We start from the raw sequence: 288,358 nt of genomic DNA, 5'->3' as shown, positions 1-288,358 counted from the left end.
CTTGAACTTGTAGAGCTTGTTCCCAAACTTCTGGGATAGGAGTTAGAAGGTCCAGGGGAAAAACCCAGGGGAATATTAAATCCACCCTATGCTTGGGTTTTATGTTTCTATTTCCAAGCATTATTAACGTCATTCAGGTCCATATCTCCCTCTCCGTGACCAACTGAATTTGCATCTTTTTTCTTCCCTGAGAATGGATTTATATTATTCTCTGAGCATAATTGTTTATGTATATCATCAAGGAATGCATTCTTAGATCCCATTGAGTTATTTTGTTGATTCTTCATCTAAGTTTTGTCTCTTCTTTTCTCAAAATCCAATTTCTTGATGGGATGACGTTGATTCAAAGACCTTCTTTTGTACATACAACTGAAATTCTCAACTCAGAGTCGCCATGTAATGACCTGCCAGGAACCCTAAAGGAAAAACCACACAAACTAACCAACTAGGGTGAAATATTTTTTTTTTAAAGTTAAACCACATGATGTGCTTTAATTACTACATTGCACGTTTATTACACAAGCAGAAGTCTAACACAAGAATTCCTAAAGGGTTACCAATGAAGAATAATTTGAAAGGTTAAATTTTATTATTAAGGTTAATCCAATTATCCATCAATAACTTATTAAACACAATAAACCATATTCATACAACATATTTCATAATTGGAAGATTAAAAGTATTACAATATATTTCTTTTCAAGGAAGCATTTGCACATTGAATAAAGATAATTGATATAATAAACATCCATATAAACAAAGATTACATTAATCATCTATTACATGGCTTCCAATAATACATATAAGATTACATCTTTACCAAATGCCAAGGTAACATAATCCACTGATACAAATGACCACGTAGGTCTCAAGGTACAAAAATCTCCAACATGAGATGATACAAAAATCATGAACCACAAAAATATCTGTGAAGCCAATCCTCGCATATAGGCACAAACATAAACATCTGATGGGAAGTGGCACTACCACCCGACCATGTGATTCCAAAAGGAATCACCCCACCGTGCTAGGAGATTAGAGAAGACCCTCAAGCAAGTACAAGCAAAACATGGTCGACAATACAAGTGTGACTCCACAATACTCGAAGTGAACTCAACATCACAATACACTAGCGACCCTAAAGAGAGAGTGTCATCGCATAGCTTGTGATGGTTACACTAAGTAGGCCTCCATAGGTCCTAGCCCCCAACCTGGGTTATCCTGGTAACCTTTCCCGAACCCCCAGTTCCATCCAAGACTCATGCGGATCCTACCAACCCTTCGTGAAGACAAGGTGGTCGGTTTGCCATTCCAGGCCTTCCCACTACATCTTGAGTCTATACGAGCACTCAACCATGTGTGGGATACAATATCTTATTTAATGTTAAGAACTACCCACCCCCTAATAAATTATTAGGTTATCACTTATTAACTCACTTTCGAGGTGTTATCTAGCCAACCACTTCGGGCATGACCCCCACTCAAAAGCCACTCTCCCATAGGATACTATACAAACACAGTCTCTATATGAGAACCCTATGGTGATACTAATAGCCATATAACCACAACAAAACACAGGTGAGAAAAATACAATCTTACTAACCTTTGGTTAACCATATGGAACATAACACAACATGGTTTACATCAACAAGGTTATAAAGACAACGCCTGATTAAGAGGGTACAACAACCACTACAACATGATGGCTAAACATTTACAAGAATTACAATGAAATAAGCTCTTTACTAAGAAATACCAAATTCACTAAGATCATAATTCAAACAATCTTTTGAAAATAATAAAATCATTATATACTTGCAATTCAACATTTAAAATTTAACAAAACACAACCAAACTTTTTAAAAGAAATTCAAAACCGTGATTAATCCAATAAGGCTAGAATTTAAACTAACCACAAATAACCAAATGCCCCCTTTTTATTTTCATAAGAAATTGGGCAAAAATGTTTTATTTTCTTATGCTGCCAAAGCATAGCCAAAATATATATTTAGCAAGCGGGTTTTATAAAAAACATAGATTGTTGTTTATGTTGGTAGTGTTGCTACCAATGGTAGCGTTGCTAGCAGAGACTACCAATTGTAGCTCTACTACCATATGGTAGTAGTGCCTACCATATGGTATAGCGCTGCTACCTTATGGTAGTGAAACTACCATCCCACGTGGTGGAGGGAGGTGGGTCCCCTGCCACGTGGGTCATTAAATATTATTTTATATATATATATATATATATATATATATATATATATATATATATATATATATATATATATATATATATATATATATATATATATATATATATATATATATATATTTTAATTTAATAAAAATTTTGGTAAAAATTTTCTGCACAAAAATGTAACTCTGTAAAATAGAGTATACACAATTTTTTCCTTTGAATTAAAATTTTTAATTAAAATTTTTGTTTACACATAGATACATAAAAGACCCAAATCAATTGATTTTGGGCAAAATCATGAAAAATTTAAACAAAAAAAGAGAGGATCTAATTCCAATTTACATTGTTCTTACACAAATGAAAAAAAATCAAGAACACACACATGGAGGTCAATTTGTAAAAAAATTGGCCAGCATAACCTTTGTTTTTCAACAAACTGAAAATCTCCACATAAATAGAAAACAAATCTTTTACTCCCAAACTTGAAATGAAAAAAATTACAACAAATTTCTCAACTTGAAAGCACACACAAAAAACTAATTTCCTGGTTCTAAATTCCAATTTCTCCAAAATTAACAACTAAAACTAAATTTAAAGCTTCCAATAAAAATTTCTAGAGTTCCAAACACACATAGGAAGTTTTAAAACCATTTAAAAATTTTAAACAAAAAGGAAGATAAAATCTATCCAACCTGTAAATGCACTCCTGGAAGAAAAATTGAGATGAGCCACCACAACCTGCACACCAAAATCATCAATCCAAAATCCAATTTCCAATTTTGTTTTCAAAACTTGGCTTCAAAAAATTTTCCTCTCCCCTCTTCCCGTGAACTCTCAGGTAAATATATCCAAAAATTTAACCTAAAAACTTTTATGTTAAAGTTTCATTCAACCAATAGAAAATTTCCCAAAAAGGTTAAATCTAATCTCCTATAAAAAAAATGGAAATATTTTCTTTTTCTTTTCCTTTTTGAATTTAACTCAACATAAAAACTAAAAATTCCAATAGCATACTTTTTAACTTTATTTCCTTTCTTTTCAATTAAATACAATTACTTTTTAAAAATATAACACGCACTTTAACCATTTAAATTTAATAACTCAATTTATTTAACTAAACCAATAATCACAAAGACATATTAATTTAATTTAAATACACCAACATGAAATAACAAAGGCATATTAATTTAAATACACCAATAAGAAATAACACTATTCACTCAAACTAACTTTTCTAACTAACTGGAAGCACGCAAAATGAGAAATAACCACACAATGACTCACAAAAAGTAAATGCCAAAAAACCAAGAGTTGCATATTGGTCAAACGGGAAATGATGACTGACTGACGACACTCACATGAGTGTAACTATGGGTCAATTTTAGGGTCTAACAACTATATCCTCCACTCCCATCAGACAAATAAGGTAAGCTCAGACCTGTGAAACTAGGTGGAGTCAATACCCTATACCTACCCGGTACTTGTACCTGCAATGTCCTACATCAAAGAACCATATGTGCATATAGACATATATATAAAAGACACGACACACACACACCGATGAAGGAGAATCGTGACGTTCCCTGTCTCACTGGAGTGTGTGAAGGAAAATCATCCCCTCGCACCCCATACACTTACAAACAAGAAACATGAACATAACACATTGCACGTAAAAAGTAAATGTATCAGACCATGTCAATAATCCAATAAAAATCACATATAACATCCATAAGGAAATACTACATGAAAAACATATACTGCAAATCAAATTAAAACATATAACCATATTGCATAATGTCTAAGTAAAATATCACAACAATGTATCCACTGAAAAAAGTCAACTGAAGTCAAACATGAGTCTAAAAGTTTGATTGAGAAAGGGGTACTATAGTCGCCACCTCTTACAAAGAGGAAATTACTTACTACCTTCTTGGGTTCTCTCCTACAATAGAGTAACTTATTAAGATGTCATCCCCAGCAGAGTCGCCAATCTGTTGGATCTCAAATCAACAGATTGGAAAGTTTCTAAGGAAGTGCCAATTCCTATCTCCAAAATCTCCCAATTGATTTGGTCAACTTGTAGAGTGCACCAATGAGGCTTCTAACTCTCTCACTTTAGGCTCTACACAACCTAGGCGGGTGTATCTCTATGTTTGTTGCAGATTTAATGAGCTTCCTAAATAGTTATCCTACTACTTGAATGGAACTATATTTCAAGGTAAGTGTTGGTATTATGGATGAATTTGTCATGTGTTGCATTGGTTTTGTCATTAATGTCAACACTTGTCTTCTTGGAGGTTTACATTATGTTTCACCAGTATGGTTAGTGGCTTATGCACAGTCACTGATATATGTTCACCAGCAAGTTATATTGTCCACCAGCAGTGATGATAACTTGGAGATCATTTGGTTATGTCGAAGACATGGATTGGAAGTTTGGTTTTGGTGTTTTTCTTATTGGTCTAATCGGGTTGACATATTTTCCTTTATCGGCAGATAAGTCTAGCTTATGGACTAGTACATGGTATCTATTCTAGATCAGCATGACACGTCATGGAGATTGTTTATTGATTGGTTATTATGGTAAATGTATTGAGCCAACATGTTTTATCGCATCAAGACTCATTTGTAATTAATTTAATTGTAATATCTTTAGTAAGTCAACCTATTCATTTGGTCTTAGGTTTTGTATATATGATTGTAAGATCTTATTGAAGATCATGGTAATCATGAGTGAGTGTGGATATTGAAGAGTGAAAACAAGCAGATCCTTGTGCGAATCACGCAGACATTATTTGAAGGTTGAAGGAAGGTTATGAAGGTGTTTTGACACTCATGTTCAGAGCTTAATCAGTACTAAATCCAACATTGGAGATGCTATTTTGAGCATCATTGGATTTAACCATCCAATTGTGTAGTCAGTGTGACTCCTAATTTGTGATTGAGCAGTGAGCTCTAAGAAGTTGGCCTTTTGGCATGTGCAGACCCTATTTGTATATACATACTATCTGTAGTAGTATAATCTAATTGTGGGTAAGGTTTCCCACCGTGGTTTTTCCCTTACTAGGTTTCCATGTCAAAATCTCTGTGTTATGTGTTGTGGATGTTGTTTCTCTTTATGTTTCATGCATTAAGTTAAACCGGTACTGCTATATCTGTTAATCTATTTTACCGACACTTAAGTTTGTTTTACCAGAATTAAGGTTAGATTGGAATAACTTGCATTTGGATTACAATTTATAGATAATTGGTTCACAACCGATTCACCTCCCCCTCTCAGTTGTCCTTCTCGGGACCTAACAATTGGTATCAGAGCCAAGTCCTTATTTGCAAAATCCTAATAGCTTGAGGAGATCCTATGGCAATAAATATTTTCAGGAAGGATAGTCCAAAGCTTGATGGAACTAACTATGGCATATGGAAGATCAGAATGGAAACACAGATGTTACAAAGAATGGATATGTTGCTCCTGTTCCAAATCAACCTCATCCACCCACATTGGCTAAGGATATGGACAATGATTGCAAAGCAAGAGAAGCACTTTTGAGAACATTATCAGATAAGCAAATCATGGGATTATCAAACCAATCTACTGCTAACGCTATTTGGGATAAGTTGGAGACACTGAATGAAGGAGATACCACTGTCAAAATTGCAAAACTAGAATGTTACCGGGTCAGGTATGAAAATCTAAAAATGGAAGAAGATGAAAGATTTTTTGCATTTATGTAAAGAGTTAATGAAATTATTTTAGGAATACAATCTTGTGGAGGATCCTTAAGTGAAGATGATATTGTATCTAAAGTTTTAAGAGCATTGCCATCGGCTTACAAAATGAAAGCAACTGCTATTAATGAAATGAGAACAATGCCTAATACTTCAGTTTCTAGAGATACTTTGGTTGGAAAACTTTAAGCATTTGAACTTGAGGAATTTGGTCATGTTGCTATTGTTAAGATTGCATTAGCTTTCAAGGCATCATCATCATCATCAACATCATCATCATCTAATAAAACTGATTGGAAAGCACTTTATGTAAAAGAACTTGAAGATATGCGGAGAGAAAATGAAGAACTTGAAGAACTTCAAGCACTATTTGCAAGGAAAATGCCTAAAGGTCCAGCAGGAAGTATGTTAGGATCTAGAGGCAACTGAGAGGGGGGTGAATCAGTTGTCAATTAATTTCAATCCAATTATAACTTAACCAAACTTAGTGTATAATACTGGTAAATAATGTCGGTAGACAGTTTAACAGTTAATTGCAATACCGGTAAAGTTTAATGCATGAAACAGAAAGACAAATAACATACACAACACATAACACAGTTATTTGTACGTGGAAATCCTGTAAGGGGAAAAACCATGGTGGGAAACCTTACCCACAATTAGATGATACTATTGCAGATAGTATGTGTGTACAAATGGGGTCTCCACATGTAGAAAGGCCAACTTCCTAGAGCTCACTACTCAATCACAAAATGGGAGTCACACTGACTACAATTGGATGGTTAAATCCAATGATAATGTATTGCTCAAAATAGCATCTTCATATGCTGGATTCAGTATTGGTTAAGCTCTAATTGAATTCTTCAAACCTTCCTTGAATCTTCAAATGATGTCTGCATGTATAGCTCTTCTTATATTTACATATACCTTATTACAATCCTTTTTCACCTTCACTTCTTCTCTTTTTAATCTCAAAAATGAGATCTTACATATATACCAAAACCTAAGACCAAATGTGTAGGTCGGCTCACTAAGATATTACAATAAAATCAATTACAAATGAATCAATATGAGATGCATGATGTTGGCTCAATGCATTTACAACAATAACAAATCATCTCCATAACATGCCATGCTAATCTAGAATAGATAATGCTTTTCGGTCCATAACCTAGACCTATTTGTCGATAACAGCAAATATGCAAACTCGATTGTACCAATAATCAAATCACCAAAACCAAGTGTCCAAACAATGTCTTCGACATAACCAAGTAATCTCCAGATGATAACAGATCATCCTCAGTGTTGGTGAACAATATAACCTGCCGGTGAACTAGATACCGGTGACTGTGCATAAGTCGCTGAACATGCCAGTGAACATAACCAAAGATCTCCAAGTGTTCTCAAGTGTTCTCAAGTGTTGACAAGTGTTGACATAAATGAAAAAACCAATGCAACACATCCATAATACCAACAATCTCCCCCTTGGGCATTGATGGCAACACAAGATGGAAAAACCATCTAAGTGCCAAAGCTAAAATGCCAAAAACCAAAAATCAACAATCTCCCAAAGAGATCATTAAAATATAGATATAGAGAGTAACAATCTCTTGCCCAATGAATAATCTCTTCCCAAAAGATAATGTGTTTTTCCATAGATATCTCTCCCCCTTTGACATCAAATGCCAAAACAATAGAAAACCAAATACAATAAGTTCATAGAACTTATTACAAATACCATCTGTTATAACCACATTTATTCAATCTACCCCCCTAAGAAGTAGCTCTCCTTCATCAAAGACAGAAAAAATATTTCTCTATTAATTCTGTCGGTTTGATGCCATGCTCCAACTGTCTAAGTTTCTACCGGTGAGGGTATAACTCCAAGGTGCTCTCTTAGATATTCAAAAGTTTCCTTAAGCAAAGGCTTAGTAAAGATATTTGCAATCTGCTCTTCAGTATTCACATAAACCAATTTCACTTCTTTTGCTTCAACATTCTCTTTTAGAAAATTGAATTTGATAGAAACATGTTTAGTTTTAGAGTGAAATACCGGATTCTTTGATATATCAATTTCTACCATATTATTACAGTAAATGATTATAGGTTCTTTGCATTTTACCTTTATTTCCTTTAGCATTTGATTAATCCATAATATCTATGTACAATTGGTTATTACTGCAACATATTTTGATTCAGCTGTTGATAGTGATGTACAACTTTGTTTCTTGCTCAACCATGAAATTAGTCTACTGCCAAGAAAAAATGCTCCACCGGTGGTGCTTTTTCTGTCACATCTCCTACCTAATTTTCATCTATGTATGCACATAAATCAAAAATTTCATCTTTAGGATTCCATAAGCCAAGATTTGTTGTGCCTTGTAGGTACCGGAAAATCCCTTTCACTGCTGATTCATGATTTTCCTTAGGATTACTTTGAAATCTTGAAACAATACATACTACATTCATAATATTAGGTCTTGTTTGTGTCAAATATAGTAAACCTCCTATCATAGACTTGTATCTTTTCGGATTAACAAGTGTTGATTCATCCTTCAATGATAGTTTGTCCGTTGTAGTCATAGGTGTGCTTACCAGTTTAGAGTTTTCCATGCCAAATCTCTTAAGTAATTCCTTCAAGTACTTTGATTGATTTATGAATAGACCTTTATCAGTCTATGAAATATGCAATCCTAGAAAGAATTTTATTTCTCCAATCATAGACATTTCAAATTCTTCTTGCATCTTATTAGAAAAGTCTTTACACGATCCATCTTCTCCTCCAAAAATAATATCATCAACAAAAACTTTAATAACCAAGATGTCATCACTAGTCACTCTGTAATATAAGTTGTCGTCAGCATTACCTTTAGTGTAACCAAGCTTTAAAAGATATTTGTCCAATCTAGCATACCAAGCTTTAGGAGCTTTCTTCAATCCATATAAAGCTTTCCTTAACCTAAAAACCATATATTTGTCATCTATCAAAGAAAATCCATCAATTTGTTCAATGTAAACTTCCTCTTCAAGATCACCATTCAGAAATGCACATTTAACATCCATTTGGTATACTTTATAGTTCTTGTGTGCTACAAAAGCTAAGAATAATCTGACTGCCTCAATTCTAGCTACCGGTGCAAAGGTTTCATTGTAATCAATTCCTTCATTCTGTGAATATCCCTTACACACTAATCTTGCTTTGTTTCTGATTACTTTACCATCTTCATTAAGTTTATTTCTGAATACCCATTTAGTTTCAATTACATTTTTGTTTTTAGGTCAGGGAACCAATGTCTATGTGTTATTCTTTTCAATTTGTTCCAATTCATCTTCCATAGCCTTAATCCAATGTTTATCTTCACATGCCTCATTAATAGTTGCTGGTTCAAATTGAGAAATTAGACACACCTCTTCATTTGTCAGTCTTCCTCTAGTCATAACTCCTTGATACTTATTCCCAATTATCTGACTTTTAGAGTGATTCAATCTTACATACCTGGGTGTATTCACTTGCTGCTATTCTTCAGTCACTGTGGAATTCTCAAATGATTCCGGTGTGACTAGATCAACATTTTGTACCGGTGTACTCATTGTAGGTTCATTTGTGATTATCTCAACTGCTGGTTAAGAGTCTATATACCTTCTAAACTGTTCATCAATCTTCAAATTTGCACTTTCAATGATTTTTTGTAATCGCTTGTTATAACATCTATATTTCTTGCTCTTAGATGAATAACCAAGAAATATTCCTTCATCACTTCTAGGATCAAATTTGCCAATATAATCATCTCTCCGAATATAACATTTTCTTCCAAATATTCTAAAATATTTAAGAGTAGGAGTATTACCAAACCATAGTTCATGAGGGGTCTTACCGGTTTCACCTTTGATGTGAACTCTGTTGAATGTATAAATAGTTATATTGAGTGCTTCTCTCCAATACACATGAGGTAGGTTTGCTTTTGATATCATGCTTCTAGCTGCATCCAAAATAGTTTTGTTCTTCCTTTTCGCAACTCCATTTTGTTGGGGTGTCCAAGGTGCTGATAATTGTCTTCTAATTCCATTCACTTCACAGAATGTATTAAATTCCTTAGATGTGAATTCACCTCCTTGATCTGATCTCAAGCATTTGATTTTCTTACCAGTTTCATTCTCTACCATCACTTTGAATAGTTTGAATTTCCCAAAAGCTTCTAATTTCTCCCTAAGAAAAGTAACCCAACACATTCTAGAATAATCATCAATGATTAGCATAAAATATCTATCTCCTTGTAAACTTCTAGTTCTTGCTGGACCACATAAATCGGTATGAATTAAGTCAAGAACATTATTGGATTTTTCAGGAATACTCTTAAAATTTTCTCTAACTTGGTTTCCAAATTGACATTCTTTACATACCAGATTGTGAGGTTTAACAATCTTAGGTAAATCTCTTACTGCCTTAGTTGTACTGATTTTCACAATGCAATCAAAATTTACATGACACGGTCTCTTATGCCATAACCAACTTTCATCAATATGTGCAATTAAGCATGTTTTCTCATTATTATTCAAATGAAAGATATTACCTCTAGTTTGATTACCGGTTGCTATTTCCAAACCAGTTCTATTCATGATTTTGCATTTACCATTCTTGAATTGTAACTGAAATCCCTTTTCAACTAATTGACCAACACTCAAAAGATTATGCTTCAAACCTTCAACATAATAAACATTATTAGTATTGTGCTTACCATCAAAAGATATAGTGCCTTTTCCTCTGATCAAACAAGCTTTGTCATCTCCAAATCTTACTAGACCTCCATTGTATTCCTGAAAGGTTAATAATTTACTCTTATCACCAGTAACATGATGTCAACATCAGGAATCAATGATCCATTCATCCTTTTCTTCAATTTTACCTGTCAGGGCCTACTCTACTGGTTGAATAGTAGGTGTCGGTTGATCTTTTGTTATTGCAACAAAATCCCATCCATTGTCTATCGGTTCCTCATCAAAATCATTAGTGACTCCATCGGCATAGTAACATGATTTGTCTCTATTCTTCTTAAATCTATACCTTTGATATTCAGGGTTAGGCTTATATGTTCTTTTAGCTTCTTCTTTCAATCTTGCATTTCTATCAAGACACCTAGATGCCATATGACCAATTTTATTGTAGTTAAAACATTTACATGGTGATTTACCTTCATACTTACTTCCAACTGGACCTTTAGGCATTTTCCTTGCAAATAGTGCTTCAAGCTCTTCAAGTTCTTCATTCTCTCTTTTGATTTCTTCAAGTTCTCTAGCATAGAGTACTTTCCAATTAGATTTTTCAAATGATGATGATGATGATGATGCTGCAGATGATGAAGCTTTGAAAGCCAAATTTGTCTTAATTGTAGCAATAGGACCAAATTCCTCAAGTTCAAAAGCTGAAAGTTTTCCAACCAAAGTATCTCTAGATATTGATGCATTAGGCATTGTTCTTAATTCATTAATAGCAGTTACTTTCATTTTGTATGCCAGTGGAAAAGCTCTTAAAAATTTAAAAAACAATTTCATCTTCACTTAAGGATCCTCCACAACATTGTATACCCAAAACAATTTCATTAACTCTTTCCATAAAAGCATAAATCCTTTCATCTTCTTCCATTTTCATATTTTTATACTTGACCTAGAAGCATTCCAGTTTTGCAATTTTGATAGTGGTATCGCCTTCATTCAATGTTTCCAATTTATCCCAAATAGCTTTAGTAGTAGATTAGTCTGATAATCCCATGATTTGCTGATCTAATAATGCACTCAAAAGTGCCTCTCTTGCTTTGCAATCATTCTCCTGATCTTTAGCCAAGGTTGGTGGATTAGGTTGAACTTGAGTAGGACCAACATAGCCATTCTTTGTAACATCCCATATGACTCTTGCAGTGCAATTCAGATGTTTCTCCATTCTTATCTTCCATATACCATAGTTAGTTCCATCAAGCTTCAGACTGTCCTTCCTGAAATAGTTAGTAGACATAGGATCTCCTCAAGTTGTTAAACTTCTACAAAAAGAGGACTTAGTTCTTATACCAATTGTTAGGACCTGGAGGTAACTGAGAGAGGGGGGGATGAATCAGTTGTCAATTAATTTCAATCCAATTATAACTTAACCAAACATAGTGCATAATACTGGTAAACCAAACTTTAATGCCGGTAGACAGTTTAATAGTTAATTGCAATATTGGTAAAGTTTAATGCATGAAATAGAAAGACAAATAATATACACAACACATAACACAACTATTTGTACGTGGAAACCCTGTAAGGGGAAAAACCACAGTGGGAAACCTTACCCACAATCAGATGATACTACTGTAGATAGTATGTGTGTACAAATGGGGTCTGGACATGTAGAAAGGCCAACTACCTAGAGCTCACTGCTCAATCACAAAATGGGAGTCACACTGACTACAATTGGATGGTTAAATCCAATTTTAATGTAATGCTCAAAATAGCATCTTCATATGATGGATTCAGCACTGGTTAAGCTCTGATTGCCTTCTTCAAACCTTGCTTGAATCGTCAAATGATGTCTTCATGTATAGCTCTACTTATATTCACATATACCTTATTACAATCCTTTTTCACCTTCACTTCTTCTCTTTTTAATCTCACAAATGAGATCTTACATATATACCAAAACCTAAGACCAATTGTGTAGGTCAGCTCACTAAGATATTACAATAAAATCGATTACAAATGAATCAATATGCAATGCATGATGTCGACTCAATGCATTTACAACAATAACAAATCATCTTCATAACATGTCGTGCTGAACTGGAATAGATAATGCTTGCTGGTCCATAACCTAGACCCGTTTGCCGATAACAGCAAATATGCAAACTCGATTGTACCAATAATCAAATCACCAAAATGAAATGTCCAAACAGTTTCTTTGACATAACCAAGTAATCTCTAGATGATAATAGATCATCCTCAGTGTCGGTGAACAATATAACCTGCCAGTGAACTAGATATCGGTGACTGTGCATAAGTCACTAAACATGCCGGTGAACATAACCAAAGATCTCCAAGTGTTCTCAAGTGTTGACAAGTGTTGACATCAATGATAAAACCAATGCAACACATCCATAAAACCAGCAAAGTAAGTATGAAGGTAAAGCACCTTTCAAATATTTTAATTGCAATAAAGTTGGTCATATGGCATCTAGATGTCCTAATAGACATGCGAGATTAAGGGAGGAAGCAAAAAGATCATATAAGCCTAACCCTAAATATCAGAGATATAGATTCAAGAAAAATAGAGATAAGTCATGTTACTATGTAGATGAAGGTATTACAAATGACTCAGATGAAGATCCAGCAGATAACGAATGGGCTTTTTTTGCAATAAAGGAAGATCAACCGACACCTATTGTCAAACCGGTAGAGCAGGCACTAACAACAAAAATTGAAGAATAAGATGAACGGATTATAGATTCCGGATGCTCACATCATATTACTAGCGATAAAAGAAAATTCTTATCTTTTCAAGAAATTCATGGAGGTCTAGTAAGGTTTGGAGATGATAAAGTTTGTTTAATCAAAGGAAAATGCACTATATCTTTGGATGGTACGCACAATACTGACATTGTTTATTATGTAGAAGGTTTAAAGCATAATCTTTTGAGTGTTGGTCAGTTAGTGGAAAAAGGATTTCAGTTACAGTTCAAGAATGGGAAATGCAAAATCATAAACAAAAATGGATTAGAGATTGCAACCGGTAATCAGACTAAAGGTAATATCTTTCACTTGAATACTAGTGATAAAACATGTTTGATTACACACATTGATGAAAGTTGGTAATGGAATAAAATACTCTGTCATGTGAGTTTTGATTGCATTATAAAGATCAGTTCAACTAAGGCAGTAAGGGATTTACCGAAGATTGTGAAACCTCATAATCCAGTATGTAAGGAATGTCAAATGGGAAAGCAAGTTAGAACAACATTTAAGAGCATTACTGAGAAATCAAATTATTTTATTGATTTAATTCATACTGATTTGTGTGGTCCTGCAAGAACAAGAAGTCTACAAGGAGATAGATACTTTATGCTAATAATTGATGATTATTCTAGAATGTGTTGGGTTACTTTTCTCAAGGAAGAAGCTTTTGGAAGATTTAAGATATTCAAGGCAATGGTAGAGAATGAAACTGACAAGAAAATCAAATGTTTAAGATCAAATCAAGGAGGAGAATTTACATCAAGGGAATTTAATGCATTTTGTGAAGTGAATGGAATCAAAAGATAACTATCAGCACCCTAGACACCCCAACAGAATGGAGTTGTGGAAAGGAAGAACAAAACCATTCTGGGTGCAGCAAGAACAATGTTAATGGAAGAAAATCTACCTCATGTGTACTGGAGAGAAGCAGTGAATACAATAGTTTATACTTTCAACAGAGTTCACATAAAAAGTGAAACCGGTAAGACCCCTTATGAACTATGGTTTGGTGATATTCCTACTCTTAAATATTTCAAAATATTTGGAAGAAAATGTTATATTAGAAGAGATGAGTATATTGACAAATTTGATCCTAGAAGTGATGAAGGAATATTTCTTGGTTATTCATCTAAAAGCAAGGCATATAGATGTTATAATAAAAGGTTACAAAAAATCATTGAGAGTACTAATGTGAAGATAGATGAACACTTTAGAGGAGATTCAAGATCTATAGAACCGACAGTTGAAATGATTATAAATGAACCAACATAGACTCCACCAGTACAGAATGAAAAACCAATCACACCGACATCATAAAAAAAATCAATAGTGACTGAAGAACAATAACTTGTGAATGTTAATCAAAACAAACCTAGGTATGTAAGATTGAATCATTCAGAGAATTAGATAATTGGAAACAAGAATTAAGGTGTTATGACTAGAGGAAGACTGGCAAATGAAGAGGTGTGTTTAATTTCTCAAATTGAACCAGCATCTATTATTGAAGCATGTAAGGATGAATATTGGATAAAAGCAATGGAAGATGAATTAGAACAAATTGAAAAGAATAATATGTGGACATTGGTTCCCCAGCCTAAAGACAAAAATGTAATTGGAACTGAATGGGTATTTAGGAATAAACTTAATGAAGATGGAGAAGTAATCAGAAACAAAGCAAGATTAGTATGTAAAGGTTATTCATAGAAAGAAGGAATTGATTATAATGAAACCTTTGCACCGATAGCCAGAATTGAGGCAGTTAGACTATTTCTTGTATTTGTGGCTTATAAGAACTATAAAGTTTATCAAATGGATGTAAAATGTGCATTTTTTAATGGAGATCTTGAGGAGGAAGTTTACATTAAACACCCTAATGAATTTTCTTTGATAGATAATAAGGATATGGTTTGCAGGTTAAGGAAAGCTTTATATGGATTGAAGCAAGCTCCTAGAGCTTGGCATGCTAGATTGGATAAATATCTTTTGAAGCTTGGTTACACAAAAGGTAATGCTGATAGAAATTTGTATTACAAAGTTACCAATGATGATATTTTGGTTATTGAATTCTTTGTAGATGATATCATTTTTGGAGGTGAAGATGGATTATGTAAGGACTTTGCTAATCAGATGCAAAAAGAATTTGAAATGTTTATGATTGGAGAGGTAAAAAAAATTTAGGTTTGCAGATTTCACAAACAGATAAAGGTATATTCATATGTCAAACAAAGTACTTGAAGGAAATTTTGAAGAAATTTGGTATGGAAAATTCCAAACCAGTAAGTACTCCTATGACTACAACTCATAAATTGACATTGAAGAATGATTTAGCTCCTGTTAATCCTACAAGGTACAAATCTATGATTGGAGGTTTACTATATTTGACACAAACAAGACCTGATATAATGAATGCAGTATGTATTGTTCAATATTTGAAAGCAATCCTAAGGAAAATCATGAATCAACAGCAAAAAAGATTTTCCGGTACCTACAAGGCACAACAAATCTTGGTTTATGGTATCCTAAAGATGAAAATTTTGATTTATGTGCATACACTAATGTAAATTGGGCAGGTGATGTAGATGATAGAAAGAGTACCACTGGCGGTGCATTCTTTCTTGTTAGCAGATTTATTTCATGGATAAGTAAGAAGCAGACTTGTACATCATTATCAATAGCAAAATCAGAATATGTTGCAGTAGCAACTAATTGTACTCAAGTATTATGGATTAAGCAAATGTTGAAGGATATAAAGGTAAAATGCAAAGAACCAATAATCATTTATTGTGATAATTCAGCAACAATTGATATATCAAATAATCTGGTATTTCACTCTAAGACAAAGCATGTTTCTATTAAGTATAATTTTCTAAAAGAGAATGTTGAAGCAAACGAAGTGAAATTGGTTCATGTGAATACTAAAGAGAAAATTGCAGATATCTTTACAAATCCTTTGCCTAAGGAAATATTTGAATATCTCAGAGACTAGCTTGGGGTAATTTTCCCATCAGTAGAGACTTAGATGTTGAAGATTGGCATCAAACTAACAAGAACTCACTGAAAAAATTCTTTTTCCAGCTTTGATGGAGGAGAGCTACTTCTCAAGGGGAGTAGTTGGCAGAATGTTAAGTTTTGAATTCTTAACTAATTTGGCATTTGATTTCAAAGGGGGAGAGATATATATGGAAAAATATTATTCCTTTGGAGAGAAATTATTCATTCAGGGAGAGATATACTCTTTGGATATATGTATTTTGGTTTTGGTTTCTGTTTCTTTTACAGAACTTTGTATTAATCTATCTTTGGGAGATTGATTGGTTTACTAGTTTTGGCATTCTGTTTTTTGGCACTTAGATGTTTTTCCATCTAGTGTTTCCATCAATGCCAAAGAGGGAGATTGTTGGTATTATGGATGACTTTGTCATGTGTTGCATTGGTTTTGTCATTGATGTCAACACTTGTCTTCTTGGAGGTTTACATTATGGTTCACAGGTATGGTTAGTGGCTTATGCACAGTCACCAGTATATGTTCATCAACAAGTTATATTGTCCACCGATAATGATGATAACATGGAGATCATCTGGTTATGTCGAAGACATGTATTGGAAGTTTGGTTTTGGTGTTTTTCTTATTGGTCTAATCAGGTTGACAGTTTTGGCTTTACTGGTAGATAAGTCTAGGTTATGGACCGATACATGTTATCTATTCTAGATCAGCACGACATGTCATGGAGATTGTTTATTGATTGGTTATTATGGTAAATGTATTGAGCCGACATGTTGTATCACATCAAGACTCATTTGTAATTGATTTAATTGTAATATATTTAGTAAGCGAACCTATTCATTTGGTCTTAGGTTTTGTATATATGATTGTAAGATCTTATTGAAGATCGTGGTAATCATGAGTGGGTGTGGTTATTGAAGAGTGAAAATAAGTAGATCCTTGTGCGAATCACACAGACATTATTTGAAGGCTGAAGGAAGGTTATGAAGGTTTTTTGACACTCATGTTTAGAGCTTAACCGGTATTGAATCCAACATTGGAGATGCTATTTTGAGCAGTACATTATCATTGGATTTAACCATCCAATTGTGTAGTCAGTGTGACTCCTAATTTGTGATTGAGCAGTGAGCTCTAGGCAGTTGGCCTTTCTACATGTGCAGAACCCATTTGTATACACATACTATCTGCAATAGTATCATCTAATTGTGGGTAAGGTTTCCCACCATGGTTTTTCCCTTACCGAGTTTCCACGTCAAAATCTTTGTGTTATGTGTTGTGGATGTTGTTTCTCTTTAGGTTTCATGCATTAAGTTAAACTGGTACTGCTATATCTGTTAATCTATTTTATTGACACTTAAGTTTGGTTTACCGACATTAAGGTTAAATTGGAATAACTTGCATTTGGATTACAATTTATAGATAATTGGTTCACAACTGATTCACCCCCCCCTCTCAGTTGTCCTTCCCGGGACCTAACAGTAAGATTGCAGATGAGTTCAAGGTTGTTGTGGAAGCTATATTGTTTCTTCTACTTAATCTTCTAGATCCTAATTTCCTACTCTAACTGAAAAACAAAGAAAAGGATAACTGGATAGTGTTTTAAGAGTATTCTAAATAGTTGATTAGTGCCTTCCCTAATTGGGCTACAGAGTCAATTCTTATGGGGATTCATGTATAACTCTAGCAAGACAAATTTTAAACGCCCAATTCATAGTGAGCCTATTAGTTGTCCTATCCCTGAGTGCTTGTGTGCAAATTTAATCAAGCTGAATTTTCTTAATTGGGTTTAACTTTTATTTGCAAAAGACCAATTGAACAATTATCAAAGGAAATTATCAATTTCACATCAATATTGCTTTTTCAAACTCAGATTGATTTTATCTACATCCACACCAAATATTTAAAGTAACCTTTCTAATCTAGCAATATCGCAGAGAACTGATACCCAAAGCAATCTTAATCCACAACTCATGTAAATGAAAGAAAACTAATATATATATTGATTCATAAAATATTCAAACATATATGACTTCTTGAACTTCTGAGAATGTTGAAACTATTATCAAGTCCTATCTCTCCCTCCATTCTTCTCCTTAATATTACAAAAACCTCTTATATAAATATGAGAGTCATAATTTTTTTCTGTTCTAAATGAAGAGACACACCTCTCCCACATAAGCAACGACTATTTTTTAAACTTAAAAATAAAAAAGTTCATTAGTCCCAAATAATTAATATAATCATCACTCTTATAATCTTGGAACTCAACAACCCACTTCCTCATCGCACTTTCCATAGTGTATGATCTTTCTGTCATACTTGTCGTGTAGGGCGGCATTTCTCCATTCTCATGCACTCGTTCTCTAGCTCTGTTCATGAAGCTGTTAACTCACATTGCCAATCTCTGAGCAAGATTATTTCTCCATCAAAAACAACTGAAGGCAAGCAGACCAAGTGTTCATGTTTGAGAAACTAAATGACTTCTCTCAATGTGTTCCCAAATTTCTCATGCATTTAGAGCATATTTGCAGCCTCGCTTATGTCTTCATGGGTAAGCATATCACAAGTTGTCATGATTTCATCGATTCTTCAATGTAATCTAGTGTGATCTGTAAAAGCTTTGACAGTCCCGGTGTGCATTTTCCATAATTCCTTAGAATGTTTTAACATGATCTTAAAGCGAGTGTTGACAATATCATTGATCAATTTAATAATGCATTTTTTGGCATCTCTGAGCAACCTGTCCCCCTTCTCACTCTGATGTCTCCAATAGCTTTCATCTTGAATACTCTCAAGAAGATCAATGTTAGCTTCATATGAGGTAAACTCAATCTCTTTGTTCCCTGGGGCTAATTCCAACCTTGATGCTCTGTCTCTCCAATATTGCTTTTCTTCCTCTATTTTACCATATAAGCCTTTCAAGGTCCGATTCTCCCTAACTAAGAATTCAACCAGATTTTTATTAATCTTTGTAACATCTAAATTTAATTGAGTTGTGGTTCTTGGATCAGTTCTCCCTACTTGGTGAATCATTAAATGTCCAAAGGCTTTATAAGTATCAACTAGCAAGGGTCTCTTATCTCTGGGGTACAAGGCCCAAAGAAGTAATGCCTTTTGTTCAGGATCATATCCAGACCCATTGAAAATCTTGTCTACCTCTTCCGACAACAATTGCTTATCATTATGTTATTTTCTTCTGAAACTATCAAACATGATTACTTCCTTCATCTCCCATCCAGGATATATTATTACACTAGCCTTTTCAAGGAGCTTTCTCCCTTTTTTGGGAGTCATTTCTTTCTTCTCAGTATCAATGGCCTCTTATAATAATCACAGGGTATCCTCCTCTGGCAGGTTTCCATTATGTTGTCTAATGATTTGGCCTCTGTGTTGATATAAGAAAGTTTCAAACTTAGGAGTGCGAATGAACTCCTGGTCTGATATAAGTTCCTCATGTTCAAGGATCCTAACATCATCAATTTGTGTTTCATTAATCTTTCATGTAGCCAAATCAATAGGGTGGTCTAGACTAGACTTTGATTGTGGCATATCTTCTTCAACATCAATGTATTCAATAGTGGTGGCAAGGGATAAATGAGAAAGGGGGATGGTCTCCCTAGGATCTTTAGTCCTTTCTTTGAAAACATATAAGGGCACACCCTTAATGATTTATAATTCATGTGATATTAATCTCTCAGCCTTTTCCATAGGGTTTTCAATCCCTTCAATGATTTCTTCGTTGATCTTCCCTCTTCTCACCTTCCATTCATAAGCTTTGAGAACCTTGTCATATGTCATTCTTTTCTTGGTAGCCTCTTCTCTTTCCATATTTCTGATGAAATCCTCAACCATTATGGGAACATGATCAATACCTTTCAATTTTTGTGACTTCCGGGCTCTGTGCATATATCCTTCCAAATCAAAATTTGGCCGAGGATCACCTTTCACCAAACGAAAATATTCCAATTTTTATTGTAACAGACCATAACTTTTAGCACTTTTAATGAGGAAAACTAAAAAGGATAATGAGCCTAGCACACTTAACTGTTTGTCATGATTAGTGAGGTTCTTATCGCTGGCTATCAAGAGCTATCTTACAATCTCTAGGTACTATCTCAAACTATTATCGGTAATAAATAAGGTTCTCCTTCAAACCCATATACCCTTATATGAGTATAATCCACAAAGCAGTGCCAATCTCCCCAATTATGGGAAATCCCCCGATTTTCATCAAGTTCTTGTGGCCTGAGAAATCTCTTGACTTGTAGTGATAGTGAGAAATAACATGGATACCCAAGCAATCTATACATAGGTTTCACAAAATTCTCTTCAAAATGCATATATTGATTATTCACATAACATTGGTCTCAGGTGGATAACCATAATTGGACTGGCTTTTGAATACCTGATCTATCATACCCCCTAATGGATATGTCTTTGTTCCATAGCCCTATCTCTTGTCCTACATAGAGTAACATGTGCATAATATGGGAATAGAACCTAAAATTTACATGTGTTCTATCAGTTTTGAATTTCTCTAGTCCATGATTGATGACATAGGAAAGATAGGCGGCAAAGTCAAAGGTCCGGGGATCCTTTGACTAGATATCGACACAAATAACCATAGTTGCAATGTCCATTAGTGGAGAGGCTTCTACACCGATAATTTGTGCAACATAGTAGTAAGTGCACTTGAAGTAAGAAGAGAACAAATTGACATTGAATGGGGCCACATCAATGTCGGTGAATGGAGTCATATGTCCATCAGTTTTTGGCCTGTGTGGAGGGACTTTCCATCTTTGGTTCATTCGCTCCATATTTAGATTTTCTTGCACCAAATTTTTTGTGTTAACTTCCTCTTCATATGCCCATTCCAACCCAAAAACATGCTCAATGCAATCCTTAGTAATTGGCAGCAGCGAGTTTCCCTTATAATCTCAGATGGTTTGCATCTACAGATCATACCGGTTCGCCACCGTTGTCATTAGCTCGCTCAACATTCATGAAGACATTGGGTACTACCAGTCTTCCTAAATTCATTCTCCAAATGTTGCTGACTAGTTCTAAAATGAACCTCCTAGCATAGCAGAAGATGAACAATTCATGTCCTCTAACCTCTATCCATATATCCCCTAGGTTCTAAAATCGGTCTTCTAGTCCATCGTCTTCTCTTTTGATCTTTTGGGATCGTTGGCTGGAGAGCGGAAATTGGTCGAGGATGTCCTGGCTTAGATTTCGTCCCTCCTTCTACCGCTTAGGCTTTTTTGCCTCAAAGGGCTCTAACCCCTTCTTAATTTTGCCATTTCTGGAAGAAGAGCTTTGCATATCTATATCCCCTTTGAACCCCAATATCAAAAAGGGCTTCAGGTAGATCACTCATGGTTCTCCTGGTTCTTTTCAGAAAACTTATACCTCTGTTGCACTAATTCTTTGTTCGCTCAACCTCTTTTATCTGCCTAAATGATTCTGGTGTGCCATCAATTTTGCAATTTTTGTTGCTACAATGGTCATTAAGGTAGGTGATTTTAATTTATGGCGATGTGACTTTCTTAGATTCACTCAAGATTTCCTGGTAGTCCAATGCCACAACTTGAGTTTTAATGCATTAACTCACTGCATCCTCTAACAAATTTCCTTTGTTGGATCTTTCAACATTTCTGTGGATTCCTTCTAGATGTTATATTTCAATGAAACAAACCTTGTCGATAACATCATTTCTATGCCCCTCGATACTCAAGTTTCATCGACATTTATCATTACCAGTGACTCATTGTTTTGATGAATATCTGGCTTCGCTCAGATACTTATAGCTTTCATTGTTGCTTCCCTTTTCATCGACACCTTTCTTTCAGCCAAATAGCTATTGCCTTCATCGATGATGTAATTTTGATGAAAACCCTCTCTTCGGTCTATCATTTCAGGGTTCTATTGATGTCACGTTTTCATCAAAAAAACATTTTCAATGAAATCGACTTTCTTTTCTTCGAGTTGTGAGCGTCGATAGAATTTTCCTTTCGATAAATGCCTTAATTTATTTATCGAAATCCTTATTTTCATCGACAAGTCCTTATCGATGAATTCCAATGTGACTTCATCGACACATATATTGATGAGGATTTGGGTTTGATGAAAGTTTGTTTGGATTGTTCGATGTCACTCTTTTGCCAAAACACTTGTTTCGGTGGAGTTATTGCTTCTTTTATCGACACTAATTTTTTTGATGAAACTTCGGTATCGTTGGGATTCTTTTTAGTCTATGTGACACGTCTGTTTCATCAAAAATGCTTCTAAGTGCATCCTCTTCCGATGCTTTGTATGTCGATGGGATCTAATGGATTCTTTCAGAAACCTTGGGCTTCTTTTGAAAATGTCACTACATGGGTCAGATAAATATCATGTTTTTACTATAAGAACATGGGCTCCAGTGGAATATGGGGGTTTCCTCGGGCATTCTCCATGGTGTAATTTGGGTAAGAAAACTTTTGTAGCTTCAGCTCAAAGGTGTCATGGATGTCAAGTGGTGACAATTTCTGCTTATGAGATTTTTGGTTATAATAGGACAGACAAAGATGGGGTTTTAAGAATGGAGATGATGAACTAAAAGCAAAGACGGTGAAAGATAGTTTTGACTGAGACTTGGAATATTTTGATTGATTTTTATAAATCTTGGTCAAACTTTGAAATCTGGAACTTGTCTTCTTGGCAAAATATGTCAAACAATAATACACATTGACCAAGTTAATGCTTGAGAAAAGCGCAAGATAAAGGAGGACCTAGATTTGCTCGAATTGAACATTACAGGTTTCAACATTTGAAGACACTTGTAAGCATGTATGACCTAGGTTGGAAAAAGGATACTACTTGCTAAGGACCTTCACTATAAATAGAAATACCTTAGACAAAGTGTAAAAATAAAGACTTGGTGACACTGGCTCCCCCACCATGACATGGGCACACCAAATCTCTTACCCTGAAGGTTCAAAAACCTTTTGACTGAGTAATTTGGTATCTCATGATGAAGGGTAAAGTAAGGGTTAAATTTGTGATTGATGCATAGGAAAAGTAGTGGAACTCTAGACCAACTCAAATTGATCAAATATCAATAATGGATTAGACAATGAAACCCTATTCAACCTATCCAACATCAACTCACCCTCAATGCCAAGCAACCTTCCAAACTTGAAAAATAGGCATAAATTTTCAAAGACACCTCATACCCATGATCCCAAATTATTTTAGGATACCCATTAAGGCCCATTAAAACATATCTAAAGATATTAAGCATTTTTTTGAAAAAGTATAGGAGTTCTATGATTGGCCCCTCTTGAACTAGGTCTAAAATTGAAGATTTTTCTCAATAAAATTGAAATTTACTATACATTTCACCCTATTGAAATTTCCTATACATTTCAAAAGGAACAACCTTGGATGGTATTATAAGGGCCTATTTATGCATATCCAAGTGGAATACAACCTAAAAAATCATTCAAAATTAACTTTCAACCACATTTCAAAAAGTTGCTTTCAAAGTTGCAAAAAATGTCATGACAATAATGCCAACTTTTTTGCAACTTTTACATTTTATAATATATAGACCCCAAACTTTCCAAATTGGGTCCCAATACATAAAAATGGCCTCAAAATGACCTTATTTACATGATAGAACATAAAACAAACAAAAATCTCAAAATTTGACTCTGTTGACGAAACCTAAGTCCCTAGGGTGCTCCACCACCAGGGATATGATATGCATTCCCTAAATTAGCATGTATGGGTTTTTAACTACTACAACAAATGGTTTCTAGCTATAATCTATGGAATTCCAACACACCATACACAAAGGTAATTGTACCTTGAGTATGAAACTCATTTTGGATTGACGAGAATGGAAAAAGATAATATTAGCCGGCTATGACTTTCATCTCACCCTTTTTTATATAGCATACCAAATTAAAGTATAGCTTGGGTCATTCCCTCTCACTTGCATAAATGTTCCATAAGGAAATCTCTCTAAAGAAATATCATGTTTTATCCTCACCCATCGAAGAGGGGAGAATACTCCATGATATTTTGGGTTCTAACTGTTAGATAGTTTAGATAACCGGAAGACAATAGAGGGGGGCGGGGGGGGGCTGAATATGTTGTCACAGATTATAGGAACATTCAAAAATTAAAAATTTAATACCAGAACCCAAAACAATAATACCAGAATAGCAGTTAATCAATTAAGCATAAACAATAATCACAAAATAAAAGCCATGCACACAACACCAAGATTTGTATGTGGAAAACCCAGTAGAGAGAAAAACCATGGTGGGAAGCCTACCCATAGTTAGATAATACTTTTGCAGTAAGTATGTGAATTACAATGAAGGGGCCTGCACTTGTAGGAAATCCAACAACCTAGAGCACACTGCTAATCACAAAAGGAGCCTCACTGACTACATAGAAATCTAGACTACAATCCGGAGAGGTGTTGAACTACAAAAGATAGCATCTCCTATGCCTGAGTACAGTTCCGGTTAAGCTTAGTATCAGAGGACTAAATCCTCTTACATAAACCCAATTTGACTCTAATGATTGACCAACTCTTCTGCCTGAATGATATTACATTATTCACACATTACATTACTTGACCATGACCTCTTACATTAATCATGATGATCTACAATGAAATCTTACAAACCATGTCAGCCTTAGACCAAACAAATAATATCAACACATAAGACATCCTGGAAATACATCAATAGGTCCTATCCCCATGTTACATTAAAGTCGGTCCATAACCTAGATCAACTGGGACCAAGTATAGGTCCACATGCTTTAGCAATGATCTCTAATTAAGCATAGATTGCATATAATTAAGTGTTCAAAAAAAAGATTAGTGCAAGAGGAATGGACCGAGAATGGTAGAGTTAGTGCAAGCACCTATTAGAATATAATTAAGGATGTTAATAACCCTAAATAGATAGTGGATTATATCGAAAAGTGTTTCTTGAAATAGTAAGCACGTGAAGGTTAAAATGGAACACGAATTATAAAAAAATGAATGCGATCTCTTGTGTATAAGAATTTATTTCATAAATCAATAAAGGATTATAAAAAAAATCTAAGAACCTTAAGAGTCTAACAATCACTTCCTAACACACTCAGGGCATGTGATCTTGGGTGAGGAGTTGCGGTTACTCCCTAGGGTATGACCAGTATGGTCATCTTGTTTTGAGTTTTGATTCGTCAGTATTTTCAACTTTCTTTGAAAAGTATATTGTGACCTAGGGGCTAGTACTTTCCTTTATTTATTTTATTTTATTTTTATGAAGAGAGGACCACTAAATTTATGTTTCTTTTATTGGAACTATGGCACTTTCCATGTTTCTAGTTTTAATATCTTTCAATTGCCGGCATTTTTCTTCTTTTGAAGGGACTTGGTAAAAGTAATTTTTATTTTGACCTTTTAAAGTGTCAAGTGGTCATTTTGATGGTTGATATAGCTAGCCCTAGTGATTTGATCTGTGTAATGTATATCATGTTCATTGAACCACTGATAGTGTGTCAAGGGAGAATACCGCAAGGAGTGAAAGTAGGTACAAATAATTAACAAAGAATATATTTTATTAAATTAAGATAAAGGAAGGATTATCCTCCTAAGTAAAATTAATTGCGAGTGATCTAAAATAGAAAAATTTATAACAATAGTGTGACCTAGACCAAATGAATCGCGAAAGTGATGTTTGTCGACTAGTAAATTTGGCATGTGTATGGAGATGATTGCGTGGATGATATCTAAAATAAGTATTAATAATTTCCATCACTCCCTTAGAATGGGACTGTTATGTACCTTAATGTTTGGAAATTGCGAATAATGTACCCTATGAAACTTAAACCTTGGTGCCTAGAAATATAAACATTGTAATCCCTAGTGGTAGAAAACTACCCTATATAGGGGCAGGTTTGAAGAACCTAAATTTGATTATGCCTTGTTGGAAGAAATTATACACCTAGGATGGTTTAACAAATATTTTATTAACACCCTAATGAGGTTCCTTGATGTAAAATAAGTAGATTCATTAAGGAAAAAAAAAAAAGCTATGATGTCAATTCTCTTTAGAGGCAAGCATGGATGAAAATTGCGGTGGGATAAACATGTTTTACATGAACCCTTAATAAGTATGACTCCTAGAAATTAATAAGTAAACTATCATGTGTAACCTTGATTGTGTGAATTTATGTGTGTTATTGATATGATTTGGATGGTGCATTAATGTAAGTTTTTGAAAGGTAGAACTTTGTAAACACCTACCTGAGATCGAAGGGAAATGTAATAAAAATACTAAGAATTTAACCTTGTGAAGATAGTAAGTTAATTACAATAATAAGTTGATTTGGGTATTTGGTGCAGGAGCACCCTTCCAAACTCTTTCTCTTTCTTTTTTTGTTGGTGTTATGCTTCTTATGAAGCCATTGTACATGAATAAGAGCCATGAGCTCATGTGTGCTAGACTAGGTCCTAGTTAGGGTCCTAGTGGAGATCTTAGGGGTCATGAGTCAAGATTGTGATTTTCTTGAAAATGGAGGGTATGTATGTCCTTGAAGTGTTTAGGGGTCCTTTATAGCATGGTGGTGTCCTTAGGTTGACCCATTGTGGGTCTAGGAGTCATGAAGAGCAACATTGGGAAAGTTGCTCAAAAGTTGCATGACAACTTTTAAAAGTTGTCAAGCAACTTTTCCACCATGATGTCAAGTTCTTTAGGTTAGCATGGAAAAACCTAGTTTTGGGCACATAGACCGAGGTATAGGTAGTATAAGTACTTGCAAACCCTAAATGAAAAGGTTGGTTGTCAGACATTGTACGGCCCTAGCAAAGAGATCAGACTGAGATTGTAAAACTTTTACTAGTTAGTTTGAATAAAGAAACCAAGCAAGTTAATGGATTGAGAAACGTATGAATCTATGTGGAATGTTTGTCATGGTGTAAATAATTTCATTTCAAGAAATTAGTTTAGGTTTTTATTTGTAGATTGAGTGTGTTTGTAAATAGTTTGTAAATTGTCTTCTTACTGTCCAGTTTTGGACAGTATTGTGTAAATGGCTGCATAACTCCATTCCCCGTTGTAGAGCCACCATGAAACCATGGAGAATGAGAGTGTAGACCTTGTACCATACTACAAAACAAGAAGGGACCTTCAAAATTTAGGAAGGCCAAGAAAAGACCTACTCCTAGGCGAGACTGGACAGTGCTTGGTTAGGAGAGGTTAGATTGTAGAGGTCTTGGAGAGCAAGGTTGGACAGAGGAGAGTACATCCTTTGGAGGAAGTGTAGAGGAGTGTTTGAAGCATCATTGGTGTGAAGGAGGAGCCTCCACCAATCCAAACAAGGTGGCTAACACAAAAAACCATCACTGTGACCCAGGCAGACCACAAAACCCTCACAAAACCCTTAAAAACCCCAAAATTTGCCCTAGGCACTGTACGGCCACTTGGAGGCCCAAAACCTAGAAAATCCTTGAGCCCTTGCCAATTGAATGGCACTCTTTTTTGGGAGTTAGGGTTTTTTATGCATCATTTGTGAGAGGGAGCCCTAGAAGACCAGTTAGGAGGCCTAATTGGTCCTAATCCTTGTAGCCCTGTTTTGTAAGCAAAAACACAAAACAGTGAAATTGGTAGAAAGGATGAAAGTAGAAACTTCTTGGGGGCACATGGAGGGATGTAAAACATTGTGTAAGACCTAGTTTAACCTTGCTAAGACCTTGGAAAGTGTGGAACAAGTCTTAGCCCTTATTAGCCATAGTAAGGGGTTTTGAGTCTCATGAGTAGGTGAGACCTTAACAGCAGCATAGCAACTCATTGGTGGGTGGATTGGGCAAGGTCAGGGGATTCCTCAAGAAAAGGGAGTCCTAGAGACCCTAGGGTGTGAGGAGAACACTAGGTGATCCAAGGAAAGGATCCAGGAGCATAGATTAGGCTAGTCTATCCCATACCCCATCCCATCATATTGGTATCAGAGTGAGTGAAAGACTTGTTGGACTGTGTATGTCTCTATATACTGGTGAATCAATATGGGAGAGCAGAATGGTTACTAATGCAGAGCTAGCTAGAGAGGCGGAAGAACAGAAGGAGAAGAATAGACTCCTTGAAGCAGAAATGAGTGAGATAAGGGATAAACTGCAGGAAGTGGTGGATCAGAGGACACATGAACCTTGGGATGAAGACACCAAGGGTAAAGATAAGAGAACTATAGACATAGATGGCATAACCCCTAAACTTGATCCCTTGTTCAATGAAGAACCTTTTGTGAAGGCTATTAAAGCTTTGAACACCAAAGCCTTTGAAGGATTGCCACATTTCAGTGGGAGAATGGACATAGACACTATTATGGAATGGATTAAGGGCATGGAAAACCACTTTGAGTGTGAAGGAGTGAAAGAGGCTCAGAAGGTTAAAGCTGCCAAATCAAGATTGAGGGGAGAAACTTTGACATGGTGGAAGTACCTGCAAGAAGAAAGGGTTAGCATGGGGAAGCTACCTATTGCAAATTGGAAAGCTATAGTGAGTAAGATTAAGGAGAACTACTTACCAGAGGATTATGAAATCTAGCTTCATAAGAAGAGACAAGGATTGAAGCAAAAAGATCTTGATGTAACTTCCTACACCGAAGAATTCCAAAAACTTTGTCTTAGATCAAAGGTCCAAGAAGATGAATCTATTAAGGTGGCTAGGTATCTAAGCAGCCTAAAGTAGAACATTCAGGAGGAGATAAGCCTATGGAATCCTACTACTATTCAGAAATGCCATCAGCTTGTTGTCAAGGTAGAAGAGAGGAACAAAAGGAAAGGAGACTCCAATAACAGGGGTAGAGGTAGAGGTAGAGAAAAAGTGAATCACCGAGGTGGTTACCAAAGCAAAGCAAATGAGCAGAGAAACCAAGGAGAAGCCAATTTGACTGAGCATGGTAGTGAAACCAATCTCAGAGGAGGACACTCTAGAGGAAGAGGTGCACAAGGTGGTCCAAATAGGGGTAGAAGTACCAGTAGAGGTAACTCCTATTTTGCAACTATGAAGTGTTACAATTGTGGACAATTGGGACACCCGACATATAGATGCCCTGACAAGCCTACCACATCAAATAGTGGAAAGAGGGTTGCTTATGCCCAAGAAGACTCTTCAAGTAGCAAGACACCGGATGTTGACCAGATTGAATCAGAAATTGGTGAGAATTTGATGTTCAATAGGATTTTGATTAGACAGCCAGTTAAGGAGGAACCCAAACATAGGAGAGCATTGTTTAGGGTGAGATGCAAAGTTCTTGGTAAAGTGTGCAAGGTGATAGTTGATACAGGCTCAACTGACAACATCATCTCAGAAAAGGTAGTTAGGAAGTTGAAACTCACAAGAATACCCCACACCAATCCTTACAAGGTGACTTGGTTGAACAAAGGACATAGTGTGCTAGTCAATGAGCAGACTTGGGTAGAGTTTTCTATTGGAGGATACAAGGACAAGATCCTTTGTGATGTTTTACCTATGGATGCATGTCACTTGTTGCTAGGAAGACCCTGGCAATTTGATAGGAAGGTGATCTATGATGGAGAGGAGAACTCCATATCATTCAAGAAGGACAACAAGACTTTCAAGATTCAGTCTTTGATAGAGGATGAAGAGGGCACTTCAAAAACACCTAGTGTTTTAATGGCTACTAGTAAAGAGTTCCTAAATTTTCTACATGAGGAGGAGATAGTGAAGTGTGCCATCTTTGTGAAGCCAAGTGAGAAAGTAGACAAGTTGCAGGCAGGAGTATCCAAGGAGGTAAAGAAAATGTTGCAAGAGTATAAGGATACAATGAGTGATGGAGCACCTGCAACACTCCCACCAAGAAGGTCTATAAGCCATAAAATAGACTTTGTTCCTAGTGCATCCTTACCTAACAAGGCTGCATATAAGTTCACAACTGATCAGAATAAGGAGGTAGCAAGGCAAGTGTAGGAGTTATTGGAACAAGGACTGATTAAGAAGAGCATCAGCCCATGTGCAGTTCCGATAGTGCTAGCATCAAAAAAAGGAGGTAAGTGGAGACTTTGCACTGACTCAAGAGCAATCAATATGATTATCATAAGGCATAGGTTTCCTATTCCTAGAATAGAGGATCTAATGGATTGTTTAGGAGGGGCTATGTATTTTACCAAGCTAGACCTTAAAAGTGGTTATCACTAGATAAGAATTAAGGAGGGTGATGAGTGGAAGACTTCTTTTAAAACCACAGATGGATTGTATGAATGTCTTGTGATGCCATTTGGGCTTACTAATGCTCCAAGCATCTTCATGAGGTTGATGAATGGGGTGTTGAAGGATTTCATAGGTAGATTTGTGGTAGTGTACCTAGATGACATTCTCATCTATAGCAGAACCAAGGGAGAGCACCTTGAGCATTTGAGGTTAGTTTTAGAGAGGTTGCATGAGGAGAAGCTATCCATCAACCTAGAGAAGTGTGACTTCTTGAAGCAAGAGCTGGTTTACTTAGGATTTGTGGTGTCTAAAGGAACCTTGAAGATGGATCCAAGCAAAGTGGAGGCAATCTTGAATTGGCCTGCACCTAAAACAGGGACTGAAGTTAGAAGTTTCCATGGATTAGCTCAATTCTATAGGAAATTTGTGAGGAATTTCAGTGGCATATGTGCACCAGTACTTGACACCATTAAAGGAGGTCTTAAAACTAAGTTTGAATGGACTGAGCAGGCAGACAAAGCATTTCAATTGTTGAAACAGGAAGTAGCCACAAAACCTATCCTTCTCCTACCTTCATTTGATAAGCTATTCACTTTGGAGTGTGATGCAAGTGGAGTTGCAGTAGGTGGTGTATTGAGTCAAGAGGGAACACCTGTGGCATTTTTTAGTGAGAAGCTTAATGAAGCAAAGAAGAAGTACTCAGCTTATGACCTAGAGTTATATGCATTAGTGCAGTCTCTAAAGAAATGGAGGCATTACCTACTTCCTAAGGAATTTGTAGTGTTCACAGACAACCAAGCATTGAGTTACATCAATACTCAAGAGAAGCTAAGAAATAGGCATCTGAAATGGATGGAATATCTCCAATCCTTCACATTCACCATCAAGCATAAGAAGGGGCAACTTAATAAGGTGGTAGATGCATTGAGCAGGAAGTTGTTGACAGTTCAAGAGTTACAGTTGTAGAGCATAGGAATAGAAGGTTTCAAAGACCTCTATGAAGGAGATGAAGACTTCTCAACAACTTACAAGGTTTGCAAAGAGTTTGAGAACCATTTCCTTGGTGAGTATGCAGATTACACTCTCCAAAATGATCTCTTGTTCAAGGGTAACCAGTTGTGTGTACCTAGAGGATCCATGAGGGAGAACCTCATTCAAGAGAAACATAATGGCAGTTTGAGTGGGCACTTTGGGATTAATAAGACCCTAGATTTAGTGCAGAGATACTACTATTGGCCAAAGTTGCCAAGAGATGTGAAAAGGTATGTAGAGCAATGTGGTTTATGCTAAAGAGCCAAAGGTGGATCAAGCAATGCCGGTTTATATCAACCATTACTAGTCCCTAATAGACCTTGGGAATGTCTAAGCATGGACTTTGTAGTAGGACTTTCCAAGACTAAAATAGGTATGGACAACATCTATGTGGTTGTAGATAGATTTTCCAAGATGAGTCATTTTATCCCATGTAAGACTACACATGATGCAAGCTATGTTGCACATCTCTTCTTCAAAGAGATTGTTAGGATTCATGGACTCCCTTTAAGCATTGTTTCAGACAGGGACAGCAAGTTCATGGGTCATTTTTGGAAAACATTATGGAGGAGACTAGGAACTAACTTGTCATTTAGCTCAGCTTACCATCCACAAATAGATGGGCAGACTGAAGTCATCAATAGGGTGTTAGGTAACTTGTTGAGGTGTTTAAATAAGGAGTATGGCCAAACATGGGACCTAATCATTTCTCAAGAAGAGTATGCATATAATGATAGTGTGAATAGAACCACTGGTAGAAGTCCTTTTGAGGTTGTCTATGGTAGACATCCAAGAGGAGTATGTGAGTTGAGAGACCTTGGTAGTTTGGAAATGAAGAGTGGGCAAGTAGAAGACTTCACTCAAACCATCAAGGAAGTTCAAGAGCAGGTTAAGAAGGCCATCCTTGAATCCACTCAAAAACTAAAAGCTAAAGTGGATGAGAAAAAGAGAGAAGTTCAGTTCAAGGTGGGTGACTATGTGATGGTCCATTTGAGTAAAGCTAGGATGCAAGGAGGTAAGCCTACCAAACTGCAAATGAGAAGGGTAGGACCTTGTAGAATCCTATCGCAATATGGTAAGAATTCCTACAAAGTTGACCTACCTCTAGATTTAGCTATATCACCAATCTTTAATGTAGCTGACCTAATCATGTACAAGGGTGAGATAGCAGGGCAGACTGAGAACCAAGCCAAGGTACTGTAGGACCTTGATGTTAATGTCTTACCACAAGTGAAGAAGCCTAAAGTAAAGGAGATCTTGGAATCAAGGGTGAAGAAGTCCACTAGACACCAGGTCTACATGGAACACTTAGTGAAATGGGCAGATCAACCAGTATATGAAGCTACTTGGGTGGAGGAGAGAAGGTTCAAGGCACTTGGAATAGACTCAACTCTCTTCTCTTCTTCTTTTTCTTAATTGTGTGCAGAGGGGGAGTATGGTGTAGGAGAACCCTTCCAAACTCTTTCTCTTTCTTTTTTTGTTGGTGTTATGCTTCTTATGAAGCCATTGTACATGAATAAGAGCCATGAGCTCATGTGTGCTAGACTAGGTCCTAGTTAGGGTCCTAGTGGAGATCTTAGGGGTCATGAGTCAAGATTGTGATTTTCTTGAAAATGGAGGGTATGTGTGTCCTTGAAGTGTTTAGGGGTCCTTTATAACATGGTGGTTTCCTTAGGTTGGCCCATTGTGGGTCTAGGAGTCATGAAGAGCAACATTGGGAAAGTTGCTCAAAAGTTGCAAAAGTTGCATGACAACTTTTAAAAGTTGTCAAGCAACTTTTCCACCATGATGTCAAGTTCTTTAGGTTAGTGTGGAAAACCCTAGTTTTGGGCACATAGACCAAGGTATAGGTAGTATAAGTACTTGCAAACCCTAAATGAAAGGGTTGGTTGTCAGACATTGTATGGCCCTAGCAAAGAGATCAGACTGAGACTGTAAAACTGTTACTAGTCAGTTTGAATGAAGAAAACAAGCAAGTTAATGGATTGAGAAACATCTGAATCTATGTGGAATGTTTGTCATGGTGTAAATACTTTCATTTCAAGTAATTATTTTAGGTTTTTATTTGTAGATTGAGTGTGTTTGTAAATAGTTTGTAAATTGTCTTCTTACTGTCCAGTTTTGGACAGGATTGTGTAAATGGCTGCATAACTCCATTCCCCATTATGGACCACCATGAAACCATGGGGAATGAGAGTAAAAACCTTGTACCATACTACAAAACAAGAAGGGCCCTTCAAAATGTAGGAAGGCCAAGAAAATACCTACTCCTAGGCGAGACTGGACGGTGCTCGGTTAGGAGAGGTTAGATTGCAGAGGTCTTGGAGAGCAAGGTTGGATAGAGGAGAGTACATCCTTTGGAGGAAGTGTAGAGGAGTGTTTGAAGCATCATTGGTGTGAAGGAGGAGCCTCTACCAATACAAAAAAGGTGGCTAACACACAAAACCTTCACTGTGACCCAGGCAGACCACAAAACCCTTAAAAATCCCAAAATTCACCCTAGGCACTGTACGGCCACTTGGAGGCCCAAAACCTAGAAAATCCTTGAGCCCTTGCCAATTGAATGGCACTCCTTTTTGGGAGTTAGGGTTGTTTATGCATCATTTGTGAGAGGGATCCCTAGAAGACCGGTTAGGAGGCCTAATTGGTCCTAATCCTTGTAGCCCTGTTTTGTAAGCAAAAACACAAAACAGTGAAATCGGTAGAAAGGATGAAGGTAGCAACTTCTTGGGGGCACATGGAGGGATGTAAAACATTATGTAAGACCTAATTTAACCTTTCTAAGACCTTGGAAAGTGTGGAACAAGCCTTAGCCCTTATTAGCCATAGTAAGGGGTTTTGAGTCTCATGATTAGGTGAGACCTTAGTAGCAACATAGCAACTCATTGGTGGGTGGATTGGGCAAGGTCAGGGGATCCCTCAAGCAAAGGGAGTCCTAGAGACCCTAGGGTGTGAGGAGAACACCAGGTGATCCAAGGAAAGGATCCAGGAGCATAGACTAGGCTAGTCTATCCCATACCCCATCCCATCAGTATTTCACCTTTCTAGTAGGCAAGATAAGATTTTGAGTAACTTATTGAAATTGTCGGAAATATTATGTCCCTACTTCATAAATCTACTCATGCGACTTCCAAGAGTAAGTCAAACTCTAGGGGAGGAGGATGTAAGGCCCTCCCCAACCAAGCTTTGATTAACTTAGTTGGCCATGTTTGACCCTACTATTAAATGCGATAATTCAATAGGACGGGCTATGTTAGACAGATAGATTGGTGAGAAAAGTAATTGAACCAGGTTACAAAATCATTTCACCTTGAGGTGTACATTTTTAGGCATTATGGTTTTAGAACTTATATGATTCCATGGTTTGGATAACATTGCTATATGTTGATGGTTCATTTATATGCTTTATGATATATAACTCTATATGATTCTAGAATAGGATGAATTTGAGATAATATATGTCATTGTTGGATTTGCAGGACTTTACTATGATGATAAAAATAGGATGCATGTTTTATGTATGGATCAAAATTATGAGAATTATGATAATTGCTTACGTGAATTTATTTGTATATAAGATGTATTGATTTGTTTTAAGTGTATATTGTATGCAAAGTGTTTGATGTGTATTCTTATTCATGTGTTTTATATTATATGAGGTTATTTGGAATTACTAATGTGTAATTGAGATGCACTGGAAAATTATCCATGTGACCAGGAAATATTATGGAGAACCAAACCTAGACCTATGTACGTTCGTAAAACTAGGGTTTGTCTATTTGGAGAGACAACACCCCATTTGTCTCATATTTTATTCGTGAAAGTGATTGTTGCATGAATGTTAAATTGAATTTTGTTAATTTGTGTAAATCCAACAAGGGACAAATTTTAAGTGTAATTTTGTAAAAGTATTTTTATTGTGTCGCTTGACACATGTGATTGATTTATGTTTTGGTTTTTAAATTGTCTCTTGGAGGGAGTTGTTTAACCATAGCTTTTTCAATTAATTTAATGTGATTCCAAAATTGCCTTGGGAAGAGAATCTTTGGGGTGGTCAACTTAAGTTTGACCCGAAAATTAACTTCAGAGGGGTTTAAAAGGGGTTAAATGGACACCTAGGGGTAGTTTAAGAGTGTTTCCTAAAGCCCATAAGGTATACCTAAGGGTTAGGAGTAATTTTAGGCATGTTTCAACTCCCATGTGACCATTTAGACACCCTAAAAAGTGGGTTTCCTAAGTTGAGCGAAAATTGAAAATTAGAAGGCATCACCTAAGTTGTTAACCTTCCCTTTTAATGAGAGATCCTTTTGGATCTTTTTCTAACTTTTCCTTTTTCAAATTTAGAAACCTATGAGAACTCTCACTGAGGCCTTTTTAGGCAAGAATGAGAGATTTTGCAGGTAATCACCCACTCTCCATTTTTCGAGAGAAGAAATTTTGAAAGAAGGATAGATTTGGTTTCTAGGTAATTTGGCTAAGGGTAGAGAATCAAGGATTGTGGAATTGGGCTGCTCATCCTCAACAAATCTAGCATACCTTTTGGCAGTTGAAGGTTGGTCATATTTTCTCCTTGTATTGTTTTATATTGCATGTTGTGTTGAAAGGATTTGCTTGTGTAAAAAGGCTAGTTTCTTGCATGTTTTCCTTAAAAAATTATTGTGTTCTATGTTTTACTTTTTGTATGCATTTTATGTGCTTTGGGAGTAATCAAGGCCTCCTACTCTTGGGAGAGAGGATGGTCTTGTGGGTGGTAGAAGTGACAACCCTCGAGTGAGAGGCTCTCGTTATGAGAGTGATCACAAGGGATTTTATGTGACCCTTGTTGCATGGCTTGTTTATGCATTTGGGGGTCATAAGGAGGGAAATAAGGCATGAATTCCTTGGGGGCATAAGGATGTTGGGTTGTTATACTTATGATGTATTTGGTTTGCCATGAGGTGGCTATATGTTTTACCATACTTGTAGTCTCCTCAGGGTACTTGGTCCACTACCACCCTTGAAAAGACATCACAATGTGTGGTGCAGTGTAGCCCTAGGTTGGGAATGTGTTTGTGATTGTTTTCCCTTGTTTACTGTGTTTGCATGTGTGTAATCCTATCTAGGGTTTGGTTCTCCTAGCTCGAGGGTGGCTACTAGTTAGCCTAGGCTGGGAGGTGAGCACTCCATGGTCATATCCTTTGATTTATTTGCAGGTTGTTGGAAGAAAAGAATATGACAAGTAGATGTGGCTAGAGTTATTTGTTGCAGAAAAACATTTGGAAATGTATTTATTATTTTCCTCATTTATTAGAAATGAGACACCTATTTGTAAAGTGATGATTATGCCTTGGAAATATGTTTTAATGAAATGAATATTTATTTATGCTATACGACAGAAAATAAATGAGTATTTCTGGTTTTAGTTATCTATATTTCTGAAGAAAAAAAAAATAACATTTGTTGTGTTTAGAATATTTTGAAAAGAAGGTAATTTATTCATTCCCTTTATGCATTTAAAACAAAATATTATAAAAGAAATGGAATAGATTTACATGCATGTAGTAGTTTGGGAAATAAAATAAAATCTAAAATTTAGATCTATACATGGAGATGCAATATTTAGTTTTATTTAAATCTGTCATTATTTAATTACAGAAAGTAAAATCTAAAATATTATAGACATTTCTATAGATTTATTATAATAAAATTTAGATCTATCTAGTTGCTGTTAAATTTATTAAATTTTGTCATTTATATAGTTGTTGTTAGAATTATTAAATGTTGTCTTTTGTTTATGTATAGAAAATAAAATTCTAGAGTTGTTGTTCTAAGTGATTTAATTCTGTTATTTACTTTATTCTCTGGCTAAAAGTAAATCTATATTTAAATAACCTATCTATTTTCTTTCAGCAACCAAGATTTTGATAAGAGGAAATAAATACAATAATTTATATCTGAAGAAATCATCAAATCTGTTAAATATGTTACAAAATAAAAAACACCTGTATATATATTGCATAGAAAGTTTATGCCCTAGTTACAACATATATATATATATATATATATATATATATATATATATATATATATATATATATATATATATATAAACAAAATTGCATGCCTATATTAATGTGTAAAGGAAATCATTTTTTTAAATATAAGAAAAATATAATAAAAAAAAAAAACTTATTTGTTTAATATATATATATATATATATATATATATATATGCAAATATATATATATATATATGTATATATATATATATATATATATATATATATATATATATATATATTTGTTTCTTTTAAACAAACAAAAAAAGGGGGTTAGGGTTTGGACGAAGCCACTGTACTAAACACAGTGGTCGGCGCGGCCGAGAGCCGCCATTGTGGGTGACCACAATGGGCGGTGCCACTGTGGCATCCCACAATGGATGGTCCAAGGGCCGCCATTGTGGGTGTCCATAGTGTCGCCGCCACTATGGCTTCCCACAGTGGACGGTCGAGCACTGCCACTATGGGCGGCCACAGTGGTTGCTGCCACTGTGGAAACCCATAGTGCTGCCGCCGTTTCCCCAAAACCCCCACCATGATACATGGTCGCCACTCCATTGTGAAAACCTTCGGCCCTTGCAGAAACAAAAGAAAGTAGCAAATATATATATATATATATATATATATATATATATATATATATATATATATATATATATATATATATATATATATATATATATATATATATATATATATATATATATAACCCTAGCCCGGGTAGGGCTAGGGTAGTATAAATCAACATTGAATTTTTTTTTAAAATGGGGGTATTATATGATAAATATCCTTAGTTAGGGTTTGCATGGGTTATTTAATAAAGATGTGGAGTTTAGTATATTAGTTATATATATATATATATATATATATATATATAAAGATTGAAAACATGTGTAGAAAGGAAAACCTTTTAGATTAAATATTTTATCTCGAGTTATAATTTATGTATGTTTTAATAAACATATGGATTTGTTCAAGGAAGAAAAATAAAATGTTTAAATTTAAAATAATATGAAGTTTAATCCCTTTAGTAATGTATGACAAATAGGGTGAGTTATTTTGATAAAATTAAACTTATAGGTAAATATTCATTGTGAAATTAATTTACCCTAGGTCGGTTTAATTTAAGCACATTTTAATTATTGAAATATAACTTTTGGACATTATAAATAGAGTGCTAGGTCTAATTTAATTCGTTCCTTAAAACAAATTCTGATTTTTAGGAGATTAATAATAGCTTCGCCAAATATTTTAGAGAACTTTCATTAAAATAATTTAGTGATTAAAATTGTTGAGACAATAATAATCTCTTTGGAGAATTAATATTCCGCATTAATTAAATTTATTTTTTTATCTACTTGTGTTAGTGGTTAAAATTAACTCCCATGCAGTTAAGACAAACTTGATAGTACATTTCTTAATGGCAATTTAATGTTATTAAGTTGGAATTTAAATTTTTTTTTATCCCGTTCTTGTCCAAAAGTTTGGGCATGACATAATATCAACACATAAGACATCCCGGAAATACATCAATAGGTCCTATCCACATGTTACATTAAAGCCGGTCCATAACCTAGATCAACCGGGACCAAGTATAGGTCCACACGCTTTAACAGTGATCTCTAATCACCAAGTCTCAAACATGATTACTAGTAGCATCCTAAAAATCCATTAGAAGCTGCACCAACACCACTTATGCAATTAATCAAAGATATACATCAAAAGCTCTGTCGTTGAAACCCTCACCGGAACCAGAAACCAATCTTCTAAGCAAGCAGTATAGCATCCAATCACCAAACCAAAACCAATTGACCAAATATGAGTACAAGTATCATGAACAAGCCAATTCCATCATCAAATTATACCGGAGCCTGTCAGATCATACCAGATCCAAGTTAACCAGAAACCACTTAACCTACCGGGACCAAGAGGGTGTCGGTAAAGCATCCAAACAGCTAGTGTTGACATCAATGACAAAACATCAATGCAACACATAATCAATTACACCAAATGGCCAACAATCTCCCCCTTTAGCATTGATGGCAACACTAGATGTGAAAAACATCTAAGTACCAAGAAATGCCAAACAAGTCTCCCCATATGGAAGACAACTGACAATCACCCGCATATAGCTTTGAATATCTTTCCCTTTTACTTTTCATATCTCTCCCCCTGTGACTTTTTCTTTTTCTTTCTTTATCTTTGTCACATCAATATCTCTCCCCCTTTGACATCAAGATAGAAATCTGATAGAAATATCAAAGCAAAAACATAAACCTTTGAATCTCAAAGCTGACTACTCCCCTTGAGCAGTAGCATCCCACATCAGTGTCAAAATGAATAGTATCCCAGATAGTGCATGTCAGACTGATGTCAAAACGCATCAATCAAGTCTCTACTAGAGAGGCAGAAACTCCTGATCTTTCTATCAGGTACTCAAATGATTCCTTGGATAAAGGTTTAGTGAAATTATTTGCAATCTGCTCTTTAGTGTTCACATAAACTAGTCTAACTTTATTTTCTTCCACCTTCTACTTCAAAAAGTTATACTTGATAGATATGTGCTTTGTCTTAGAATGAAATACCAGATTCTTTGATATATCAATAATAACAAATTTATCATAGTGAATAACTACTGGTGCATCACAATCCACCTTTATATCCTTTAAAATTTGATTCATCCATAAAACTTGTAAACAGTTAGTAGCAGCAACAACATACTCAGCTTCAATAGTAGATAGAGAAGTACATGACTGTTTCTTGTTGATCCATGAAATCAACTTCTTTCCAAGAAAGAAAGCTCCACTGAAAGTACATTTCTAGTCATCAACATCTCTAGCCCAATCAGCATTTGTATATGCACATAAAGTAAAGTTATCATCCTTAGGGTACCGCAAACCATATTTTGATGTACCTTGCAAGTATCTAAAAATCCTTTTTACCACCATCTCATGATTATCTCTAGGATCACTCTGAAATCTTGAAACAATACAAACAACATTCATAATGTTAGGCCTAGTCTAAGTCAAATAGAGAAGACCTCCAGTCATAGATTTGTATCTTGTAGGATTTACCGGTGCAGAAACATTTTTTCTTGTCAATTTCTCAGTTGTAACCATAGGAGTACTTACCAGTTTAGAATCTCCCATACCAAATTTCTTCAATAATTTGTTAGCATATTTAGTTTGACAGATAAAAATACCTTTGTCAGTCTGAGTAATCTGCAAACCTAAGAAAAATTTCATTTCACCAATCATAGACATGTCAAATTCTTTCTCCATATTCTTAGAAAATTCTATACATAACTTATCTTCACCTCCAAAAATAATGTCATCAATAAATACTTCAACAATTAGTATATCATCATCAGTGATTTTAAAATATAAATTACTATCAGCACTGCCTTTAGTAAAACCAAACTTCAAAAGATATTTATCCAACCTTGCATACCAAGCTCTAGGTGCTTGTTTTAGTCCATATAAATCTTTCCTTAACCCGCAAACCATATTTGGATCATCTGATAGTGAAAACCCATCAGGTTGCTCAATATAAACTTCCTCATCAAGATCCCCATTCAAAAATACACATTTAACACCTTGTAGTTTTTATAAGCAACATAGGCAAGAAATAATCTTACAACTTCAATCCTAGCTACAGGTGAAAAAGTCTCTCCATAATCAATTCCTTCCTTCTGAGAATATCCTTTACAAACCAATCTAGCCTTATTCCTTATAACTTGACCATCCTCATTCAATTTATTCCTAAAAACCCATTTAGTTCCAATAACATTTTTATTTTTAGGTCGGGGAACCAAAGTCCATATGTTATTTTTCTCAATCTAATCTAATTCTTCTTCCATATCTTTCAACCAATGTTCATCTTTACATGCTTCAATTAGTGATACCGGTTCAACTTGTGAAATTAAACATACCTCATTAGTTTTCATTCTTCTTCTTGTCATTACTCCATTTCTCTTATCCCCAATGATTTGATCTTCAGAATGATTCAATCTCACATACCTAGGAGTCTTTTGACATTTTGTTCCTCTTCCCCATTCTTTAGTTACTATAGAATTCTCTAATGTTGTTGGGCTAACTGGTTCAACTCTTTGTTCTGGTAAAGGTGCTACCGGTTTAGATATAATACTTTCCACTATCGATTCCTTCTCATAAACTCTTATTTGACTTATGTTCAGCTCATCTACTTTGAAATTAGCACTCTCCATAATTCTCCGCAATCTCTTGTTATAACATCTATATGCTTTGATTTAATTAGAATAACCAAGGAATATGCCTTCATCACGTCTAGGATCAAATTTCCCAATAGTATCATCTCTCCTGATATAACATTTGATACCAAAAATTCTGAAATACTTAATTGTAGGTGTATTGCCAAACCATAATTCATAAGGTGTCTTACCAATTTCCCCTTTGATATGTACTCTGTTGAATGTATAAACCATTGTACTCACTACTTTTCTCTAGTAGATATGAGGTAGATTAACTTCCATCATAATTTTTCTATCATAATCTAAGATAGTAATGTTCTTCCTTTCCACAACTCCATTCTGTTGAGGTGTCTGGGGAGCAAAAAATTATCTTCTTATACCGTGCTTGTCACAAAAGTTAGTATACTCACTGGATGTGAATTCTCCACCATGATCTGATCTCAAACATTTAATCTTCAATCCTATCTCAGTTTCTAATTTAGCCTTAAATATTTTAAACTTTTCAAATGATTCAAAATTTTCTCTCAAAAAAGTAACCCACATCATTCTAGAATAATCATCAATGATTAGCATGAAATATCTATCACCATTAAAACTTTTGACTCTAGCAAGGCCACACAAATCAGTATGAATAAGATCAAGAACATCATTTGATTTATCTTGTATACTCCTAAAAGAGGTTCTGACCATTTACCCATTTGACATTCTTTACATACCAGATTATAGGGCTTCATAATCTTAGGTATATCCCTAACAACCTTAGTTGAATTGATCTTCACAATGCAATCAAAATTCACATGACGCAATCTTTTATGCCATAGCTAACTCTCATCAATCTGTGTAATCAAAAATGTCTTCTCATCAGAGTTTAAATGAAATATATTACCTTTTGTCTGTGTACCGGTGGCAATCTCCAAGCCAAAATTTTTAATGATTTTGCATTTTCCATCCTTGAACTGTAATTGAAATCCCTTATCTACCAATTGTCCTACACTCCAAAGATTATGCTTCAAACTTTCAACATAATAAACATTGTCAGTATTGTTCTTACCATCCAATGATATAGTTCCTTTTCCTTTGATCATACATGCCTTGTCATCTCCAAATCTAACTAGTTCGCCATCAAATTCTTGCAAAGACATAAAATTCCCTTTATCTCCAGTCATATGCTGTGAACACCGACTGTCAATTACTCATTCATCCTTGTCTTCAATTTTAGCAGCAAGTGCCTTTTCTTCAGGTACATTCTCTTCCAGTGTGGGATCATCTTCCTTGATAGCCAGGAACACCCATTCCTTCCCATTATCGGATCCACTAGTAGAGTTTTCTGTCGGTTCATCATCTGAATCAATAATGCCTTACTCATCCACTATGTAGCATGATTTGTCTCTATTTTTATTATATTTATATTTGTTTTGATATCCAGTATTAGGCTTAAATGATCTTTTAACTCTTTCTTCAAATCTTGAATTCCTTTCAAGACATCTAGATGCAAAATGACCAATCTTATTATATGCAAAACATTTAAAAGGTGTTTTTCCTTCATATTTACTTTCTACTGGTCCTTTCGGTACTCTTCTAGAAAATAGTACTTCAAGTTTCTCAAACTCATCATCTTCTCTCTTCATATATTCTAACTCCTTTTCATATAAATCTTACCAATCTTGCTTACCGGTTGTAGATGTAAATGCATGAAAAGAAGGTTCAGTCTTTCAGCTTTAGAAGGTCCAAATTCCTCAAGCTCAAAAGAAGATAGCTTTCCAACCAAGACATCTCTATTGACAAATGTATTAGCCATTGTTCTCAACTCATTAATAGCAATAGCCTTCATTTTCTAAGCCGGTGGTAGGGCTCTCAAGACTTTAGAAACAATTTCATCTTTTCTCAGAGTTCCACCACAACATTGAATTCCCTTTCCATGAATGCAGTAATCATTTCATCTTCTTCCATCTTCAGGTTTTCATATCTCACCTGGTAACCATCAAGTTTAGCAATCTTCACTGTAGGGTCACCTTCATTAAGAGTCTCCAACTTATCCCATATAGGCTTTTGAGATGATTTGTTGGTTAATCCCATTATTTGTTGATCAAAAAGTGCACACAAGAGGGATTCTCTTGGTCTAAAATCATTCTCAAACTCCTTGTCTAGGTTTGCCGGAAGAGGATTGCCAGATCTTAGATCATAGGGTGTCACACCATTCTATGTGATTTCCTAAATCTCCTTGCCAAGACATCTCAGATGAGTCTCCATTTGAATCTTTCATAGTGTGTAATTTGTTCCATCAAGCCTTGGAATATCCCTTTGAAAGATAGCTTCAAAAGAACTAGATGAACTTGAACTATTAATCTCCATAGGATTTTACTCAAGCAGTTAAGCTTTCTGCAGAGAAGACCAAAGCTCTGATACCAATTGTTAGATAGTTCAGATAATCAGAAGACAACTGAGAGGGGGGGGGTGTGAATCAGTTGTCACAGATTACAGGAACATTCAACAATTAAAACTTTAATACCAGAACCCAAAACAATAATACTGAAATAGCAGTTAATCAATTAAGCATAAACAATAATCACAGAATAAAAGCCATCCACACAACACCAAGATTTGTATGTGGAAAACCCAGTAGAGGGAAAAACCATGATGGAAAGCCTACCCATAGTCAGATAATACTTTTGTAGTAAGTATGTGAATTACAATGAAGGGACCTACACTTGCAGGAAGGCCAACAACCTAGAGCACACTGCTCATCACTAAAGGAGCCTCACTGACTACATAGAAATCCAGACTACAATCCATAGAGATTTTGAACTGCAAAAGATAGCATCTCCTATGCCTGAGTACAGTTCCAGTTAAGCTCAATAACGAAGGACTAAATTATCTTACATAAACTCAATTTGATCTCTAATGATCAACCAACTCTTTTGCTTGAATGATATTACATTATTCACACATTACATTACTTGACCATGACCTCTTACATTAATCATGATGATTTACAATGAAATCTTACATCTATTTATACGAACCCTCGACCATTAACAATCAGGTCGGCTACCGGATAATAAATTGATTATATAATTACAAACCATGTCGGCCTTAGACCAAACAAATAATATCAACACATAAGACATCCTGGAAATACATCAATAGGTCATATCCACATGATACATTAAAGTCAGTCCATAACCTAGATCAACCAGGACCAAGTATAGGTCCACACGCTTCAGCAATGATCTCTAACCGCCAAGTCTCGAACATGATTACCAACAATATCCTAAAACTCCATCAGAAGCTACACCAATACCACTTATGTAATTAATTAAAGATCTCCATCAAAAACTTTGTCGGTGAAACCCTTGACGGAACCAAAAACCAATCTTCTGAGCAAGCAGTATAGCATCCAATCACCATACCAAAACCAACTGACCAAATATGAGTATAAGTATCATGAATAAGCCAATTCCATCATCAAATTATACCGGAGCCTTCCGGATCATACCGCATCCAAGTTAACCAAAAACCACTTAACCTACTGGGACTAGGAGGGTTCCAGTAAAGCATCCAAACAGCTAGTGTTGATATCAATAACAAAACATCAATGCAACACATAATCAATTCCACCAAATGGCCAACACTAACTACATCAAAAAAAAGGGGGTAGGTCTGATTTTTTTGTCACCCAAGATTTCTTAAGGGGAGAGCATATACCAATTACCCTACACAAGCACGACAAACAAGATTTTCTAGCTACTTATGTGAAAAATAAAAGGTCCCAATCATAAACTTAATTGAAAATTTTGTCTTTCACAAGGGGACCTGCAAAAAGGATATTAGTAGTTTACAAATGATGGTCTTGAACAGTTGAAAACAAGCTGTAAAAACAAAATTGTTAGCCAAATTTAAAACTAACTAAGCCAGAGTGGAGACACTAATTAGTAGATGGAGATGACACTTCGTCTGCATAGATGCCAAAATGGAGACGCCGACACAAAAGCACAAATGTTGTTTCAGGTTTCTACGAAAAACACTTAACCAAAATATCACAAAATTGTTGTCTATCAATAAAAGAAAAAGTTACCCCTAGAAGGAAGTCAAAAAATATTAGAACCTGCAGACAATAAAAATTAGAAAAAAGAAACAAGAAGTTCTTTTTTTTAGATTTTTAATTTGTTAAATATGTTGAAAAGGTTTGGACAAAAAGTAAAATGATCATTAATGGAGATGGTGTTTTGCAGAGGTAGAGACGTCATTTTTGAGGAAAAGACAATGTTCTTTAGTTTGACATGTCGATTGATAGAACTTGCAAAAACATAAATGTTAGCAGAACATTAAATGCCGAGACATCGTTTTAGTATCACAGATGGCATTATATAGGCATAGATGATATTGTAGGTGAACGCAGGGTTTCACTACCTGTATGAGCTAATCACAAGAAAACTCAAAATTTTCATTAAACTAGGGACATGGGGTCCTACTGGGCATGACAAAAAGAAAGTGTGAAAATGTATAAGGTTAATTGAGCATGTAAAATTCATAAAACAATGAAAAGAACCTAAACCAACTAAACTTATACCTCTTCAAACTCCTCCAATTGAGCTAGAAGAGGAATGTACCCATGCTCCACTTGATTTGCTCCTTGATGAGTAGATACGAGATGCTCTCCAAAGCTACACAACAATATGGAGGAATAAGATTGAAAGTGATGGATTATGAGGATGTATTGAGGCCAAATTTGGGCATTATATGGATGTAATGGAAGGATTTTTGAACTCAAATTGGTAGAATAACAAGGGGATGGAAATGGATGATTTGTGAAGGGGGGAGACTCCAATTTATAAGCTTGAGGGGATCAAGATGGATGGTTGAGATTGAAGAAGAATGAAAGGCCAATATTAAAAGAAGATGAGGTAGCTTGGGAGAGGAAAAGTGAGAGATCTAAGAGATTTTTCCATAAAGGCATTCCTTGGCTCCACACTCCTCAAGGACATGGAGAAGAGAACCCAAGTGCATTGGAAAGAGGAACAAGGTATTAAAAATTCCTTTGGAAAGAGAAAAGGAATTAAAAATTCCTTGGGAAGAGAAGTATGGGGAGAAGAAAAGCATAAAGGAATCAAATGTTCCTTGGAAAGAGGGAGCATGGGGAGATTCAAGGAATCCAAAATTCACTAGATAGACAAAAGTGGGTGGAATTTAAGGCTGGAAGGTGAGATGGGAGAGCCATTTATGGCATGTGGTTGACTCATCTCTAATCTTGGGAATTAGGATTGTGCAAGTGATTAGTGAGGGTGATTAGGTGAGATGATGGAGGATTAAGGGAACAAGTGGATGAGTTAGGAGTATGTGACATGAGGAGAGAGAATGAGTCAAGAATTTTAAATTGGAGGAAATGATAATGAAGATTAGGCTTAGGTTAATTAGGCTTAATGAAGGGAATTAGGAGGAGGATTCGTATGAACTGTAGACACCTGAAATTGTCCTAGGATAATTAAATAAATATTTTATTTATTTAATTTTCTATTAATTAAATAGATTTTTATTAATTTAATTAGTTCACTCATCTTTTTCTATCTTTTCCCAATTTAAATAAATATTTTTATTTATTTAAATTATCCTTTACCTAAATTAAATAAATATTTTATTTATTTAATTGGCCCCACTTCTTTTATTTATTTATTTTATTAATTCATTATCTTTTTCTCTCCATGAAACTTGTCATTCATCTCTTAATTTACCTTTAACCACCTCTCCAATATTTTCATATTTTCTATACCTACCCTCTAATCATGGATGACCATTTATTGCTTCACCTCTTAATCCTATCCCTTCATTTTCTAGGGCACTCTCTATAGAAGAGGATCCTTTCATCCTTTCCAAACCCTAACTAGATAATCTATTTTCATGTGACCTTTCATTGTGGTCCAACAATCAAGCATCTACACAACCACAATCCGTTCTTTGTTGGGATCTTGTGCACAATACAAAATCTAAGAGCAACCATATCAAAGCAAGATCAATAGAGATAGGAAACAATGAAGATCAAATTCTAATGAGCATGTGAATGGCATAATATTTTATATTTTAATGTTTTGCATGTTTTTAAGTTCTTAATTGGTGTATGGTGGATTTCATTGTAGAACTAGGGTTTTTTATGGTTGTATCTTTGTTTGGTTTTACAATATTTAGTTTAACATTTCAATTTCACTGCACACATTTTTCCATGCCCAGTGGGACCTTAGTCCCTTATTTCTAACATCATTTTGATTTTTTAGTCTTTTTTCCAAGTTGTAGATTGGATAGCGACATTCCTAGGCTGAAATTGCATCTGCACATAATTTTGTCACGTCTGTGTCTTGTCAGATTTTATGTTTTGTAGGTTTTACCAGAATCGTGTATCTAAATTATTGGCGTGTTTGTGTTTGTTGTTGGTATGTATGTGTTTATTATTGACACACATAAGTATCATGTTATCACATATATGTATCCTTTTTCCACATCTATGATTTGAATATGTCAGCTTTTGATTAGTTATTTCTGCATTTAGGTTTAGTTATGTCACGTTTGGGTTTCATAAAGTCATGTATATGATATTTATTATCACATATGTTTTATTTATTGTCATTTATGTGATCTATTCTTCCATTTATATATTCTATGTGATTTTTTAGGTTGTAGGTTTTTGATAGATCTCAGTCTGGGTCTTTCTGCATATGTGTCAAGCATAACTATGTCTATTTTTTCTACTTTTCATTTTTGTTTTTCAATTAGGGTTAAATTTTAGATTTGATTTTGCTTTTGTCCTAATCCTTGTGGCCTAACAAAGTAGTGCAGTTGTTTCTATTATTTTGTCGAAGGCCCCTTTTCACATTTTGGTTTTGGATTTTTAAAATTTACCTAACAAGTTTGCTTGCAAATTGGGGTAATCATTGAAACTACTAATCATTTTCTTATAGGGGTAATTTAGGTGTGTGTTTGTCATTTTCTAGTTTAATTAGGCTCACATGATTTTCATTATGGGTAAATGAACTTTGTTTGAAGTGTCTTGTGCTTTTGACATATTTTTGTATAAAACCCTAAGGTGATAACAAAAGTATCCTCTCCCCTCACCTTCCATATGATCCTGGGTGTAAGAGATTTTTATTGTCTTTTAGAGGGCCTTCCTCCCAAGAAGCCCTTAAGGTTGGGTGTGATAGAATGACCCAAGCATTACTTTGTTTCGGTCAGCTATATAAATAATTGTGGTTTGTGACGAAAGTCTCTTATCACTTGGTGCCAACGTGTTATATCGATGAATGTCTCCTCTAGTATCCTTGTGATGCATAAAAACTAAAAGGGTTGTGAGGCCTCTTAATTGAGTGAACCATCGCATATAAGACTACCAGTATACCTCAAAACATTTCTAGATACCAATTATTTTAGTGGCCCAAAATCCCTATTTTCTTGCTGGTGCAGGTGGTCAGACCTCTGGGGCTGCCCCACATTGCTAGTGCTCATTGTTGAGATAGATGTCCCTCAACTCATATCTTTAGATGTTCAGGGTATGATATTTTGGTGCTCCTCAGAACTGAGTATTGTGATGGGGGAACTAGTGCTATTAATTTTTCTTAAGGACCGTTATATTAAGGAAAGGTAGGAATTTGATAGATCTAAACCTAAGAGATCTAGATTCTGATAAGATTCTTGGGATCTTGGATGATCCTCTTCTTTCCCTTGACTTTAATTGAATTGTTGAAGATGCTAAAAAGGGTAAATGTAACAAAATTGAGGTAAAGACGCATGAATAGTGACCTATAGTCATCGAATTGAGCCACGAACTTGGATCTAAGGATTGTAAGAGGATTCAAACTTGTTCCCAAAAGGATCTCCTAATTTGTTGGGACCAGTGTGGTGGTCGCTCTAGTCCTCTGCACTTTTTGCCTTTTAATAGAGGATCAATTCGGCATTGTAAATAAAGCCAATTCTAAAGATTACAACTTTGTACCTATTCTTGCACACACTAGAGAAGGGAAATAGATTGGGAATAGGGGATTGCCTAAGTCAAACCTCAGTTTAGGAATTAACCTTGAAAGAATTATTGCAAATATTGAAATAAATAATGGAAATATACACCTCTAATCTGCAATGACTGATAATGATGCTTTTCTTCTTGAATGTAATCACATATGTTGTATGAAATGGCATAAACAAAACAAAACCCTAATCACACACACATGCTTGCATATGAATGATGCAATTTTATCCACAATGGTTGAATGAAGGAAATGCAACCTTGGAGATATCTAGGAATGCTTGATGATAAACACTTCAATGCTTGAATGCTTTAGATCGAATGCTTGGAGTATTATATTGAAAATGAGTTGAGAAGGATGCTTGGTATAGGGATTTCATAATTAAAATCACCTTAGGGATGACCCAAAATTAATATTTTTTTACACGGAGCTAAATTTGAATAAGATAAGACTGTTCAATCATCCTCTCAAAATTTGGGTAAAAGCACGTGAGATCGGTGTGGTGGGCACCCCGGTCCCGACCACTTTTTCCAAATTGCTAGGGATGAGAGCTATTGTGATTCAAATGCTAAATCTAGGTCAGTGGTGAAACCCAAGATGTGTAGATGTGCAAAATATTCCTTGAGAGTTGAAATTAGGGTAGGATTAAGGAAAAATCAGGATAAGATGATAAAGGGAACACCTAGAATTAAGGGCCCAAATAAGAGTGTGATTATGTAATAAAGTGGAATAAGACCCTTAATATTGAATTAATATTAATTAATTTCAATAAAGGTCCTATAATGTGTTGGTTCCCAAATGGGTTTACACTACGAGAGGCAGAAACCAAGTTGATTCTTCAAATACTCATGGAGAAGCCAACTCCAACTATCAATACCCTTTAGACTTGGACCAACGGCGACAAGGATCTGCAAATCCTTCTGGACTTTGGGCTTTGCAAGACCCGGGAGGGTGATCCCTTAGAAAATTTGTGATCTTTGTGCCACACTCACGAATTATGCTAAAACAAAGTAGATAATCTTATATACAGGCTCAACAATCAGGAGAATGCTCAAGAATGAAGAATTTTTCACTGATCCTCGACCTTATCTGGAGCATGAGATAGTAGGAAACCTCAAACATACATAAAAAATTAGAAATATGTCTTGATTTTAATGATTTATGACAAACCATAAGTGAAACAGACAAGAAATTGATAACCTAATGACATCTGCTAGCATATATCAGTTCCTTACTCCATTGGGCTCCGAGTTTTTGAAATATCACTGAAACTTGATAGAAATTTATCTAATATTGATTAAATCTTAAACAATACTGCCTTACAATATCATTTTATTTGCAATTTCTTACCTGAATTACTTATCAAATCCTAGTACAAGCTTTATCCCTCTGTATCTCATTCAAGCATTTTAATTAACCCTTTAGATTAAATCATGAAATGAAAAATTGCATACATCATAACAATGCAACGAGCAAATGAAACCCTTGATTCCATTTACCCAAAAGAAAATAAAATCATACATAGGAGAGTAAGGATTTGAAATTATATATGTATTAACTTCAAAAGCTATCTTCTATCAAATAATTGAATACATTTCATTTACATGAGAACCCATTTGAAATTTGAAATTGATGACTATCTTCTATTTTTCTATGCAAAATGACATTACAATTCTCTGCTATTTACTCATGACTTCTCAAAACTAAAACCTAATCCTGCAGACTGAACCTACACAAGAGACCCTATTTAGAGATTTTAGAACCCTTTCTAATGGCCTTGATTTCCCTTTTATAGAAAAAAAAGGGAGCAACAAGATTTAGGCCAAGAGACACATGTCATCAGAATGATTAAACATACCTTAAGTTTGTTAGAAAGATATTCCATTTGAGGAAATTTATAACTAATATCAAAATCTCCAACCACTTCTCTGATATTCTTGATGCATTTTACCGCCCTTGTTGTTGTTCTGATTCCAAAAAAATAACTGCCACTAGAAAACAAAAACCGTTCAACCAAATAGTTATATCAAATAGTTTACAATCCTTATTCCTAATTAAAATATGTCTTACTCCATCTATTGTATTCCTCATCAGATGGCCATTCATAACTCATGACCTCATCAAATTTCGCTATATATGGAGTGTACTTAATGACTACTTGATTTGTCTCTCTTTCAAAAGAGTCAAAAAATATCCCTGTGGAAATTATTTTGTCCATGCTATCCTCCAACATATTAATGTTCATCTCTTCACAAATTAACTCTACTTAGGTGTCGATGGCTCTCTCTACCTCCTCTTTCCAAAATTGTAAAGGCTTAACTATCCCATTTTCATCCTCAATATCTCGCAGAAGTGTTTCACTCAGCTCACTGAAATTTCTCATAAGCTCCCTTATCTTTCTTTCTATATTCTCTGGAAAAATTTGGGCCTTTTACATTGATTTTACCAACAAATAATTTGGCTGGAGTGTAGGTGGCCTCTTAGCATGATATTCCTCTTGTGCCTCCTAGTTTGGGGTTAACTTGCACCTTTGGAGGAATATCACAAAGCTAGCCTCATGTCTGTCCCAAGACATATCCATGCTCCAAAGCTGCACTGGAATTTCATTATTGTCAATTGTTCTTCTGAGGTTCATAGTTCCTTCAAAGTAATTTGTATTCTGATACAAGAACATGTGCATGAGCAAGGAGTACTAGTAGAAATGAGTGCCAGACACTTCATTCTTAACATCCTGCAACCCCTCATGAATCTTCTCTTCAAGGTATGGGGAAAAGTCAAAAATCATTGTATAATTTGGATGTTGAATTTGTATAGCCATATACATGAATTCAAGTGGCATAACTATAATTAGATTGAACCCCAAGACCTAATATAGAGAGAAAAAGATAGCCTGAAAATAAGGAGCAAAAGCACCAATGGGAAAAGGCTCCTTTGAACTAGGGCCAATGTAGTACGTTGTCTCTCCTACTTTTTCCAAATGAATTGGAAGAAAGCTAGTTCTAATGAAACCTTTCATTCTATAATACTATGCCTTCAATTCATCTAAATCTACATGTACCAAGTTAGCAGATGGTTCATACAAGTCAAAGATCTTCTAGAATTCCTCTCTCCTGATTGTCAGTAGAATCTCTCCTTTATTTCCCCTTATAACCCTCGAGACAGGGTCATATCTATCTGCAACAGCCTTGAGAAGGTCGACATCCATGAACACATTCGACACCACTAATCTACCCAAGTCATATTGCTAGACACTTGAGAATGGGGATTGTAAATTTCTCTATCCATGCCATAATTTGAACATATTTATCCTAGTCATTGGTACGCTAGATCAGTCAACCCTTCTCCTAGGGTTTTACCATGAACAAGTTTTTTCCCTTGGTACTTGTCATTAGTCAAGGGCTTTAATTGGTCAAGAAAATCATCAAAAAGATTTCTCTTCAAATATTTTGTCGACCCTAAATGTTTTTGCAGGGGAGCCATCTTACCAGACTAGGGTTTCTATCACTTAACCACAAGAGGAAAATAAAACTAGGATTCAACACAATAACCTCAAGAACAACGTGAAACCATGCAAATTCTTATCAAATTCTGACCCTAGAACAATTCATGAGGTTTTCCCTACAATTACTCACACAATTCATACTTCAATCATTCAAGGAACATAGAAGGGGTGTTTATCAACTTACTACTTTGCAAATACCAGGCGAATCGCAATCCTGCACTGCAAGAACCCGTCTCGATCTTCTTCAGCTCCGGGGATACCTTCTAAATTGCTATGAATCACTTTATGAATTGAAAATATCTCTGAGAATTATTTTATTATTGTTATGGAATGAAATGCCACTGTCTCATCCACCATACTACTTTCACGAGTAAAAAAATGGCTCAAACTTGCATTTGAAATAAGTTTAAAACTGAACCCTCGATCATATTCCATAATGGCACATTGCACGATTATCTTGTCAATCTGAAATTGACCATCACATGTGGCAAGTGGTCCACCCAAAGTATGGCATGGCATAGCCAACTCACCACTTACTTCACCTTAGTCAACGACCCCACCATTGGCTTTTCTTGACCTGCCTTGGACACATGGCATCTTCTCGTGATATCACGGTCCATAATCCCCTTGCATCTCTTAATCATGGGGTTATGAGGGTCATTAGATTAGTTCACTATTTACTTGTTGGCCACAACGACCACCTTCTTAAGTCCATTAACAATCGAGCAATTTTTTTGTAGAAGTTAAAATATCTTCGTCCATTACAAGCACATGCAAATTGATGAACCATTAGTAGTTCAGACTTTACTTGTTGGGAACTGGTAACAACAAATGTTTGAAAGGTTTAACTGTCGGCTTAACCTCCCCATCTCAGACATGTGGAATCATCTCGTGATGTTGCAATCCTTAACCACCACGTATGTCCGAGTGCAAGGGAGTGCAAGCTATAGGATCTGCTTGCGGTTTAACTGTCGGCCAAATAATTAAAACATTAGACATGAAAATATAATAGACGCTAGCTAAAATATTAAAGGGGATCGACCATAAGAAAAAATAACGTGGACATAGGAAAATACAATGGGGTCGGATTAAATGTTAAACGGGACCCTCCTAGGATAATATAGGTAAGCACAACTTAGGGGATACAATGTCCCCACCGATGACGACACGACCCTCAGGCCTTAATGCAAAAAGGTAATGTGAAATTATAACAAGCTTAGGTTTTTTCCATAAGATTTAATTACAAAAGCGTAAAACCCTAAACCCTAAACCCCAAAGGTAGGAACAAAGAATAAAATTAATCCAGAATGAATAGGATTTTGACTAAGGCATGAAAAAATTTTGTGCAGTGATTTTTAGGAATATCATAATTCATAGATCAAAGGGAAATATTAAAATAGGTGCTAGGAGAGTGTGAAATTGGACACACTAATAAAGAGTGTACAATTTATGATGCTACACTTTGATGTGACACAAATTTTGGAAGAGAATCTTAATCAAGCTAATGGAAATGATGGTTGACATAGACATGAGCATATGGTGTCCAAGTCACCCTCATCTTTATTTCAAAAACCCAAAGTGACTGATAGTCAGGAACAACCCCGTGCCCATACTTTTTAAAGTTGAAGGAATACCAATTCTCATAACCAATAGTAAGAGAATACCCAAGATCATGATAATACCTACAAAAGAAGATAACATGTTAGATTTGGTGGAAATACTCAAGATCGTGCTTACAATACCAATTATGCCTATGACCATGATACATAGAATCATCCTAGGCCTAATGCTCCTTATCATCACACTATACCAAGCGACCCATACAATAACTATCATGTTCCTCCACCATATGAGCATATATATGATCAATATTATATTTACATGCACTACATTCCTCCTCCACCTAGTGGCTCAGGAATGGGAATACCTCAAATAGATAAAGCACCACTTAGTAGTGATTTGCAACAATAGATTAAGGAATTACAAAAATAGATAGAAAGTATGCAAACACCAACAAAGGACTACACAATTCATGACATATGTCCTTATTTGTTTGATAGAATCATTATTGAAAGGTGTGTGCCCTTGGTCTCTATGCAGCAAAAGTAGCATGTTTGCGACATGGCTTAACCGACTCCTATGGATTCTATAACTCTAGTGGTTGTATGAAGCATTGATAGGTCAATATTTTGATGCAACGACAACCACTCCCAACAATTGGTATCAAAGTTGGGTCATAGGTTCAAACCCCACTTGTGTTGAGGGGGGTATTTTTGCAAGGTGTGTGCCCTTGGTCTTTGTGCAGCAAAAGTGATTTGTTTACGACATGGCTTAACTACCTCCTATGGATGATATAAGTCTAGTGGTTGTATTAGGCATTGAGAGGTTGATCTTTTGGTGCAATGAAAACCATTCCCAACAAGCATACCAATACCTCCTTTTCCTTCACATTTCATGGTACCTAAGTTTGACAAGTATAGAGCAAAAGGAGATCCCAAGGCACACATTAGAGAATTTTTCATGGTTTGTATAGAATTGGCAAGAGAGGATTACCACTTGATGAGATTATTTTCACAAAGTTTAGGTGGACAAGCCATGGAATAGTTTTCACAAATTTTACCTGGGATTAAGTCATGGGGTGAGTTGGTAGAGGCCTTTATACAACATTTTTCATACAAAATTGAAACCAAGGTATTAGTGACCACTTTATGTAACAAAAAGTAGAAAAATGGAGAGTCTTTTGTGTCATTCTTACAATGTTGGAGAAGTTTGGCTGGTCATTGCCCTTGTTAGATTCCACAAAAACAAATGGTTGAGATGTTTACCCAGAATTTGAACAAAGAAATTGGATATGAACTTTGAATGCCATGTTTATCTACCTTCAAGGAATTTATTGAAAAAGGTCTATCAGTTGAGAATGTCCTCATTGAGCAAGGCACCATCAAGTTATTCAAAGAGAACAAAGATGATCCCAATGGAAAAGACAAACCTTGATTTTGGAACAAGAAAAAGAATACCATAAATGATGGGGTAGTGCATTCTTATGTGGTTAAGCTAAAGATAACTTTCCCTAGTGTTAGCTCGTTAAATAATCAAGTGAATACACAAATATTACCAAGACCCCCAAGGAAATATACACCTTTGGGAGAACCAATTGTATGTACATTGAAGAAGTTGGTTGCTAACAAGATCATTACATTAGCAGAGAATCAACCATTTGAACTAAGGGTAAAGCCATCATAGTGGAATGACATGAATTTTGTGAATATCACAAGAGAAAGGGCCATAAGACTCACAAATTGAAGAATCTCATCCAAGATCTTATTAACAATGGTGTGATATAAGTTGATGGTCACACTTCCAATGAAGGACATGCAATGTTCAAGGAATTTTTTCCAAAACATGATAAGGGAAAGACCCCTAAAATGGACAATAATGCCAATTATACTACTGTGGCCTATGATTACATTATCAACCATATTTAAGAATTGGACAACCATGTGTCTATCATAACCATTAAAGGAAAAGCCTCTGAATGCAATGTCACTACTCAAAGGGTAAAGTTATTTTACAAGGTTTTACATCCAAAATAACTTCATCTTCCAATAATCAATATGACCTTGTAGACCAAATGGGAAAGACACCCACTCTTATTTCAATCCTTGATATTTTGAGGATTTCACCCTCACACAAAGCTATTTTGGACAAATCTTGGAAGAGACATCTGTTCCTACCGATCTGAACATGGAGAAATTTCAAGCCATGGTGGGACACCTTTCTACCCCCCATTTCTTTACATTCACCAAAGAAGATGACACATCTCCTCAACAACCACACAATGCACCACTTCAAATTAAAGCCTTCCTCCATAAACACAGCATAAAACAAGTCTTGATAGATGGAGGAGTAGGCCTCAATATTTGTACATTGAAAGCTATCTTACAATTGGGATTCTCTCAAAATGTTGTGGATTATACAAAGAAGATCACCATAAAGGCATGATAATGAAGAATACTCCTCAAAAGGAACATTCACTCTACCTCTAATAATTGGGCTAGTAACAAAGGATATGGTTTTCCAAGTCCTTGATCTTGATCTCACATATAATATACTTTTGAGATGACCTTGGATACATGTAATGAGAGAAGTTCCTTTGATTTACCACCAATGCATTAAGTTCCCACACAACTAAAGTCATAGTTCAAGATGATCCAAATCCATACTTGTATTGCAATAATGTTCATCCTAAACCAGAAGCTACAATACCTATCAACCAAGAAGAAAGTTCATCTTCATTTTATGTTGATCTCGAATCACTAAAATCTTCTACGTTCAATCAACATGAGCTCAAGACCCAGAGAAAGGTTAAAGACATGGGATGTGGTGAGTATATCTTTCATGTCAATCAACTCCCACTATCTCCTAAGATATTTGGTCAACAAGATCAAGGCACTTTGGATAATGATGCCATAGAGGAAGATATCAAGTATGAGAATGGTGAACACAAGACCAAGTTACACATTATGGGCCATGAAGGAATAGATATTGGTGTACATGAGAAAGGAATTCTATATCTCTTACAACCTACAAATAATTTACAATGTCAAGGAATTGGGTATGAATCACCTAGTATTGTGGCTACTAAGTCTAAATTCAAATTTCCTATATTGGGTAAGCAACTCTTGATATTAATAGTCCTAAGACTAGTTCCAACAAAGAATCTATTGAATATATCACCAACCCTTTTGAGAACTCATATATCCTTACCATTTCATCTACTCCTTCCATTTCCACTCCTCTTCTAGACTTGGATCAACAATAATCACAAAAGAACTTACTTATTGGGGACAAAAAATCAAGCTTTGAAAAGAAAAATCTAAAAGTCAAAAATAAAGAGAAGTCCTTTAGTCCAAATAAAAGTCAAAAGCTATTGGACTCTACAAGAATCAAAGTCAAGGATAAAAATCCTATGAATAAAAAAGAACAAGAGTTGATCTCCCCTAGTACCAAATTAATTGCGGGCATAAATTTCAAAAGTTGTAAGTCAAAAGGCATACTTGTTGATCCTAAGTCTCCATCAAATCATCCTACTTTCACTTCTTCCCACACTTATAAGCCTTCACTTACAAGAATACATTCCATACATCCATCTCGCTTCACAACATCGATGGCCCTTTAATTGAACTTCCTTGAGGGGCTTTGTTCTTAGGGGTGGCCAAACTTCTTTAAGTGACATGCATATGGGCCAACGTAGTTCACACATTAGTAATTATATATTAGTTCCTTCATCAAGGAAGACAATAAATGGAGATACACGTCATTCAATCAAGAAACAAGTATCCTCGCACAATCTTATCAGTGATGAAGACTACAAGGTCTTCGACTTGCAAGATTTTGAATTGCTAGATGAGCGTAGACATGATGCATTCAATCACCTAAAATAATATCAACAATGCATGATTCATAGTTACAATCACAAGGTGAATCCTCCCACATTTGAGGTGGGTGACTTGGTTCTAAGAGAAAAGTGTAAAAACCAACAGGATAGAGAGAAAAGGGGCAAGTTTGAACCAAATTCGCTTGGGCCTTACGTCATCACAACAGTTTATGGCTTAGGTGCATATCATTTATCAGCACTAGAAGGAGAACCATTGGATGATCCTATCAACAACATGAACCTTTGTGAGTTCTATACATAGCTTTTTAAATAATCCTAATTAAAAATACAAAAAGATAACAAAATCATCACTTTGGTGAAAACTTGGCAAACAGGCACCTTGTGACACACAAAAAAATTGTAAAATTGAAAAAAAGTAAAGAGAAACAAATTTGTCCAATGGTGAAAACCACTTTGTTGGCACCCTGGGCAAGTACCATGGTGAAAACCAGGTTGTTGATGCCATGTGTAGAGACTTTTCTCCTCCCTCCTTCAGAACTTAGTTTCACCCTTTCACTTTGCACATACTCACAACCTATCATTCCATAATAAATCTACCCATCCCCATCATGGCTTGTTATTAATCTACCTAAGATTGGTTCACCATCCATAATAAAACCCCTTTCCATCCCTTTCCTTTCACCCATAATAAATCATGTCCTATCTATAACTAGGGGTATATCCTAAATCTAGTGATGGAAATAGATCCTTGGCATCATATATTTTCAGGAGCAACATCTTCTCATTCCTTCCTTTTTTCCATGCACAATTCGCAATAAAAGATCACTTGCATCGCCAGTCTTCTATAAAGTTTTCACTCTTCTCCCAACAAAGTATCAATTTCATGGAATAAGTCAAATTTAGATAAGATACAAGCAGTAGTGAGATTTCAAAAAAATAATCTTCTTTTGGTAGACTTTGAGTACAACAGGGTTTTAACATTATCCATCCTTTGTCAGGATGACAACACTATGACCAGATAAAAAATGATAACATATGTGGCAATATATACTTATAACTTGAGAATTTCAGTTTCTATTGGTGTCAAGTCTTTGATTTTATTTTGATTTCATCTTTTGTGGTGTCATGTTTCCTAGGTTTCTCTAGGATATCTATGACTAGAGTGGTCAGGATAGAGCATGATTACCTATTTTGTTGTTTGTGGATTGTCTCTTAGTAATACTATAGCTCATCCAAGGATATGAGGACATTGTGAGTCAAGTGTGAGCTAGGGAATTCCTTGTTTGTGACTATCTAATCTCTAGCAAATGATACAATGATTATCTAGGTCAAACCTATTTTTGGATGATCACAATACATTTTCCATAATAAGATCAATGATGATAATAGCACAAGAAGCTCATTCACCTCCATACCTTCTACCTTCCATCCCCCTTTTCCGCGTGTCCTCCATTTTCCTCCCCATGCTCATGTAGTCCAGAATCATACAACTGAGTATAATGACACACCAAAATCATCTGCATTTCATCAAGTGATCATTTACATCATCATATGTTAGTATGCATCATACATATCGCAAAGATATAAATCATGTTGCATCCATCCTGCATATCAATAGATTAACTACATCATCACACATAGCATAAGTATAGTCACACATCATCACATAACATCATAACTATATTGTCACTACCAAAATAGATCATCTCTCTCTCTCTTATATATATATATATATATATATAATGTGCCATGATACAATTATGTCAAAAAACCATATGACTACAACTATCCCAGGTGTCTGTATCATACAAAAAACTGATACAACATGGACTCTAGAGGGATATGATAAAATTTCTCCCTCAAAGTTGGTAGGCCTCGATGGAATCTAAGCTCCTGATGGTGGTCCAACCCCGTATCCCTAGTGATGGAACCCCTCCTTGGGATTAACCTACAAGAAAACATCAACATCGACTCTATCAGATTTATCATCTTTGATCAAGCTTTATCTGCTTTTTACCCTATCTTGTGGCTTCATTATCTTTATCAGCTTCATTAGTCTCTTTATAATCTATCATGCTAGGGCACTTGCCAAATTTCATCAATCTGATGACTTATCCAATATCATCTTTGCAATTTATCTTGCTAGGGCACTTGCTAAATTTCATCAATTTGATGGCTTATCCAATATAAGCTTTGCAATCTATCTTGCTAGAGAACTTGCTAGATTTCATCAATCCAATGGCTTATCCAATATCTACTTTTCAATCTATCCTACTAGGGCACTCAGTAAATTTCATCAATCTGACGACTTATCCAATTGGTTGTTCTTGTTTATCAAAGTGACTTTTTTTGCCTTTAATTCATCTTCCTTTTCATCCCACTTATCCTTTGTTGGCATTGGTTCTCATTGATGTCAACCAGTATGGGATGCCCATCGGTTGATGAGATGTATGTGCAACACTGTTATAAAGGAGTACATGATGTGATATCTTGGATATCACCTTGTGTTGTAGAATACTGGTAAAGGTAAAGAAGATGATCTCAGAAGTCATCAGTAAACAAGGTAGTACCTGACTTGTGTGATGAGATGAAAAAGTGGTTTGAGCAGTATGCTGTAAGGTTAGAGAACAATAGGATTCTCACCAGATGAAGATGCAGTCATCATGAGAAGCAATGGTTGACTATGAATGTGCTCCCATCAGATCACATGTGCCTGTCTAAGGAGATGTTGCACAAATAGGGAAGTCATATGAAGATAATTGTAGGATGTAGAAGACAAGATGTTACTCCATCAAGTAATTGGAGCTTATCTCCTATTATGCTTTGAGTGCATCTTAGTTTGGAGAGATAAGAATGAAGAGGTAAAGGCAAGCACTAGAAGGATCACACTAGATCTACTGGTGAATGGAAGGAATGCCCTAAGTGCATGAGATCAGGGTTATGCACTAGACCAGAATAAGAGGTATGTGGAGATGCCGGTACAAAGGAAGTGTGAAGTGTGTGTGTGTCACCGTGACAAACTGGTAGAAAAAGGAACAACATCAATCAGAGTGGTACAGTCAAAAGTAGAAAGATTTGATTGAAGATGGAGTCTTGGAGAGATTGATGACATGGTGTCATCAGGAGTGGTAACCAGTATATGAGTCCATTGGTTGTATAAGAAAGGTGAAGTAGCAGAAGATATCTTGGACTTATCAGTCTGGAAAGTGGGTTGAGAGTTTCCATCGACAGTTTAAGATGAGAGAAGATATGACAAGGTAACCAGTAAAATGGTTGAGACTGAAAGGGTTAGCAAATCGTCCAAATTAAGGAACCAGTAGGGTGGTTGGTTGATGATTTCACTTAGACTGACTTGAAGTGCCAAGCTGGTAGATAGTCAACATGGAGTCAGCATGGCAAACTCGCGGTTGGATAGAGATAGAATGTACAATGATAGGGTTGTTGTAGGGCTGGTCAGCTTTAACGAAAGCCCTCACAAATCATGAGGCCTGCTTTAAAGTGATTGCAAGGGTTTGAGGCTCGAGGTCAGGAAAACAACTACAAGCCAGCTAAGAGAAATTGAGAAGATCGAGGCGATGAAAGGAAACAACACGACAAACCTTTTGTGATTGACTGAGGGATTAGCTATGAGGATAAAAGGCAAGTCACTAAAAAAGAAAGGCATGATCGAATAGATGCAACTATGGTGGAGATGTGCATCCAAATGTCAGAAAGATAAGATCATGCAAGATCTGATTGGATTTGGTTTGCCTCGAGGATGGTGAGGAAACCCTAACTGCCTGAACTTTGAATTGGCTCTTGGCTGGAAATCTAGGCTATAAATAAAAAGGCTAAAGAGATTGTTTGTTGCTACTTCATAGGGAGAATATTGTGTTGTTGTGAAGTTGTAGACTTCTGCATGTAAGAACAAGATCAGCTGAGTGCTTAATGAGAATCTAAGAAGAGTGAGAGTGAACTTGGTTGAAGCCTTCAACCGATTGGTGAGAAGAACCGGTAGTTCTTATACCGACAGAGTGTGATATCGATGATGTGCTGAGAGTGAGGTGTAGATCCAATAGAAAAGTAGCAGGTGTATAGAAGGTACTTCACTGACAGAGTAAGACATTTGATAAGGTTACAAGATTCACTTGTAACATGATAACTACTTATGTATTTGAATTTTATATTGTGAACATTGAGTTGTAGCTCAGTGTAGAGGTTGTAGCTCCTTGGGTTGGTGCCCTAAAGTCAGGGGTTGGTGCTCCTTTGGGTTGTAGCCCATAAATCAGGTAGGGGTTGGTGCTCCTTGGGTTGGTTCCCTAAAATTTGTAACTGTGTTTTATTGTGAGGTTGGAGTGGAGTAGTAGACTTCAGCAACATTTCTCACTGAGGTTTTTCCCATCTTGGGTTTTCCTCATAAATGCTGGTGTTATGTGATGCCTCCTTGTGTGTGTGTGTGTATTTGAGTTAGGCTCATCACTTACCGGTAAGTCTGAACTATGCTTGATTCACAAACCGGTGTCACTCACAAAAAATAGTTAAAAGGGAAAGTTTTGAGAACCACTGACTCACCCCCTCCCCCTCTCAATGATGAATTGTGTCTAACAATTGGTATCAAAGTGTAGGTTCCCAGTTAGAAGAGTGTTCTCCAACTTGGGTAGATTCCGGCTTAAAGACACAATGGTCTATTTAGTATCTATCTCTGCTCCAGTATTTGATGGTTCAATTTTTTCTATCTGGAGATGCAGAATGGAAGTTTTCCTATCCTCTTTAGGATTTGATGTATGTATGTCAGTAGTAGATGGTTTCCCTAGAAAGGTCATTCTTCCTACCAGATTTGTAGAAGAAAGAAGAAATAAGTGCAATGAAGAAGCCATGAAGGCTATTTTTAGTGGACTCACAGGTGGACAAGTGTAAAACAACAAAGAGCTTATGGGAAAGATTGAAGAATCTCTATAGAAATGAACCCTCAATAGTAGATCCTGCATTTGAAGGAAATATGAGAAATACATCTCATGTTTATCTAGATGAGGAAGATAGATCTTCCTACAACCACCACAATAAAGAAGAAAGAGCTCAACTCTTTGTGGCTCAAGAATCTGAAAGTGGTTGTGCAACCACCACTCCTCAACAAGATGTGTTGAGCAATGATGATGATAAAGAGGAAGACATGGCATATATCTCTTACCATCAAGATCCCTATGTTGATGAAGAAGCAGGTGAAGTTGACCTTGAAGGAGGGCTTATAAATACACTTGAAGAACTCAATAGAGTTAAAAGAGAATACAAGCTATTCAAGAATGCTTATATTGTGGAATAGAACTGGTTAGTCAAATACCTTGAAGAATCAGAGAAATGCATCTCAGAGTTGAAGACTCAGGCAAAAGACACCAAGGTATGCCAGTGTGAAGATCTAGCCTCTCAGCTAGAAATAAAAGACAAAAAACTTCAGTGGCTGCTTGAAGAAAACAAAGGCTAGAGCTCTCCAGTTAGATGTTCTCCTTAAAAGAAGGTTGACATAACCACAAATGGTGTGGACTTGCAGACAAAAGTAAATAGCAATGCTACAAGGATGAATCTTCGTACAGATCCCAGAGGTAAGAGGAAGATGGGAGTAGAAAACCTCATCAGAAGTAGGAAGATGACGAAGTAGAAAAGGAGACCTTCCACCGAAAGAGGAAAAATAAATGCTACCACCCACTGGGGGAAGCATGTGTGGGAGAAGAAGAAGAGATCAGATGAAAGAGGTGCTCAAAATGGACAACCAAGGGTCCATTCTCAAAAAGGAAAATATGGGAATGCAAAACCGGCAAGATCTCCTCATGCATTACAAAGTAAACATGAAGTCATATGCAATCATTTACCAGCAACTGTTTTACATGTAATGTTTATGGCCATAAGGAAAGGGAATGTAGAAAGAGATCTAGAAAGAATGATGCAGAATCTCATAGAAATAATGCTTATGAGCAAAATGTATCCAGGAGTAGATACATGCATGTTCCCTCTCCCGGTTATTCAAATGTTGTTTGTCATAACTACAACAGTCTTGGCCATAGAGGATTTTGATGCAGGAAGAAGAACCTGCAGTCACATGGAGGAAGGTACAAAGGATATGCTCTGCAAAAAAGTGCATACAAAGCATATGGAAATCTAAGATCTGCATGGAACCAAAGAATAAATATCCCTGCAGGAGAAAGAGGTCCACTGGTTTCAGTTGCTAGTCACAACAACATGACCAAAAGAAGTTGGTCGAATCGGCATGTAACAAGATTCCCCAAACATGAAGTTAGGATGGATGTTGTGTGTTACTATAGCACCACTTCTAGCTGTAATGCTAAATCAGAAAGTGGGAGGATCTTTTAGCAGAAGAAGGAAAGACCTGCTCCCAAGTTTGAAAATAGGAAGAAGAATGAGATCAAGCAGGTATGGAGGAAGAAGACCATGGATCGACACTATGCATTCAAGGCACATGTGATATCTCCTAAGGGCTAAAGGAGATGCAAGATCTTAGGGGGAGCAATGAACTTTGAAATAATCATTCACCCCCTCAGAGAAGAAGACAACATGGAAGAAAGTGCATATGAAAGGAGAAAATGTGTGCAGATGTTATGTTGACTACACACCTATAGATTTGTGATGGATCACCATTGCATGTGTCAATAATTAATGGCTAACAACTGATATCAAGTGTTAACCAATATGAACAGAATACTACCGGTATGACTGCTAACAGGATCATGTCATAAGTTGTCCTAGATAAAATGGAGTTGAAGGATCATTAGATGATCACATATGAATAGCTAAACCAATATATGGTGAAGATTAGAGTCCTAGTACCGTACCTAACCGGAAATAAGCACCTAGAGATGTATGACTCAGGGGGAGTTCAAGTGCTTGTGATGAAGAGTTGGCTTTCTTGAACTGGTAAGAATGCTAACTGCCCAAACTAAAGGAGATGGAATTTGGAAAGGTGTTGCAGGTTGACCAGTAGGAGAGCAATATTCATTGACACATCAACAATTGGTATCAGTCTTTCTTAGCTTCGGACCCACATACTCAATTGGTGTCAGGTTATGGTCAAGTTCCCCATCTCAAATGTTGTGACTTGAGAAGATGTAACAACCGGTGACTAGATAACAAGTGGTATCTAAGGAAGTGTTACATCCAATAAAGATAATGAGGAAGAAGGTTTTTGTCAAGTGACTGGTACATACAAAGAGAAATGAGTATACTGACAGCACCCTTTGCCATTGTTGTCAAAGGGGGAGAAGGATTCTATAGTATACTATATACTACATGTGTTGACATCAATACAAAAGGGGGAGATTGTTGGCATTGTGTTGTCATTGATATCAACTGGTATGGGATGACCGTCGGTTGATGAGATGTATGTGCAACACTGTTATAAATGAGTACAGGATGTGATATCTTGGATATCACCTTGTGTTGTAGAATACCAATAAAGGTAAAGAAGATGATCTCAAAAGTCATCGGTACACAAGGTAGTACCTAACTTGTGTGATGAGATGAAGAAGTGTTTTGAGCGGTATGTTGTAAGGTTACATAACAACAAGATTCTCACCGGATGAAGATGCAGTCATCATGAGAAGCAATGGCTGACTGTGAATGTGCTCACATCAGATCACATGTGCTTGTCTGAGGAGATGTTGCACAAACAGGGAAGTCACATGAAGAGCATTGTAGGATGCAAAAGACAAGGTGTTACTCCATCAAGTAAGTGGAGCTTATCTCCTATTATGCTTTGAGCGCATCTTAGTTTGGAGAGATAAGAATGAAGAGGTAAAGGCAAGCATTAGAAGGATCACACTAGATCTACCAGTGAATTGAAGGAATGCCCTAAGTGCATGAGATTAGGGTTATGCACTAGACTGAAATAAGAGGTATGTGGAGATGCCAGTACAAAGGAAGCATGAAGTGTGTGTGTGTCACCATGACAAACTGGTAGAGGAAGGAACAACATCAATCAGAGTGGTACAGTCAAAAGTAGAAAGATCTGATTGAAGATGGAGTCTTGGGGAGATTGATGACATGGTGTCATCAGGAGTGGTAATCAGTATATGAGTCCATCTATTGTATAAGCAAGGTGAATTAGTAGAAGATATCTTGGACTTATCAGTCTGGAAACTAGGTTGAGAGATTCCATCAGCAGTTAAAGATGAGAGGAGATATGACAAGGTAACCAGTAAAATGGTTGAGACCAGAAGGGCTAGCAAACCAGCCAAAGTAAGGAACTGGTAGGGTGGTTGGTTGATGATTCTACTTGGACCAACTTGAAGTGCCAAGCTAGTAGATAGTCAACATGGAGTCAACATGGATAACCCACGGTTGGATAAAGATAGAATGTACAACGATAGGGTTGTTGCAGGGTTGGTCAGCTTTAATGAAAGACCTCACAAATCACATGACCTGCTTTAAAGTGATTGTAGGGGTTTGAGGCTAGAGGTCATGAAAATAGATACGAGCTAGCTAAGAGAAATTGAGATGATTGAGGCAATGAAGGAAACAAAATGACAAACCTTTCATGATTGACCGAGAGATTAGCTATGAGGGTAAAAGGCAAGTCACCAAAAAAGAAAGGTGTGATCGAAGAGATGTGACTATGGCGGAGATGTGCATTTAGATGTCAGAAAGATTAGATCATGCAAGATCTGATTGGATTTGGTTTGCCTCGAGGATGGTGAGGAAACCCTAATCGCTTGAACTTTGAATTATCTTTTGGCGAGAAATCTGGGCTATAAGTAAAAAGGCCAAAGAGATTGTTTGTTGTTGCTACATAGGGAGAATATTGTGTTGTTGCGAATGTTGGTAAATGCACACTCCAATGAGAAATTGTAGGTGATTGAAGGTATTGTCATTGATGGCAACCTTACAATCATGTGATACTGACAAGCAGACATAGGCACTGGCACCGACAGACTCGACACTGGCATACAATTCACCAGCACCAAAAAGGTTGATTACCGACACCCTGGCCGCCAGGAATTTTTTATAAATGTATTTTGTAATTAATTGTAAAATATTTTGTAAGTCGACATGGAAGATTGTAATATGACATTTATGTATGAGATCATTGTAGATCATTTAGGATATGATATATGGAATAATGCAAAGTATGAAAAGAAGGTAGTAGACCTAATATGAAAATTACTGGATAAGGGTTTATGTATGTTGTGTGTGTGTGAAAAATTGGTCTGTAAGCTGCAAGCACAACACTTCAATTAAGTCATTATATGCATGGTTAATAATCAATAATCAATAAGTAATAAACCATCACAAAGCGACTAATTGCCTTCTAAAAGATGCGAGTATAAGATTGCTCTAAGATTGTTATAAGCAATACCGATGACTAGACTACACCAAGATGAAGGATTTAATCTATATGATACTAACTATATGGATGCAATATGGATGAATAATTCAAGCAAAATAATCAATTCAAGCAATAATGGATGCAAGCAATAATGAGTGAGTAAAATGGATGCAAATAATCTAAAAAGCACAATAATCTTCAATGACTCCAAAGTGAAATTAGCGTGATAATAATCTCCAAGCGTGTTCTCAAAAATCTCTGGGGTAAATTGGAATGAGAGCTGAAGACTAGATTTATAGAGAATCACAAAAGAGAAAAACTCAATTTAGGATTAAATGAAAATAATTGAGAAATCAGGTTTAGTTAACCTTGAGATAGATTCCAATTATAGTTTAATTGAAATGCATTCAAATTAGAAGTCCAAGTTGCATTGGAAATAATAATAAATTAATTCCATGCATTTGTGATAAAAATAGATAATTATTTTATTTATTCAAGAAAAAGAGTCTTTTCAATGCAACTGAACTTCTTTTTCTAAAAAGCTTTGAGTTCCAATTTTAGAGAATAATTCCATAATTCAATTTAATTGCTTTTCTGATTTCAAGTTCTAAATTTAGAAAATGAAATAATATCTCAAGTTTGATTTCTCTTTCAATTCAATTCTTTTTGTTTAATTTCAATTCAACTCTTGTTTTGTAATTAATTCTTCTTTTGTAATAAATTAATTCCTTTTGCATGATTAAATGGCAATTTATTAATTAATTAAATATGCAAGGAAATTAATAAATTAAAATGGGATAATTGATCAAAATGATATTCTTGGAAATGATTCAATTAATTAAATGAATATTTAATTAATATTGAGTAATTGATTTTCCATGTGATATTTGATGATTAAAGAATTAATAATGTGCTCAAGATTGATTTAATTGCCTTTGGTTAGGACCTTGGTGATGTTGTCGAGATTAGGGGATAATGGTTTAGATGACTATTTTTAGGGTATTACATTTGCCCCTCTTTGAATTAATGTGCGAGCAGCGCGTTGGTTCAAAGAATGTGTGATGTCTAGGAGATGCCAGTTCTGAACTTGAATGATCACGAACTAGATGAAGAGCAAGGTGTTTAGCTTGATTCGAAGTGAAAAGCCTGAATGAAGTCTGATTAAAGTGATACCATTCCCGAACTTGATTTGAACTGAGGAACGATAGAAACAAAAGATACCAAACTTGAACTTGATTGATCAAGAAGCGGATCTTACTGATCTAGAACTTGATTGATCTAGACACAGTGAGTGATGATAAAAATCGATCTTGAACTTGAATGATCAAGATACGATGAAGATAAACTGTTCAGCTTGATCAAGAAATGAATACTGAACACCTCCTTAGATTGAGTGTGATCAAAGATACTCTTAAACTTTTGATTGAGTTTAAACGAAAAATTAGCTTGATTTGAAGCAATGAAACTGATTAACATTAAGAGATTGATTTAGATGAAAGACAAATATCAGCCTGATTTGAAGCGATGAAACTGATATGCCCCTAGCGATTGATTTGATTCAGATGATCGAGAGATCTCAACTTGATGTGAAGCGATGAAGCTGAGATGCCCCTTAGCAATAAGAATTGATTTTCTTTAATTAAAAAAGATTTTGCTCGACTTTTGATGAAGATTTGAAAATTTTCTTGACTTGTAAGATGTGAGGTCATAAGGTCGTCAATATGCCCCCTCAGGAGCGAAATCGAAAGATAGTGAGGGTACATGATTATAGGCAATTGTTGATAGTGATAAGTTATTTGAGCGCAAATTGATTCTGAGGAATATTTCAAAAATTCAGTGTTGATTGGTGAAATTGAGCATAGAGTTGATCATAATGTTGAAATTGATATTCAGCATTGAAATTGAGTGCAATTGGAAGAAAGAATGAGTATTTGATGAAAAGAGTGCTAAGCTGTCCAAATTGTGAAATTGACTAGCAAAATGATCTTGAGTTTCAATTTCGATCCCAAAAATGGAATCAAAGTGGTCAAATTAGCTAAGGGTACAATTTTCATGTCCACCGGAGCAAGTTGAAAAATTAGGTTTTTGGCTATATATGGGACGAAAGTGTCATTTTCAAATCATTTTAACCCTCCAAGTTTGAAAATTCAAAAAGCCTTCTGCGAAGAAAATGGTGGTCCCTACTCATCAGCATTGATTCAAGTGCTAGAGATGTCATAATTGACCCCAAAACTATGAGCCAGTGGTAAGTGATCGATCTTAAACCTCTTTATGTTTTCAATTTTGAATTTTTTTGCTCATTTTTCAAGTTTTTCGCATGTGTGGGGTCGAGTTTCACGTTTTATCATGCAAGATAGGATCCTGTCTCGTACGAGTAACTAGTAAAATTTCTTTTATCGTTTAGGGTCATTAGAATTTTTGTTCATGATGCACCCTTGTATCGTACGACAGGTCTGTTAAAAGACCATTTTTTCATGTGAAAGCCAATAGTTTGTCATTTGGGGTTGTTTTGTCGTGCGAAAGCTATTCCTGGCTCGTGCAAGATTCTGTCTCTTTGTGTTTTGTCATTCGAGAGACAATGAGCATTTTTTAAGGTCTAAACATGAAATTTTGATTTTGCATTTGACTTAGTTGGATTTGCTTAATGTTTTACTTCTCATGTAGGCTCATTTGGAATGTTTTCTGATGCTTGGTTGTTGGGTTTTTGCAGGTTCGATTACCTCCAGTGCTCTTTAGATGTGTTTATCCTCCTACTATGGCATTAGGTCAACATTTATCTGAGGTTGAGCAGGCTCATATTGATGTATGTGGTTTGACTCATCTATTGAGATTACTTGATATCTATGTGAACCACAGAATCCTCACGATATTGGTAGAGCATTTCCATTCAGAGCATAACACGTTTCATCTATCAGTGGGGGAGTTGACTATCACTCTTAGGGATGTATATAGGATCCTCCATATCCCTTTTGCTGGGGATAAGGTGGATTATGATTTAGGGCACCTTCCAGGATTATAGGCAGTGAGACATGTCTTTAGTGATCCTGACATTTTGACTCGTTCCATTAGTTGGGACATATTGATGAGAAGGTACAGTGAGGAGTTTCCTCTGGCATGTGTTCTAGTAGGGTTCATAGGTTGTTTTCTAATGCTAGACAGAGGGCAGCATGGTTTCTAGTGTGGATGGAGTCGGATGCTAGAGAGATTGATAGAGATCACTCAGAGACTTGGTTGGGGTTCGTGTTTATTGGCCCACATGTATCGAGAGATGCATGAGATTGTGTATAGAGATGGGCGAAGCATGGCCGTTGGTGTATATATTTTGCAGGTGTGGGCTTGGGAGCACCTTCCCGTTTGTTGGCCCATAGTAGATGACAGTAGAGAGCTCAGGTAGCCGATTATATACAGGTATGTCGTATACATTACGTAGCCCCATTTGGGCAAGATAGATTTTTGGAGACGACAGCTAGATGACCTGATAGCCATTGTATGGAGACCATACAGAGGCTTAGAGCCATGGGATGACTGGCAGATGGTTCACAAGGACCTTTTTATTACGTGTCCTCTTATCAAGAGATTGCAAACCATTGTGGAGCGGTTCATTGTATCACGAGTGATGAGGCAGTATGGCCGGCCTCAGGGGATCTCGTAGGAGTTTACAACATATGCGCATTATGCAAATGAGGAGAGACAGGGATGGTCTCCATGGTTGTCCTATGCTTTGGTGATGCAGGAGCTAACTGGTTTACATCACCTGAGGTGGGATTATATGGATGATATGGCGGATGCGGGGGTATTGCCCCAGCATAGAGATTGGTTTCAGCAGCATCCGTTTCCTCGATTCACAGATCTAGTAGAGTAGGTTCCTCATATTGAGGATGTTGAGGATGATGCCCCTGCACCGACACAGGGATAGGGATAGGGCCACAGGCAGGGATAGGCACAAAGAGCTAAGGCTCCATGGTGGAGTGGTGGTGATCCTAGTGATAGTAGCAGCAGGGTGCCAGCTGATGTTGGACAATAGAGGGGTGAGGGTGGATCCCTAGGGCATGTAGGACTGAGATTAGGTGGGACTAAGGAGGAGAAAACAACTCTGAGATAGGTCCAGCAGCGGTGGGATGAGCAGGGTGGAGCTATAGGTGGAGATGGGTGTGGGGAACCTATGAGAGAGTAGGGGACTGACGCAGGGTGGTCGATGAGAGCACGTATTGCAGAGCTGCAGTCATAGTTGACAGTGGCTTAGACTCAGCTAGTGGAGCAAGACTAACAACTTGCTGAGGTGAGGGTCGAGCATGATCGCCAGATCGCATCATTGAGGGCAGAGTCTAGAGCAGAGATAGAGGCTTTACGATAGGAGGTCCTTCTCCAGAGTAGTAGGGCATCCTATTATGTGGCAGCATATAGTGTCGCAATTCCTGTTGCATAGCAGGTGATACCCTACTCGCAGTATATGGCATGATCAAAGGGAGCTCGGGCACCTCGTCCGGATCCTGAGCATCAGGCACCTCCTCCTCCACCAGGCGATGAGGGTGAAGGTGCTAGCTAGATTATTTCTTTTTGTAGCTCGGATATTTTTTGTAGACACACCCATTTTTTGTAGCCTATACGATTCTTGCTCTAATGGGAGTTTGTATATGTCATTTGACATCATTTTGTACCTTTAGACTTGACATGATATATATATATATACGAGATTTGATTTGACTTCATCGTACTTGTGTTGATTCGCTTATGAGATGTCTTTTATATGCTTTATTCTATATGTATGTATTTCTTTTCAATATGTATGTATGTAATGCAAATGATTATGGATGTCTATTTTTGGTTCTTTTCATATGCAAATAAATGAATGTGTATGAGTAATATGAGTAATGTTTTCATTTTTCTATGCAATAAGATGAATGCAGATGAGTAAATAATGAAATGTATGAAGCTATATTAAATGTTATGTATGTAGCTAAACATCTCAAAACACAAGTACTTGATCAAAGAAATAACGATAAATAGACCACTTAGCATAAGAAATGATGATGCTTTTAGCTCTCATGTAGAAGATAAAGAGATTATTACCATACCAAAATCACTCTAAATTCACAAAAATGCAGAATGATATGCAAAATAATATGTGAAATGATATGCAAAATGATATGCAAAATGCATCCTAAACCTAGTCACTGGATTTAAAATACTTAAGATTCATCACTGAGCATAATGAACACAACAAGTAGGTTAGAGTTCCTTTCTTTTTCAATGTGCAATATTAATTATCTTGTTTGCAATGAACCTTTTTTCATTCATATCCTTGGACAGATTTCGCAGGGACCCCAATTGCATCATAAAGAAAGTCCCTCAAAACAAACAAAGAAATGATATGGACCTCCCTGTAGCATACAAATAAGCAGAGTTGAGGTATGTGAGGCAATTTCACCTTGTTGTGAAGGCTCTTATCACAGACAACCAGCTAATTTATATGTTTCCAGATCATTGAGATCACTCCTACAAGAAGAAAACAAAGAAAATATTATGCCCCCAATCCTTGCTCCTCTTAGTCACAATAGACTTCCTCGAGTTACTCAGAGGGATAATAATCAAAAACCAATATAAAAGACAGCACACAAAGAAAATTTTCATTCATAGCTCAAACTGTTTAGTGATTGTTTTCCATTATGTTGTTTTGCTTGTTTACTCAGTGCTAAAAAACTCTTTGGTAGCTAGGAGACAGGTGACTGACTTAGAGTGGATGACCAGGTTTCACTGATGGAAAAGATAACTTGTTTGACACTACTTAGGATATGTAAATTGCTCTATTGAGTAACCTAAGACTAGGACGCTGATCTGTTTCAAGTCATGAGGGTTCCAATGAACCAGGATGTCATGAAAGTGACTGAAAAATATGTACAAGCGAAAGCAAAAGATGCATGAAAGCAGGAAATGCTAACGTTGTGTTGATAGATAGAGCGCTTGAGTACAAGAGGCATCTGTTCGCTAGGTTTTCATCTACTTGGCAGAGATTCATTTTTTTTTACCAAGGTGCCTGTTTACAAGGTTTTCACCAAGGCATTTTCTCGATTTTATATATTTTTTTCTTTTGATGATTTTTTTTATTTTTTTGTATTTTTCTGATTTTTTTAATTTTTTTTAGGACTTTTTCCAGTTGTACAAGTTGGTGGTACAGAGAATGCTAAGCGAAGAATTTCTTCAAGTGGATAGTGTTAATCGGTTCATGGAGTTGTTCTCCTTCCGAGTTTGAGAGTTGATAGGCACCAGAACTGAATACTGCAGTAACAATGTACGAACCTAGCCAGTTGGGTTCAAACTTCCCTTTATTGTCGTGAAATTGTTGATTTTTTGGATTTTCTCTCAGAACTAGGTCACCAACCTGAAATTCGCTTTGTCAAACTTTCTTGTTATATCCTCTGGACATTCTCTTCTGATATACTCTGAGATGATCAAATGCCACTTGTCGACACTCATCCAACAATTCAAGTTCTTGCAATCTAGATATTTTATGATCTTCATCAGTAACAAGACCTTGCAAAGAAACTCTTAGAGATGGTATTTCTACTTCAACAGGTAGTACTACTTTGGACCCATACACCAAAGAGAAAGGTGTAGCCCTAGTAGGTGTTCTGATACTTGTTCTATAAGCCCATAGTGCAGGATTGAGCTGCAAATGCCAATCCTTCCTAGATTTGTTCACTATTCTATGCAAGATAGTCAGTAGGTTTTTGTTAGACACCTCAGCTTCTCCATTACCTTGAGGGTAATATACCGATGACCAGTGTTGCTTTATTTTGAATTTCTCGCAAAGCTCATCCAGATCTTTATTTGTAAACTGTCCTCCATTATCAGTCATGATGGACGAAGGTATCCCATACCTGCAGATGATATAATTCAGGATGAACAAGGCGACCTATTTACCAATTGCTTTGATGAGTGGAACTGCCTCTACCCACTTGGTGAAATACTCAGTGGTAGTTATGATGAATTTATGTTCATTGGATGAAGAAGGATATATCTGACCAATGAGATCAAAGGCCCATTGTTGTAAAGGCCAGTGTGTAATAAATGGTATGAGGTCCCTTGCCGAGACATGTATGAGATTTCCATGAAGCTGGCATTTCTCACAAGTCTTAGCAAATTAGATGGCATCTTTTTCCATGTCTGGCCAGTAGTAGCCAACTCGTAATAGTTTCCGAGCTAAAGTAAGGCCATTCGAATGAGATCCACAAATACCTTCATGGACTTCTGATAATGCACGTTTAGATTCTTCAGTTTCTAGACATCTAAGCAATGTACCATCCAAACCTCGTCTAAATAAACCATTAGCTATGATAACATACTGCGAAGCGTTTCGAGTGAGGTTTCTTTTCTCATTTCGGGTAAGATTTCTTGGGATAATTTGGTTGCATAGATAGGAATAGATGTGACTGTATCTGGATGAGTCATGTCCAATAATAGAACAGATTATTTGGGTCTCAGGAGAATCATAAGTGGGGTAATATAACTCTTCCACCAGGAAATCAAAGTGAAAATTGGACTCCTGTAGTTCAGGTATAGATGCCAAGGTAGCCATAGCATCTGCTGCTCTGTTTGCGGATCTAGGAATCTATTGGAATGATACAAAAGAAAAATACTTCTTAAGATCATCAACCTTTCTCTTGTAAGGCATCAGTTTCTCATATTGAGTCTGATATGTATCATTGATTTGATTAACCACCAGCTGAGAATCTCCATAGATATACAATTTTGCAACCTTCCATTCAATAGCTAGTTTTATCCCATTCACCAAAGCTTCATATTTTGCAATGTTGTTTGTGCAAGGGAATATAATCTTATAAGACGTTGGGATTGAATATTTTTGAGGAGTAATGAATAATATGCCAGCAACTGAACCATTTTGAGTAAAGGACCCATCAAAGAATATTTTCCAGGGTTGTTGAGTAAGATGCATTATAGATTCATCTAGAAACTCTACGTGTAGCGGTTGAGTGTCCTCAAGCAGAGCTTCAACAAGTTGATCAGTGATTACCTGTCCTTTTATGGCTTTGCATTCCACATATTCAATGTCAAACTTTGTAAGGATCATGACCCATTTTGCCAATCTTCCTGTAAGTGTTGCCTTATTGAGAAGATACTTGAGTGGATCAATTTTGGCCACTAGCTTGACTTAATGTGCTAGCATGTAGTGTCTCATTTTTTGTGATGCAAAGACTAATGCCAAGCATGCTTTTTATATTATAGTGTAATTCATTTCATAAGACACCAATATCCTGCTGATGTAATAAATAGCTCATTCCTTTTTGTTGTCATCCCCTTGCGCCAGAAGTGCCCCTAGTGATGAATCAGTTGCTGATATATATAAGATTGGTGGTTTACCCTAAATTGGTGGCATCAATATCGATGGATTTGATAGGTACTCTTTTATCTGTTGAAGATGTTGTTCGCACTGCTAATCCCAGTTGTATATTATTCCTTTTCTCAATACCTTTGTGAAAGGTTGAGCTTTGTCTGCTAGCTGAGAAATGAATCATCTAATGGATTGGAGACATCCCTATAGACTTCTCATTTGACTGATGTTCTTCAGAGGTAGCATTTCCATTATAGCTTGGACCTTCTCAGGATCATCCTCAATTCCCTTCTTTGAAATGATATAGCCAAGTAGTTTACGAGATGTCACTCTGGATGCACACTTCTTTGGATTTAACCAAAGTTTTAACTTTTCCATTATGTCGAGTATAGGACCTAACTCTTGAATATGCGTTGATCTCTTCATAGTCTTCACTAAGGTGTCATCAACATAATCTTCCATATTCTTATGCATCATGTCATGAAAGATGGTTGTAACTACTCTTTGATAGGTTTCTCTTGCGTTCTTTAGCCCAAATGGCATGACGTTCCAGCAAAAGGTTCCCCATGCACAGGTGAAAGTTGTCTTTTCTTGATCTCTAGAAGCTATTTTGATTTGATTGTATCTGGAGAATCCATCCATTAGTGAGTACATTTCATACCTAGTAGTCATGTCGACTATCATATCAATATTTGGTAATGGAAAGTCATCCTTTGGACATGCTTTTTTAAGATCTCTGAAGCTAGTGCAAACTCTGATAGACTTGTCTCCCTTTGACACAGGTACTATGTTTGAAATCCATTCAGCATAATCTATAGCTCTGATGAATCTAGCTTTGAGTAGTTTTTCTAGTTCAGCCTTGACTAATAGTGCTACATGCGGGTGCATCTTACGGAGTTTTTGCTTAACTGGTTTTACTCCTGGTGTAATTGAAAGATGGTGCATAATGAGATCAGGATCCAAGCCTGACATATCAGAGTACGTCCATGCAAAGTTTATTTTCTTTTCTAAGAATAGCTGGGTGAACTCCTTCAATTCTTCTGCTGATAGTGATTGAGCTACATGAATGATGTGTGGTGTCTCTTGACTCCCAATGTTCACTGGTTGAGTTGGCTCGATTAGTATGGAGGACCTTTCCTGGAAATGACTTGGCAGTATATCAAGTGTCTCACCTTTAGGCGCCTTAGAGAGGTTTTCACCTTTAGGTACATCCTTTATTTTCTTTTTTTTTAGATTATGACACCGCCACAATGTGGTTTTTGCCATCAGATCTTTTATTTTTATTTTTCTTGTTTTTGTGACTAAGATACTTTATATCCGCTTCAGTCATATTTTCACTATGTTCACTGGTGGAAGAGTCTATGGGTTCGACTGCATTGAGATAATAGGATAATGTATAGTCATTGGCAAAAGTAGGTATATTCATGGGTTGGTTTTGTAAAGTACAGTCAATCAATTCGGGATGTACTAAGGATAAATCTTGGATAGGTTCAAGAGCATTCACGGTATTTTATCACAGCCGTGGATCGAAAAGTCAAGTTCCAGAATGATATCCTGTGTAAGTGTCTCAAGACCTAGAAGAGTCAGATCATGATTATTAAAGTTCATGTTAATATTTAATTGATCTAATCTGATAGACATACTTGTAACATCGTTCACTATGCCAGACTGGACGTCATATCATGGTTTAATAGTGATAAGATCAGTAGACAAATTTTCATTGTTTGTATCAGCTAATTCAAAACTTGAGGCTGCGTAGATATCATCTTGAATAAGACTGTCATCAAAGTCGTCAGAGTCATCAGATGAAGTTTCTGAGTCTTCTTCAAGTGATTTAATAAGTGTATGTATGGTATCAACACCAACATCTTTAATACTGCAAGTTCCTTCATGTTGTGGTTCATTTGTCACTTGTATCTGACACACCTGTCGACATGATCTTGATGTTTCTGTGATTTGTTGTCTTCTACTCCATTCAACTTCTTCTGGATTGATAACTGGCTCTTGTTATATAGATTCCAACTCTTATTATGTAGTGCTATACCTGATTTGTTCTATTTTAGGATAGGGGTACATAGATGAGAAGCTTTCTGGTATTCTTCCTTCTTTTAGCCCTTGTTCATAATTTGCTTGTCTCTTTTGTCTAATTTCCTATATTTCTTTCTCTAGTTTTATGTGCATCAGCCCTTGAGCATCATCTATGACATCACTAGACTCTTCTGGAGTTTCTTTAGTGGATGTGTTTGAGAGGTGGTCAAGACCCCATTCATACTCATTTGAATCAGTCTCTGAATCGTCTACTTGTTGCCTGCCAGTATATGTGACTGGAACTTTTAGTGGTACAAAAAATTCTCTAATTCTTATTACTTCATCTCTTATATCATCAGGGACCTCAACTTCCTGTATTATTGTAGCTGATACCATCGAAGCTTGAGCACTGACTGTTTCTTCTTTCTTGACTGTTGATTCCTCTTTCTCTTTTCTACACTCTACTTTTGTTTATTGAGTGCCTACTTCCTGTAATGTTAAAGGCGATATTCTTTTCTGCCACTTAGACTTAGAAACATGTTTTTGATCTGATGTCTTTTTCGGATCATAACCCAATCCATCTTTATCATTTGTGGATTTGGTTTATAACTGAATTGGTTCAGTAATACCTTCCTTTTGTTTACCCAGAGGACCAGTACCTAAGTACCCCATGCGTTGAATCATTTTGTAGCCAGGACCATATTGGTTTGAAGAAATCTCACAATGTTGTACCTCCTCATTTTGACTATCTTCCTTAAAGAGCAAGTTAAGAACATCATCTTCTTCTATTTCATCCGCCAAGGAGGTAGAAGACTGTACAAAGAGACTATCATACATAGTATTTGGAGCTGAAGTTTTTATTTTCATAGCTTTTGATGGCTTGCCCAGCTATTTTGGTGATGGAGGGAGAGAAACTAATGAAAGTACCGGTTCTATCTTGTAGCCATCCATGTTGGTATTTGTAATCTTCAATCTATTTTCTAAGTCTTTCACTAGTGCTTCTGGATCTGCATTTGGAGAAGCTGCCCTATTATGAGGCACAAAAGTATATACACCTTTTGTCAATGCATTACAGACGACATTTGTATCAACAGGAATACTGACTTCAACTTTGTTATAAGGAAACTTTAAGCATTGATGGTATGTTGATGGTACTGCCTTCATTTCATGAATCCATGACCTGCCCAGTAATATATTATATGACAATGGAATATCAAGAACCTAGAAAAGGACATCTCTCTCTACCGGTCCCACTGTGATTGGTAATGACACTAAACCTTTAGAAGTCCTTTCTTCTTCATCATAGGCTTTTATTGTTATTTTCTTGCCAAGATCAATGACATTTATAGAGAATCCTAGTTGTGTAAGCAGACTATAAGTACAAATATTCAACCCCGTGCCTCCATCTATCAAAACACATTTGACTCTATGTTTGTGGATCATGGCTTCAATATGCAATGGTTGGTTATGTGGATTATTTAGTGAGTTGTCATCTTCTTCTGAGAAGGTCAGATAGTGAGGTGAAGTCGGATGACCCACCATAGACTGAAACCGATCAATGTCTAAATCTTTTGGAATGTTGGTAGTGAGCAATGCTTTGTCTAGGATCTCTTTGTGAGCAGATGAGAGTTTTAGCAATTCAAAGATTGAGATTTGAGCATTTGTCATTTTCAATTGTTCAATGACACTATATCTAGAAGATGATGATGAAGTTAGCCTTTTAAATTTGTCCAAGGTTGATTCTTTTTGTTTGTTTGGCAAGGTTGATGGGTTTGATGTTACTTGAGCCGGATTGGAAGAACTAGCTCCTTGGAGAGTGACTTTCTTCTGAGAATGGGTGAGAGCTCTTGCATATCATGATTCATTTGGTTTATCTTGGACTATAATAACATTGCAATATTTTGAGTGGGAAGGCTCAATCATGTTGATAACGTTGTCCTGACTGACATAAGTATAATTTACCTTGGCACCTCCTTTGGTCTTTGAAGAATCACCTTGTTCATAAATAGGCAAAGGGTCTTTAAATGCTTTATGATCTGCATTAGTCGGATGATTCCCAACAACAACCTTACCAGCGTCTATGAGATCTTGAGTCTCATGTTTTAGCTTCATGCAATTGTTTATGTTATGACCTTTATTTTGATGGAAGTCACAGTATTCATTTTCTCTCCACCATCTTGGTTTGACATCTGGATCATATGGTCTGGAGTTATCTAGTAGTGTTATCAAGTTGTTTGCCAATAGAGTTTTGAAAGCGGATTCATACAATTCTTTGAGAGGAGTAAAATCATGCTTAGGTTTAGAAAGCCAAGGCTTTTCTTTGAACCATTCCTTTATTTTCTTTGGCGGATTTTCTGCTATAGCCTCAGCGGCTTTAAGTGCTTGTGTACCACTAGCCAAGTTGAATATTGTATTTTTTGAGTTGGTTTTGATAGTGTCTACTACTCCATCGTTAACAACATTCTTGTTATTGTCTTTGCCAAACTTCCAATACTTGTTCTTCTCTTTAGAGCTAGATTCTAATTGTGTTTCTTTCCAAGGCATGATATCCCCCTTCTTTATGAGCATGTCTTCCATTCGAATGGCATTATCTACCATTTTGTTAAATGATGGGTGTACTTGCATTTGTATACTATATTTCAGCTCGGGGACCAAGTTATTGACAAATATATCCATTTTCTCAGAGTCTGGGATAGGTCGTGGATACCTAGAGAACATCTTTCTCCAGCATTGGAGGAAAGTAAGAAGAGGTTACCCTATTTTTTTTAAGTATTGCAAAGATCGATCATAGTCACAGGATGTCGAATGTTGTATGAGTATTGTTGTAAGAATAGTTGGATTAGTTCTTCAAACATTTTTATTCCTTTGGGTAGACTTGAGAACCATTCCATTGCTTGACCCCCTAAACTCCTTGGGAAAAGATGCATGAGGTACGTTTGATCGTGCATGAACTCTATATAGGCGGCACAAAACTCTCTGACATGATCTTGGGGATCTAAGGTAGCATCATACTTGTCAAATTTTGGGATCTCCACTCGTGAAGGAAATGGAGGCATGTATAGATTCTTGTCAAATGGAAAGGGACATATTGTTTCCAGAGAATATTGTTTTGGGGACTTGTCCTTATTCTTCAGTTTTGTGATCTCCATTTGTAAGGCTAGTAATTGTTTGTGTACCATGAGTATAGGTGATTCTTTCTTTTTAGTAATGAGTGTCTGAACATCATATCCAGTAGGAAGTTTAGCACCTTTTTTTGCTAGTTCTAAGAAATAGTCCTCCTTCTCTCAGGTCATGATAGCTTTCATCATTTTTCTAAGGTCTTTGTCCTTTTGATAGTCAAGGATTTTTTTTTCTGGAGGTTTAGTGTCTTCGTCAGCCTCACTTAATAATGAGGAATCATTATCATTTTCGAGAATGTTATTATCATCCTTGTTTCCATCATTGTGTTCCATCTCATATATAGTGGGAGATTTAGGCTCATCAAAAATTGGTTCGCCTAATGACGACGGTATGTCAATGAGTGGATCCTTTTCGTAAAATGGATTGTCGGTGTATGAAAAGGGTATTCCTTTGCCTTTGGCTTCTTTCTTACGAGAACTCCTAGTTTGTGTAGGCATTTTTATGGATTAGTGAGACCTAAAGTTGTTTGTGATGCAGAGGTCAAGATCAATTTCAGAGCTAGTTGTTCTGTTTAGAGTATTGTTTGGGAGAAACAACTAAGATTTAGTCTAGTTTTAGGAACGATCTATCCTGTATAAGATGTTTACCTAAGTTGATTCTAAGCGCAGTGTAAGATTCAGTCTAGTTTTAGGAATGATCTATCCTATATAAGACATTATCTAAGTGACTAAAATTTGATAGGTAGTTGATTGAACTAGTTGAAAGATGATTGACCAAATTGTGCAATGCAAATGGCAGAGGTACACTATCTTGATCTGTTTATGCTCAGGAAAATTAATAGCTAGTATTATGTTCACTGTAAGCTATTTTTAGGCAAGTTTGACTATTTTGTTCTGATAAAACCAGAGACTTGTATGATAGGATTTTTTGAATCGGACGACAAAAGTTATGTTTCGTACGAGTTGTTATCTCGTACCATACGACAGATTGGTATGTGCAGGATGATAAAAGACTCAGAGCAGTTCTGTTTCGTACGACATAGGATACAGAACCAGATGACATATTAAAAAGACTTGTACGACACAGGATCAGGTCTAGGGTGACAATTCAAAAGACTCATATGAGATAGGATCAGGTGGAGCACGATAAATTATCAGACTTGTATGACTGTTCACAGGACAGAGCCTAGAAATTCAGAGTTTGTTTGATTGCTGAGTATGATAACTAAGTATGACCAATTTTGAGATGGACTAATTTTGGACCAGGATACAGAGTTTTGACTTAATATGGACAAGTTTCTGACACGGATAGAGTTTCAACTTAGGATGGACAAGTTTTTGACATGGAAAAAGTTTCGACTTAAGATGGACAAGTTTTTGACATGGATAGAGTTTCGACTTAGGATGGACTAGTTTCTGACACAGACAGAGTTTTGACTTAGGACGGACTAGTTTCTGACATGGACAGAGTTTCAAATCACTAAGTTGTTTCTTGTCTTCTCCAATTTTTGGTATTTCAGTTTTTGTTTCAAGGATGAAAACACAGAAAACAAGTAGTATAAATAGTGACTCCAATCACAGCATGCAAACCCTAAGGGATTTGGTGAGGAAAGAAAACCTTTTCTTGTAGACTCAGGTACACACCCAATAGCTAATCTAAATATGGATGCTAAGTCTCATGCAATGGATTCTCAATGCCGTATTATCCGACTTCAAATGCTAATGGGGGCACGAAATGACAAGTATCTTGGGAGAGTTACTATCTCTCTTGCACAAAGATTATCCCCCTTTTGGAGATGAACCAGATAGCTTCTAATTTTGAATTGGATTTAGTCAAGGATTCGTTTGGCACATCAAGGTATAAACTCAATTAAGAGGTCTCCCAGCCTTGAAAACCAAGGTTTAATATACCCAAAGGTACGGAGGAGAGCTATTCTCGAGCACTGCCGTTGACTTGATTTTCATCAAATCACGTTTATTTTATAGTGGGTTGGAGTACTTGCCATCTAGCCATTCCCACTTAGGTCATTCCCCTCACACCGGTCGTAACGGCTTTAAGAGTTTTTCAACCCCTCAGGAGGGCAAGCCTGCTAAAGATGTACACATTTCAAACAAAGAAAAAGCCTCAAGGGTCTGGATTTCTGTTTGTCTAGAAAAAGACAAGAGCATACTCTCCTACCTCTCAGAATCTTCTAAAAACACAAAAGATAGATTTTGTTCTTTAAACAAATAGCAAATTAGGTTCCTAAAAAATTAATTTAAAGAATACATGATGTTTAGTTGATTCTCCTTAGGCAACTTGCAAAGACAACGAATCAGTAGTCATATTGTCTTTGTGCGACAAGCATATTATTTGACAAACATTTTGCAAAAACTGATTAGGCTATGAAAAATTCTGAGATAGACAAATAAACAGTCAGGATTAGTCATTAGAATAATAAAAAAAATCATGAAAATTTGCCTCTTAACCAAAAAATACAGAGTCGTACGACAGTATAAAAACTCATACGATACAGGATCCTAACTTGTACGAGACAGGATTCTAGTTCGTATGACACCTGCAGTTTGTCGTTTCAGCCTGTGGGAATTGTTGTACGAGATGTATGGATGAAAAAAAAAATCAAAAAATTTGAAATCTAGAAAATAACAAAAAAACAAAGCGGTCAGTCTTGGAGGCCGAAAAATGTAGTCTTCGGGCCCCATGGTGGGCACCAGAGATGTGTGTGTGAAAAAGTGGTCTGTAAGTTGCAAGAAAAACACTTCAATTAAGTCATTATATGCATGTTTAATAATCAATAATTAATAGGTAATAAACCATAACAAAGCGACTAATTGCCTTCTAAAAGATGCGAGTATAAGATTGCTCTCAGATTGTTATTAGCAATACCAGTGACTAGACTACACCAAGACGAAGGATTTAATCTATATGATATTAACTATATGGATGCAAGATGGATGAATAATTCAAGCAAAATAATCAATTCAAGCAATAATGAGTGAGTAAAATGGATGCAAATAATCTAAAAAGCACAATAATCTTCAATGACTCCAAAGCGAAATTAGCGTGATAATAATCTCCAAGCGTGTTCTCAAAAATCTCTAGGGTAAATTGGAATGAGAGCTGAAGACTGAATTTATAGAGAATCACAAAAGAGAAAAGCTCAATTTAGGATTAATTGAAAATAATTGAGAAATCAGGTTTAGTTAACCTTGAGATAGATTCCAATTATAGTTTAATTGAAATGCATTCAAATTAGAAGTCCAAGTTGCATTGGAAATAATAATAAATTAATTCCATGCATTTGTGATAAAAATAGATAATTCTTTTATTTATTCAAGAAAAGAGTCTTTTCAATGCAACTGAACTTCTTTTTCCGAAAAGCTTTGAGTTCCAATTTTAGAGAATAATTCAATAATTTAATTTAATTTCTTTTCTGATTTCAAGTTCTAAATTTAGAAAAAGAAATAATATCTCAGGTTTGATTTCTCTTTCAATTTAATTCTTTTTGTTTAATTTCAATTCAACTCTTGTTTTGTAATTAATTCTTCTTTTGTAATTAATTTATTCATTTTGCATGATTAAATGGCAATTTATTAATTAATTAAATATGCAAGGATATTTAATAAATTAAAATGGGATAATTGATCAAAATGATATTCTTGGAAATGATTCAATTAATTAAATGAATATTTAATTAATATTGAGTAATTGATTTGTCATGTGATATTTGATGATTGAAGAATTAATAATGTGCTCAAGATTGATTTAATTGCCTTTGGTTAGGACCTTGGTGATGTTGTCGAGATTAGGGGCCCATGGTTTAGATGACCATTTTTAGGGTATTACATGTTGCAGAGCTTAGACTGGTACTGAATCTAGCATAGCAAATGTTGATCTGAAGCAGTACAAGATATTGGATTAGTATAATCCATTTTTGTAAGTCAGTGTGACTTCTTTTGTAATTGAGCAGTGAGCTTTAGGCACTTGGCCTTCCGCCATGTGCAGGCCCCTATTGTAAGCAGTAATATTTTCTTATTGGCTAGTAAGTGAATATTATGGGTTACAAATCCCACTGAGGTTTTTCCCACACCAGGTTTCCTCATTAAAATATTGTGTTATGATGTGCTTTTCATGTTGTGGTTGTTGTTCTTATTTGTTGCATTATTTCTGGTTTACCAGTACACACTTTTAATATGTTTTTCATGTTATAAGTTAATAAAATTATTATACTGGTTAGATACTAATTCACCCCCCCCTCTCAGTATCTTTGGGAATCCTAACAATTGGTATCAAAGCCTGGTCCTCTATTTTCAAAAGCCTAACAGCTTGAGGAAGATCTTGACACCGGTAGAGATGGAAAATTTGAGAAAGCAATTGGAAACAACTCTTTCAGACTATGATGCAGAAAAAGTGAAGAATATCAAACTTGAGGATGATCTGAAGGCTGCTTAGGATATTATTTGAGGACTTCAAGAAAATTTCACCATTGTAAGGAATAAAAGAAGAGAACTTTGTGAGAAGATGCAGAATGAGGAAGATGAAAAGGAAACTCTTAATGATCTGGTGAACCAACTAAGACAAGATAATTGTACAATGAAGAATGAGATGCAATATATGACTATGAGATTTTGTAAAGAAATTGAGGATAGAAAGAAGAATGAAAATGATTTGGCTAGAAGACTAAATGATGCTGGAAATGAAAACACAAGACTCAGTCATGAAAATGATATGTTGAAGAAAGACTTGATGCATACACAAAATGACAGAACTAAACTCATAAGACAAAAAGGAATCTTGGAGAATGAACTGACTGCTGCAAATCAACACAAGGAGAAATTCAAGAAAAGTTCAGAAGAACTTGTTGACATGCTAAAAAATCAAAAACCTAATGGTGATACAAATGGCCTTGGCTTTGAATTTGGTGAAAGCTCTGGTATTGCAAACAATTATGATCATAGCAAACTGGTAAGACAACCTAATGCTTACAAATTCTATGGAAAATGCTTTAACTGTAACAAGTATCGTCATAGAGCAAATCAATGTAGATCTAGAAATTATCAAAACACTAATACACCCACCGGTCAATGTTCTAAATGCAACAAAGTTGGTCATAATTCAGGAAATTGCAGAATGAATGTAAGATGTTATGTTTGTGGAAGATTTGGATACCTATCTAATCAATGCAGAACACATATTGGCATAGGATATGGAAAAGCTATTCAGAAAAACAATGTGGCTTGTTATGATTGTAACAAAATTGGACATATTGCAAATTTTTGTAGAAGCAAGACCCCACCAGCAAATAAAAAAGGTCCTAGTTTAAAATGTAAAGAAAAGGTTGAAGAGCTAAAGCAAGAATTCTCAAAATAATGGATCAGAAAGTCAGATCAGAATGTTGATGGGAATACTCCTCCATCGGTAGTACAGAGTAACACTCCATCGATAGGAGACTCTTCATCTAACTGAAGGAAAATACTTTGGGGGTTTAGCAACAAACTGAAAAATATGCTATTATACCCTCGGTTGATGGTGAGAAGTTGAATTACTTCTTTACTGGAAGATGAGTTAAGTTGTGACTTAACTGGCAAGCATTAAATATGATAGTTGGAGAAAAGAACATTTTAAAGCAAGTGTTTTGGCTCTTTCTTATTCACCGAGCATTCAAATCTTCGAGAGCGTGAAAGTTCCCAAGTGAAGGCATCCTTAGCAAAGAAGTGAAGCAGTTCATCCAAGCACTCATCCCTAAGGCAGATTGAGGTATTTATAAACATGGCATCCTCCTTTGTTCCTAAATTTATAGCAAACCCTACTGTAATTGAGGTTATCAAGTGCCCTAGACCCGTATTCAAGCTTGTTCCTGAAATAGCTAAGAAAGATGATAACATAGGTGCATTCTCTCAAATTTCTAAAGGAGTAGTATATGCTGAAGATCCTAGAATATAAATACACTATCATATAGAGGAATTAAGAGATGATGAAATCAAGAAAATGTATGGCACTATGATTTGTGATGAAAATGGAAATATGAAACCAGAACACAAGGTAGTAGAAACCCTAGGTTTTTTGGATATTCTTAGCATTCCTGACTTTCCTAAAGATATGATAAGAATAGTCCTAAGCAGAGTCCATGGTGAATTCTTCTGGTTGGATTCAATTCATAAGATCACCAAAGAAGTTGTTAAAGTAGTAACAAGGTTACCTTCCACTGATAGCAAACCTAGCCGAACTAAAAGGGTCTCAAATGACATAGTGATGGATCTAACCGGTGCAAGATTTGACAAAAGATCTCTAAGGGTAAATGATGTGAAGGACATCAATGTCAGATTTATCAGTACGATCTTAGGCTACAAAGCTACACATGCAAATAGGTTGAACTCAGTATCTAGCCTATGTATTAAAAGTGCATATGACATGGTTAATGACAATGCTAGAATAGATGTGTGTGAATGACTCAAAGATGAATTGATAGAAAATCTGAAAAAGATCAAAGGAGATAAGAAAGGAACCTTTAGATTTGGAAATTTGCTTGTATGTTTAATGTTGTATATTACTAAACAAGTACTCGGTATTGGTAGAAAATATTTTGGCTTTGATATACCGTTAGGAACGAAACTATTGGATCTATTAAACAACATGGGAGAAAATAGAGAGAAGAACATAAACGAACATTTTCAAGCATTGAAGGCTCGAATGAAGACAAGAATAAGACTATCATGGGCAATTGTATATAAATATTAGAAGGAAATATGCTTTGTAATTAAAAAGGATGAAATCTAGATGGAGACAGTTGTCCCTAGGACAATCTGGGTAACTGAAATGGGATATGAAATAGATGATAACATTATTGAAACTTATGCAAAAGCCCTCCTTGAAGCACCTAAAGAACCATCTGAGAAAGTCTTTGGCAATGCTAAAACAATAGAAAGTGGTATTCAGTCTACGAAAAGAGTCAAGAAAGTTGAATAAACAGTAACGAAATACACTAGATAAGCAAAAGCACTTAAGGAAGATGTATTGAAGCAAACTGGTATCAAAGAAAGTGAGTTGGAAGGACTTCAATCGAAAACTCATCTTTCACCGGTTGCAATTTCCTCTGAGAGTGATATGCCAACGGTATTCAAAAGGGTAGAAAGGAAAAGAAAACCCTCACTGGTACCCTCACCCACTCCTAGAAAAACAAGACAAAAGCAACAGGCAGTGAGGCCTCCTATTAAGAAGTTAATTCCTAAGAAGAAGAAGAAGGTAAAACAAGATATTGCTCCACTGGATAAACTCCTTAGTGAAATAACAGAAGATGGAAAGTTGAAAAACATTAGCAAACTGTACAACACACTTTCCGCTGATGACAAAGAAAGCATAGAAAATAGTGTAATTTTACACTTGGATATATACAAGAAATTTTTGATGGAAATTTCTGATGAAATACCCAATGATTTGTATAGAAGACTAGAAGCTAGAAGGGTAGCCATTGTTGAGCTATACAAGAAGATAAAAATTGAAAAATTACTTGCAGTGCATCCAGTAAACTCACTTGATGAGATAGACAAATTAATCAGTGAGGCCAATCGAACAGTACTTTCAACTGCTCATCGACATGTAGCATCGATGGCAGGAAGAGTAAATGAGGTAACAGAAGAAACTACAGACTAATGGGACATATTCTTTGTTGAAAAAGAGAAACAAGAAGAGCTACTAAGACCTAAGACCATCAAGGTATACCAAAAGGACAAGGATAAGGGGAAAGGTAAGGTAGGTGGACCTCCAAGCCTAAAAATAACTGATAACTTACCCCCACCTCCTTTGGATACTCCACCGGTAGAAACTACAGACAATCAACCGGCTACTGAGAATATGGAGACTCCACTAGAGGATACAAATCCAGAATCTGAAATTTTGTACATTATGAATATAGACACACAAGAAGTAAATGTTGTGGTTGACAGAGAAACCACTGAGGATAAAAGGAAAGATGTGGCTACTGAGCCACTGGCTGTAGATGTTGAGGTTGAGGTTAATGATACTATAAACATAAGCACAAAAAAACCTACTCAAATAGAGCAACCGACAGAAGACATCACTGGTAAAACATTATAAGAACCAGTAGATAAAACTAAAAAACAATCAGGAGAATCAGAAATAGATAGTGCAAAGGTACAAACTAAGAAACCAGGAGTGCATACAGAGACTACATCTGATAAACCGACAGTTGAGAGCTTAGAGAAACCTTCTGAGACACAGATGGAGAAACCAAAACAGATTGAGACATAGGTTCAAACCGAGACAGTGCCACACGCTAAAACTGAAAAAGCCTAAACCTTTGCTAATAGAAATGCAAACACAAACTGACCTACCAGAGGTCAAAACAAGCAAGGTTATCACTACAACCGGTAGCATGGATATTGTGAAAATAGGTGGGCAGACATCTGGTACTTCAATGGTAGAATTCTGGCCTACAAATGTGACAAAGATCTTACTGGACTCAATAAAGAAAATCATAGAATGTAATGCACAAGCCTATAAGGCTATCGATGACACAATTCCTATTCTCAAATTGGTAGCACCCAAGTGCATTGTGGATAATAAAGATTCTTTAGGTCAACTAGACACATTGTCTAAATTCATCATCGGCAACATTTTGATAGTTGATCAAATAAATGAAGACACATTCAAAGAGAGGATGATTAAGGAGAAAGAGAAATTCTTTGAGGAAATAGTGAAGAAGAATAAGGAACAAACAAAAACCTTATTACCAACACTAGGAGAAACAATTTTGGATTTTAAGAAAATGTACAAGGATATTTGCAAAACCGACATCTTGACACAGGACATAGATTCGGAGCTCAACAAAACACAAACTGAGATTAACAATATTGCTGACAACCTAATAGGCACATCAGATTCATTTTTGGAAATAGAAAAGAAAATTGCAGATCTTGAAGAGAAAATTGAGAAGTTAGAAAAGGATAAAGAGAGAATAAAGGATAAGGCAAAGAGCTTAAAATGTAAACTTGGTCCTAAACTAGATTACCTCATTTCTTTGAGAAAATAAATTTTTGAGGCTCTAGTTCCCGGACTTAAGACACCAAAAGAGAAAATGCGCATACTCACCGGTATAGTTTAGAGAACACAACAGGCATTACAGGATAGCAAAAGATTCAACGACAGTTTAAATCTGGTTTTGGCAGATATATTCCAGATTGTAACCCACTGGTTACAAAAATCTAGGTAGGAACCACACTCCACTAACAGCAAATGACAACCTTTATCATTGATGTCAAAAGGGGAGTAGTGCGATGAGAAAAATTATTAGAACGGGACATCATCAGCTCAGGGGGAGCATACATTTTTGGGCACACAGTTTTGGTAAGACAATTTTGGCAGATTCTTTTTGGACACTTTTTTATTTTTCTCATGAGTGTTGCCATCAATGCCAAAGGGGGAGATTGTTCGCAAATGCACACTCCAATGAGAAATTGTAGGTGATTGAAGGTATTGTCATTGATGGCAACCTTACAATCATGTGATACCGATAGGCAGACATAGGCACCAACACCGACAGACTCTACACAGACATATAGTTCACCAACACCAAAAAGATTGATTACCGACACCCTGGCCGACAAGAATTTTGTATAAATGTATTTTGTAATTAATTGTAAAATATTTTGTAAGCCAACATGGTGGATTGTAATATGACTCATATATGCATGAGATCATTGTAGATCATTTAGGATATGATATATGAAATAATGCAAAGTATGAAAAGAAGGTAGCAAACCTAATATGTGAATTATTGGATAAGGGTTTATGTATGTTGCAGAGCTTAAACTGGTACTGAATCTAGCATAGTAGATGCTGATCTGAAGTAGTACAAGACATTGGATTAGTATAATCCATTTTTGTAAGTCAATGTGACTTCTTTTGTAATTGAGTAGTGAGCTCTAGGCACTTGGCCTTCCTACATGTGTAGGCCCCTATTGTAAGTAGTAATATTCTTTTATTGGCCAGTAAGTGAATATTCTGGGTGACAAATCCCACCAAGGTTTTTCCCACACCAGGTTTCCTCATTAAAATATTGTGTTATGGTGTGCTTTTCATGTTGTGGTTGTTGTTCTTATTTGTTGCATTATTTCTAGTTTACCGGTACATAGTTTTAATATGTTTTTCATGTTATAAGTTAAGAAAATTATTATACCGGTCAGATACTGATTCACCCCCCCCTCTCAGTATCTTTGGAAATCCTAATAGCGAAGTGGTAGACTTCTGTATGTAAGAACAAGATCATCCAAGTTCTTAATGAGCATCTAAGAAGAGAGTGAGAGTGAACCTGGTTGAAGCCTTCAACCGGTTGGAGAGAAGAACCGATAGTTTTATACCAATAGAGTGTGATACTGATGATGTGCTGAGAGTGAGGTGTAGATCCAGCAAAAAAGCAGTAGGTGGAGAGAAGGAAGAAGAGTGAATCGGTAAAGGAGAGAAGGTACTTCACCGACAGAGTAAGACATTTGATAAGGTTACAAGATTCACTTGTAACATGATAACTACTTATGTATTTGAAGTTTATATTGTGAACACTGAGTTGTAGCTCAATGCAGGGGTTCTAGATCCTTGGGTTGCTGCCCTAAAGTCAGGGGTTGGTGCTCCTTTGAGTTGTAGCCCATAAATCAGGTAGGGGTTGGTGCTCCTTGGGTTGGTGCCCTAAACTTTGTAACTGTGTTTTACTATGAGGTTGGATTGGAGCAATAGACTCCAGCAACATTGCTCACCGAGGTTTTTCCCATCTTGGGTTTTCCTCGTATATGCTGGTTTTATGTGATGCCTCCTTGTGTGTGTGTGTGTATTTGAGTTAGGCTCATCACTAATCGGTAAGTCTGCATTGTGCTCGATTCACAAACCGGTGTCACTTACAAAAGATAGTTAAAAGGGAAAGTTTTGAGAACCACTAATTCACCCCCTCCCCCTCACAGTGGTGCATTGTGTCTATCAGCATTTTTCCATCTTTTTTCTTTTCGAGAGATTGTCCGAATTTTTTGAAAAAAATTTCACCCAATCGCTCAAGGGGGCATACCACTCTCGTACTGGGGCAAATGTTGTATTAGTTAATCTTATCTTCTTTGAAACAACATGACAAGTTGCATTGTCTTAAAAAGGGGCAAAATGTAGACACTTAAAATTGTCCTAGCCTAATTAAATAAATATTTTATTTATTTAATTATTTTATTCTAAGCCTTTATTAATTAAATAGATTTTTATTTATTTAAATTATCCTTTCCCTAAATTAAATAAATATTTTTTTTATTTAATTGGCTCCACTTCTTCTATTAATTAAATATTTTTTTATTTATTTAATTAATTCATTAGATTTTTCTCTCCATGACACTTGTCATCCATCTCTTAATTTACCTTTAACTACCTCGCTAATATTTTCCTATTTTCTATATGTACCCTCTAATCCTAGATGACCATTTATCCCTTCACCTCTTAATCCTATCCCTTCAGTTTCTAGGGTACTCTCTATATAAGAGGATCCTTTCATCATTTCCAAACCCTAACTAGCTAATATATTTCCACGCAACCTTTCATAGTGATCCAACAATGAAGCATCTGCACAACCATAATTCGTTCTTTGTTGAGCTCTTGTGCACAATCTAAAATCTGAGAGCAACCATATCAAAGCAAGACCAATGGAGATAGGAAACAATGGAGATCAAACCCTAATGAGCATGTGAATGGTATAATCCTTTATATTTTGTGTTTTATATGTTTTTTAGGTTCTTCATTAGTGTATGATGGATTTCATTGTAGAACTAGGGTTTTATGTGGTTGGATCTTTGTTTGGTTTTACAGTAGTTTAACATCCCAATTTCACCACACACAGGAACCATGCTATTAGTTAATTAATTGGGCATTAATTAACTAATTGGGATTAGAATAAATATTCAAGGGGTTGCCTAAGGTTAGTGATTAAATGGATTTTCAGAAGAATGTGGATTTATATAATTAATTGATAAATTAATTATATGGATAGGGGATAAAATTAATTAAATACAATGTAATTAATTTTAAGAAGAATAAAGACTAACATAAATAATATAATTAATTATGTGGGAAGGGATAAAATAAAATAAATATTAATTGGATTAATTTTGGACATCTACAGGGAGTGGGTTAAGAATAACCAAGAACTTTGACACAACTTTTTATTGGCATAATATTAATATCAACAATATGAGCCAGTGCATGCAACAAATCCACACCTATCTTATCATTTTGCATCATTCTTTTTAATTCTTCAATCAAGGGGATGACCTCACTATTCGAGTATCATTGACCCATCCATTGTTGAAGATTCTCAAATTCATTATCAATATTCTCCAATTGGTCAATCGTAACCCTAGTGAGTGATTCATCCACATCATGATAAGTATGAGGAGAATGGGGATAAGTGATGTCATTTGTTGGGTTAGAAGAAGCGCCAACATTCACATGGAAAAGGGTATCCAACTGAGGCTCCATATCCTTAGTGTTTAAACCTTGGGAAGCTTTATATATACAACTTCTTCTCACTGGAATATTGTATTTAGGACTAATGGCAACAAAACTTGTGCACAAAGGAGGAAAATTGGGTGCAAAAATTGGAAACTATGATTAAGAAATGCAATTCATTGTAAAAATGATTGATTAACCAATAAATTACATAATTTGAACTATGATATTAGATATTATATGCATCTAAGCATGAATATAGCATGTCATAACAATCAAATATAAAAACTCAATTGAAACATTAATGCAACCCACATGTCAATTTTAAAATAATAATTTATAGTTTTTATTTTTTATATTCTAGATCATTTACAAATATTTTTTTAATACGAGAATCAACTTGAGACCATTACTATTAGGATAATCGGTGAACAATTGAGAGGGGGGGTGAATAAGTTGTTAACAGATTATAAATTTTAATCCACAATATAACCTTAAACAAATCAAGTACCGGTAAAACATATACAGATGCCGGTAGGAATAGATACTGGTAAACAATACAACTTAACAATTAACCAGATAATCAATGCAAAGCAACCATAACACATAACACCATGATTTGTATGTGGAAAACCTAGAAAGGGAAAAACCATGGTGGGAAGCCTACCCACAGTCAGATGATACTTATGTAAAAAGTATGTGTTACAATGAGAGGCTTGCACTTGCAGGAAGGCACACTACCTACAACATACTACTCATTACAAAAGAGTCTCACTAACTATAGAGAGGCTACAACCATCTCAAGATAAATGGACAACAATCCAATAGAGTGAACTGCTAGAAATAGCATCTACCATGCCTGATTATAGTCCTGGTTAATCTCAGTGTTGGAGGACTAAATCCTCTTCTGAATCCAATTCGATCACCAATGATCAACAAACTCCTCTTCCTGAATGATATAACAATATGCACACATTACATTCCTTGACCATGACCTTTTCAATAACCATGATACTTTACAAAGAGTTTCTACCTCTTATTTATACAAACCCTAAGGCCTAAACCGATTAGGTCGGCCACCTAAAGATATTACAATAAGATCATTACATAATTCCATTTACAATGATATGCCATGTCGTCATAAGACCAAAACAATAATAACAAATCCATAAATCATCTTGAATCATCTCGGTAACATGTACAGTACATGTTAGCATGATACCAGTCCATCACCTAGATAGGTACTAGACCTATTCTGGGTCCACCATGCTAAAGCAATGTCTTCAAGTAGTTGAAGCATGATCAAAGAACATCTTCAGCATCCTGAAATCCATGAAGAAGCTGCACCAACACCAATTATGCATCCTATCACAATTCCTCAATGAAAGCTCTGTTGGTAAAGCCTTAAACCAGTGTCGATAAGGGTTTACCAGAGTGTATGATAGCATCCAATTACCAAGCCAATACCAACTGACCAAAACATGCTCATAGAGCATCTTTACTGATCCAATCATGTCGAAAGTGTCCAACAGATAGTCTGTTCTTCCGGTAACACTAGATCTTCTACCGGTAACAAAAAATTGTCTGTCGGTAACCAGCCATAACAGCTAGTGTTGACATCAATGAAAAAACATCAATGCAACACATAATCAATTCATCCATAATGCCAACACATTACATGATACTAATATTTTCTCATAACGAGCAACCACAACCATGACACTAATACTAGCTCATTTTGAGAAACCACACTAGAATCAACCTATGGAAGACCAAGAGTCACAAATTAGAATCTTCTTATTAGAAACTAGCATTAGTTCATTTTGAGAAACCACACTAGAATCAACCTATGAAAGACCAAGAGTCACAAATTAGAATCCACTTATTAGAAACCACCTAGAAACCAACTGTGGAAGACTACGAGTCACGACATTGAATTCCATATTAGATGTCCCTTTGGGATTTGAACTTTGATCTCCAAAATGATAACTCAATGCTTTAACTAATAGAACACAACCCCTTGGACAATAATTTATAGTTTTTGTGAATTTAACCTCTAAATTTATGTAATTCAATTGCAAATTTGAATGTTAAAGTGCATACAAATTAGTTCTAAGACAATAAATCAGAAATAAATGAAAGAAGTCGGGTTCACCAAAAATGTATTGGTATAATTTGGAATAAGGGTTTCATTTAAGATAATAGAATCACTAACAAGGCTGCTTGCTAATGGGAAAGCTAGGGTTGATCCTAGGGCAAGGAGAGAAGGAGTGCAATGGACCAAACTAGAGCTAGGGTGGGTGAAGGTAAATTTTGATGGTGCTTCAAAAGGGAATCATGGACCCTTAGGGGCCAGATGTGTTGCTTGGGACTCAGGAGGTAATATTCTTGCTATTTATTCAAAACACTTGGAGATAGGTACCAACAATGAAGCAGAAGTAAAGGCAACTATGTTGGTAGTGGATTTGGTGAAAAGGATAAAAATCGATTAGTTTCATCTAGAAGGTGATTCCCAGATAGCAATTAATGCAATTGCCAATGGGGAAGTAATAGTTTGGAAAATGGATAAATTGGTACAACTCATTAGGAAGAAATTGGAAGGATTCAAAATTTTCAAAATTTTGCATGTGTATTTGGAGGGAAATGTGTTGGCAAACTCTTTGTCCAAGCTAGTGGTCAATAAGGTGGGATGAAGAGTTAGCGATATGAGTTGAAGGTGTAGGTACACCTCATTTATTCATCTCCATTTTTGTTGGATGTTGTATAGTAAGGAATTAGGACTGCGAGTTGCAAAATGATGGTTTTTGGTGTTTTGCATTGATGGCTCAATTGATATGCATACTCTAGTATTTATTACCATTTATGGCAGTCGTGGGAGATATGTAAACATGACTCTCGATATATATCAAGGGTGGTACCCATTTGATTGTGGCTGGTGAGAGGTAAAATTGTCATTTGAAAATGGAGGCGAACTTTAGTTTAAAGGCTTCAAAGTAGCAAATGTCTTTTTGAGGAAAAATCACAATTGAGAAACTGAAGATTGTTTTCACCATGGATGACCCTTTCTTCCTTCTACAAGTTCGTTAAGTGCTCAAGTATGACTAAATTCTTGTGAACCAGAAATATCACACGAATACAAATATTTCTTTTATGTTCTATGCTTGGGGGTTGGAATGTGCTAGTGTCGAAGAGGTGAAAGGATAATGGAGATGTGTGTGAAGCCAAAATGGAGGCAAGCTTTGGATGCACTCCTTGAATATGCAAAGCTGAGTCAAGGGTTTGTGATAGGTTTGGGAGATTGAGTGGTGGTCCTAGGTTATCCTCTGTATGTACACCCTTTCATTCTGTGGTGTGCCCTTGAGGATAGAAATGTGAGGAGACATAAAGTTGTGGAAGGATGGTGAGTAGTTCGAGACTATGTAAATGACTGGGAGCTAGTTATTGCTTTTGGTTTTCTGTAGGAGATGATGGACCTGACAAATCTTAAATTCAAGTTGGCAGACTATTAGAGAGATGGACAACAACAAGGGAATCGTAGGGGCCGAGCACAAAGGAGGGGCACAATGGGTGGCCAGGGTGCCAGAAGGAGATAAAGGCGAGGTGAGGTGATTTAGATAAGCCATGGGTGGGGTGAAGGACAAGAATAGTAATTTGGGAGGGTTTAATTTTTTGTAAATTTTGTATGAAGCCAATACTATGTGTTTTGTATATCAATTTTTTTGGATTGATAATGTAACCATGGATAGAATTCTAGGCAACAATTTGAATGCTCGTACAGAGATTTGTAGGAGTAGAGGGTAGGGTAGAATCTATGATTTTTTGAACTCATACCAAATTCGAATGTATTTTGTAGACTTTACTCTAATAATATAATATAAAATTACTGACCAAAAAAAAACTACTAACAAGCTAAACTAGCCAACACATTAAAAAAGGGGTGAATCTAATAGATGTAGCCACAATCCAAATAGGAAAAGGGCTAAAATTATGATTAGATTCACTAGTTATTGATAGTTACCCTCTTTTTTAGTTGAAATTGGAAGGTAATTATGAAATTAGGGTAAAATAATGAATAAATAAAGTAAATTACTAAAAACAAATTGCTACAGATATCCCAAGGAGACACAAACTAAGATCTGGGCAAAAGAAGATGTTTAGAACCTGTTCCTAGAAGTTCAGCCTGATTTTTCATGACTAGGTAGTATAGATTCTCCCTCGTCCTCTGAATTTTACTCTTTCGAAAGCTAAAATTGTTTGTCACCATCAACTCTATTGAAATCCTTGAGTATAGCTCTTGAGTCTATTTCCTACACACACACACACAAAGAGAGAGAGAGAGAGAGAGAGAGAGAGAGAGAGAGAGAGAGAGAGAGAGAGAGATTATGGATAGTGGTTTGCCTTAGGTCAAACCCCAGTTTAAGAATTAACCTTGAAATTAAAATTGAAATTATTGCAAGATGCTTTCATTTTGAGGGAAAGGAAAGATCTAAAATGAAATGCTTGTAATTGAAATGTATACCTTGATGAAGTTTTGTTTGATCCTCATGCAAGGATTTTAGGATGTCTTGTATAATGTCTTCATAAGAGGTTGATCATGGATTCCATCTTGAATGCATAAATTTGACTTTACTTATTCTCCAATGCTTGTTGAATGTCTCATTGATTTCTCACTTGAATTTGCTTGAGTGTAATTCAGTTCCTGATTAAGCTTAGGTTTCAAATGAGTGGGGTATACCTCCTTTTATAATTGACTACCTGAAAACTAATTGAATTTTTGGAGTAGGCCAACATAAGATGAAAATTTTCACCCATTTGAGATGAACATTATGAGGACAAAAAATGGGTCCTAATTGAGAGGAACAAGGTGCTAGAAGCCCTAGTCCTGACAATGAGAACTCAAGCTTGGAGGAAAGGAAAAGAAGGAGATGAAAATGTAGGTCTATGGATGGTGTGAGAAGAATCAGAATAGGCATCAAGAATCGAAATTCGAAGCCCCAAGGTGAGGTCTAAACAAGGATGGAATTGTATGCAGATACAATTTACGATGCTACACTTAAGAGCCCTCAACCCTACGCAACTCATGGAAAGGAAACAATAAAAGCACAAGTTTCATTTGAAAAAAAGGTTGGTCATTTTTTCTTCTCAATCACCATAGTACTAGAGTGATCTAAGATTTCAAATCACACCAATTCAACTTATCTTGGGAGAATCGTTCCTATAAAACCAAAAAGAGGTCACATTTTTAGTGTTACCTACAATAGAATGTCTCTATGATAGTTTTCATTATTCTAGATAAGTCTTCCTATCTTAGCTATGTTTTTTGTTTGTGACTTTTGTTGGCATGAGTGTAATGTTAGATTTGATGAATGTGATAGTATTCTAGTACATTACAAACCTTATAGTTGCCTTCATTTTGTATCATGTAGATTTATATAGTTATATGATGGATTGTTAGGAATACTTTTTTCTTGAAAGCACCTACTTGACATATGTATATTTATATATCATTATTCTTTATGATTTCATATTGCTTTTATTTTGATAAATTGTGAGTCTATTACCTAACGGATAGATATCAATCCTAAGAACTAGTGATTCAATCGTATACCTTTAAAATAATAAATCATTAACCAATAGAATAGGAATTAGTTTTAGCTTTAGAACTGGTAGAATAGGAAATATTAGTTGTAAAATTTATTGTATAAATCATTTTTGAATCACGTGCTTATACCCACATCATGTATTTTCTTCAATGGTGACTAAACTAGCTATATAAGAGTTCATTTATGTAGTTGGCTACATAAGAGGATTATGGACCTATGTTTTTGGAAAGTAACTATTAGGACCATTATCAAGGACAAATCTAATATGTTAATTTTGAAAAACCATTAGTAAATCAATATTAGGTGCAAACAAGAAAATAAAGGTTCAAGGTTAGTATTTTGAGAAAATCTAGTTATAAGGAAAGTGTGTCTCTTCCATTTAGAGAGAGGTGACTTTGTTAGGACTTAACTCAAAACAAACACTCAAGAAAATATTTTCAATCATAGAGAGAGGATAAATATTTGAAAAACAATAGGGACATAAAGATGTTTTAGGTAATATAAGAAAAAATATCAAATAGAAAGAGAAGTATCTAACTAGGTCATATATGTCAAATCTTCTTGATTTAGTACCAATTAGTACATTTATATCTCAATGTTATCCTTTATTTAATGGACCAATTAAATATATATCATATGATTTAGAATATAATAGTGTTAGAAATGATAAGATAATCCTTGGGTATAACCATGTCCCACTCAATTCTTCAGATGCTTAGTGTCATGGTAGAAATACTTTGTTGTTAAGGTGACCACCAAGGTTTCTTATCTTGATGGGCCACTAACATTGTAGGCCTTCTTCCTTCACTGGTAATTTGAAATCATAGATTTGAACAAGTTAAGTGTGGGAATGAAGACCCCCTAAAAATTGCCTCATGGGAAGATATCCTCTATAAGTGGTCTCTCTAGGCTCAAAGCAGGCTAAAAACCCAAGTTTCCCCCCCCAAAAAAAACAAAAAAACTATGCCCCACTTAAGAATCAAGAAAATAAAATATTAGCAAATAAATGTTTATCCCATGAGATCATACTAAGGATGTTGATGTGAATATTCCCCTCGCCATGTCTAATAAGTCAAAAGGGAGGTCTATTTCACAATTACCCTACTTCAACCCACATAACATAGCAAGAAAATGAACTTCCTTTCTTGATGTAGATGTAGCTACTTAGTCAAAAAATGAAAGAAGAGAAAGGTAATAGTTGAGAGAATTGATTTAACTAATAATCTCATTGACAAAGATAAATTAAAGCTCAAATTTAATTTCAATAAGTACTAATCAAATAAAATGCCCAATAGCTAGACCAAGCTCAACATAACCATAATGTTTAACCATTCATTCAATATTATGTCTTTGATATTCTATATTCTAAATAAATAAGTAGATCAATAGAGAAATAATTTAATGAATGTGAGGCCCCAATACAAAAGGCACACTTAGAGATATCCTCTAGTTAGATAACCTCTTGGAAGTGACAACTACAAATAGTTATAGTTTTTGGTATGTATGGTTTTTCCAATATAATTCTAAATGAAACAAGGGGAAAGACTGATATTTTAAGGTAAAAATGCTATAATGGGAAAATCTGAGCATCTTCACCACTTCATCAATGTCATAGATAAATATGAGAATGAGGATAAAGATATAATGATGAAATTTTTCATATAGTCCCTAGAGGAAAGTATGAAGAAGTGATATAGGAATCTCCTTCATATAAGTATTAACACATGTAAAGTGTTTATCAAGATTTTAGATCATAATATAGGGATAATAGTGACCCCAAATTTTTCATCCATGGAATGACAACCCTCAAGAAGGGTATGAATGAATTAGTGGTAAAATTTAATAGTAGATTAATCATGAAGATAAGAAGCTACTATTTAATTTAAGGCCCAATGAATCCATGTGTCTTGTTCTTTATTTTGGTGTATTCAATGCCAAAATTAAATACTACCTTAAAAACAAGAATCTATAAACTCTTAGGGAAGCATATGTTACTTCCATAAATATTGAGAGTAATAACAGGATGTCTAGTAGACACATCAAAAGGGAAAATGTTATGATGTCTCAACATGACAAAAATACCCCAAGAAAATAATTAATTGTTCATAAAAGCTAGATAAGTTGATGTGTGCAATTAGAGATCTCCCATACAAGGTAGCAAGGAATGAGAAAAGGATACTATGTCCAAATAACATAACTCAATTTAATGAGGGTTGGTATCCAAATAACATTACCTATAATTATGATTGGTATAAAAGACCACAACAACATGATAGAAGAGATTATCCTAAGCAAAGGAATTTCAAGCAATAATATATGGTGATTCTAGATCTTTATTGAGGATCATGTGCATTATCAAGACACACTTGGCTTCCCTAAATGATGGTAAATATAAAGATTTATTTTGTAAGGATGGACATGTTTGGTATCATCATAAAAAAATTGTTCAACTAGATGTGTTAAGATATAGATCAGTGGATGAAGATGAATTTTTTTTATCATGACGAAAAAAAATGATCAAAGTGTTGATCTGAAATAATATGAGTTGCAATCCATGATTTGAATAGTTGAGAGAAATTATGAGGAAAAAAAATATAAAGGTGGTATGCCATCAAATAAAGAATAAAGAGTCCAAGTGAAGCTATAAGGATACACACCAGGATGGATACCAATTGAAAAATAGGAAAATCCCTCAAAAAGTTGATTTTAATGTTGCAATACCAAGAAGAGATAAACTAGATATCTAAGAAAGACAAGCATAAAGCTAAAGGTGAAGTTAAGAGGTCCAATCCTACAAATGGGATTATGAAGAAGAATAAGGATCTAATATAGCAACAAATTTCCAAAAGGAAATATGTTGTGAAAATTAACCAAGACATAGCACCTTCAAGAATTATTAATGCTTCAAAAGGATGAGACCTAGTAAGAAAAAATTGGTAAATTCATTCCCAACCAATGGGAGATAGAGTTGAAAAAAAATAAAAGAAGAAGGATATAAAAGGTGAGGAATATGTACCTTGTGGACTAGTCATGCATTATATTCCTTATACCATATATATTTACTATTTCGCATGATGCACCCCTACCTAATCATTTCCTTCTAGATACAATATAATTTATGAACCATGCTAGGATATTAGTGTCAATAAAGGAACTTCATAAAATCCCCAAGCATAGGAAAATGTTGTCATATTTTTCTACTATCAATGACCTTGATCAACCTACTACCAGGCTTAATGATATTGCAAATCTTATACATAAAGAATAAACAATATAAATATATTTGTGTAATTTCTTATTTGGCCATCACTATAATGTTGACCCTTTTTACACCATATTGCTAATAAATAATTGTCTCATTCATGATTATATGTTGGAAGTTGGCACTTCAACTAATATCATGCATAGGTCAAGGTCATAAATAATCTGGGATTGAAAGTGTCCAAATCCTATGGTAAATAATTTGCCATTTATTTAAGTGAGGTGAACATTGTTGGTGTTGTGAATAATGCGGAAGTTTAGCTAATGGAATATCTGAATAAATTATTCTTAACAGACATAATTATTATTGTCTATCCAACCAAATGGGCATTTTTTCTCTTCAAGAAATGAGATTCCATAATGGATGGTAGTATATAAATTGCACATAAATGGGCTTATCTTAAGCTACCTTTCCATTGCAGGGTGAAGAAATTAAGTTGCATAGGGAGAAGGTGTAGACAATTGTTGAAGATAGGTACAAGACTATTGATGAGTTTCATTATATTGATATTAAACTTGATCACATCATTGGAAAACATAAATAATTAAATATATAGGATACTAATCTCTATTCCTATTGTATATGTAAATGATTTCTATGTTAGCAGCAACCAAGAAAGAAGACTGAGAGGGGGGGGTGAATCAGTCTTCACTGGAATATCAAACTTAATCACAAAACACAAATTTGATAAACTGTAGCAACAAGAAAGATAAGAAAATTGAAATCACCACACACAACACCAAGATTTTAACATGGAAACCTCGGTTAAGGTAAAAACCATAGTGGGAACCTACCCATAGTAAGATGATACTCTTTAGTAGTATGTGAAAATATTACAATGGGGAATGCACATGCAGTCAGGCACACTGCCTAGAGCTCACTGCTCAAAAGATAATGGTTCAGAAGGCTACAACCCTTAGGGAAGTGTCACTAACTTACAACAAGATTTAGACTACAATCCAAAAGAAAAGAACTAAAAGAATAGCATCTCCGAATGCCTGATTACAGTTCCAGTTAAGCACATATGTCTTCTCTACAACACCAAACTCCACACAACACTTAACCGAAGGATAAATATCTTGTTCACACATAAACCTCTCTTTGATAATGTAGACTCAACATCGATACCTAAATTACATAAGCATATCATCTATATATATAATTCATCAACCTTGACAACAAGGTCAGCTAAACCCTCAACCCTCAATTACAAAATAATATCGCATGATACAAGGATCGACCATCAAACCAATATAATGGTTTACATAGCATTGCATGGACCTAAATAAAGTTCCCAAATGCTCAACTCCACAAATTATGGCAAGATCTCTTGGCCATTTGGTGGAATTGATTATGTGTTGTATTGATGTTTTGTCATTAATGTCAACACTAGTTGTTTGGATGCTTTACTGGAACCCTTCTAGTCTCGGTAGATTGAGTAGTTTTTGGTTAACTTAGATCTGAAATGATCATGTTGACTTTGACATAATCTGGTGATGGAATTGGCTTATTCATGATACTCATACTCATATTTGGTCAGTTGGTTTCAGTCTAGTGATTGGATGCTATCCTTCTTACTTAGAAGATTGGTTTCTAGTTTTGGTGAGGGTTTCACTAGTAGAGCTCTTTGGTGGAGATCTTTGATGCATTGCATAATTGGTGTTGGTGCAGCTTCTGATGGAGTTTCAGAATGTTGTTAGTGATCATGTTCGAGACTTGACATTTGGAGATCATTGTTGAAGTGTGTGGACCTATAATTGGTCCCGGTTGATCTAGGTTATGGGCTGGCATTTATGTAACATGTGGATAGGACTTATTGTTATATTTCTGGGATGTCTTATGTGTTAGATATTATTTAATTTTGTCTAAAGCCGACATGGTTTGTAATGATGTAATTGGTTTATTGTCTGGCAGCCGACCTGATTGTTTATGGTTGAGGGTTTGTATAAATAAGATGTAAAATCTCATTGTAGACTATCATGGTTATTGTAAGAGGTCATGGTCAAGGAATGTAATGTGCAAATAATGTATTATCATTCAAGTAGAGGATTTGGTCAATCAATGGAGATTGAATTGGGTTTGTAAGAGGATTTAGTCCTCCGGTACTTAGCTTAACTGGAACTGTACTCAAGCATAGGTGATGCTATCTTTTGCAGTTCAACACTTCTCCAGATTATAGTTTGGATTTCTATGTAGTCAGTGAGACTCCTTTTGTGATGAGCAATGTGCTCTAGGTTATTGGCCTTCCTACAAGTGCAAGCCCCTTCATTATAATTTCACATACTTACTGTAGAAGTATTATCTGACTATGGGTAGGCTTCCCACTGTAGTTTTTCCCTTTATTGGATTTTCCACGTACAAACCTTGGTGTTGTGTGGATGGCTTTTATTTTATGATTATTTTTTATGCTTAATTGGATTAACTTCTATTCCGGTATTGTTGTTTTAAATTGCTAATGCTTCCAGTAATCTATGACAACTGATTCACCCCCCCCCACTTCTCAGTTGTCTTCCAGTTATCTGAACTATCTAACAATTGGTATCAGAGCTTTAGTCCTCTCTGCAGATAGCTTAACCGCTTGAGGAAGATCCTCCGGCGACTAATAGTTCAAGTTCATCTAGTTCTTCTGGAGCTATTTTTTGAAGGGATATACCGAGGCTTGAGGGAACAAGTTATACCGTATGGAAGATTCAGATGGAGACTCATCTGAGATGTCTTGGCAAGGAGATTTGGGAGATCACATAGAATGGTGTCACACCCTTTAATCCAGGATCTGGAAATTGTCCTCTGGCAAACCTGGACAAGGAGCTTGAGAATGATTATAGAGAAAGAGAATCCCTCTTGAGTGCATTTTCTGATCAACAAATTTTGGGATTAACAGACAAATCATCTGGAAAGGGTGTATGGGATAAATTATAGACCCTTAATGAAGGTGACCCTATAGTGAAGATTTCTAAACTTGATGGTTACCGAGTGAGATATGAAAATCTGAAGATGGAAGAAGATGAAAGGATTACTGCATTCATGGAAAGAGTAAATGATATTGTTATGGGAATTCAATGTTGTGGTGGAACTCTGAGTGAAGACGAAGTTATTTCTAAAGTCCCAAGAGCCCTACCACCGGCTTACAAAATGAAGTCTACTTCTATTAGTGAGTTGAGAACAATGGCTAATACATCTGTCAACATAGATACTTTGGTTGGAAAACTATCTGCTTTTGAGCTTGAGGATTTTGGACCTTCTGGAGCTATGAAAATTGAACCTGCTTTTCATGCATCTACATCTACAACTAGTAAGAAATATTGGAGAGCTTTATATGCAAAAGAATTAGAAGATATGAAAAGAGAAGATGATGAGTTTGAGCAACTTGAAGCACTATTTTCTAGAAGAGTACCGAAAGGACCGGTAGGAAGTAAGTATGAAGGAAAAGCACCTTTTAAATGTTTTGCATGTAATAAGATTGGTCATTTTGCATCTAGATGTCCTGAAAGGAATTCAAGATTTGAAGAAAGAGTTAAGAGATCATTAAAGCCTAATCAGAACAAGTATAGATTCAAGAAAAATAGAGATGAATCATGCTACATAGCAGATGAGAAAGGCATTACTGATTCAGATGGTGAACCAGCAGAGGACTCTACTAGTGGATCCAACAATGGGAAAGAGTGGGTATTCTTGGCTACCAAAGAAGATGATCCAGCATTGGAAGAGAATGTACCTGAGGAGAAGGCACTTGCTGCTAAAATTGAGGATAAGGATGAATGGGTAATTGATAGTGGTTGTTCACATCATATGACTGGAGATAAAGGGAAGTTTTTGTCTTTGCAAGAAAGTGATGGTGGACTAGTTAGATTTGGAGATGACAAGGCATGTAAGATTAAGGGAAAATGAACTATATCATTGGATGGTAAGAACAATACTGACAATGTTTATTATGTTGAAGGTTTTAAGCATAATCTTTTGAATGTAGGACAATTGGTAGATAAGGGATCTCAATTACAGTTCAAGAATGGAAAATGCAAAATCATTAACAAATCTGGCTTGGATATTGCAGCTGGTTCATAGACAAAAGGTAACATATTTCATTTGAACTTTGGTGAGAAGACATGTTTGATTACATAGATTGATGAAAGTTTGTAATGGCATAAAAGGTTGTGTCATGTGAATTTTGATTGCATTCTAAAGATCAATTCAACTAAGGCTATTAGAGATATACCTAAGATTATGAAGCCCTATAATCCAGTATGTAAAGAATGTCAAATGGGTAAACAGGTTAGAACCTGTTTTTGGAGCATACAAGACAAATCAAATGATGTTCTTCATCTTATTCAAACTGATTTGTGTGGCCCTACTAGAGTTAAAAATTTTCATGGTGATAGATATTTCATGCTAATCATTGATGATTATTCTAGAATGATGTGGGTTACTTTTTTGAGAGAAAAATTTGAAGCATTTGAAAAATTTAAAATCTTTAAGGCTAAAGTGGAAACTGAGACAGGATTGAAGATTAAATGTTTGAGATTAGATCATGGTGGAGAATTCACATCTGGTGAGTTTAATAACTTTTGTGACAAGAATGGTATCAAAACACAATTTTCTGCTCCCCAGACACCTCAATAGAATGGAGTTGTGGAAAGGAAAAACATAACTATCTTGGATGCTGCTAGAACAATGATGATGGAAACTAATCTATCTCATATATATTGGAGAGAAGCAATTAGTACAATGGTTTATACATTCAACGAAGTACATATCAAAGGAGAAACCGATAAGACACCTCATGAATTATGGTTTGGCAATACACCTACAGTTAAGTATTTCATAATTTTTGGTAGTAAATGTTATATCAGGAGAGATGATAATATTGGGAAATTTGATCCTAGAAGTGATGCAGGCATATTTCCTAGTTATTCTAATGAAATGAAAGCATATAGATGTTATAACAATAGATTGCAAAAAATAGTGGAGAGTGATAATGTTAAAGTAGATGAGCTAAGCAAAAGTCAAATCAGAATTTATGAGAAGGAACCGACAATGGAAATGATTATATCTGAACCGGTAACACCTTTATCAAAATAGAGAGTTGAACCAATTACTCTGGAAACATCAGATAATTCTACAGTAACTGAAGAATAGGGAAGAGGAATGAAGAGTTAGAAGACTCCTAGGTATGTGAGTTGAATCATTCTGAAGATCAAATCATTGGGGATAAGAGCAATGGAGTGATGACAAGAAGAAGACTGGCAACTAATGATGTATGTTTAATTTCACAAGTTGAATCGGTATCAGTAATTGAGGCATGTAAAGATGAATTTTGGTTAAAATCTATGGAAGAAGAATTAGATCAGATTGAGAAAAATAAAACATGGACTTTGGTTCCCCGGCCTAAAAATAATAATGTTATTGGAGCTAAATGGGTTTTTAGGAATAAATTGAATGAGAATGGTAAAGTTATAAGGAATAAGGCTAGATTGGTTTGTAAAGGATATTCGCAGAAGGAAGGAATTGGTTATGGATTAACTTTTGCACCTATAGCTAGGATTGAAGCTGTAAGATTATTTCTTGCCTATGCTGCTTATAAAAACTACAAAGTTTATCAGATGGATGTTAAATGTGAATTCTTGAATGGGGATCTTGATGAGGAAGTTTATATTGAGCAACCGGATGGTTTTTCACTATCAAATGATACTGATATGGTTTGCAGGTTAAGGAAAGATTTATATGGATTGAAACAAGCACCTAGAGCTTGGTATGCAAGGTTGGATAAATATCTTTTGAAGCTTGGTTTTACTAAGGGTAGTGTTGACAGTAATTTATATTATAAAACCACTGATGATGATATACTGATTGTTGAAGTATTTGTTGATGACATTATTTTTGGAGGTGAAGATAAATTATGCATAGAATTTTCTAAGAACATGGAGAAAGAATTTGAGATGTCTATGATTGGTGAGATGAAATTTTTCTTAGGTTTGCAGATTACTTAGATTGACAAAGGTATTTTTATCTGTCAAACTAAATATGCTAAGAAATTATTAAAGAAATTTGGTATGGGAGATTCTAAACCAGTAAGTACACCTATGGTTACAAGTGAGAAATTGACAAGGAGAGATGTTTCTCCACCGATAAATCCTACAAGATACAAATCTATGATTGGAGGTCTACTTTATTTAACTCATACTAGACCTGATATTATGAATGTTGTTTGTATTGTTTCAAGATTTAAGAGTGATCCTAGAGAAAATCATGAGATGGCGGTGAAAAGGATTTTTAGATATTTGCAAGGTACATTAGAATATGGTTTATGGTATCCTAAGGATGACAACTTCACTTTATGTGCATATACAAATGCTGACTGGGCTGGAGATGTTGATGACTAGAAAAGTACTTCTAGTGGAGCTTTCTTTCTTGGAAAGAAGTAGGTTTCATGGATCAGCAAGAAACAGTCATGTGCTTCTTTATCTATTGCTGAAGTTGAGTATGTTGATGTTGCTACTAATTGTACACAAGTTTTATGGATGAAGCAAAATTTGAAGGATATTAAGGTGAATTGTGATGCACCGATAGTTATTCATTGTGATAACTATGCTGCTATTGATATATCAAAGAATCTAGTATTTCACTCTAAGACAAAGCACATATCTATCAAGTATAACTTTTTGAAGGAGAAGGTGGAAGCAACTAAAGTTAAATTGGTTTATGTGAACACTAAAGAAAATATTGTAGATATTTTCACTAAACCTTTATCCAAGGAATCATTTGAGTACCTGAGAGATAGATTGGGGGTTTTTGCCCCTCCGACAGAGACTTGATTTATGTGGTTTGGCATTAGTCCGATATGCATTATTAGAGATACTATTCATTTTGGCACTGATGTGGGATGCTATTGCTCAGGGAGAGTAGTCAGCTTTGAGATTTAGAGGCTTATGTTTTTGCTTTCATATTTCTTTCATATTTCTAGCATTGATGTCAGGAGAGATAGCCATGTGAAAAAGAAATTCAAAACTTTACAGAGATATTATTCACAGGGGGAGAGTCATTGATATTCAGAGCTATATGCAGAAGATTGTTGGTTGTCTTCCACAAGGGGAGACTTGTTTGACATTTCTTGGTACTTAGATATTTTTCACATCTAGTGTTGCCATCAATTCCAAAGGGGGAGATTGTTGGCGATTTGGTGGAATTGATTATGTGTTGCATTGATGTTTTGTCAATGATGTCAACACTAGCTCTTTGGATCATTTACCGACACCCTTCTGGTCCTGGTAGGTTGAGTAGTTTTTTGTTAACGTAGATCCGGCATGATCATGTTAACTTCAACATAATCTGGTGATGAAATTGGCTTATTCATGATACTCATACTCATATTTGGTCAGTTGGCTTTGGTCTGGTGATTGGATGCTATCCTTCTTACTCAGAAGATTGGTTTCTAATTTCGATGAGGGTTTCACCAGCAAAGCTCTTTGGTGGAAATCTTTGATGCATTGCATAATTAGTGTTGGTGAAGCTTTTAATGGAGTTTGAGGATGCTGTTGGTGATCATGTTTGAGAATTGATGTTTGGAGATCATTGCTGAAGCGTGTGGACCTATACTTGGTCTCGGTTGAGCTAGGTTATGGAATGGCATTTATGTAACTTGTGGATAGGACTTATTGTTGTATTTCTGAGATGTCTTATGTGTTGGATATTATTTGTTTTGGTCTAAATCTGACATGGTTTGTAATAATGTAATTGGTTTATTATTTGCAGCTGACTTGATTATTTATGATCGAGGGTTTGTATAAATAAGATGTAAGATCTCATTGTAGATTATCATGGTTATTTTAAGAGGTCATGGTCAAGGAATGTAATGTGCGAATAATGTAATATCATTTAGGCAGAGGAGTTGGTTGATCAATGGAGATCAAATTGGGTTTGTAAGAGGATTTATTCCTCTGGTACTGAGCTTAACTGGAACTATACTTAGGCATAGGTGATGCTATCTTTTGTAGTTCAACACTTCTCTGGATTGTAGTCTGGATTTGTATGTAGTCAATGAGACTCCTTTTGTGATGAGCAGTGTGCTCTAGGTTGTTGGCCTTCCTGCAAGTGCATGCCCCTTCATTGTAAATTCACATACTTATTGCAAAAGTATTAAATCTAACTATGGGTAGGCTTCCCACCATGGTTTTTCCCTTTACCGGGTTTTCCACGTACAAATCTTGGTGTTGTGTGGATGGCTTTTATTATCTGATTATTGTTTATGCTTAATTGGATTAATTGCTATTTTGGTATTGTTGTTTTAAATTGATAATGATTCTAGTAATCTATGACAACTGATTCACCCCCCCTCTTAGTTTTCTTCTGATTATCTGAACTATCTAACAAGATCAACCGCAACACGCTACACCACTAGGAAAACCACAACATGAAAATCACCACCGATTTATAGAAACCACCAAAAACTTGCACAAACATCAATGCGGATCACCAAAAAAAATGGACGCGACTAGGAAACACCAACAAGCATGTTAGAGTCATCAGAAATAGCTGCACCAACACCACTTATCAAATCTTCATCGATCAACATCTGAAATCTCAACAACACAACCAATCAACAACTGTCACGAAGAAAGATAACTTGCGAGGAACCAAATCACGATCCATCTGAAATGAAGATAGACAAGACCGTCCCAAGAAATATCCAAAAAACTTGGCATAAGATCTAATCACACCAGAATATACTAGAGGATACTGAACTCTGCAAAATAGTGATCAACAAAACAACACTACAAACTAGATCATAAGATCTTCCCAATCTACAATCACTGGAGAAATACACGAGTATATTGACATAAATGACAACAACACACCCTTGTACTAGCAATAACCACAAATCTCCAACAATCTTCCCCTTTGGCATTGATGGCAACATATGAATGTGAAAAACAATCAATGCAAAGAAAGAAGATATCTCCAGCAAACTCCCCCTAAGATCAGGACATATAAGATAGTTTTTCACATGATCTCTCCCCCCCTTTGACAATAATGCTAAAGATCTCAAAATAGAAAACCAAACTCACTCTCCCCCTTAGTATATGAAACATGAATCTCTCTCCCCAAAACACAGACTACTTTAGTAGAGGAGCAACACCAACTCACCAATCCGGATAAAAAGGATAAGAATGTGAAGTCCACCAGATTGATGCAACTCAATGCATCTAGTTCTCACCAGAAGGGGTAGATACTCCTAACTTGTCTCTCAAATAGACATGTATCTACAGGCAAAGGCTTAGTAAAAATACCAGCTATTTGTTCCTTTGTAGATAAATACTCAAGCTTCACCTTCTCTTCACTGACTTGCTCTCTCAAGTAGTGATATTTGATTGACATATGCTTAGTCTTTGAATGTTGCACCAGATTGTTTGACATGTTAATAGCACTAGAATTATCACAGTATATGTAGCTTACATTTTCACCCAATGTAAATAGTTTTAATTAAGTATCAATAGTGGATTAACCTTTTACCTAAGATAGATAATTTAATATTAAGGTGTTAAATTCACTATTTATTATTAAGTGTTTACACAATATTTTAATAAAGTATCAAAGTAATTTATTCAAGTAATGATAAACTAATTACTCAAAATATATAAAACATGAGATAATGATTTGCAATGGTGAAACATTAGGGCAATGACTAAATAAAATAGATTAATGCATATCTGTAAATCATGAACAAACTACTTTCTCGCACATGGAGGATTAGTTATAGGCCTAGGTTTTTTAGGAAATGAAGCACTCCAGGAGGACACTGTTCCTACACATAACCCCACACACCTTCACAGAATGAAATAAACATAGCCCTAGCCAGGACTCTCCTGAGTGTACACTGTACCCCGAGTTGGACACACTGTATTCCCCTTCTCCAATGCCCAATGCCCAACCACCAGACCCTTAACTATCCCCTCTCTTGTGCTCCTTTCAATTAATCCTTCCCTATATTCTTCTCCTGTGCCTCCTCCCCCATTCTCTATTAGTTTATGGGTTTTTAGTAATACCCCTAGGGTGGTTACAAAAGTCACACCCTTTCATTATAATTTAATGTTTCTTAATTACTTTGAAATTTATATATTTCTTTATTACAAATTCTTTCACGTGAAAAATTCTCATAACATTTCTCCCCTTGTAATTTAGCTATTGTCCTCAATAGAAAGAGATGTATCTCCATCACAACTCAAAGAGAAACATGTAGTCATTAACTGAATATTTGCATACTTGATTATTTTTCTATTTCTATTTTAATTTACATACATTCTTTTCATCATTTAATTCATAGAGCTTGTTTTAAATATTCTTTTTGTTCCATCTTTAAAATACACAAGTTCAATAATCATTTTTCTAATGATCTTTTTTTATAAGAATTATATAGATGTTTTCAAAATATATCATGCATTTGAAGAACTTATTATAGTTTATGTGTTTAATCATTTTACTCCTTCATGTAGCTCCTTTTGTGAGCACACAACACTTACCATGCATGGCTTATATATATGGTAGCCCATAATTTATAAAAATACAATCTATATACTCAACATACATTCCAAGATGATATGACAATATTCATGCATTCTAGCCTACATGAATATCCTTCATATATCAAATGGAAAACATGTACAAAGTTATTGGGTTGATCAAGTCCAATAACAAAGTACAAAATAAATTAAAATATGGTGATCTTGCCAAGCATCTTAACAATATTAAAACAATATCAAATTATTAAAACATATTAAGCTTTTCATAGAGAAACATTAGGTTTAATCCTTCCTTTATTTTAATCTAAGCATGAAGGTTGGTTTAAAAAGTTGATTTGTCTAGAACAATGATGATTTACGTATACCCATGTTTGATGAGATGAGACTTGACAAGGATATTGGTACCTTTTAATGATAGTTAGAGATTATTGTTTTATAGGAAAATCATGATAAATTTACAAGAAAACTATATAGTAGTGATCCCTAGAAAGATTTATGATTTAAAGAGACTATATACACTTTATTTGTTGTTTTTCCCATTTCTTTCAAAATGTAGTATAATATTTTTTTTTAATTTGAGTATATAACTATTATCTACCAAAATATCATTAACCTTGAGATGGATTATAACTTGTGAACATAAGCCAAGACCTTTGCTTATATATTTTTTTTTCATAACCATTTTTTTTCACTATGAAAGATCAATAAGTATTTGAAATTTTAGAGGTGGTTTCTCCCCCTATAAAACATACACATGTCCTCATGTCTAAGAGTATGAGAAACATTTTAATTCTAAATCTAGTAAACCATTATATCATTTTAACCAATTTACTCTAATAGCAAAATATTTGACTAATTTTAGGAGAAAAGTGATCTTGGGACCTAAGGGTTATGGGCCCATGATGTAACCTATAGCTTCATGTATATACCTTATATAAAAAAGGGGGTTTGAAAAATGTGTTGCATCTACTATGAAGATACAATTTCTAATTTCAATTTGGGTAGGACTATTTGCTTTCCCTAGTGATTTATATTGTCATAAATGTTACCATGTTTACATTATCCACCACTACAACTTCATGCACCCTTTATATACAATCAATTAAGGGGGTTTTATATATGCCATGAATGTTCCATTAATGGGTTATGTTTTGGCATGATAGTTTCATAGATACTTCCATACTAAAGGGAGTTTAATCAACCATTTTGAATAGTAAGAACCTTAAACTCTCCTTCCATATTTTCACATAGTTGAAAATCCCTATCATATTTATATTGAACATAATCTCTTTCTTTATTTTAATTATATTTTATTAAGGGCATTCTCCGAGCAAGTTGTAGTTATTTTATACTTAAATATTATGTGACAAATTTTCATTATAACATTATTTTCTCATTTACAAGTATTGGAGTTGAGGAAAAATCAACTCTGTAGCTCCCAAAGATCACCTGAATGCAAACTTGTCATAGAAAGAGAGAAGCAAAAAAGCTATGGAGGCCAGAATTCAGAGATCCAGAAAAGAGGAGTCATATTGATTGTGCAACAAGAATGCAATTCAATAATTATAGTTGTTATAAAATACAAAGATAGAATCCTTATAAAAGGATACTCGAAACCCTAAAGGAGAAACCCCTAAAGAATTATAAGATTCCTAAGTTTAGCTTAAGCATAGAGTATAATAGACTAAAAATTAATTAAATAATTATTAGCTAATAAAAGATTACGCTAACACCCCCCCTTAAGATGAACTTAGGGAGTAGCTAAAAAATAACTAAGGACTAAAAAAACATGTAAAAAATGTTGGAAAGCAACAATGGGTCCCGACAACTAGGCCTAATGAGGTACCCAAAAATAATAAAATCTTTGTAAAGTGGAGAAAAAGGAGAAAACCATGTGGGAACAAAACTCCTCTCCAAGAAGAGATGAAAGCTCAAGTGAAGGACTAAGAATCCTCCAAACAAGGGTGTTCCAGAAGATAGGAACAAAAAAGAAGAGAATGAAGAACACCACTGAAGCATGAAATAGCTGCAAACACAATCGAATAGTAACTGCTGATCTAAAGAACCTCCACTGAAATAGAACATGACCAGGTAGAGAAGACTAATTTGTATGAGTGCCCTCAAATGACACTATTCAAATCAAATGACAAACAAAGGCAAACAACTAAACTCAAAGATACAGATGGCATGAAACACCAAAGCCTGAAGAGTTGATCAATCGAACTAATAAGACAAACCTCCCCATAATGGTGAAAAGGGAGAGGGACAGGTACACTGAAAAGAACGGCCAACAAGAATTGCATGATGAAGAACCAAGAACATCGAAGGTGCAGAGAAAGTACATAGTGTCGTGGAAGGAACACTCACTAGACAAACATCATGAGGCTAATGTCATGGAAGGAAAACTCACATGAAAAAGGTAGATGTCAAACAAAGGCAAAAATCAACCCCCCCATGACACTTTATAAGTAGTGCATGTACAATAAGGCACAAGACGTGCAAGATCCCAAGTATACAATGCATAGTGGCACTTTATCTTAGTGTGTTTGCATAAAAAAATGCTACAATGATCAGAAGAGACAAAAGACTGGAAACACAGAAAGAACAACCAAAGACGAGACATCCTACTCAAAGAAAGAGATCCCAAGACCTGAAACATCCAAGATATTCACCAGAGTGCTGAAAAGCAAAAGATAGAATAAAATATGCCTAGAGAAGAATCTGGAAAAACCACATATATGACTAGAAAGTACACAGAACAAGCTTTCCAACAATATAAATTTTTCAAAAAATAGAGTTCAGATGCTCAAGTGATGTCTCTCGAAGTGCAAAAAAGAACCTCTAGCTTTGACAGCAAAAAACACCATCAAAAAAGAAAAATCAAAAGTTCAAACCTCTAGATCTGGATAGACCTTAGAAAGATATTTTTGACGATATAAGATTTGTTGAAAAATGCCTTCGTATGACCAAGTTATGACCAAAAGAAAAAAAACCCTCTTTTAGGGCATAAAGAGAGTAAAAAAAATTAAAAAAATAAAAAATAAAAAAATAATTATTTTTTTTGACGAAAATTTTCTGACACATTTGCAAGTACATCTGTACGGATTTTCATGACTCGAAAAATGTGCCAATAAGAAATCATGCCCCAGATGCCCCTGTCACCAAAAATAGACAACTTATACATCAAAATTCATGGAATCATCCTTCTGAATCCAACTGTGAGGTCCTTTTGGCACCAAAATGTACCCAAAAATTAACTACCCCCAGAAATGAAAAAAACAACTGTAGAAACCCCCGAATACTCAGATCTAAAGAACAAGGCCCAAAAAATGTCATGAAGAGAATAGGGGCATGCATATCTAGATCTCTGATTCCATATTGGAGTTGAGGAAAAATCAACTCTACAGCTCCCAAAGATCACCTGCATGCAAACCTATCATAGAAAGAGAGAAGCAAAAAAGCTATGGAGGCCAGAATTCAGAGATCTAGAAAAGAGGAGTCATATTGATTGTGCAACAAGAATGCAATTCAATAATTACAATTGTTATAAAATACAAAGAGAGAATCCTTATAAAAGGATACTCGAAACCCTAAAGGAGAAAACCCTCAAGAATTATAAGATTCCTAAGTTTAGCTTAAGCATAGAGTATAATAGACTAATAATTAAATAAACAATTATTAACTAGTAAAAGATTACTCTAACAACAAGTTTCTAACAAAGAAATCATTTTAGAGGGTACAACACTTGTCCTTATTTGTATTCTTGAGTATTTGAAAAAGATTCTCCATGTTGACTGTTAGTTTTACTATAATGTGTAACTTTATAATAATTCACGTGTACATCAGTGTGGAGGGAAAATATATACTAGTGAAAATTTCATACTTGTACACTTTATTATTATTATGGTCATCATTACTCTTCATAAGAATTGATTTAGATCCTCAAATTTTTCATTTGCTAGCCTATATGTGAAATTATACCTAGTTGTCTTTACATGCAAACTCTAAAATATGTTTTTAAACTCAAATTAAATCCTTCTACAACCCTTTCATTTATGTTATTGTCCTTAAGGGCATTCCCTATTCTATTTGCACAATATCATATCATAGTGGCATCATTGAGCAATAATAGTATAAGCCTTCATCATTTTATGCATTTTTATATGCTTATCTATTGTTGCAATCATTAGTACAATGTCATTGTATTAGTTTGCTGAGGAGTTTGATAATTGTGTACTAATGTGAATAAGTTTGTGCCTAATAAATTTTCAAATTAGAACAAGACACATTTGTTATGGTCATCTATTGACTTAAAAGCCTTGTTCCCCTTCTACTTTTCATGCCATAACTTTGTATGCACAAAATTCAAAACCATAGTAAAGAACAATTATTAATTCTAAATCCTCATATATATAGTTCTCATCCCATTGACACTCATGCATTTCTATGCACATTTGCAAATTAGTATCAATTCGTAAGGAGACCAAACTCTTGAGATCAATCAACTCATTTACTCATAGTTAATAAGCTATAACTGGTACTTTTATACTACACGCTAAATCATTTTAGTCAAATATAATTGAAACTAATAAAATAAGACCATGTATATATAATATTAACATCATCATTAGAAGCATGCTTAGTGGAATACGATTGAAAGAACATTAGTAAGAACCATTGTAGAGATTTGAGTACCAAGGTTCGAGTTTTAAAAAGAGCCTATCATACTAGCAAGCAAATTTGAATGTTATGAATTATGCAAAGACCATCCTTGACTTGTTCGTAAAAATAATTTTACTTTTCCAATCTGATAACTTCATAACCTTTCCCTTAGTGGAATTTTTCATGTATTAATTTTCTAGATAGTTAGACCAGCCAAAAGTCACTATCGGTTTCAAACGAATTTTAGAACAAAGAACCCTAAATGGGAACAAAATTTTATTAGGCTATTCTACAGAAGATAAAGATGCATTCTCACTACAGGTGCTCTAAAAATCTCCTGTCAGTATAAAGGGTAGATTACTACTATGTTATAATTTCAAATGATTCACTTGCCTCAAAGAGATTACATGTCATGGAATGATATGATTGCAAATATACACATAATGGCTTAGTTGAAAAGGCTTCAAATTTTTTTTTGGGCAAATTCAACCTATGCCAATATACGATGACTGTGGAAACACATACAAGATGCAACTAGTTTTGATAAAATATCCTCAAACAAATATATCCTCATCAAACACAATGAATGTAGCGTATGCACAAAATTGATGTGTTGAGAAGACTTTTGGAAATTCCAAGCATATTTGATGAGCGAAATTGAATGGATATGGTCTAATTTAAACACAATGAATGAGGAATTTTTATGCAGATGTTGTAGCTATAATTATCATTATTACAAATCTGATGTATATATTATGATTGCAGAATGTACACAAAATGAAGTTGTTGCAAAGATTGTAGAAACAATTCAATGGGAGAATTTTTTTTTTAAATATACATATATAATTTTTTTCTATGGCTGCAAGTGAACTTTCAAGTCCTTGTTTGTAGGCATGAGGCAAGAAATGTTTCAATTGTTTTGAAGTTGTTTTTGCAGTTTTTTAAACTTGCTTCCAAGCATGAGGTAATAATACTAGAATGCTATCTGTGAGTTCGTTAATGAATGTTGTATCATGATTACCAAAGGGGTGAGATTTTTGCCAGTTGTTATAGCTGGGTACTTGCAAATCCAACTTATAGGCAAATCAGCTCAATTTCATTACTATTTTCACTTTGGTGGGTTGATTTTATTGTGGTTAAAATAGACCTAGTTGTGCAATTTGGAAGAATGAGTCCCAGCCTCATGCTACAAACTCAAATCAAGAAAAGGGTTTTACAAAATGCTTTCTTACAACAAACTACATTTTTTAAGAGTGATGTGCCTCCCGAAATGCATAACTTTTTTTCTATCAATGATAAAAACTCAATTCTTTTGAATTTTGGTTTGTAACATCAATATACAGGGCTTGCAGTTTGTTTGATAGTGATATGATCAATATTTTTCATTTTATTAAGTTTTGAAGTCCGACTAGTCATAATTCAGACATAGGTTTATGTTTGAACATATAACGTGTTCTATATATATTGAAATTCAATTTTATTTTTTTTGTTAGAAAGAAGACATCAATACTTGGGGCTTAAATATTTTTTAGATTTTTTTTGAATTAGTTTCCTATTTTTCCCAATGCATTGAACAAAGAAGTTCATGTTCGGTGAAAAACCTATGCTTGGTAAAATTAAAAAAACAAGTTCATAATAAACTCAATATGTAATAAAATTATAGTCATTGGAAAGTTTGCTTCGAGGAATACAATACTACATTTTGGGTTGTAAATATCATTCCATTTGAGTCTTGAACTAGAGGTTTGAAGGCCAAAAATCTGAAAAAAAATGTAGAAATCTTCAGAGAAGTATTAAAAAAGGGGTTCGAACGAAGGGGGATTCGAGCAAACCCCCCATTTTTAAGGGGGTTCGAATGAAGGGGGGTTCGATCGAACCCCACCGCTATAATTGAAAAATGACATAAACAAGAATTAAAGGTGGTTTGCTTGAAAGAGGGGGTTCGAGCGAAGTGAGGGCTTCGCTCGAACCCCAAAGGGTAGTCCGTTCGAACACCCTCACTTCGCTCGAACCCCCCCTAAAAAAAATTCTCCACTTTCACCAATTTCCTTCATTGGAAAAAGTGGGAACCATTAATGTGGGATATCCTACTTCTTATCCGCGTAAATAAAATATATGTTGATTGCTACTGATTGTTGTTCTGGAAGTTCTCACTTTGTTCGCCCTATTTTTTATCTCAAGTGAAATTTTGATCTAAATAGTGATTTAAACTTTTTGAGAATAAGTTTTCTTTGACCTAAGTAAAATTATAATATCAATTGAAAATCTTTATCCACAAAATTAGGGTTTTAATTTTGGCTAAGTAGAGTTTTTTTTTTTTAATTTTTTTTATTAATGTGTAGTGTAAGGATCGGTGAGGCTCTAATACCAAATGTAATTCACATTTTCACCCAATGTAAATAGTTTTAATTAAGTATTAGTAGTGGATTAACCTTTTACCTAAGATGGATAATTTAATATTAAGGTGTTAAATTCACTATTTATTATTAAGTGTTTACACAATATTTTAATAAAGTATCAAAGTAATTTATGCAAGTAATGATAAACTAATTACTCAGAATATATAAAGCATTGAGATAATGATTTTCAATGGTGAAACATTAGGGCAATGACTAAATAAAATAGATTAATAAATATTTGTAAATCATGAACAAACTGCTTTCTCGCACGTGGAGAATTAGTTATAGGCCTAGGGTTTTTGGGCAAGGAAGCACTCCAGGAGGACATGGTTTCTACATAGAACCCCACATGCCTTCACGGCATGAAATAAACATAGCCCTAGCTAGGACACTCTCGAGTGTACATTGTACCCCGAGTTGGACACACACTGTATGCCCCTTCTCCAATGCCCAATGCCCAACCACTAGACCCTTAACTATCCCCTCTCTTGTGCTCCTTTCAATTAATCCTTCCCTGTATTCTTCTCTTATGCCTCCTCCCCCATTCTCTATTAATTTATGGGTTTTTAATAATACCCCAAGGGTGGTTACAAAAGTCACACCCTTTCATTATAATTTAATGTTTCTTAATTACTTTGAAATTTATATATTTCTTTATTACAAATTCTTTCATGGGAAAAAAGTCTCATAATAGTATATAACAGTAGGCTTATCATAAATAACTCTAATATCCTTCAACATTTGCTTCATCCAAACTACCTGAGTGCAATTACTAGCAGCAGCAATGTACTTAGCTTCAACAGTAGATAAGGACACTAAATCTTGTTTCTTACCCAAAAAGAGTGCTCCACTAGTAGTGCTCTTTCAGTCATCAACATCACCATTCCAATCTGCATCAGTGTAGGTACATAGCATGAAATCATCATTCCTCAGATACCATAAACCATAATCCATAGTTCCCTTTAGGTATCTAAATATCCTCTTCATAGTAGTGACATGACTCTCTTTCAGATCAACTTGATATCTAGCAACCATGCACACAACATGCATCATGTTCGACCTAGTCTGAGTAAGATACAACAATCCACCAACTATAGATCTATACAAACTCTGATTAGCTTTCAGAGATTCATCATTCTTAGACAATTTATAACCAATCACCATAGGAGTTCCAACCGGTGTGGAGTCATCTAACCCAAACTTCTTCGACAACTCCTTCACATAATTAGTTTAAGATATGAATATACCTTTTTCAGTCTGTAAAATCTGCAAACCTAGGAAAAATTTCATCTCACCAATCATAGACATGTCAAATTCTTTTTGCATATCACCACCAAACTTCATGCTCAAGTCATCATCACCTCCCAATATAATATCATCAACAAAGACTTCAATAATCAGGATGTTATCATTTTCTATCTTAGAGTACAGATTATTGTCAACAACAGATTTACCAAATCCCAATCTCAACAAATATTTATCTAGTCTAGCATACCAGGCTCTAGGGGCTTGCTTCAATCCATAAAGAGATTTCTTTAGTCTATATACCATGTCTCCATCATCTGATAATGAAAATCCATCAGGTTTCTCAATGTAGACTTCTTCCTCAAGATTGCCATTCAAAAAGGTAAATTTGATATTCATCTGATATACCTTGAAATACTTATAAGCAACATAAGAAAGCAACAATCTAACAGCTTCAAGTCTGGCCACCAGAGCAAAAGTCTCCTCATAATCTATTCCTTCTTTTTGAGAATATCATTTTAAAACCAATCTAGCTTTATTTCTGACAACTTCACCAGCTTCATTCAATTTGTTTCTGAATACCCATTTAGTACCAATAACATTCTTATCCTTAGGTCTAGGCACAAGTTCCCAAGTATTATTATTTTCAATCTGATCTAATTATTCTTCCATAGCTCTCATCCAATTTTCATCTTTACAAGCTTCAACAACATCTTTAGGTTCAACTTTTGAAATTAAGCATACTTCTTCAACAACTAACCTTCTTCTAGTCATTACACCTTTATTCTTATCACCAACAATCTGATTTTTAGATTGATTCAGTCTTACATACCTCAGAGTCTTCTGATTGTTCTGATTTTTAGTTTCTTGCACCTCTTCACCAACAACAACAACATCCAGATTAACTATCTCTACTAGATCATTCTGGTCATTCAATCTGAATAGGAGTTAAAGCAATATGTTTTCCATCATCATAACCACATGCTCTGATCTCTTTTCCCTGGTCCTCATCCACCTTCACATTTGCACTCTTTGGTATCTTTCTCAGTCTCTTGTTGTAGCACCAGTAGGCTTTTCTCTTTGTTTAATATCCCAAGAAAATTCCTTCATCAATTCTAGCATCAAACTTTCCTATATCCTCATCTCTCTTGATATAACATTTGCTACCAAATAATCTAAAATATATCATAGTAGGAACATGACCAAATCATATCTCATAAGGGGTCTTACCAGTATCACCTTTGATGTGAACTCTATTGAATCTGTAAACAGTAGTGTTAATGGCTTCTCTCTAGTAGATCTTTAGAACATTCCCTTCAATCAGCATAGTCCTTGTAGCATCCAATACAATTTTGTTCTTCCTTTCAACAACTCCATTTTGTCCAGGGGTTCTAGGAGCATATAATTGTCTTCTAATCCCATGCTTCTCACCGAATGAATTGAACTCATCGGAACTAAATTCTCCACCTCTATCAGATCTCAGACACTTTACCTTCAAACCAAACTCAGTCTCAACCTTTGCTTTGAATATCTTGAATTTTTCCAATGCTTCTGATTTCTCCTTCAAAAAGACAACCCACATCTGTTAGGATAACCAGTGAACAATTGAGAGTGGGGGTGAATCATTTGTTAACAGATTGTAACTTTTAATCAACAATATAACCTTAAACAAATTAAGTACCGATAAAGAACAAATAGAGCTAGTAGAAATAGATATCGGTAAACAATACAACTTAACAATAAACCAAATAATCAATGCAAAGCAACCATACCACATAACACCATGATTTGTACATGGAAAACTGGGAAAGGGAAAAACCACGATGGGAAGCCTACCCACAATCAAATGATAAATCTACAGAAAGTATGTGTTACAATGAGGGGCCTACACTTGTAGGAAAACACACTGCCTAGAGCATACTGCTCATTACAAAAAGAGTCTCACTGACTACAGAGAGGCTACAAAATTCTCAAGAAAAATGGACAACAATCCAATAGAGTGAATTGCTGGAAATAGCATCTACTATGCCTGATTACAGTCTCGGTTAATATCAATGCCAAAGGACTAAATCCTCTTCTGAAACCAATCTGATCACCAATGATCGATCAACTCCTTTGCTTGAATGATATTACAATATTTTCACATTACATTCCTTGACCATGACCTTTCCAATAACCATGATACTTTACAAAGAGTTTCTACCTCTTATTTATACAAACCCTAAGGCCTAAACCAATTAGGTTGGCCACCTAAAGATATTACAATTACATAATTCCTTATTACAATGATATGCCATGTAGGCTTAAGATTAAACAATAATATCAAATCCATAAAACATCTTGAATCATCCAGATAACGTGTAGAGTACACACTAGCATGATACTAGTCCATAACTTAGATAGGTACCGGACCTATTCTAGGTCCACCACACCAAAGTAATTGTTCATATTTTGGTATGGTTTTTTCATTGATGTCAACACCTATCACCTATCAACTCTGGCAACATTCACCGGCAAGAAAATGACTCATGCATAGTCACCAATATCTAGTACACTGACAGGATATAATGATCACCGACACTTGGAATGGCATGAAGAACACTTGGTTATGTTGAAGACATTGTCTGGACACTTTGTCTTGAAGACTTGTTCGTTGGCATATTTGTGATTGAATATTTGTTGTTACCGACAAATAGGCCCAGGTTATACACCGATAGGTTTATCTTTCCCAAGTCAGCACGACACACTATGGAGATGATTTATTATTGTTGTAACTGCATCAAGCCAACATGTTGAATCGATTATTGCATCGAATATTGTTTTAATAGTAAATTGATTTTGTTGTAATATCCTTTAGAGCTGACCTACTAAAATTGGTCCCAGGTTATGATATAAATGTAAGATCTTATTTCTAAGATCAGATGTGGAATGCGAAAAAGGATTGTGTGAAGGTATATGTGAGAATAAGTAGAGCTATACATGCAGACATCATTTGAAGGTGAAGAAAGGTTTTTGTGAAAGCATATCAGAACTACACTGGTACTGAATCCATCATATGAAGATGCTATTTTGAGTAGTACATCCTTATTGGATTTAACCATCCAATTGTAGTCAGTGTGACTCCTATTTTGTGTTTGAGCAGTGAGCTCTAGGTGCTTGGCCTTTCTGCATGTGCAGACCCCATTTTTATACACTTACTATCTGTAGTAGTATCATCTGATTGTGGGTAAGGTTTCCCACCACAGTTTTTCCCCTTACAAGGTTTCCACGTACAAATATTGGTGTTATGTGTTGTGGATGACTTTGTCTTTTTGTTTCATGCATTAATCCTTACCGGTATTGCAATTAACTGATAAAACTATCTACCGGTATAAAAGATTGGTTTACTGGTATTAAGCATCAAGTTGGTTAAGTTGTTTTTGGTTTGAAATTATTAGACAACTGATTCACCCCACCCCTCTTAGTTTTCTCTTGGACCCTAACAATTGGTATCAGAGCCTAGTCCTCTTTTGCAGAAGTTTAACAACTTGAGGAGATCCAATGTCTACTAACTATTTCAGGAAGGACAGTCCTAAACTTGATGGAACCAACTATGGCATATGGAAGATCAGAATGGAGACACATTTAAATTGCATTAGAAAGGACATCTTGGAAGTTACAAAGAATGGCTATACTGCTCCTACTCCCGGTCAGCCTAATCCACCTACCTTGGGAAAAGATGAAGAAAATGATTGCAAAGCAAGAGAAGCACTTTTGAGCACATTAATAGATCAACAAATCATGGGATTATCAAATAGATCAACTACTAAAGCTACTTGGGATCATTTGGAAACACTGAATGAAGGAGATTCCATAGTCAAAATTGCAAAACTTGAAAGCTTCCGGGTCAGGTATGAAAATTTGAAAAATGGAAGAAGATGAAAGGATTTATGCTTTTATGGAAAGAGTTAATGAAATTGTTTTGGGTATTAAATGTTATGGAGGAACCTTAAGTGAAGATGAAGTTGTTTCAAAAGTTTTAAGAGGATTTCCACGAGTATATAAAATGAAGGTTACTGCTATAAATGAGTTAAGAACAATGCCTAATACATCAGTAACTAGGGATACATTGATTGGAAAACTCTCAGCTTTTGAAATTGAGGAATTTGGTCTTGTTGCTACTATAAAGATAGATTTAATTTTTAAGGCATCAACATCATCTGCACCATCATTTGACAAATCTGATTGGAAACCCTTTTATGCAAGAGAACTTGAGGAAAGCAGGAGAGAAAATGAAGAGCTTGAAGAACTTGAAGCACTATTTGCAAGGAAAATGCCTAAAGGTCCAGTTGGAAGTAAGTATGAAGGTAAAGCACCCTTTAAATGCTTTAACTATAATAAGATTGGTCATATGGCTTCTAGATGCCCTGATAGACATGCTAGACTAAGAGAAGAAGCTAGAAGAACATACAAGCCTAACCCTGAATATCAGAGATACAGATTTAAGAAGAATAAAGACAAATCTTGTTATCTTGCTGATGAAGGAGTGACTGATGATTCTGATGAGAATCTGGCAGACAATGGATGGGTTTTTGTTGCTATAACAGAAGATCAACCTGCACCTACTATTCAACCAGTAGAACAGGCCCTGGTAGCTAAAGTTGAAGCAAAGGATCAATGGATCATTGATTCAAGATGCTCACATCATATGACTGGAGATAAAAGTAAATTCTTGAACTTTCAAGAATATAATGGAGGCTTAGTGAGATTTGGAGATGATAAAGCTTGTTTGATCAAAGGTAAAGGTACAATATCTCTTGATGGTAAGCATAATACTGACAATGTCTACTATGTTGAAGGTTTAAAGCATAATCTTTTAAGTGTTGGTCAATTAGTTGAAAAAGGATTTCAGTTACAATTCAAAAATGGAAAATGCAAAATCATGAATAGAACTGGTTTGGAAATTGCAACCGGTAATCAAACTAGAGGTAATATCATTCATTTGAATAATAGTGAAAAGACGTGCTTGATTGCACATATTGATGAAAGTTGGCTATGGCATAAGAGACTCTATCATGTAAATTTTGATTGCATGGTAAAAATCAATACTACTAAGGCAGTTAGGGATTTACCTAAAATTGTCAAACCTCACAATACAGTATGTAAGGAATGTCAATTTGGAAAACAAGTTAGAGATACTTTTAAAAGTATTCTAGAAAAACCAAATAATGCTCTTAACTTAATCCATACTGATTTATGTGGTCCAGCTAGAACTAAAAGTTTACAAGGTGATATATATTTCATGCTAACCATTGATGACTACTCTAGAATGTGTTGGGTTACTTTTCTCAGAGAAAAATCAGAAGCACTTGGAAATTTCAAACTGTTCAAAGCAATGGTAGAGAATGAAACTGATGAGAAAATCAAATGTCTAAGATCAGATCAAGGAGGAGAATTTATATCTAAGGAATTTAATACATTCTATGAAGTGAATGGAGTCAGAAGACAGCTATCAGCACCCCGGACACTACAGCATAATGGAGTTGTTGAAAGGAAAAACAGAACCATCTTGGATGCAGCAAGAAGTATGTTATCAGAAGAAAACCTACCACGTGTATTGGAGAGAAGTAGTTAGTACAACCGTCTATACATTCAACAAAGTTCACATCAAAGGAGAAACCAGTAAGACCCCTCATGAACTATGGTTTGGTATTACTCCTCTTAAATATTTTAGAATATTTGGAAGTAAATGCTATATTAGAAGAGATGAGTATATTGGCAAATTTAATCCTAGAAGTGATGAAGGAATATTTCTTGGTTATTCATCTAAGAGCAAGGCATATAGATGTTTTAACAAAAGATTGTAGAAAATTGTTGAAAGTACAAATGTGATGATTGATGAACAATTCAGAGGAACTTCAAGGTATATAGACTTTGAACCGGCAACAGAAATTTTGACAAATGAACCTACACTAAACCCACCGGTATAGAATGAAGATCCAGTTACACCGGTATCATCTGACAATTCCATAGTAACTGAGAAACAACAACAAACGAAGACACCCGGTATGTAAGATTGAATCACTCTAAAGATCAAATAATTGGAAACAAGTATAAAGGAGTTATGACAAGAGGAAGATTGGCAAATGAAGAGGTATGTGTTATTTCTCAAATTGAACCATCATCAATTAATGAGGCATGTGAAGATGAACACTGGATTAAAGCTATGGAAGAAGAATTAGAGCAAATTGAGAAGAATAACACTTAGACATTAGTTCCCTGGCCTAAAGAAAAAAATGTGATTGGAACAAAGTGGGTATTCAGAAATAAACTAAATAAAGATGGTAAGGTTATCAGAAATAAAGCAAGACTAGTGTGTAAGGGATATTCTCATAAACAAGGAATTGATTATAATGAAACCTTTGTACCGGTAGCTAGAATTGAGGCAGTTAGATTTTCTTGGCTTTTGCAGCACACAAGAACTACAAAGTATATCAAATGGATATTAAATGTGCATTTCTGAATGGAGATCTTGAAGAAGAAGTTTACATTGAACAACTTGATGGATTTTCTTTGACAGATAACAAAGATATGGTTTGCAGGTTAAGAAAAGCTTTATATGGGTTGAAACAAGCTCCAAGAGCTTGGTATGCAAGATTGGATAAGTATCTTTTGAAGATTGTTTTTTCTAAAGTTAATGTTGATGTCAACTTATATTATAAAGTACTCTGGGAAGCAGCATGAGGAGATGGAGAATAGTGAAGTGGAGGAAGATATGGAAATGGAAGACTGGCTGGAGAAAGACTTGATAAAAGGCGACCTGAAACATCTGGAGGACGTCATCAAAATACTAAAGGAATAGGTGGAGGAGGATAAGGACAATGTCAATGCCTGGATGGCTAGAAATGAGAAAGCCTTGAAAAGCCTTATGGACCATAGCCTCCAGGTTCTAAAAGTCTCCTCCTAGAACATGAACGCGCTGGTGAATCATCTGGAAAAGAAAAACCAGGAGAAGAACTTGGTTGTTATTGAAGATGCTCCTACTTCCAGCCTAAGCCACCAGACCCCTAGGCGCAGAACTAGGCAGACTACAGTGGAGAAGGATATTAAGATGAAAGAAAGCTAGACTACTCAGGAAAATACTGACTTGAGGGAAGCAGCCAAAGCAATGATGCTTTTGGTGCAGGATGCAGAAGAAATAATGAATAACTTCTAATTTTATGTTTTTGCTGGGCTTGGGGGCAATTTCTTGCTGGCCTCTTGCTGTCCTTTCCTATGTTGCCGATCTTTTTGCTGGTTTTTTTGCCATTGTTGTATTTTGTTTCTATCTTGAATATCTTTCATATGTAACTGGGTTTCGGGTCCCTTAAAACCTGTTTTAAATTAATCAAAAACTTATATTATAAAGTGACAAATGATGACATCTTGGTTATAAAAGTTTTTGTTGATGATATAATCTTTGGAGGAGAAGATGGACTATGTAAAGACTTTTCTAATGAGATGCAACAAGAGTTTGAAATGCCTATGATTGGAGAAATAAAATTCTTTTTAGGATTGAAGATTTCTTAGACTAATAAAGGTATATTCTTGAGTCAATCCAAGTACTTGAAGGAGTTATTAAATAAATTTGGGATGGAGAACTTTAAACCGGTAAGCACACCTATGACTACAAATGACAAATTATCTCAAAGGGATGAATCTACACTTGTTAATCCAACTAGGTACAAATCTATGATAGGAGGTTTACTGTATTTGTCACAAACAAGACCTAATATCATGAATGCAGTATGTATTGTTTCAAGATTTCAAAGTAATCCTAGAGAAAATCATGAATCAGTAGTAAAAAGGATTTTTCGGTACTTAGAAGGCACTACAAATCTTGGATTATGGTATCCTAGAGATAAAAACTTTGAATTATGTGCATACATAGATGCAAATTGGGCAGGAGATGTGGATGATAGAAAAAGCACCACCGACGGAGCATTTTTTCTTGGAAGCAGATTAATTTCTTGGTTGAGTAAGAAACAAAGTTGTACATCTTTATCAACAGCTGAATCAGAATATGTTGCAGCAACAACTAACTATACACAAGTATTATGGCTTAAGAAAATGTTGAAAGATATAAGGGTAAAATGAAAGGAACCTATTACTATCTATTGTGATAACACTATAGAAATTGATATCTCTAATAATCTGGTATTACATTCTAAAACCAAACATGTTTCTATCAAATTGAATTTTCTAAGGGAAAATGTTGAAGCAAAAAAAATTAAAATGGTTTATTTGAATACCAAAGAGTAGATTGCAGATATTTTTACTAAACCTCTGCCTAAAGAGACTTTTGAATATCTCAGAGATCAACTTGGGGTCATACCTCCATCGGTAGAGACTTATGAAATTGATGTTTGTCATCAACTGACAGAATTAATAGAGAAATCTTTTACTCCGACTTTGATGAGGAAGCTACTTCTCAGGGGGAGTAGTTGGTATACTGAATTGGTTGGTATTTTGTATTTGAAAATGTTTATATTACTTTGGCATTTGATGTCAAAGGGGGAGAGATTGATATGGAAAATCATTATCTTTTGAGGAGAGATTATTCATTGGGGGAGAGATTGTTACTCTCTATATGTGTATTTTAATTTTTGGTTATGATCTCTTTTGGGAGATTGCTGGCTTTTGTTGGCTTTTGGTATTTGGCATTTCTATTTTGGCACTCTGATGGTTTTTCCATCTTGTGTTGCCATCAATGTCAAAGGGGGAGATTGTTGGTATTTTGGTATGGTTTTGTCATTGATGTCAATGCTTATCACCTATCAACTCTGGCAACATTCACCGGCAAGAAAATTACTCATGCATAGTCACTGGTATCTGGTACACTGGCAGGATATAATGATCACCAACACTTGGAATGGCATGAAGAACACTTGGTTATGTCGAAGACATTGTCTGGACACTTTGTCATGAAGACTTGTTCGTTGGCATATTTGTGATTGCATATTTGCTATTACTGACAAATAGGTCCAGGTTATACACCGACAGGTTTATCTTTTCCAGATCAGCACGATATGCTATGGAGATGATTTATTATTTTTGTAAATGCATCAAGATGACATGTTGAATTGGTTATTGCATCATATATTGTTTTAATAGTAAATTGATTTTATTCTAATATCCTTTAGAGCCGACCTACTAAAATTGGTCCTAGGTTATGATATGAATGTAAGATCTTATTTCTAAGAACGGATGTGGAATGCGAAAAAGGATTGTGTGAAGGTATATGCGAGAATAAGAAGAGCTATACACACAGACATCATTTGAAGGTGAAGCAAGGTTTTTGTGAAAGCATATCAGAACTACACCGGTACTGAATCCAGCATATGAAGATGCTATTTTGAGCAGTACATCCTTATTGGATTTAAAAATCCAATTGTAGTTAGTGTGACTCCTATTTTGTGTTTGAGCAATGAGCTCTAGGCGCTTGGCCTTTCTGCATGTGTAGACCCCATTTGTATAGACTTACTATCTGTAGTAGTATCATCTGATTGTGGGTAAGGTTTCCCATCGTGGTTTTTCCCCTTACAGGGTTTCCACATACAAATATTGGTGTTATGTGTTGTGGATGACTTTGTCTTTTTGTTTCATGCATTAATCCTTACCGGTATTGCAATTAACTGATAAAACTATCTACCAGTATAAAAGATTGGTTTACCGGTATTAAGCATCAAGTTGGTTAAGTTGTTTTTGGTTTGAAATTATTAGACATCTAATTCACCCCCCCCTCTTAGTTGTCTCTGGGACCCTAATAGTAATGTATTCAAGCAATTAAAGCACGATCAACAAACATCTTCAGGGTCTTGAAATCCTTGAAGAAGATGCACTAACACCAATTGTACATCCTATCATGATTCCTCAATGAAAGCTCTATTGGTAAAGCCATAAAATAGTGTCGATAAGTGTTTACCAGAGTGTATGATAACATCCAATTACCAAGCCAATACCAACTAACCAAAACATTCTTATAAAGCATATAATTCATGAAATCCAATATACTTTACTGATCCAAACATGTCGAAAGTGTCAAACAGATAATCTTTTATGCCAATAACACTAGATCTTATACCGGGAACCTGTCTGTTAGTAACAGCTAGTGTTGACATCAATGACAAAACATCAATGCCACACATAATCAATTCACTCATAATACCAACAATCTCCCCCTTTGGTATTGATGACAACATGAGATGTGAAAAAAATCTAAGTACCAAGAAATGCCAAACAAGTCTCCCCCTATGGAAGACAACCAACAATCAATAACTCTCCCCCAGTGAATGATATCTCTGTAAGGCTCTAAACAAGTCTATCTTCCCAATGTATATAAATTTTCTTTTATTTTCACATCAATATCTCTCCCCCTTTGACATCAATGCCAGAAACCTAACAAAAATAATAAAGAAATGATATAAACCTCTGAATTTCAAAGCTAACTAATCCCCTTGAGTAGTAGCACCATTCATCAGTGCCAAAATGGATAATGTTCCCGATAATACATATCAGACTAATGACAAACTTCATTAATCAAGTCTCTACTGGAGGGATAGAAACCCCTAACCTGTCTCTCAAGTATTCAAATGATTACTTAGATAGTGGTTTAGTGAATATGTCTGCAATCTATTCTTTAGTGTTCACATAAACCAATTTGACTTCCTTTGCTTCTACCTTGTCCTTCAGAAAGTTATACTTTATTGAAATATGCTTAGTCTTAGAGTGAATTATTGGATTCTTGGACATGTCAATAACTATAGTGTTATCACAATAGATAACTACTGGTTCACTATAATTTACCCTAATATCCTTCAACATTTGCTTCATCCACAAAACTTGAGTGCAATTAGTTGCTGCTGCAACATACTCAGCTTCTGCAGTAGATAAAGAAATGCATGACTATTTTTTGCTTATCCATGAAACTAGTTTCTTTCCAAGAAAGAAAAATCCACCAGAAATGCTCTTCCTATCATCAGTATCACCCGCCCAATCTGAGTCAATATATGCACATAAAGTGAAATCATCATTTTTGAAATACCATAAGCTATATTCTATTGTTCCTTACAAATACCAAAATATCCTCTTTACTGCACATTCAAGATTTTCTTTAAGATTACTTTGATACCTCGAAATAATACTTACTGCATTCATAATAACAAGTCTAGTCTGAGTTAGATATAACTGACCACCAATCATAGATTTATACCTTGTCAGATTTACCGGTGAATAAGTATCCTTGATAGATAATTTCTCACTTGTAGTCATAGGAGTACTTACTAGTTTGGAATTCTCCATACCAAACTTTTTCAACAATTCCCTTAGATACTTAGTTTGATAAATAAAAATGCCTTTGTTAGTTTGAGTATTCTACAAACCTAAGAAAAATTTCATCTCACCAATCATGGACATTTCAAATTCATTCTTCATGTTGTTAGCAAATTCCATGCACAATTTATCTTCTCCTCCAAAAATGATATCATCAACAAAAACTTCAATAATCAGAATATCATTATCAATGATCTTATAATATAGATTACTATTAGCGCTGCCTTTAGTAAAACCAAGCTTCAAAAGATATTTATCCAACCTTGCATACCTAGGTCTAGGAGCCTGTTTCAAACCATATAAAGCTTTCTTCAATCTACAAATCATGTCTTTTTCATCTATCAGTGTAAATCCATCAGGTTTGTCAATGTAAACTACTTCCTCAAGCTCACCATTCAAAAATGCATATTTTACATCCATTTGATAAACCTTATAGTTCTTATAAGCTACATAGGCAAGAAATAGTCTAACAACTTCAATTCTAGCTATAGGTGCTAATGTCTCACCATAATCAATTCCTTCCATTTGAGAATATCCTTTACAAACCAATCTAGCCTTGTTCCTTATAACTTGACCATCATCATTCAGTTTATTTCTAAAAACCCATTTAGTTCCAATAACATTCTTATTTTTAGGTTGAGAAACTAAAGACCAAGTTTCATTCTTCTCTATTTGATCTAATTCATCTTCCATAGCTTTTAACCAATGTTTATCCTTACAAGTTTCAATAACAGTTGCCTGTTCAACTTGAGAAATAAGACATACCTCTTCATTTGCCAATTTTCTTCTTGTCATTAATCCCTTATTCCTATCTCCAATAATTTGATCTTCGAAATGATTTAATCTTACATACCTTGGAGTCTTTTGAACTTTAGGTTCATCACTCTGATCATCAGTCATAGTACTATGAATGTTTAGACTATGTCAGTGTAACTGTTTCAGCTTCCTATACCAGTTGAGGAATTGCTAGTTCAGTTATGATCATTTCCACTGCCAGTTCCCTGTCATATGATATAGAATGATTTTTGTACTATTCATCCACTTTCACGTTAGTACTTTCCACAATTTTCTGCAATCTTTTGTTATAACATCTATATGCTTTGCTCTGAATTGAATAACCAAGAAATATCCCTTCATCACATCTAGGATCAAACTTTTCAATTGAATCATCTCTTTGGATATAGCATTTAATTCCCAAAATTCTGAAATACTTAACAGTAGGTGTATGTCCAAACCATAGTTCATAAGGGGTCTTATCGATTTCACCTTTAATGTGAACTTTGTTCAGTGTGTAGACTGTTGTACTCACTGCTTCTCTCTAGTAGATATGAGGTAATTTGGCTTCCATTATCATATATCTAGTTGCATCCAAAATGGTTATGTTCTTTCTTTCAACTACTCCATTTTGCTGAGGAGTCCTAGGTGCAGATAGTTATCTCCTGATTCCATTTGTCTCACAATAACTATTAAATTCATGAGAAGTGAACTCACCACCATGATCTGATCTTAGAAATTTTATTTTCAATCCATTTTCTATTTCAACCTTCACTCTAAAGATCTTGAATTTATCAAAAGCTTTAGACTTCTCCTCAGAAAATTCACCCACATCATTCTAGAATAGTCATCAATAATCAACATGAAATAGCTATCACCTTGAAATCTTCTAGTTCTTGTTGGACCACATAAGTCAGTGTGAATCAAATCAAGTACATCATTAGATCTTTCATGTATGCTTTTAAAAGAGCTTCTGACTTGCTTACCCAATTGACACTACCTCTTATGCCATAGCCAAATTTCATCAATATGAGCAATCAAACATGTCTTATTACCAGTGTTCAAGTGAAAGCTATTACTTCCTGTTTGAATACCGGTTGCAATCTTCAAACCAGTTTTGTTAATAATTTTGCATTTTCTATCCTTAAACTAAAGTTGAAAACCCTTATCAACTAATTGACCAACACTTCAAAGATTATGCCTTAAACCTTCTACAAAATAGACATTATTAGTGTTATTCTTGCCATCCAAAGAAATAATACCTCTACCTTTGATCATACATGCCTTGTCATCTCCAAATCTGACTTGACCACCATTGTATTCTTGTAGGGACATAAATTTCCTTTTATCTCCAGTCATATGATGTGAGCATCCACTATTAATTACTCATTCATCCTTATCTTTGACCTTTGCTACCAGGCCATCTCTTTATTTTTGATAGCCAGTTCTGGTTCATCTTCCTTCAAAACATAGAACACCCATTCCTTTCCATTTCCAGATCCAATAGCTGAGTCTTCTATTGGTTCATCTCCAGAGTCATCAATTACTCCTTCCTCATCTGCTATCTAGCAGTGTTTGTTTTTCTTGAATCTATATCTATTTGGGTTAGGCTTGAAAGTTTTCTTAACTCTTTCCTCAAACCTTGCATTCCTTTCAGGACATCTAGATGCAAAATGACCAAGCTTATTACATGCAAAACATTTAAAAGGTGCTTTTCCTTCATACTTACTTCCAGTTGGACCTTTAGGTGCTCTTCTAGCAAATAAGGCTTCAAGTTTCTCAAGCTCTTCATCTTCTTTTCTCATGTCTTCCAATTCTTTTGTATATAGGGCTCTCCAATCACTTTTTCCAGTAGATGTTGATGATGATTCATGAAAAGCAGGTTCAAACTTCACAGCTCCAGAAGTTTCAAATTCTTCAAGCTCAAAAGCAGATAATTTCCCAATCAGAATGTCTCTATTGACTGAAGTGTTTGTCATTGTTCTTAACTCATTTATTGCAGTTGCCTTCATCTTGTAAGCTAGTGGAAGAGATCTCAAGGCTTTAGAAACTATTTCATCTTCACTTAAAAATCCTCCACAATATTGAATTACCATAACAATCTCATTTACTCTTTACATAAAAAAAGAAATTCTTTCATTTTCTTCCATTTTCAAGTTTTCATACCTTACCCGGTAACCCTCAAGTTTAGCAATTTTGACAGTAGGGTCTGTTAGTTCCCAGAACCACAGATTGGAAAACCCAAAGACTTGCCAAATCCTCAAGCAGTCCAATCAACCTTGGCCAACGAACAGGAATAGTCAAAGACTAAATCCCTCTACACTTTAGGCTCCACTGAACCTAGGTGGGCATACCTCCCCCTCTCAAGCACAACAAGAGTTATTTAAAGTGGATTTAAACTTTGCTAAGACATCTCTTTGCAAGAATGGCTATAATTTCCTGCTACTATTGAGTGCTTTTATTTGAATGCTTTTGAAACTAAAAATTGAATGTAAAGATAATTGTGTATAAAGATTGTTGTATTTTGGAAATAAAATGCTTCTAGGACATACAATAAGTATGCAATAGATTAGTTCAAAAGGCTTTAGAAGAATGTTTCTCTCTCAAGGACCTTATGCATATCAAATCATAATCTTAGAGAATGAATAACAGACTAGTGCCTCTATCCAAGAATATATATGATACTTTGTGGACAAATAACTTTATCAACCTAGGAGACAATATTAATCATCACTATAAAGGTTCATTATGTGTCACATAAACAATAAGAACCCAATCTCACATTTAATGTAACAACATGTGATTCACATTATAGCAAATCCTTAAACAGATTTATCAAGAGGACAAAGAATATTTCATCAAAACAGAAGTATACACTATATTTGAAGTAGAAACAACGAACCTTGTATATTAATCTCTGAGAAATGACAACACACAAAAGCTAGACTTGGAGATATTTCATTACAATTTTCTTGCACAAAATGATACTTCTTCTTCCTATAGACTTCCGTCATACAAATGACTTTCAGTCCTTACAACAACATGATGTTCTATCAAAATCTCCCCTATCCCAAACAAAATTACTCCCTATAAGTATGTCCATGAAAAGGTGTATATGAAAGGACACACCCTTTCATACACAAGAGGGAGTTACAGATAGTTGCATTCCCAAAGGACACACCCTTTGGTTTGAAAAATAATTACAAGTAATAACCCTAAAATCAAATTAAAGAAATGCTTTAATAATGTTCTTTTATTTTCTTCCTTGATGAAGTTCCTCCGTAAATCTTTAAATATTCATTATCTTCCCAAAATCTCCTGCACATAAGATAAACCAATCAAATCCCTTAGTTTGAACATTAAATATATCTCACCTTCCATTACGTTAGAAAATATTATTTGCAAAATCAATCAAACTCTTATTCATAGGATATAAATAATTTACCCTAAAGAACATTTTAAATATATTGACTTAGGGTAAATAGCATATGAATAAATTTCCTCATAACACTAAAATCCATTTTAATAAATTCTACTTGTCATTTTACCTTGGGTAAAAATAAAATAAAATACATTTTCTCTTTTAACAAAATAATAATCACACTTTGATTCCTCACATACATTATAAATATTTACCCTAACATGTATTCAATTAAGTGTTTTTAGGGGTAAAAATATTTATAAGAATACAATATAATATCCACTTTGGTAATAAAATGCTTTGAATGATTTTCAATATGCATTTAAAACATTTGCAAATATAATGTATTTCTCTCTTTTGACAAAATATATTTATTTAAAAAATTTCAAAAGGCAAAGTGAAGAATACTATTCATCCAAATATAATAAATTTACTTTCAAAAAGCCTCAAATAATAAAGAACATTACATTAGAAAATAAAATATTAAAATAAGGAATACTCCCTGCTCCTTAATGTGCCTAGAAATTTAATTTTCCCATGTGTAACATCCTGCACAAAATATGACAAAGTTAGTTTATTGATAAATAAAAATATTTACATTAGGGATACATTAAAAATAGAATCTTTAATAATGTAATCCCTAAGGTAAATATTTAAAAACAATAAATCTGCCTTAAAAGAGATATATGTATCATTTCTTTATAATATAACACTTTTAAATTTAGGGCAAAAATATAATGTGAAATATTCCCAAACATTTTATTTTAATAATGAAGTGATTTTTCTTTAAATAAACTTTAATAATAAAAATCACTTTAATAAATCTTTCTCAAAATTTAGTAAATAACATTTAAGAATATTTACTTTTAAAATTTTCAAGAGTAAAAAATGATATTTAATAATGCTTTTGGAAAAACAAAATCATTTTCACCCTTAATAAATAAACTATTTAAAATACACTCACCTCATGGAAAAATAATAATATTACCTCCAAATCTTTCATCGGGGTAGCTTACTTTATCGAGTTAGTGCAATTTATGTTATGCCGATCCCGATGACTTACTTATTTTTCTAGAATTATAAAACCATTAATAAAAATAATTTACCCTAAGAAATGTATTTTTACCAAAACTCAACCTTTAGGGCAAAGCTATTTTTATTGCAATAAAACCCTCACAAAATTCTCCTAATATTTAGGAGATTTTCAAGAATGATATAGTGTTTGATCATTTCATTTGATCAAACAAAAAATCTTCTATTTCCTGCATATCACACGAGCTCAAAGTTTGTGTTAGTTTTTAAAACATCATATAGTTTCATAACACAAATAATTTAAATGCTATAATATTAATTGGAGGATAAAAAATAATATTTTTAAACTTAAACACTCTCCAGTTAATATAATTAAGACTGATTGTAAAAAAATAAAAATATTGTGATGGAATTCAATCAATGTAATGTCCCTGTAGGAGAAAACAACTCAATGTCTAAATAACATGATTTTGAGAAAAATTTAACATTGCACATAGTAAACTACATTTGAATTTATTTTACAAGATATATAAAATAATAATATAATACTAAAATTTGACATAATAATACTTGCATTTAAACAAAAATGCAAAGGCATCTTACTTTCGAACAAAAGAATTAGGGTTTGAGAGGGCACACCTCAAGAGATCTGAATTTATGAAGCACATACATACCTCACATCATAGGTTCCTGAGAGTTTATCATAGGTAATACACACACTGGAATGGAGAAAATTTCTTTCAAGTGTGAACTTGGAACTCTAAAATTTGAAAATTTCAAGGTTCCAACAGTGGCTCTTTTCTGGGGATGTATGCTCCTTGTGGGCATAACGAGATCCCAACTATCTCTAGAGAAGTAGACCATCAAATAGCACCCCTTCTGTAGATCATTATCTGAATTACACTTGGGTGGCCCCTGGCCCCCCAAAAATTGATATTACTTTTTTCCTCTGTCAAACATTTGACTCTGGTTCCATAACCATATGAACTTTCTAAATATATTACCCTTACTTCCCTCAACATTTATATTCCTCTTCCCTATTTTATCACACTTCTCACAAATGTGTTTCATGAATATTACTTGATCACTTTGGCTTCTGGATTTAAAGTCTGAAAAACATTTATCTAATGTTTATTTGAAAACCCTATTTTTTACTGCCACCCTTCTCTTTTGAAAATTTAAAATCATCTTTACCATATCCTTTCTCCAAATTCACTTTCTGATGGTGCAATGTTCCTTGAAGTAAAAATCTTTTCTGTATTTCTTCTTGAAATATTTAACCCCATCAAACTTCCATAATTATTTTCTTTTGTATCATATTGTATTTTCCTAATTGATACCATGTCCTTATTGTATATCAACTTTGAGCATACATCATTTTCAAGAATGCTTTGCAAGAGAATCTCATCCCTACATATCATTTTTTTACCTTCCATAATTTTATCATATGGTTTTTTTGAAAATTTTAGGTCATTGTTCAAAGTGCTTTTCTCATTTTTTCTTTTAGATAGGGTTTCTAAATATATATTATTTTCATAGATATCATGTGAAAATATTTCATCCTTCAGGGGTATATTTTTTACATCTTTTTCAAATAATGGATCTTTATGGAAATTTTCCTGAGAGTTATCATCACCTTGAATAATGTCTTCATTTGTTGAAATGCCTTCCTGTGTACCAACAATATGCAAACATATTTCACAATCATTATCCTCATTGATTTTTTTCTCTAATATATTATCTCCCTGGGAATCATATTTTACTTCATCAAACACACCCTGAATGTGCCCTAATCCATTAGTTTGTTTTATTTGAAAAAAAACTGGACCATTTGTCTGAATATATCTTTCATATTCCTTTTCTAACAGATAAGAAATTTCTTCTGTACTAAGAAATGGTTCTTCCTCCCCTTTGCATTCACTCACACAAATGGACTCTTCTCTACTTAAATCCATATTGTCCTCCTCATGTGATATCAGAACAACGTCAAGTTCTTCTTCTAAAATTTTGAGCAAAAGTTTTACAAATGAAGGCCTAATATCTGAAGGTGTTTTTTAATAAATGTTGAACATCCTTATGAACAATTGTATTATAGATTCATCCTTATACCTTTCTAAGTCAAATAATGCCTCCAAAGCGGAAACATACGATTCTTCTTTTTCATTGAATATTTGTTCCTCATCTTGCTCATAACAAGCATCATCTCCTTCAACATCTGCAATATAAAACTCATGTGAGAATCATTTCTCAAATTCTATCCAGGATGAAATGCTACGTACAGGCAATGAGTCATGTTATTCCCTTGCCCTATCTTCCAATGTTTGGGCAAATAATATCATTACTTTCCCTTCATCATCAATGTCATGGTATTCTATAAATGAATAGAATGCTTCTAAATGCAACCTTACTGATTCATTATGCTCACCAGAGAACCTTGGTACAACTTGTGCAAGATGTAAAAACAAATCATATAAATTATATGAAAATCTTCTAAGGTCCAATGGCCCATTGTCCTTTAGAAAAAACAAATTTCTTAACCAATTCTGAAACATCTTGTAATAGATTTCCTATTACCATCAAAGAGAGGAATTTTCATCTCCCTTTGGGTCTCTTCCCTCAATAGAGTCACCAACTGAAAAAAACCTTATTTAGTAGAATATAGTCACCACCCCTAATCAGGGGAAATAAAAATCACACTTATTCTGAGTTTCTTCCTTCCACTGGAGTTTGAAACAATCCACTAGGATTCTGAAAAACTTTATTCAACAATCCCCAGCAGAGTCACCAATTTTTTGTGTGACTCAGATGGGGAAAACAAAACTTATCAAATCTTCAATGAAAAAACACCAGAGCTTCTAGGTGAATGTCAAACTATGTATGACAACTCCCCAACAGAGTCGCCAATCTGTTGGTTGTGGGACTCAGATGGGGAACTCTGAACTGGTTACTAATTCAATGATCTATCACCAGAGATTCTAGATTATATTTTACCAATATCTTCAATTTAACTCCCCAGCAAAGTCACCAATCTATTGGTTCCAAAAACCACAGATTGGAAAACCCAAAGACTTGCCAAATCCTCAAGTAGTCCAATCAGCCTTGGCCAATGAACAGGGATAGTCAAAGACTAAATCCCTCTGCACTTTAGGATCCACTGAACCTAGGTGGGTATAACTCCCCCTCTCAAGCACAACAAGAGTTATTTAAAGTGGATTTAAACTTTGCTAAGACAACTCTGACTTGCCAAATCCTCAAGTAGTCCAATCAGCCTTGGCCAATGAACAGGGATAGTCAAAGACTAAATCCCTCTGCACTTTAGGCTCCACTAAACCTAGGTGGGTATAACTCCCCCTCTCAAGCACAACAAGAGTTATTTAAAGTGGATTTAAACTTTTCTAAGACAACTCTTTGCAAGAATGGCAATAATTTCCTGCTACTGTTGAGTGCTTTTATTTGAATGCTTTTGAAACTAAACTGAATGTAAAGATAATTGTGTATAAATATTGTTGTATTTTAGAAATAAAATGCTTCCAAGACATACAAGAAATATTCAATAGATTAGTTCAAAAGGCTTTAGAAGAATATTTCTCTCTCAAGGACCTTATGCATATCAAATCATAATCTTGGAGAATGAATAACAAACTAGTGCCTCAATAATATATATGATACATTCTAGACAAATAACTTTATCAACTCAGGAGACAATATTAATCATCACTATAAAGGTTCATTATGTGTCACATAAACAATAAGAACCCAATCTCACATTTAATGTAACATCATGTGATTCACATTATAGCAAATCCTTAAATAGATTTATCAAGAGGACAAATAATATTTCATCAACACAGAAGTATACACTATATTTGAAGTAGAAACAATAAAACTTGTGTCTGAGAAATGACAGCACACAAATGCTACACTTGGAGATACTTCATTACAATTTACTTGCACAAAATGATACTTCTTCTTCCTATAGACTTCCCTAATACAAATGACTTTCAGTTCTTACAGCACCATGATGTTCTATCAAAATCTCACCTATCCCAAAAAAAATTACTCCCAAAGTATGTCCATGAAAAGGTGTATATGAAAGGACACACCCTTTCATACACAAGAGGGAGTTAGAGACAATTGCATTCCCAAAGGACACACCCTTTGGTTTGAAAAATAATTACAAGTAATAACCCTAAAATCAAATTAAAGAAATGCTTTAATAATGTTCTTTTATTTTCTTCCTTGATGAAGTTCCTCCGTAAATCTTTAAATATTCATTATCTTCCCAAAATCTCCTGCACATAGGATAGACCAATCAAATCCCTTGGTTTGAACATTAAATATATCTCACCTTCAATTAGGTCAGAAAATATTATTTGCAAAATCAATCAAACTATTATTCATAGGATATAAATAATTTACCCTAAAGAACATTTTAAATATATTGACTTAGGGTAAATAGCATATGAATAGATTTCCTCATAACACTAAAATCCATTTTAATAAATTCTACTCGTCATTTTACCTTGGGTAAAAAGAAAATAAAATACATTTTCTCTTTTAACAAAATAATAATCACACTTTGATTCCTCACATACATTATAAATATTTACCCTAACATGTATTCAATTAAGTGTTTTTAGGGGTAAAAATATTTATAAGAATACAATATAATATCCACTTTGGTAATAAAATGCTTTGAATGATTTTCAATATGCATTTAAAACATTTGCAAATATAATGTATTTCTCTCTTTTGATAAAATATATTTATTTGAAATTTTTCAAAAGGCAAAGTAAAGAATACTATTCATCCAAATATAATAAATTTACTTTCAAAACGCCTCAAATAATAAAGAACATTACATCTCAAAATAGAATATTAAAATATTATTCTTGGATAAGGAATACTCCCTTGCTCTTTAATATGACAAAGTTAGTTTATTGATAAATAAAAATATTTACATTAGGGATACATTAAAAATAGAATCTTTAATAATGTAATCCCTAAGGCAAATATTTAAAAACAATAAATCTGCCTTAAAAAGATATATGCATCATTTCTTTATAATATAACACTTTTAAATTTAGGGCAAAAATATAATGTGAAATATTCCCAAACATTTTATTTTAATAATGAAGTGATTTTTCTTCTTTAAATAAACTTTAATAATAAAAATCACTTTAAGAAATCCTTCTCAAAATTTAGTAAATAACATTTAAGAATATTTACTTTTAAAATTTTCAAGAGTAAAAAATTATATTTAATAATGCTTTTGGAAAAACAAAATCATTTTCACCCTTAATAAATAAACTATTTAAAATACACTCACCTCATGGCAAAATAATAATATTACCTCCAAATCTTTCATCGGGGTAGCTTACTTTATTGGGTTAGTGCAATTTACGTTATGTTGATCCCCGATGACTTACTTATTTTTCTAGAATCATAAAACTATTAATAAAAATAATTTACCCTAAGAAATGTATTTTACCAAAACTCAACCTTTAGGGAAAAGCTATTTTTATTGCAATAAAATCCTCACAAAATTCTCCTAATACTTAGGAGATTTTCAAGAATGATCTATAAAATGGAAATCACCTAAAATAAATAAAATTTCAAGATCAAGAAGTCCCTATAATAATGCCTTTGGAGAAAAAATAATAATTACTTTACCTTATGAGATAAAAACATTTTACCTCCCTTAAAATATGTTGAATCTTTTATTTAAAAGATTCAAAGTATGCTCTTTATAATGTGCCCTTAAATCACTTATTTAAATGATTTAAATATATATGTAAATTAGAGTATTTATATATTGCTTTTGAAAATAAACTCTTTATTTCCTTCAACCGACTACATAGTGTTTGATCATTTCATTTGATCAAACACAAAATCTTTTATTTCCACTCAAAGTTTGTGTTAGTTTTTAAAACATCATATAGTTTCATAACACAAATAATTTAAATGCTATAATATTTTTAAACTTAAAAACTCTCCAATTAATATAATTAAGACTGATTGTAAAAAATAAAAATACTGTGATGGAATTCAATCAATGTAATGTCCCTATAGGAGAAAACGGCTCAATGTCTAGATAACATGATTTTGAGAAAAATTTAACATTGCACATAATAAATTGCATTTGGATTTATTTTACAAGATATATAAAATAATAATATAATACTAAAATTTGACATAATAATACTTGCATATAAACAAAAATCCAAAGACATCTTACTTTCAAACGAAAGAATTAGGGTTTGAGAGGGTGCACCTAGAGAGATCCAAATTTATGAATCACATACATACCTCGCATCATAGGTTCTTGAGAGTTTATCATAGGTAAGACATGAATGGAGAAAATTGCTTTCAAGTGTGAACTTGGAACTCTAAAATTTGAAAATTTTAAGGTTCCAACAGGGTCGTGCCTTCATTTAGAGTTTACAATTTATCCCATATAACCTTAGCCGATGATTTTTTAGTCAATCCCAAGATCTGTTGATCAGTAAGTGCACACAAGAGGGTTTTTCTAGCTCTTCAATCATTTTCAATATTCTTGTCCAAGTCTGCAGGAGAAGGATTGTCGGATGTTGGATCATAAGGTGTGTATCCTTTTTGAGTGATCTCCCAAATATCCTTGCCAAGACATCTAAGATGAGTCTCCATTCGAATTTTCCATATCCCATAGTTTGTTCCATCAAGCTTAGGGTTTTCTCTTATGAAAATAGCTGCCAGTGGATTAGAAGTGTTCGCTGCCATAGGATCTACCTCAAGCGGTTAAGCTTCTGCAAAAGAGGACCAAAGCTCCGATACCAATTGTTAGGATAACTGGTGAACAACTGAGAAGGGGGGATGAATCGGTTGTTAATAGATTATAACTTTTAATCCACAATATAACCTTAAATAGATTAAGTATCGGTAAAGTACAAACAGATGCTGGTAGAAACAGATACCGATAAACAATACAAATTAACAATTAACCGGATAATCAATGCAAATCAACCATACCACATAACACCATTATTTGTACGTTGAAAAACCAAAAAGGGAAAAACCACAGTGGGAAGCCTACCCACAGTCAGATGATACTTCTGTAGAAAGTATGTGTTACAATGAGGGGCCCGCACTTGCAGGAAGGCACATTGCCTAGAGAATACTGCTCATTACAAAAAGAGTCTCACTGACTACAAAGAGGCTACAACCTTCTCAAGATAAATGGACAACAATCCAATAGATTGAACTACTGGAAATAGCATCTACTATGCCTGATTACAGTCCCGATTAAGCTCAATGTCCGAGGACTAAATCCTCTTCTCAAACCAATCCGATCACCAATGATCGATCAACTCCTCTACCTGAATGATATTAGAATATTCGCACATTACATTCCTTGACCATGACCATTCCAATAACCATGATACTTTACAAAGAGTTTCTACCTCTTATTTATACAAACCCTAAGGCCTAAACCAATTAGGTCGGCCACCAAAAGATATTACAATTACATAATACCTTATTAAAATGATATGCCATGTCGGCTTAAGATCAAAACAATAATACCAAATCCATAAAACATCTCAAATCATTCAGATAACATCTAGAGTACACGCTAGCATGATATCGATCCATAACCTAGATAGGTAACGAACCAATTCTAGGTCCACCATGCCAAAGCAATGTCTTCAAGCAATTAAAGCACAATCAACGAACATCTTCAGTATCCTAAAATCCTTGAAGAAGCTGCACCAACACCAATTGAGCATCGTGTCATGATTCCTTAATGAAAGCTCTATCGGTAAAGCCATAAACCAGTGCTGGTAAGGGTTTACCAGAGTGTATGATAACATCCAATTACCAAGCCAATACCAACTGACCAAAACATGCTTATAGAGCATATAACTCATGAAATCCAATATACTTTATTGATCCAAACATGGCGGAAGTGTCAAACAGATAATTTCTTATGTCGGTAACACTAGATATTATACTGGTAACCTGTCTGCCAATAACAACTAGTGTTGACATCAATGACAAAACATCAATGCCTGACATAATCAATTCACCCATAATGCCAACAACATCATCCTGGAATAATCATCAATTAGCAGCATAAAATATCTATCACCTTGCACACTTCTAACTTTTGTAGGTCCACATAGGTCAGTATGCACAAGATCTAGTAATCCATCAGATGTATATTATTTTCTCTTGAAAGAAATCCTTGTTTTCTTACTCAGCTGATATTCCTTACATACCAGATTAGTAAGCTTAACAATCTTAGGCAGATCTCTAACAACTTGTGTAGAACTAATCTTAATCATTGAATCAAAATTTACATGACACATTCTCCTATGCCACAACCAACTCTCATCAATATGAGAAATCAAGAAGCTTTTCTAACTAGTATTCAAATGAAAAATGTTACCTTCAATCTTAGTTCTAGATACAATTTCTATACCAGAGGCATTTAAGTTCTTGCATTTTCCATCCTTGAATTGTAGATCATAACCTTTATCAACCATCTGTCCAACACTCAAAAGATTATGCTTCAAACCTTCAACATACAAGACATCATCAGTGTTATGCTTACCATAAAAAGAGATAGAACCTCTCCCACAGATTACACAGGCTTTGTAATCTCCAAATCTAACTATTCCACCATCATACCTTTCCATCCTCACAAATTTTCTTTTATCACTAGTGATATGATGTGAACAACCACTATCAATTACCCATTCATCTTTCTCTTCAACCTTAGCAGCTAAGGCTTTCTCCTCAATAGTACAACTAGTGGAATCAACAAGTATAGGTCTATCTTCCTTAATGGAAAGGAATACAACTTCATCTCTTTCTGATTCTTCATCTATAATACCTTCATCAACATCATAAAAATAGTTCTTCTAATTCCTATACTTCTGGTTAGGCTTGTAAGGCTTATCATACTTCTCATCCTTTTCATATATATCATTCCTATGATGCTTATCAAACTTATCATGCCCATCATACTTAGAAATTCTCTCTAGGCATCTAGAAGCAAAATTTCCTATCTTATTATAAGAGAAACATTTCAAAGGAAACTTTCCATCATACTTACCAACTCCTTTCGACAATCTCTGGGCAATCAATGCTTCAAGTTCTTCTTCCATCTCTCTTCTCTTTCTTTCATATTATATATTTTGCCCTCATTAGGATCATATTTCTACTTACCGGATACAGATACAGATACTTTGAATGCAGTCTCAGACTTTTCATGTGATTCTCCAAAATCACTTAGCTCAAATGCAACAATCTTTTCAGCCAACATATCTCTTGTCACTATAGTCACACTCCAGATCTCATCAATAGCAACAACCTTATGTTTATAAGCAGGAGGAAAATATCTTAGCACCTTAGAAACAATTTCATCTTCCTCAATAGTTCCACCAGTACATCTGATAACTAGGACAAGGCCATTCACCTTAGCAATGAAAGAGTGTATGTTCTCATCATCTCCCATCTTCAACATCTCATATTTTTCTTTTAAACTCTGCAACTTAGCAACCTTCACATGTTTATCACCTTCATATAGAATCTCAAGCTTTACCTAGATCTCATGTGTGGTTTGAAGTCCCATTACATTTGTCATCCCAGAATCAATCAGGGCACTAAGCAATGCTTCCTTTGCTCTAATATTATGTTCAGCTTCCTTGATCTCATCAGGAGTAGTTGGTTCATTCAGAGGAATAGTATAGGCATTCTTTGTAATATTCCAGTAATCTTCTCCAAGACATTTCAAGTGCACTTTCATTCGGTCCTTCCATACAGCATAGTTACTCCCATAAAATATCAAACTATCCTTCTTAAATATAACACCTTGAGTTGCCATCCTGGATCCTCTCAAGCGATCAAGCTTCTACCAGAGGATCTAGCTCTGATACCAATTGTTAGCAGCAACCAAGAAGGAAGACTAAGAGGGGGGGGGGTGAATCAGTTTTCACCAGAATATCAAACTTAATCACAAAACACAAATATGATAAATTGCAATAACAACAAAGAAGCAAATTGAAAGCACCACACACAACACCAAGATTTTGACGTGGAAAACCCGATTAAGGAGAAAACCATGGTGGGAACCTACCCACAGTAAGATGATACTCTATAGTAGTATGTGAAAATATTACAATGGGGAATGCATATGCATTCATGCACACTTCCTAGAGCTCAATGCTCAAAATATAATGGCCTAGAAGGCTACAACCCTCAGGGAAGTCTCATTGACTTACAATAAGATTCAGACTACAATCTAGAAGAAATGAACTGAAAGAATAACATCTCCAAATGCCTGATTATAGTTCTGATTAAGCACAGATGTATGCTTTGCAACACCAAACTCCACACAACACTTTACTGAAGGATAAATCCTTTGTTCATACATAAATATCTCTTTGATAATGCAGACACAACATCAACACCTAAATTACATGAGCATATCACCTATATATACAATTCATCAACCTTGACAACAAGGTCAGCTAAACCCTCAACCCTCAATTACAAAATTCCATCACAAAATACAAGGATAGACCACCAGACCAATATAATGGTTTACATAGCATAGCATGGACCAAAATCAAATTCCCAAATGCTCCACTCGACCAGAAATCACGCCAAGCTCAACTGCAACATGCTACACCACCAGGAAAACCGCATAACATGAAAATCATCACCGGTTCATAGAAACCACCAAAAAATCACACAACCGCAAATGGGGATCACCAAAAAAAATAGGACACAATTAGGAAATACCAGCAAACACATTAGAATCATCAGAAATAGCTGCACCAACACCACTTATCAAATATTCATCGATCAACATCTGAAAACTTAAGAACACAACCAATTAGAAACTATCATGAAGAAAGATAACTTGTGGGGCACCAAATCATGATCCATCTAAAATGAAGATACACAACACCATCCCAAGAAATATCCCAAAAACTCAGCACAAGATCTGATCACATCGAAATATACCGGGGGAAATACTGAACTCTGCAAAATAATGATCAACAAAATAATACTACAAACCGGATCATAGAATCTTCCCAATCTACAATCAGCATAGCAATACATAGGAGTATGTTGACATAAATGACAACATCACACCCTACAAGCAACAATGACCAACAATCTACAGCATTGTGGATCATATACATTGACAATGCATGTTCCAAAGTTGTTTCTAGGATTGGATCACTTCTTATTTCACTAGATGGAAAATCATTCAAATATGGATTTAAGCTAACATTCAAATGTACTAAATAAACAATAGAGTGTTGGGTTCTATTGATCCAAGTGGATGTTGGTCGTATTCTAGTCATAGACATGAGATTGAGTGCATACTAATCCTTGGAGATTTAGAGCTAAGTACTCAATAGGTAAAGGATATCTATGTAGAAAATGATAAAAAGATTAAATTATATAGAAATGTTGTATGTGACATTGTTAAGATATTTAATGTGTTTTCTTTAAATTATATTCATAGGAGACATAAAAATATTATTGTTGATTCCTTCGTCATTGATGCATCCAAGTTTGAACTAAAGTTGATTCCCTCTAAGTATAAGACCTAGCATACCTGATAATATTCACAATTGGCAAGTGTTCAATGACAACGAACATATTAATAAATTTATAGGTTACATACATAAATTTGACAACTATTTGATTAGGCACCTATGGTTGAACTTCAAGATATCATTAGGATAACCAGTGGACAACTGAGAGGGAGGGGAGGTGAATCAGTTGTCAACAGATTATAAAACTTTAATCTCACAAAACCTTCTATCAGAATGCATAAACCAAATATCGAAATAACAAATGTAACAATTAAGCATAAACATAAATTATAGAATAATTAACCAACCATCCATAACACATAACACCAAGATTTGTACATGGAAAACTTGGTAAAGGGAAAAACCATGGTGGGAATCCTACCCACAGTCAGATAATACTTCTACATCAAGTATGTGATTACAATAAGAGGGATCTGCACATGCGTGAATGTACACTACCTAGAACACACTGCTCATCACAAAAGGGGCCTCACTGACTACAAAGAAATCCAAACTATAATCCAGAAAGATGAATGAATTGCAAGAATAGCATCTCATATGCCTGAGTACAGTTCCAGTTAAGCTCAATACTAGAGGTCTTAAAACTCTTTCATAAACCCAATTCGATCATCTATGATTGACCAAAACCTCTGCATATGATAACAACATTATTCGCACACAGATAATCCTATATCCCACTCCTATGTTATGATCTACAAAGAGATCTTACATCATATTTATACCAACCCGATACCTAAACAATTAGGTTGGCCAGCTAAAAGATAATACAATAGATCTGTTGCATAATCATGTAAACCAATGATAAACCAAGTCAGCCTACGACCGAAACAACTTAATCCAAACAATAAATCCAACCTGTGACGCATCGAGAGAATCAACCAACATATTACACAAACTAGTCCATAACCTAGCATAATAACACCGAATGGGTCCGATGCTAAATGAAACATCATGATCAAATAGAACATGAACATGATAACCATAAACATCCTGATAACCTTCTAGAAGACGCACCACCACCACTTATCAGATTCATGAAAAGATCTTCATCAAAAAGTTGTTGGTAAAACCCTTACCGGTGACCAAAAGGCTTACTAGAACAAATGATATCATCCAGATCATCAAATCCCTAACCAACTGAATGTGATACACATCAGGAACACTTGAATAACCAATCCAAGCCAATACCACAAGCTAGACCAAATTGGAGAATACCAAAGATGGTCTCCAGATCAATTATCATAATACAACCACTCTACCGAAAGTCGGTAGACAACAAAATAGCTAGTGTTGACATCAGTGACAAAACATCAATGCAACACAATCAATTCCTCCAAATTTCCAACAATCTCCTCCTTTGGCATTGATGGCAATACTAGATGTGAAAAACATCCAAGTGCCAAGAGAATGCCAAACAATTCTCCCCCAATGGAATACATCCAACAAACTTTCCAAGAAGATATGACAATGAAGTTCTGAACCAAAAACCAAACTCCCCTTGAGAATGATATCACTGTAAAGCTCTATTTTTCACATATATCTCTCCCCCTTTGACATCAATACTAGAAATATGACATAAACATCAAATAAAAATCATAAACCTCTGAACCACACAGCTGACTACTCCCCTTGAGTAGTAGCATCAACACATCAATCCAGAATGAATGATAGAACTGATAAATACATACCGGACTTATGCCAATCAACATCACTCAAGTCTCTACCAAAGGGGCAAAAACTCCCAATCTGTCTCTAAAGTACTCAAATGATTCCTTAGACAAAGGTTTAGTGAAGATATTTGTAATCTACTCTTTAGTGTTCACATAAACTAGTCTAACTGCATTTGCTTCCACCTTCTCCTTCAAAAGATTATACTTAATAGAAATGTGTGTAGTCTTAAAATGAAATACCAAATTCTTTGATATATCAATAGCAATACAGTTATCATGGTAGATAAGTACCAGTTCATTGCAATCAAACCTTATATCCTTCAAAATTTTCTTCATCCATAAAACTTGTGTACAGTTAGTAGTAGCAACAACATACTCAGCTTCAATAGTAGATAAAGAAGTACATGATTTCTTCTTGCTAATCCATGAAACAAGTTCCTTTCCAAGAAAGAAAGCTCCACCGGATGTTCTCTTCTAGTCATCAACATCTGTATATACACATAGTGTAAAGTCATCATCTTTAGGATATCACAAACCATACTTAGTTGTTCCTTGCAAATACCTGAAAATCCTTTTCACTGTACACTCATGATTCTCTCTAGGATCACTCTAATATCTTGATACAATACAAACAATGTTCATTATATCTGGTCTAGTCTGAGTTAGATATAACAAACCTCCAATCATAGATTTGTACCTTGTAGGATTTACCAGAGTTGATACATCTTTCTTTGTCAATTTCTCACTTGTAATCATAGGGGCACCAACTAGTTTAGAATTTTCCATACCAAATTTCTTCAACAACTCTCTAGCATACTTAGTTTGACAGATGAAAATACCTTTATCATTCTGAGTAATCTGCAAACCTAAGAAATATTTCATCTCCCCAATCATAGACATCTCAAATTCATTCTTCATGTTTTCAAATAATTCCATACATATTTAATCCTCACCTCCAAAAATGATATCATCAACAAATACTTCAACAATCAATATATCATCATCAGTGATCTTATAATATAAGTTACTATCAGAATTACCTTAGTGAAACCAAGATTCAAAAGATATTTGTCCAATCTGGCATACCAAGCTCTAAGGGCTTGTTTTAATCCATATAACGCCTTCTTTAACCTGCAAACCATGTTTTTATCGTCTGAAAGTGAAAAACCATCATGTTGCTCAATATAAATCTTAAATATCTCCATTCAAAAATGCACATTTAACATACATATGATAAATCTTATTTTTCTTATGGGCAGCTGATCATAAGCAAATCTGAAACAATGGAAAATAAATTTTTATATTTTTTTTAGTTTTTCTATACATTAGTAATTGGCATTTTTGAAGGCCTTCGGGGCATTTTTAGTCCTTGAAAGTTTGGCCTATCCTTTATAATGTTGCCATAAGCAAGTTCTTTTAGAACTTCACCTCCAACCCTTGGAGACCTTTCCAACGAGTTAAACAACTCATAATTTTGAGTCCTATGTAGAAAGTTATGCCTAGTTAAAGTTGGGACAAAATTTTATATAGTTTTTTTGAAAATTTCGTAGTTTTAGATTTTATTATGTAGATAAACAAGATGTGACTGTTGGGTTTAAATTCTCAAGGAGTTTTTGGTGACCCTTGGAATCCCTTGGACTGATATATGTTGGATTTTTGAATTGAATAGATTACTTTTTGGCTTGCTTCAATTCTATGCTTCCTTGTTCATGTAAACATAATTTACAATACCGCAGGTTCTCACTCAGGTGTTGTCATCCGAATCCATAATTCGGATTAGTGGTATCAGAGCAAGTTCTCTCTTGTATGTCATATCACACGCAATCAACATATCAAAGATTGGGGCTGGAAACAAGGAATCCTTCAGACTACCTTCATTTGAGATGCACACAATCGCAGATGGCTAAGTTGTAGACCGACGATGACATTAAAGCAATAGTTGCAGATGCACTAACAAAACAACATGAAGAAATGATGGAGCAGTTCAAGCAAATGCTGGAAAGTCGTGGGTCACAAGAAAACCCACTATTCATAGGGCATACGTCATTCAAGGTGCAAGTGAATTTCAATATACCCACATTTCAAGGAAAGATCGATGTAGATGTTGTTGATGATTGGGTTTCAAAGCTGGAAAGGTATTTCTCTATCAATCAGTTCTCAGATCAAGAGAAGATAACTTTCACTCTCCATAAAGCTGAAAATCATGTGAAAGATTCATGGGAAGAGAAGTTAGCATCCAAGGCAGTAGAAAATGGCAGTACTTTTATTTTTTATCAAAAACCCACATGGGGAGAATTCATGGAGCACATAAAGGAAGAATATTTTCCTATTGATACATATGGACAAAAATATATGTTGTGGCAATTGCTTTGACAGAAGAAGGACCAAACTGTTCAGGAATATACTAATATGTTTCATGCCTTAGCAGCAAATCTTGGCATCAAAGATTGTGAGAAGCACTGAGTTTTGAAATATTAGAGTGGACTCCACAGGTAATATCCAAATCGAAATTAAATTCCTGAACATAGAGACTTTACCTAGTGCATATAAATTTGCTACCAAAATTGAGGAGAAATTCAAACAGAAAGGAAGGAGGGATAATTTCACAAACAATAGATGGAAGGGTGAAGGTGACAAAACTACATGGAAAAAAACCTCTAAGGAACCCTCTCCCAATTCACCAATGAAAAAAAACATGGAGTATGAAGACACAAGAGAACGGTATGTGGTGTGAATTCCATAAGAGTCCCTCTCATAACACAAAAGATTGCAGAACCATAAAAATTTTAATTGATGGAGATGCATGAGGACAAGGCAGAATCTAAGGTGGCATAAACTTGCACAGAAGAAAGTCACAAACAGGTCATTGAGGCTGATCCATATGCTACGGTAGCTACCACAAAGATATTGCCCCGAGAGTATGAGGAGAGATTGTTCCATTCACAGATGTGGCTCGGAGGAAAAGACTTGCGCTTTATCATTGATAGAGGAAGTCAAAAGAACCTAATATCAATAGAGACTATGAAGAGACTCAATCTGAAAACAACAACCCACCTGCAACCCTATTCAATGGGATGGGTAAGTCAAGGGAGAGATATCCAGGTGCACCAGCAGTGTCGCCATTCATACTCCATAAAGCCTTTCAAAGATGAGGTAATCTGTGATGTGGCTCCTTTAGATGTTTGTGATGTTTTGTTGGGACAACCATATATGTACCAGCAACATGGTGTTTATGAGTCTAGGCCTCATAGAGTGACAACCAGATTAGGTGAGCAGAAATACCGAATACCATAGGTAAACCCTACATACACTACCTCTTTGATTAGTGCAAAGCAATGTAACAAGTTGGTTGCCAAAATGGGAAAATTCATATTATTAATGATTCATTCTGAAGAAGAAAGGAAATCAGTCTATAATTCCCATGCCATCACAAACACCACAACACTGCAGAAAAGATCAATTGATCAAATTTTGATGAAATATGAAAATTTGTTTAAGTTACCAACTGGGGTACCTACACACTGCCAAGTGAGACACACTATTGATTTTATACCAAGAACTCCATTACCTAATGAACCAGTCTACAATAGGTTAGTATTAGAGAATAATGAGATTAAGAGACAAATACAAGAATTGATTGAGAAGGGACATATTCGTCCAAGTGCATCACCTTGTGGCAGCCCCATTGTTCTAGTAAAGAAAAAGGATGGAACCTAGGGACTTTGTATTAACTATAGGGCCTTGAATATAATCTCAGTCAAAAATAGGTATCCACTTCCCCATATAGATGACCTCTTGGACCAGCTTAGAGGGGCCCAATTCTTCACCAAAATTGATTTGAAATCAAGGTACCATCAAGTACCAGTTGAATCAGCCGATGTGTGGAAGACAACTTTCAAATCTAAAGAGGGATTGTTTGAATGGCTAGTGATTCCTTTCGGTCTAACAAATGCTCTAACGACATTTATGAGAATGATGAATGATATACTTAGACCATTCACTGATTCCTTCATGGTGGTATATCTTGATGACATACTTATCTTCAGCAAAACTTGGGAGGAACATTTGCAACATGTGGAAAAAATTCTCTCAACCTTACAAGCTCATGGGATTTATGCAAACAAAGAAAAGTGCTCCTTCGGTATGCAGAGTATTAGATACTTAGGATATGTTATTGACAGTGAGGGTGTCCATGTTGATCTAGAGAAGATACAAGTGATTAGGACTGGCCATCTCCTAGAAATCTCACAAAGTTACGAAGTTTCCTCGGGTTGGCAAACTTTTATCGCAGATTTGTGTTGGGATTTTCCCATTTTTCTTGGCCTTTAAATCAGTCCTTGAGAGGGGGGACACAAGAAAATTTTAAATGGACAAGTGCTCAACAAGAAGCATTCAAGGGGTTAAAACAAAGGTTATGATCTACACCAGTTTTATCTCTTCCTAACCTGCAAAAGTCATTTGAAATACAAATAGATGCATCAAAATATGCTCTAGGGGTAGTCCTCATGCAGCATGGTCATCCAGTTGTATATCACAGTAAAACTTTTTCTAATACAGTGTGTTAGTATGCCACTTACGACAAGGAACTATATGCGATTGTTCAAGCCTGTAAGTAGTGGAAACATTACATTTTGGGTAAGGAGACTATCATCCACACAAATCACAAACCTCTTCAATTTTTGCAAACACAAGGGAAGTTGCAGAATGATCGACATCAACAATGGTCAGCATATCTTCAACAATTTCACCTCAATATTTGCCACAAGAAGGGAAGCACTAAAAAAGTAGCGGATTGTTTGAGCAGGCCTCCAATTATAGCCATAAGTATGGTTTTGAACTCATGTGGTCATCAAACTGAAGCTTGGGATTGCTTGTATGAGAACAATGTTGAATTTGCAGATGTTTATAATCAATTGGTGAAGGGACAACAAGAAAATGACTTCTATTTGTAGGATGGAATGTTTTGTCACCTTGGCCAAATCTGTGTGCCGAATGCAGAACGCAAAAAGTTGATATGGGAAGCTCACTATAGTAAGTTTGTTGGTCATTTTGGTATAGGTAAGACTACTGCTATACTTCAAAGGTATTTCTATTGGCCAAAATTGCAAAATGATGTTATTTCTTATATTCAAGCTTGTACCGCATGTGCTATTGCTAAGCCTGCCAATCGTAAACTTGGGCTATATTCACCACTTCCTGTTCCTGAAAAATCTTGGCACTCAATTTCTATGGACTTTATGTCTGGTCTTCCTACCGCCAAAAGAGGGCATGATTGTGTGTATTTTGTGGTAGATAGATTCTCAAAAATGGCAGTAATAGTGGCATGTAAAAAAATAATTTCTGCAGAGGACACTGCAAAGCTCTTCTTTGAATACATTTAGGTTCATTTTGGTCTGCCGAATACCATTATCTCAGATAGGGACAACATGTTTCTTAGTAAGTTCTAGTCTACATTGTGTGTGTGAAAAAGTGAAATAAGTCTGATAGCTGCAAGCACAACACTTCAATTAAGTCATTACAGGTATGCTTAAACAAATATAAGCATGAATATGAAAACCATTATAAATCTACTAATTGCCTTCTAAAAGATGCGAGTATAAGATTGCTCTTAGATTAGTATAAGCAATACCAGTGACTAGACTACACCAAGATGAAGGATTTAATCTATATGAGCATGAGATAAAGCTTAATAGATGCAAGATGGATGAAAGATTCAAGCAATAACGAATTCAAGCAATCATGGATTCAAGCAATAATGGATTCAAGCAATCATGGATAAACTAAATATGCAAAAATCTAAACTAAGATGCAATAATCTCAAAAAGCAAGCACAATATATTCAATGACTCCAGAGCAAAAAGTGTATAATAAAAAATCTCTAGGGTGATTTGAATGAGAGCTCAAGGCTGAATTTATAGAGAGTTACAAGAGAGATCAAGAAAAAGCACAAATTAGGATTAATTGAAATAATTGAGAAATTAGATTTAGTTAACCTTGAGATAGATTCCAATTATAGTTTAATTGAAATGCATTCAGATAAGAAGTTCAAGTTGCATTAGAAATAAGATTTAATTAATTCCATGCATTTGTGATAAAAGTAGATAATTCTTTGATTTATTCAAGAAAAGAGTCTTTTCAATGCAACTGAACTTGTTTTTCTCAAAAGCTTTGAGTTCCAATTTTAGAGAATAATTAAATTCCTTAAATTGCTTTTCTGATTTCAAGTTCTCTCAATTTAGAAAAATATCTCAAGTTTGATTTCTCTTTCAATTCAATTCTTTTATTTTATTTTCAATTTAACTCTTGCTTTGTGATTAATTCCTCTTTTGTGATAGGTAATTCCCTTTTTATGATTAAATGACAAATTTATTAATTAATTAAATATGCTATGATAATTAATAAATTAAGATAGGATAATTGATCAAAATTATATTCTTGGAATGATTTAATTAATTAAATAAATATTTAATTAATATTGAGTATTTGATTTGCCATGTGACATTTGATGATTAAATAATTAATTAATGTGCTCAAGACTGATTTAATTGCCTTTGGGTAGGACCTTGGTGATGTTGTCGAGATTAGGGGCCCATGGTTTAGATGACCAATTTTAGGGTATTACATTTGCCCCTCTTTGAATTAATGTGCAAGCAGTGCGTTGGTTCAAAGAATAGTTGATGTCTAGGAGATGCCAGTTTTAAAATTGATTGATCATGAACCGGATGAAAAGAGGGGTGTTTAGCTTGATTTGAAGCGATGAAGTTGAACAGAGTTGATTAAAGCGATACCGATCCTGAACTTGATTGAACTAGGAACGATAGAGAGCAAAGATACCAAACTTGAACTTGATTGATCAAGAAGCGAATCTTACTGATCTAGAACTTGATTGATCTAGACATAGTGAGCGAAGATAAAATTGATCTTGAACTTGATGGATCAAGACACGATGAGTGAAGATAAACTATCCAGCTTGATTTGATATGCTGAAACTGAACACCTACTTAGATTGAGCGTGTGATCAAAGATACTATTTAAACCCTTGATTGAGCTTAAATGAATAATTAGCTTGATGAAAAGGTGATGAAACTGATTAACGTTAAGAGATTGATTCAGATGAAGACAAATATCAGTTTGATTTGAAGCGATGAAACCGATATGCCCCTAATGATTGATTCGATTCAGATGATCGAGAGATCTCAACTTGATATGAAGTAATGAAGCTGAGATGCCCCTTAGCAATAAGAATTTGTTTAATTTTCTTTAGTTGAAAAGATTTTTGCTCGACTTTTTGATGAAGATTTGAGAATTTTTGCGACTTTGAAGATGTGAGGTCATAACATCATCAGTATGCCCCCTCGAGAGCAAAATCGAAAGATAGCGATGGCACATGATTATAGGTAAGTATTTAGCGATGATATTAATTTGAGCATGAATGATTCAGAGGAATATTTGAAAATTTGGCTTGATGAGAAATTGAGTGCAAAGTTGATTGGTAGAATAAAATTGAGATTCAATGTTGATTCATTAGAAATTGAGTGCAAATTGAAGAAAGATTGAGTTTTTTGATGAAAAGCGCTAAGTGGTCCAAATTTTGGAAATTGACTAGCAGAATGATCTGGAATTTTGATTTCAATCCCAAAAATGGAATCAGGATGGGCAAATTAGCTAAGGGTACAATTTTCATGTCCATCGAAGCAAGTTGAAAAATTAGGGTTTTGGCTACATATGGGGTAAAAGTGTCATTTTCAATTCATTTTAACCCTCCAAGTTTGAAAATTCAAAAAGCTTTATGTGAAGAAAAATGGTGGTTCCCACACAAGTGCATTGATTTGAGCACCAGAGATGACATAATCAACCTTGGAGCTATGAGCCAGTGGTAAGTGATCGATCTTAAGCCTATTATTCATTTCAATTTTGAATTTTTTTGTTGAATTTTTCAATTTTTTTGGCATGTTGAAGTCGGGCTTTCTTGTTTTGTCGTGCGAGACAGGATCCTGTCTCATATGACAAATTGATCAAGTTTTTTTTATCATTTAAGGTCATTAGTTTTGTCATACTAAATACACCCTTCTATCATACAAATACCTTCAAAAGAGCCCATTTTGTCGTGCTGCAACTAGTCTTGTGTTGTATCAGAGTCTTTTGTCATCCTAGGCCTATTCATGACTCGTACGAGTTGTTGCCTCTATGATTTTTTGTTGTTTGAAAAATAGTAAGCATTTTTGAAGTTGTAAACTTGAAATTTTGATTTTGTAGTTGATGTAGTTGGATTTGCATGATGTTTTTCTTCTCTTATAGGCTAATTTGAAATGTTTCCTGATGTGTCATTGTTTGATTTTTGTAGGTTCGATTGCCTTAGGTGTTATTCAGATGTGTATATCCACTGACTATGACATTATTTCATCAGTTATCTGATGTTGACCAGGCTCATATTGATTTGTGTGGATTGACTCATCTTCTCGAGTTGCCTAATATCCGTGTGAATCACAGTATGCTCACTGCATTAGTTGAGAGGTTCCATTCAGAGCATAATACATTTCATTTACTAGTTGGGGAGATGACGATCACTCCCGAGGACATATATAGGATTCTCCGTATCCATTTTACTAGGGGTAAGGTAGATTATGATGCAGCACAACATCCTGGGCTACTTGCTGTGAGATAGGTATTTCACAATGCAGACATCTTGACACGTTCTATCAGTTGGGACATTATGATGACCAGGTACAGTGAGAACTTTCCACTGGCTTGTGTCTTGGTAGGTTTCATCGGCTCCTTTTTTATGCCGGACAGGGGACAACAGGGGTTTTTATGTGGATGGGGAAGGATGTTGGAGAGACTTGTGGAGAAGCCCCATAGGTTAGGATGGGGTTCATGTATATTGGCACACATGTATCATGAGATGCATGAGATTTTCTACCGAGAGGGGAAGAGTATGGTTGCATGAGTTTTGATTCTACAGGTATGGGCTTGGGAGCATCTCCCAGTATGCAGACCAATTATGGATGATGCTAGAGATCCACAGCAGCCCATTGTTTACAGATATTCTGGATATATTACGTAGCCCCATCTGCGCAAGATCAATTATTGGAGACGACAGCTGGATGACTTGATAGTCATGATATGGAGACCGTACAGGGGTCTAGAGCCTTGGAACAATTGGAGAGTTGTTTGTAGGGACCTATTCATGACCCAACCTCTTATTGGTAGATCTGTGACTGTGGTAGAGCAGTTTGTTGTATCTCGAGTGATGAGGTAGTATGGTAGACCTCAAGGGATCTCACAGGAGTTTACTGCATATGCGCATTATGCAGATGAGGAGAGGCGGGGATGGGCGTCGAGGTTATCATATGCCCTAGGTATGCAGGAGTTGACTGGGTTATAGTGGCTGAGCTGGAATTATTTGGATGATGTTGTAGATGCGGGGGTATTTCCCCAGTATAGGGATTGGTTCCAGCAGCATCTATTCCCTAGGTTTACTGATCTAGTAGAGTAGGCACCTCGTATAGAGGAGGTTGAGGATGATGCCCCTGTGTAGGCATAGGGACAAGGACAGAGGCAGGTACCAAGAGTTGAGGCTCCAAGGTAGACAAGTGGCGATCCTGGTGCTAGCAACAATAGGGTACCAGCTGGTGGCAGGTAGTAGCAGAGAGGAGAGAGTGGATCCCTAGGGACTATTGGGGTGAGACTTGTTAGGCCCAATATGGAAAGCTAATGTACTGAGAGGGGAGGGGTGAATCAGTACTTAAAATCTTTTCTTCAACAATAAATTTACTGTTAAGCATAAACCGAAAACTGTTGTAACATAATATAATGCTAAAACAAATAAATAACAGTCATACATGATTCACTCCATAACACATATATTTTGGTTACGTAGAAACTCTTGGTTAGAGAGAAAAACTGCGATGGGGATGGCACCCACAACTTCACTACTGCAATAATAAAGGTTGCTTGGTTAGAGCTACATGTTTAGCTATTTCTGATAGCTTACTCTATTAGGAGTATCAAGATCTTTAGATCTACCTTGCTAAAGGATTTTACAACACTTATTCTAAATGCTACACCTGGCTAAAGGCTTTACAATTTTATAGACTTTGTTAGAGTCTTTTACCCTGTTAAAGGTTTCTCTTAAAACTCAAAATATTACAATCAAAATCTTACAAAATATCTACAACTTCACATCTGAAATGTTATAGCAGATTCAATGTGCTCAAAATGAAATTACCTTGCTTATAGCATACCTCGGTAAACCTTTCTATTTACTCTATTCCTTGACTGTTCTCTGAAATCCTTCTCGGTGACCTCTGTGTATCTCTGTCAATCGTAACAGTCATAACACTCAGTTCTTTCCCGTGATTTTGCTTTTCACATATGTCTTGCTTCACACACATACATTTGATCCTCAATTCATGTTGTATAAATAGATCTCTTGTAACAGTGATCTTGTTCATGCTTCTATCTTACAAACATGATTCATTAAATGAATAACCATACAAAATTATTTCATTGGATAGATGTCCTCAAAATCATATAAAATCTATAAGTGCAATTTCCAATGTGTTAACGGTTTCTTGTTCCTTGATCTTTGTAACATGTTTCCCATATGTGTCTAGGTTCAATGAATCTGGTAACATGTTTCACTCGGTGTGTATTAACTCGGTATACCATCTTGCTTCTCGGTAGTCATAGAACATTACTCGGTAGACAACTCGGTGTATACTAAACTTTGTGACTTGTAACTTCTGTAACTGACTACTCTGTGCATACCGACTGAATATTTCAGTATTAATAACTAACTAGAGTATATATAATGACTTTGGACATAAAACTAATGACAACTTAGTAAATAGTAACAATCTCCCCTTTTGACATTAGTTTTGAAATGTTTGACAAAACTTCTTTCAAGGTCATAACTCAAAAAAAAATCTATATACTTACAAAATTTGACTAAACTGACAGTATATACAATTATCAATAAAATAGTATACTCAGATATACTCCCCTTATCAATATATTGTACATAACTCTGATTATGCATGTGCTATGATCAATATTCAGTATTCACTGCTCGGTGATCACTGCTCCCCCTATCAAAATTATCTGTATACTTGAATATGCTGATCTACTCGGTATACTCCTCTTGTATACACTATACTCCCCCTTTTTGACAAACATCAAAACTAGTTACCATTCGGTGGAGGCAACTGGTCAAAAATGGATTTATACTTTGTTCTTGCATCAGTGAGAGCGGCAAAGAGTGCATCCTCGACACTATCCATGAGTGAATTCTGAGTTGTAATATCAGCTAACAGTGAAATCAGACCATCTAAAATGCTTCCCTCTGGCTGAGTGGATAAGGAGGTAGCCTTATTGATCTATTCTTGGATGGAGGACAAGTGTGGATTGAATAAGGTTTGAAGAGTCATAATGTCCATCCTTATTTTGTGCTCTTCATTCCTAAGTTCCAATTGTTGAGCCATGAGCATTTGTAACTTGGTATAGAAATTCTGAATAGAATTTGGCTCAGTGGTCAATTTATTGGAGAGACCAGTGATCTCTTTCTCAATCACTTCTATTTTATTCTTGATATCTTTCATGAATAAAGAAAATGTACAAAGTTTTTGAAATAAATAAAGAATGTGCTTGAGTTGAGGGGACAACTCAGCAATAAATTTGACAAGTTTTACTTTACCGATAGCAATGGCTTTCTGTACCTCTTCAATCATTTTTGCAGTGAGCTCTTTGTCCTTCAATTTGCTCAGGTATTCAGATGCATCTACTCGAGATGTCCTGATCTGATTGAGGAGTTTATACAGTTGAATATGGATGGCTACATCTTTTGTCACTATAGCTTTAGGTAGCATTTCAGTTAATAGTGCTTTGACCTTCTGAAGTACTCTATTTTTCTTTTGTATAGCCATTTGTTTCTCTTGTTTGGCTTTGGCTTTACATAGTTCACTGAGTTCAATAAGTGCTTGCCCTTTTAATTTGGATATGTCTACATTCGGCAACATAATTGGTTTTGACAAATCTATCTTGAAACTATGCTTTTTCATTTTCTTTTCTTTAGAGGAGGAGGCTTTCATCGGTTGAACTAATACAATGGCTTGGGAGGCTTGTTCACCCTTGGTAGGTTGCTCGATAGAGGCAACACTTTTGTAAATTTCTTTAGCCTTTGCTGAATCCTTGCTCGGGGTCTCAGTTGTAACATTGTCAGTACTTGAAGGGGCTTGAGAAGTCTGTTCCCTGGTGGCCTGAGAAGTAGCTTCTCCTTTTGTAGACTGGTGACCCTCTTTTCCTTGTTTAGTATCCTGAGGTGTCTCGGTTGAAACATGTTGACTTACCGGAGGATAGGACTTGACTTGTTCCAAAACTGACTCACTTGATACCAGTTTGGCATAAGCATTCCCTTCTATCATTTCCTGTTCCTATACCTCGATATCCATGACATCCTCATTAGGTTGTACAGTTTCAGTGGGATCTTGTTCAGTGATATCAACTATTTCAACTTCACCTTTCTCATCAGCACTCTTGATTTGAAAAATTTCTTGCCATTTTTCATTTGTCTCTTTCTCTACTTCAAGATAAAGGCCATTCATCAGTTTCAAGGCTCTTTGCTTGACCAAGAAGTTTGTGTGGTAGTTTTTCATATGTTCACTTATCTCATCTACCAACATGTTTGGAAAGAGATGTACCAAACTTCTTTCTCTCATCTTCTTTTCTGAGTCCATAGCATATTTCCACCTGTTATCAATGTGTAAGTACAATGATTTTGGAAGAGAATTAGTTACTTCCAATGGGACTAATCAGAATTTAAGAAGTGTACATACAACTAACTTTTCTATTTGCCTCTTTTCTTCTTCTATCTGAGAGTCATTTTTGACATATCTGAATGACCCAAATCCACCATATTGTTTCAAATTGGCACAAAAATTATCAACACTATGTACATCTTCCTTTTTGCTTTTGACAATCTGAAATTTATTTTTGTCTTTAGATTCGATGTCACTTGACTCTTTTTTTAAAATGAGTCTCTGAGTAGACTTCTTATAAGTTTTTGTTACCTTAGGCATTGCAACATTTTTCTACTTCTTAATCGGTGACACTGCAGTTGATCTAGTATTGGGGCGCTTCACTGGAGGAGTAGGTGATACCTGTGATGTATCCTGTTTCTTCCTTTTCAAAATTTTCCCTTTTGGCAACTCAGTGCTCAATGTAATAGCTGCTTCTTGGGCTTCAAATTCCTCCTTGGTGATGACTTGAACACTCTTGACATGAGTGGAGGAAGAACCTTCTCCAATTTTTTCCGTTAATGCTTTAATCATTTTTGTTGCTTTCTTTGTAGCCTTTGGTACTACAATGCTCATTTTGACTTTTTCTTTAACTTATTCATATGTACCGTATCTGATCTCAGTAGCATGCCTTGGCAGTGCAAGAAAGGCATCTATTTGATGTTGTGTAATGTCAAAATCAATCTCATAACCCATAGGCAGAAAAGATTGAGTTCTCAGTTCTACTGCATTGACATAGCAGTAGTCGGTGTCCACTTCAAAACATATATTGTCCTTATATTTTTCCACTAACTAGGGTGGTATCCTATGTTTGTTATGCATCTTTTCCTAAAACTTGCTAAAATAATCATCCATAATCTCATTGAAGTTATCATCTAGTTGTTTGATGAAGTCATTGATTTGATGGGTGATTGGTCGGTGTAGCTCCCAAACTACATTACCAGCTAATGGAAATAATTTCTCAAAATAGAAAAACATGCATACCAAAAGTGATCCAAACTTCAGTGTGTTTGCCAAGTTGTTCTTCTTTGGCTTCCTTATGGTGTTTATATTTTCAAAAAGATTTTTTAACAACACTTCGCATAGATCAATCTTCATACCTTTCTTCACAATTTTATAGGCTAAATCAACAACAGCATAGGGTACACTGTTTTCCCTTGCCGATTGAAAGAAACAATAACCTGTGACTCTAATTGCAAACTTCAGCTCTGCATCTGTGACATTGTTCAGTTTTAGACCTTTGCAATCAGATTCAACTCCGGTTAAAGTGATCAATCCCTTCTGTGAAATCATTTTCTGAGCTCGGGCATGGTCAAAAATAGGGTAACCGGTGATCAAGTGAATGATTTCCTTGGTGATCTTGAATGGTTGCTCCTCAAACCACATAAAGTCACCATGAACTCTACTCAAAACAAATTTAACCCATTGGGGTTTGAAGACTCGTGGGTAGGTTAGGGCTTCGGTCAATCGCTTGACTTTAATATGTTCAAACTTGCTATCCAGTTTTCCATCGGTACACAATTCATCATATGTATCCTTGATCTCTGTGTGACCTCGTTCCTCAACACGACACTTAGTGTAGAATCTGACATCCTCAACTAATAAAACCCTATCCGGAATGAGTGAAAATACAGTTTTATCATCCGATTTAGATGCTACTTTGGGAGATAGTGAGTATTTTAGTGAGGGCTTCTCAATGTTCTCAACAACAACGGATTTCTGAATCTTAGAAGCCATTTCAAACTTTGGATAATCACTAATGAAAGAGCCTTAGGGTTTGAAAACTTTTAACCAGCAGATGCTTTCCACTTAGTAAATATAAAACAGATATTCACAACTGATATGATCAGTTAACTTGCTTGACAATGCATTGTGATTGATATAAATACCTTGAATTTTGCTTCAGAAGAGATTTGATCACCTTTGAATCGCTTTGCTTTGCTTTCTAAAAACTTGGTAAGTCTAAAATGATCGTGCAAAAGCTTTAAGTACACATTTTACCTTATTGGGCTCCATGTAGTTAGGTCAGAAAACATTAAATGCACTCGGTTCCACTAAACCAATTTACCTTCCTTTTTCTGCTTTTACCGAGTAGCTAGACTTCCTACATTTACCGACTTGACAGGCTTCCAAAAGACTTGATAAAATTTCAAACTTGCTAATGCATCTTAGCTATGCAGATTTTGAACTAAGTACATGATAAAATAGGAACTGTTAAGATTTAACCTTGAGAGAATGCAGTCCCTTCATACCTTTATCGATTAATTTGGAACAGATGCACCTAACTCGGTAGGTAAGGTGCTTTTCATAATTTCCTTCTTTTTCCAAATCATCTGGAATTTGCTTTTTATTTCTTCAATATCTCCTCTAGGTTGATCTCTACACTCTCTAGCCAAGTGTCCAACTTTGTGACAATGAAAACATGCCATACCAGGATTTCTCCATGATCTTCCGTTGTTCACTCCAAACCTTATAAAGAAGTTGGCACTTATATGTCCATATTTTCCACAACATTCACACCATATCCTTGTGTTATAATCCCATGGTACTGCAGTATACTATCGGTTAAGATCTATGTGAGTTCGGTAGCCTCTAGTATTTGCTCAGTGTGTAGACCACATATAGTTCTTCTGCTTAAACCAACACTTCTCGGTACTGTGTCCATATCTATTGTAGTTTTTACAAAATCCTTTGAATTTTGCCTTCTGATAATTGCTAGTAGACTTTGTCCTACATTGGTTAGATGTGTGACCATATTTATTGCAATTGTGACAATAACCATTGGACCTAGTGACATTCTGTTGCTTACCTTTTTTGATTTGGCACATGTTGGCAGTATGTCCTTGTTTTCCACAGTAGTTGCAAATAGGCTTCTTTCCTTTGATGTTCTTCTTGTTTCCAGCTTATTTTGATGATTCTCCTCTCTTGGTGATGTGGATTCCTTTCTCGGTAGAGTCTTTTCCTTTGAAACTGAGTCCTATATCTTTGTTGGGTCTTCTCGTAGTTAGTTGCTCATCCAACATCCTTGATGCTTCATAACTTTTCTTTAGTGTTTCTTTTGACTTCTTTTCTACTTCAAGTTCATCAGTCAATCTTGATAGTTCAAGTTTCAATGCTTGATTCTCATTTTCCTTTAGATTTGCTTCATGATGTGCATAACCCAATTGATCGGACAGATTACTTTGAATTCTAGTCATCCTTGTGATTTCATCATTCTTTTTAGACACTAATGCTTCAAGCTATTGTTTTTCTCTTTCTATATCTCTTAGGTTATCCTCAGTTGTCCTCAATGCATCAAGATTTTTAGTCATCTATGTGCTGAAATGTTCATGTTCTCTTTTCATTGCTTTTAGCTGATCAGTCAGTGCTTTGTTCTTTTCTTTCAATGCTCCAATCATTTCTTCAGTCTCTTCAGATATACTATTCTCAAATGATGTCTCAATTTATTCCACCAACTCTTGAGAGTCCTGCAAATCATCAGACAATCTTCTTCTAACTTTTAGTGATCTTTGCATTTGTTTCTGCATGTCTACAATCACTTGATTAGCATGATCCAATTCATTTTGAATATTCACAATTCTCCAAGATTGTTTGTAGCCTTCCATTGATAAGATCTTTCACTTTAGGCAGTTAAACCCTTTTCCAAGATTAAAGCTCTGATACCAATTGCTAGGCCCAATATGGAAAGCTAATGTACTGAGAGGGGAGGGGTGAATCAGTACTTAAAATCTTTTCTTCAACAATAACTTTACTGTTAAACATAAACCGAAAACTGATGTCACATAATATAATGCTAAAACAAATAAATAACAATCATAAATGATTCACTCCATTACACATATTTTTTGGTTACATAGAAACTCTTGATTAGAGAGAAAAACTATGGTGGGGATGGCACCCACAACTTCACTACTGCAATAATAAAGGTTGCTCAGTTAGAGCTACATGTTTAGCTATTTCTGATAGCTTACCCTGTTAGGAGTATCAAGATCTTTAGATCTACCTTGCTAAAGGATTTTACAACACTTATTCTAAATGTTGCACCTGGTTAAAGGCTTTACAATTTTATAGACTTTGTTAGAGTCTTTTACCCTGTTAAAGGTTTCTCTTATAACTCAAAATCTTACAAAATATCTGCAACTTCACATCTGAAATGTTATAGCAGATTCTATGTGCTCAAAATGAAATTACCTTGCTTATAGCATACCTTGATAAACCATAAATCAATTCGCTAAAACTTTCTATTTACTCTGTTCCTTGACTGTTCTCTGAAATCCTTCTCAGTGACCTCTATGTATCTCTGTCAATTGTAACAGTCATAACACTCAGTGCTTTCCCATGATTTTGCTTTTCACATATGTCTTGCTTCACACACATACATTTGATCCTCAATTCATGTTGTATAAATAGATCTCTTGTAATGGTGGTCTTGTTCATGCTTCGATCTTACAAACATGATTCATTAAATGAATAATAGTACAAAATTATTTCATTGGATAGATGTCCTCAAAATCATATAAAATCTATAAGTGCAATTTCCAATGTGTTAATGGTTTCTTGTTCCTCGATCTTTGTAACACGTTTCCCATAAGTGTCTAGGTTCAATGAATCTGGTAACATGTTTCACTCGGTGTGTATTAACTCGGTATACCATCTTGTTGCTCAATAGTCATAGAATGTTACTTGGTAGACAGCTCGGTGTATACTAAACTTTGTGACTTGTAACTTCTGTAACCATCTGCTCTATGCTTACCGACTGAATATTTTGGTAGTAATAACTGACTAGAGTATATAGAATGACTTTGGACAAAAAGCTAATGATAACTTAGTAAATAGTAACAAGAATTAGCAGAGCGAGGGTGCCGGAGGGTGGTGGAGAGGAGAGAGTAGCTCTGAGATAGGTCAGACAGAGGAGAGAGGAGCAGGGGGAGCCAGAGGTGGAGATGGAGGTGGAGATGGAGGCAGAGATGGAGGTAGAGAGCCTATGAGGGATCATGGGGTGAACATAGCATGGTCGATGAGAGCACGCCTAGCAGGTCTACAATCACAACTGATAGTGGCATAGACTTAGCTAGCGGAGCAAGATGGACAGCTAGTAGAGCTTAGAGTAGAGAGAGATTGTTAGCTAGCTAAGGTCAGAGTAGAGCGCGATCATCAGCTAGTGGAGCTCAGTGCAGAGCATGATTGTCAGTTCATAAAGATGAGGGCAGAGTGAGATGCTTTGCAACAAGAGGTTCTTCATCAGATGAGTCAAGTAGCCTATTATGTTGTGGCTTACAACATAGCAGTTCCAGTAGTGCAGCGGGTTGTACCTTATTCTCAGTATATGGCTCGATCGGAGGGAGCTCGGGCACCTAGGTAGGATCTGGGTCAGGAGGCTCCACCTCCTCCACCACCTGGTGATGAGGGAGAGACAGAGAGCTAGATTTTTTTGTGTAGCTCTTATATTTTTTTGTAGACACACCCATTTTTTTGTAGCCCTTACAATTCTTGCTCCGATGGGAGATTGTATATGTCAGTTGATATTATTTTGTACCTTGAGACTTGATCATTATATATATACAAGATCTTGATTTGACTTCATTGTACTTGTGTCGATCGATTATGAGATGCTTTTCTATATGCTTTATTCTATATGTATGCATATCTATTTAGAATGGATGTAATGCAAATGAATATGGATGTTTATTTTTGTTTCTTTTCATATGCAAATAAAATGAATGATGAGTAGTGCAATTTTTTTTTGTCAATGCAATAAGATAAATATAAATGAGTGATAATGAATGTATGAATCTATATAAAATGCTTATGTGTGTAGCTAACATCTCAATACACAAGTACTCGATCGAAGAAGTGATGAAGAAGAGATCACTTAGCTTAGAAATGATGAAACTTTAAACTCTCATTCAGGAGATAAAGAGGTCATTACCATATCAAAATCACTCTAAATTGACAAAATACAGAATGAAATGCAAAATGAGATGCAAAATGAAATGCAACCTAAACCTAGTCACTGGATTTAAAATGCTTAAGTTCATCACTGAGTGTTAACAAACATAATAGGTAGATGAGAGTTCCTTTCTTTTCATGTGCAATATTATTTATCTTGTCTGCAATGACCTTTTTTTCATTCATATCCTTGGACAAATTTCATAGGGACTCGGATTGGATGATAAAGAAATTCCCTCAAAATAGATAAAGAAATGATGTGAACCTCCCTATAGCATACAAATAAGTGGAGTTGAGGTATGTGTGGTGATTTCACCTTGATGCGAAGGCTCTTATCACAGACACCCAACTTATTAGATGTTTCGAGATCATCGGTATCATTCCTACAAGTAGAAAACAAAGAAAATATTATGCCCCCAATCCATGCTCCTCTTTGTCAAGATACACTTTCTCGAGTTACTCAGAGGGATAATAATCAAAAACCAATATAAAAGACAACACATAAAGAAAATTTCATGCATAGCTCAAACTGTTTAGTGATTGTTTTCAGTTATGTTGTTTTGCTTGTGTACTCAATGATAGAACTCTCCAGTAGTCAGGAAACAGGTGACTGACTTAGAGTGGATGACCAGGTTTCACTGACGTAAAGTTGACTTGGTTGATACTACTTAGGACATGTAATGTGCTCTGTCGATTAACCTAAGACTAGGACATTAATTAGTTTCAAGCCATGAGGGTTCCAAACGAACCAAGATGTCACAAAAGTGATTGAAATATATGTACAAGCAAAAGCAATTATACATGAAAGCGGGAAATGCCAATGTTGTGTTGATAGATGGAGTGCTTGAGTACAAGAGGTGCCCATTTTCCAAGTTTTCACCTGCTTGGCAGAGATTCATTTTTTTTTACCAAGGTGCCTGTTTACCAGGTTTTCACCAAGGTATTTTCTCTCTTTTTTTTTCTTCTTTTTCTCTTTTTTTCTTTTTTTCAGGATATTTTATAATTTTTAGATTTTTTGTTCAGGACATTTTTCAGCTGTATAGGTTGCTAGAGTAGAGAATGCTAAGTAAAGAATTTCTTCAAATGGATGGAGTTAATCGGTTCACGGAGTTGTTCTCCTTCTAATGTTGAGAGCTAATAGGCACGAGAGCCAAATACTACAGTAACAATGTAGGGACCCAACCAGTTGGGTTCCAACTTCCCTTTGTTGTCTTGAAACTATTGATTTTTAGGGTTTTCTCTCAGAACAAGGTCACCAACCTAAAATTCTCATTGTTGAACCTTCTTGTTATATCCTCTAGACATTCACTTTTGATACACTCTTAGATGATCAAACACCACTTGTTGACATTCATCCAGCAATTTGAGCTCTTGCAACCTAGCTATTATGTATTCTTCATCAGTAACAAGACCTTGCAAATAAACTCTTAGAGATGATATTTCCACTTCAATAGGTAATACTGCTTCGGACCCATACACCAAGGAAAAAGGTGTAGATCTGGTAGGTGTTCTGATACTTGTTCTGTAAGCCCATAATGCAGGATTGAGATGCAGATGCCAATCCCTCCCAGATTTGTTCACCGTTCTGTGTAAAATAGTCAGCAAGTTTTTGTTAGATACCTCAACTTGTCCATTACCTTGAGGGTAATATACGGATGACCAGTGTTGTTTAATTTTGAATTTCTCACAGATCTCATCTAGATCTATATTCTTGAATTGTCCTCCATTGTTGGTCATGATGGATGAAGGTATCACGTATCTTTATTCTACCCACTTAGTGAAGTACTCAATGGAAGTTATAATAAACTTGTGTCTGTTGGATGATGCAGGATATATTTGACCAATGAGATCAAAGGCCCATTGTTGAAAAGGCCAATGTGTAATGAAGGGTATGAGATCCCTTGCTGGAGCATGTATGAGATTTCCATGTAGCTGACACTTCTCATAAGTTTTAGAAAACTTTATAGCATCCTTCTCCATGTCTGGCCAATAGTAGCCAGCCCTTAGTAGTTTTTGAGATAAAGTAAGACCATTCGAATGAGATCTGCAAATACCTTCATGGACTTCCAATAATGCACATTTAGACTCTTTATTTTCTAGACACCTAAGCAATGTACCGTCTGAACCTCTCCTAAACAAATCATTAGCAATGATGACGTATCGTTAAGCGTTTTAGGTTAGGTTCCTTTTCTCATTATGGGTAAAATTTTATGGGATAATTTGGTCATGCAGATAACAGTAAATAAGGTTGTAGTAGGATGAGTCATGTCCAATAATAGAGTAGACTATTTGGGACTTGGGAGAATCATAGGCTGGGTAATGTAACTCTTCCACCTAGAATTCAAAGAGAAAATTAGACATGCAATTCTGGTATGGATGCCAAGGTGGCCATAGCATCTGCTACCCTATTTGCTGATCTGGGAATCTGCTGGAATGATACAAAAGTAAAATAATTCTTCAAATCATCAACCATTCTCTTATAAGGCATCAGTTTCTCATCTTGAGTCTGATATGTATCATCTATTTGATTGATGATTAGCTGAGAATCTCCATAGATGTGTAATTCAACAACCTTCCATTCAATAGCTAGCTTGATCTCGTTTACTAAAGCTTCATACTCTACAATGTTGTTTGTACAAGGGAAAATAATCTTATAAGCCTTTGGGATTGAATACTTTTGAGGATTAATAAATAATATTCTAGCACTGGAACCATTCTGAGTGAAAGATCCATCAAAAAACATCTTCCAGGATTGTTAAGTAAGGTGCATTATTGATTTATCTAGAAACTCTATATGCAGTGGTTGAGTGTCTTCAAGTAGAGCCTCAACAAGTTGATCTACAACCACCTATCCTTCAATAGCTTTGTGTTCCACATATTCAATATCAAACTCTATAATAATCATGACCCATTTAGCCAATCTTCCGGTGAGTGTTGCTTTGTTGAGAAGATACTTGAGTGGATCAATCTTAGCTACTAGCTTGATGAAATGTGCCAATATATAATGTCTCAATTTTTGTGATGCAAAGACTAATGCTAAGCATGTTTTTTCTATTATAGTGTAGTTCATTTCATAAGACACCAATGTTCTGCTGATGTAATATATAGCTCTCTCTTTTTTATTTTCATCCTGTTGTGCTAGAAGTGCCCCCAATGGTGAATCAGTAGCCAATATGTATAAGATCAATGGTTTACCTTGAATTCGTGGCATAAATATTGGTGGATTGGACATGTACTCTTTGATCTACTAAAGGTGTTGTTCACATTCTCGATCCTATTTGTATATTACTCGTTTCCTCAATACTTTGGTGAAAGGTTGAGCTTTGTCTGCCAGCTGAGAAATAAAACGTCTGATTGATTGGAGACGTCCCTGTAAACTTCTCATTTGACTGATGTTCTTCAGAGGTGACATTTCCATTATAGCTTGGAACTTCTCAAGATCAACCTTGATTCCCTTCTTTGAAATGATGTAGCCAAGTAGTTTATCAGATGTGACTCCAAATGCACACTTTTTTGAATTTAGCCTGAGTTTGAATTTTTCCATCCTATCTAGTATAGGGCCTAGCTCTTGAATATGGGTGGATCTCTTCATAGTCTTTACTAAAGTTTCATCAATATAATCTTCCATATTCTTATGCATCATGTCATGAAATATAGTACTTACCGCTCTTTGGTAAGTTGCTCCTGCGTTCTTTAGCTCAAATGGCATGACATTCCAATAAAAGGTTCCCCATGCACAGGTGAAAGTTGTCTTTTCTTGATCCCCAGGAGCTATTTTGATTTGATTATAGCTGGAGAATCCATCCATTAGTGAGTACATCTCATACCCAATAGTCATATTGACTATCATATCAATGTTTGGTAATTGAAAGCCATCCTTTGGACAAGCTTTGTTGAGATCTCTGAAGTCTGTACAAACCCTAATAGATTTGTCTACCTTTGACATAGGTACTATGTTTGAAATTCATTCTTCATAGTCTATAGCTCTCATAAATCCATCTTTTAGTAGTTTTTCTAGCTCAGCCTTGACTAGTAGTGCCACATGAGGGTGCATCTTACAGAGTTTTTGCTTAACTGGTTTAACTCTTGGTGTGATAAAAAGATGGTGCGTGATAAGATTAGGATCCAGGCCTAGCATATCAGAGTATGTCCATGCAAAATTGATCTTCTTTTTTGAAAAGAGATTAGTGAAATCTTTCAATTCTTCTGCTGATAGTGATTGAGCTACATGAATGATGTGTGGTGTCTCTTGACTCCCAATGTTCACTAGCTAAGTTGGATCGATCAATATAGAAGACCTCTCCTGGAAATGACTTGGTAGTATATCAAGTATCTCACCTTCAAGCACCTCAGAGAGGTTTTCACCCTTAGGTAGGTCCTTTATTTTCTCTTTTTTTAGATTCTAACACCACCACAATGTGGTTTTTGCCATCAGATCTTTTATTTTGATTTTTTTGATTTTTGCGACTAAGATACTTGATATCTGTTTCAGTCATGTTTTCACTTTGTTCGCTAGTGGAAGAGTACATGGGTTCAACTGCGTTTAGGTAATAGGCTAGCGTATAGTCATTGGCAAAAGTAGGTACATTCATGGGTTGGTCTTGTAGACTACAGTCAATTAATTCAGGATGTACCAAGGATAGAGTGTGGACAGGTTCAAGGGAGTTCACGGTATTGTCATCACAACTGCGAATTGAAAAGTTAAGTTCTAGAAGACTACCTTGCGTAAATGTCTCCAAAACAGGAAGAGTCAGAACATGTTTATTAAAGTGCACGTTAATATTTAGTTGACCTAATCTAATAGACCTACTTGTAGCATCGTTCTCTATGCTAGACTGGACTTCATATCATGGTTCGATAGTAACAAGATTAGTAGATAGATTCATATTATTTACATCAGAGGATTCAGAGTTTGATGTTGAGTAGATATTGTTAGGACTATTGTCAAAGTTATCAGAGTCATCGGATGAAGTTTCTGAGTCTTCTTCAAGTGGTTGAGTGAATGTATGTACGGTATCGACACCTACATCTTTAATGCTACAAGTTCCTTCAATATTTGGCTAATTTATCATTTGTATATGAAACACCTATTGAGATGATCTTGATGGTTCTATGACTCCCTGTCACCTACTCCAATCAACTTCCTCTAGACTAATGGCTGGTTCTGCTTCTGTAGCTTCCAATTCCTCTTGTGTAGTCCCATACCTGATTTGTTCTATCTTTTTGGAGGAGTATATAATAGATGAATTTTTTTGGCATTCTTCCTTTTTTTAGCCCTTGTTCATAGTTTGCTTGTCTTTTTAGTCTGATTTCCTGTATCTTATTTTCTAGCTTTAAGCACATCAGCTCTTGAGTGTCATCTATGATATCACCAGACTCTTTTGGAGTTTTTGTGTTGGATGTATCTGAGAGGTGGTTTGGACCCCATTCATACTCATTTGAGTCAGTTTCTGAATCATCTTCTTGTTGCCTACCAGTGTATGCGACTGGAATTTTCAAGGGTGCAAACAATTCTCTGATTCTTTCTACTTCATCTCTCATATCTTTTGGAACTTCAACTCCTTTCATTTTGTAGCTGACACCATCATAACTTGAGTACTAATTGTTTCTTCTCTCTTGATTGGTAGTTCCTCTTGTTCTTTTCCACACTCTGCTTGATTTTTTTGAGCGTTGACTTCCTATGATGTTGAAGGTGATATCCTTTTCCTCCACTTAGACATAGAAGCATGTTTTTGATCTGATGTCTTTTTTGAATTGTACCCCAGTCCAACCTTATCATTTGTAGATTTTGTTTGCAGCTAAATGGGTTCAATAATACCCTCTTGATGTTTTCCCAAGGGACTAGTGCCTGAATATCCCATGTGTTGGATCATTTTGTAGCCAGGACCATATTGGGCTAGGGAAATCTCACAATTCTGCACTTCCTTGTTTTGACTATCTTCCTTGAAAATCCACTTAAGAACAACATCCTCTTCTATTTCATCTACCAGGGAAGTAAAAGACTATACAAAAAGACCATCATATATGATATTCAGAGTTGAAGTCTGTGTTCTCATAGCCTCTGATGGTTTGCACAAGTGTTTTGGCAATGGAGGAAGAGAGACTAATGAAAGTACTGGTTCTATCTTGTAGCCATCCATGCCGGTATTTGTAATCTTCAATTTCTTTTCTAAGTATTTCATCAGAGCTTCTAGACTTTCATTTGTAGAGGTTTCCCTATTATGAGGCACAAAGGTATCAACACCTTTCGTCAATGCATTACAGGGGAGATTTGTATCAGCAAGGATGCTAACTTCAACTCCATTGTAAGGAAATTTCAAGCATTGATGGTATGTAGATGGAACTGCCTTCATTTCATGAATCCATGACCTACCCAGTAAGATATTGTATGATAGAGGAAGATCAAGTACCTAGAAAGTGACATCTCTTTCTACAAGTCCCACCCTGATTGGTAATGATTCCAGACCTTTAGAGGTCCTTTCTTCATCATAGGATTTAATTGTTATTTTCTTGGCCGGATCAATGATATTTTTAGAAAATCCTAGTTGTGTAAGCAAACTGTAAGTACAGACATTCAACCTCATGCCTCCATCTATCAAAACACGTTTGACTCTGTGTTTATGGATCATGACTTCAATATGCAATGGCTAGTTATGTGGATGATTTAGCGAGTTGACATCTTCTTTAGAGAAGGTCAGATAGTGAGGTGAAGTTAGATGACCCACCATAGACTGAAACGGATCAATATCTAAATCTTTAGGAATATTCATGGTGAGAAATGCTTTGTCCAGGATCTCTTTGTGAGCAAAAAATATTTTAAGCAATTCAAAGATTGAGATTTGAGCATTTTTCCTCTTCAGTTGGTCAACAATGCTATATCTAGAGGATGATGGTGAAGTTAGCTATTTAAATTTATCAAATGTTGATTGTTTTTGTTTGTTTGAGCTGAAGTTGAAGAACTAGCTCCTTGGAGAGTTACTTTCTTTTGAGAACGGGTCATGGAATTTGTATGTCATGATTCATGTTGTTTGTCTTTGATTATAATCACATTGCAATATTCTAGTTGGGAGGACTCAATCATGTTAATGATGTTATCATTGCTGGTATAAGCATAATTTATTTTGGCACCTCCTTTTGACTTTGAGGAATCACCTTGTTCATAAACAGGTAAGGGGTCCTTAAAAGCTTTATGATCAACATTTGTCAGGTGATTCCCGACAAAAATTTTACCAATGTCTATGAGATCTTGAATCTCATGCTTGAGCTTCATGCAGTTATTTGTGTTATGACCTTTATTCTGATGGTAGTTGTAGTATTAATTTTCTCTCCACCATTTTGGTTTGACTTCCAGATCATATGGCCTAGAATTATCTGGTAACATTATCAGGTTGTTTGCCAATAGATTTTTGAAAGAGGATTCATATGATTCTTCCAGAGGAGTGAATTTGCATCTAGGTTTTGAAAGCCAAGGTTTCTCTTTGAACCATTCTTTTGCTTTCTTTAGAGAATTTTCTGCTACGGTTTCAGCTGCTTTGAGTGCTTGCGTGCCACTAGCCAAGTTAAATATTGTGGGCTTTGAGTTGATTTTAATAGTGTCTACTACTCTGTCATTAACAATGTTCTTGTTGTTGTCTTTGCCATACTTCCAATACTTGTTCTTCTCTTTAGAGCTAGATCCTGGTTGTGTTTCTTTCCAAGGTGAGATATCTCCTTTCTTTATAAGCACATCTTCCATTTGGATAGCATTATCTACCATTTTGTTAAATTATGGGTGCACTTGCATTTGGGTACTATATTTCAATTCAGGGATCAGATTGTTGACAAATATATCTATTTTCTCAGAATCTGGGATAGGTCGTGAATACCTAGAGAACATCTTTCTCCAACATTGAAGGAAAGTGAGAAAAGGCTCCCCTGTTTTCTGTTTGGCATTGCAAAGTTTGATCATAGTAATGGGATGTTGAATGTTATAGGAGTATTGTTGTAAAAATAGTTGGATTAGCTCTTCAAAAGTTTTTATTCCCTTAGGTAGATTTGAGAACCATTCCATAGCTTGTCCTCCCAAACTCCTCAGAAAAAGGTGCATGAGATACATTTGGTCGTGCATGAACTCCATACATAAAGCACATAAATATCTGATATGGTCTTGGGGATTTGAGTTACCATCATATTTGTCAAATTTTGGGATCTCAACTCGTGAAGGAAATGGAGGCATATATAAGTTTTTGTCAAATGGAAATGGGCATATTATCTCCAGAGAATATTGTTTTGGGGACTTATCCTTGTTTTTTAGTTCTATGATCTCAGTCCGCAAGGCTTGTAATTGTCTATGTACCATTATTATAGGTCATTCTTCCTTTTTAGTGATGAGAGTCTGAACATCATATCCAGTAGGAAGTTTGGCACCTTGTTTCGCTATCTCTAGAAAATAGTCTTCTTTTTCTCTAGCCATGATAACCTTCATCATTTTTTGGAAGTCTTTATCCTTTTGACATCCATGAATATCTTTTTTTGGTGGTTCAGAGGCTTTAGATTCACTTGATGAGGAATCATTATCGATATCATGAATACTGAGGTTGTCTTCATCATTTTGTTATGTTCTAGGTATAGTAAGAGATAAAGGTTCATCATAAACTGGTATCTCTGATGATGAAGGTTTATTAGTCAGAGGATCCTCTTCATAAAATGGATTATCTTTATATGAAAAGGGTTGCCCTTTTCCTTTGGCATCTTTCTTATGAGAACTCCTGGTTTGAATAGGCATTTTTATTGATTGGTGTGACCTAAAGTTGTTTGTGATGCAGAAGTCAAGATCAAATTCAAAGCTAGTTATTTGATTAATGTATTGGTTGAGAAAAGCAACTAAGATTTAGTCTAGTTTTAGGAATGATCTATCTTGTATAAGACGTTTATCTAAGTTGATTCAAGAGAAGTGACTAAGACTCAATCTGGTTTCAGGAATGATCTATCCTATATAAGACGTTATCTAAGTGACTTAGGTTTGATAAGTAGTTGGTTAAACTAGCTGAAAGATGATTGACCAAATCATGCAACACAAATGGTAGAGGTACACTATCTTGATTTGTTTATGCTCAGGATGATGATAACTAGTTTATTGCTCGCTTTAGACTGTTTTAGGCAAGTTTGACTATTCTGAACTGACAAAAATCAGAGATCCGTACAAAAGGTTTTGTAGGACCAGATGACAATATGCTAGCTTCAGGATAATGACAATTTTGTTTTGTACAAGTTGTTGCCTAGTACCGTATGACAACTGGGCATGTGTGGAACGACAGACTGTTCAATGCAAAATTTTATCGTACAACACAAGATGCAAGGTTAAACGATAATTCTCAAAACCGGATGATAGACAATCAGAGCTCGTACGACACAGGATGAAGGCTTAAACGACAGACTATTAGGACTGATGGAATATCGTATAACACACAATATGAACCAGGACAATAAATAAGAAGACTTGTTCGACTATTTTCTGGATAGAGGAAAAATTCTAGGTTTTCAATGACTGAGGTTTTGACAGCTAAGGTATACTAGTTTGTGACACGGACAGAGTTTCAACTAGGATAGACTAGTTTTGGACAGAGTTTTGACTTAGGATAGACTAGTTTTGACAAGGACAAAGTTTTGACTAGGATAGACTAGTTTTAACATGGACAAAGTTTTGATAACTGAGTTTGTTTCTTGTTTTCTCCAGTTTTGGTATTCTAGTTTCGATTTCAGGGATGAAAACACAGAAAACATGTAATATGAATAATAACTCCAATCAGAGCATGCAAACCCTATGGAATTTGGTGAGAGAAGAAAACCTTTGCTTGTAGACTCAGGTACACACCCAAAAGCTAATCAAAATACGACCGCTGAGTCTCATGCAATGGATTCTCAATACCGTATTAGCTGACTCCAAATGCTAATGGAGGCACAAAATGACAAGTATCTTGGGAGAGTTACTATCTCTCTTGCACAAAGATTATCCCCCCTTTCGGAGGTGAACCAGGTAGCTTCTAATTTTAATTGGAACTAGTAAGGGATCCGTTTGGCACGTCGAGGTATAAACTCAATTAAGAGGTCTCCTAGCCTTGAAAACCAAGGTTCGATATACTCGAAGGTACATAGGAGAGCTATTCCCGAGCACTGCCATTGACTTGATTTTCATCAAATCACTTTTATTTTATAGTGGGTTGGAGTACTTGGCATTTAGTCATTCCCACTTGGGTCGTTCCCCTCTCACCGACCGTAATGGCTATAGAGTTATTAGCTCCTCGAGAGGGCAGACCCGCTAAAGATATACAAATCTCAAACTTGAAGAAAATGCCTCAAGGGTCTAGATTTCTAATTGTCTATACAGACAAGAGAACACTCTCCTACCTCTCAAAATTTTCTTAAAACACGAAATGCAGATTTGTTCTTTAACCAAATAGCAAGTTAGGTGCCTAAAAAAAATGAATTTAATGAATACACAATGTTTGCTCAAATCTCCTTAGGCAACCTGCAAAGACAACGAATCAGTAGTCATATTGTTTTTGTGTGACAAGCATAGTCTTCGACAAGCATTCTGCAAAAACTGATTAGGCTGTGAAAATTATTTAGATAAATAGATAACCAGCTAGGGTCAACATCAATGTAATCAAAATTGAACAGAAAACCTAAAGAATGAAACTTTCTTTTAACCAAAAAAAAATATAGAATCGTATGATAATTCTCACAGACTCGTACGATAATTTAAGTTTGTCATTCTGGCATATAGGAAATGTCATACGATAACATGCACAAACTGTACGGAAAAAATCTGAAAAGTAAAAAATATGAAAAAAAATTAAAAAAAACAGTTAGTCTTGGAGGCCAAAAAAAAAAACGTCTTCTCCTCCACGGTGGGCGCCAAAGATGTGTGTGTGAAAAAGTGAAATAAGTCTGATAGCTGCAAGCACAACACTTTAATTAAGTCATTACATGTATGGTTAGACAGATATAAGCATGAATATGAAAACCATTACAAATTGACTAATTGCCTTCTATAAGATGCGAGTATAAGATTGCTCTTAGATTAGTATAAGCGATACCAGTGACTAGACTACACCAAGATGAAGGATTTAATCTATATGAGCATGAGATAAAGCTAAATGGATGCAAGATAGATGAAAGATTCAAGCAATAATGAATTCAAGCAATCATGGATTCAAGCAATAATGGATTTAAGCAATCATGGATAAACTAAATATGCAAAAACCTAAAATAAGATGCAATAATCTCAAAAAGAAAGCACAATACATTCAATGACTCCAGAGAAAAAAGTGTGTAATAACAAATCTCCAGGGTGATTTGAATGAGAGTTGAAGGCTGAATTTATAGAGGATTAATTGAAATAATTGAGAAATCAGATTTAGTTAACCTTGAGATAGATTCCAATTATAGTTTAATTGAAATGCATTCAGATAAGAAGTTCAAGTTGCATTAGAAATAAGATTTAATTAATTCCATGCATTTGTGATAAAAATAGATAATTCTTTGATTTATTCAAGAAAAGAGTCTTTTCAATGCAACTAAACTTGTTTTTCTCAAAAGCTTTGAGTTCCAATTTTAGAGAATAATTAAATTCCTTAAATTGCTTTTCTGATTTCAAGTTCTCTCAATTTAGAAAAATATCTCAAGTTTGATTTCTCTTTCAATTCAATTCTTTTATTTTATTTTCAATTTAACTCTTGCTTTGTGATTAATTCCTCTTTTGTGATAAATTAATTGCTTTTTATGATTAAATGGCAAATTTATTAATTAATTAATTAAATATGCTAGGATATTTAATAAATTAAAATAGGATAATTGATCAAAATGATATTCTTGGAATGATTTAATTAATTAAATGAATATTTAATTAATATTGAGTATTTGATTTGCCATGTGACATTTGATGATTAAAGAATTAATTAATGTGCTCAAGATTGATTTAATTGCCTTTGGTTAGGACCTTGGCGATGTTGGTGAGATTAGGGGCCCATGGTTTAGATGACCAATTTTAGGGTATTACATACACTATGGGAAAATATGGACACAAAATTAACAAAGTCTACTGCTTTCCACTCTCAAATAGATGGCCAAACAAAGGTAGTGAATCAAATGATCATACACATCCTACGATTGTACCACTCAAAACATCCTCGCACATGGGATGAAAGTCTTCCATATGTTCAACATAGCTACAACAGGGCAACTCACAGTTCAACTGGCCATAGCCCATTCAAGGTTTGTCTTGTTTATCATCCACTTGCACCCATGGATGTTGCCATACCACTTATTCAACCTAATCTAGTTCCATGTGTTGGTAAGGAGGAAGATAAGGCAACCTAGTTCATTGATAGAATTCATCATCTGCAACAACAAGTTCATGAAATCTTGGAGCACACCAATAAGAAATATAAGGAGAGACATGATGAGCATCGTACTCCTCATAATTTCAAGTTGGGGACAAGGTGTGGTTGCATATCCAAAAGGAATGATTGCAGGGTGCCAATAGGAAGCTTCATCCTCTATGTTATGGGCCATACACCATCATCAAGCAAGTTGGTGATAATGTTTTTGAGCTTAATTTACCTCCATTTCTGGGTCTTCATCTAGTATTCAATGTGGAACTCTTGAAGCCATATTTTCCTCCACTATTAGATGTTGCAGATGTGGTAGAAACAATCTCCACTACATAATTGAATCCAAATGCAGCTACCCCATTCCAATGCAATCAGATTGTGGACACCATGGTGAAAACACTCAAATAGCAGCAGATTTACTTGTACAAAGTGGTTCGAGCAGGGCAGATTGCTCAACAAGGAAAGTGGTTTACCAGGGAGAAGATTCAAGAACATTTTCCTCATCTCATTCAGAGTGTTGATGCAATGGGGCCCATTGCTTTCCAAGGGGGAAGTAATGATCAGAAGCAAATCTGAAACAGTGGAAAAGTATTTTTATATTTTTTAAAGTTTTTTTGTACATTAGTAATTGGTATTTTTGAAGGCCTTTGGGGCATTTTTAGCCCTTGAAAGTTTGGCCTGTCCTTTAGAATTTTTCCATAGGCAGGTTTCATTTAGGACTTTTCCTCCAACTCTTTGAGACCTTTCCAATGAGTTAAACAGCTCGTAAATTTTGAGTCTTATGTAGAAAGTTATGCCTAGTTAAAGTTAGGACAAAATTTTATAGTTTTTTGAAAATTTCGTAGTTTTAGATTTTATTATGTAAATAAACAAGATGTGACCATTGGGTTTCGATTCTCAAGCAGTTGTTGGTGACCCTTGGAATCCCTTGGACTGAAATATGTTGGATTTTTTAATTGAATAGATTACTTTTTGGCTTGCTTCAATTCTATGCTTCCTTGTTCATGTAAACAAAATTTACAATACCGCATGTTCTCACTCATGTGTTGTCATCCAAATCCATAATTCGGATCAGCAGCATAAGCAAGAAATAATCTCACAGCTTCAATCCTAGCTACCAGAGCAAAAGTCTCATCATAATCAATTCCTTCATTATGAGAATATCCTTTACATACCAATCTAACCTTATTCCTCACAACTTGTCCATCCTCATTCAATTTGTTCTTAAAAACCCATTTAGTTCCAATAACATTCTTAATTTCAAGTCGGGGACTAAAGTCCATGTGTTTTTCCTTTTTAATCTGATCTAATTCCTCTTCCATAGCTTTCATCCAACATTCATCTTTACAAGCTTCAATAACTAATGTTGGTTCCCTGCTCTGATCTTCAGTCACTATTTAATTTTCTGATACTGTCAGAGTAACTGGTTCAACATTTTTTTTGGGTATAGGTGCTATCGGTTCAGTTACGATCATCTCCACTTCCGGTTCTTTCTTATAATTTTTTATTTGACCTTTGTACAACTCATCCATCTTGACATTTGCACTCTCCACAATTCTCTGCAATCTCTTCTTATAACATCTATATGCTTTGCTTTCATTAGAATAACCAAGAAATATCCCTTCATCACATCTAGAATCAAAGTTTCCAATGGAATCATCTCTTTTGATATAGTATTTACTACCAAAGATTCTAAATACTTAACTGAAGGTGTATAAGGTGTCTTACTGGTGTCTCCTTTGATATGAACTCTGTTGAATGTGTATACCACCATTCTCACAACTTCTCTCCAATAGATATGAGGCAGATTAGCTTCCATCATCATAGTTCTAGCTACATCCAAGATAGTTATTTTCTTTCTTTCCACAACACCATTTTGCTGAGGTGTCTGGGAGGCAGACAACTGTCTCCTTATCTCATTCTTCTCACAATAATAGTTAAATTCACCGGATGTGAATTCACCACCTTGATTTGACCTTAAGCATTTAATCTTCAACCCTGTCTTTGTCTCAAGTTTAGCTTTAAAGATCTTAAACTTTCCAAAAGCTTCAGATTTCTCCCTTAGAAAAGTAATCCACATCATTCTAGAATAGTTATCAATGATTACCAAAAAATATCTATCACCCTAAAAACTCTTTATTCTAGGAGGACCACATAAATCAGTATGAATAAGATCAAGAATGTCATTAGATTTATCTTGAATACTCTTAAAATAAGTTCTGACTTGCTTTCCCAATTGACATTCCTTACATACCAGATTATAGGGCTTCACAATTTTAGGTATATCTCTAACAGCCTTAGTTGAATTGATATTTACAATGCAATCAAAATTCACATGACACAACCTCTTATGCCATAGCCAACTCTCATCAATTTGTGCAGTCAAACATGCCTTCTCACCGAAGTTCAAATGAAAAATGTTACTTTTAGTCTATGTACCGGTTGCAATCTCCAAACTAGATTTGTTAATGATTTTGCATTTTCCATCCTTGAACTATAATTGAAATCCCTTATCCACCAACTATCCTACACTCAAGAGATTATGCCTTAAACCTTCAACATAATGAACATTATCAGTATTATGTTTACCATCCAATGATATAGTTCCTCTTCCTATGATCATGCATGCTTTTTTATCTCCAAATCTAACTAGGCCACCATCAAATTCTTGCAAAGATAAAAACTTCCTTTTATCTCTAGTCATATCATGTGAACAACCATTGTCTATCACCCATTCATCCTTGTCTTCAATTTTAGCAGCAAGGGCCTTTTCCTCATTTTGAATAACAGGTACCAAAGCATCTTCCTTAATAGCCAAAAATACCCATTCCTTACCACTACCAGATCCACTAGTCGAATCTTGTGTTGATTCATCATCAGAATCAGTTACACCTTCCCCATCTACATACTAAAATGATTTGTCTTTATTTCTTTTGTACTTATGCTTGTTCTAATAATCATGGTTAGGCCTAAAAGATCTTCTAGCTCTCTCTTCAAATCTTGAACTCCTCTCAAGACATCTAGATGCAAAATGACCTATCTTATTACTTTAAAAACATTTCAAAGGTGATTTTCCTTCATACTTAGTTCCAACAGGACCTTTAGGTACTCTTCTAGCAAATAGGGCTTCCAATTGCTCAAACTCTTCATCTTCTTTCTTCATTTCATCCAGTTCCTTTGCATATAAAGCTTTCCAATCACTCTTGCTAGTTGATCCTATAGGTGCATGAAAAGAAGATTTAGTCTTTGTAGCTCCTTGAGGACCAAATTCTTCAAGCTCAAAAGTAGACAATTTTCCAACCAAAGTATCCCAGTTGACATAAGTGTTAGCCATTATTCTCGGCTCATTAATTGCAGTAGCCTTCATCTTGTAAGTCGGTGGCAAATCTCTCAAAATTTTAGAAACAATCTCATCTTCGCTCAGAGATCCACCAAAGCACTAAATTCCCATAACAATTTCATTAACTCTTTCCATGAAAGATTCCTTTCATCTTATTCCATCTTCAGATTCTCATACCTTACCCAGTAACCATCAAGTTTAGAAATTTTAATAGTAGGGTAACCTTCATTCAAAGCTTCCAACTTATCTCATATAGCCTTCACATTAGATTGTCTAGTTATCCCATAATTTTATAATCAGATAGTATGCTCAAGAGTGATTCTCTATCTCTACAATCATTTTCAATGTCCTTATCCAGGCTTGCTAGAGGAGAATTTCCAGCTGCCAGATTATGAGGAGTATAATCTTTCTCCATGATTTCCCAAATCTTTCCCAATACATCTCAAATGATTCTCCATCTGAATCTTCTATACTTTGTAATTTATCGAATCAAGCTTAGGGGTTTCTCTCTAGAAAATAGATGCAGTTGAATTATTAGTTGCCATAGGATCTTCCTCAAGCAGTTAAGCTTCTGCAAAAGAGGACCAAGCTCTGATACCAATTGTTAGGATAACCAGTGGAAAACTAAGAGGGGGGTGAATCAATTGTCAACGGATTATAAAACTTTAAGATCACACAGCCTTCTACCAGAATGCATAAACCAAATACCAAAATAGCAGATGTAACAGTTAAGTATAAACATAAACTATAGAATAATCAACCAACCATCCATAACACATAACACCAAGATTTGTATGTGGAAAACCTGATAAAGGTAAAAACCACGATGGGAAGTCTACTCACAGTTAGATAATACTTCTACAACAAGTATGTGATTACAATAAGAGGGGCCTGCACATGCAGGAAGGCACACTGCTCATCACAAAAGGAGCCTCACTGACTACAAAGAAATCCAGAATACAATCCTGAAAGATGAATGAACTGTAGGAATAGCATCTCCTATGCCTAAGTACAGTTCTGGTTAAGCTCAATATTAGAGGTCATAAACCTCTTTCACAAAACCAATTCGAACAACTATGATTGACTAAAACCTCTGCATATGATTACAACATTATTCACACACAGATAATCCTATATCACACTCCTATGTTATGATCTACAAAGAGATCTTACACCATATTTATAGCAACTCAGGACTTAAACAATTAGGTCAGCCACCTATAAGATAATAAAATAAATCTATTACATAATCCTTTAAACCAATGATAAACCAAGTTGGCCTAAGACTGAAACAACATAATCCAAACAATAAATCCAACCAGTGATGCATCGGGAGCATCAACCAACATGTTACACATACCGGTCCATAGCCTAGCAAAATAACACTGAATGGGTCCGATGCTAAATGAAACATCATGATCAACTGAAACATGAACATGATAAACATAATCATCTTGATAACCTTCTAGAAGCCGCACCAACACCACTTATCAAATTCATCAAAGCGCTACTAGTAAAACCCTTACCGGTGACCAAAAGGCTTACTAGAACAAATGATAGCATCCAGATCATCAAATCTTGAACCAACTAAATGTGATACGCATCAGGAACACATGAATAAGCAATCCAAGCCAATACAACTAGCCAAACCAAATTAGAGAATACCGGAGATGGTCTCCAGATAAATTATCATAGTCCAACCACTCTACCGGAAGTCGGTAGACAACAAAACAACTAGTGTTGACATCAATGACAAAACATCAATGCAACACATAATCAATTCCTCCAAATTACCAACAGATATAAAAGAGATGATGTTGGGAAATGAAGAGATGCAATTGAAAAAAAAAAATTCCCAAGGTTTTGATAGAATTGGAAAGAATGTTTGATGGTGTTGATCATTACAAAAGTTGGAGCCTGCCAATCAATGAAACTGACATTGAAGGTATAAATCTTGGTACTAAGATTGAACCAAAAATGGTTTACGTTGATAAATAGTTGAAGCCTACTATAAAAACAACATTGATTGCACTATTGAAAAAAATCAAGAAATACTTTTCCTAGTCATATGATAAAATAGATCATATAGAGAATATATATTTTAGCATATGATTACTCTTTGACATAATGAAAAGCCTTTTTGCAAGAGGTAGAGACCAATTAATCCAAGTATTTCCCTCAAGATGTAAAAATAATTAATGAAGCTAAAGGATGATGGTATTATAAAATGAATACAACATTCATAGTGGGTATTTAATCTTCTTGTGATTAGGAAGAAGAATGGGGAGATAAAGTTATGCATTGACTTCAGGAATCTAAATCTCAAGTTTGTCAAGGACAATTACCCTCTCCCTAGTGTGGATTACCTATTGAAAAGGTCATTAGATATGAATTAACTTACATGATGGATATGTTCTTGGTATAAAAAATAAATGTTCAAGGAGTTAGAATAACATAAGGAAATATTTATAACTCCTTATGGAACTTATGTATATGTCAAAATGTCATTTTAACTCCTAAGTGTAGGGTTAACATTCAAAGAGCCATTAAAATTATATTTGTGGGCCTCATAAATGAAATAATGGTGGTCTACCAAGATGAACTTATATCTCACTCTAAGGATGGGAAAGATCAATGTAACCACTTGTATATTTTTTAATACTCCTTAAATATGAGAATTATTCAATACCAGAAAATGTATATTTAGCATTATAGTAGGAAAGTCTATTGGAAACATTGTGTTGAAGGATGGGGTAAGGATTGGTCTAAAAAAATTTAATGTTATTGACCTTATTCCTAGGCCTACTATTATCAAAGGAGTATAGTCATGCTTAAAAAAAAAAAACTTCTTGAGGAAGTTTATACATAACTTTGTTAAAAAGGATAATGCAATCTCAAAGACGTTGAAGGAGGATCGATCAGTCATGTGAAGTGATGAACCTTTTGTTAGCACATATTTTTACAAAATATTTATGTGCTATATATGGATTCTTTTTGCATATAGTTTCATCATAAGAGAATTTATTGTTGGATTGTATGTGTAGGTGATATGTTGCAGTGTCTTCATGAAAAGACATCACCTGGGCATATTCAAGGGAAGTGTTGAGAGTGATGGCATTCTGGTAATCCTCATCCTCACAATTAGTTTCATTGAAAGAGCACTTTTTGGAAGATCAACATAGAGTAGGGTTGTGAACATGTTCAAAGATGTCAATGGTGTGGGAGAAACCTTTCAGTGTGGTTATTAAAAGTTGCATCCATGGAGAAGGGTTCCTTCTGTAAAAAATGCAAAATTCTCCTCATCAACATAAGTTACCCTGATGAGATCGCCCAAGGAGAATGAAGTGTGTTGATCGGAGTAACTCATGCTGACAGTGTTTTCTAAAGTGTGAGCAGCGGGAAGAAGTGAAACTAAGTGGAAATCCATTGGGGAGAGTTACGATGATGATATGATAAGAGGTCGGAGTCATCGAAGTAACATACATTATCAGGAATGAGGGAAAAATGTTATCCCGATAGCTGATGGGGTTATCAGTGGAGCTCTTGCCGACAACAGATGGAGCGATATATTTATAGCGATGACATCAGGTCATCAGGAGGTCTTAATTTATGTTACCCCGATACCCGATAGACCCAAAGGAGAAGGCGACCATATTGGAGAGACTTTCTCCAACAGAGCAGTACGAAGAAAAAAGGGGAGCAAGACTCATCGAGATAACATACATCATCGAGGAGCTATATTTTGAGTCATCTTGATCCCTAATGAGGGAGTTGAGCATGAAGAGATCACATCAGGAAAACCTACATCGATAAACCAAAGTAAACCGATAAGGAGAGTAAGGTGCGGATTGAAATAAAAGACTCATCGGGATAACATACTTTATCGGGTAGCATTTTCAAATTTGTGCTGAGGCCCGATGGGCAGAATGCCACAGAGGGCGGATCTATTGGGGAAACTATAACTATCGGAAGCAAGGAAAATATGCTACGCTAATGCTCGATGAAGCAATCAGGGAAAGTTACGCCAATCAAAAAGAAAGTTAGATGTCATGGGACCATCGAATAAAGTATTAAGTGGTTCATTTTGAAGCCTAATGGAGCAACTTGAGGGATAAACAGAAGGAGGTTTCATCAGAGAAACATACCCCGATCTAACATGAAGAAAAGCTAACTAATAGAAATGAAAGGTGGATCCATCGGGATAAGCCAAGTCTTGAGGAAAAAAGGGAAATGGCCTGGGTGAGATCTAATGGACTAGTTAGAGTGTCCTATGGCGATCAAAAAGACAAAAAAGTAATTGAAGGAACACAAAATATGGGTGGCATCAAGAAATTGAATTATCGGGTAGGGTTACGTCGATTATCCATTGGAATATCTGATACGACAACCATTATTTAATGCTCATGATTAGGTGGTTTGGATCCGCATGAAGCAAATCTGATAAGTTTATGATTGTTACAAACTCTAGCCATTGCATATCCAGCATAAAGAAAGAGTTTTTGTGCCAGAATTATTCACTGTGTTTTCAGCCATCAACATTGAAGTTGCAGACAAGAAGCATGGGTAATTTGAAAGTTCAAGCATTTAATCATTGAGGCTTTTGGTTCACAAGGGAAAAGGAAAGACATAGATATTTCAGATACATAGTCTGCTAAATCAAAAAAGATGAAGTCTGTAGAGGGTGTGCAAAAGCGAAAACTGAACTAGGACATGATTGACCAAATGGAGTCATCTGGTGCTAAGTCGAGGAGGTCTAAAACCTATTTGCCACCCAAGGATCAACTGGAGGAAAAGTACAAAGGGGTTGGAGATATCTAGACAACCATAAGGGACCACGAATTGTTTCTATATCACTACCTGAGGCGAAACAAGGAGATGCCATTGGTGAACCCTTGGACAACAAATTTGGGCAGATTGGTGGTCCCAAATGTTTTTTTGAATCTCAGATTATTGGAATTGCTTACCAGGAAGTACAACAAAGAAAAAAGATGCATTCAATTGCCCAATGGGGATCCATTCATTCGGATATCTGTCGGGTCTATTCAGGAGGTTTTTGGTATGTCTTATGAGACTTACATGCCCCTATCCTTTATAGACCTGGAAGAAGAGTATACCCAAATGGATACCGCTCACATAGTGTGGAAGTTAGCAATTCATAAGAAGGAGAAAGGATGACTCATAGAGCAGGATGGTCCTCCTTTAGAAATTACTTTGTTCAGACAATACTTGCAATACACATACTGGGCATTAGGCTAGGTTTGCAGGGAAGAAGTACCTAATGTCACAAAGATAGGCCCATTAGTGTTGGCTACAGATATTCAAATGCATGAGCCAAGGTTGTTTTATTATGCGACTTACTTGGCAGAGAAGCTACATGAAGGGTTCTTGAGTTTGCAAATGGAACCTAACCCTACTTTTAAATTTTACTCATTGCTAATGCATATGGTCTTGTTTCATGGGCAGATGAAAGGTTTGTGACCAAAGGAATTAAGGGTGACTCCCAGGAACAAAGATGGATAGGACCAACCAGTTCAATTATGGGTATCCCTGTGGGACTCGAGGTTTGACAAATCACATTATGTGTTGTTTGAAGAATATTTTGTTAAGCCTTTGTACAGATTGTTTGGAGTGGAATGTGATGGGTCTATCTCACCTAAGATTAAGATATTTTTGAGACCCCATGCTTTTTGAGACACCAGGGTCAGCCACAATTGGGGTGACTAGTTTGTATGTCAGAATTTCACCTTTTTCAAGGTTTATGGTTTTGAGGGTGCTCCATATATGTTTCCTACATTAGTTCCTAAAAAGATTGCCTATTTAGAGATTTTTAGGCAACTTAGTATGTCAAATGCAAATCATTTGGGTGGTGCACACAAGAAAACATTTATGCCTTGCACTTTGCATTTTGGAGACTTCACCATTGTATCTACCAAAGCTTATGAGATGATAGAAAATAAGTTGGTAGAGGAGTACAATTTGTATGGACACCAGGCTTGAAAAAATTATGATCCAGAGGGGTATATCCACCACTGCCGGAAGAGCCAGAATTTGGGAGAGTATTTGCATATACCCATGGAGGCTGAAGTTTTATTTAGAAATAAGGAACAAGATGAGGCTTCTATACTCTTAGAGGAATTAAACCAAAAATTAGAAGAGCCGAAGCAGAGGCTTCCAGAACTAAGAGAATAAGGAGATTCTAAGAGTGGGTCTGATGAGAATGTAGTTGTATCAACCCTCCATGTACCTAAATTAGAATAAATGCCAATGCAAATGTAAGACTTGAAGAGCATGCAACTTTTGTTGCAGATGAGGTTTTTGTATAGTCTAAAGAGTTCAAGTCATTTTTGTACCATTACAAAGGGAAACAATTGAGGAAGAAAATCCCAAATGTTACCCCAGAAAATGAAGCAGAGATGCTTAAAAAATTAAAAGAAGAATATGATGTGGAAGTGGCCACAATGACACCATAGAGAGGGAGACAACTTCTCAGTGAGGCAGGCATCATTTTTTTCCCAAGATGGGACTTAAGTGCCTCTTTTATCTTTGACAACTTGTTGCATTCTGATAGAAAGGATGTAAAATTGGACATACAGGGTGTTGATGATATTTTTATTGGATCAAGGTATGATCCAAATAAAGAGGAGATGTTGCTTTGGTCCCTATACCCTCCAAACAAGAGACCCAAGATAATAGATGTAGATAAGGCATTTGGGCACATGATGAAGCTAAAAGTGGGAGAGGTCAATCCAATTGTCATAACAGATTTGGGGATTGACATTGCAAAATTGAATAAGGCCCAAATGCAGTGGGTGGTAAAAGAGGGTCAAAAATACAAGAATTTATATGAAGACTTGTTGAGAAGTCATGGTCATGAAGTACCATAGATAGCTGATACAGTTGTTCAATGGAAGAAGAAATATGAAGACCAGATGAAGGAAAACATTAAGTTAAAAAGGCAAATCAGGACTGCTAGGGTAGATGTTGCTTGTGTTTTGTTAACTAATAGGTTTGAACATTTATTGTAAGTTCTCAGGGAATTCTAAACAAACTGTTAGAAGACCCTGGATAATATGACTTCTCATAAAAGAACTTTGAACAAGCTAAAGGCATTGTTGAAAGAGAAGAGTGTCGATGAGAAAATGGTTGAGAAAATCCAGAGAAGATTGAACAAGCATAAGGCATTTGGTGTAGACATTAAGAAGGAATTTACTGATTGCAAAGATATTGTGGATGATGGAGAGTAGTTAAAGGACAAAGGGATTTGGATTGAAAAATGCCAGAATGTACTTAACACATCCCTTAATGTTTCCCGGGTAGATGTTTTGGATATGAAGGAGACATGTGAGAAGATGGAGAGATTAGTTACCATGGAGATCGTTGTTAGAGATACTATATTCAACACCAACACTCACAAGGACAACAAGTATTTGGAGCACATACAAAAGTGTGATACAATACTAGACGGCCAAAACTGATTTTTACTATATTTTGTGTCTAGTAGTTAAGCAGTTAGGTGTTAGGTTTTAGTTAAGTTTAGTTTAGCAAGATGAAAGGGTGTGTCCTTTCATTCGAATCCTTTGGCTCACATATATGTAGTGAGTCATTTTTGTATCATGTGAATATATAGACAATTTGGCCGCTGGTTGGGCTGCAAGTGTTATGTTTTAGAAAGGTCTAGTAGGAATGAGAAGTTTATTCTGTGCAAACTGAATGTATTGGAGTATTTGTAAGTGCATTTTTTTGTACATTCTTATTCCAGAAGTTAATATTCAAGATTTTATGTTTTTATCTTCAGATTATTGTGTGTAATTTTGTGTATGATGAAATCATATGTCCTCTTGATAAATATTTTGGATTTGTTGTGATGTGCCATCACATGATGTTGTATCGAATGTAAAATTGGGTTTTTATTTTTCATGCAACACATAATGAAACCTTCACAGTGATGGTCTTATAATTGTCTCTTGAGTTGATAGTGATTCTTGTCCATAAAGTTATTCATTAACTATCAGATACAGGCACTGGTCTGTTATTAATCTTTGCTGAATAAGTTTGTATGCATTAGGTCCTTATCAAAGAAACAAATCTTTTAATTTCTATAAGTACTTCTCTTTTCATAATTGCTTAAAGTCCTAACAATAATCTTTTGCATAATACAACTATACTCACACTTATTTTGTCAGTTTTAAAGGTATTCAAAGCACTTATGTTAGCATAGTTGTAGGAAAACATTTTGTCATCCTTCCAATTGCTAATTCCCATAGTTTAAATCCACTCAAAACAAACCTCTTTTGTTCTTGAGAGTGTAAGGTACACCCACCTAGGTTTAGTGGAGCCTAAAGTGTAGAGGAATTTGGTTTTTGACCATTCCTGTTCATTGGCCAAGGCTGATTGGATCAACTGAGGATTAGGCAAGTCTTTGGTTTTCCAATCTATGGTTTTGGGCACCAACACCTTCTAAGGAATTCATGAGGATCAAGGAATACATCAAAGAAGAACCATTCTTCGAAATTCCAAATTTTATTTTTTATTTTCCTCCTACCATACTATTGTTGTATTTCTACTCCAAAATAATAAGGATGGGTATGAGTAGACGGTTTCACTCTTCGACAAGTCTTTGCAAGGAGTAGAATTACAATATTGAACAATGGAAAAGCATGCTTATATGCTAGTCAAAGTCATCAATTGTAGTTCATACCTAATAGAAGAAAAAATAATCACATATGTTAGGGTCCAAGTGATCCACAAAATTACTACATGAATTTAACTTATGCTAATTGTCTTTGTTAGAGCATCCATATTATTTTCTAAACTATTATCTTTCTCCACAAATACCATCCCATCTTCCACAATGTCAAAAATAAAGTGATATTATACATAAATCTACTTCATTCATGTATGAAAGTTCATATTCTTTCCTAATTTTATCATAATTTGATGTAGGAGCATCTAGAATATTTGAAATTGGATGTTGTGCTATAGAGAGAGCCATTGGAGAGTACCATAATACCATATTTCATTATTTGGCCTTGAATTTTAGATGGTAGGAAGAGGTAGTGAGGAGGAATGTTAGATTTGAGATTCCAAAAATTTGATCTACCATAAAGATATTTGGAGGTGACAGAGTGGAAACTATGTTAGTTTACCAGATGAGGGAGTCATTGGAGAGTGTCGCATTCTACCATGCTTGAGAGTTATGACCTACAATTTGGAAAAAATAATATATCTACACACGTTCTATCAAATTTAATAGTTTCTAGAGTTGATCTTTTGCAAAATGAAAGATAACCAATATCCAAAATTCTTTGGGAAGATTAAGAAGGTGAGATCAGATAGGGAGCTAAGATGGTATCTCCTCCATAAAATCAAATATAATATGCCATAACTTGATGAACAAGCCTACTTGATTGCAAAATTTAGCCCACCTTCAAAATCCTTATGCCTATCTACCATTCAAGTAAAAACTACAAAGAAAAAACCACTAGTAGCCAACACAACCTCCAAAGCCCCTTTAAGCTACCATGCATTACAAACCCAATTTTTTATGAAGGGAAGAATAGCCCAAACCCCATAAAAATAAAAATAATAAGCATATTTCGATAAGTAAAGCACATCCTCAGTAATAATTTCTAGATTGATAACCACAACGAATCATTTGGGACTCTTTTTCAGACACATTTAAAATGAAACCAATCTCCATTCTTTTATTTTTCTAGTATCATGTGTATCCTGCATGGAATTTTTTATTGCATTAATTTTCTTATATTTTGAACTCTCCTCCATATGAACAACATCTTGAAAGAGAAAGACAAAGGGTAAATTTATAGTTGTTTTACATTGTTTTTTAAATGGCCAACACTGATCCAACTTTTTAACTTGAATCACTAAAAACTAAAAAATATGTTTTTTTAATTTTGAAATGATGTAAACGTAAAATTTGTATTTTTATTGTACTTTATGTTTGTATTTTTTAGAAAAAAAATAAAAATAAAAAATATATTTTTTATAAATGATAATATAATTTGGTTGTTGATATATATGTATGCAAGTTTGTAAGTATTGTAGTGTTGTAAATTGTAACCCTATATAATTTACACTACTTTTTGTGCCCTTGCCCTAGTGTGCTTTCTCTTAGCTTTTATCCAAGCCTATTTTTGGCCTTTATGCTACAAAACTGATGTCATATGTCTACATGGTAATATGAACCTTTGTCTCTAGTTGAGTGCACCTCATCCATGACTTGTTCACCTTGTTTTGGGTGGACAATTTCATTTGGGTCACCCTTCTCCTAGTCAAAGGTATATGGGGTGTCCTTGTCCCTCAAAATTGGGACCAAATGTGAACATGTTGGTGCCTACTTCCCACCAATTGGTTCCTAATCTTGATGGCTCAATATGATCATTGTAGGTTGGCCTAATTTATGAAATATCTTGAGAACACTATATAAGAGTATTATTTCTATTCATTTTCATCATTCATCATCTTCTATCACAAGAATTCATCATCCACTCATATCCATCAAGCATCAATGTGAAATTTCATCCTACCATATCCTTCAAGCATTCTTCAAATCTAGGCATTATGGAGCAACAAATTACAACAATCTTAATGCAAGCTTATGTTTATCATTGATTCATTTGTGTCATGTCATGTCATGTCAGGTTATTGCATCAATACTTGTGATTACAATCAAAGAGCATTATATCATCAACCTTCATCAACTCTAGCAAGTGCTAGGTATAGTATTCAACATTTTACTTCAAAGCTTTCCTTTCAATTTTAATTCAACAGTAGGATTAATTCCAAACTCAAGGTTTGACCTAGGAAAACCCCTATCAAAACCACCAATTTACCTCTTTTGTGTGTGTAGGTGATAGGATTCAGAGACATAGTCACATATTTGTGAAGAGTAGATTGAGATACACAAAATCAACTTTCGTAGAGGCAAAAATTGGAAGACAAGGTTGCCCCCAAAAAATTTGTTCAATACTTTTCTAATAAAACTTCAAGAAAATATTATACGTAGAATCTTGATCCCAAAAATATCTCATTTTTCAACATCCAAGATCATAGACAAGGGCGCCCTGAGCAAAATTGTTCATCATTTTTTAGTTTAGATTTTAGACACAGGTTCCTCTCATCTTCTAATTTCTAGATCTATATATTTTGTCTATATATCTATTCTCAAACTACCAATATAGGTTGGTTCTCTTTAATATTACATCTTTAGCCCTAGATATTGCATCTACATCTTTTCATAGCTCATTTTCAACTCAAATAAAGAGGCAAGACATAGAAATCAATCAACATTCAACCCCTCTACCAACATTTGGGATTAAATTTATTGACTTCATCCCCCTTTAATGTAATGAGATTGAGAAGTATGCCCATTCCTTATTTACATAGCTAAACTAGTAAATACCCCTATTTCCAAACATTACATTTTGGTGAACCTGACACTTCTATCATTTTACATATTTCTAATTGGGTGTTTTCAAATCTGATTTTGCATAATGGAATTTACAAAATCTTATTGGTTTTCTATTTCACATCTAATTACATTTCTCATTAGTTATTTTTATCAAAATCATGTGTTGGATAATAGCCTCTTTCAATTCATGTTACTTTCATTCATTCATACAACACTAATATATTTTATTATGAGGGTTTCAAAGATATTTCCTACATTCAAGTAATTTCTCAAAGCTTTCATACATATTTCATGTTGATATATGATGAAAATTTTAAAGAATTTAATGGAATATTTGGATTTCATAAAAGCTTTGATAGATGTTTCAAATGGAACCCTTGATAACCTTAGAGATGGTATTGAAATAAAATATGATTTTACCTCTCACATAGTATCGTTCATTCATGAGGAAGGAATCAATGCTCCTATCAATGATCTCTCTAATGGATATGCAACATTGAAGAGTAATATTGAATCCTCTTCTCATAAAGATACTTTGATGCAAGAGGGAAATGGTAAACATGATCCTCCATATTCTCCAAGAGCTTATCTTAATCACCAACATATTTTGAGACAAGATTATGCTATGCATTTTATTCATGATCTATCTCCTAACATAACATTGAGTAAAGATGAAGCTTAAAATTATGAGAATACGTATCCCCAACCTAGCAAATTGGACATAAATAATGATGATAGAAATGTGAATCTCCCTACAAATGATATTCCTTCCTTAAATATTCATCCCTTTGGCCCTTCAACATGTCCTTCTACAAAAAAATTCAAAAAAATCCATAATGAAAGTCATTCCCCTTCACAATGGAAAACATTTTATGAGGTTGTAAATGATGTGATTTCTAAACAAGGCTATAGTGTACAAGGTCCTGGAAAGTTAGAACAAGTAAGTAAGGTAGCTATATGTCCTCCCTCACAATGCACTAGAGAAGGAATATGATATACTCACTCATCACCTCAAACATTCATGAACAACTTTCTGTTAGGTCCAATATGGAAAGCTAATGTACTGAGAGGGGAGGGGTGAATCAGTACTTCAAATCTTTTCTTTAACAATAACTTTACTGTTAAGCATAAATTGAATATTGCTGAAACATAGCATAATGCTAAAACATATAAATAACAATCATACATGATTCACTCCATAACACATATATTTTGGTTATGTAGAAACTCTTGGTTAGAGAGAAAAATTGCGGTGGGGATGGCACCCACAACTTCACTACTGCAATAATAAAGGTTTCTCGGTTAGAGCTACATGTTTAGCTATTTCTGATAGCTTACCCTGTTAGGAGTATCAGGATCTTTAGATCTACCTTGCTAAAGGATTTTACAACACTTATTCTAAATGTTACACCTGGTTAAAGGCTTTACAATTTATAGACTTTGTTAGAGTCTTTTACCCTATTAAAGGTTTCTCTTACAACTCAAAATATTACAATCAAAATCTTACAAAATATCTGCAACTTCACATCTGAAATGCTATAGTAGATTCTATGTGCTCAAAATGAAATTACCTTGCTTATAGCATACCTCGGTAACTCATAAATTAACTCGGTAAACCTTTCTGTTTACTCTGTTCCTTGACTGTTCTCTGAAATCCTTCTCGGTGACCTCTGTGTATCTCTGTCAATCGTAACAGTCAAAACACTTAGTGATTTCCCATGATTTTGCTTTTTCACATATATCTTTCTTCACACAGATGTTTGATCCTTAATTCATGCTGTATAAATAGATCTCTTGTAACAGTGATCTTGTTCATGCTTTGATCTTACAAACATGATTCATTAAATGAATAACCATACAAAATTATTTCATTGGATAGATGTTCTCAAAATCATACAAAATCTTAAGTGCAATTTCCAATGTGTTAACGGTTCCCTATTCCTCGATCTTTGTAACACGTTTCCACATATGTGTCTAGGTTCAATGAATCTGGTAACACATTTTACTCAGTGTGTATGAACTCAGTATACCATCTTTGCTGCTCGGTAGTCATAGAATGTTACTCGGTAGTTAGCTCAGTTGTTTACTAAACTCGGTGACTTCTTTCTTCTATAACTGACTGCTCTGTGCTTACCGACTTAATATTTCGGTAGTAATAACCGACTAGAGTATATAGAATGACTTTGGACATAAAACTAATGACAACTTAGTAAATAGTAACACTTTCTAAAACATTCTTCCTTTATTTTAAAAAGAATAGAAAAATCCATACATCTAATCAAGATAATAATACTTTTTCCAATATCAACAAATCCATGGCCATCTTACCAATGAATGTCCTAATTTTCAAAATGAAATTTAAAATCTTATTGATAATTTGGTAGCATAAAAATAATTGATGATTAGCACTCACTCCACCTATTATGTTTATTGTCAATATGTGATAATAGTAGCTTACCTTTTTGAGTCTCTTTGTCATTCGTGGTGGTACAACTTCATGCACAATTAGACTTGGTTAGCAACATAATAGTATTTCTTATTCTTGTCTCCATTCTTGTGGGGTAAGAGTAGTATTTCAATCTTCTCTCTTTTCAAGAATTCACTTTTCCTTTGTTGAGTTGCAAATTTCATAACTTGATTTTCTTTCTTGCATAGAATTATCCTCCATGCGAGTACATGTGTGTTCCTTGGTTTGGGCCTATTCCTTGTTTGAAATGGTATGTATTTTATGAATAGTTTCTCCTCAGTGAAAGGGTGTACTCCTTCACTAAGAATCCAATTTATCTAGAAATAGGGAAGGTGTGTATTCATAGTATCCTTACCCGTTCAAAGATGTCATATTTATTAAAGATATCCTCTAATTTCTAAGGTAGAAATATTTAGGCAAATATATCTTCCTCCTTTCACTATGCAATCGTCAAAAGGATCCCTTTACACTTGTTTCAAGATGTTTCTTTTACAACTATCCCCTCCTTGCCTCAAAATATTTATGCCTCTTTAACTTTGAGTGATTTAAATTATTCTTAAAGGATATCACTTTGCTAATGAAGGTGTTTATTCTTGTCTTTTCCTTCTACCTTAATATGTCAACATAGGCCTATGCTGACATCTTAAGGGGGGGCATATTTGTGACCTCCTTGTTGCTTATTTACAATTAAATATTATAGGGTTTCCTTACATACAATTCTTTGTTTGGCTATCCTTTTTGTAGTTTTTTAGTATCGCCTTTCTTTTTTTTTGTAGGTTATTACAATGCTTAGTTTGGTTATCCTTGTTGCAGTGTCCTAGTAACACCTTCTATTTTTTTTTCAAGTTTTTGTACATATAATTCTTTTTTTCATTATCCTTGTTGTGGTATCCCAATAACACCTTATTTTCAATTTTTTGCCTTGTGATAAAAATGATTCTCTTGGAAAAATCTTCAGTTCATACCAAACAATTGCCTTGCAATAAGAAAGCTTTGCTTGGCACACCTTTTGCAGGATGAGTTGTCTAGCATAATACAACTTGCTAGATTATTTCAACTCTTCCTTTCTCTTTTCACATGGATCACACAACATACACATTGTTTATTTCCTATAGAATCCATTCTCTTCCCATGGATCACCTAGTATAACACAACTTGTTATCCTATGGAATCCATGTTTCCTTTCTCCTTCCCCATGGACCCATAGCATAACATACCTCACTCTAGTCATTGGATCATGGTTCATCACTTGATGTATGCTCCTTCTCTTTCCATGTGACCACATGTGCTCTTGCAATAACATTTTAAGAATGATATTAGCAGTTGCAACATTTTGATTAGCGAGGTTTCTTCAACTAGCTGACTTAGAGTCTTTGTTTTTAGTAATGACCCCTTTTGTGTGTCTTTTGTCATTGTTTGTCTTTTTGCCTTTTCTTTGTTTCTATCTTGTTTTTTTTGTGTGTCCTTGTTTGTGATTGTCTGAGCTAAGATTATAAGCTTAGGGGCTTGTTCCCTTGAGTTTAGTGCCATCTTATCTCCTTGTAATCTTTCTCTCAGTTGCTCATCTCTCTCTCTCTCTCTCTCTCTCTCTCTCTCTCTCTCTCTCTCTCTCTCTCTCTCTCTCCTCACTCCCTCCCCCCTCTCTTTCTCCTCCTTTACCATGAGTATGATTATAGGCTCACACTCTCACTAAATTGGGGACTAAATGCGATTTCATAAATTATAACCCTGTACAATTTACAATAGTTTTTATGCCCAAGTTGCCTTAGTGTGTTTTCTCTTAGCTCTTATCCAAGCCTATTTATAGCCTTTATGCTGCAAAAATGATTTCATATGTTTTCATGGTGATATGAACTTCTATTTTGAGTTGAGTGCACCACATCAATGGCGTGTTCACCTTGTTTTTGGTGAACAAGGGTATTTGAGGAACCCTTGTCCCTCAAAATTAGGAACAAATTTGAACATGTCGGATCCTATTTCCTACCTGTTGGCTCCCAATCTTGATGCCTTAATATGATTGTTGGAGGTCATCCTAATTTATGAAATACCTTGAGAACCCTATATAACTATATTCATTTTCATCATCCATCATCTACTATATCAAAAGCATTCATCATCCACTCACATCCATCAAGAATGAAGGTGACATTTCATCCCACCATATCCTTCAAGCATTCTTAATATCTACACGTTATGGAGCAACACATTACAACAATATTTATGCAAGCATGTGTTTATGATTTATTTATTTATGTCTCATCATGTCATGTTGTGTTATTATGTCAACACTTACGATCACATTCTCTTTGAATGTGATCTTCAACCTTCATCAGTTCCAGCAAGCTTGAGGTAAAATAATTCAACATTCTACTTTATAACTTTTCTTTCAATTTCAATTCCATTATAGGGTTAATTCCAAACCAAGGATTTGACCTAGGAAAAACCCTATACACAACGTCATTTTCCCTCCTTTATATATGCAAGTGACAGGATCTAGAGACACAATTATAGATTCGGGAAGAAAAAACTAAGATACAAAGAATCTGTAGACATATAAAATTAATTAAATTAATAGTTAATTAATTTAAGCCTTTCCACATAATTAATTTAATTAATTGTGTTAGTCCTCTTCCTCTTAAAATTGATTAAAGCTTATTTAATTAATGTTATTTACTATATCTTATAATTAATTTACCAAAATCAATTATTCTCCATTCCTCTAAAATCTTTTTAACCTTCATTATTTCTTCTAAACCTCTATTAGTTAATTAATTTTAATTAACTAAGGTAACTATGTGATTCCTACAAATCACTCTTCTTAATACGATCATCTAGCTTAATTAATCCTTTCCCAATCATACTTATTATTTTCCTCAATTTTAAAATCCTCCACTCATTCTCTCTCCTCATGTCACATCCTCCTAACTTTCTCACTTGCATTCTAATCCCTCATCAAGCCACCTAATTTTTCCTCCTAATCACGTGCACATTCCTAATCACCTTGATTAGGGATGAGACAACTCCTTTCCATAGATGGCCTTTCTCATCTCACCCTCCAAACCTTAAATGCACCAATTTTGCCTCTTCCAAGGAATGTCAAATCCTTGCACATTCTCATGTCCCCTCTTCCCAAGGAATTTTTATTTCCTTCTTTAATTAATTATTCCCACACAAGATTCTATTTTGGACTTTTTAATTTCTTTGTCCTCCCCCAAGGAATTTAATATTCCTATTTCTCTTCCCAATGTACTTGGGGAACTCTTCCCTATGTACTTGTGATGTATGGAGACAAGAAATGCCTTTATGGCATATCTCTTGGATCTCCCACCTTGTCCTCTCAATCCTCTCCCACATTCTTTCAATCCTATCCCTCCATTTCAAATCAATATTGACCCTCCATTGTGGCTCCCTCCAATCTATAAATTGGAGTCTTCTCTCCTCACAAATCATCCACCTTTCATGCAATCTTATGTTGCACATTTGAGTCTTGTAATCCATCTATCATACCCTCATAAAGCCCAATTGTTGCCTCATGAAATCGATATCATCTACATCCACAATTTGAATAAATTCTATCTTTTTGTGTAGTGGAGAATAATCCACATATCCCCCTTTAAAGAAGAAAATCAAGTGGAGCATAGGGCGCATCCACTTCATCAAGCTCAATCAGAGGAAGAAGTGAAGAACTAAGGTATAATGGTTGTTTGTTTATTTTTTTGAATATTTTTGGTGTTTTATATATAATTTATGCAACTAACCATTGGCTTAAATTTTCCCCTCTCCATTTTGGCAGGCCCGATGGGACCTCAAGTCCTTTAAAATTTCATGTTTTTGGATAATTTTGTAGAAGTTTTTCACAGGTTGCAAATCGATGTCTCTAATTATGCATCGACGTCTCCAACTTAGATTTGGCATCTCTGCTCCACCAAATCGGTGTTTGCATTCAAATTCATTTTCTCGAATTTCTGTTTTTATACAAGAATCTACAGATCAACGTCTATGTTTTCAGATTGACTTATTTGCCTCTGTTTCGACGTTTCCGTAGGCTCAAAACAACGTCTCCACTTAAATCTATTTCCTTTGTAGTTTCTTTGTTTTTAACTTAAGTATTTGAAAAAATGAATTTCTTTTTACATTTTCTCAAAAAATACAAAAGAAAAACAATATTGTTTCTGTTTAATTTTCATGTTTTATTAGATAGCTTTTAGATTTGTAGTAAAAATCTGCGCATTTTTTTTTGTGAATTTTGAGCTAACCATTTTGGTAGATTGCGCATCAACGTCTGTACAGACTTTTTGGCATCTACGCCAATATATTGGCACCTCTACCTCTCTATTTTCCAAACCAGTTTCTATATTTCAAATTTCAAATTTTTAAGCTAACTGTGTGACTGCAAAACTTGAATCGGTGTCTTCACGGACCTCAATCGATGTCTCTGCTTAACTATTTTCTCGCTTGATTTCTTGTTTTGAATTTTTGAATTTTGTAGGCTAATCATTTTTTTGTGCAAGAACCCCAATCGACGTCTAAGAAGATGCTTCGATGTCTATGCTTGCACTTGAATGTCTCCACTATAAGTGTTTATTTTTTTATTTTTTCTATCTTTTCTTTGTCCTTTTATATTTTTTGCTTGTCCAAGACAAAAAAATGAAACTACAAATCATTGTTGGAGGAAATTTTGTCGAAGAATCTTTATTTTCACTAGTTTAAATTTCTTTTCATTTCTTAGAATAGCAAACATCTTTTTCAGGGGTTAAAAAGAACGTATGTCTTTCACATTTGGTGCGCTTGCACATCGTGTAGGGTGGACCCACTATTACGCAAGTAGTATCATCTCCCCTCACCTTCATGGATCTTGGGTGAAAGATAAAAGTAATTAACAACGCCCTTATTTTTTGTTTTTAGTAGATAATCACCTCTTAAGGGTCTCCTCACCTCAAGGAATTTTTTCAAAATTAAGGTACGTCGAGGATATCATCTCTTCTAGCAAGATCTCAAGAGGTATTTTTTGAGCCGCTATATAAATACGCTAGTCATGCAACTAGAGTGTTGAGTAAATTCGGCTATGTCAAGGCCTTCTTTGCACTAATAAAATCTATTAAAGTCTCAAGTGGCTTTCTTTGAGAATCCATTGTTGGACTGGGATCTCTCAAAAACTTACTTGACACCTTGTTTTAGTTGCCAAAAATCTCATTTTCTTGTTGTTGTAAGAGGTCAAACCTCTAAAGCTGCCCTAATTTATACCATTCAAATTAGAGATAGATGTCATTTGGTTCATAAGATATTCAGATCTTTGGGGTATGAGATTCTGATATTCCCAAGAAGTGAGTGTCGTGGTGGGGGAGCCAGCGGTACCAAATCTCTCTCTATTTGCTTTATCTAGGTATTTGGAGAAATCCAAGTGGAGATTCCTTATTAATTTCTTTTTTTTTTTGAATACCCTAACCCAAACTGGGTTAGGGTTTCGAATTTTCTTTTTGATGCAGGGGGGCCGAGCGTATATAGTGGTGGAGGCGGCCGAAGTTTTTTAAAGAGGGAGGCCATGGGGGGGGGCTCCCCGCAGGAACAACCATAGCTAAGCCTTGCGGGTCACGTCCCACAGAGGTGGCCTTGGCCGCCGCTATGAGGCACGGCCCGCAGGCCCGGTGGCGCTGTTGCTGTGGGGCACCGCCCATAGTGGGGGCCGAAGCCTCCCACTATGGGTGGCGGCCCATAGTGGCAGCTACGGCCGTCGCTGGGGGGTCACCACCCACTATGTACGAGGGGGGGGTCGAGCCCTTACCAAGGGTTTTAATGATTTTATTTTTTTAAAATTTATTTCGAGTTAAATTTTTTTTTGTAATGCGAAAATTTTGGTGGTTCGAGGACCACGACCGCCATTTGGGACAACAATGAAGAAGAGTTAAGAGGTACTCTTGCGAATATTAGAAAGAAGCATTAACCTATCCTAATGAATAGGTGCCTTAAGCATGTGGTCAAGCTAGGTTGCTTATTAAGAGCATTCGTTAGACAATCCTTGTAGCAACACAGAGAAGCTAGAGTTGTATAACCCTGAAGATAAGGACTAAAATGATGAAGGACAATCTCCTTGATAAGTGGACCCTAGCAATAGTATAGATGAATTAACTAAGGAGAAAGGGTACATGAACTTCTTGGGTTAAAGAGCGTAATTGCAATAAACCCTAAGTTCATCCATAGTTATATAATTGGGGAAACAAGCAAAGTAAAGCCACAACTAGTTCCCTTATGGGAAGACAATCTTAATTGATGGCAAAGAGAGTAGGGACAATTTGGGAATCATACCAAAATCCCTATTGAAGTGCAAGGAGTGTAAAAGTATTAGGATCTTATACTCTAGGAATGAGTAACTAATATTCGTTCAGAACCTAAGGAGAAAAATGCAACCCAATCATGGCTAGTCGCTAGTTACAAGACAATATGAAACACAATTTAACTACTTGACACAACCGAAGTAGGTTTGTAAATTTATGGCACTCAAGTGTGAAGGTATGCGAAAATATTAGGTATGGATGAAACAACATGTAGATGGAAATGGATTATGGAAGGATAGCATAGCAGTATTATAATACGAAGGTTTTAATGATGATTAGATGGCAGTATAAGATATTTTATGAGAACATGAATGAGGAGCCGAATTGTGTGGATTGCCAAGAGAGAACTTGGAAATTATAGTAGTCTTAAGACATTGGTAGTTATTGGACATCCTTATGTTATACTATAATTGGGTAACCGGATATTATGATGATAAGGTGGTTTACGTGGTTTCGAAGGAAATTGTAATTGGTGATATGCCTAAATTGTCTAATAAGTAAATTTAACTAAGTAATATGGAAAAATATAACTTTTTTTTACCAAATTTTAATTAATAGGGTGAGTGTTGGTCACTTCTCAAGTACACACCCCCTTGATATCATAAGTTGCATAAGGGAAGTAGGAGGGAATAAGTCAACTCTCCGCATTGTTTGAAATATGTCATGAAAGGTGTGGGAAGGAATTAGTTGTCAAGCGTTATTGATTTTACTTGACAATCAGTCCACCCCAAATGGTTCTTAACCATAAGTGTTAGTAATTTGGCAACATGCTCCTTATTGACAAAGATGAAAGGATGATTAGAGGTGAAAATTCAAGGAGCTATCAAATGGCTAAGAGATCAAAAGATGTCCCTAGTAGAATTATATGATTACATTTTTTTTCAAATCCTAAGTGTTCCTAAGTATACAAGTGACAATTTTGTGCCGAACTATCCACCACATGTGAGTAAAACATGAAAGTGTCGGTGCATGAGTTACCATGTTATATTGAACCAAGATTTAGCATACCAAGAAAATCAATGGAAGTCCTAGAAGAATGGATGGAGAATGGTAGAGTTAGTGCAATCACCTGTTAGATATAATTAATGGATATTGGAGGTTAATACTATCTTTTTCAATTAATTTAGAGATTATTTTGCATAAATGAGTTTATTTATTTATTTAATGGTGAGATTATAATAATTTCCTTGGAAGAGGATATCGTGGTGGAATTACATACTTTCAAAAATAAGTCCAAGACCTTGATCTTGCGAACTCATTTAGCCTAGATGGAATCTTATACTAAATAAAGCAATTAACATTTTAACGTTTGACACTTCAATTTTCAATTGCTCGATTAATTAATATTATTACATTAAAATCATATTAATAATTAATTTATAGACACAAGATTTAATCAAGTATAAAGGAAGGATGTTTTATCATGGATGGAGGAAACTTGTTAGGAGACAAATAATTATTATTGAATCAAGTAGTTATATTAATGCCTATTTAGTAGAAGTCGATCTAGCTAAGAATTATAAATTGCAATTGTAATAAAGGGGACATTCGATGTGAATATATTATTGTCCTTATAAATTCATTTTGTTCTGTTTGATTATTGGAGTTATCGTAAATTGTTATGTTAGGAATATCCTAACTTTGTCGTCTAGGAGTTTCATAGAAACCTAAGGCTTCTAGATAAATTTGTTCTATTCATCGCTCACGTTAGAAAAAAAATGTTTTATTATAATTTAAGGTTCCACTTGGAGCAACTTGTTAAGTTGTCACATCTAATTAAGCATAGGTTGCATGTAATTAAGTGTTCAAAAAAAAATTGTTGTGTGTGTTTTTGCCCAAAGTTTGGGCATGACATTTTGGTATCAGAGCCCTAGGTTCATACACTGGTGAACATGGGCTACATTCATGACTTAGTTGAACTAAACTATGGCTTCGAAGTATAAAACATAGGTGGAAAACTTGCGAAATAATAAAGTGAAAATTCTTCTAAATCAACAAATCAACATATATCAATTCAAGGGGTTCCAAGGGTCACTAAAAGCCCTGAAATTTGAAACTAATTAGTCATAATGTTTATGGCATAATAAGACCCCAAAGGCTGCAAAAAAAATTTAAAATTATAAATATTCTTGGTATTTAATAATCGAAATTTGGATCATTAGTACTTATAAGATTACCATTCAATTGGAAGCCAACTACAATTATTGCCCTAATCAAATCAAGTATGAGGAGTTAATTCTACAATAAAATACCTCTAATGGTAAACTAAGAGAATACCATCCATCGAGGTATATTATTGACTTGGCAAGTCAAGAAAGCTAGTTAGACATAAGATGAAGGTGCAATAACCAAGATAATTGAGATAGTGACAACTCAAGTTAATTTTCATTTACCTATGCAAAAATTTTGGTGGTTCGAGGACCACGACCGCCATTTGGGACAACAATGAAGAAGAGATAAGAGGTACTCTTGTGAATATTAGAAAGAAGCATTAACCTATCCTAATGAATAGGTTCCTTAAGCATGTGGTCAGACTAGGTTGCTTATTAAGAGCATTCGTTAGACAATCCTTGTAGCAACGCAGGGAAGCTAGAGTTGTATAACCCTGAAGATAAGGACGAAAATGATGAAGGACAATCTCCTTGATAAGTGGACCCTAGCAATAGTATAGATGAATTAACTAAGGAGAAAGGATACATGAACTTCTTGGGTTAAAGCACGTAATTGCAATAAACCCTAAGTTCATCCATAGTTATATAATTGGGGAAACAAGCAAAGTAAAGCCACAACTAGTTCCCTTATGGGAAGACAATCTTAATTGATGGCAAAGAGAGTAGGGAAAATTTGGGAATCGTACCAAAATCCCTATCGAAGTGCAAGGAGTGTAAAAGTATAAGGATCTTATACTCTAGGAATGAGTAACTAATATTCATTCAGAACCTAAGGAGAAAAATGCAACCTAATCATGGCTAGTCGCTAGTTACAAGACAATATGAAACACAATTTAACTACTTGACACAACCAAAGTAGGTTTGTAAATTTATGGCACTCAAGTGTGAAGGTATGCAAAAACATTAGGTATGGATGAAACAACATGCAGATGGAAATGGATTATGGAAGGATAGCATAGCAATATTATAATACGAAGGTTTTAATGATGATTAGATGGCAGTATAAGATATTTTATGAGAACATGAATAAGGAGCCGAATTGTGTGGATTGCCAAGAGAGAACTTGGAAATTATAGTAGTCTTAAGACATTGGTAATTATTGGGCATCCTTATGTTATACCGTAATTGGGTAACCAGATATTATGATGATAAGGCAGTTTACATGGTTCGAAGGAAATTGTAATTGGTGATATGCCGAAATTGTCTAGTAAGTAAATATAACTAAGTAATATGGAAAAATATAACTTTTTTTTTACCAAATTTTAATTAATAGGGTGAGTGTTGGTCACTTCTCGAGTGCACACCCCCTTGATATCATAAGTTGCATAAGGGAAGTAGGAGGGAATAAGTCAACTCTCCGCGTTATTTGAAATATGTCATGAAAGGTGTGGGAAGGAATTAGTTGTCAAGAATATTGATTTTACTTGACAATCAGTTCACCCCAAATGGTTCTTAACCATAAGTGTTAGTAATTTGGCAACATGCTCCTTATTGACGAAGACAAAAGGATGATTAGAGGTGAAAATTCATGGAGCTAGCAAAGGGCTAAGAGATCAAAAGATGTCCCTAGTAGAATTATATGATTACATTTTTTTTTCAAATCCTAAGTGTTCCTAAGTATACAAGTGACAATTTTGTGCCGAACTATCCACCGCATGTGAGTAAGACATGAAAGTGTCGGTGCATGAGTTACCACGTAATATTGAACCAAGATTTATCATACCAATAAAATCAATGGAAGTCCTAGAAGAATGGACAGAGGATGGTAGAGTTAGTGCAATTGTCATGCCCAAAATTTAGGGCAAAAACGGAACGATTTTTTTTAAAAAACAACTAGTTAGATAACCAAGTTTGCTTTCACGACATGTTTAAACATGTTGGTCATAACAAGGTTCAAACTAACTCTGGATACAACTATGTATCGAAACTTAATTAAAATTCATTTGTGGAAACTAAATGTTTTAATTTATTATCTCATCAAATAAAGTCGTTAGTTTAATTTATTAAACTCAGTTAAATGAGTAGACGAAGGTAAAAATTGATCTCCCATAAAGCCATATTGTCTAAATTTCATTTTCGATCATTAATTAAATTAATGGATTAAAGTGTCAACTTAATTTTCTAAACGACATTATCCGCTGAGGAAAATTATCTTTCCAAATCCAATTTAGTTTTCGAGAAGTTAATTTCCCCTATTTTTTTTCTATTTTAATCAAGGCTTCACAATTAATTAATTTAATAAATTAATTATTTGGGATTAAAATTCCCACGTCTATCTATATTGAAAAACCTATCTAATCTTAAATATAGATTTTCCACTACTTTTAAAAGTAAATTTTCATACCAACCCTAATTAGGGATTTTTTTATTTTTTTATTTTTATTTATAAACAAAAATTTAACAGTCTATTTTATTATTATTATTTTTATTACCCTAGCCCTACCCGGGCTAGGGTTTGATATATATATTTTTTTGTTTTGTTCAAACCCCGCATTGCAGGGCCGAACTAAGAGAGAGATAGCACGGCGAAGGGCGAACACAAGGAAAGGCGGGGGTTATCGGTGGTGGCGCGGCCATGGCCGCCCACTGTGCAGCGCACAGCGCGTGGCCCTGTCGTTCACTGTGCACTGCACAGTGTGTGGCGTCGCCACCCACTGTGCCTTGCACAGTGCGCGGCTCCACTGTTCACTGTGCGATGCACAGTGGCTTCGGCCCCTTTATTTTTTTTGCGCCACACACTGTGCAGTGCACAGTGCGCGGCTCCACTGTTCACTGTGCGATGCACAGTGGCTTCGGCCCCTTTATTTTTTTTGCTAAATTTTTTTTTTTAAATTTTCTTTTTATATTTATAATATAAAATTATATATATATATTTATATATATATATATATATAAATACATTTAAATATATTTCTCAAGGCTAATTTTTTTACATGCAAGTTTTTTTTTTTTTAAAAAGAAACAAAAGAAATAACAAATTAATCTCATTATGCTAAATTTATATATATATATATATATATATATATATATATATATATATATATATATGGTAAATAAACATAGGTTTCCATTTCATTCGTTTTGCAAGGTATTTAAATGACATGCTTGTATAAAAACATATATATATGTATATCCATGAATTTTTACATGCATATAGATATATATAGATATATATATTTATGACTAATAGATTTAATTTCTTTTTCTTAAACTAACATCAAAATCATGAAAGATTTTGATAAACTATTGTAGGAAAAGAAATATGGATTTCGCTTGTTTTAATGGATAGATATTTATTTCCAGAACTATATCGAAATCTAAATATTGAAATCTATGGGTTTGCAGGAAACAGAATTCTAAGACTTATATTTCTATTTTTAAAAGAAATACTCAAGAAATACTATTTTAGGAAAACTTTATACTTTTCTGAAACAAATACATTTATGGATTTCTCAACTAATAGAACAACTAATTTTATTTACATGATAACAGCAAGTGCAATTCACGGTTTCCTGCAATTAAAAAGGAGATAGATTTTTAGCTAAAAAGAAGAACTCTGATTTAAATAAAACTGATTTTTTTTTTCTTTTCATATTACAAAAGAAGCTTTTGCATGCAAATCAAAGCAATCCCTTTACTTTTCAAAATAGAAATAGAAACATATCTGGCTTTTTACAACTCTATCGATATTCTACAAAATTACATGATGATCCTTTATTAAACTACAATTTTAAATCACATGTCTTATCTCAAAATTACAACTTGCCTCTCATTCAACGAATGAGGGTATTTTTCTACTATCAAATTTAAACAAATAACTGCAAATGGATTTAAGTATCTTCAACAATAATCTTCTGCATCTTTTCACTGTTCCTATTCTCTTCTCCTAACTTTCCTGCATAATAAATCACAAAATGACCACGGAGTGCTCACCTCCCAGCCTAGGCTAACTGGTAGCCACCCCCAAGCTTGGAGAACCAAGTCCTAGATGGGTAACAAACAGGCAAACACATAGAAGGCAAAATACATACAGATTTTCAGACACACTCCCAACTTGGCTTCACAGCACCACACTTTGGTGATGACTTTTTTTTAAGGGTGGTAGTGGACCAATACCCTAAGGAGAACTGTAAGTATGAAATAAACAAGTAGCCACCTCATGGCACAATAAATATATCAAGAATCTCAACCCCTTATTCCTTATGCCCCCCAAAGGCATTCTAGCCTTATAACCCTCCTTATGACCCCCATTGCACAAACAAGCCATGCAGCAAGGGTCACACAAAGATCCCTTGTGATCGCTCTCAAACGAGAGTCTCTCACTCGAGGGTTGTCACTGCTACCACCCACAAGATCCTCCTCTCTCCCAAGAGTAAGAGGTCTTGAGAAAACTCGCAAATCACAACAAGCATAATGCAAAATTTTCAATGAATATCTAAAACAAGCCATTCAAGGAACTCAGATTTCTTCACCAATCATACACTCAAACACATGCAAGAAAATAACCATTTTAAAGAATAATTAGACCAACCTTAATCTGCCCAATGGTAGTTTGATATTTGAGGAAGAGCTGCCCAATCCACGGATCTTCTACTTCTAACCTTAGTTAAATTTTCTATTCCAAAACTATTCTTTTCTTTTCAAAATTTCTCTTGTCTCCAAAAATGGAGAGTGGGTGATTACCCTCAAATTCTCAAAATCTTGGTTAAGAAGCTCATTCTCTGAGTTCTCACAAGTTTCTAAAAACCAAAAAGGAAAGAAAAGAAGAATGCAAAAAGACTCTCAAAAAATCTCAATTAGATTTAACTTCTAATTTTCAATTTTCGCACAACTCAAAAAAACCAATTTTTAAAGCATCAAAAAGATCATTTAAAAGTAGAAACTTGCCTAAAATTACCCCTAACCCCTAGGTATACCTTATGGGCTTTAGGAAAACCTATTAAACTACCCCTAGGTGTTCATTTAACCCACTTTAAACCCCTCTGAAGTTTATTTTCGGGTCAAACATATGTTGACCACTCCAAAGATTATATTCCCAAAGTATTTATGACAACACATTATATTATTTTAAGAAAAACTATAATTAAACACTTTCCCACCAAGAGACAAAAATAAAACATTTAAATTTAAATCCACACATGTGTCAAGCGACACAAATAAAACATTTTTACAAAATAAAACATGAAATCGTCTCTTGTGGGTTTTTACACATTAAATTTAAATAGCACTTAACACTCATGCAGCATATACTGTTACGAATAAAATACAACACAAATGGGGTGTTTTCTCTCCAAATAGACAAACCCTGGCTTACGAACATACATAAGTCTAGGTTTCGTTCTCCGTAATTTCCATGGTCACATGGTAAATTTCCTGCGCATCTCAATTTACACATTAGTACTTTCAAATATCCACATATAATATAATTCAAAGGAATAACAATACACATCATCACTTGCATACAATTTTCATCCGCACAGATTAAATAAATCTTTTATCAAGCAATTTCACATAAGCAATTTATCCCAATTCACATAAACTTAACCATACATCAAAGTTCTATTATCATAGTAAAGTCCTGCAAATTTAATAACGACATCTATCATTGCAATATCATCCTATCTAATGATCATGTAGTGTTCTAACTCATAAAGCATATAAGTAAATCATCAAAACATAGCAATGTTATCCAAATCCTGAAATCATATAAGTTCGAAGTCTCAAAATGCATCAAAATAAAATATCCATAATAGTCTAAATATAAAATCCACTGAATGTCAGACTGAGTCGAGGTGAGGCCTCACAACAATCACCTGTTAGATGTAATTAATGGATATTGGAGGTTAATACTATCTTTTTCAATTAATTTAGAGATTATTTTGTGTAAATGAGTTTTTTTATTTATTTAATGGTGAGATTATAATAATTTCCTTGGAAGAGGATATCGTGGTGGAATTACATACTTTCAAAAATAAGTCCAAGACCTTGATCTTGCGAACTCATTTAGCCTAGATGGAATCTTATACTAAATAAAGCAATTAACATTTTAACGTTTGACACTTCAATTTTCAGTTGCTCGATTAATTAATATTATTATGTTAAAATCATATTAATAATTAATTTATAGATGCAAGAATTAATCAAGTATAAAGGAAGGATGTTTTATCACGGATGGATGAAACTTGTTAGGAGACAAATAATTATTATTGAATCAAGTAGTTATATTAATGCCTATTTAGTAGAAGTTGATCTAACTAAGAATTATAAATTGCAATTGTAATAAAGGGGACATTCGATTTGAATATATTATTATCCTTATAAATTCATTTTGTTCCATTTGATTATAGGAGTTATCGTAAATTGTTATGTTAGGAATATCCTAACTTTGTCATCTAGGAGTTTCATAGAAACCTAAGGCTTCTAGATAAATTTATTCTATTCATCGCTCACGTTAGAAAAAAATGTTTTATTATAATTTAAGGTTCTGCTTGGAGCAACCTGTTAAGTTGTCACATCTAATTAAGCATAGGTTGCATGTAATTAAGTGTTCAAAAAAAAATTGTTGTGTGTGTTTTTGCCCAAAAGTTTGGGCATGACAAGATCCAACAAGTATAATCCACTTTCTAGCCTAGGTTGTATGTCTTTTGCATGTCTTTATTGTGCATACCCATAAATCTTATCACATTGGGCTAATCTAGGCCACCCTCTTTTACTCTTTCTTCAAGCATTACCTTGGCCAACATGTATTCATTGTTTTCAATATTTCTTATCAAGACAAATCAAATCCAATTTATTTTCCACTCATGCACCATAAACCCAAGTCGATCCATTTGTCATCAAGTCAAGAAGAAGAAACCCAACTATAACAAAATCATCAAGCATCAAAATTTCTTGTATAAGAACCGCAAACTCTTGTTGAAACATCACACCTTCCTACACCATTTTCACGATTATCTACATGATTATGGTAATGAGTTTGACACGGAACCTTTGAGAACCCCAACTCTTCACCAAAGATCATCATTATCTCAACCCCTTAATAGAAGTGTTTGTATCTCATTATCCAATATGCCTCTACTAGAGATCACCTATTGAGTCATTTCTCATCTGGGGTAACCCTTCCTCCATCTAGGGTAACCCTTCCTCCATCTTCTTGTTAGGTCCCATAGACAACTGAGAGGGGGGGGGGGGGGGTGAATCAATTGTCCAATAAATTCAAACCAAAATTAACTTAACCAAAACTTAATGCTTAATGTCGGTAAACCAAACTTTATGTCGGTAGAAAGTTTTAACAGTTAATTATAGTATCGGTAAAGATTAATGCATGAAACAAAAAGACAATAACATCCACAACTAATAACACAAATGTTTGTACACTAAAACCCTATAAGGGGAAAAACCACGCCCTGAAGCCTTACCCACAATCAAATGATACTACTGTAGATAGTATGTGTACACAATATGGAGTCTACACATGCAGAAAGGCCAGCTGCCTAGAGCTCACTGCTCAATCACAGGATGGGAGTCACACTGATTACAATTGGATGGTTAAATCCAATGATAATGGACTACACAAAATAGCATCTTCATATGCTAAATTCAGTACCAATTTAGCTCTGATATGCCTTGTTCAAATACCTTCCTTCAATCTTTAAATGATGTCTGCATGTATAGCTCTACTTATTTTTGCATATACCTTATTACAATCCTTTTTCCAATCGCATATCAATCTCACAAATGAGATCTTACATTTATACCATAACCTAAGACCAATTGAATAGGTTGGCTCACTATAGATATTACAATAAAATTATTTACAAATAAATCATTATGTGATGCATCATGTCGGCTCAATGCATTTACAATAATAATAAATCATCTTCATAACGTGTCGTGCTGATCTGGAATAGATATGCTTGTCGGTGCATAACCTGGACCTATTTGCTGGTAACAGCAAATATGCAAACCCAAATAAATCAATAACCAAATCGCCAAAACCAAGTGATCAAATAATGTCTTTGACATAACCAAGTAGTCTCCAAGTCATTTCAAGTGCCGGTGAACTAGATACCGGTGACTATGCATAAATTACTGAACATGTTGGTGAACATAATCAAGAATCTCCAAGTGCTGATAAGTGTTGACAAGTGTTAACAAGTGTTGACATCAATGACAAAACCAATGCAACACATCCAAAATACCAACTATCTCCCCCTTTGGCATTGATGGCAACACAAGATGGAAAAACCATCAAAGTGCCAAAACAGAAATGCCAAAAACCAAAAACTAACAATCTCCCAAAGAGATCATTAACTAGAAATCAAAATACATAATGTCTCGCCCCTAGGAATAATCTCTCCCCAAAGGATAATGTGTTTTTTCATAATATCTCTCCCCCTTTGACATCAAATGCCAAAGCAATACAAAACCAAATACAAATAGTTCATAGAACTTATTACAAAATACCAATTAACCAATTTATCCAACTACTCCCCCTGAGAAGTAGCTCTCCTCATTAAAGCCAGAATAAAATTTCTCTATTAATTTCCGTTGGTTGATGACAAACATCAACTATCTAAGTTTCAACCGGTGAGGGTAGAACTCCAAGTTGCTCTCTGAGATATTCAAAAGTCTCCTTAGGCAAAGGCTCAGTGAAAATATCTGTAATCTGCTCTTTAGTATTCACATAAACCAATTTCACTTCTTTTGCTTCAACATTCTCTTTTAGAAAATTGAATTTGATAGAAACATGTTTAGTCTTAGAGTGAAATACCGGATTCTTAGATATATCAATTTCTGCCATATTATCATAGTAAATAGTTATAGGTTCCTTGCTAACTTTATGTCCTTCAACATTTGATTGATACATAATACCTGTGTACAATTAGTTGTTGCTGCAACATATTCTAATTATGTTGTTGATAGTGATGTGCAACTCTGTTTCTTACTCAACCATGAAATTAATCTGCTACCAAGAAAAAATGCTTCGTTGGTGGTGCTTTTTCTACATCTCCTACCCAATTAGCATCTGTGTATGCACATAAATAAAAGTTTTCATCTCTAGGATACCATAAGCCAAGATTTGTAGTGCCTTGTAGGTACCGAAAAATCCTTTTCACTATTGATTCATGATTTTCTTTAGGATTACTTTGAAATCTTGAAACAATACATATTGCATTCATAATATCAGGTCTTGTTTGTGTCAAATACAGTAAACCTCCTATCATAGACTTGTATATAGCTGGATTAATAGGTGTTGATTCATCCTTCAAAGATAATTTAGCACTTGTTGTCATAGGTGTGCTTACCGGTTTAGAGTTCTCCATGCCAAATTTCTTTAGTAATTCTTTCAAGTACTTAGAATGACATAGGAATATACCTTTATCATTCTATGAAATCTACAATCCTAAAAAGAATTTTATCTCTCCAATCATAGACATTTCAAATTCTTGATGCATTTTATTAGAAAAGTCTTTACACAATCAATCTTCTCCTCCAAATATTATATCATCAACAAAAACTTCAATAACCAAGATGTCATCATTAGTTAATTTTTAATATAGATTGCTATCAGCATTACCTTTAGTGTAGCCAAGCTTCAAAAGATATTTGTCCAATCTAGCATACCAAGCTCTAGGAGCTTTCTTTAATCAGTATGAAGCTTTTCTTAACCTGCAAACCATATCTTTGTCATCTGTCAAAGAAAATCCATCAGGTTGTTCAATATAAACTTCTTCTTCAAGATCTCCATTCAGAAATGCATATTTAACATCCATTTGATATACTTTATAGTTCTTGTGAGCTGCAAAAGCCAATAATAGTCCGACTGCTTCAAATCTAGCTACCAGTGCAAAGGTTTCATTGTAATCAATTCCTTCTTTCTGTGAATATCCCTTACACACTAATCTTTCTTTGTTTCTGATTACCTTACCATCTTCATTAAGTTTATTTATGAAAACCCATTTAGTTCCAATTACATTTTTGTCTTTAGGTCGGGGAACTAATGACCAAGTGTTATTTCTTTTAATTTGTTCCAATTCATCTTCCATAGTTTTAATCCAATATTTATCTTCAAATGCCTCATTAATTGATGTTGGTTCTATTGAAGTTGATTGCTCATCCCCACAGCTCCGAAGATCACCTGCAATCAAACACCTACCACAAAACAAGAGAGAAGCGAATATCTATGGAGGCCAAAAGATTGTTGATCCAGAAAGATGAATCATATTTGATTATCTAATGACTAAATAATTGATTACAATGAGATTAATCCTTAATAAAGGAGATCAAAAAAACCTAAAGAAACCCTAAAGGGAAAAAAAGTATTTAATAATTAGAATAATTATTAAATACCTACAATATAAATAAATGCCTAAGTTTAGCTTAAGCATAGAGTATAATAGACTAATAATTAAATAATTAATAGCTAATACAAGATAACTCTAACACCCCCCCTTAAGATGAACTTAGGGAGTAGCTAAGAACACTAAATGCAGGAAAGAAAAAAGCAACTACAAGAAGGAGGCAAATTTAGGTCCCAACAACAAGGCTTGATGAGGTACCCAATCACAACCAAATCTCTATGAAACGGAGAAATAGAGAAAACCACATGGGAAAAAACTCTACTCCAAAAAGAGACGGGAAAAGCATGCACAAAAAAACATGAAGGAAGGAAGAAGCTACAAACACCATCATAGAAGGACTGCTAAGATGCTGAAATAAGAACCTCCTCTGAAACAAAAGATGATCAGGATCAAGAAGACATGAATCTGCATGAGTGCCCTCAACGACACTACTCGAATCTGAATCAGATGGCAAACATAGGCAAAACATCTGGAACTCGAAGGTATAGATGACAAAAGCACCAATAGTCTGAAGAATAGATCAAATGAAAAATGGAAGGTTGCCTCCAAAAATAGGAATGCAAGAGTGTCCATATGGTAAGTGTTCCATCTCACCAAAATGCATGGGTAACTAGCTGCTGCATCTGCCTAGTACATAGAAACAAATACTGAATACATAGCTCACTCCAATGCGACACCAAGGAAGCATTAGCACCAATAGTAGAAACCCCCCAATAATGCTGACAAGGGAGATGTATGACAGGTACACTAAATCTGAAAGCCATAATCTAGTGCATGAAGAAGAACCAAGAGCATATGATCGTGCAAACATGAAAGTACAAGCAAATACAAAGGGTGTGCAAACCAAGGCACACATGCATGAGAAAGGTATGAAGGGAAACAAAGGCAAACATCAAACCCCCATGGCACTTTATATCATAGTGCGAGTACAATAAGATACAAAAAAAGATGTGCAAGATCCCATAATACATGTGCAATACATAGGCACTTTATCTCAGTGCATTTACAAAAAATTGTGCATGAAGCAAGTCTGCCATATGAAGATGTGAAGGGCCCACCAAAAAAATTTCTACAAATCACGAAGGAATGGCATGCAAATAGTAAACCATGCCCATGCAAAAAAGGAGATCTACCATGACAGAGACCACATGAAAAGATGTAATCTCAATTAATGCCAATCAAATGAAATTCTCCTACTCAAGAAGAGACCGCAAGTGCAGAGATCAACCACCACTCAACAATTCATAAAGCCACCAATTGTGAACCTTAAAACATGACGCACTACAGTTACAAGTCGCTGCGCGACAAGAGACCAAATCGCTGCACCATGCAAGAGAGGGTACTCCAAAAATAAACTCCACATGTGAATAACTCTACATGCCCACACTCAAAAATCTATCAGTGAAGAGAGGAATACCGCCCAATGGAAACAAAAGCTGTCAGGAAGGAGGCACCAAGCATGCAAAAAAAAGAAGTCCAGATTGCTGCTCCAATGCCATCCAGAAGCCAATACAGAATTAATTTCACCTTGATCACTCAAAAAGAACTCGAGTTCACTATAGCAAAACTCGACCACAAAGGAGAAGCCACCCATATTATTGAGAGAGGCCAAGGTGACAAGAGGATCAAATACCAATATTAGAAAGAAAGCATTGATCACATTGATGCCACCCACGCATAAATGAATTGATTAAAATTTCCTCACCATGCAGAAAGAAAGCTGCCAAACATTTCCATCGATGCATGAAAGTGTCGATCCAATAGACATGCAAAATACATCAAAATAGGTTGTGGAGACAAAAGCCAGTCGAGTGCATGTCAAAGCCTCCCAATAGTTGATGCCAAACTCCAAATCATCCATGTACTATAAGCTGCATGAAGAAGAAAAACAAACAAATCCGCCCAGCATGTTGTCGAGCACCAAACATGTATGCAAACAATAAAATTCGCAAGTCCACCAATCGACTTGAGGGCCAGGATGAAAGTAGACCACGAGGCATGCATGTAAAAATTGGTTCACAAATTAGCTAGGTGTGCAACACAAAGAGCCCCCATCTATCAGATCAGCGACCCAAATGGAAAAGTCGACCAAGAAATTGCACTAAGGGTAGATGCAAAAATAGAATGTCGCTTGTGCATGTGGGAAGAAGCCCATGTAAATTGTCGGTGCATGCAAACAATGAGCTAAAAAAGCTCACAATCCATCGCCATAGATGTAGGCAATGAGCTAAAAAATCTCTCAATCCACCACCTTAGATGCATGCAACGAGCTAAAAAAATATACTCCTCCCAAAAAACACCGCTCAGCCATGCAAATCATCTCCAGCTAATAGGAAAAAAATACTAGCAATGAAGGCACCCAACCAAAGGACCGATGACCACAACATTAACAAATTGCCCCCCTCAAAATCTACAAATCAAATAGATGATCACTACCCCAAAATAACTCACGAGCTCGATCAGTAAAAATAGCTCAATCAATAATGGTGAGAAGAAAACCAACCAAGCGGAGAGTTAAGCCACCCAAGCACCAGTCGATACATTCAAAGAAAAATATGACCTAATCCAACAAAGAAATTCGATGCAGAGGACCCAATCCTTATGCACAAAAAACAATATTGGAAAGCATGCATGCGACTAAAAAAAGTACTAGGAAGAAATTTTTTGTAAAAAATTCAACTTTCTAGATCTCTCAAAAATTGGACAGGGAATTGTAGCTCAACTTTGATACCATATTGAAGTTGATTTCTCATCCCCATAGCTCCGAAGATTACCTGCAATCAAACACCTACCACGAAACAAGAGAGAAGTGAATATCTATGAGGCCAAAAGATTGTTGATCCAAAAAGATGAATCATATTGATTATCTAATGACTGAATAATTGATTACAATGAGACCAATCCTTAATAAAGGAGATCAAGAAAACCTAAGGAAACCCTAAAGGGAAAAAGAGTATTTAATAATTAGAATAATTATTAAATACCTACAATATTAATAAATGCCTAAGTTTAGCTTATGCATAGAGTATAATAGACTAATAATTAAATAATTATTAGCTAATACAAGATAACTCTAATAGGTTCAATTTGAGAAATAAGACATACCTCTTCATTTGCCAATCTTCCTCTAGTCATAACTCCTTGATATTTATTTCCAATTATCTGACTTTCAGAGTGATTCAATCTTAAATACCTAGGTGTTTTTACTTGCTACTGTTCTTCAGTGACTGTTGAATCCTCAGATGATGCTAGTGTAACTAGATCAACATTATATATCGGTGTACTCATAGTAGGTTCATTTGTGATTATCTCTATTGCTGGTTCAGAGTTCATTGACCTTGAATTACCTCTAAATTGTTCATCAATATTCACATTTGCACTTTCAACAATTTTCTGCAATCTTTTGTTAAAACATCTATATGCCTTGCTCTTAGATGAATAACCAAGAAATATTCCTTCATCACTTCTAGGATCAAATTTTCCAATATACTCATCTCTTCTAATATAGCATTTACTTCCAAATATTTTGAAATATTTAAGAGTAGGAGTATTACCAAACCATAGTTCATGAGGGGTCTTATCGGTTTCACCTTTGATGTGAACTCTGTTGAATGTATAAACCGTTGTATTCACTGCTTCTCTCCAATACATATGAGGTAAATTTGCTTCTGATATCATACTTCTAGTTGCATCCAAAATAGTTCTATTTTTTCTTTCTACAACTCCATTCTATTGGGGTGTCTGGGGTGCTGATAACTATCTTCTTATCCCATTAACTTCACAGAATGTATTAAATTCCTTAGATGTGAATTCACCTCCTTGATCTGATCTCAAACATTTAATTTTCTTACCAGTTTCATTCTCTACCATCACTTTGAATAGTTTGAATTTCCCAAATGCTTCAGATTTCTCCCTGAGAAAAGTAACCCAAGACATTCTAGAATAGTCATCAATGATTAGCATAAAATATATATCTCCTTGTATACTTCTAGTTCTTATTGGACCACATAAATCAATATGAATTAAATCAAGAGCATTATTGGATTTATCTTGTATACTCTTAAAATATTCTCTAACTTGTTTTCCAAATTGACATACCTTACATACCGGATTGTGAGGTTTAACAATCTTAGGTAAATCTCTTACCGCCTTAGTTGTACTGATTTTCACAATATCGTCAAAGTTTACATGACAAAGTCTCTTATGCCATAACTAACTTTCATCAATATGTGCAATCAAACATGCTTTCTCATTGTTATTCAAATGAAAGATATTACCTCTACTCTGATTATCGATTGCAATTTCCAAACCAGTTCTATTTAAGATTTTGCATTTACCATTCTTGAATTGTAACTGAAATCCCTTTTCAACTAATTGACCAACACTTAGAAGATTATGCTTCAAACCTTCTACATAGCAAATATTATCAGTATTGTGCTTACCATCAAAAGATATAGTGTCTTTTCCTTTGATCGAACAAGCTTTATCAATTTCAAATCTCACTAAACCTCCATTGTATTCCTGAAAGGTTAAGAATTTACTCTTATCACTAGTCATATGATGTGAACATCCTGAATCAATGATCCATTCATCCTTATCTTCAATTTTAGCTACCAGGGCCTGCTCTACTGGTTGAACAGTAGGTGTCGATTGATCTTCTATTATAGCAACAAAGCCCATCCATTGTCTGGCGATTCCTCATCAAAATCATCAGTAACTCCATCAACATAATCACAAGATTTGTCTCTATTCTTCTTGAATTTCTATCTCTGATAATTAGGGTTAGGCTTATATGTTCTTCTAGCTTCTTCTTTCAATCTTGCATGTCTATCAGGACACCTAGAAGCCATATGACCAATTTTATTGCAGTTAAAACATTTAAATGGTGTTTTACTTTCATACTTACTTCCAACTGGACCTTTAGGCATTTTTCTTGCAAATAGTGCTTCAAGCTCTTCCAGTTCTTCATTCTCCTTTCTGATTTCTTCAAGTTCTCTTGCATAAAAGGCTTTCCAATTAGATTTCTCAGATGATGATGATGATGCCTTAAAAGCTAGATCTATCTTTATAGTAGCAACAAGGCCAAATTCCTCAAGTTCAAAAGCTGAAAGTTTTCCAGCCAAAGTGTCTCTAGATACTGATGCATTAGGCATTGTTCTTAATTCATTTATAGCAGTAACTTTCATTTTATATTCTGGTGGAAAAGCTCTTAAAACTTTAGAAACAATTTCATCTTCACTTAAGGTTCCTCCACAACATTGTATACCCAAAACAATTTCATTCTCTTTCCATAAAAGAAGAAATCCTTTCATCTTCTTCCATTTTCAGATTTTCATACATGACCTGGAAGCATTCAAGTTTTGGAATTTTGACTATGGAATCTCCTTCATTCAATGTTTCCCATTTGTCCCAAATAGCTTTAGCACTAGATCTATCTGATAATCCCATAATTTGCTAATCTGACAATGTGCTCAAAAGTTCTTCTCTTGCTTTGCAATCATTTTCCTCATCTTTAGCCAAGTTTGGTGGATTAGGTTGACCTTGAGTAGGAGCAGTATAATCATTCTTTGTAACATCCCATATGTCCTTTCCAATGCAATTCAAATGTGTCTCCATACTGATCTTCCATATGCCATAGTTGGTTCCATCAAGTTTCGGACTGTCCTTCCTGAAATAGTTAGAAGATATTGGATCTCCTCTAGCCGTTAAACTTCTGCAAAAAGAGGACTAAGCTCTGATATGAATTGTTAGGCCCCATAGACAACTGAGAGGGGGGGGGGGGATGAATCAGTTGTCCAATAAATTAAAACCAAAATTAACTTAACCAAAACTTAATGCTTAATGCCGGTAAACCAAACTTTATGCCAGTAGATATTTTTAATAGTTAATTGCAGTATCGGTAAAGATTAATGCATGAAACAGAAAGACAATAACATCCACAACACATAACACAGATGTTTGTACGTGGAAACCCTGTAAGGGGAAAAACCATGGTGGGAAGCCTTACCCACAATCAAATAATACTACTATAGATAGTATGTGTGTACAATATGGAGACTGCACATGCAGAAAGGCCAGCTGCCCAGAGCTCACTGCTCAATCATAGGATGGGAGTCACACTGACTACAATTGGATGGTTAAATCTAATGATAATGTACTACACAAAATAGCATCTTCATATGTTGAATTAAGTACCAGCTTAGCTCTGATATGCCTTCTTAAAATACCTTCCTTCAATCTTCAAATGATGTCTGTGTGTATAGCTCTGCTTATTTTCGCATATACCTTATTACAATCCCTTTTCCAATCGCATATCAATCTCACAAACGAGATCTTAAATTTATACCATAACCTAAGACCAATTGAATAGGTCAGCTCACTATAGATATTACAATAAAATAATTTACAAATAAATCATTACGCGATGCATCATGTGGTCTTAATGCATTTACAATAATAATAAATCATCTTCATAACATGTCATGCTGATCTGGAATAGATATGCTTGTCGATGCATAACCTGGACCTATTTGCTGGTAACAACAAATATGCAAACCTGAATAAATCAATAACCAAATCACCAAAACAAAGTGATCAAATAATGTCTTTGACATAACCAAGTAGTCTCCAAGTCATTCCAAGTGTCGGTGAACAATATAACCTACCGATAAACTAGATACCAGTGACTGTGCATAAATCACTAAACATGCCGGTGAACATAATCAGGAATCTCCAAGTGCTGATAAGTGTTGACAAGTGTTAAAAAGTGTTGAAATCAATGACAAAACCAATAAAACACATCCAAAATACCAACACTTCTTTCATAAACATTCCCATTTTCACCCTTAAGGACTTATCACATCAATCTAATTAAAAACCTTAATCTAAACCAGTTATTCAATCAATCATCAATCCCCCAATCCGAGGTCAACAATTTGTGAAGTCTAACTTAGACCTTTATCATTTTTCAATCCTCAATTAGCCTTATGCTTGATAAAGGATCTATCTCAAGTATATTTCTCAATTGATCCTAGTCACTTGGGTTAATCCAAACCCTAATCCCTTGTCTTATTTTTCTTGCGAATGAATTTTATCTTAAGTAGAAGAAGGATTGGTCAAATTGAATCCTAATCCATAGGTCTAAGTTTAGCCTAGCTTGGTTGTTACCTCACTTTGTGTCCCATATCATTGACCCCTACACCTCATCTACATCCTAATCCAAGGGCTAGGGTGTTATCCTAGTCAATTGATGGGATGGGGTTAGGGATAGACTAGCCTAGTCTATGCTCTTGGATCCTTCTCTTGGATCACCTGGTGTTCTCCCCACACCCTAGGGTCTCTAGGACTTCCTTTTCTTGATAAATCCCCTGACCTTGCCCAATCCACCCACCAATGAGTTGCAATGTTTCTCCTAAGGTATCACCTACTCATGAGACTCAAAACCCCTTACTATGGCTAATAAGGGCTAAACTTGTTTTGCACCTTCCAAGGTCTTAGCAAGGTTGTTTCAGGTCATCTTCATAGTTTTTCCAACCATTCATGTGTCCCCAAGAGGTTTCAAGATTCCAACCCCTTAACGATTTCACCAATTTGGGTTTTTGCCTTCAAATAGGGCTACAAGGATTAGGACCAATTAGGCCTCCTAACCGGTCTTTTAGGGCTCCCTCTCTCAAATGATGCAAAAACAACCCAATCTCCCAAAAAGGACTACCATTCATTAGGCAAGGACTCAAGGATTTTCTAGGTTTTAGGCCTCCAAGTGTCCGTACACTATCCTAGGTGGATTTTAAGGTTTCCAAGGGTTTTTGTGAGGGTTTTTAAGGTCTACTCAGATCACTATGAGTGTTTTGAGTTTTAGCCACCTTGTTTGGATTGGTGGAGGCTCCTCCTTCACACCAATTATGCTTCACTCAATCCTTTTCACCTCCTCCAAAGGGTGCACTCTCCACTAATCAACCTTTCTCTCCTTGACCTTTGCAATTTGACCTCTCCTAACCGGGCACTATCCAGTCTTGCCTAGGAGTGGTTTGGCCTCCTTACATTTCCAAGGACCTTTCTTGCATAGGACTATAGTATAGGGTCTTCATTTCCATTCCCCATGGTTTCATGGTGATTCCACAATGGGGAATGGAGTTAAGACTTCATTTGCTCAAACCAGTCCAAAACTGGACAGTGAGACTGCAACTTACAAATTATTTACAAACACACTCAATCGGTAAACAAAAAGATAATATAATCAATCAAAATGAAGCTATATACACCTTAGGAGACATTTCACATAGTGTTACATGCAAATCAATCCATTAACTTGCTTAGTAGCTTCATTCAAACTGACTGGTAACCAACAAAACAGTCACAGTCAATTTAGTTTGCTTGAGCCATACAATCTCTGACAACCAAACCATCCAATTAGGGTTTTCAATTACTTATACCACCTTTGCCTTAGTCCGTGTGCCCATATTGGGGTTGTCCACACCAAACTAAGGATTTGGACCTCCTGGTGGAAAAGTTGCTTGACAACTTTTAAAAGTTGTCATGCAACTTTTGAGCAACTTTCTCAATGTTGCTTTTCATGACTCCTAAACCCACATTGGGACAACCTAAGGACACCACCATGTTATACAAGACCCCTAAACACCATAAAGACACACATACCCTCCATTTTCAAGAAAATCACAATCTTGACTAATGACCCCTAAGATCTCCTCTAGGACCCTAACTAGGACCTATGAGCACATGGCTCTTTATTTTATGTACAATGGCTTCATAAGAAGCATAACATCAACAAAAAAAAGAAGGAGGGAGAGCTTGTAAGGATGATCCTACACCATACTCCCCCTCTACACACAATTAAGAAATAGAAGAAGAGATGAGAGCCGGGTCTATTCCAAGTGTCTTGAACCTGCTCTCCTCCACCCAAGTAGCTTCAGATACTGGTTGATCTGCCCATTTCACTAAGTGCTCCATGTAGACCTGGTGTCTAGTAGACTTCTTCACTCTTGACTCCAAAATCTAATCTGCTATAGGCTTCTTCACTTGAGGTAAGGTATTCACATCCAAGTCTTGTAGTACTTTGGCTTGGTTCTCAGTCTGCCCTACTATCTCTCCCTTGTACATTACTAGGTCAGCAATATTAAAGACTGGTGAAATGGATAAGTCTGAAGGTAAATCCACCTTATAGGTGTTCTCACCATATTTTGCCAAAATTTCACAAGGTCCTACCCTCTTCATCTGCAACTTGGTAGGCTTACCACTTTGCATCCTAGCTTTGCTCAAATGGACCATCACACAGTCACCCACCTTGAACTGAACTTCTCTCCTTTTCTCATCCACTTTGGCTTTTAGTTTTTGAGTGGATTCAAGGATTGCCTTCTTAACTTGCTCTTGAACTCCCTTGATGGTTTGAGTGAAGTCCTCTGCTTGCCCACTCTTCATCTCCAAAGTACCAAGGTCTCTCAACTCACATACTCCTCTTGGATGTCTGCCATACACAACCTCAAAAGGGATTCTACTAGTGGTCCTATTCACACTATCATTATATGCATACTCTTCTTGAGGAATGATAAGGTCCCATGTCTGACCATACTCCTTAGTTAAACACCTCAACAAATTGCCTAACACCCTATTGATGACTTCAGTTTGACCATCTATTTGTGGATGGTAAGCTGAGCTAAATGACAAGTTAGTTCCTAGTCTCCTCCATAATGTTTGCCAAAAATGACCCATGAACTTGTTGTCCCTATCTGAAATAATGCTTAAAGGGAGTCCATGAATCCTAACAATCTCTTTGAAGAAGAGATGTGCAACATAGCTAGCATCATGTGTAGTCTTACATTGAATGAAATGACTCATCTTGGAAAATCTATCTACTACCACATAGATGTTTTCCATACCTATTTTAGTCTTGGGAAGTCCTACTACAAAGTCCATTCTTATACATTCCCAAGGTCTATTAGGGACCAACAATGGTTGATAGAGACTAGCATTGCTTGATCCTCCTTTTTCTCTTTGACACACTCCACATTGTTCTACATACCTTTTCACATCTCTTGGCAACTTTGGCCAATAGTAGTACCTCTATACTAAGTCTAGGGTCTTATTAATCCCAAAGTGTCCACTCAAACTACCATATGTTTCTCTTGGATGAGGTTCTCCCTCATAGATCCTCTTGGTACACACAACTGATTACCCTTGAACAAGAGTCCATTTTGGAGAGTGTAGTCTACATACTCACCATGGAAATGGTTCTCAAACTCCTTGCAAACCTTGTAAGCTGATGAGAAGTCTTCATCTCCTTCATAGAGGTTTTTGAAACCTTCTATTCCTATGCTTTGTAACTATAGTTCTTGAATAGTCAACAACTTCCTGCTTAAGGCATCTGCCACCTTGTTAAGTTGCCCCTTCTTATGCTTGATGGTGAAGGTGAAGGATTGGAGGTATTCCATCCATTTCAAATGTCTATTGCTTAGCTTCTCTTGAGTGTTGATGTAACTCAATGCCTGATTGTCTATGAACACTACAAATTCCTTGGAAGTAGGTAATGCCTCCATTTCTTTGGAGACTGCACTAATGCATATAACTCTAGGTCATAGGCTGAGTACTTTTTCTTTGCTTCGTTAAGCTTCTCACTGAAAAATGCCATAGGTCTTCCCTCTTGACTCAATACACCCCCTACTGCAATTCCACTTGCATCACACTCCAATGTGAATAGCTTGTCAAATGTAGGTAGGAGTAAGATAGGTTTTGTGGCTACTTCTTGCTTCAACATTTGAAATGCTTTGTCAGCCTACTCAATCCATTTAAACTTAGTTTTAAGGCCTCCTTTGATGGTGTCAAGGACTGGTGCACATATACCACTAAAATTCCTCACAAACGTCCTATAGAATTGGGCTAATCCATGGAAACTTCTAACTTCAGTCCTTGTTTTAGGTGTAGGCCAATTCAAGATTGCCTCCACTTTGCTTGGATCCATCTTCAAGGTTCCCTTAGACACCACAAATCCTAAGTAAACTAGCTCTTGCTTCAAGAAGTCACACTTCTCTAGGTTGATGGATAGCTTCTCCTCATGCAACCTCTCTAAGACTAACCTCAAATGCTCAAGGTGTTCTTCTTTGGTTCTGCTATAGATGAGAATGTCATCTAGGTACACCACCACAAATCTACCTATGAAATCCTTCAACACCTCATTCATCAACCTCATGAAGGTTCTTGGAGCATTGGTGAGTCCAAATGGCATCACAAGCCATTCATACAATCCATCTGTGGTATTGAAAGAAGTCTTCCACTCATCACCCTCCTTAATTCTTATCTGGTGATAACCACTTTTAAGGTCTAGCTTGGTAAAATACATATCCCTTCCTAAACAGTCCATCAAATCCTCTATTCTAGGAAAGGAAACCTATACCTTATGGTGATCCTATTGATTGCTCTTGAGTCAGTGCAAAGTCTCCACTTACCTCATTTTTTTGATGCTAGAACTACTGGGACTGCACACGGGCTGATTCTCTTCTTAATCAGTCCTTGTTCCAATAACTCTTGCACTTGCCTTGCTACCTCCTTATTTTGATCAGGTGTGAGCTTATATGTAGCCTTGTTAGGTAAGGATGCACCATGAACAAAGTCTATTTTATGGCTTATAGACCTTCTTGGTGGGAGTGTTGTAGGTGTTCCATCACTCACTATGTCCTTATGCTCTTACAACATGTGCTTCACCTCCTTGGGTACTTCTACCTGCAACTTGTCTTCTTCCTCCTTTGGCTTCACAAAGATGGCACACTTCACTATCTCCTCCTCATGTAGCAATTTTAAGAACTCTTTACCGATAGCCAATAAAACACTTGGTGTTCTTGAAGTTCCCTCTTCATTCTTTGTCAAAGACTAAATCTTGAAGGTCTTGCTGTCCTTCTCAAAGGAAATGGAGTTCTCCTCTCCATCATAGATCACCTTCCTATCAAATTGCCAGGGTCTTACTAGTAATAAGTGACATGCATCCATAGGTAACACATCACAAAGGATCTTATCCTTGTATCCTCCAATAGAAAACTCTACCCAAGTCTGTTCATTGACTAACACACTCTGCTCATGATTCAACCATGTCACCTTGTATGGGTTAGTGTGGGGTATCCTTGTGAGTTTCAGCTTCCTAACTGCCTCTTTTGAGATGATATTGTTAGTTGAGCCTGAATCAACTATCACCTTGCACACTTTACCAAGAATCTTGCATCTCACCCTAATCAATGCTCTCCTATGCTTAGGTTCATTCTTGACTGGTTGTCTTATCAAGACCCTATTGAACATCAGATTTTCTCCAATCTCTGATTCAATATGGTCCACTTCAGGTGTCTTGCTACTTGAAGAGTCTTCATGTGCATAAGCAACCCTCTTTCCATTGTTTGATGAGGTAGGATTTTCAGGACATCTATAAGCCGAGTGTCCCAATTGTCCACAATTATAGCATTTCATTGTTGCAAAGTAGAAGTTACCTCTGCCAGTACCTCTACCTCTACTTGGACCACCTTATGCACCTCTTCCTCTAGAATTTCCTCCTCTAAGATTGGTTTCACTGCCATGCTCAGTCAACTTGGCTTCTCCTTGGTTCCTTTGCTCATTTGTCTTTCTTTGATAACCACCTCGGTGATTCACTTGATCTCTACCTCTGCCTCTACCCCTTTTATTGGAGTCTCCTTTCCTTTTGTTCCTCTCTTCTACCTTGGCAGCAAGCTGATGACACTTCTGGATAGTAGTAGGAGTCCATAGGCTTATCTCCTCTTGAATGTTCCACTTTAGGCCGCTTAGATACCTAGCCACCTTAATGGATTCATCTTCTTGAACTTTGGACCTAAGACATGGCTTTTGAAACTCCTCTGTGTAGGAGGCCACATCAAGATCCTTCTACTTCAATCCTTGTCTCTTCTTATAAAGTTGGACTTCATAATCCTCTGGTAAGTAGTTCTCCTTAATCTTACCCACCATAGCTTTCCAATTTGCAATAGGTAGCTTCCCCATACTAACTCTTTCTTCTTGCAGGTACTTCCACCATGTCAAAGCTGCTCCCCTTAATCTTGATTTGGCAACTTTAACCTTCTGAGCCTCTGTCACCCCTTCACACTCAAAGTGGTTTTCCATGCCCTCAATCCATTCCATAATAGTGTCTATGTCCATTCTTCCACTGAAATGTGGTAATCCTTCAAAAGCCTTAGTGTTTAAAGCCTTAATAGCCTTTACAAATGGTTCTTCATTGAACAAGGGATCTGGTTCAGGTATAATGTCATCTATGTCTATAGTTTTCTTTCCTTTACCCTTGGTGTCTTCATCCCAAGGTCTTTGTGTCCTCTGATCCACCACTTCCTACAGTTTATCCCTCATCTCACTCACAGCTTCTTCAAGGAGTCTATTTTTCTCCTTCTTCTCTTCTACTTCTCTAGCCAGCTTTGCATTAGTAACCATTCTGCTCTCCCCTACTGATTCACCAGTATATAGAGACATACACAGTCCAACAAGTCTTTAACTTGCTTTGATACCAATCTGATGGGATGGGGTTAGGGATAGAATAGCCTAGTCTATGCTCTTGGATCCTTCTCTTGGATCACCTGGTTTTATTCTCACACCCTCGGGTCTCTAGGACTTCTTTTTCTTGAGGAATCCCTTGACCTTTCCCAATCCACCCACCAATGAGTTGCAGTGCTTCTCCTAAGGTCTCACCTACACATGAGACTCAAAACCCCTTACTATGGTTAATAAGGGCTAAACTTGTTCTGCACCTTCCAAGGTCTTAGCAAGGTTGTTTCAGGTCATCTTCATAGTTTTTCCAACCATTCATGTGCCCCCAAGAGGTTTCAAGATTCCAACCCCTTATTGATTTCACCAATTTGGGTTTTTTCCTTCAAATAGGGCTACAAGGATTAGGACCAATTAGGCCTCCTAACCGGTCTTTTAGGGCTCCCTCTCTCAAACGATGCACAAACAACCCAATCTCCCAAAAAGGACTACCATTCATTTGCCAAGGACTCAAGGATTTTCTTGGTTTTAGGCCTCCAAGTGTCCGTACACCATCCTAGGTGGATTTTAAGGTTTCCAAGGGTTTTTGTGAGGGTTTTTAGGGTCTGCCCAGGTCACTGTGGGTGTTTTGAGTTTTAGCCACCTTGTTTAGATTGGTGGAGGCTCCTCCTTCACACCAATGATTCTTCACTCACTCCTCTACACCTCCTCCAAAGGGTGCACTCTCCACTAATCAACCTTGCTCTCCTTGACCTCTGCAATTTGACCTCTCATAACTGGGCACTGTCCAGTCTCACCTAGGAGTGGGTCTTTTCTTGGCCTCCTTGCATTTCCAAGGGCCTTTCTTGCATGGGACTATAGTATAGGGTCTTGACTTCCATTCCCCATGGTTTCATGGTGATTCCACAATGGGGAATGGAGTTAAGACTTCATTTGCTCAAACCAGTCCAAAATTGGACAGTGAGACTGCAACTTACAAATTATTTACAAACACACTCAACCGGTAAACAAAAAGCTAATCTAGTCACTCACAATGAAGATATATACATCTTATGAGACATTTCACATAGTGTTGCATGCAAATCAATCCATTAACTTTCTCAGTAGCTTCATTCAAACTGACTGGTAACCAACAAAACAGTCACAGTCAATTCAGTTTGCTTGAGCCATATAATCTCTGACAACCAACCCATCCAATTAGGGTTTGCAATTACTTATACCACCTTTGCCTTGGTTTGTGTGCCCATATTAGGGTTTTCCATGCCAAACTAAGGATTTGGACCTCCTGGTGGAAAAGTTGCTTGATAACTTTTAAAAGTTGTCATGCAACTTTTGCAACTTTTGAGCAACTTTCTCAATGTTGTTTTTCATGACTCCTAAACCCACATTGGGCCAACCTAAGGACACCACCATGTTATACAAGACCCCTAAACACCATAAAGACACACATACCCTCCATTTTCAAGAAAATCACAATCTTGACTAATGACCCCTAAGATCTCCTCTAGGACCCTAACTAGGACCTATGAGCACATGGCTCTTCATTTTATGTACAATGGCTTCATAAGAAGCATAACATTGACAAAACAAAGAAGGAGGGAGAGCTTGTAAGGGTGCTCCTGCACCATCAATCTTGTCCTAATCCAAGGACCAATCCAATCCAATCAAATAAAACCCAAATTAAATCCAATCACAAAATTTTTGCTAAGTCCTTATTCTCACCACTTCCATAATCAAGTCCATCCAATTAGTTTCAATTCCTCATCCCTATTTTCAATTTTACCCTTGCATGGTCTTAACTCGCTCCTAATAAGCAAAAATGGCCACCGAAGGCAGTGAGATGCTTGAATCTAGTCTACTTGTTGACCATGATGTCCACTTCAACATAGACCATGTTGACCAACCCAAACACTCTCCATGGTTGTAAAACTTTGTGGAAGATCCTTATAACCATGAAATGTTAGGAAAACTTGTCAAAACTAATCCAAGTGGGTTCCTGGTAGAGCTTATAAAAAAAGGGGCACACTTGCCCACTAACTTTGACTGATGAGTCCTTGACACTCCTACATAAGGTGACCTCACTAATCGACCCCTTCTTCAAACCATTCTTCACCCACCAGCCATGACTTCCACACCTACAATTTCTATACCTACAACTTCTATGTCTGCCAGCATCTCTGACCCCTCGTCTCACAATCCCCTAGCTCATCTGCACCTCTCCACAATGTTGCCAACTTTATCAAAGCTATCTTACCACCTATCAACACCATTATCGCTTCATCACCCTTAATCACTTAGCAACCTCATGTCTCATCCTATCAATATATTGGTTGTGTCTACCATCATACAATGAGAATGAATATTGTGACTACCATCATGTTTAGGGTCATGATACATGCAAGTGCATGAAACTCAAGAATTATATCTAAGACCTGATTGACAAGGGTGATGTTGAGGTTGCAGTTTCTAAGCCTGGTAATTCAAATGACAAGCTTAAAATGTATCAAGACCCCTTCCCTAAGCATGGTAAGGATAAAATCTCATCATCTCATGAGGTTCATTATGATTACACCATCCACATTACCTGATTTGACTCCTTGGTAGGTCGCATCAAACCTACTAACACCTATGTTAACACCATTACCATCCAAAGAGATGATCCCTCATCCAACCCTCACCGACCTAGGGTAGCCATTTAGGCTCCCCCCCACCCAACAATCCAACAGGCCTAAGATAGTCATTCAAAGTGCTCCACCCTCCACCTCATATTCCTAGAATGACTACAATGTCACTACCTGTAGAGGAAGAGTTATTATTCAAGGAGCTCCTCCTCCTCCTCCTCCTCCTCTACAAGCTTCCACATCATGGACTAACCATTATGATATTCTTGACCATCTCGGCAAGATGCCTGTACATATCTCCATTCTTGAACTCCTCAAGACCTCACCCATTCATAAAGAGATCCTTGAATAGGCCAACCTAGAATCTCATGCTTCACATTGCATAAATGCCTCCCAATTTCAAGCCTTAATTGGCAACCTTTCTGCACAACACCATCCCGTCTTTACCTCCAAAGATGCTACATCCATTGATCCATCCCACAATAAACCCCTTCATATTGAAGCCATCATACATAAGCATAAAATCAACAGAGTCCTTATAGATGGTGGATCTGGACTGAATCTTAGTACATATAAATTGATCACACAACTGGGTATTTTTGAAGACTTGGTTGACACATTTGGAAAAATCACAATAAAATCTTACGATGATGCAAAAAAAGTCTCCAAAGGCATAATTATGATACATATTCAAGTGGGCCCTACAATGGTGGAAACTACTTGTCAAGTCTTAGACCTTGATCTCCCCTATAAAATCCTCCCCAATCATCCACAGATCCATTCAAGTTATTATATCCACTTACCATCAATGGTTTAAAGTCCCATACAATGATAAAGACATCACCATCTCGGTTGATCCACAACCCTTCTAGTATTGAAAACTCCTTGAAGGAAAACACCCTTACCATTTCCCATTCAATACACCCATTCTTCCACCTCCATCTAACCCTTCCAATATTGCATTAACCTCCACTCAACCCAAGATCAAGGTTAAGATAGTTGACAATGGTTGTGAATAGTATACACTTCAAAATGTACTCTATGTGGGACAACTCCCACCCTCTCCCAAGTCATATGGAAGACCTAAGGAAATTGAGATTCAAAAGAGGCCTACAATGAAATGCAATAAAACCACCTTTGAGCAGTGGGGCCTACTTGATGAAGAGAATCTAGAAATTGATGTTACTTCTTGGCTCTACCAAGAAGAGGATGAGGTACCACTAGATATTTTAAAGCAAATGTATCCTAAAGCATCTTCTATGGTAGATAATATGGGCTATAAAGGACATGGTCATGGACCTCAAGAAAAAGGAAGGAAAGTGCCCATCTCACTCGTCTCTTAAGAGTACAACAGTGCCTAAATTTACCATCACTGGTGCTCTAATAGAGCCTCCTAAAATCAAACAATCTGATGAAGATGATTTCTGTGAAGTTCCCTTCAAATACCTTGATGAGCTCTTTGATGATTCCTATATCAACACCATCACCTCCGTCACCCCTCCCAATCCATCAAAACTACAACTCGTCCACCCAAAACTCATTGGCTAGGACCAACAAGGACCACCTACCCTTGACACTGCACTAACAACAATGCCCTCTTGGCATTAATAAACATGTGAGACCTTGAGAATCACACATTTTTTAATGTAATTCAACTCAAAAGGGAGGCATACTTTGGTAGTTAGGTGAACTCCCTCAAGCACAAAAATGAAAATAAAAAGAAAAATTAGAAGTCCCTTGGCAAAAACCTCCCTGAGGCACCTTTGGACTAAAAAAAATAAAAACAAAGGATGCATCTTCTAGTGAAAACCAAGATTAGGTGTTAGAAGATGAGGGATTTGACCTACTTACCATGTTTCCTCCGCTGCCAAAAATATCATCACTTATCATTGAAGAAACTAACACCATCAACATGGGAACTGAAGATAACCAAAAGAATGTGTTTGTCTCTAAGACCCTCATAGATCAGGAAAAGTAGAACACTATAAACTTCTTCAAAGAGATGCAAATCAACTTTGCTTGGTCTTATGTTGATATGCCAGGCCTTGATGCAAAATTGATAAAATAGAAGTTTCACAAGATGCATCCACATATTTCCTTACTTGTGAAAGTATAACTATAGAAGATGTTGGATGTTAGATTCATTAGGCCCATTTATTATCCTTAGTGGGTCTCTAACATTGTACCTATTGGCAAGCCCATTGGGGGCATATAGATCTGTATAAACTTTGGGGATCTCAACAAAGCATGTCCTAAAGATGATTTTCCATTACCTAACATAGACATGATTTTTGATCTCACAATTGGGAATGACATTAATGGATGGTTTCTCTGGATACAATCAAACCAAGATCACTGAAGAAGAACAACACAAGACAACATTCACCACTCATTGGGGAACATTCTATTATCAAGTCATTGCCCCATTGGGTTAAAAAATGCAAATGCATTTTATCAAAGAGAAAGGACAATTATTTTACATGACCTCCTGCATGATATCATGAAAGATTATGTGGATGACCTCTTGGGCAAGTATAAAACATGTGAAGAGCACATAATCCTTGTCTTGCAAAGAAAATTTAAAAGAATGGAAAAGTACAAACTCCAGCTTAAACCTAAAAAGTGTGTCTTGGTGTCACATTTGGACAATTGTTGGGGTTCATTATGTCTCGTAGAGGAATTGAAGTAGATCCAGCAAAAGTCAAAGAAATCATGGAAATGCCTCCCTCTAAGACACTCAAGCAGCTTCACAGTCTATAGGAAAAGCTTCAATCCATCTACCAATTTATTACACAACTTGCAGATAAGTGCCATCCATTTGCACATCTTCTATGCAAGGACACCAAGTTTAAGTGGGATTGCCTGTGTTAAAAGGATTTTGACAAACTGAAAGAGTACTTGGCCTCCCCTCCAGTAATGATGCCACCTATTCTGAGACAACCACTTCTCTTATATATATCAGCAACTACATCAGTCGTACCCTTGTTGGATATGAGCTTGATTACACTCCCATATAATAAGAATGCCTTGCAGTGGTCTTTAGCACAAAGAAGCTTCACCATTACATGCTTAACAATAAGACCAAGCTCATAGCAAAGATTGATCCCCTCAAGTACCTGTTATCTAAGGTTGCTTTTACTGGGCATATAGCTAAATGGGTCATGATGCTGAGAAAGTTTGACATTGAGTATGTAGACAGGAAATCAATAAAAGGACAAATCATAGCTAATCAGTTGGTTGATGCTCCCCTTCAAGGACATCATCCCCTCATTACAAAATTTCCAGATGATTCCATCATGTCCATCACACAATCTAAATGATGACAAATGTATTTTGATGGTTCCTGCACACAACATGGATCAAGGGCGGGCATCTTATTGATTACCCCTCAAGGTGATTGCATCTTGAAGTCATACAAGATAGAGTTTTCCTGTGTGAACAACATTGTGGAGTATGAATCTCTCATCACTAGACTTTGTTTGGTTATCCAATGGATTATCATTGAACTACAACTCGATGGAGACTACCAACTTGGCATTAAGCAAGTTAATGATAAGTACCAAACCAAAGTGACAAGCTACTTCCTTATCACCGCATGGTCGAAGACTTCAAGAAGCATTTCACTTTTATTCATTTTGAAAAAGTTTTGAGGACAAACAATAGAGTTAACGACGCAATGGGAATCATGGGTTCTCTCCTGCAAATGCCCGCAAATAGTTAGAAATATGAATTCTTGGTTGAGAATCTTTTAGTACCAGCATATGATGTCTCCATATCAGACATGTTATGTGTCCTTGTTGGCCTCAACTCTCCATGGTATCATGAAACCTTTGCCTACCTTCAAGATAACATTATTCCCCCTCACCTTGTTGGAACCCGAAAATTTGAAGATTTTAGAGTTATAGATTTATGCCAAAAAGCGGATTTCTCAATGCAATTGTATGCACTACCTATGATCAGCTCCTAAAAACCTATGAACACGTTAAGAGGTCGATTTCTAGGTATGTATATGTATTCAAAAGTTGAATTTTCAGGTATGCCCTTCTGAACCATAATTTCTTTCCATCTAAACGTTATTATGTCAAACTAATTATTCTTTTGCATTTTGTGTATATCCAAGTACCTTTGTTTCAAATTTCGGATTCAAACAGTGTCATTTGATATGTTTTATAAAGCTAACTCAAATGCTCTTTTCTTGAATTTAAAGTATACATTTTTAGAATTTTTATCAAAATGGGTGCATTTGGATATTAATAATTTTCTCTTGCAAGAACATTACATTGATTGGATCATGCCTATGAATTTTCCATATCATTATATGATGACATGCAGAATCTTGAAGCCTCATGATTTCGTTTAATATTTTTACGAAATTCATTTTATTTACAATTTATTTTAATTTTCCTAAAAAGTATAATATTAATTTGAAGTGTTTAGCTTTTGATATTATATTTTTGGTTCAATTAATATTATAATGTTATTTATTTAAATTATTTATGTTGCAAGGTAACAAAGGTATATATATATAATTTTCCTGCCATTACCAATCTTCCATCCCACTACAAAAGAAACAACATGGGTGCGGAGCGACAAGGACCAGGAATCCCAAATTTCAAATCTAGGAATGGCGAACTTCCTGGGGAAGGCGGATTTCTTGGGGAAGGCAGTTTTTCTGGGGTCGGAACTGGCAATTAGGCAAGAGGACAAGCATCTCAAGGTATAGAAGAGGACAAGGAAATAGTCAAATCGGTGGAGGATAAAGATTCCAAAACTGGGGACCCACATGATAGAGGTAAAGGTAAAAAATGGTCTTCTCTCTTTGGAGTGAAGCCGCTGGCTAAATCAAGGCTCCCAGAAGTTACAAATATCTCTGATCCAGTTTAAGGGTTGGTTGCTATTTCTGTTTTGGATAAACTAGTAGATCTGACTGTCGCTGGTTTAACCATGACTTTAGTTGGACAATTTACTGGCTTTAGGCCTAACATTGATGTTGTCGGGAATTTTATAAGGAGGAAATGGGTTTTAAAAGGTCAAGTGGCTATGGCAGCGCTGCCTAGGGGTTTTTTCTCCTTTGCTTTTAACTCTGAAGAAGATATGAATAAGGCTCTATGTGAAGGTCCATGGATGTTCGGCAAGTCAACTTTGGCTCTTCAGAAATGGGTCCCGAACCTCTCCCTTGATGAATCCTTCTTTGTATCAGCGCCAGTCTGGACACGCCTCCCGGGTCTCTCACTGGAATTCTAGAATGAGGAATTCTTTAAGGGTATTGCAAATTCTTTTGGAGAACTTCTTTCGATTGATCCAATGATGATGGCTAAATCAAGGTTAGTCTTTTCTCGCATCTATGTAAATGTTAATCAAATGATGGATATGCCCCAATCTATAGAGATTATTTCTAAACTAGGGAAATGGACCCAAGCTATTGAATATGAATCACTCCCATTTGCCTATTTCCATTGCAAGAAATCAGGGCATTGGGAAAAATCATGTCCGCTTAAGAAGAGTAAGGAAAGAAAGACTAATAGCAATGTGAAGTATAAAAAGATTTGGCAAACAATTGATAAAAAAGGAGACTCATCAGCTGAGCGTGATCAAAATAAGGAAGTAATGGAACTAGTAAATGAGGTTAAGAAGGGCGAGAACAATAATAATGAAAAACATGATTGTGTCTACTCTAATAACCAAACAAAGAGTACTAAAGAGGGGGAGCAAGGTAGAGAGTTGAACAACAAAAATAACCTAGAGGATCAGGAGGTTGGATCTCTCAGTCAGGAGAAGGAAGAGGTAAGTCCCAATGAAGTTGTGCCTATTTCTTCTTTCTCAAAATCAATTGAGGAAAACTTTAATGAAGCTCAAGAGTTTAACCCTTCTGATATTGAGCCCTTATTTCTTTTAACTAATGGAAGCCCAAAGCCTCCTCAATGTAAAACCCCATCACATAGTATGGTAATGGATATCCTGGAAGGAAATCTCTGGATTCTTGGTTCGAAAGAGGGAAAATTGAATAAGGAGGAACTCAATGGAGGTATCTCAAAAGGCAGATGTTGGAAGCCAGAACAAAAAGAAGGAATAAGAAAAAGGTAGATGTTGGAAGCCAGAACAAAAAGAAGGGGAGGCCATCTCTAAAACATCAAAGGGAATAGGAAAGCTGGAAGAACCGTGCTGATGGAACACAGTGTTCCATCGAGTCAGCCCTATCTCTGGTTAAAGTATGAAGATAATCTCCTGGAATATCAGAGGGTTGAATGCCCCTCATAAGAAGGATGTGTTATGAAACATCATAAGAGATCATCAACCGGATGTGGTCCTTGTTTAGGAAACCAAGATGTCTAAGGATAAAGTGGAAAAGATTAGAATTTTTAAAAATAATGGTGTCATAGGATCTAGCTCAGAGGGAGCTTCTAGAGGAACTGCAATTTTTTGGAACCAAAAAACCATTAAAGATAAGAAAATCATCTCTTCTTTTAATAGGAACTTTGTGCAGCTTGAGCATATCAAGGATAAATTTGTATGGGTGTTAACCAATGTCTATGCGACTAATACCAAAATTGGGAGAGTTAAATATTGGAGAAGCCTTACTGATGACAGACTTAAGTTTGTTAATCAAAGCTAGATAATAATGGGAGATTTCAATACTTCACTAAAAGAGGAAGAGAAGATGGGAGGTCTCCCCTTGCAGCTTGATGGGAAACAAGACCTTATGGAGTTCATTAATGATCAAGCTCTTGTGGATGTGGATCTTCAAGGGATTAACTATACCTGGACTAATAGAAGAACCGGAGCTGACCTGATTCAAGTGAAGTTAGATAGAACTTTAATTTCTCCTGATTGGTTAGCCAAGTATAGCTGTTCTCTTGCTTTTGTTATCAAAATTGGGTCAGACCATTATCCTATCTCTTTTACTACCAACTCTTTTTTGGCTAAGAGAAACTTCCCTTTTAGATTTGAAAAAGTGTGGTTATCCCATCCTTCCTTGGAAGCTTGTGTTGCTGATTGGTGGAATTTTGAGGTTGAGGGTACAGCTCTCTTTAGAATAGCTAAAAATCTCAATATTATAAAGGCTAAAATTAAAATCTGGAATAAAGAGATTTTTGGGGACATCTTCAAGAGTAAAATTCAAATTAAAACTGAAATAAAAGAAGTTCAGGATATAATCCAAGAGAATGGGCTATCTGATGAACTGAGGGTGGTGGAAAATGTTCTTTTGTCTAAATACCACACCATTATTTCTAATGAAGAGACATTTTGGAGACAAAGATCTAGAGCCTTGTTCTTGAAGGAAGGTGATAAAAATACCTAGTTTTTTCACTTAACCGCTCTTAAGCATAGTGCGGCTAACAGGATATCCAAATTATCCTGTAATAAAGGGATTTTAACGGAGGATAATGATATTAGAAAGGAAGCTCTGGAGTATTTTGGCACCCTGTTGGGAGAAGTGGATAACCAGGATATCAGTAATCAAAACATCATGTTGCAAGCTATTCCATCTACCCTGACTATGGAAGACAATAACTATTTATCCCGTATTCCCTCTAATCAGGAAATCAAAAAGGCGATGTTTTCATTTCAGGAAAATAAATCACCTGGACCGGATGGTTTTCCAATGTTTTTCTTCCAATGTTTTTGGCATATTGTGGAGACTGACATCTGCAAAGGTGTTAAAGAATTATTTGGCTCTAGAAGGCTTCTAAAAGAACTAAATGCTACCTTCATTGTCCTCATTTTGAAGATCCCAAGAGTTGATTCTCTCAATAAGTTTAGACCCATTAGTCTCTGTAACTCTGTTTACAAGATTTTATCCAAGGTTCTGACTTCCAGGCTGCTAGAAATTCTTCCAAGAATTATCTCTGTCCAGCAGAATGGTTTTGTCCTTGGTAGACAGATTCTGGACTCCATTATATTTGTTCATGAAAATATCCATTCCCTGAAAGTGGCTAATAATTAGGGTTTCTTTTTGAAGTTAGATATGGCTAAAGCTTATGATAGAGTGAATTGGCAGTTTCTCCTAAGGATTATGAGAGCGTTTGGTTTTGGTGAAAAATGTATTCAGCTTTGCTCTCAACTTATGGAAACTTCATCTTCTATTGTTATTGTCAATGGATCCCCGTCAAGTTTCTTCAAAAGTTCTAGAGGTCTTAAACAGGGGGACCCCATATCCCCTATCTTGTTTACTATTTTAGCTAAAAGTCTATGTAGATTTATTTTTAAAAATGTGGAAGAAGGCAATCTTAGAGGACTGAAACCATCTTCATCCCATTTCACTTGTACTCATGAAAAATTTGTTGATGATTCTATCACTATGGGGGAAGCTACCATTACGAAAGCTAAAAATATGAAGAATGTGTTGAATATTTATGAATCTGCCTTTGGTCAAAAAATTAATTGGGATAAGAGTTCTTTGTTCTTTATCAATACCCCTGTTCAAACTCAACTAAGGATTGAAAGAATTCTTGGCTGTAAAATAACTGAGCTTCCCTCTTCTTATCTAGGGCTTCCTCTGTGTATTAAGACTGAGGATGTTTTCTGGAATAAGTTGGTGGATAGATTTAACTCAAAACTAGTTGGTTGGAAAGGGGCAGTCCTAAGTCAAGTGGGCAAAGTTACTTTACTCAAAGCCACTCTCCAAAACTTACATGTTTATGCTCTCAATTTGTTCAAAATCCCCAAAAATTTTGTGGAAGCAATTGAAAGAATCCAAAAAAAGTTTCTTTGGTTGGGGGTGGAAGTCAAAAATAGAATTCCCCTTATTGCCTGGAATAAAATCTATTCTCCAAAGGCCTCAAGGGGGTTGGGCTTAAGGAATATTAGTTCTATGAATAAGGCTTTATTAGCTAAACAAATTTGGAGAATGAAAAGGGAGGAAAGAGAATGGAATTTAATCTGGAAAAACAAATATCTTTATATGCAACCTTCTGAGGAAGAATTTTTAGATGAATCTTTTATTGTTGAAGGTTCTGCTATATGGAATGCAGTCCATTCGGCTAAAAGTTGGGCTGTTGCTGGTTGAATTTGGAATCTTGGGGATGGTAGGAGAATAAGATTTTGGGAAGATATGTGGATATTGGATAAACCTCTGGAGGAAGTTCCAATCCTTAATGAATGGAAAGACTGGTTCAAAAGAAGGTTTGGGGAGCTGGTCAGAGACTACTGGAGAAATGGGAAATGGATTGATTTTAGCCAGCAGTGTCCAGGGCTTAAGTTCCTCCAGATTGCTCTCTGCTAAAGTTCCTAGAGACAACAAAGATGATAGATTGATATGGAGGGAAACCCCGAATGGGGAATATTTTGTGTCCTCAGTTGTGGCTATCCATAATGAATCTATGGAAGAAATTCCTATTTGGGCTAAAGTCTGGAACAAGAAGTTAGTTCCTAAGGTTAATATCTTTTTTTGGATATTCATCCAAAACAAGGTTTTAACTTTGGACAACCTTCAAAAGAGAGGTTTTATTTTTCCTGATAGGTGTTCTCTTTGTTGCAGGGAAGAAGAGACTTCTTGCCATATTCTTAATCAGTGTACTTTTAGTCAGGAAATCTAGAAAATCATCTTAGCAGGTGGAATTTGAGCTAGGTTTTTCCGAACTCCCTCAAGGAATCTTGGCAGCAATGGCACTGCTCTAATTCTAATCCAAAGATTGTGAAGACTTGGAAACTTACTCTCCCAAATGTTATCTGGAATATATGGAAAGAGCACAACAATAGGATTTTTAGGGATAAAAGTGTCATTCCTGAAGTGGTGGTGGATAAAATTTATAGGAGCATATTTGAATGTATCTATGGTACTGATAATGGACCAGCTACTAAAGAAGACTTCAATGACAGGTGGAACCTCTCTACTACTACAACTAGTAAGGAGAAGGGAAGAGAAGGTCTAGTTTGATGTTTTCCTCCTCAGGGGTGGAGTAAGGATAACTTTGATGGGGCCTCTAAGGGGAATCCAAGTAAAGCTGGATATGGGGGCATTGTCAGGAATTTTTCTGGAAGTTGCTTAGTGGCGGTGGCTGGTCCTTTGGGGAGTCAAACTAGTCATTTTTTCGAAGCCTCAGTTGCTCTGAATACCCTAATTATAGCTAAGAATCTTAATCATGATAAATTATGGCTTGAGGGAGATTTACTTAATATTATTAAGTGTTTGAAGGCGGAGTCAGAGCCATCATGGTCAATTGAAAACATTATCTTGAAAGCTAGGGAAATCATCGCTAGTTTTAAAGAAATAATTATTCAACATGCCTTTAGAGAGAAAAATATGGTGGTAGACTGTCTGGCGAACCTAGGAGTTAATTCTGATTCTCAAATGATTTGGCATGGGGAAGATATTAATATGAACATTAAAGAGCTCCTTAGAAAGGACAGATTTACGGGGAGGGAAGGATCGTATAATCATGATAGGGTATATGAATAATTTATGCTTTGGTGGAAAGGTAATGATTACTTGGCAAAGCGGCAGAACCCCAACCATTTTTAATATTACATCGCACACTTTGTGGGTCATCCTTTTCAAAATCCCGAGTAACTACGGGAAAGAAGTGTTGAGTTTGCAGAGGAACAGAGCTGAAAATCCGAATTCTAATATGGGAGGAGATTTAAGGAGGGAGAAACTAGACAATACATCAAGATGGAAGGCAATGCCAAAAGTGTGGGCAAAGCTGGAAAAAGGGTCCCTCACAAGCTTTATGGAGAAGTTGGTGGATTATGACAAAGGTAGGGTAAATCTTGCCATTTCCAAAATTTCTGAAAATTGGTGTAATGGGTCCTTTAAAATCTATGGGGTTAAGTACAAATTGGACGTGGGACTCATAGCTACTATGACTGGTATGCCCCATTCAAGGCTTAATTTTTTTAGAGATCTTAAATTCTCCAATAATGTGGTAAATCTATTCTCGCGTAAGGAAAAAGAGAGGGCTAAAATTGGGAAAGCCACAGGGGGTTACTATGAAGCCTCCAATATCAAGAAAATCTAGGGTTGGGTTTTGAATGCCATAATGGAATATATCACTATTGAGGGCCAATTTTATAGGGCCCACACTTACCACTTTGTTCTGTTAAACCATTTCAGACATGACAAAAGGGTCTCCCTACCCTACAACCTTTTCAGGTCCCTCAATAAACACAGTAAGAATCCCTCAAATCCGGTTCTCCATTGCGGGCTTTTACTGCTCATTTATGAGCACTGTAAAACCCTTGCCATGTTGGAAAACAAGAGGTTATCCACCTCTCCAGGGAAAGGCAAGAGAAAGCTAGAGGGAGGTGATTCCAGCAAGGAGAAGGTGACCTCTAGCAAAAAAAGTAAGAGTGCCTCTAGGACGGAAACCCATGAAGAAAAGATCAAAATAGAGGAAATTGGAAAAGAAGGCAGCAAAATGGATACGGATGATTCTGATGGTGAAGACGGCTAGAAAGATGAGGAGGTGGGTGTTGAGGAAGAAGGTGGTGATAATGAGTCCGACAATGAAATCCCTATCCACAGTGATTACCCTAGCAATGACAACAACCACCCTATAGAGGATGTGGAATACAAGGATAATGAGGAAAAAGATGTGAATTCTGAGAGGGAGGAGAAAAAGGAACCTAAGAAGGATATGCCTAAGGATAGTTTAAGTGAGGATAAGGAAAGTGTGGATAAAGGGTTATTCCTAGATAACCTTAAAAAACTCACTGAGGTGAGACTGGATTATGACAGATGGACCTATGAACTTTTGAAGAACTTGGATAAAAATGGGAAATAGACGGACGAGAAGAGGAAGGATGATGACAGGGATCAGATAAAATGGAAGCAAGATATGGAGGAGAAGGTTAAATCATTGGAAGAAGGGAATGTGACAATGAAAAATTTGTTGGGCATTATCCTGAATATCCTGTCAGCTGTCACTAAAAACTTGGAGGATATTGCTAAGGTCTTTGATAATTCCAGTTCTCCTAAACCGGTGGTGGACCTTGACATGGATGAAGATACTATTGAGATTGGCAGTAGTGAAGCTACTCCAGCTGGTGTTGCAAAGAGGACTAGGGCAAGTGTCAAGAAAGTTGTGGCTGCTTCTACTAAGGATATCCCTAATCTTAGGGAAAATATCAAAGAACTATATGGGATTAGCAATACCCTGGCTAATGCCCTAAAAAAATCAATTAGTTTCTTCTCTTGGGTCTGGCTAGTTTTGTTGGCTTTGTGGGGCTTTAGTCGGTTGTCTATGGGTTTTTGTTGGCTTTTCATTGGTTTGTTCCTTTTTGTCTCTTATTTCTATATCTATTAAGTTCCATTTGTAAAGGGTTTCGAGGCCCCTTCAAAACCTGTTTTTACCTTAATCAAAAACAAAGGTTTATATGACATTTTTAACTAACATGAATTATAGTCTTGTTACCTGCACGGAAAAGAAATAATAAGTTTATTTCAAAAAGAATTAAAATTAGCTCATAAAGATTAGTTGAAGATAATAAACAACAGCAGCAAAAAATGCATTAACATTTTTGTAGTTCGGCCCATCTTTTGGAGCTGGATATGAGTGATTAATGATGTTTTGGTCTTAAAATGATTGCCCTAACCATATATCTCACCTTGGAGGGCCTTTTTATGATATTTTTATTGTTTTCAAAGTGTCGATGAGCCCATAAATAACCTAGATTTGAAATTGATGGCCTGAATAGGTAGAAATCCTAGCAATACCCTGATGGAGGCATTTGCATTTTAGTTCTTTTTCATCGAAAGATTGGTGTAACAAAAAGAATGCTTCCCCGATGACATATGTTACTCCGATGACAATCTACTATGAAGGTATTGAATTTTATATTTATTTTTTCCATTAGGGATAGGAGAAAATTATATCTATTGGGTACATATTAAGGAAGTATTTTCTACCCAAAGGTTTTAAAAATAATATTTTACTTTGATCTTTTATCATTCATGAAATTACTTTGCAAAAAGTAAATTATTATATTTTCTTATTTTGGGGGCAATTTTTCATCTTTTAGATAATTCTGCCATTGGTAGGGTTGCAAGTGTTATGTTTTAGAAAGGTCTAGTAGGAATAAGAAAATTATTCTATGCAAATTGAATGTATTGGAGTATTTGTAAGTGTAGTTTTGTGTACATTCTTATTCCGGAAGTTAATATACAAGATTTCATGTTTTTATCTTCAGATTGTTGTGTGTAATTTTGTGTTTGATGAAATCATATGTCCTCTTGATAAATCTTTTGAATTTGCTGTGATGTGCCATCACATGATGTTATATCAAATGTAAAATTGGGTTTTTATTGTTCATGCAACACATAATGAAACCTTCATAGTGATGGTCTTATAATTGTCTCTTGATTTGATAGTGATTCTTGTCCACAAAGTTATGCATTATCTGTCAGATAAAGGCACTGGTCTGTTATTAATCTTTGTTGAATACGTTTGTATGCATTAGGTCCTTATCAAAGAAACAAATCTTCTAATTTCTATAAGTATTGCTCTTTTTCATAATTCCTTAAAGTCCTAACAATAATATTTTGCATAATACAACTATACTCACACTCATTTTATCAGTTTTAAAGGCATTCAATAAAAAACACTTTTGTTAGCATAGTTGTAGGAAAACCTTTTTCCATCCCTACAATTGCTAATTCTCATAGTTTAAACTCACTCAAAACAAACCTCTTTTGTGCTTGAGAGCGTAAGGTACACCCACCTGGGTTTAGTGGAGCCTAAAGTGTAGAGGGATTTGGTCTTTGACCATCCCTGTTTGTTGGCCAAGGCTGATTGGATCAACTAAGGATTAGGCAAGTCTTTGGTTTTCCAATCTGTGGTTTTGGGCACCAACACACCTCACCAAAACCCAACAATAGACATTCATCTATTGATCTTCCTACTACACTATCCTTGGTGATACTCTATTATAAAGGCTCTTCGATGGAACCCTCCTAAGGTGTTTAGACAAAGAGGAGGTGAAACTCACACTACCTGAAGTACACGAAGGTATCTGTGGGGTACACTTAAGCAGCCTTACTTTTGCTAAGAATCTCTTATGCACAAGATACCACTGTCCCACAATCGAGCAGGATGTCTACCACTATGTGAAGAATCATATCCCTTGTCAGAAGCATGGTGACAATATTCATGCACCTTCTCAGGATCTGCAACCATTCATAACACCCTAGCCCTTCTCTCAGTGGGGGCTTGATCCCATAGGTAAAATTCATCCCACCTCATCCAATGGCCACAAGTACATAATAACTACTACTGAGTACTTCACAAAGTGGGTGGAAACCATACCACTCACTTTTACCACTAGCAAATAGATTTCTAAATTTATCCTGATTTACTTAATTTGTCTATATAGGATTCATTAAGTTATCTTTACAGACAACAACAAACCTTTCAAAAATTGGGACGTCAAAGAATTATGCTAGAAATTCACCATCCAACACCAATTCTCCACCCTATACTACCTACAAGGTAATGGTCAAGCTGAGGCTTCAAACAAAACTGTCATCAAGATCCTCAAGAAAACATTCAATGAGGTTTGTTGTGATGGGAACTTGTAACTCTACCTTGTTCTTTTGGCCTACTACACAAGCATCCACATGCCCATAGGCACCACACCATACTCCCTTGTCTTTGGTTCCAAAGCAGTTCTACCCCTTAAGATTGAGATCCCCTCACTTTAGGTGTTGTTGTAGAACATCCTTCCTGATAAAGAATATAGAGTGGCCAGGCTACAGGAGCTTGAAATGCTAGATGATTGATGTCTCAAGGCCTTTAATCACCTTAGGGTATATCAAAATCGCCTCTGACTGAGCTACAACAAGAAAGTCAAGTCCCATGAATTTAACATTGGTGATCTTGTCCTTATGGAAAATCAGAGAAATCTTCAAGACTGTGAAAAGAAGGGCAAGTTTGAGCCTAACAAGTTTGGAACTTATGTCATGTCACCTTAAAGTATAGTTCAGGAGCCTATCAGTTGGCTACACTTGGAACCTATGAACATCATGTATTTGAATAAGTTCTATGCATAGTCTTCAGAGGGTACCAGTTTTCAAAAATTAGAAAAGGATAATAAACATACAAAATAAATGGAAAATGAAAAAAGTAAAGAAAAATCAAATCATCCATCAATGAAAACCACTCTATGGTGCTATGGGAAAGTACCTTGGTGAAAACATATTTACAAGAATTAAGGTAAATAAGTTATATCAATCATCTATTTGGACACTAATCATATTTTCTTTCATCACTCCACTCTGCATCCATATCCCTTTCATTCCTCACACTCTTTTCACTCATGCATATTCATATCCCCTTCTTATCTATGCAGGTACTTTTCGCCCTGGTTGTCAACCCACATTCTCACATTTATCCCTCATCCCTGTTCCCTCCTCTTGAGATGATGAGCTATAGTCCAAACCTTGAATAAGTATAATCTCAATACATTGAGCTTTTATCCCATCATATTGAGATCTCTCTTGTATTTTGAGCTTTTCCTACCCAACTGATCTTCTTCTTGATTTGCACGTCAACCAAACACCCATCCACACTGTGCTAATCAAATAGCAGCAACAATGTTCCTATTTGCATTTTCTTGTACCTTCATCTACTCTATTGCCTATTTTTCAGTCCCATCAGTCCCCCTTGCCCATCAGGATGCATCCTTCCCATGTCTAGCAGTTTATCCTAAATCCCAATCCTACTCTTGGAAAGAGATGTTAGTTTGCCTTGTAAATGTTGTTTGCATGATTCATCTTTGCACTTTTATTTTCATTTTGTGTCCTAGGACTACTCCTATCTAGGGATACCTTGATCATTCTATATCTTAGTATGTCCTATCTAGGCATACGTTAGGGCATCTTTGTGGTATGGTGTGTTTGATGGTTTCTCTTGTATGATCCTATAGTCTTGCACTTACACCATCAACAACATTTGAAAACTTGTGTGCATTGAGATACCTATTGTTTGAGAGTCTCATCCACACCTTAGATATTCACAACATCCTAATTCCTATAATCATTGGTGTAGACAATCCCTGGAAATATCAAAAGTAGGTTTTCTCTCCACATCTACACAACAAGGAATCCCATACACTCATATCATTCCATCCACTCATTGCATTTCATCCTTTTATCTTGAAGACTCCAATTTATTAATTTCCCTCTTTCCATCCATTCTTCTATCCAATCACATTCATTGTGTTATGGTTGGCACATTATAAAAGAAAATTGTCCATATCCATTCTGCTATTCATATATATCCATTGCATTTTCTCTTGCATTTCCATCATCAATCATATTCATACTAGAATCTTGAATCACATTTTGTTGCAATGCATATCCCATTAAGTTTCATTTTTCATTTTCATTCATTTCATTACCATATAGTTGCCTTTATCATTGTATTCATTTAATTTTTAGAAATTAATTACCATATAGTGGTGTAATACATGTAATTAGGTTCTTTTGCTTTATTACTTTAGGGTTCATTACATATCATAGGGTCATTTGCCATTATGCATATTAGGACCATTTTTCTATATATATTTTCATCTCATTTAGGTGTAATTTGCATATCATTTTCATTGGTTTCTATTAGGATTCATTACAATTCATTTAGGAAAATTTTTAGTTCATTATAATCATATCATTTAGATCCATTTATAGCTTGCATATTATTTTCATTTGAATATCATTATAGTTTAATATACATTTGCATTCCATATCATAGTAAGAATGTCATGATCATTTACCTATTCATCCATTATTGCATATCATTTCATATCATCCATCTCACATTATAATAATAATACAAACATATAGATCATACATAAATCCTTCATATTATTATGTCAATATAATGCATACCACACATATTGTATTCTGCATACACCATGGGTTAGACATACTCATCATATTTTTAAAATCATCATAACACCAAATCACACACATCATATATAATGCATACAAAATTAAGTTAAATATTATCATAGCATATATAGGCATCATAAATGCATCCATCCTACATCAACAACATGTTAGGAACATAGTATAAAAACATAATCATAAACATGTGCATACATCATACATCCATCCTACATCACAAACTCATCCTAGGTCATCATCATCATCATCATCATCATCAATAATCATCACATAGATCAAAGTCCATAGTAAAATTCCATCAATAAAGCACATCAAAATGAATTGCCACCAAAAATCATGAGCCATCATTCAAGAGTGGACAGTTTCAGCAGAAGAAGAATTTTTAGGGTCATTTTTTCTTGTAGGAGTAGACTGAAATAACATAGAGAACACAGTAGGCAACATGTTACTTTTTTCTACGCCACTCAACTAGCGCAAAGTTCTCAATAGAACTCTAGTAGAGGTAATTTCTAGAAGTCCAGTGCACCTTCAGTTAGCCAAGGCTTTAGTAGAGGAGGTTGTTTCACTTGTGGCCATCAGGGTCATATTGTAGTGCATTGCCCTTAGAGATCTACATAGATGTCTGGTCAAAGGCTAGCAGCTTTGGAGCCTATAGTAGGAGATGCAAGGAGATCTCATCAATTTTTTGTGATGGTTGATAACTATTAGGCTGATCATCAGGGAACAGTTGTGGATACCTCAAGTGAGATAGGTGGTATTTCTTTCTTACTATTGTTTGATTCGGGTTCTTCCAATTCTATCATTTCTCTATCTTTAGTAGAGCAATGCAGACTTGTGGTGGAAAAGCAAGCTGATAAGTGGAAGGTTGAGTTAGCAACAAGATCCAAGGTGGAAATGGATTCTCTTGTTAGATGTTGTATGTTGGATTCAGGAGTTTGCGCCACCATTGTGGATCTTCATTTCCTTTCTTTGGGGTGGGTATGGATTGGCTTGAGGCACATCAAGATAAGATTTATTTTGATGGAAAGAGGGTGAAATGTCTTGGTGATAGTGGTGAGAGAGTAGAGGTTGTGGAAGTGCAACGACCTATTTATCTTCGCATGATTTTTGCTATGAAGATGAGCAGTGTGCGCAACAAGGATGTCAGTTGTTTGTAGTGAGAGTGAATGACTTGGATGAGGGAGAGAGTCCAGATAATCTTATTTGTTGTCATCCTATTCTAGAGGAGTATTCACATGTGTTTCCCAATGAGATTTTGAGTATGCCATCTAAGAATAACATTAACTTTCAAATAGATTTGGTCCCTGGAGTAGAGTCGATATTTAAGTAACCTTACCAAATGACTACTTGAGAGTTGAGAGAGTTGTGGTTTTAGTTGGAGGAGTTGTTATCTAAGGGATTCATTCATTCTAGTGTTTCTCCATGGGGAGTACCAGTTTTATTTGTTAAGAAGAAGGATGGATCTCTTCACTTGTGTATAGACTACCGACAACTGAATAAGGTGATGGTGAAGAATCATTATCCTTTACCAAGGATTGATGACCTCTTTGATCAAATTAAGGTTGATAAGGTCTTCTCTAAGATAGACCTTAAGTCAGGGTATCACCAATTGTGGATTCATGAGGCAAACATTCATTAGAAATCATTTCATACATGATATGGGCATTATGAGTTTACAGTGGTTCCATTTGGTCTTACTAATGCTCCGTCCATTTTCATGAGTTTGATGAATGGATTATTTAGGAATTATCTTAATATTTTTGTTCTTGTGTTCCTTGATATATATTAATTTATTTGAGGACCGTGGAGGAGCATGAGGAGCATTTGAGGCATGTGTTGTAGTGTATTCATGAGAATCAGTTGTATGGTAGTTTGGCTAAGTGTGAGTTCTTCTAGACGGAGGTGAAGTATTTGGGCAATGCTATTTTAGGAGAGGGTATCACAATGGATCCCTCTAAGATTCAAATTATTGTGGATTGGCCTATTCCTATTAATGTGGGCAAATTTTCTAGTTTTATGGGCCTTGCAGGATTTTTTTTTTGGCAAAAGTTGTAAACCAATAATATATATCAATATAATAAGGATTACAAAAACTGGTTCAAAGAGCATACTAGGAGGAGAGAACCAGCAAGAAAACCATTGGTTATAGCTTGATATGAATTACGAATTTTAAAAAAATACATAATATATATCAAAAAAATAATCATAAAGCTATCACCAAGACCACATCAGCAAGAATATTCTGAAGTAAACTATCCCAGGGCCAAAACAACTCGATCAATAATTATCAACCAGGTCACGCCGATGTACAACTAAATAGGTTCATCATCTAAACAACTTCCATCAGAGATGAAAATTGAAAGTCATCTCGAAAGATCCTATCACCCCAAAAACCCCGACTCGACAAGTTCATTGGCTAGACTCTCACTGATCAAAATCCCATCAGCTAGAGCCAGACTCTCACCAATCAACCCCATCAGCCAGATTAAAGAAGTTGGCCTTGCAGGATATTATCGTCAGTTTGTTCAAGGGTTTTTGAAGATTGCTCATCCTATTACTTCTGTTCAAAGGAAAGGGAAGAAGTTTGTTTTGTTAGAGTAGTGTGAGGTAGATTTCTAGATTCTTAAGGAGCATCTAACTAGTGCATCGATTCTAGCAGTGCTAGATCTATTAGGAGATTTTGTCGCATGTACAGATGCTTATTTGGATGGTTTGGGAGCAATTCTTATGTAGGATGGTTGTTTGATTGCCTATGAGTCTCATAAACTCAAGGATCATGAGTTGAACTATCCCACTCACAATTTGGAGTTAGCAGTAGTTGTTCATGCTTTGGTGAGATGGAGGCATTTTCTTCTTGGGCATCAGTTTGAATTGCATAGTGATCATCATAGATTATGGTATATCTTTACTTAACTAAACTTGAATGTCAAGCAATATCGATGGATGGAGTTCCTCTGCGAGTATGATTTAAAGGTTAAATATATCCAAGGAAAGGAGAATTTTGTGGCTGGTGCATTGAGTCATAGGAGGCATGAGTTGTCAGTGATGACTCTCAACATGGATTTGAGGAGTCAAATTCTTAGTGCACTTCCTTTGGATGCTTGGTACCAGGAGGTTAGTATGGAGATTGCTTTAGGGAGAGCCCTTGAGGGGAGATTTGTAGGTTATTCTTTGGATTTAGATGGTCTTCTTCATCATTTAGGATGTATTCATGTTCCACCTTCAAATCGACTTTATATTTTGATTTTGATAGAGGAACATCATGCACCTTACTCGGCAAATCCACATGTCAAAAAGATGCATGTGAATCTCCTACAGTTGTACCATTGGTCTGGTATGAGGCGAGATATAGAAGATTTTGTGTCTTGATTGTTGGAGTGTTAGCGGGTAAAGGAAGAGCATCAACATCCCACAAGTTTGTTGTAGTCAAACTTGGTTCCAGATTGGAAATAGGATATCATATCGATGGACTTCATTGTTGGACTGTCGATGTCTTCTCACCATCATGATGCTATCATGGTCATTGTTGATAGGTCAACAAAGGTGGAACACTTATCTTTGATACAACCTTCCTATATGGCAATGATTGTGGCTTAATTTTTCATTGAGGATATAGTGAGATTGCATGGTATTCCTTGCTGGGTTATATCGTATCATGATCAAGTGTTCACTTCAACACTATGGACTTCTCTTCAGCATGATTTAGGAACTCAGTTGAACTTCAACTCAGCATATCATCCAGAGACAAATGGGCAAGCTGAGAGGGTTAATCAAGTTCTCAAGGATATTCTTCAGATGTATACAATGGATCAACAATCTTGATGGGAGGATTACCTATACTTGGTGGAGTTTTCCTTTAATAATGGATATCATAGCTTGATCAATATGTCTCCTTTTCAGTCCTTGTATGGGCAACCTTGTCATATGCCTTTGAGTTGGGATCATTTAGAGGATATAGTGTTTTTAGGATTAGAGATGTTGTAGGGTATAGAGTAGCAAGTGGCTTGTATTCAAGAGCATTTGGTGGCAACGCAGGATAGACATAAGAAGTATGTGGATGCTCATTGTTTGGATCGATAGTTTTCAATGGGCGACAAGTCATTTTTGAGATTTCGTCCATGAAAGAGTTTTATATGATATGGAAAAGGATCAAAGTTGACATCTCATTTTATTGGACCATTTGAGATTTTGGAGAGGATTGGTCATGTAGCTTATTGCGTTGCCTTGCCACCCAACTTGTCCCACATCCATGATGTGTTTCATGTATCAATTTTGAGGGTATATTTTCTTGATGTGACCCATGTTTTGGATTGGAATTCCTTGCAAGTAGAGGATGGGTAGCTTTTTTTGGAGCCCATGCACATTCTACAACATCAAGAATTGATCCTGAAGGGGTCACGACATAGAGAAAGTAGGGTCCAATGGGACCTAAATGATGATTATTTGGCAACTTCAGAGGATGTAGCACAAATGAGAGAGATATTCCACTATTTGTTCTCAGGTTTCTAGGAGTAAACTTAGGCCAAGGGGGGAGGATGTAGTGCCCCTCCTTGATTCATCTTTTCTTTCATGCATCGATAGACTTATGGACACAGCTTAGACTCTTTTATGATGCTTTTGATAGATATTTATGGATCTATTTATGATCTGGATGCTTATAGACTTTGTTGCTAGATATTTCATAGATTGACATTTGATACATTATGATTTATGTGGATGATGATATATCCTAGATTATTATGATGATTGGACTCATATTTGGTGATCTATATGGACTAATTACATGTGTGATTTATATTGCTAATGATGATATGATGGCATTTTGTCAATGCTAACCCCACCTCATGATTACATTGGATGAGATAATGATATGATTGACATGATTGTTTTACTACTGCATTCATGTAAGAGATGATCTCATACCACTCATTACAAGCATGATATGATGTCGTGTTTCTCTTTCACTCATTTGACTATTTTGGAATAAATGCAAATGTATATGTTGTCTTCTGGATATTGGTGGTTGCAAGATTGCAGGTACTAGACATCAACTCTACCTGGTCTCACATGTCTAAGCGTGTCTATAATCCCAATGACAAGTTGATCGGAGGTGACATAAGTTCCTTCTACATACTCTAGGCTTAGTTGACACCCTATCAGTTTAGTGTCTTGGCTTGAGTCGTTTTGCTAGCATCACTCGGTACTTTATTTTACCCTATGTTAGGTTGCCTTGTGGAGTTGTGATTATTAATAAAATTATTAACCAATTAATTTACATAGTTTATTAATATTAAATTAAATTAATGGATGGCCTTGATATTTAAATATAATTGTGTATTTAATAATTGGAAGTTTATTATTTTGTGGCATATTTAATTGAGCTTTTAATTTATTTATTTTGTTGTTAAGCCCTTTTTATTTATTGATTATTGGGTTAATTTATTATTTATTATTGTTTAATCTTTACCCATTTATTTATTTATTATTTACTCTACTTACCCTCTTCTATTATCGGTTGTGAGATTTGGTGTTTGAGATAATATAGTTTTATATTATCTTTGCTTTGGTATACAAGTGCTGGCAATTAACACTCATCTAGGTTATAGGTGTTGTCATTGATGGCAACACACTTCATGGTTGATCTAGCAATCAAGGTAACCAACATTCACTTCACCGACATTCAGGGAACCGACAGATATGTAACCGACAAACTTGGAACTAGTATTCTAAGGCCGGCATAGGAGATTGATCCTGCAAGTGTAGAAGCGACAATGATCATATTGTTTCATGTTTATATTTTGTTTGGGCTGACATGTCTCATATCTTTTATAATATGGTTGTACGCCAACATAAGGCATTTGTGTTTATTCATGTAAATGTGTATATGTTAGTCCAAGTTAGGTCATTTTGGAGAGATGAGAGATAAGGGATGTGATAGGTTATGTGATGTTATGTGAGAAAGATCTTGATCGATAGAATGCGAATGTAAAGATCTGTAATCCATATTGATTATTTGTCTAGAGGTTTGGGAAGTGATCTAAGTTATCAGTAAGGGAGGTTACAGTATAACCGGTATAGACAATTCTTAAACTGGAACTCATCTAGCATAGCAGATGCACATTCAGAGTCCAGTTTTTGTTTGTAATCTAGTACATTGGATCTATAGTCAGTGAGGCTACTTTTATGATGAGGAGTGTGCTCTAGGAATGTTAGACACAATGCACCACTGAGAGGGGGAGGGGGTGAATCAGTGGTTCTCAAAATTTTTCCCTTCAGCTCTCCTTTGTGAGCATACCGGTTTGTGAATCAAACACAATGCAGACTAACTCAAATACACACACACACACAAGGAGACATCACATAACACCAGCAAATATGAGGAAAACCCAAGATGGGAAAAACCTCGGTGAGCAATGTTGTAGGAGTCTACTGCTCCAATCTAACCTCACAGTGAAAAAACTATTACAACGTTTTTGGGCACCAACCCAAGGAGCACCAACCCCTGCACTGAGCTACACCTTAGTGTTCACAATGTAAACATCAAATACACAAGTAGTTATCTTGTTACAAGTGAATCTTGCAACCATTACATATGTTTTTCTCTGTCGATGAGATATCCTCTCTGCTACACCGACTCACTCTTCTTGCTGCTCTTCACATGTTACTTCTCTGCTAGATCTCCTCTGTAAGCTCTCTGCTCTTCACCAATTCTATTCTCTGTCGGTTCTCTATTTACCTTCTATGTAGCCTCATTCTCTTCAGCTTGATCGGTATGAACACTACTGGTTCTTCACTCTAACTGGTTGAATTCTTAAAATAGATTCTCCCTCTCTCTTCCTCTCTTCACAGATGCTCATTGAGCACTTGGTTTATTTTCTCTCACTTGCAGAAGTCTTCTACTTCACAATAGCATAATTATTCTTCTATACAGTAGAAACAAACAATCTCTTTGGCCTTCATACTTATAGACTAGTTTTTCCTGCCAAAACCCTATTCAAAATCTAAATGATTAGGGTTTCCTCACAATCCTCAAGGCCGATCAAATCCAATCAGATCTTGCTCAATCTGATCTTCCTAACATTTACCTGCACAAATCTGCCATCAACGCGCTTTCTAGAACACGCCTTCCATCTTTAGCAGCCTATAAACAATCTGTTGACATACATCTCGGTCAATCACCATTAATGCCTCTGATGTTTCCTTCTCAAGCTCTTCTATCAACCTGATCTTCTTGCTTTGATTCAAGCACCAACAACTCCCTAATTCTTCTTTGTTTGTTCATTCTTTCTTGAGCCACACGCTTCTAACCCAATCCACTGTCAGTGCACACTAGTCGAGTTACATAATTCCACACGACACTTCACCATCCTCTGAGAGCTCGCCACCTTGATCCCATGTCATCCATGTCGATCAACTGCCAGCTTGGCACTCCAAGTCGGCCCAGGTAGGATCATAGACCAATCACCATACCATTTCCTTACTTCCGCCAGTTTGCAAACCCTATCAGTCTTACTTACTGCACTGGTTACCTCATCATATCTGCTCTTATCTTGAACTATCGATGGAACTTTCAAACTGGTCTCCAGACAGGTAAATCCAAAATATGCTCATTCCAACAAGTGGGAAGTCTCCTACATCTACACCTTGCTTATATAATTGGTGGACTTACATACTGGTTACCAGTCTTGATGACACCATGTCATCAACCTTCACAAGAATCCATCTTCAATTAGGTCTTTTTACTTCAAACTGCATCTACTTGGCCTTGCCTTTCTTCCTAATAAATCTTGTTCATTCCTTTACCAGTTTGTCAAGGTGACAAACACTTCACACTTCCCTTGCACTGGTATCTCAACATGTCTTATCTTTCGGTCTAGTGCATAACCCTGATCTCATGCACCTAAAGGCATTCCCTCAAATCACCAGTAGATCTGGTGTGATCCTTCAAGTTCTTGTCTTTACCTCTTCACTCTTATCTCACCAAAATATAATGCACTCAATGCATAATAGGAGAATCCCCACTTACTTGGTGGAGTAACACCTTGTCTACTGCATCCTACAATGCTCTTCAAGTGGCTTCCTTGTTTGTGCAGTATCTCTTCAAATAGGCACATGTGATATGATGTGAGCACATTCACTGTCAGTCATTGCTTCTCATGATGACTGCATCTTCATCTGGTGGGAGTCCTGTTGTTCTGCAACCTTACAGACCTGTTCATTCTTTTCCTCTAGTGTTGATGTGATTCAGGTAACATTTTGCCTCTTCATCACAAACAACTGCTCAACCATCTCCCTATCTCATCACACAAGTCAGGCACTAACTCATGTACTGGTGACTCCTGAGGTCATCTTCCTCACCTTGCCGGTGTTCAACAACACAAGGTGATATACAAGATATCACATGCTGTATTCCTTCTTAGCAGTGTTGCACATACATCTCTACTACTAGTGGTCATCCCATACCAGTTGACATCAATGACAATACAATGCCAACAAGGTAGTGTTCCTTTTTGCATGTGCATGGCCCTCTTGTAATATTTATTCAATTGGCCAGTGGATAGATATTGTGGGTTTCCATTCCGACTGTGGTTTTTCCTCTTTGAGGTTTTCCACAGATAAATCTCTTTGTTATGGTACTAATTCATGTGGTTGCATTTTAATATTACTTGTTGTTACTTTATTTTATGCATACCGATTAATAAGTGGATTTGTTAATAAGGCTAAAACTATTATAACCAGCAGAACACTGATTCACCCCCCCCCCCTCTCTTAGTGTTCTTGGATTCCAACAACAAGATTGTAGGTAGAAATTATTATATTTTGGATTATTTTGATTGGTTGGGAAGGTTGTATAGTTTTTTATTAATTTTTATTTATTGGAAGATTTGACATTTTTGGGAAGTTTCTTGGTTGGAGAATTTTCTAATTTCCATTGTTTTGATGAGCAATTTTTGTGATTGATTTGGTGTTGGATCTTGGCTGGGTTGAAGATTTGATTGGAATTTTGTTGCTTTAGTTGGATTGAGGCTGTGAACCTCTTCTGTAACTTTTCTTGTTCATCACTCCTATTTTTCTAGGTTGGTGATTTTTAAAACCTTCTTATGCAGTTTCATTTGAAAATATTGTATTCATTGTGTCTGTGGGAAATGATTGTCGAGTGATTTATAATGGTTGATTTATTGTTTATGCATTTACCATGATTTTCCATGAATGAAGTCTATCTCTGTGCTTACGATATGCCTGGATTATTGGCTTGTGTTATTCTTTGAGGAGTTTTAAGATTTCATCACCTTGTGGATAACTTTAGTATTGTGATTGGTGATTTTGATTTAGTTTTGGTTTGTTGGGAATGTGTTATTTGGAGATCATGAGAGTTCAAGAGATTTTACTCCATGAAGATTTTCTATATGGTGGTTGGATGTAATGTACTATGTTTTGATTCATTTTTCAATTTCTATAACCTTTCTCTGTCTGGATTTTGCCTTGTACCTTTACATTTTGCTTTGGTTTATGTATATATTTCATTTTTGGTCTTAGCCGATTATTTCTGTTTCATTCTAAGACTTTTTATTTCTCTATCTTAAACATGCTAATCTAGTGAGCATTAGCGCTAGACCTATTGTTAAATGCACTAATGTATTGTGTAAATGCGCTAGTATAGAAGATATGTGCACTACTCTATATCTTGTATGTGTTGTTTTGTACCTTTTATGTTCTATTTTGTCTTGTGTATGGATTGTTCTATGACTTAGAAGCATGATTCTAGTTATTATATGCACTAAACAATTCCTTAAATATGTTGAACTGGTTACTGTATTTGTTGTACTCTTCTGTGAATGCGTTGATTCAGACTGCAAATGCACTAGTCTACTGCATTTGGCTTTTCTGTGTCGTTTTATTATTTTCTTTGATCTTTGTGTTGGTAAATGCACACTCCAATGAGAAATCATAGGTGATTGAATGTTTTGTCATTGATGGCAACCTTGCAATCATATGATACTAGTACTAGCACTGACAGACAGACTCTACATCAGCACATAGGACACCAGCAGTGAAAGGAAAGATACCGGCACCTTGGTCGACTTCAATTTAGTTTAAAATGTATTTTGTAATTAATTATAAAATCATTGTAAGCCGACATGGCGAGTTGTAATATGACTCATATATGTATGAGATCATTTTGTAATAGGAAAGATGTGAAATAGGATGCGAGATAAGCAGACCTAATATGCAAAATATTGGTTAAGGATTTATGTTGTAGCAGAGCTTAAACCAGTACTGAATCTAGCATAGCAAATGCTGATCTGAAGCAATACAAGACACTGGATTAGTATAATCCATTTTGTAAGTCAGTGTGACTTCTTTTGTAATTGAGCAGTGAGCTCTAGGCACTTGGCCTTCCTGCATGTGTAGGCCCCTATTTTAAGAGTAATATTCCCTTATTGGCCAGTAAGAGAATATTGTGGGTCACAAATCCCACCGAGGTTTTTCCCACACTGGGTTTCCTCGTTCAAATACTGTGTTATGGTTTGCTTCTCATGTGGTTACTGTTATTCTTGTTTACTGCATTATTTTTGGTTTATCGGTACACAACTTTAATATGTTTTTCATGTTTTAAGTCAAGTAAATCTAATCACCGGTTAGATACTGATTCACCCCCCTCTCTTAGTATCTTTGGGAATCCTAACAATTGTTATCAGAGCCTAGTCCTCTATTTTTAGAAGCCTAACAACTTGAGGAAGATATTGTCACTGGTAGACATGGAAAACTTGAGAAAATAATTGGAAACACCTCTTACAGACTATGATGTAGAAAAAGTGAAGAATATCAAACTTGAGGATGATCTGAAGGCTGCTTGGGATATTATTCAAGCACTTCAAGAGAATTTTACTATTGCAAGGAACAAGAGGAGAGAAATTTGTGAAAAAATGCAGAATGAGGAAAATGAAAAGGAAACTCTTAATGATCTGGTAAAAAAGCTAAGACAAGAAATCAATACAACAAAGAATGAGATGTAGGATATGACTATGAGATTTTGTAAAGAAATTGAAGATAGAAAGAAGAATGAAGAAGACTTGGTTAGAAGACTAAATGATGCTGGAAATAAAAACACAAGACTCAGTCATGAAAATGATATGTTGAAGACAGATCTTATGCACACACAAAATGACAGAACTAAACTCATAAGACAGAAAGGAATCTTGGAGAGTGAACTGACTGCTGCAAATCAACACAAGGAGAAATTCAAGAAAAGTTCAAAAGAACTTGGTGACATGCTGAAGAATCAGAAACCTAATGGTGATACAAATGGCCTTGGATTTGAAGTTGATGAAAGCTTTGGTACTGCAAACAATCATGATCATAGCAAACCAGTAAGACAACCTACTGCTTACAAATTTAATGGCGAACACTTTAACTATAACAAGTATGGTCATAGAGAAAATTGGTGTAGATCTAGAAATTATTAGAATACTAATACACCCACTGGTCAATGTTCTAAATGCAACAAAGTTGGTCATAATTCAGAGAATTGCAGAATGAATGTAAGATGTTATATTTATGGAAGATTTGGACACTTATCTAATCAATACAGAACACATACTGGAATAGGATATGGGAAAGCTATTCAGAAGAACAATGTGACTTGTTATGCCTGTAAAAAAATTGGACATATTGCAAAATTTTGTAGAAGTAAGGCATCACCAGGTCCTAGTCTGAAAGGTAAAGAAAAGGTTGAAGAGGTAAAGCAAGAATTCTCAAAACAATGGATCGAAAATTCAGATCTGAATGTTGATGGGAATACTCCTCCACCGGTAGAATAGAGTAATGCTCCACTAGCAGGAGACTCTTCATCTAACTAAAGAAAAATCCTTTGGGGATTTAGCAACAAAATGAAAAACTTGCTATTATTCCCTCGGTTAATGGTGAGAAGTTGAAATTGCTTCTATACCGACAGATGACTTAAGTTGTGACTTAACCGACACACATTAAATGTGGTAGTTGACAAAAATAACATTATAAAGCAAGTGTTTTGGCTCCTTTTTCATTCACCAAGCATTCAAATCCTTGAGAGTGCGAAAATTCCCGAGCAAAGGTATTCTAAGCGAAGAAGTGAAGCAATCCATCAAGGCATTCATCCCTAAGGTAGATTGAGGTATTTATAGCTATGGCATCTTCATCCACTCCTAAATTTATTGCAAACCCTACTGTTGTTGAGGTTATTAAGCACCCTAGACCTATTTTCAAACTGGTTCCTGAAATTGCAAAGAAAGATGATAGCATAGGTGCATTTTCTCAAATCCCTAAAGGATTAGTATATGCTGAAGAACCTAGGATGTATATACATTGTCGTATTGATGAATTAGGTGATGATGAGATTAAGAACATGTTTAAAACTATGATTTGTGATGAATCCGGAAATGTCAAACCTGAACATAACAAAGTAGAAACCCTAGGTTTCACTAAAATTCTTAGTATCTCAGATTTTCTCAAGGATATCATAAGGATTGTGTTAAGCAGAGTACATGGTGAATTTTTCTGGTTAGACTCTATTCATAAAATCACAAAAGAAGCAGTAAAAGCTATAACAGGGTTACCCTCCATCGGTAACAAACCGGACAAAACAAAGAAGGTCTCAAATGACACAGTGATAAACCTAACTGGTGCAACATTTGATAGAAGATCTCTAAGGGTAAACGATGTGAAGGATATAAATGTCAGATTTATCAGTATGATCTTAGGTTATATGGTTACACATGCAAATAGGTTAAATTCAGTTTCTAGGCTATGTATCAAGAGTGCCTATGATATGGTCAATAATAATGCAAGAATAGAAATATGTGAATGGCTTAAAGATGAGCTGATACACAATTTGGGAAAGATTAAAGGAGATAAGAAAGGAACATTTAGATTTGAAAACTTACTTATTTGTCTGATGTTGTAAATAACCAAACAAGTACCCGGTATTGGTGCTAGAGATTTTGGCTTTGACATACTGGTAGGAAAACAACTATCAGATCTATTGAACAATATGGGAGAGAATAGGGAGAAAAACATAAATGAGCATTTTCAAGCTTTGAAGGCTCGAATGAAGACTAGAGTAAGACTATCACAAGCTATTATGGATAAGCATCAAAAAGAAATCTATTTTGTGATCAAGAAAGATGAAATCTGGATGGATGCAGTTATCCCTAGAACTATTTGGGTAATTGAAATGGGCTATGAAACAGATAACAACATCATAGAAACTTATGCAAAAGCCCTCCTTGAAGCTCCAAAGGAACCAGAAGAGAAAGTGTTTGGTAGTGCTGAAACAATAGAAAGTACTATTCAGTCTAGGAAAAGGGTTAAGAAGGTTGAAGCAACCATAAGAAAAGGAACACGACAGGCAAAGGCAATCAAGGAAGATGTTTTGAGACAAACTGGTATAAGTGAAAGTGAGTTGGAAGCACCTAAATCGGAAACTCATCTTTCACCAGTTGGAACTTCTTCTAAGAGTGATATACCTACTGTATTTAAAAGGGTTGAAAGGAAAAGAAAACCCTCACTGGTACCTTCTCCTACACCAAAAAGGACAAGACAGAAGCAACAGGCAATAAGGCCTCCAGCAAAGAAAATGACTCCTAAGAAGAAGGTGAAACAAACTATTGCTCCTCTAGACAAACTTCTTAGCGAAATTATAGAGGATGGTAAGCTGAAGAACATCAATAAAATGTACAATACACTATCAGCTGATGATGAGGAAAGCATAGAAAATAGTGTAATTCTACACTTAGATATATACAAGAAATTTTTGATGCAAATTGTTGATGAAATTCCAAATGACTTGTATAGGAGATTGGGAACTAGAAGATTAGCCATTGTTGAACTGGGTAAAAAGATTAAGATTAAAAAATTACTGGCAATGCATCTAGTTAACTCACCTGATGAAATAGAAAAATTAATCGGTGAGGCTAACCGGATAGTATTTTTTGCTGCTCACAGGCATGTAGCACTAATGCCTGGTAGAGTAACTAAAGTATTTGAGGAAACAACAGATGGATGGGATATATTCTTTGTGGAAAAAGAAAAAGAGGAAGAATTACTTAGGCCAAAAACTATCAAAGTATATCAAAAGGACAGAGATAAAGGGAAAGGAAAGCTAGGTGGACCACCAAGCCTAAATAAAACTGACAATGTGCCCCCACCTCTTTCAGATACTCCACTAGTAGACACTACTGAAAATCAACCGGCCACTGAGAGTATGGAGACTCTAGTAGAAGATACAAACCCTGAATCAAAAATTTTGTATACAGTAAATGTAGACACTCAAGAAGTTAACGTTGTGGTTGATAGAGAAACCACTGAGGTTAAGGAGAAAAATGTGACTACTGAGTCACCGACTACAGAGGTTGAGATGATCACAGAAAAACCAGCATAGACAGAGCAACTGGCAGAGGATACCACTAAGAAATCGGTAGAAACAACAGATAAACCATCTGAAGAACCTGCTAAAGAGAGTTCAAAGGTACAAATTGAGATTACATCTGAGAAATTGGTAGTTAAAAGCTCAGAGAAACCCTCTGAGATACAGATAGAGAAACCAAAACTGGTACATGTTGAAGCACAGGTTTAGACAGACATAGTGCCACCGGCCCAAACTGAAAAGCATAAACCTTTGTTTGTAGAAATGCAAACACAAACATACCTACCAGAGGTTGAATCAAGCAAGGTAATAACCACAACCGGTAGCATGGCTATTATAAATACTATTGGACAAACATCTGGTACAACTATGACAGAATTCAGACCTACTAATGTAATAGAGGTCTTGTTAGATTCAATAAAGAAGATCACGAAATGCAATGCACAAGCCTATAAGGCTATTGATGATACAATACCAATTATTAAATTGATAGCACCAAAGTGCAGTGTTGAGAATAAAGATTCTTTAGGTCAACTAGACACATTGTCTAAGTTCATTACTGGCAACCTGCTAACTATTGATCAAATAAATGAGAATACATTTAAGGAGAAAATGATAAAAGAAAAAGAGAAATTATTTGAGGATATTGTAAAGGAGAACAAGGAAGAAATGGACACCCTTGTACCAAAACTTGGAGAAATAATCTATGACTTCAAGAAACTATACAGGGATACTTGCAAAATGAATGTCCTAACAAAGGATCTTGACAAGGAAATCAGCAAAGATCAAGAAAAGATAAATAATATTGCTGACAATTTGATTGGAACATCAAATTCATTTTTGGAGTTAGAAAAGAAGATTGCAAAATAGGAAGAGAAAATCAAGAAGTTAGAAAATGACAAATAGGGAATAAAGGATAAGGCAAAGGACTTGAAGTGCAAACTTAGTCCAAAACTTGAATACCTTACTTCTTTGAGAAAAGAAATATCTGAAGCTCTGGTTCCCGGACTAAAGACACTAGAAGAGAAAATGCACATACTCACCGGTACAGTGCAGAGAACACAAGAGGCAATAAACGATAGCAAAACTTTCAGCAATGGTATAAACTTAGTTTTGACAGATATCTTTCAGATTGTAACCCACCGGTTACAAGAATCCTGGCAGGACTCCACTGACAATGAATGACAATCTTTGTCATTGATGTCAAAGGGGGAGTAGTGGGATGAGAAAATGGTCAGAAGGAAGGGACTTCATCTACTCAAGGGGAGCATACAGTTTTTGAGCATACAATTTTGGAAAGACAATTTTTTTTTTCTTTTTTTTTTGGCAGACTATTTTTGGATATCATTTTGGACACTTTTGATTTTTCTCATGAGTGTTGCCATCAATGCCAAAGGGGGAGATTGTTGGAAAATGCACACTCCAATGAGAAATTGCAGGTGATTGAAGGTTTTGTCATTGATGGCAACCATGCAATCATATGATACCGGTACTGGCACCAACAGACAGACTCTGCATCGACACACAGGACACCGGTAGTGAAAGGAAAGATACCGGCACCTTGGCAGACTTCAATTTAGTTTAAAATGTATTTTGTAATTAATTGTAAAATCATTGTAAGCCAAAATGGTGAGTTGTAATATGACTCATATATGTATGAGATCATTTTGTAATAGGAAAGATGTGAAATAAGATGCAAGATAAGCAGACCTAATATGTGAAATATTGGTTAAGGATTTATGTTGTAGCAGAGCTTAAACCGGTACTGAATTTGGCATAGAAAATTCTGATCTGAAGCAATTCAAGATATTGGATTAGTATAATCCATTTTGTAAGTCAGTGTGACTTCTTTTGTAATTGAGCAGTGAACTATGGGCACTTGGCCTTCCTGCATGTGCATGCCCCTATTGTAAGAGTAATATTCCCTTATTGGCCAATAAGTGAATATTGTGGGTCACAAATCCCACTGAGGTTTTTCCCACAATGGGTTTCTTCGTTAAAATACTGTGTTATGGTGTGCTTCTCATGTTGTTACTATTATTCTTCTTTACTGCATTATTTCTGGTTTACCGGTACACAACTTTAATATGTTTTTCATGTTTTAAGTCAAGTAAATCTAATCACTGGTTAGATACTGATTCACTCCCCCCCCCCCCTCTCAATATCTTTGGGAATCCTAACACTTTGCCAGTCCAGAAGCTGATTTTCAGGTTTGTGAATTTCTGTGCTAACCCAGGATTGATTCTAATAATCAAAGATTGATATTTATGTTGCTATGGCATTTGAGCAAGATGTATATTCCTTGCTAAGTATTATTGGGCTCATATTAGTTATATGTGAATATTGCAGTTGTAGGATATTTAGATGACTCCATGTTTGCCTATGTATGAGGCTATGATTATTGGCATTATGATATGCATTTGTATTCAGAATCATTTGAAAAAGGAACCTTTGGATGATCATGTTATGATTAATTGAGAGCCCTTTTTCTTATATGTGTATGCATATGTATGTGATTCTACCTTAAGGTCTAGGATAATGGTAGGGGGAGTGGGCTTCCAAGTGAGTGCCAAGGTCATGAGGAATAGACCGCAAGGAACTCCTTGTGATAGGTGTTGGGGTCTAGACCACCAAGAAATATCATTGGGAGTTTATTGTGTAAATAAGTGATAACCTAATGGATTAGTCTAGATGGGAGGGGTAGTAGGATTTCACATTAATAAGATAAGGAATTGATTTGTGATGCCTCACTCATGGCCTTGGAGTGCTAGTATAAACTCGGGATGACCTATGGGAAGGCCTTGGAGAGGCAAACTGAATTCACTTGATTTTACTCAAAGGTTGAGATGATTTTGCATAGGTATCACGGGTGTCGGGGTGGAAATCCCAGGAACTCCCTTTGTTGTTTTGTGGTGATAGCATGTGATGACACTCTTCCCTACATGTGGGTCCCAGTTCCTTATGCCTTATTTTTGTTGGGCAACCTTTGGGGGTCTTGTGCTTTGTTTTATCCTTGTGATGTAACTTAGAATATTGGTCATATGTTTGATTTTCACTTGTGGTTGTGGTTATTCTTTTGACCTTTGGTTGTTAGATGTCAGCCTAGATCTAAGGTGTGTGTGGGATCTCATGTCATTCTTTGGAGCATGAGGGTGGTTCCTTATGGTTCCACAAGGTTAGGTGGTTTGATGCCTTCTTCCATTGGGATGTTCTCTTTGTTAGATGTTCATATGTGTGGATGTGGATAGTCTATTTCTTCAACTCTTGTTTGGAATCTTGGAGAAAATTATCATGTATCTTTGTAATTGAGGGACATCATTATAATTATATGTAATTTGGATATTGGTATAGTAGATTGTGGCTATGTACATTGATGTAATATGATATTGTAATCTTGTTGGACATTCTATGTAATTGGTCATATATTATTCTTGTAGTTAGAGATTATCGATCCTTGTTGAATAAGATAATATTGTCTAGATTATGTGTAAAGAGAAGAGAGACATGTGTTGATTGTATAGATTCTTTTATTGAATTTGGATATTGTTAATGTATTGGATAAGATATGGATATATTATGTTTGGAATCATTGGGTAGCAACATTTGGATTGGTGCATTTAAAATGAATCTAAAGAATAAATGGTAATTGGGATTATAATAGTATGTGTTCATGGTAGTATAGTTTAATGAATGATTTCTTATGTTTTTGAAAGAAGTAAATGTTAGAAGGATTAGGTTATGGTAGAGTGAATATGACATTATTTATATTCAAGTTCTTAGTGATATGCTAAGTAATGGTGTCAAGATACCTTTGGAATGATAATCAATATGATGATATTCATTTCTGCTTACATACTTATGTTCTTATTATCATGCTTAAAGTTGATTATGTACATATCTAGTTGTTGATTTATTTAAATGTGTATGTTTATTGAGGTACATGTGTTATATAGTTTATTGTTTATATTTTTTTTATCTCTATTTATTTCTTAGTTGGTTAATTTATCTAGGGTGTTTTGGTGAGCGTTACAGGGACCTTCAAGATCAGCCAAACATCAAGCAATGTGATGATAGCCTCACTTGTAGGTAGGTGGAATGTACAGGTCTCACTACACCATCTCTCGACCAAGGCCATCATCATGGTCACAAGTACTCAGATTCAGGGCCACTGAGAGACAAACTCTAATCCACATCACACCATGAGTGCTTGTTCATCCCTGTGCAGTTGACTGCACAACCTCATGGTAGATGGCCAATGCTCACGTGACTACAAGATCATGGGATTCTCCTACAACCATTCAATGATTCATGTCAGCCTTTTTCTTCTAAATTCTACCCTTCCCAACCCTTGGGACATCTCATTGAAGCCCCTCGATCCCTTTCTTTTACATTCTTTTCCCATTTCCTCCCTCCTTGAGTGGAGATGACATTTCCTAGATAGAGATTATGAAACCGCACCTTGTGCGTCGAACCACAGAACACAGACAATGTTCTACAGTCCTCTTCCATATCCCACCTTGCTCTTCATCATAGGCATTGATCTAGTAATCAATGTCTACTCAAGCATTTTCACAGATGCACCTATGAGAACTGTTCAAACAGGTGGCAATCCCCGAGCACAGACATTGATCAGGCGATCAACATTTATGTCCCGACCCCTTCTAACCTTATTTATTAGCCCTAATAAATGCTATTCTACCAAAATGACAAAGTCAACATTGGGGTACTTGTCGATGGGCTATACTTCAGTGGTCTCTAGTATCTCCAGACCCTCTTTGCATGATGCTCATGTACTGAAATCCTCAACATTGTCCTCCTTCACTCTACTCTCTATGGGCTCTATGAATAGTAAGTGTGACAATGACCCCTCTATGGTCTTTGTGTGGCTTATATGGGCCCTTTTTCGCTCTTCTATCACCCCTTCTCTGTTCCATTCTCACCTTTTCTCCAAATTTCTTCAAGTTTCATCTTTTCCTTTATCTTCCTCATCTTTTCTTGTCGTTTTCTTTCTTTTTTCAACAATTTTTTGAAATTTTTTTAAAAAATTTGATTAAATTCTTGAGGGGGCATACTTCACTTACGTCTTCATTTTGGGGAATCTTTCTTTGTCTTTTACCCACTACCAATTTTTTCATTGCGTAAAAGAGGGGGAAAATGTAGATGTCTAACATTTAATCAATTTAAGCCTTTCCACATAATTAATTTAATTAATTGTGTTAGTCTTCTTCCTCTTAAAATTGATTAAATCTTATTTAATTAATGTTATCACTATAGCCTTATAATATATTTATCAAAATTAATTATTCCCCATTCCTCTAAAATCATTTCAACCTTCATTATTTATTTTAAACCTCTATTAGTTAATTAATTTTAATTAACTAAGCTAACTATGTGATTCCTACAAATCACTCTTCTTAATCCTATCATCTAGCTTAATTAATCCTATCCTAATCATACTTTTCATTTTCCTCAATTTTAAAATTCTTCACTCATTCTCTCTCCTCATGTCACATCCTTCTAACTTTTCCACTTGCATTCTAATCCCTCATTAATCCACCTAATCTGTCCTCCTAATCACTTGCACATTCCTAATCACCTTGATTAGGGATGAGTCAACTCCTTGCCATAAATGGCCTTTCTCATCTCACCCTCCAAACCTTAAATGCACCAACTTTGCTTCTTCCAAGGAATCCCAAATCCTTGCACATTCCCATGTCCCCTCTTCCCAAGGAATTTTTAATTCCTTTCTTCATTTATTCTTCCCACACAATCTTCTATTTTGGAATTCTTAATTTCTTTATCCTCCCCAAGGAATTTATATTCCTATTTATCCTCCCAATGTACTTGGGGAACTCTTCCCCATGTACTTGTGAGGTGTGGAGATAAGAAATGACTTTATGGCATATCTCTTGGATCTCCCACCTTGTCCTCTCAATCCTCTCCCACTTTCTTTCAATCCTAGTCCTCCATTTCAAATCAATCTTGACTCTCCATTGTGGGTCCCTCCAATTTATAAATTGGAGTCTCCTCTCTACACAAATCATCCATGTTTCATGCAATCCATCTATCACACCCTCATAATTCCCAATTATTACCTCATGCAGTTCATATAATCTAAATCCACCATTTGAATCAATTCTATCTTTTTGTGTAGTGGAGAGCAATTCACATATCCCCCTTTAAAGGAGAAATTCAAGTGGAGCATAGGGCACATCCACTTCATCAACATAAAAGCCACTCTATATTTTAAAAAAAATTAAACACTACATGAACAAAACCAATGTGCCAAAAGACCCCAAAACTCTTGCAAAAAATGCCTAAAACCCCAACAAATATCACACCTTATACTAAGAGATGCATACATAGACCTTTCAAATGCCAATTTGGTTGTACAAAGAAATATTGAAACAAAAGGGACTGGAGGATAAGCTAATGGTTTAGAAAACCCATGCTAGCTATGACTCAAAATAATAAGTTGTTGTGCTTGTAGAAAACCCAAAAAAAATTGTCTAGCTTGTGATAGAACAATGCTTTATCTCCATTCTCTTCATGGGTTTATTTCTTATCATTCTTTCAAACTTCAAATCATGATTTTTTTTGGAATAACGGACCTTGATTTCATGGTAGATATAGATTAATATGAAGTCCTTGGAAATTATTGTTGATCTTGACTAGTTCTAATTCAAAGGTACTCTTTTAGATTTAGTTTCAGAACCTTCCCCTCATATTTTAATAAGAAAAAATGGTTAAATTGTTTGTTGAGAACATGGGAGTTTCTTGGCATGTAGATTTAATTTGGACTCTAACAAGTTTGCTAGGGCTAATGTACATGTGGATCTATTTGATTAGGTACCACATGCTCTGAGCTCGCAATCTCCCCTATCATCTTGGTTACACTATGTGAATTTTGAATTTTTTCTTATGAGTTGCTTTCATTACAATCATATTCATCACAAAAGATTAATTTGATCCACTATTTAGGGTATTCACAAAATGAAAATATATTGATGCAAAGAGAGGTTCCAAAATAGAGGTCATCTAAAGAGTTTTTATGAATAAATCACAATTGTGTCATATTATATTGGGTTGAGGCTTCAATGATTAACAACCAAAGAAATTTAAATAATACTCAAAAGAGTCAAAGTAGCACATAAATCTTGCTTCTCTTATAATTTTAGTTATTTTAACATTTTTACTTACTATTTTATTTCATATATTAATTTTTTAAATCATTACATTTATTTTATTTCTATTTAAAGAGCTATTTTAGATTTCTACAAATTATTCAATGCATATCTAATCACATAGTAATTTAATTTTTGTTAGTAAATGGTATAAAATATTGTTCCCATTATAAGTAGTTTAGAAAATAATATATTATCTTAGTTTAGATGGTGCTATGCCTATTATACAAAATGACCAAGCACAAAGACCAATTCACTATTTACTATGGGCTATAAACAAAATTATCACACATAGTATAATTTGATGGAGTGTATTGTTCATCTTCCAATTCGCCAATTTAAACTTAAGAATTGAATTGATGATGATCATTGAATCAACTTGATTCTCCACATACTCGATTCCAAATTGGTTGTAGATTTGAAGCCCAAGAACCAATGCTTATGCCTCTAACTCATTGTTTATTCAATCCTTTAATATCTTTGAGGCAACAACAATTAGTTTCCGTTTTGAATGTTGAATTAAAAATTATTGATGAAAGAAGACTCCTCTTGCCTCTAAAATACGCATTCACATAGACAATTTGTTGTCCATAAACTCAATTAACAATAACACAAATATTATAACACAACCATTTAATTTAACACAATTTCACTTCACCATCAAGCTACTACAACCAATTAATTACAAGTTTGGCCTTTCAAAGGTCCCTTTCCCTTTGCATTATATCCCTTTATACAATCTCACTGCTCTACATATTTCATTTCTTACACCCTTTGTAACATAGCCTCTTGTGCAACTCTAGGATAAAATTTGTAAAATCCTTGGCTGTCAAATGGCCTCCCTCTCTGGCACCTACCTTGGCCTCCCTTTAACCGTCAAAGATGTTTCTAATTCTTTTTTGGTCACCATCTTTGAAAGAATGTAGAAGAAACTAGCTAGTTGGAAAGGTAGAATCCTCAGTAGTGTTGGGAAATTGCAGTTGCTTACCTCCTCCCTATAGGGGATCCCTTTGTACTTCCTCTCCTTTTTTAAGATTTTGGCGGCCATGGCTGCCAAGCTGGAGATTATCCAAAGGACCTTCCTTTGGATTGGGATGGAAGAAAAGAAGAGGCTCGCTTTGGTGGGTTGGGACAAAGTCTATCTCCCTAAGGCCATGGGTGGGTTGCGAACCCACAAGATCTCTAGGTTCGACAAGGCCCTTATGACCAAAATTGCCTGCAAGCTTCTGCATAAGGATGTGGATTGAAGCAAGATTATTGGGGCTAAATACCTCCGAAATGGCATTTTTTCCTCTGTCCTCAAGGAGGATGGCCTCCCCAGGGGTTCCAAAATTTGGAACAACATCATGAGTTGTTGGGACCATTTATCCCGATCACTAGAACTCGGCTGGCCTCCAAGCCCCCCTCTACTCGAGACTGGGAAATCGCTAGATACTAGAATCTTCCCCCCTCATTCTCTCTTGTTGACTACACTAAGAGACTCCTAAGGAAAAGCATGGTTTGGTCCCCTCCTGCCACCCGTGGATTTAAACTCAACTTTGATGGGTTTTCTAGAGGGGGCATGGTTGCTGGTGGAGGGATCATCAGAACCCACACGGGGGCCCTTGTTGCTGCTTATGCAGGTAACATGAATGGGCACTCCTCTAATTAGGCTAAAGCAATGGCCTTAGCCTGGGGGGTTCAATTTTCCCTCACTATGGGAATCGGGTTAATGGATATTGAGGGTGATTCCAAGCTCATCATAGATATTATCAAAGGGCAGAATAGGCTTAACTGGACCATTGAGGGAACCATCAGGGATACTCTAAGGCTCATTTATGGGCTCAACTCATTTAGATTCATGCATGTCTTCAGAGAGGGTAATGGAGTGGTTGATTCTCTGGCTGCCCTTGGGCTAAATATTTCTGGTTTAAGATGTTAGAGGAGCTAGAATTCCCTCCCAGACCACGTCAACTTCCTTTTTTAGGGAGAGAAATGTAAAATATCTATCAATGATTGAGTTGCTGCTTAGTTTTTTCCTTAGTCTCCTCTCTTCCCTTGGGGTTGTTCAGAGAGGTTGGTTTCATAATTCAAATAATGGGAATATTCCTATGGTTACTGTCGGTTGGGTGGTGACTCGTTCGACCATCCTAGCTTTGAAGGACATGTTGCTTTGTTGGAAAACCTTTTGATCTTATCACCTAATGATGAGATACGATATGGAAGTTAACATGATGGTTGCCACTGATACCTATTGGCTTCTCATGCCATGCAACTAATAAATCATTTCCAAAAGTGTGTTCATTATTTCCCATGTACCTAACTTCATGTCTCACTTAATAACCCCTATCTTGCACACTTCCCATTGTTTTCTCGCAGCTAGTTTATCCAAGGGTCTCTGCAATCTTCTTTGTGAAACCGTCTTCATGACTAAAGAATCTCTTTTGGTGGATGATATGGGGGGTGAAAGGGTCAGATATGAGATGGATAAACTGGATGACTTCAAGAATGATCCCCTAGTCTGGAATTTCTGCATGGAAGGAGGGTTCGTTGATTTCTTGGAATGTCTTCAGGGCCATGATGAGTAGATCTCTGCTAAATTTTCCTCCTCTTGGTCTGGGCTGCATGTTTCGGTGGGTGACATTTTGTTTGAAGTCTGTCAGGAAACCATCACCCAGGCCACAAGGCTGGCCCTTCACGGGCAGCATTGGAAGCGTACCAGCCATGTGGCCAATAGTGAAGGCCTAAAACATTTCTTCTACAACCATGAGGAACCTGTTAAACTCAAGGGTGGGTTTGCTCGTGAAGAGATAAAACATCCTTGTAATATGTCTACCTAATGATAATAAAATATTTCATGCTCAAGGGTAGACACAAGGTATTTAATAATTATCATTTACCCCTTCTGAATCATTTTCGTAATAATGATTTTCTCTATCTGCATTTTTACTTGTTTCATTCTATTGAAAGCTTTGTCAAGGATACCTTGGACCCCAAGCATGGGGACAAGCTATCATACCTCCTCCATCAGGGTCTTATTTATAGGCTTTAGAAATATTACTAGGCCTTTGCCCCCCCGTAACCTCACGCTCACTCAACCCCCTATGCCAACCCCTCGGTAGCATGTTGTCCTTTCTATGGCTTTTCCTAGATTTTTCCAACTTTCGCATGAGGCCTTTGCTATGGCTAATTTCACCATGTCTATGACCTCTTTTGCCTCCATGGTTTCAATCTATGAGATCTCCCCCAGCTTGACATTGTCTACCTCTCCCAACATGTCTCACTCCCTTTCCAAGGGTAAAGGTAAAACCCCTGTCAAACGTAAACGAATTGTCTTTGAGGAAAATTCATCTTCCGAGGATGTTGAGAATGATAACCCCTCCACTAAATCTGAGGGAAGAAGGAGGTCTGTCAGATTGGCCTCCAAAATCTTAGTTAAAAAGAAGACCCCTGTGATTGAGACGATTGACTCTGAGGGGGACCCCATGGAGGGGAAGGATGGGGGGGACCCTAAAAACACTATGGGGGCCCCCGATAAGGATGCTGCCAAAGCTGACATGGGAAGGGATCCTATGGATATGGGCTCTCTATGAACCACCGATGAGGGTAATATTGATACTCAAACCCTAGATTCAGTTGATGTTAAGGATAGGGCCCCTATGGATATGGGCACTGTGAGAGACACCAATGAGGACAATACTAATACTAAAGCCCTAGATTTTGTCGACTTGGACCTAGATAACAATTTGAAGATGGCAGAAGAGGTGATGGACTCTATTCCTCTTATGGGCCTTGAGACTGGAACTGACTATACCATTGCTAAGGATGTGGCCAAGGAGGTGGATGTGACTATGGATGAGAAGGCAATGGAGACCCCCCAGGGGGCCCCTACCCTGGAGAAAATGGAAAAGTTGTGCACTGACGTGATGGACATCATGTATAAGATTGAGAATTTGGGTCTTGTGCTAGAACTGAAGGCCATCTGGATGAGGTCAAGAGGCTCCAAAGCATGGTTGAAGCCAAAGATGCCAAATTGTTGGCCTTAATAAGTTTTGCCTATAGGCTTTACATAGATTGATGCTTGCCCTCTCTCTGCTAAGGGAATGAACTGTAGATTCACAGGAAGAGAAACAAGAGGCCAGGGAACTGTATAAGTTCTTGTTCACTGATTGGAATAGTGTCATAGACTGCATTGGGGTGCGTAAGGTGACTCTTTAGATGTTGTGTTTTCTTTGTTTTTTGTTATTTTTTTATTTCAAAAGATTGGTTTTAGTTTGTTGTTAATGTTGTTATAGTGTTGCTATTACACTGTGGTTCCATTGATAGTTTTGCTATGTAAAGGGCCAGTGCCTTGGTTTTCACTGCTTTTTAAAAAAAAACATAGCCTCTTGTTACATATTTTTTGTCTTCAAATTGACTTGTAGCTTTTTATTCTTCTTAGCTACTTCACCCATGATGCTCTTCTATTCATCTCCTCTTCTCACACACCATACTCAATCTGACTCCTCACATTTTTTCACACCTTATTGTTTTTTGAATACAAGGGGTTTTCTTCTCCTCATGTATTCATACACAATTTTTCCCTTTATTTTCTTTGCTGACTTCTCAACTCTGTTCTCAGGCCACACCCACACCCTTTTGGCTAATACCTAGGCCAATCTTCTCGATCTCTACTACTACTTTCTAAGTCATGAAGCCTTTTAATGACTGCACATTCAACATTTTATTTTATTTTTCCTCATTTGATGTTTTATCTTTTCACATTCTTTTGGACAAATTTTCACACACCAAATCATGCATCCACACTTCCATTTATACAAGGTTATAAATTGAAACCCTCAACTAGGTCGACCATAGATAGAGTATACATAAATTACATAAGGTTGGCCACCAAGACCAAAAATACACAATGCGGTACACTCCAAGAAAAGGGGACCCAAATACATCATAACACAATTTTCTAAGATAATTCCAATGAGTCACACACACTAGCACTTCCTTAAAAGTCAACATCAATCAATAATGTGAAAAAAATAATGAAGCATATTAACCAGTCAACCCAAAAACATCACCCCATGCAAAATACTTAATGTATATCTACACACACCATAGTTAGACCCATATCAACATTCTAACTCATCCTCTAATGCATATTTGGACCAAAAGAGCATGATCAAAATAAGATACACCACTTGAGTAAGCGAGCGACCAACAACATTGAACATAGAACAACATAACTTCACTTACTAATCAAACAAATCGAAGAAATATAAACTAAAATACTTCATGAACCATATAAACATGCCCACCAAGATGCAACACTTGAATCAACATAGTGGAGAAATATAGAGCATTCTTCGAACCAATACTGACAGACAACCTCACTATCAACAAATCGCCACAACCAGCTATATTATTTGAGAAATTAAGGACTTAAAAACATGATGGTGCAACATCCACATAGTATAGACATTATATCCAAAATTATAGGCCAACATCATCAAGAATCAAAGAAATGCAAAGTATTATTCTATAAAGACATTTAAATACTCTTTCTTGCATATTGTAACTTTCACTACTATAGCCTTCCAGAAACAACATAACAACATTTGAACATTCATTTTTAGACAATCTACAACATTCACATGGTTGAACAACTACAACTACCACACATAGTAACATCAATAACAACACCAAATAGGTTGAGATCAATGACAACATAAGCAACACAAATCAAGTTTCCAATAGACGTGGCTTGTCTCCTACAAGGAATGCATGTTCCTTATTCTCGATCGATCTCAATCCAACTCCATCCTTATTTAACTCTTGTTGCTTCAAAATTACTCACAAATTTGTTGCATCATTCCACCTTCTAGCTGAAATATACATGTCAAATAAAATTATGTGTATTCCTACATCATTTGGTTTTAATTTAAAAAAATGTATATGTTGTTCACTATTCTAGCTTTATGTTTTCATGAATTCTGCTAGCACCCAACAATACCCATACTCTTGCAATGGGTTCAATTGGCATATTGTTCAATAAGCCTATTGGAAAGAGACATTGCATTTAGGATCAGATGTTGTCATTGATGGTAACTTGTGTGAGCTATCCAATCTGCAGCTCATGATTCTTTCATATTGAGAAGATTAGTTGAGGTTCGGTAAGGTCCGGTGAGAAGAACGGGTCATCCAACAAAGTGTACAACATTTAGTTGATGGTTGACTTGTGTTATGTATTTGGTGTTGTGGATCTCAAAGATGCATTGTGGTTGTGTAATATGCTTTATTCCAGAATTATGGCCTCTGGTGATATGTCTTGTGTAAATTAGAAGATCTGGTAGACAGGTTTTCTGGAAGAACAGTGTTCATCAGTAGTAACATGTGAAGATTCCTTATACAGATCGTGCGTCCAATGGATTTGGTAGTTGTTTGCATGTTCGAGGATGATGATATAACATGTGGGAAGCATATGGACAATCTATTTTGGTTCACATGATGGTTTTTGATCGGATTGAGCTGACCTTGGGTAACACATTTTATTTGTGTTATGAGGTTTTTGGGTCGACATGGAATTGATTTAATTTAATATTAAGGATATATAATATCAATTTATTTTATCATTTTAGAGATAGATGATAGTGTAGAAAGTTTGTATGAGCGATTGTGTGGAATTTCACATGCATTCTTGAAAGATTTGTGCTCTGGTAAAATGCAAAATATCATAACAGTGCAAAGTAGTAGAGTAGAGCAAGATTATGTGTTTTGTGCTTAGCCAGAACTATACTTAGGCATTTGTTGATGTTATTAAATAGTTCAAACCTTCTTGTACCTATTATAATCATTTTTTAAGGTAGTGAGCCATCCAGGTTGTAGCCCTTATTGTAAACTTTTAGCAGCGAGCTCTAGGCAGTGTGCCTGAAGGCATGTGCATTCCCCTTATATAATATTTTTATACTTCTAATAGAGTATACTAATATTGTGGGATTGAATCCCACTATGTTTTTTTCCTTAACTATGTTTCCTTATAAAAATCCCAATGTTATGGTGTTATTGTTGTTTGCTTTGTGTTTCTGCACTTTCTTTTATTCATTTGGAACAAGTGGTTTAAAGGATAGATTAAGAATGTTAAAAATTGCAAAACACTGATTCACCCCCCTCTCAGTGTTCCTTTATTCCAACAATTGGTATCAAAGATTAGTTCCTCATAAGGAGTTTAACAGGTTGAGGGAGATCTGGGAAGGTTTTTTAATGGATTCTAGTGGTATTAGACAACAACTACTTGTTGCACTTGATGATCTTGATCAGTCCAAAGCTAAAGTCCAGGAATTAAAAATAAATCTCAAGGATGCTGGAAAACTTCATTCAGACATTAAAGGAGCCACTGAGTAAGTCCAAGGAAAAGATAAAGGAGCTTGTTGATCAACTTAAGCAAAAAGAGAGTCTAAGCATGGATGATGAAGTCCTGAAGGAAAAGACAAAAGAATGTGAAAAGCTTGCCAAAGAAAATGCAATTCAGAAGAATGAGATGGAAGCCATAGTGATGAAACTGACAAGAGAGATTAAAGAAAGGAAGAAGAATGAGGAAAATCTTGCTCAGTCCTTGAAAGTCAAATTTAAGGAATGTTGCAGACTTGAGAATGAGAATGGACAGTTGATGAGTTACCTTGAAGATGTTAGGGAACATCAGGAAGATCTTGGAAAGTAGGTCTTACTTATTAAGTTTGATCTTGAAGCTGCAAATGAGTACAAGGAGAAGTTCTAGATCAGCTTAGCTAGACTAGATGAGATGCTTGCAAGTCAGAAGAATCTAAATGATACTTAAGGTCTTGGATTTGAGAAAGGAGAAAGCTCCAAGTCAACTCAAGAAAGCCTCTGGTAAGGCAACCTAATGCTCATAAAATCAATGGTAACTATTTCGTTTGCAATAAATCTGGTCATATGGCTAGTCAATGTAGAAATAGGATGAAAAATAATGGTCCATCTTTTATCGGTCAATGTTTCAAAAGCAATAAGTATGGTCATAAAGTGAATGTATGCAAAAGTGTGATAGATAACTTTCAAAATAAGAGAAATGTCAAATGTTATGCATGTGGTAGGTTTAGGCATATTTCTAGTCAATGCAGATCAAGAGGAAACCAGATGAACTTCAAACCTATGCAAGGAAATTTATTTTGCTATGCTTGCAATAAATCCGGTCACATTGCCAAGTATTGTAGAAGCAGAAATGTGAATAGGAGAGGTCTGGAAGCTAAGAAAAATAATGTGAAGGAAGATGAGAAGGGGAAATCAAAAGTTTTAGAGATTAGAGATCAAATGAAGAAGACTTTGGTAAAGAAGAGTGATGACAATGTAGTGAATGGGTCTGCACCTGATTTCGGTGCTAGAACCTAATCTGGTAACTAAGCTAAGGCATTTGGCCTTAGGGAGAGGTTTTCATGAGAAACTCGCAAACCCCTTGTTTGAGACCTATGTCTAGTTTCAAAGGTTGCAAAGATGTGTGAGATGGTTACAAATGGATTTCTAAAAGTTTCTTATTAAATGATGATCCAAAAATGATCTTTTGGGAGAACTCTATGAATGTAGGGTATCCTAAAGAGTTAGGGTTAAGTACATTTATTATACCTAAAATTTAGGTATGTAGAGGATAAAAAGAAAATTTACCTTTCATTTCTCACATTGCATTTGAAGCGAAAGACCAAAAGAGCACAATGAAGCAAAAATTCTAGAGATTTAGAGAGAAAAAGAAGATTTGTCATGCGATCTTGAATCCAATTAAAGGTATTTATCGGTTAACACTTTTTTAGTTTGAAGCTCAAAATTTCGGATATGGAATCTTCTGGTATAATGACCCCGTTGGTAGCAGATGTCACTTATACGGCTAGACTTAATTTCAAGAAGATTCTGTATAAGTCAATAAAAGATGATCCGAGTGGCACATTTTCATAAGTCCCTTATGGTGTATTGCATGTGGAGGATATTAGGGTTTATATTAATTATAACATTGAGGAGCTCAGGAGTGCTCAAATGATGAAACTATATACTCAACACATGATTGATAGAATGGGAAGCCTAAAGCTTGAGTTTAAGTCAATTGAGGAGAAGGGTTTCACGTATTTCATGAACTTCTTGGTGTTTGATGAGCTTGAATGGGTATGATACATTCTAAGCACAATGCATGACAAATTCATGTGGCTTGACAAACCTTACAATATTACCAAGAGTGCAATTAAGATAGTTTCATGTTTGAGCTTAGTCGATGAGGTACCTTCCTTAAGGAATGTGAAGAATTGGATGGTAACAAAAGCCACCAGTTAACAATTTGACAAAAGAGAAATGGTAATCAATGATATTATTGAGTATGATGCCAAATTTGCATCTATGGTGATGGGATACAAGATATATCACTCTAGCCAGGATAATTCAGTATCTAGTACAACCATCTATGTTGCTTATCAGATGTTGAAGGAACATGAGAAATATAATTTATGCAAGGTTCTCTGGAGTGAGATATTAAGTAATTTGAAGAAGATCAAACAAGATAACAAGCATGTATTCAAATTTGGAAATTTGATCATATATATGTACTTCTACTTTATGAATGAGATTTTGGGAGTTGGAAAAGTTTAATGGGCCTATGACAGGCCGATGATGGTGCAAATAAATGAAACATTTCATGGCCTTGGATAATCTAGAGTCTTGAAAGGGATTCTATGGGGATACTTCAAAACCTTGCAGAGCATGGTGTAGAGTAGGGAGAGAATTCCTAAGGAGATAGTGGAGAAGTATGAGGATACTATTTATTTTATGGTTGACACTAAGCAATCTCTTATGGAAGGTGTGGAGCCCAGAACATCTTGGATCATGCCCATGGGGTATGAGGTGGAAGGACACATTCTTGATGCATATGCTCAACACTTATTGAGAAAACCAGTGGACTCTACTGAAGAAAGGTTTGGAACTTAAAAGGAGAAGAGCTTGGACTTACACACTAAGTTCAAGAAGACAGAGATTCAAAATAAGGTGAGGAAGGAGGTAAAGCAGTTGATAGAGACCATGGGGATTACCAAAGTGGTGGTCCGGAGAGCTAGAGAGCAAAACATTTTGAAAGAAAAAGACATAGTGAAGCCAAATAAGGCTAAACCAGAAGCCTCTATCCCTAAGCTGAAGAAATCAAAGAAATTTGCACCCTCCTCTAGTGGCTAGAAATCAATTAGTTTGTAATACCCACCAAAATACCCTAGATAAACATTCTAAAATCTACTAACAAATTTTATTTTTTTAAACATCCTTTACATTATGCCAAAATTAACATACATCGATACAACATTATCCAAATATAAGAACACATGTATCATCAAGTAAAACATCAGAATTTTATACTACGTAAGCAAATTAAATCTACTAACATTAGCTCATATCAAAATATATTCTTGCAACACATTTATCCCCTAGGGTATCTTAATGTCACTATCTAGCAACATAATAACCATCTATCTAGAAGATCAAATTCTCTAATCCTCTAACCATTTACTTTTCATGCATCTAATGCATAACCAACACATATGCATTTTTTATTTTATTTAGTGATCTCTCAAGAAAGCAACATAGGTTACATTTATCCATTCATTCCTCATAAATTCCTAACTACTCAAGTAAATCTTCAATGCAACTATTCTATTATGTACATCATTCATCCTAAGGAATAACATAACTAAATTCCAAAGCATGAATATAAATACAACATATAATCATATTACTACTCCATTTCACAATCACATTCAACTCATAAGCACCTTTTACATATTAATCATTCTATACATAAAGAAAACATCAAAGTATTCTTCCTAGCCTCCACATCATGTCCTTTCTACACTTACATATAGATACCTATTTCAAAGATACATAATAAAATCATCATTATCATCTTATGAAAAGTTCAATACACATAGTATACTTTATTATAACATTATACAAATAATTTAACCTTTAGTGTCAATGATCACCTAGTTACTCAAGTATAGATCAATGCTATCCAATTCATTTTACTATCATTTATAGAATAACATAATACTATTCATCACATGAATGTAATGCAGCTTAAATACATACAAACTATTCCATTCACATTGTCACTTTAAACTCATAGTAAATGTCTATTACATCATGAAATATTCATAGATCTATACATAATTCTAACATCAAGTCCTATTACAACTTTCTTCTACAAATACATGATAAAACCATATTAAAGGATACATCATTTCCTTTACATACACATTTCATTATGAAACAATGTCTTCTTTTCACGAGCATAGAAACCAACTCCAAAGTGAAATCTCATGAAGAATCCAATCCATGTGTGCAAAACCAAGGAGAGTATCCCAATGGAAGAAGGCAATCAACCACTTGACCATTTGGAACCAATTGAGAAACCACCCCTCGATCTAGGAGATGAAAAAGGTTCCAACTCAAACTCAAGAACTAAGTTGACACCTATCAACCAAAGGATACAACATGACTTCACAAAATCCAAATATAAGGATACAATACCAAAGTACATCAAGTGGCTAAATCAATGCAATCATCCTCTAGAGGCAAATCAATAAAATAAGGCATATGGACAATGGATACATGTGAGGTAGAGTGTCATCACATGCTAACCTCATGTGGCATTTGTCTCCACCTTGGAGTAACTCAAGGGAGTTTGGGTATACCGCTCCAATGGTCTTACCAATCTAGGATCCCAAAAATACCTCCTTGGGTCCGTCCAATTGGGGAAATATAATATAATATACTTTATCTTGATTAGGTGTATTCCTAATACAAAACCAACTAATCAATTATTATTATGTTATCACTTGCAATTATACCATCAACTCTTCATGTGGTTCCATAGGTTTATACCTCCTTCCTAGAGGCCTAATACTCACAACCTAGGTCCAACAAATGCAAGAGCCCACTCCCCCATCCATGAACCAAGGCCATAGAGTAAAGATACAAATTGAATGAACACATTGCACCATCATGAAATACCAAGAAGATACAATAGCCATAACAACAAACTGAGTAATATGGACTCATGAAGCAAACTCAAAGAAGGAGGCCTTCACAAATGCAACATCAAGATAAGCCAATCATGGATGAAAATAATAAAAGAGATCCAAATAACATAAAATCCTCAACAGTGAGGATAGCACATCCCACTGGATTCATATAATTAATCCCTCAATAGTGAGGCATTCTCCCTCTCGTCGAAGCATCAAATCGCATAGGAATCACCTCAATGGTAAGACATGAACCCTCTTACCAGAGAACATGAAACAACATAAGGGATTAATCTACATAATAATCAACTCTAAAAATTTCAATGCATACTGCACAAGCCTCTGGAGTATACACACAAATAATAAAATGCACTTAGACACGCTAAAAACTGAATTCTGGAGACCCTCAAGACAGCTCAGCGCCCCTGAAACCTAGGATGGCATTCCTGGTATGTATGCCAACATTTCTGGTATGTAGGATAGCGTTTCTAGCATGTATGATGGCATTTCTAGTCTCTAGGATGGATTTTCTGGGCATTTTGCTTACATCTGCAAATCAAGACCTTAGCTCTCTTGGTATGTTTGTCAGCACATATGGTATGAACATTGGCATTTCTTGGATGAATAATAGCATTATTGGCATATATGATGGCATTTATGGTATGTATTGTAGCATTTTTGGGTGTTTACATAGTGTTTATGGGAAATTTGTAGAAATGAGACCAATATTGAGGCATGAGGCTTAGGAGGGGTCTCAGGAAGACTCAGGGGTGAAAAACAACCCTCATACTACACACACATGTTTTGGGGCATCCAAAAGACAACAAGAACAACCAAACATTCAGTGCATACTCACTGGTAAAAGTTACAGAAGAAATCCTTTCTCCTACTGAGCATAATCTGAGGTATAAGGAGCAAAAACTACAAGGGAGAGAGAGAGAGAGAGAGAGAGAGATGAAGCAAATGACAAAAGAGATTCAAGAAATATAGGTAGGGTCTAAATGCAGCCAAAACAAGTGGAAGGACAAGTCCACACGCTCACAGTGCAATCAAAGAGAAAACACAATGAAGATATAAGGTCAAATCTGCATTTTTTCCCATTCCCAAACTTGCATAATAGATTGAAATCCATCAAGGAAAATAATTCTACAATCAACCAATCCCCAACATCAATCAAAACTCAATTTATAGACACGAAGAAGACAATCTTTTTCAGAAATGAAATGCAGAAGTAAGAGTCACCAACCTCCAATTCGTAAAACCAAAAATTGAAGAAGAAATCTCAAATTGCCAAGCCTTCACATTCCAAATCACGATCCACTCTTCAAACCAAATTTGAAAGTCTCTTGCAATGATCTGTCGGATGATTAACCTGTGCATAGACCAGCAAGCCAAAATAAATAGAAAAAATAAATTTTAGACTATAGTTTTTCCCACCAATAGAAAAATTCCAAAACCCATATATCTAACTTACCATTGCAAAGTTCAAAAAATACATATTATAAATATATATTTCTTACCTACTCAATCAAGCCGGCCAATCAAAAATAAGGGAAGGTAAAATAAACCCAAAACTCAATTACTATAGTATAGGAATGATAATCAATTAGGAAATACAAATAATTCCTCTTAATTAGATGGTAGGTAGGAATAATATTATTTACAAATAATTACCCATATTTTAATTAAATAATTCCCATACAGTACGTTATAATTTATTATCATTATTCATTATGACACCAATAAATAAATAAAATAAATAATTAAACTAAAATCAATAAATAAAAGCCATCCCAACAATAAATCAAACAAATTAAATAATTAAATAATAAATGGAGCTCATTTAAATATCAATAAATTACATTAAATAAATTAATTACTCAATTAAATTCTTAATAAAATGAATAATCCAATCATGAAATAAATTGAGTAACCAAACCATGACTGAGCAAAATAAGAAGCCAAAGAGATTTGAGCTCATAACCTATGGAACAAGGTGGAAGAGACTTAACCAATACGCCACATCTCCTAGTTGACTCTAAAGGAAAATTAACCAAGAATAATACATTGGGATAAACTAACAAGATATACATCTTAGACCAAGAGTATATGAGGGAAACTATGTCATCTCCAACAACTTGCCATTGGGATAAAGATATGCTTAGACCTGTGGAGCCAGGTGGAGTCAATGTCTAGTACCTGTAAACCTGCATCAAAGGCCAACACGACATATACAATACATCTACATCACAATAAATAGACAAGTGATATAGAATCGCGATGAGATATCTCGCTTGCAATGAGTGATATGGCATCCTCTTTACTCACGAAGATAGTCATACAATATAATACCAAAACATTGCATAGAATCATTATCATGAAGTAGGGTTAGTATCATCATCAATCTCATAATCCATGTAAACAATAATCATATGTAAATCCATGAGTCAAATAACTCCATCCATCTAGGAGATACCATATATCAACATCCATAAGAATCAAATGTCATATAATAAGTCTCGTATGATAAATCATAAAAGTCCCAATCATAAAGCGTCATAACCGATAACATTAATCCACATAAAGTCCTAGTATCAGAGATACCATCCAAAGTAATAGAAGAGTCATAAACAACCATCACGAGTCTAAATAAGTCCATCAGTATGTAAATCAAAATGCAAATCTAGGAGGGACACTACATACTCCCTCCCATTGCCTAGGCTTACTCTTGGAAGCCTGAGAACAAATAGGTGTATAACTCTCTCATCCGCACAACATCCTCCCAAGTTTTTGAAAAATCATTGTTCAGGTCCCATTGGACCCTTACCCGCTCTATGTCTTAAGTCCTGAGGGTCAATCCCTGATGTTGAAGGATGCATACAGGCTCTAGTGAAAGTTG

This window comes from Cryptomeria japonica, chromosome 4 (genome assembly GCF_030272615.1).
Source record: "Cryptomeria japonica chromosome 4, Sugi_1.0, whole genome shotgun sequence".
Lineage (NCBI taxonomy): Eukaryota > Viridiplantae > Streptophyta > Pinopsida > Cupressales > Cupressaceae > Cryptomeria > Cryptomeria japonica.
This window is presented reverse-complemented; position numbering follows the sequence as displayed.